The sequence below is a fragment of the Vicugna pacos genome, unplaced genomic scaffold, assembly GCF_048564905.1.
Source record: "Vicugna pacos unplaced genomic scaffold, VicPac4 scaffold_125, whole genome shotgun sequence".
NCBI lineage: Eukaryota > Metazoa > Chordata > Mammalia > Artiodactyla > Camelidae > Vicugna > Vicugna pacos.
In genome coordinates this window covers 404,949-693,306 of record NW_027328805.1, presented here as the reverse complement: position 1 = coordinate 693,306, position 288,358 = coordinate 404,949, and the positions used below count along the sequence as shown (strand labels likewise).

At 44.2% G+C, this 288,358-nt stretch overlaps 1 protein-coding gene and 4 long non-coding RNA genes across 7 annotated transcripts in view; 1 reads left to right on the top strand and 4 right to left on the bottom strand.

Moving 5' to 3' along the window:
- The window catches only part of LOC140695039 (uncharacterized), a 10,891-nt gene extending 1,420 nt beyond the window's left edge, over positions 1-9,471 (bottom strand). The window contains exons 1-3 of one of the 2 annotated variants that reach the window (XR_012070728.1): positions 9,195-9,471; positions 1,786-1,945; positions 1,111-1,381 (exon numbers count right to left, since the gene is read on the bottom strand). This is a non-coding gene — a long non-coding RNA (uncharacterized lncRNA). Of the gene's footprint in view, positions 1-1,110; positions 1,382-1,785; positions 1,946-9,194 lie in introns of those variants that run through there. The other variant, XR_012070730.1, reaches the window with a different exon arrangement.
- A 106,474-nt stretch (positions 9,472-115,945) lies between these two features.
- On the bottom strand, positions 115,946-244,252 carry LOC140695035 (uncharacterized). Its single transcript, XM_072957990.1, has 15 exons — positions 244,036-244,252; positions 243,432-243,571; positions 220,608-220,666; positions 220,258-220,410; positions 219,598-219,721; positions 214,710-214,853; positions 214,311-214,431; positions 209,100-209,209; positions 183,264-183,435; positions 183,025-183,155; positions 182,671-182,810; positions 178,016-178,234; positions 153,512-153,632; positions 116,569-116,746; positions 115,946-116,370 (listed from the first exon to the last, which is right to left on the bottom strand). The coding sequence occupies exons 8-15, from the start codon at positions 209,153-209,155 to the stop codon at positions 116,224-116,226; spliced, it is 1,164 nt and encodes a 387-aa protein (XP_072814091.1). The 5' UTR covers positions 209,156-209,209; positions 214,311-214,431; positions 214,710-214,853; positions 219,598-219,721; positions 220,258-220,410; positions 220,608-220,666; positions 243,432-243,571; positions 244,036-244,252; the 3' UTR covers positions 115,946-116,223.
- Positions 244,253-255,088: 10,836 nt separating this feature from the next.
- Positions 255,089-267,139, bottom strand: LOC140695038 (uncharacterized). Of its 2 annotated transcripts, XR_012070726.1 has the most exons (10): positions 266,888-267,139; positions 263,566-263,652; positions 263,072-263,231; positions 262,107-262,191; positions 261,890-261,977; positions 260,031-260,159; positions 259,555-259,687; positions 259,105-259,158; positions 256,756-256,865; positions 255,089-255,360 (listed from the first exon to the last, which is right to left on the bottom strand). It is a non-coding gene; the product is annotated as an uncharacterized lncRNA (long non-coding RNA). The 2 variants fall into 2 exon arrangements; XR_012070727.1 differs by lacking the exons at positions 255,089-255,360; positions 256,756-256,865; positions 262,107-262,191; ... (1 more) ...; positions 263,566-263,652; positions 266,888-267,139 and adding an exon at positions 258,636-258,828 and having other exon boundaries at positions 261,890-262,086.
- A 475-nt stretch (positions 267,140-267,614) lies between these two features.
- On the bottom strand, positions 267,615-269,999 carry LOC140695040 (uncharacterized). The gene is made up of 3 exons (XR_012070731.1): positions 269,839-269,999; positions 269,375-269,573; positions 267,615-267,782 (listed from the first exon to the last, which is right to left on the bottom strand). It is a non-coding gene; the product is annotated as an uncharacterized lncRNA (long non-coding RNA).
- Positions 270,000-273,877: 3,878 nt separating this feature from the next.
- Positions 273,878-277,479, top strand: LOC140695041 (uncharacterized). The gene is made up of 3 exons (XR_012070732.1): positions 273,878-274,128; positions 274,276-274,483; positions 277,250-277,479. It is a non-coding gene; the product is annotated as an uncharacterized lncRNA (long non-coding RNA).
- Positions 277,480-288,358: the final 10,879 nt, after the last annotated feature.

Below are 288,358 nucleotides of genomic sequence, written 5' to 3'. Positions count from 1 at the left end.
GAGTAACTAGCTCAGCAAATACAGCAGCCATAGACTCACTGAGTCATCATTTTCGATTTAAGCCAGGAAGCATTGATTGTCTCTCTCCTATGTGCCCAGTGCTGTTTTAAAACTCTTTTATATATTTTTTTAATAAAATAATAACATGCTATCCCTCACCCCTGCTCAGGGCTGGTGGGAAACCAACTGAGTTTTTATTGAGTTGTTTTCCAAGGAGTAGAGATGAGTTATAAACAGAACACAACTTCAGGGCAAAACAGGCGGACTGGTTTTCCAGCAGGCCAGATAGCGATGACGGGTTTTCAATAGAGGCGCACAGAGGCTGAGAGAGAAAGCCTCCAGGACCCTACAGAAAGCTGCCCACAGTGCCTTCTCCATGGCACTACTGAAATAGGAAAGAACAAATCTGACTCCATATTAGATCTGTTCCTTTGACTTTAAACCTGTGCCCTGTTTCCTAGGCTTAGTCTTGCTGTTTCTGCACCTTTTGTGAAACAATGTTGCCTAGATCCTGAAATATACAGGAGACCCTATTCTCAAGGCTCTGACTTTGAAGGATATTATCACTTTTCCATTCGTATAAAGATAACAAGATACAGAATAGAAAATAACATTTGCTTGTTGGAGGTTTACACGGATCTGACCCAGGTGAAGAGCTGCAAGAACAAAGGATTCTAACAACAAAGAATTCATACACCAAGTTTGCAACAACCAAGCATTCCCGCTTCCCCTTTTTAATATAAGAAGAGCCTGAATTCTGACTTGGGATGATGGTTCTCCAGGACATTGGTCTACCATCTTCTCCGCTGGCTTTACAAATTAAAGCCGCTATTTCTTGCCCCAAATCCTTGTCTCCTGATGTGTTGGCCTATAATGCACGAGTAGAACAAGCGTGGACTCGGAAACACAAACATACATTGAAAGTACGCATTTGGTATATTAAATGACCTGCTTCCACTCGTATTCCTGAGGTTTTCTTCTCTTGACCACTCCTACTATATTTATGAAAAACCTGTCATGTGGACACATTTCCTTCTCTAGCCACTACCCTTCCATGTAAAAACTGATGCCAAGAAGGCAATGGAAGTTGCTAGAAGGTATTACCTGGCCAAAAAAGAGCAGAAGTGGGTTCTGGCTGATGTTCAGGAGCAGGCCGGGGCACCTGACAAGATGTCATAAGTACGGATAGACAGCTGGGCACCAAAGGAGAAGCTTCTAAACTTCCATGAGGGAATTGTTGGATAGGAAGGAACAGTCCCAGACTATAGCTCTGATCCCACCACGAGCTTCCTGGGCAAGGCTGGGCAAGTCATTTAAATTCTCTAGACCCTTGCTGTCCAACACGGGAGCCACCAGCCACATGCAGGATTATGATGTTATTCTGTAGCCAGACAGAATTATAAATAAACACTTTATTGCAAAGGGTCAGCAGGTATAATATTTAAAAACATTATTGGTTATCTTGCCCTAACAAGTTATTTTTGTATGTCTAGCTTTCTGTGGGTTGTAATGCCTGCAACTAATGTTTCCCTTACAGTGAGGTATTTTGAAATTATAAGTTACTGGACACAGTACACTCATATCACAGTTGAAAAAAAACTGATCTAAATAAGCAAGGTGATCTGACTTAGTAGTTATGAGCAGGGGCTCTGGGGCCAGCCTGCATAAGTATTAATTCTCACTCTCCCTCCAGGGAGTTCTGTGTGAATCTTGGACAAATTATTGTTGCTGTTGTTGTTGTTGTTGTCATTGTCATTGTTATTATTTGTGCCTCTTTTTCCTTACCTTTTAAATAGTGAGGAAAATGTAGACTCTATCCCCTACAGTGTTGGCAGGATTAAATGAGTAAACGTCTGTGCTGCCCACTTCCCTGGGTTTCAGCATTCTCCAGGCAATCAGTGCCAAACGCAGTGGCATTCTCCACTGTCTTCGTCAGTCTGGGATTCTGTAACAAATTACCGTGTGTCGGGTGGCTTAAACAACCAGCATATTCCTTATGGTTTGGAGGCTGAGGCTTTCAAGGTCAATGTATCTGGGAGAGGATTGCCAGCTCGAAGATGGCTGTCTTCCCACTATCTTCATGGCCCAGAGAGGAGAGAGAAGCAAGCACTTTGGGGCCCTGTATAAGAACACTAATACCATTCATGAGGGCAATACTCTCATGACCTCATTTTATCCTACTAATCACCTCCCAAAGGCCCCGCATCCTTATATCATCAACCTGGGAGATGAGGTTTCGACATATGGATTTTGAGGGGATGCATTCAGTCCACACATCGGCTAACTCTCCCAAACATGCAGTCATCAAACCTGTAGCTAATTTCAAAATAATGTTTATATCTCTCTGCCCATTTCCATTCCTACATCTACTAACACTGAAGCCCTGCTACATTTTATTTCTTATTTTCCTTGTAGAGGTTTAATTGATTCCTCTAACTCCAAGGATTCGCTCACTCCAGTCTGCTTGACAGCCCTGCCAGGTAGGACTTCCTTAAAACACCTTCCCACTTCACCTGGTTGTTTTTTAGGTGTAAATGTCAGAATTCTCTCCACACCCCATCCTAGACCTTTAATCCCTTACACTACCGCTCACTATGTTATTTTCCTATTACCACTGTAACAAATTCCATTAAGCTTAATAGCTTAAACCAGCACAGACTTATCAGCTTATGGCTGTGGATGTCAGAGATCCAACACAGTTCTCATTGGGATAAATTCAAGATACCAGCAGGGTTCCTTCCTTCTAGAGGGTCTAGAAGAGAATGTTTCCTTTTTTTTTTTCCAGTTTACAGAGGTCACCCACCTTCCTTAGCTTGTGCCCCTCAACTTCCTCCATTTTCATGGTCAGCAGCCTTTCTGAACATTGCTCCATCGCTACACCTCCCTCTGATTTTAAACTCAGCTGGGAAATATCCTCCAATTTAAGGACCCCTGTGATTACATTCAGCCCACCTGGACAATCCAGACTACTCACCCTATTGTCTCATCTCAGGATCCCCTTGTCCCATCCCACTCAGGCAGTATGTATGTGGCTGTGACATTCACCTTGTGTAACATTTCCTCATGAGCAATTTATGGTTCAAGGCACTTATAAGTGACTTTTTGTTTTTCTTCCTTATCCTTTCTACATTCAGTTTGTCTGGTGAGATTATATGAATCCTTTTTATTTGTGCCCCTGCACTAATCTATAATAATGTATCATGGGTTTAAAGGCTAACTAATAGACAATTTAGGAGACAGAAATCCTCTAAGATTTTTAATCCTAAAATATCTGTCATCCCTTTTGCCATGTACAGTAACATGTCACAGGTGGCTACCCTGTGGCCGGGGAGGGACATGATTCTGCCATCACACTCCCCTCATTCTTACCAATGTGCTGATCAACTAACCAAGGATCTATGCTCTCCAACTCACTCACTTCCTCCTCCTTTGCATTGACTATCCTGTTCCCACCGCTTCCTTCATTCACCACATCAGGATTTCATGACCACATTCTCCCCTAAATGAAATGGGTATCTTGCATCTAATGCCTGACAGCTGTTCTTATTGTACATGCACACACTGACCTACACATAATCCCGTCCATCTCTTTATTTTCCTAGAATCTTCCAGAAGAATCAGTTCCATGATGATAATGATGATACTGACAATGATGACAGGGGCCTCTCAAGGATTCTGATAAAGAGGGAATCGATAAAGGGAGGGAATCATTGCAAAATTGCCCCAGAAACAGGCTTAAAGGTAAATAACTCTTATAGTGTTTAATGAAATTGACTAATATTTAACTATTTTTAAGACTTTATATCACTGAATTTAAAATTTTAACGGGAATTTTCATTCACCACTAACCAAGATTCAACTCTGGGACCAAAATCTAAGGATTTCTGTCTTCTAAAAAATTGTCCACTAGCCTTTTAAACACGTGATCCTTTTAAAAAGTTTAGTGCTGGGCTGAAAATAAGCAGGATTCATATAATCTCACGAGACACAGTGAATGTGGAAAGACTAAGAAATAAAAATAAAAAGCCATTCATAACGTCTTGAACTTTACGTTGCTCACAGGGGAAAATGTTTGCCAATGTGTGTGTCACATCAACATGACGACTGAGTGGGATGGGGAAGCTGATCTTCCTCATCAGTCATTTATGCTGATTTGTTAGATGCCAAAACAGTTTCCTCATTGAAATTGCTTCTAACAAGTATGGAAGAATTTAGGTTCTACCAAAAGCAGGCTGAACATTTTCCCCTGCTTTCAGGTCTCTGGACTGAATGTCCCCACAAGAAGGACATGATTATGTTTCATAGGGAAGTCTTCCTGAGAAGCAACAGGCTTTTCTAGGGCAGAACTGCAGGGCCCCCCATGGAGGGCTGGAGGAGGTCTAGAGGGGACACTGGAAAAATAGCAGGAGTGAATTCAGATACTGCTGCTCAGGTCGCCAAAGACAGCATTGCTATCTCTAAGGATATGACATTCTCCCAAATTTTCCATGAGTGAAGGAGCCTGTGAACACTAAGCAGGTTGTTAAGACACAGCAGCACATAATTTGCGTGACAACACAATTAGAGTATGATTTGATATTTGCAAAATAACTAGCCCATTGTTCTTTGAAACTGCAGCAGTAGCAATAGAAATAAAAAAGACTGAGCCGTCTTGGAGACAACAATCAATAAACAATTCTAAATCTGCAGAATTCCTTGACAATATTCAAGCAATGAGCTAGATGTGTGCTGCAGATACCTCTTACTGCAGGGCTCACTCCTGCAAAGCATAGAACTAGTTTCTCAGCACACAGAGGGAACCAAGTCAAGATTCCTAATCTTTTGAGATTTACTAAATGGCTGGAAAGATCAGACAAGTACATACAGGCAAATATGATTAAATGGAATCAAATAATATCAAATGTGATTTGAGCACAGACGAAAGGGAAATTCCTTTCACCTGGGATCTAGAGAGACTTCTTCAGAAAATGTGGCTCTGGAGACGGCCAAAGACATGGGTGGAATTTTGGCAGAACAGGATGTAAGGAATTTAAAAACTTATTCTATAATTCATATAAAAATTCAAAGGATCCCAAAAATCCAAAACAACTTTGAACAAGAAAAACAATGTTGGAAGACTTGCACTATCTGATTTTCAAACTTTTTTTTTATAAAGCTACAGTAATCAGAAATTATGGTGTTGGTGTAAAACAGGAAAATAGAATAATGGAACACAATAGAATGTTCAGAACTAAACCAAGACTTATACAGACAATTGATTCTCAAAAAGGATGCTGTGGAGAAAGGATCTTTTCAGCATGTAGTGCTGGAACAATTAGATAGTGATACGCAAAAAAAAAAAAATGAACTTTGATTCACACCTCACAAAATATACAAAATTTACCTCAAAATGGATCATAGATCTTAATAGGAAATCTAAAACTATAAAACAGCTAGGAGAACAAGCATAGGCTTAAGCTTTATGGCCTTGGGTTTGGCAAATTTTTCTATCATCTATTTTAAAAAGAAACTGATAGAGTGAACTTTATGAACATGAAGACTCTTCAATGCTCTTCTAAACACTGCTAAGCAAATGAAAAGACAAGCCATAGACAGAAGCTATTTGCAGATCATATATCTGATAATGGTCTCTCTTTGTATCTGATCCAGAATAAAGAGGTCTCAAAATTCAATAATAATTCAAACACCTGAGTGAATGAGGCCAGAAAACACACTTCAGTAAAGATATCCAGATGGATAATAAGCATATGAAAAGATGCTGTTTAAAGGTGTCATTAATGATTAGAGAAATACTTTTAAAAACCACAGTGAGATACTAGTTCACATACATACTAGAATGAATACAGTTAGAAAGACTGACCTTACAAGGTGCTGGCAAGGAAGTAGAGCAACCAGAACTGATACACACCACGAGGAATTTACAATAGTACAACCATTTTGGAAAAGTCTTTAACAGATTCTTTTAAAAAGGTAAACACCTATGTACCATATAATCCAGACATTCCTCATCTGGTGCTTTAGAAAGGAAAAGCATATGTCCATACAAAGACTTATAACCAAATATTCACTGCTATTTTATTTATAATAGCACAAGTTGTAAATAACCCATGCATCCATCAAGAAGTAAATGCAGAAAGAAATGATGGTCTATACAAACACTGCTCACAATAAACTCTTCAGTAAAAACTCAGCACTAAACAATACTCTACTATAAGACAAATAAGCTATTAATACAGCAACACAGATGATTCTCAAAATAATTACACTGAATGAAAGAAGTCAGACAACATAGAGTAGATACTGCATGAATCCATTCATATAAGGATCTTGAAAATGCAAACCAATATGTTGTGATAGAAAGCAGATCAATGGTTCCCAGGGGAAGAGACGGGGAGGGAGGGAGGGACAAAAAAAGTCAGGAGAGAAGCTTTGTGGGTGATGGGTATGTTCACTGTCTTGAGTGTGGTCATGGTTCCTTGGGGATATTCTTACGTCAAAACATATTAAGCTGTACACTTTAAACGTGTGAAAATTATTTTGCCAAGTATACCTCAAAGCTGTTTTAAGAAAAAAGGCACTTTAGTCCTGATCCACCTCAGCGCCTGATTGGAGTGACATGATCAGTCCCTCACACTGTCTGCCTAACGGGAAGGTAGAAAAGCTCTCACAGAAGATAACATGGATTTTTCATTTGCAATGTCTGCCATGTAATAAAGAATTTCTAGACATGCAACATGTCCAGACTATATGACAGATAACATGAGAATAAGGAGCATTAGACAAAGGATGCAAACCCCAGGTGATGTAGGCATCAGAGTTACCAATAAAGGCTATAAAATACTTTTAATATATTCAAGAAAATAAGGAAATGATGGGACAATAGATAACAGGGTAGAGACTTTCACCAGAGAAATATACTGGAATGTATTTTTAGGAAAAATCAAACTGATACTCTAGAACTGAAGCTTTCAGCTCTGGAAACAGGTAAACAGAGCTAATTAGGATCCCTTTTAAGTAAAACTTTCAGTAATTCTGGGTAAAATATAACAACAAAGTAACACAGAGCTAACTATGGAAAGAGAAGTTCCCTGATGACAATACAAAGAGGACACTTAAAGCCCAGAGTGGTCATCTTGTGAGCTGATGCCACCGCACCCTGGAGGGAAGGGGTTTTCATCTGCACATAAATAAGGATACAATGTCCATGTAGGAAAAAGGGTCCATACCAGATGTAGAAGACTCTTCCTCTATATCTATATAGTCAGAGACAGAGATGTAAAGTGGCAGCAGAGGTCACAGTGACACAGGGCCCTGGGCCAAGGAGTGTGAGCACCTCTGCAAGCTGGGAAAGGTAGGATGATGAATCCCTCCCAAGAGCCTAGGTGTGGAACTTAGCCTTGGCCACTCCTTGGTTTTAGCCCACTGACATTGACTTTGCACTACTGCACCCTAGAACAGTGAGAAGATGAATGTGTATTGCTTTAAGCCACTGAGTCTGTGGTCCTTTGTTACAACAGCAATAGGAAAGGAACTCAGGAACCAATATGAACTTGAACCACAGGCTGCCTGCTGTGCTGGCAGGGAGTCCTTTGTCTCTGATCCTGGGGGAGTGTCCTGTCCTCTGGCAGCATCCACAAACTACCTCATGCTAACTTGGCAGTTTGCAGAGGGTTAAATCTTATCCCTGCACAGTTCTTGATATTTAGTTAATAAAAATGATGGTGTCATCATGGGTATTTTTCCATCTTTTAAATACCCTTCAGTCTTCTAATAAAGCTACTTCTAATTAAGAGACCATGTAAATAGTTTTCAATCTTCATAATAAATAACTGTGGTTTTATCTGGTTACTTAAATTATGAATAATAATGTTCACATTTGTAAAAGTTATTAAAATCAACATTGTTTAATGAAAATATCATTTCTTTTCGCATGAACATGTATTAACTACAAGAAATGTTCCATGCTTTCTTCTACGATTTACTGTTAGAGCCTTAAAGAATAATATTTTCCTCAAAAGATATTACGGCAAAGGGATTTCTTTTGGTGGAACTGTTCCGGCATCAAATCTGGTGCATGTCTCAGGCCACTGGCAACATAGAGATGATAGAAATTAGGAGGCATTATAAACACAGAATCATTTTTAAAGGAATTAAAAAAACTGGATGTGTGTAAACAAAGAATCAGAGAAAATTCTGGTGAAATAAATGTATTTTTCAGCTTAAGCAAGACATGGGGTGAATAAATCTGAAATGAAAAAACCACCCAGAGATTAGCAGCGAGTCATGCACGCAGTGTGAATGATCAAAACCAAGTTGTTTCCAAACCAGTGTGCAGGCTTGATGCCTTCATGAATCAAATCTGTGTGGCACCAGGCCACCTCGAATACATGTTGATGAGGTATTTATAAGCCCTTCACCATCCCAAATCAAAGCCCACGCACGAGCCACAAGACCATCACCTACACATTTGGAAAACACACAACATGGTGAATAGCACTTTTCTTGTTCAGTAGCCGGTGGCAGCGAACTGTCAGCAGACAGAGATACAGGGACACAGAGGCACCTCCCCTCACTCAGCTGATAAACTTCCGTGCATCCCTGGGGACAGGATTGTCATAAAATGCACCATGGATTGATCCTCCTCCTAGGAAAGGAACCGTAGTGCTGTCATTAGGTTTGAGCAGGGGTGGGTGGAGGATCTCAGAAGAGTTGTTTCAGCACACCAATAGAATTCTTGGCCACCGTGACCACGAAAGACAAGTCCCCTGCCATCCCGGTAGGCACTTGGGCTCCTGACAAAAGCTGGGCTCAGTAAAGGGTTGAGTAGAAGGCACAGACCTGAGGGATGCCCCAGCAATAGGCAGGAGGTAGGGCCTGGTTTATACTGCTCTGGGTGTATCCCAGACTCATCCGAATACGAAATCAGAAATTTGCAAAACAGCAGAGCTGGGGTGGATCATCTACTCCAGACTCCTCACCTTACAGTTAAAAGGGTGGCAACCCTGACAGGCAAAGCAACGTGCTAAAGGCAGAGCGTGGAAGTGGCAGTGCCAGATGAAACGCAGCGTGCAACCCCCGTTCAAGGCCGCTGACTCTGACGACGGGGCCAAGGTTTCCAATGAGGAGAATAAGACAGTGTAAATACTTTGTTCCCCCTAAAACCCCAAATGTTTTTTAAAGGCACAAAAACTCACCTTAACTAGATCTCTTCTGAGGGGGCTCTCTTCTGCTTCTTCGTCTTTCTGTCTCCATTTCCCTCTCTCAGACACAAACACATTCAGTTTTGTGAAAGGGGACTTCCTTCCATACAAAGACAGACTTCACATCTTCAGAAAGATACCTGAGAAAGCACGTTTCTCAATTCAAGTCTTTGTGTGAGTTCTGGGCAACTGGCTTATTTTCTAGAACAATCGGTAGTTACAAAATCAGGAAATCATCTTCCACAAAGGCAGAGTTCTGGTCCGTGTTGATAAAGTTGGGGATGTCACATTTCATGAGTCTGTTCGGCTCCTCCTCTGGCCACCTGCTGCATCTGATGGCTTCCTGGAGCCGAATAACACTGTAAAGGGCTATGGTAGGGATACCAGCTTTGGCCTTGTCCAAGTGGTCCACTTCATTGATGTAGCAGTGAAAGAGGGACCTAGATTCATCATTGCACTGCCAGAGAACACCTTGGGCAGCAGCGGTCTTCCAAAGTCTGACACAAAGCTGTTGAGTCTAAATCTCTTCTCGGGAGACTCTGCATTGCTACAAAGAAAACCAAAATAAAATATCGTTCACAGTGTAGCTCGGTGACCTGAAGAATCATAGTTTTTGCCATCTACTGAGAGTAAATCCCTGCACAGAGCATGCTGACATGCACTGGAATTGAAAGACATCACTTCTGAACACATAAAATTAAACTCAAGGCAAAAGTCTAAAGTGAGGGCCCATGGACCATCCTAAAAAGACATCGTTCCCTGAGAATCCTCAATATTGGTGCCTCGCACACCAGTGTTTCTCCGTGGGACACTCAGATCTCTTCATCAGGATTCGTTAAAGTGCTTCTTAAAATGCAGAATCCTGGGGTGCACACCCTCAGAGTCTCCAGAGGTAGCGACTGGTAGTCTGTATTTTCATAGCCACCAGGATAACTAAACATGCTCAGGTTTAGCACCGCAGTCTACATCGGGTCACCTGAGCATCGACATTTCTGTCTCACGGGATGGGGGGTGCCATGTGTGTCAGGGTGCTGTCCTACCCATGTGTCTCCCCTGATTCTCAGAACTGACAGTGCTGCCCCATTGGGCACGAAATACCACCGTTTCACAATGCATACGCAGGGCGCCCGACTGAAAAACAATCAGTGATAGGAGAGGGGACAAAACTCAGCTTCCTGTTACCTTGTTTCACTTACTGTGGGACGAGTGATCAATTCAAGGGTAATAAATCAGTGAATGAGTGAATAACATGACTCGCGTTAGTCCCACGAGTGCCTGGAAGAGCAAGCCTGGGCACATTGAGAACCATAACAGCCCATCTACTTAAATGTCATCCTCCACAGATCTATATAAAGGTTACTTCCACCCAGGCAGTGACTCCAGAAGGGCAAGAATCATGTATGAACACACTCTCAAATCCAGAACAGAACCTGACAACAATTAGGCTCTGGAGTCTGTGTTTAGCGAGTGTGGAATCTCAGTGATTCCAGCTCTTACACCTTGCCTTCCCATCCCACCACACACGATATGGCCCTTATGTCCAGTTCTCCCGGGGCTGGGGCCACGGAACCCATTTATAGGACTGGAAGAATCTGATCATTTAAACCATCCCCCAGATTATCATCAAGAGTCACCTGCATTTCAGGGATCAGTAATCCCAGAAGCTTTGCAGTTCAGGCAGCTGAGGGATTTTTATATCAGCTCTGTCTTCTACTGTGACTGCCTGGGTGACATCAGACAAGGAATTCTGAAAAGCCTGAACTTTTCCTTTCAGGAATAATCTAATTAACAAATCTCGTTGACCACTCAACAAATGTGATGTGAAGATCAATGATTTTACACAGGAGTACAACATTCACTAGGTCGTGGATTTAGAATCAGAGGAAAATCATTTTAGAAAGATTGACAGAATGTAGCTTTAATGCGAATTTAAGTATTCTTACCTTTCAGTAAAGCATCTTCCCCTACTTATCACTTCACCCAAGTTTAAAAGATGTCTGAGAACAGGGATGAGTGTGCCAGCAATCTGAGACCCAATAACCTAAAATTTCACCTAGGAAAAAGAGGGGAGTAACACATTTTTAAAAAGCATGGCGAGGATGGCGGGGCCATCCCCAACCCCAGACTAAGAAGCTCTGAGTAATAGCTTTCCTGCCTGCCTGGGGCATCAGCTGATGTGAAAATCCACCCAGAAACCTCACTGTCCAGCAGCTCTTCCATAACACAGGCTACACTTTCTCAGAATTAAGAATTGCGTCCAGTAACCACTTCGCTGAAGAATAAAGACAAAGGAGAACAAGAGAGTTCTGCCCCTCCCAAGGGAGAGCCCAGACCTCGGGCTGCATGCACTGCGCCCACCTCCCTGGAGAAGAATAAACTGGAGAAGGGCGTTCTGCGAAACTGGGGCAGCAAAGGTTGAGATGGGAACAAATTGACCAGCTGGCCAGGGACAGCCCCCTCCGTCGCTGCCTTGGCGGCTGCCTCAGCCCTCTCAGCCCATCCTGCCCACCTCTGGTGGCTAAGCTGTCAGGGAAATTGCTTTGCGATCTGGAGCAACAGAGGCTGCCCACAGGCCAATCTGCGGAAAAGATGGGCGCTAAACCCCCAGCTCCCGAGTGACAGGCTCCATACCCCCGCCAACACCCCGACGCCCCCGCACCCTACCGCAACCCCGGGGAAATATGACCCGAAGAAGTGTGACCTGGGAACGAGGGGCAGCAGAGGCCGCCCCCACGTCAGGCCTGCAGAGAGATTGGAGCTTATCCTCCAGCTCTCCAGGGGCAGCCCCTGTCCTCTCCACCTCCTGATCTCACCGCGCCTACCTTCCAGGAGCAATCAGACCCGGTGTGGGGTGTCAGGCGAATCTTGCGCCAGAGAGGACGTCCCCAGGCCAGGTCAGGGGAGAGGAGAAGAAGTGGCCCCATTAGGCGGGGCAGCCGGCCGTCGCAACTGCCTCTGCCCCTTGACCGCATCGGGCCCGTCTCCCAGGAGCAAGCTGACCTGGAGACGGGCATCCGGCTTCTTGGGCAGCAGAGGACGCCCCCAGGATTGTTCGCGGGGAAAAGGAGAGCAAATTGACAGGCTCCGCGCTGCAGGTCTTCTACCCCCGCCATCGCCACCCCCGCACCTTAAAGGCACCGCCCAGGGCGCCCCTCCCCCAGCAGGCTGAGTAGGACACGTGAGTCTGGTGACCTGGGGCAGGAGAGGCCACTCCCACACCAGGCCATCGGGGAGACGGGAGCCAATCCACCAGCTCCCCAAGGCAGCCCCTACCCCCGCAGCAGCCACCACTCTTGCCCATGACCTCACAGTGGCCTTCTCTAGGGAGCAGGCTGACCTGGAGATGGACGTCCGACGAACTTGGGACAACAGGGACCGCCCCCAGGGCAAACCATGGGGGGAAGTGGGAGCAAATGGACAAGTTCCATGGGAAAACCTGCCGCTGCTGCCACCACCCCCAAAGTACCAAGTCCAACTCCCGGGGTCAGGCCGACTAGGATACACGCGTCTCTTAACACAGGGCAACAGCGACCGCCCCCAGAACAAGACGCGGGGAAGATGGGAGCAAATGGTCCGCTCCCCCGCTGCAGGCCCCCGACCACCGCCACCCCTGCACCCTGACTACCCTGCCTCCCGCCCCCAGCAGGCAAAGTGGGACAGGGGTGTCCCGGGACCTGGAGCAGCAGAGGCCGCCTTCAGGCCACGCGGTGCAGACATGGAGCTAATCCACAATCTCCTCCGGGGCAGCCTCCCTATGCCTGCAGCCACCACCTTACCAGCCCCCTGACCGCACCGCACCCATCTCCCAGGAGCAAGCTCACCTGGAGTCGGACCTCAGGCAAATCTCCGGCGGCAGGCGTCGCCCCCAAGCCAGGCCGTGGGGGAGAGAAGAAATGGAGCAACTCCCTGGAACACATCCCCTGCCCCTGCCGCCTCCGCCGCCGCCTCCCAGGAGCAAGCTCATCTGGAGACCCGCGTCCCGCCTCTAGGGCAGCAGAAGCCGCCCCTGGCTCCGCCTCTGGGGAGAGCGGAGCGAATTGATCGGCTCCCCCGCGGCAGCCTCCCTCCCCCCGTGGGTCCCGCACCTTAACGGCCCCGCCCCCACTCCGCACTCAGCAAGCTGAGTGGGACAGGAGTGTCCGGCGACCTGGGGAAGAAGAGGCCGCTCCCAGGCCCAGCAGCCGGGACAAGGCAGCTATTCCACCCGTTCACCAGGGGTAGACCCGCTCCGCCCCTCTGCCGCTGCCACTGCCTTCTGACCTAACCGCCCCACCTACCAGGAGCAAGCTTACCTGGAGTGCAACATCTGGTGAATCTCCGGCGGCTAAGCCCCACCCCAGGCCAGGCTGCAGGGAAGAGAAGAAATCGATCGGCTTGCCCGGGCAGCCTCCCAACCGCCACCGCCGCCGCCGCCGCCCAAAAGCATTGCAATAGCCTACCGGGGTCAGGCTGACTGCAAGGATGTGCACTTGCCTTCTTATCCTGGCCAGGTCCCTGAGCACCTCCCTGCATCCCTACACTCCCTGCACCTCTGCACCCCTGCTACTCTCTGCAATTCTGCATCCCTCCACCCCCACATCCCCTGAAATGCCTGCGCCCTCCACAGCCCCTGCACCCCTGTCACCAGTTACACTTTTGCACTGCTTACACTCCTGCACCCCTGCATGTCCCACACACCACCTCTTGGGCCTTTGGCAGAGTCTCTGCTGTTAGACCAATGCACAGTGACTCACTCTTTGCCAGTATATGATGCATCAGTGGACGTCAGGGGTTGCCTGCAGGAAGGTACATGTTCCTGGTCACTAGCCTGGGCCACTAGGGTGATCTCTGTGAGGTCACCCAGGACGGGTTCAGAGATGCTGTTCTCTGGGAAGAGAGGAGTTGAAACCGGTCTTGAGGGCAGAGCTGTGCTCACCAGGCCGTCCACGCTTCATGTTTTACACAGGGCTTCGGAGAAGTGAAATGGATCCGGCCAAGTAATACCGGCCTGCTGTGAGCCCACCTCAGTCCTGGGCTCTGAGTCAGACCGACTGGCTCCCTCAATCAGGGCCCAGTTTGGGCACCTGAATGGTCCCTTTGAGGCATCCCAACAGTTCTCAGGATGAAGTCTGGCTGCTTCCACCCCATGGCCCTCCCTCCTACTGTGCTGGCCTCAGGAAGGTTCCTTATATGGGGAAGAAGGCAGCCCACACCCTACCCCACCCCTCACCTTTCTCTAACCCAGGCTGGTGCTCTCTCTGCCCCTCAGAGTCTGGGAAGCCATCCCTCTTCAGTTATGTCCCTTCTGAGATGGACTTGCTTCCACTCAATTCTAGGCGAGGATGCACCATGGAATGCACTGGGTAAGAGAACCAAAATAAATAATTTCTTCTGTGAGGTTGTCTGTTTATCTACTGGGGCTGGGCTGTGTGTAGTTTGCTACAGCTATTGGTGTGAGAGGCTAAAACAGCCTGTGTGTCCTTGTTTTCATCTCCCCGCTGTCTTTGGGTTTTCCCTAGACACTCCTGAGACATTTACTTCTGTTAGTATTATTCCTGTTATTACACACGGGCCCTACTGACATGGAGGTAAGGTGTTGGGGGAGCGGGACAGAGCAGGGCATCTGCAGTCCTGTGATTAGTTCTCATTGAGCCTGTGCCCTGAGCTGTGACCTCCACAAGTGTGTCTCTTTCCCCCCACCCCAATTTGGGTGACACAGAAGGGATTTCCCTTCTCCCAGGTTGGTTAGGCTCTGGTAAAATAATTTCTCATTAAAAAAACAAACAAAAAACAACTTCCCCCAATGAAACAGAATGTTCTGGGTGTATTTCAATACAGTTATTTTCTCCTCTCCAGGCAGGAAGCATGAGGAGTTATCCTCTGACCTTCATTCTGAGAACAGGACATGGTCCTGGATGTAAAATACATGAAAAAGAGCATGGGGCCCCTCTGACTGGCCCCCTGGACTTGTCACACTCTGATTTCCCCAAACTGAGCCTCCTGCTGGCCTCAGGGACCTGTTAAATCTGCCTGCCCCCAGGGTTCTTACAAAAGCAGGTTCTGCCTTGGGAGCTGTGACTCTCCAAGCCTGCCCGCTGTTCCCTTTGCAACCTCTCTGAGTTGGGAGCAGCTTTCCCTCTCAGTCTTCTGGGATCTAAGAAGAGCAGTGGGTTTGCAGCTCCCTCAGATCTGGTGTTATTTTCAGGACAGGAGGAAGAACTTCTGAGCTCCACACGAGCTGGACCAGAGGCTGGAATCCTTCCTTCCTCTGCCACCGTGCAATCAGTGGCTGTGGTTCTAGCCGAGTTTCTGAAGATGTGGACTTAAACACACATATCCCAGCCCCCACAGGAGCACACAGTCCCATAAATCCCCCTAGTTTCCACTGGTAACTATGGAGCGGATGGGGACCCGGGTTTCGGGACCACAGAGGCCTGACTGCACGACTTGCTCCATGGCCTATTTACGTGGTTGCTCTGGGCCTTGTCTGAAGTGGCTTGCTTACCACACCTGGTACGTGGGAAACACAAAATAAGTACTAGAACCTTCACTTTTTCTCCCTCCAGGGCCTTCAAACGTAGAAAGTAATAAGTGAACTCAGACAGCCTAGTCACCACAATGAGGTCCGTCCAGCCTGGCTCTCCTGAGTGATGGGCACTGACTTGCACCTTAACTCGGAACAGTAGGAGAACTGCCTTCCTCTAACTGGGCCTCTCCCCACACCAGGCAGGCCCGCAGCTCAGACGGGGCCAGCTCCCCAACTGAGGTGTGTGCTGGTGGCTTCAGTGTGACCTGGCCCTGCCGGGACATGAACCTGCAGTGAGTGAGGTGGAGGGTCGGGTGGAGGGGGGTCCCTTCTGGGGTGGCAGGGGGCCCGGTAGCACCCCTCCCAGCCTGGTGCCTGGGGCTCCCTAACACCTCCTACAGCTCCTGGGTTGGCTCCGGTCCTGGCCACTCCACACACCCTCCCAGTATCTTTTCATTATGTCCCTTTTCTGCTTTTATCAGCGAGAAGTGGCTTCTGTTGCTTGTTCAGTGAAACAGTACATCGGGAAACCAGACTACTTCTAACATCAGTAAAATACCAACCTCGGTCAGCTCGCCGGGCAGACCGTGCAGCACAAAGGCCTGAACAGGGCTGTGCGAACGGCTTACGTGAAGGGTCCTCAGCATCTGTCTTCAGAGATACAGAAGCTGATGGTTCAGGTAAAACCTCAGGGTGGGATTGAGGAATCCAAAGCTGGTTGGTTTCAAAGGCTAACTGGTCAGACCAGACCCCTGAGCTGTGGTCAGAAGCCTGGCTCACCGTCACGCAGACTCAGCGCCCTAAGTGCCGGGTGGGGCTGGTGCTGTTCCCTTTGCAGGCTCTCGTTGGGGATTCACTGTAGCCCCTTAAATACAGCAGAAATTCCAGCCCCATTAGCCCCCACCCTGAGTGTTCCATGACACAAATCCCGGGAGTGTTTAATTTTTATCTTTGTTTAGGAGGATGAAGGTGGTTCAAGAGAAGACATAAATTCACACTTAGTGACACAAGGTCACAGCCAGTACTTCCTCCACGGAGAGCTATGTGCTCCCACAGTGGTGGCTGGGGGCTGGGCAGAGACACTCTGCTGGTCCCAGAGGGACTCGCTCATCTGGCCACAACTCATGGGTTGGACAGCAGATCCAGAGGGTGACAGAGCATCTTTCCTGAGAATTTGGAACTGACACATAGAAATCAAGTTCACTCATCTGGAGTTTGGCGGAGGGGAGGGGCGGTGGTTGGAAATCAAATGAAACCAGAGCATGAGAGAAACTTAGAAGTGAAAGAGCGAGAGACAGAGAGACTGAGCTTGTGAGAGCAAATAGTCAGAAAGAAGGCAAACAATCAGGGGACAGAAGAATTCCAGCTCCTGACTGTGTAGTCTGTCCCAGCCCATCAATGACCCCGCGAGATGTTTAATAACATTCCAGTTTTGCAGATTAGGAAACAGGCTGAAAGAGGTGGGGGCTGGGTTTGGGTGCACAGTTAATTCAATTGCCACTGGACCCCACACTTCCCATTGCCTGAAGGTACCCTAATCCTCACTGGGACCCCTGTGGTCCCCTGACAGCCCAGCACCCTGATCAAAGGGACCCTGCGGGAGTGGGAACCCCTCTTGAGTGTGGAGAGTTCCCTGCCCCGAGATGCCATGCATCAGCAAGCTCCCGCTCACCCCAGGTTAACATCAGCCCAGCTGTACAGTCTCCCAACCCGCTTCCCTCCCTGCCAGGCACCCCCCATCCTTACCACCGAGTGTACTGCAGGAATTCAGGCACAGGGATGCCCAAATCAACACGAGCCCATCGGCTATAGAAAAAGCAGACTCCCAGGCCCACCTGGGTTGCGAGGGGACAGAAGGTGTCCTCAACTTTCATGTGTCTAAGACAATCTTCTTCAGCTGGAGGTTCTAGAGAAAAATAAAAGGTCCAAAACATAGTTCGGTGAGGAATTCCTCCAAGGACCTGACTCCAGTGTCTACAACCATGTGTACCTACCCCCGGAATTGGGGTGAAGGTGGATTATTGATCAGCACAACCCCTGGTGGCCCAGCTCCTTGGCTTGGCTGCCCAGAGGGGGCTGGGGGAATGGGTAAGGCCAGGGCACTCAGGAAAAGCACAGAGGACCTGACCTCTCCCTTCTGCACTCGTAAACCCTTCCCCAAATCTCAAGGCATTGGACAGAGATCCGCCACAATAATGAGATGCTCCCATCTCTTCACTCACTCCTGTCGGTTCACTTACATGCTGAGCATCCACTGGGTCCCAGGACAAGACACATAGGATGGCTGATGGGACAGGCTTGGTCCTTCCCCCTGGAACCTGTTCAATCTGATCAAAGAATGATCACTTATAAAGAGTTTCTCAAAATTATACAGAGACCAAAGACCAACTGCAGAGTGAACCAAATTTAAAAATATATATGAAGATCCCCCAGTCTCCCCGCCTAAGGTTAACAGCATAAAGCAAAAAGTTCTTGCCTTTAATCACCAGGGAAGTTGTCACCCCCTCTCAGGTGGAAAGAAGAGTTATTCTTTGAGCACGTCACAGAAGTGCTCCATTGGATTGGACCAGGGCATCTACATTCATTCAGCAAATGTGTATAAGCTCCTACTACATACGGGAATCTCCTAACTAGACCGTTCCCAAGGCTCTCGGGCTTTATCAGTCAACAAAATAGACATGACTCCCCATCACTGGGGGCTCAGAATTTTAGCAGAGGAAACAGGCAGCATGTTGGGGTAGCAAGAGTTTGGATAAATTTTTAAAAAAGAGTGATATGAGCAAACTCGGGTGATGGCGGTGGGGTGGGAGGCAGGCAGGAGAGAATAAGGCAATCCTGGCAGATCTCACGGAGTAATGAACTTGAAGCAGAATAGATCCGGAGGAAGAAGGAAGAGCCGGAGCCAGAGGCCCCCAGAGTGAGGGGGAGAGTGTGGGCAGAGAGGCAGAGCACGCCGGGTCCTGAGGCCTTTGTGACGACTTTGGCTCCTAATGACATGGTGACCCGTTTAGTGAGTTTTGAGGGGAGGGGTGATGTAGTCCAACTTATGCTTTTGTGTTTGTGTTTTTTGGGGGGAAGTAATTTATTTATTTTAATGAATGTGCTGGTGATTGAACCCAGGATCTCAAGCATGCTAAGCATGCGCCCTACCACTGAGCAACACCCACCACCCCCAATGTATGTTTTTACAGGCTCCCTCTGACTCTGTGTGGATGAGAGATTGTAGGAAAGCAAAGATGGAAACAGAAGGCTATTGGTATCCAGGAAAGGCTGAAGGTGGCTCTTAGGAGGGCGGGGAGCAGAGAGCAGGTATTTAATTAAGACAGAATATCCAGAATTTTCTAACAAGCTGGATTCGCTGTCTGTGAGTGTAAAAGAAAGAGAGAGAAAGGACATGGTTCCAACATCTGGGCCTGGACAATGGGAGGGATGTCCTCTCCGGATGGGAAAGGGGATGGGAAAAGGTGGGGCTGAGCAGGTGGAAAGGGGCTGGTATCAGCTCAGTTCTTCAATGTCATGGTTAAGGGGTGTGTTACATATTGCCACAGAAGTGCCTAATAGGTAGAGGAATCTGTTTTCTTTTTCTTTTTAACATTTAAAAAATATAATTAAACATATTAATTGTATTATGTGAATGATTTGGGAATTTTGTTTCATGCCAAGTTATATGTTATATATAGCCAAATGGAGCATATATCAAAAAGGGGAGAAATGAGGGCTTTCACATAAACTGACTGTCCGTAACGTAGGTAAAATTTCAATAAAACCAGTCTTCAGGGCAAAAACCTCATCTCGGTGTTACATAAAAATAAATGAAAAACGACTATGTTGATGTACCATTATTTCATGTTACATAATAGCCCCAAACTAACAGTGTTTAACTATGAGGCTTGCAGAAATACTATTCGCTTTATTCACATAAATACAGAAGTGCAGAAATGTTCTAAGGTAGAATTAGCATCTTAGTGGAAATAATACATATTTGAGCATTTTACATGATATATATGTACTGATTCAAAATTTGGAAAAGTAATTTCATAGTAGAACATATGTATGAATGTGAAAGCAAGATGAATGAAAGGAAAAGAATGTGATGTGAGTCTCAGGGATAAAGGCTCAGATGGAAAGGGGAAATCAGGGAATTTTGGAGAAATCGAGAAATTGATGGCATGCCAATTTCCAAGGCTGGGTTGCTTCCACCAAAGGAATAGCAGAGAGAGAGAGGAGAGGCCCAGGAGCCCACCCTGGGGAACACCCACAGTATATGTTTGGAAAAAACAGGAGACATTGGCAAAGGACCAGCCAGCAGGCCAAAAGCAGAAACAGACAGAGAGATGGGCTGGGGGTTGAGTGAAGCAGGAACACGGGGTAGGAGGGATGGAAGAGCTGGGTCAAATGCTGCCGAGGGGCCAAACATGATGAGGAGTCAAAATTGACCACTATACTTAGCAACATGGGGTCACTGATGGCCTTGACAGGGCAGTTTCCATAGAGCGAGGGATCAGGCGAAAAGCCAGAATGGGTGTAAAAGGGGATGGCTCAAGAGAAGATGCAGACAGTGAGTTTAAACAACTCCTTAAAGATTTGCTGCAAAGACACAGGGTGGCAATTGGTGGGGGTGAATTAGGGTCAAGGAGTGCTGTTGGTTTAAGAGGATGGACGTTTATATACTGATGGTGCCAACTAGCAGGAGAACAAAATAGATGAGGCAGTGAAAGAGAGGATGGTTTTGGGAGTGACAACCCAGAGAAGATGGGAGGGATGGGGCCTCGGGGACTTTTGGAGGAACTGGCTTTCGATGCCACTTTTAATAAGCGGTGGGGCACCGAGAGTGAGGTCACAGACATCAGAAGGCGAGCGGATGTGCTGGGAGTTGCTTGTGAAATTTCTCTTCTGTTGGCTTGTTTGCTTGTTCAAAGTAGAAAACTAACCTTACCAGCTGAGGAACAAGGAGGAAGAAAGAGTTACTGGAGCCATGAGCAGAAGATAAGAAAGAGCCTTCCAGGGAGAATGGGACAGTAAAAAGGGCAGGGGGAGGCGGGGGAGTGCGCTCCCAGAAAGTTACATTTTCTCTTTGACGTCCCCAAATGTGTGACGTGTTATTACCCTTCCTGCTGTCTACAAAATAAAAATTAATTATGGTTCAGAGGAAATGCTATTTCATTCTAAGAGGCTGCCTGTTTCTCAGGAATGGTCATCTTAAACTGCAAATATTACAAACAATGTTGAAAAGATGAACCTGTGTACCTAAAATCCCCTATTTTCTATTAATCTGTTTACTACTTAGTTCCCCTATCAATAACACATAACAAATACTGCCATGATGGAGGTACACCGATGCTTAAAAGGAAATGAGATCTGTATCCTTTTGCTAAATTCCATGGCTTCCTTAATATGCAGTTCCACTTGGAATTTAGGAATGTCTGGTATAAGAAGTGAGAAACAGTTTGAGAAAATCCCGGCTCAGAATTATACATCACAACCACATCTCACAAGTATATACAGCCGTAAAAAAGTTTAAAAGCAAAACTCCGTAACTACTCTTAAAGACCTTTGCAAACCTGGGCCTGCCAAGATGTTTCCAAACTGGAAAGGAACTCCAATCTCTTGCCTGGTACCGGACCAGAGGCTGGCCAGCCTTTTCTGTAAAAGCAAGAGAGTAAATATTTTCAGTTTTGCAGATCATTTTGTTGTAACCATGCAGGTAGGCAATAAGAAAGCTAAGAGCACTGGGAGATAGGAAACAAACGGGCATGCCCACACTCTCCCTTCCACTCAGGGCAGCTTCTCTGTGGTGGGGAGCTTTGCCACAAACACTTGCTTCTTTTTTCCATTGGTTTCTTTGTTTCCACCTTACTGCTCGAGCTCAGAACTTCAGGTGGGCCTGGTCCTTCAGCATCCATGCAGAGAAGGCTGAGCGGGGTTGGGAACCCCACCTGATGGAGAAGAGAGATTACTGGGAGGGACATTGTGGAGGCCACCATGACACGAGACAATCACACCTTCCGGGGTGAAAGGGAAAGAAGACAAGGGAAGGACACAGTAGTGGGACCCCTAGGTCGCCTGCCAGGCTTGTTCTCCCTCCACGGCAACCATGGGGGCCTGGGGGGTGTTGGGCTTCAGCTACGGTGATTAGGATGAAGGGACTCAATATAAAGGACCCTCCAACTCCTCACTAGGTTCCAAACGCAGCCCCTCTAAGTCCACCCTCTGAGTTTCTGGAACTCTGCTGGAAGAATACATGAGCAGGCCAGAACCAGAGCCCAAGCCAAACATGACAGGGGCTCGTGGGGCTGTAACCCCATGCTCAGTGGTCGGGGACTCCTTGCAAATCTGCAGAAATCCCTGTTCCACCTCATTCCTGGGAGAAACTCCAGATCTCCTCCTGCTCTGTCTGTTCTTCTCTTGAGGCTATTGTCCTGGAGGGATGCTGAGTCATTGAACCTGGTCCTCCAAACGTACATAAGCAGCCTGTTCAATAAAACAAATTATGCACTTTTTCACATTTGCCAGTTTTTTGATTCCAGAAAGGCTGTGGGACTCATTCTCACAGTCTCCTGTGCCCCCACCACATGGTGGCCCTCTGCTCATGTAAACACGATTTCCCACAACTGCACCCTGCCTCCCAGCTTGTCAGAGGGGAGTGTCCCACAAAGACACAGGTGTTTGTGAGGATCCTGTCCCCCAGCAGAAAACCTGCTCCTGGAGCCACGGTCAGGGATCTGGCCTCCTAAGCCGCTCAGCTCTAATTCAAAGCCTAAAGTGGGGGCCCCGAACATTGCTGAATGACTTTCTGAATCACCTGGACTGGAGGGGACTGATTTTCTTTCCAGGAATGGAGGTAGCGCAGCCTCCATTTTCAGGGCTGACCTTGACGATGGATCTAGTTCCCCCGACTGCAACACAGGAAGGAGTGGCCCTTCCATCCCACAGGTTGGAGACCCAACCCAAGGGAGTACTGAAGCAGTGCATTGCTGCCAGGTCCAGCATCCCTGCAGAGTGGCCTCTGCCCTTGAATGACCCCCTTCCCAGGGCCTTTCTTGCCCGGACACCACCACACCCCAGGCTGTGCCAGAGCTCTGGGGCTCTGCGTGTCCAGGGCACACAGGTGGCACCTGAGCCAGGTGTCCCCTGGGCCTCAAGGGAGAGAGGTCTGCTTCTGCATCAGGGGAAGGTGACCCCACAAGGCTGGCAGGACACTCTCAATATGGACCTCCAGGAGCCCTGGGAGCAGTTTCCCTGCAGGTGTTAAGAGCCATCATCAGGAGGGCAGGCCCCTCTTTGTGCAGACCATCCAGCAGTGCTGGGCCCACGTGCTGACCTCAGAAATCTACATGCCCCCACGATTCCCCAGGCAACCTCACAACTTCGTCACTTGGTGACCTGGGTACCACGAGCTCCTTGGCCATCCCATGAGGGTGGTCCTTGCAGGCATGGTCTCCAGGTTCTCCTGTTGAGAAATCCCCCTGGGTTTCTGTGGTCACAGAGCAGACACCAGAAGATTCTAGTCCTGCAGTGACCCCCACAGCAGTCAGCTCCCCTGTGCATGTCCAGGGACAAATGACAGCAATTTATTGCCAGGAACCGTGATTCCATACTAAGTTCAGGATCCTGGTAACTCACTCTGCACCCCAAAAAGCTTCCATGAGAAATGTGTGTATTGGGATGTCTGTGCCCCTAGAAGAGCTGTTCCTGAGGGTTCCTGGGACCCTCCAGCCCCTCTCAAGGTTCTCAGATCCTGGGTCTAAATTTCTATCTGCCTCTTTTGGTGTACGGCCACCTGTGTCTCGTGGTCACGGGTCACTTTATTGCATGACTTGGCATGTTCTTAGTGCTCGTCCTCCACCCCTGCACTAGACTCCCAAGATGTTCCCACTGACCCTTGGCTCCCTGGGTGGCTCAGGGGGCCCTAAGTCTGCACCCTTCACTCTCCTCCTCTACCCCCACCTCTGGGGCCACCCCTAGGTGGACTTGGAGGTGTTTGTAAATGAGTCTTACACAAGGACATATCTGGACAAAGCAGGACCCCACCCCCGGAAAACTCACCTGCTCCCTTCTCAGAAGAGGACCCCACAGCCCCACATTGCCTCCCAGGGGTCTACTCAGGACACAGTCCCCCAGTTCTGGGCAAGGTGTCTCCCTGGAATCCTTGCTTCCAGGAAGAGTCTCTCTGTCCTTCTTCAGAGTTTAGAGGTGTTCCCATGTCCCTGACCACCAAGATGCCCAGCACAGTCCCTTCAGTGACCTGGAGAGACAAGGAACTTATGTGGCCACAGGTCTCACAGGACACACCTGCTGGGACCCCAGGCTAAAGGGCTGTCCTTCTGCATTCTCAGGTGTGGCTCCCGTGGTATCTTTTTGCAGGGGGCCCAAACGGGGAGTGTGGCCCAAAGCAGTTCATGGGGCTCTCTGGGCAGGGAAGACTTGGGCCAGGTGGCCTTGCCTGGTTTCCCTGCTGGGCCACTCTGAAAACCCCCGCTCCTCTGGCTGTGGCTGGAGGCCCCTCAAACCTCAGGGCGGGGCTCTTTCTCTCAGCCTCCACTGACTCCAAAGCCACGCTGGTGCTGGCGAGGGGAAAGAGCTTTCTTGCCTTCTTTTGGCCAAGTTGCCACAGGTGGATGCTGCGGGCAGCTGGAGAGAGAGGTAGCACTTGCTCAGATGTGAGTGGTTAAGCAATTTGACACCCTGTCAACTAGCCTTAAACATTGGAATGAGGTCTTTCCCGGTAAAGCTGGAAGTTACTTTCAGTAACTTGTCTAAAGATTTCTTTTTTTTTTCCACTTAAAGACTCATAAAACCTCTCCCAGGTCATTCCTGGTATGGACCATTATCCAGGGATCAATCAGGAAATGCAGGAGGAGAGGGGTGGGGGTGGGGGAGAGGGGAGGTTAGATCAGAGCCCACGGAGAGGAGATGCCCCTCCCAGGAGCCTCACACTGGGCAGTGGCTTCTGGCATCCAGCTCTCCTGTTCTCAGGCCCATTCCATCTGCGGGGTTTTCCAAAAACATAATGGTGGAAGGGCCATGGAGGACACCTAGAACTTCCAGAATAGACAGGGGGAGCAGAGTTACCATGCTGGCCCTGGGTTTGGAGACAGACCTGCAGTGGAGACCACAGGCTTCTGAGAAGCCAGTTTCGAAATAAAGGCAGTATGCACTGGAATACCCGGCTCGAGAGAGTGCTTCATCATAGACATGTAATTTACATAGTTCTCACCACTAAATTCTGTGTTCCCAACACGCTACATGAATGACGGCTTCAACACACATTCATTTCTGAGATGTGAAAAAGTGTAGAGCCGCTCTTTCATCCTGCATAATGGGCATGGCTACACTTAAGAACACTTACCAAGATTTCTCAGCAAGAGCCAATTTCGAAATAAAGGCAGTTTGTGCAGGAAAACCCTGTTGGAGTGAGGGCTTCCCCATACACATGTAAGTTATAGAGTTCCCCTCACCATGAAACGCTGTTCCCAACATGCTACATGCATGAAGGCTTCGACACACATTCAGTTCTAAGCTGTTAGCATGTGGAGAGCCGCTCTTTCATTCAGCACAAAAGGCATGGTTACACCCAGGAAGATTTACCCAGATTTCTCAGCCTCTTCCTTCAGCCAGATTCAAAATAAAGGCAGTTTGTGCTGGGAAAGCCTGTTGGAGCGTGTTCAGAGCTGTTTCGGGCTGTGTCCCAGCTGGAGGGTGCAAAGCCCAACCTCCAGAAAGAGGGACCAGGACCCCACCCGCCAGGTGGTGTTGCCTTTGTAGGGGAACAGTGATCTTTGGGTAAGATATATTGCGGCTCTCTCTAAAAACTGCTTTGACTTAAGTTTGCATCCTAGTCACCAGTTCCAGGACAACAGAAAAGGCATACCCTACATCCCTTTGCACTCAACTCTTCCCAAAAGAGCAAATATTTGTCCATGAAAATACCAGCTGCTCTTCTAAGGCCCACTAAATACCCAGCAGTGTGGGCGGTGCACTCTTGATCAGGGACAGGAGGAGAGGGAACAGCGGTCCTCCTGCAGGCTTGGCCTGGTGTGGCAGCTGCGCTGTGGGTGCGTGGTGGGGAGGGAATGCAGGGAATCCTGTTTGAGGGGCCTCTGTGCACGCCTGCATTATAGTCTGAGGTTTCATACAAAGGCTCCAGGCATCCTAACTGGTTAGATACAGCCCCCACCCTTGGGCTGGAACCACCAGGAGATAAGTACCTGTAACAGGGACGGTGCCTGGTGTGGGGAGAGGTCATGGGACACTCCGGGGGCAGGGGCGGTGGTGATGGGGAAGGCAGGGGATGCAGTGAAGGGTGGAGGGAGCAGGGTCCTTTGCTTGGGGGTGCGAGTTCTTTGGGAGACCACAGGGAATGGCACACATCATCCCCACCCTATACCCCAAATTCCTAGCCCCGCCAACACAGGGGCTGCTCTGCACCCTCTCAACGTGGCTCTCCTGTAAGACCGCACCCAACCAGGCATCTGGTACCCTGCCCTACCTCCCCTCTTGGGACAGATCCCGTCTTCTTGGAAACTGCCTAGCAGCGCGTATTCAAGGCCGGCAGCCGGCCTGGCGGATCTGCACTTCAGGTGCCCTACCTGGCCAGCCGTGCCTGCCTGGGCTCAGTCCTCTATCTTGCCCACAGGTAGCCTGGGTCCACTTCCGGTGCAAGCGGAGGCCGCGGAGCCCAGGCTGAGCCCCGCACACAGACAGGTGAGGGTGCCCCCGCCCCGCTGCCCCGCCGCCGCGCCCACTGTTGGCAGCATTGCCCCAGCCTCCGGCCGGTGCCACCTGCAGCTGAGGACCTCCGCGCAGCCCCGCCCGCCCCGGCCCCGCCCAGCTGCCCCATAAGCCTCCCCCCACCCCCGTCCTGGCCGCGCCCTTGCTCCCATTGGCTCCGAAAGTTCTGCCCTTGCACGTCTAGCCTCGGGAGGACGCAGACGCAAGCGCTAGGGGAGGGCCCCGCGGCGTTGCCATGGATAAAGACGCCGCGCTCCTCGAGGGCTGGCGTGCGCTTCTGGGGCAGGCAGCGGGCTCCGGAAGTGTGCAGCTGCCCGGGACCATGGCGGTGTTTGCTGCTGGGGATGGCGGCCTGCTTGGCCGGGCCACTAGTTCTGGCCGCGTCAGTCGGCGGCCGACATCCTTTCTGGGGCGGCGTCTCACAGACGGTAAACGTACGGCAGCGCCGTTGGCGGGGCCAGTGGACATGGACCGGGGTGGGATCCGGGTAGGTGTGGCGGCCGGGGAGGGCTGAGGTCATGATGGCAGCCCTTCTTGGTGAAACAATAAAATGAATAGCCATTTTCACAAGACCTCTGAGTAAATCTACTAGGGAACTTCATCCTGGACTGAGGAAGAGGACTGGGGAGGAGGGGGCATTCAGGGGCACAGATTACCATGGGCCACCTGTCCCACGATGGACTTTAGACTCACCCTCACCCTTCAGGAACTACTAAATACATACAGACAGAGTGCTATGGACAAGATTTTTTTTTTTAAACAAATCCCTGAATCCCTAGCAGGTCTTGTTTCTACCCATACACAAATGGCTTATGTGCATAATGTTTCACAAAAGCCTTAAAATATTATCACCCCAACTTGACACATCAAGAAACTGAGGTAGAGAAGTTTATCACATTCTACAAGATTAGAGAGAGGCCACGTCAGACACCGTATTTAAATCCAAGCCCCTGCTCCAGTGCTCACACTAGAAAGTGTGACATACTGCCCCTTTCCTGCCCTCTCCCTGCAATCAATCTCTGAAGAGTCTTTTCTGTGTCACCTGGAATCACAATCACATTCATTTTCCACAAAGAGCTATGTCACTCCTTGGAGGACTTTTCAAAATCTAAAGGGTTGGTTTGAGAGGAGAGATTTGCATTTTCTGTTTCTCAAAGGAAACATGGCTTTAAAAGAAACTGAAAAGTAGTTATCTAGTCTAAGCCCTCATTGTGCAGAGAAAAAACCGGAGGCTCAGAAGAGATGAGGAAAGGGCCTTATTAACAAATATTGCCTCAGTGCAGCACCAAGCCAGACCTGGCACTTCTAGGGGAGGATCTGGAAGGCCCAGGAGAATGAGTGTTAGAAAACAGAAAGAGAAGAAGCATACAAGGCCCCGTCTCTTCACCACCATAACATGAATTTCCACCAAATTACCCAGAATGGGTGCAGCCAATATTAAGTTTGTCAAAAGAGGTTATAGAATTCTCAACCATAGTGGAAATTCCAACATTTACTGTGCTTTTTTCCCAGTTCAAGCATCAATTCAGTGGGCACTCTGTACCAGGGACTACACGAGGCCTGGGGTTCTCCCAAATACAGATCTCTATTACCACGTGTGCAAACCACATTAAGGCCACCAGAAGAAAAGCGCCCACAGATAAGATGGAATTACTGAAACTGAAAGCAGCAAAAGAGCATATATTACTAGGAAAAACGGTGCTCCTAGTAATGGACACATGGACATAGAATGCAAACTGTGTTTAGCAGGCAGGAAAGGGGGGATTAACAGATACAAATTAGTAAATATAAAATAAATGACAAGGACCTGCTATATAACACAGGGAACTATATTCAATTTCTTGTAGTGATTTATACTAAAAACAATCTAAAACATATATATATACATATGCATATGTTTATAACTGAATCTCTGCTGCACACTTGAAAATAACATTGTAAATTGACTACACTTAAATAAAAAATAATTTTAAAAAATAAGTAAAAATAAATGCAACGCCATTAAGAAAAAATAAAAGAACTCTCTAATCCCCTTAACTGTAGGTGGTCGAGAAATCTAGCTGCAAACACCAAGTCCACTGGATCACTCCAGCACTGGCTGTCATTCTTTCTGACCATCAGAGAGTCACTTGCTTCACTGAGGTTACTTTTCTCTTCTGTGAAAGGCTACAGTTGCAACTAACGATGTATAGAATCTCATCATTCACAAGCCCAAAAAGTAGTGAGAACTTCACATGGGCCAGGCTCTGGTCAGATGAAAAGATAGGGTCCCAGATATATTCATGGGTAGAAGAAGTTTATGCCATAAAGTTATAAATTCTTCCTGTTTTGATAGACAGATTCATTTCAATTCTGGTTAGAATTCCTACCAGATTTTTCTTGGAATATAACAAGTTAATTTATGGTCAGGAATAGCCAAGAAATTTCTTTAGAACCACCACTTGGGAGGGGTGGATAGGTCATTCATTTCCACTGCTCTTTCTGAAGTGATGAAAACGTTCTGGAATAATAATGGATGCACCACTGTGAATATGCAAAAAGCTGCTGAATTGTACCATTTAAATGGATGGAATTCATGGTTTGTGAACTATATCACAATAAAACTGTCCTATGAAAATTATTTCTTGACAATTATTTTTCAGTTTATACACTAGTCTGTCCCACAATTTAAGAAAAACAAAAAACCTAAACAAGCCAAACTATGCCAGGAGCACTTTAGGACTGCAATATGCCTGGGTCTCCAAGGCCTCTGGTGGTGCTGTTCCTGTTAACACACAATAGCTGGGCTGGGCTAGTTAGGGACTGTAACTATCTTTTGAAAATCGAGGATCACTCCTTTCACCCTGGGAGAGGGAAGGAAGGAGGATGTCACAGCCTCATGCCTTCAGCACATTTTTAACAGAACCAAGCCCTGCTTTCACCACTGCAATCCCTCTCACTATAAAAACACGTGACATCAACAAGCACCGCCATCATAACACCTGAAAGTGTTCAAGGTACTTACCTGAGGCAGAAACATGGAGGGGGGAGACAGAACCTCGCTTAGCAGTGACGCTCCCTTTTCCCGACTCCACCAGGAGAAGCTGGGCGTTAGAGCCGGAGGCTTTCAGCCCAGGTAGCAGCGCCCACGCCACAGAGCTGGTCCTCAGGGAGCGGGAAAGGGAGAGCAGGGCAGCCCCGGGGTCGCGGGGCAGGGAATGCGGGGAGGGGGACGCGGGCTGCAGCCTCGCTCGGAGGACAGCCCCAGCCACAGTCCCAGGCGCCCGCCCCCGTCCGGGTCCGCAGACCCCGCCCGCCCGGGACACAGCCCGCCCAGGGGCGGGGACGGGCCGCCGGACGAGAAGAGGAAGCCCGGGAGGAGAGGACTAGCGGGAGGGAGAGGGGAAGGGGACGCCAGCCGCGGACTGAGGGGATCCCGGCTGGGTGAGAGATGGCAGGTGTACACCAGGCCCTGGACACTGTGGCCGGGACGCCGGGGCAGGTGGCGCTGGCAGAGGGGTCTGGCCTGAGCAATTCATCTGAACACGGGCTGACTAGCGCCCTTGGGGTCTGTGACAGGCGGACCGCCCTCCCGCAGCCGCCTGACCCCTTTCCCAGGAGCCCCCCACCTTGCACTTCCACAGTCAGAGGCCCCGACCCCAGGCAGGAACCAAAGGCCTACCGGGCGACGTAGTTGAGAAGCCTTTGGGCCCGATCCCCGGCTCGGATATGGAGCTCCCAACCAGCGGACCACTTGGCACTGACTGCGCATGCGCAGGAGGGCCAGCGATCCTCTCTGGGTTCTGTGAGAGAAGGTGGGACAGCGAGGGAGGGAGAAGATGGGAGCGGGTGGAGAGGACGGGAAAATTGGAGGGATACAGATGGACAGGATGAGCAGAGAGAAGGAAGGGATCTGGAGAAGGGAGGGTCTTAGAGGAGTTGGAGAAAAAAAGCTTTACCTCTGGGGCACCCCTAGGCGGCAGACCTGCCTCTGTACCCTTCTGTTACCCTTCAAGCCCCGCAGCTCAATTTTACCACCGTGATCCAACCCTCCGTCCGATGCTTCTGCAGAAACCCTAGGGAGATCACACCCGTTGCCCCCACGCGGAGCTGGGTTTTCTGTTGCTCTGAGAACCAAGCACCCGCAGGTGTTGTCGCTCAGAACTACCTTGGGAAGAGCACATATTCCCCTTTTACACGCTGGGAAACAGGCAGGCAGGATCTCTGCCTTAGCTCCACTGTCCCAGGTGTTGGGCTGGCGGGGAGCGGGATGGTACAAGATCAGAGCCCCAGACAGAGCAGACTGCCTGAGTGTTGGTGCATAGTCCCCATCCCTCCTGGGTAAACCATACCCCACCCTAGTGGAAACATCAAGGGCTCACAGTAGTTCCCTGGGTGTGGGAGAGCTGTCCTCATGTGAAGGAAAAGTCCAGCTGGGCTAACAAGCTAAGTCACAAATCTAAGTGTGATAAGTGTCAGTTTACTGATCTAAATTCTGCTGGGCTATCTCGTAAATCTGAAGTTTAGTGTCAGTTTATTGGCCTAACAACCTAACTCGTAATTCCAAGCTCAACAAGTGTCAGTAATGTGATCTGTTACAAATTGATAAGCTCCAGTGTACTTATTCCTTGCTTTTTGTTCTTTGAGCCTTATTGGCTAATCCCCCCTTACTTGTAACTAAGCCTTTAAAACCTCATGTGCACGTCTTGGAGGTACTCAAAACTTCGGAGCCGAAGCCCCTCTGAGCCCACCGGCATAATAATTCTGAGTACTCCAACACTCCGATTGGTGCTTTTGTCTTGGCTGGCCTGTTTCCATAACACTCAGCTCCAGTGCCCAGCTTTCTAGGTAGATAGGAGTGTTACCAAGTCGAAATTAATTCTCCTCAGTGCAGGACAGGCCAATAAGTTGGGAGACCAGATGTTGGGGCATGGAATAGCAAGTTTCTGTAGACCTAGATGGCAAACTAATGTCCTGGAAAACCATCTCCCCAAGTCACAATTCAGGCTCCTTTCCTATGTGCTTGGTTAGTGCAAACTTCTTAGTGTAGGAATTCCTTCTTGTTAGAATCCTTTCTTCTTGCAGCTATCTGCGTGGGTCAGATCCCTGTAAACCTCCAACAAAAGAAACGTTATTTTCTATTCTGCAATTTGCTATCTTTTAATGAATGAAAAAGTGTTAAATATCCTTAAAGGTCAGAGCCTTCAGAATAGGGTCTCCTGTTTATTTCAGGCTCTAGGCAACATTGTTTTACAAGCAAGATGAAGCCTAGGTGACAGAGCATAGGGTTAAATTCAAAGGAACAAATCTAATATGGAGTCAGATTTGTTCTGTTATATTACCCGGCCAGATGCCACTTGAGGATTTAAACCCCTTTAAGTTAAAAATAACTAAAATTTTAAAGGAATTTACATACATAGGTGGGAATGTGCAAAGCATATCTGGAAAAGCACCCAAAGGATAGTAAACAGAGGCATCTCCAGAGAGGGCTGAAAGAACAGAGGATGAGGGAAAACATCTTTCACTTGTGTATTTTTGTTCTCTGAGTTTTTTTTAAACCATTTCCTTGTATTTCTTTTTCAGATAAAACAAATGTGTAATGGAGCAAAGGAGTAATTAGCTTAGCAAATACAGCAGCCATGGAATCACTAGTCATCACTTTTGATTTAAGCCAGAAAGCATTTTTTGACTCTCTCCAATGTGCTCTGTCCTGTTTTAAGACTTCTATTAATATTATTATTATTATTATTATTATTATTACTATTACTACAACTACTACTAATATTACTATTACTATTATTACTATTATTTTATGAAATAATAACACGGTTTACCTCACCCCTGCCCATGGCTGGTGGAAAACCAACCGAGTTTTTCTTGAGTTGTTTTCCAAGGAGTAGAGATGAGTTTATAAACAGAACACATCTTCAGGGCAAAACAGGCAGAGTGCTTTTCCAGCAGGCCAGAGAGCTATGAAGTGTTTTCAACAGAGGCGCCCAGAAGCTGAGAGAGAAAGCCTCCAGGACACTACAAAAAGCTGCCCAAACTGCCGTCTCCATGGTACTACTGAAATAGGAAAGAACAAATCTGACTTCATATTTGATCTGTTTCTTTGAATTTAACAAAGCCAAGTTAATATCCTCCGGTCTTTTCATGGGTTATGATGTCACAGAGGAAACGGACAGGTCAACAAGGAATCACTCTGCCGTGATCCCGGAGCCGGGGAAAGGGATGGGCTGCAAGATGTATGAAGCAGCCGCAACTGTGCCCGTGCTTCTAGGCAGGTATCCAAAATCGCCTCGACAAGGTGTCAAACATTTGTGCCCATGCCCTCATCAACAGACATGTATTAAAGACAAATGGAAACATATAAAAGGCCAATACCCTTGCTGGGTACACCGTCCAAAGAACAAAGTCTCAGTTTGACAACTGGCCATCTCGGTTCCATGGGATTCATTCTTGGAGAACCTTAAAAACCACTCTTCTGTCCTCAAGAATTGCTGCATATTTGTCCTATCTTTGGCTCAGGGATGGAGCACGTTCAAGTGAACTTTAATGTCTGCACAGATTTGACTGTCTTTTTCCAGGTTCACTTGTCCATTCCAAAGAGGCTTGAGCTATGTCCATCTTCCGTAAGATCTATTCCCTCCAGTGACAGCTCATTGAGCCTGCAATTAAAAGCCAAGTGAACAAGACTGTCCTCAGCTAAAAAGTTCACCCACCCTTCACTGTTTTCTTAATCTCCTCTCCTGGCTAATTGCAACAGACTAACACCTCCCTCCACCAAGATACCCAACTATGTCATTTTTCTCCCCAAAGAGAAAATAAGGTCCATAAAAGAGGAGACAACTCCATAGTCACCTCTGAATTCTTAGCATATAGTAATGTCAATAAATACAACTCAGATTATTGTTAGTTTCCTTTAAAACCTTTCTGGTTATTTGAATGAGACCTTGGAAGAGAGGTGTTTGCTGTCCAGTATCTTGATCCACAAGACTCTGGAGGCCTTTTTCGGAATTGCTGTTCACTGATTCATTCAAAACACAACTTATCAATCAAGGAGTAGCTGTGGTTTTCTGCCAGGAGTTTGTGGTCACTCTCATGCCAGAACAGCTTTAAACTATATCCTTAATTTGGATTTGTTATTTTTCCCCTCTTCCACCAAAATTGACTTTTCTTACTTTCTTGTCTTGAGGAATTTTTTTTCCTATTTCACCCTTTAGTAAACCAAGATTCTCAGGATGGGCTTGGCCCATTTTATGATCACCCATCCAACTCCTAGTGTGAGAGGTCTGGGGCTCACCTGCTTCCCTCCTGTCAAGGCAACTGAAAATCAGTTCAGGAGCCCACCAGCACACCACGGCTTCTAACGCTCACGTATCTCTCAGAAACCCTGCTTTCTCGTTTGTCTTGGCTTCTGAGAATTTTCCCTCACTTTCTTGACAATGAGTTGTGCAGCTTGAAAGATGAGGAAGGAAGGTTTTATTTCTCAATCAGCGTTTTAAGGAACTTGTGTAATGAAGGTTTTCAGGAGTTTCTAGAACCCTCCATTGCCAAGACAGAAAACACACTAGACATTTTCTAAATTTAGTTCTCATGTGCATTTTTTCTTTGCTTTTTTTTTTAACTGCTAACAGACATTTTTTAATTAAAAAAAAAATAAGGCCCCAAAAAGAATAGAACACTGAAGGGGCAAACAAATTAACGGGCAAAGACAGAAAAATGATAACTACTCTACAAAGTTAATATAATACATACACTATGTATCAGATCAGCAATTCTCAGTAACAGCTAATTGAAACATGACCATGAGGTAAAATTTCTCTCCTGTCAGGACATGGCCAACAGAAAATACAATTAAACCAACAAACTAATATCCTAAGTCTGGCGAGGTACAGAAGGCTACAAGCTAAATGTGTCTTATTCTAGAAAAGAGGGAGTCTCACCAGCTCTTTTCTGTGGAGCCTGAGCCCACGGGAGGACGGTGAAGTGAGCTCTGTAAGTACACAATTAGCAAAGTGAGTGATGAATAAATAGACGTGAGCTTTGATGACAGGGATAATACTACTTTTCGTTTGTCCTTTAAAGTATGACTTCACGTTCAGTGATCAATAATTCAGCGTCCTTAGGAGTTGAGATTTTAGGAAAATGCACAACCTGGGCCCAGATCTCCTCTTTAAGCTCGTGACACTGCAGTTAGTTGTCTCAAAGGCAGCTCCAACTCCACATGCAAAGAGTTGACTTCACGGTGTTCCTCCCATAGCCGTCCTTACCAGGGCCCCTGGTCGGGGGGTAAGGTCTCCTTGCGTCTCCCAACTCAGGCCCATCACTCACAGATGTGAATGGACCCCTCCTTCAGGGACCAGATATCCTCAGACTCCGAGTCCCACTACCCTCAACTGACCTACCAGATACTCACTGGCACTCACTCAGCACTGACTCTCTGCTGCAGACCACACTGCACACTGCACAGTGTATCTCACTGGATCTCCACAATAGTCCTGGGAGTTGGGTACATCACTGCTTCAATTGATTAGATAAATTGTTTCACTTCCTTGCGTGCGTCCTTCAAACTGACACGGCTACTAAGCCACAAGCCTGGGCCTGAAAACCACTTGAAAATTGGACACTGCTACACCTCGCAGCCACCCTACTCTGACTCATCACATCATCTCCTGCCAAGCCTTCTAAATGTTTCCAAAGATTCTAGAAGACAAATATGAACTATGAGAGCACCCCACTCTCCTACTTAAAATCTGTCAATGATGGTTCACTCCCCTTAGGAGAAAGCCCAACCAGGCCTGAGCACAGCCTAAGGCCCCAGCATCCGCTTTCCCTGCACGGCCGCGCCGCCTCACCCACCACGCAGCTCTACACGTGCCGTGTCTAGGACAGGGATGCTGACTCCGCACAACCCAGGGCTTGTCTCACTCGAACAATGATCACCTTCTTCAGTGTTCATCTTCTTCATTGCTGACTCTCACAAAAATGTTTTCTCATGATGAATCAATATCTTTTTCCTTACAACTGCCCATCATTAATAATGAGCTCCTCCCAAAAGAGAGAAGACCTAATTCTCAGTCTCCTTATCTGTAAAGTGAGAATAACAAGGAAATATGTGAGGTTTCAAGAGAAATAATATTCATGTGAGGCTGAGGGACAATTCCATCATACAGTAAGCATTCAATATGTGCTTACTTAATATTAATAAGAATATATTGCATTCTAGCAACCTTCAATCAATGTTTTATGACTTTGTCCAACAGACTACTGACAAACTGTTGGACGAACCACTTTGAGCAGATCAGCACAAGCATACTGGGAGAGGTAAGTGCTGACTCCAGTTACAGCTGCAGCCACCCAGCACTACGGGGCGGGGGCAGTTTGCTCAAACTCTTACATGTTGCTTGAGCATTTAGTTCTCATTATAGAATAAAGACAGTTGTTCTTTAGTCAAAGCTCCTGAAACATAAATCTTCAAAGATTGATGCAAATTAGGTTTCAAGTACAACACTCTCACTAGAATTTATTTGAAAATTATAGTCTTAGCTACTCCGCACATCAAAAGGGCATAATCTTAATGTATCTGACTAAATACACTGAAAGGGTTGTTTAAAAGTAATTAAGAAGAAGCCATTCAGAATAAGCTCTCAGTATCATCTGCACAAAGACCCACCCAAGGGTCTCATTTCTCACTTCCACATAGGTGTTTTCAAGTAGCTTACCTTGGGTCTTGGTTTCTTATAACACGGGGCGGGGAATAGTTGTGGATAGATTTATGTAGCAAATATATACCAAGGGTATTTGTTGTGAAGGAATTCTACAAATAAGAAGATTGATACATAGTCCCACCCATAAGAAATTCAGCCTTTCCATTTACAACAGCATTGAAAATAAAGTGAGAGATACATTTAACAAAAATTTACAAGATTTGTACATTGAACTTTTTGAAGTATCACCAGAATAAATTTTAAAAGATCTACATATATGGAAGACATCCCATTTTCATGGAATGATTGACAATATTATTAAAAATGTTAAGAATCCTCAAAGTGAACTATATATTCAGTGGAATCCCTATCAAAATTCCAGCTGACTTCTATGCAAAATTGAAAAACTGATCCCAAAATTCACATGGACGTGCAAGGGGCCCAGGACAGCAAAAACAACCTTGAAAAAGAAGAGTAAAGTTGGAGGACTCACTATAAAGTGTACTAAAATGCTATAGTACTAAGTCAGTATGATACTGGCATAAGTTTGGATAAATAAGTCTAAGAGACACAATAAAAACCCACGGGGAAAAACTTACATTTACAGACACTTTTCCACTAGGGGGCCAAAAACACTCCATTGAAAGAATAGTCTATTCAACTAATGGTTCAGGGACAGCTGGGTATCTGCAGGCAAAAGAATCAATCTGGAATCTGAACACCCATATTTTATATAACAAATAAAATTAATTGAAAATAGATCACAGACAGAAATGTAAAAATTAAACCTATAAACTTTCTAAAAGAAGACACAGTATAAATCTTTGTGGGCCTAGGATAGGCTTTGGTTTCCTAGATACAAAACCAAGAGCACAAGTGATAGAAGGAAAAAGCAGATAAACTGGACTTCATCAAAACTAAAACCTTTTTCTTACAAAGGACATCATCAAGAAAGTGAAATGACAGGGGAAAAGGGTATCTCAAGTCAGAGAGTGCGTGCTTTGCAAAAAAATAAAATAAATCTTTACATCAAACTACCTCCCTTGTAAAGAAATTGTTTTAATGTTTAAAAAAATATAGTTAAAGGACAATGTGCAGAATAGAAGAAAAATTTTGCAAAGCATGTATCTAATAAGAGAGTAGTATCCAGGATATATAACGAATGCTTACAACTGAACAATACAAAAAAATACACCCAATTTTTAAATTTACCACGAATTTAAATAGATATACAAATGGCCAATAATCATATGAAAAGATGCTCAGCATCACTAGGGAAGTCAAAAACAAAATGAGATCTCATTTTACACCCACTAGGATGGTTATAACCAAAACATGGACAATAACAAATGTCGTTCAGGAGGCAGAGAAACCTCATATGCGGCCAGGGGAAAGGAACAATGTTGCAGCTTCTTTGGAGAAGTCTGGTATTTCCTCAAAAGCTTAGAGTTATATGTCTCAGCAATTCCACTCCTACATATAGAGTCATCTCTCAATATCCTTGGGGGGTTGGTTTCAGGAACCCCACACCCTGGATACCATAATCCAAGGATGTTCGAGTCCCTTTACAATCAACCATCTGGATTCATGTAGTGGAAACTACAGATATGGCGGGGCAAGTGTACAGCCAAAAGAATGAAAACATATTCTCATAAAAAATTTCACATCAATATTCATAGCAGTATCATTCAGAGTAGCCAAAAGTTACTAACAATATCCATCCATCAATGAACGGATAAACACATTTACCAAGAATAGGCCCACAAACTTTTGGTCATTGAAACTTTGACAAAGGAGGTGAGAACATACAATGGAGTAAAGACAGCCTCTTCAGCAAATGGTGTAGGGAAAACTTAACAGCTGCATGTAAATCATTGAAGTTAGACTACTCCCTCACAGAATATACAAAAATGAATACAAAATGTGTTAAAGACTTAAACATGTAGACAAGACACTATAAACCTCTTAGAAGCAACCATAGGCAAAACATCTGACATACATCTCAGCAATGTTTTCCTAGAGCAGTCTACTCAAGCAATAGAAAAACAACCAAAAATATACAAGAGGGATCTAATTAAACTTACAAGCTTTTGCACAGCTATGGAAACAGTAAGCAAAACAAAAAGACAACCAACCTATGGAATGGGAGAAAATATTTACAATAAATGAAACTGCTAGGGGCTTAATTCCCAGAATATGTAAACAGTTTTTACACTTAATAAGAAAGAAAAACAAACAATTCAATTCAAAAATTGGCAGAAGTCCTAAAGAAACCTTTCTCCAATGAAGACGTACAAATGGCCAGTAGCCACATAAAAAAATATTCAATATCATTATCAGAGAAATGCAAATCAAAACTGCAATCAAGTATCACCTCTCACCAGTCAGAATAGCCATCATTCAGAAGTTCACTGACAATAAATACTGGAAAGTCTGCGGAGAATTGGGAACACACCTGCACTGTGGTGGGGATACAGTTTGGTGGAGCCATTGTGGAAAAGTGTATAGATGTTCCTCTAAAGACATAAAATTGACCTCCCAGATGACCCAGCAATCCCACTCCTGGGCATATATCCAGAAGGAACCCTAATTGAAAAAGACACCTACACCCCAATGTACACAGCAGCACTATTTACAATATCAAGACATGGAAGCAACCGAAATGTCCACTGAGAGATGACTGGATAAAGAGGTTGTAGCATATTTGTCCAATAGACTACTATTCAGCCATAAAATAATAATAAAATAATGACATTGGCAGCAACATCAATGGACCTGGAGAATGTCATTCTAAGTGAAGTAAGCCAGAAAGAGAAAGGAAAATACCATATGAGATTGCTCACATGTGGACCCTAAAAAAAAAAAAATAGAAAGAAACAAAAAAATAAACTTATCTACAGAACAGAAACAGACACAGAGACATAGAAACCAAACTATGGTTACCAGTGGGGAGAGGGTGTGGGAAGGAATAAACTGGGAGTTCAAGATTTGCAGATACTGAGTATGTAAAGAATAAACAGCAAGTTTATACTGTATAGCACAGGAGAATATATTTAATATCTTATAGTAACTTATGTTTAAAAAGAGGATGAAAATGAATACAGGTAGGTTCCTATTTAGCTGAAGTGTTTTGCTGTACACAAGAAACTAACACAAAATTATAAACTAACAAGACTTCAATGAAAATATTTTTAAATAGACCAAAAACGAAAACAAAGGAAAAGGATATTATCAAGCAAAAAGAATAAAGTACTGATTCAGGCTACAATTATGGATGAACCTTTAAACTTTATGCTAAAATAAGCCAGACACAGAAAGCCAAATAGTGCCCTTTAAAGTGAACTGTATCTAAGCGTTTATTGTACTACTCCTGTAAATTTTCCAGAGGTTTGAAATCTATCAATATCAAAATAAAATGTATTATGCATTAAAAACTTAAAACGCTTCCTCACAGGAGGGCTTTAATTATTAAATGCAGAAACGCATATAAAGCTCTTGGAAAAACAATTTGCACGTCCACACACAGTCACTGCTGTCACTGCCACTCAGAGGGTGGTGACAGCGCTGATGAGAGCTGCCTCCACTCGCTCCCCTGCAGAAAGGAGTGAAGGCCTGAGCTCTGACAGGCAGGGTGAGCGTGAACCTGAGTCATACACAGCCACGTTCCAGAGTCTGCGTTACCCAACTTTCTTATACAAACTGCAACGTGTAATGTAAACACGCTAGAGGGATGTATCTTACAACACAGGGAATACAGACAATGCTTTACAGTAACTATAAATGGAGCATCTATTGTACACCTGAAACTAATATCATATTTTAAATCAGCTATATTTTTATGAAAAATTAAAAAATATTTTTAAAATACTATCACTTTACTATTCTATTCGGTTTTTAAGTTACTACTAAACAGCTCAGAATGTATAAAAGCATTTAATTGTGCTGTTTGCTTACATATTTATTTACATTCAGCCTCTTGCTAAAAGAGAATTTAAACAATTCTGTTAAACACAGCTTAACAACCATAACAACAAAAGGCAAAACGGAGAGTGAAGAGAAAATGGAGATTCAATACTTAAATGAAACCAGGGGGAAGTAAACTCATAAAAATGGATTCCATGAAGTCAGGGCAAGTGTTAAGGCTGACTAGAAATTCAGCTGTAGGATTCTTGGCAGCGAAACCAAAAAGAAAAGATGATGGGGCGGGTGGTAGAGCGTGTGCTTAGCGTGCACGGGGTCCTGGGTTGAAGCCCCAGGGCTTCCACTAACAGGTAAATACATCTAATTAACTGCCCCCCTAAAAGATCACCAAAGAAAAGAAAAAGAGAAATTTCTTTCCCAAAGAACCCTGATATTAAATTTGGATTAAATATTAAAAAAAAGAAAAAAAGAAAAATTCAAAAGATAAGTGACACTGAAGGAAAACCACAGCTGGCCTAACAAGCTAAGTCACAAATCAAAGTGTGATAAGTGTCGGTTTCCTGATCTAAGTTTTGCTGGGCTACCTGGTATATATGAAGTTTAGTGTCAGTTTACTGGGCTAATAAGCTAACCCGAAAATCCAAGGTCAACAGTTGTCAGTAACGTGATCTGTTCCAAATTGATAAGCTTCAGTGTACTGATTCCTTGCTTTTTGTTGTTTGAGCCTTATTGGGTATTAGCCCCATACTTGTAATTAACCCTATAAAACCTCATGTGCACGTCTTGGAGGTGCTCAGAGCTTTGGAAAAGAAACCCCTCTGAGCCCGCCAGCGTAATAAATCTCAGTACTCCAACCCTCTGTGTGATTCTTATTTCTTGGCTGGCCTTTTGTTTCCATAACAACACAAGCGATAATGCCCGTGAGATAAATCTGGGGAGGCTGCTGGTAAGTCGCCATGTCTCACGTGGGAAAATCTGAAACATCCTTCTCACCACTCAGAGTCATCATAAGCCCACACCACACCTCCTGCCGTTAAATGCAGGAGCACGGTTAGGGCCCGGCCTTTGCTGTCTTTGTGTCATCACAGTGATACAGGATGGAAGGGGGAAGAGCACAGCCATTCAAGGAAGGCCGCAGCAATTGACATCAAAATGGTGAAGGATTCAACCCCCAATAGGCCTTGAGGCTCAGGATGAAGAGATTTAACTTCTAGCAGATCTTGAGATTCAGTAAACATCCATTGTAATAGTAACCTGGTGAATAACATGCCCCAGGCACCATGGCAGTCCCAATGATAGCCACAAAAGGTCAAAGGGTGGGAAATGGCCAACTCCCTGGGAATCCTAGCCCCTTGCCCTAAGGCTGGTCCTTCTACTTATTAGCATATGAAACCACCAAGCCCAAGAAAACAAGCAACACAGCGCCACCTCGCGGTCACCACTCTCTGTCCCTCTTTGGAGAAGACAGACCTTCTGTCTGTGGGGTGTGTACCTACTTCTAATCTGTGCATGAAACCCCCACACCTCGTGACGTTTCTCTTGCATTTCAATGTATCTGTCTGAATATATATACCTTTACTCAACACTGGCTTGCTCTTGAATTCTTTACTGCATGAAGTCAAAGAACAAAATCTGGTGGGGCACATCCCAGGGGCTCAACGAAAGCCTGGGACACAGCCCTTCTCATGCCCAACGTTTTTTATTCTTGTATCAACAGGACTGGGCTGTGAAGTGACGTCTGAGGCCCCAGCTAAGGGACAGAACCAGCTTCCAGGGTTCCAATTTGCGGGCAGCCTCTCCCCCAGCTTGGGCCTTGGGGTCTGCCCGGTTCTCTGTGTTTCTCTGTTGTGCTGACTCCCCAGCCATACAGCGTACTCCTAGGCCTGTCCCCACAAAACCCTTCTCTCCAAAATACAAGCACGTCATGTCACAATCCTCTTGTTCAACCAGGAAATGTTCAGCCCACTTTTTTCCTCCCCAATAAATTACCCAACTGTCCTCCCTCCCATCACATCACTTCTTTCTTTGTGAGAACTCTGCACTCGCCACACCCCATCATGAACACAGGTGTCTTGCTGGCTGTGACCGAGATGTTTCTTTCTCACACAGCAAGCGTCCTTTCACTTTCCCCTTGTTACCTTAAAAAAGCCTTTCCTGAGTCACCCACCCCTCTGATTATGAACTCACAATGTGCTGAAGTTGCAGTCACTATGTGCATACATCCCAGTTTTGGCTAGGTTTCCATCACAAGATCTTCATTAAGGAGCTGCATCAAGAAGTTATACAGGGTATTCTTACATCAGAGTGGAGGAACCTGCAAAAAATTTAAACGGCTTTGAAGAGAGTGTTAACCAGGGACAGAGATGTCGCGGGTCCTAGTCAAAAGTGTCATGAGGAAAAATGTTCTCCCAAGGCTCAGAGTGGCTTCTGAACACAGAATCCTCAGGGAGGAGGTGACAGGCAGTGATTAGGGTGGGTGATACAGGTTACGCTCCCCCAGCTGGGGAAGAATAGGTTTTTTTCTTGTTTTCCAAACAATTTCTTACTATCTTTTTCTCTTATTGCCACATACCATTTCCTACGAATTAAGCATATCAATGTCAGTCATTTGGGCCACTTGGGAGAAGCTACACGATGCCATTCACAGGGATGGGGCATGACAGCCACACCAGTCTGGGTTGAAAGACCAGTGGGGGTATTTGCAAGGTAATCACGGGCATGCAACAAACTCCCCAGCTTCAATGACCTCATCTCAAAGCTGGGGTCAATAAAACTACCAAGCAAATTGCGTGAAGATTATGGCCAATGTTTACTAGGTAAGTGCCCGTGAAAGCTGCCGCTTAATGGGGAATGAGTACGATCAATGAGGCCCTGTCTACCTGCCCACATGCGCCCTGCCTTCCTGCCTTGCTGCAACAGCAGAACTTGTTTAGCTGAGATGAACACCCCCAGAGCAGCCCAGACGGGAAAGCTCCCAGCTCTGCACGGCGAGACGTGTTCCTTTCCTTCTCAGAGCTGATCACAGTTTGCTGTCGTCTGTTTTTATGTTTATCCCTTTTGTAACTCCCTCTCCTCCGGAGTTTTTGCTCAAGCAGCACAGGGCCAGGTGTGTCTTGGGTCCTGCCGGATATTCTGGGCAGGGAAACAGCCAACTCCATATCTGGCTCTGGTGCTGAACGGAGAGAGCAGAAGGCCCAGGGGCCCATGCTGAACTGAGGCCCCTGCACCCAAAATTATGGTCTGACCTTGGGCAAATTACACAGTCTTCTTTACCCTGAGATTCCTCATCTGTCCATGAAAATAACTGCCCATGTCACACAGAGTTACAAGTATTAAAGGAAATCAACAAATTCACAACCTAGCCAAGGGGCTACAAGTGCATCCTCAACAGACAAATGCTGCCTTTACGGCTCTGACGCACGCTAAGCGGGGCGGCCCCACACAGTGAACACTGCTAAGTGCCAGGGTGTTAAATGCTTCATGTGTGCTATAATACTCTTTAGATCTTACAACAATCCCAGGAAGAAATGAATATTATCATGCCCATTTCACAGATTCACCAACAGGTTGAGAGTATGCATTCTATTCCAAGGCCCTATGGTGAAGAAATGGCAATTTAAACCGGAATCTGGGCCCAGGCCTTGGCTCCATCTCTCTCCCATCCACCTGACCACTTGCCTATGAATTCCACCTGTCCAATATAAAAGTTTGCAGCCGGCCATCTCTTAAAAGCAATGTGTGCCACCGTTTGTCAATGTTGTTTAATTACCATAAACTGTTCTCAGAAACCACTACAGTAAAGAAAGTTGGACTTAAGGAATTCTGCATTGCGTTCTCCTGCAATGTGCAGGATCCCTTTCCTACACCTCCAAATCCAAGTGTATGCTTCCTCCGTGTTTATGTTTGCACACGGCTTATTAAAGCAGAAGGTATCTGCAGTAATTCCATCTCGGTTGCTTTCCAAGTTCGCAGATTATCCATATTCGGTCTGTGAACGAAAATACTACAATGTGAATGAGAATACTGCAACCATGTCAGTAAACAAAGAATACTGATACCAAGTCATTAAAGGCTTCCGCCACTCCCCGGCGAGGACAGGCCTGCAGCCCAGCCACTGCAGCAACTCACAATGGTGCCCTCTGAGCAGACTCAGAATAAGAAAGGACGGGCTACTGGCCCGAGATAGCTAGGTGCTTGTCTAAAAAATGAATTCAGTGAGTCCTAATATTTGCTTCCTCCCATTCATACAAAATCACTAAATTCTTGAACTTGAGATACCTGGCTTTCTTTAGATAACAAGTAATCTTTTATTGTTCCAACAACCTGGTCTTTGTTGTAAAGCTCCTATATATCCTAGCTCTTCCTCAACCTCTTGGGAGCAGTCCCTCAGAGAGTTCTGAGAGACGGTCATCCTGGCTCGAGTCCTCCCGCCAAATGAAACATAACTCTTAACTTTTAGGCTGCACGTTTATTTCAGTCAACAGTTTTGGACACCATGAAGCACCACAGCAGATTTCTCTCCACCTGAACTCTCCAAGTAACCAGAGCCTTGGTACCAGCAGTGGCCCTTTGTGCTCATCCGCCTCCTCGGGGGGTCCAGATGAATTTGGCTGAGTCTCTCCTGGTTCTCAGATCTCACATATTGGTTGATGATCCTAAGTTTTATCTGGCGGTGTATCCAGGTACGTGGCCCTCCAGTTGAAAGAAACTGAGGTGAATTACCCACCCAGTGGAGACATCCCGAGTGGGTCCAAGTTGAAAGACACTGGGTTCAGGACTGAGTGGTTAGGTAAGAGGCTGGTCTAATGTTTTCCTCAATTTGGTTACCTCCATTGAATTTTTCAGGATAAAAGTAAAACTCTTATGAGGAAACTTTCAACTCCAAATTTTGGACCATCCTCCTGGCTGGTAACAGCATTCTCGGGTGACAGGGAATCTTCCAGGAGTGGTAGACACAAAGACTTCATGCCACAGAGTTGTCCCTCTGGGAAATCTTACTAGCAAATTTATTCTGAGAACCCGACCTTACAATGGGAAATAGAACTTTCAAAAAAAAAATAAAGAACAGAAAAGAAAAGAAAAAGAAATGACAGATTGCCAGTCTCCAAGTAAAACCCCAGCCAGATTTATGTACATACAAAACTTACAACATTAATCGGGAATAAGAAAAAAAAAAAACTCACTCTGGAAATAACCAGGCCTGATAAAAACATTTTTTGGCATTCTGAACTTGTAAAAACAAAATCCCCTTTAGTGGGAACTTGGATTTCTCTTCCTGTGTCCTTGAAATGTAAACGTTTTATCTTTCTCTGGATGTTTTAAGTGTGTGCATGTAAGTATATATATGTTTAGTTTAGTTTTTAAAGGAAACCTTGGTCTCTGCCATACAAAAGTTCAAGTATTGTGTACATATGGTGGCCACGCAAATAAATTGGGATTCTAAGCAATTCTTTGATTGTACCAATTTTCAGATATTTTGCCATCTTAAACTTTGTTGCATCAGCCTGGACCACGAAGGCTTTAAGCTTTTGGAGAGTAAACCTTTGAATTTTATTTAGGCAACACCCCGACTCTCATGTGGAAGGGCCTCTTCATCTTATTGGTTTAAAATCACTATATATATATATATATATATATATATATATATATATATATATATATATATATATATTTATTTATATATATATAAATTGATGGCCATATGATGGATTTTTTAATTTGGAAAAACTTTTTAATTGGTGAAAGTTTAAAGAGATCTCATTATAAACGGCTGTTTTATTGGTACCTATTAAAATAAAGTTTAAATGCAGAAAAATATATCTAATGGTTAACCTAAGAACTCAGATATAAAAATATAACTGGTTTGAAAAGCTACATTTTTGTTTTTCCTTTCTGATAAATGTTTCTAGAGATGCTAATAAAAACTTAGTATAATTAATGTTAATTAGGTTGAATAACTGGAAAAAGGATTGTAAAAATGTCAAAAAAACAGATAAGTGGCTTATCCCAAAAGGATAAATATTTTTATATGGTTATTTTGAATGAGATAAATAAAATGGACATTTTTGGATTTACATACAGGGTTTTGATACTACACTACGTAAAGTTAAAAAAAAAGGGCCAAAGAGTTCACCTACTCCCCCCCAACATTAAAGTTCAAACAAGTCCGTTTTATTTACCACAGTTTAACATATATTTATATGTAGACTGAAATACTTGATCAAGGATTGGGACAACAGACCAATTAATGAAATTAAAAATCGAGAAGGGCCTAAGCTCTTTGGCTGAAACTTGGGCATCCTAGAGACTTCTATAAAATTATATACAATGTACACCCACAAAAAATAGGTTTCTGTCACTCCTTCTAGAAATAAGAATTATTGATTAAACTTAATAAATATAAAAATTAAAGGTATAAGATTTAATAAAATTGAGATAAAAGTTTGTGAAATTGGTATATTTAGATGGTCTTTATATAAACCTTTTGCTTATGTTGTGGGATAGATATGTTTCAGTGGAAAAACGCTTCCCCTTCTTGGTATTATAAGGCTGGGCACATGTCTATCCCTCTGAAAATATTAATTGAACAAATTAAAGGAAACCAATATAGTTACTTGAGACGTCCAATATAGCGTAAATCTAAAAAGTAATTTGAGTAGCTAAAAAAAAAAATATAGGTTTACCCTGGGTTTAACTTATAACTCAAGGAAAAGAGACCTTAATAAATGTCTTATGCAAGCTTTGGAAGACAAAATAAAGAAAACCTTAGTTTTAAAACATGGAATTCTTTGTTTACAGCTCTTCTCACTGATACAAAAATGCCAATTAAGGAGATAAAATTGGGTCTGGGTGACAGAGCATTTATCTGGGGACCTGGAAGAGAGTGTCTTTGTCTTGCAGATCAGAAATATAAATACAACAAACAGTGACCTAGGACTGAGCCTAATTAGCTCAACGAAATAAAACTTGAGGCCATGAAATTTTTGGCATTTTAGAACTCAGAACTCTGACGGGTCCTTCAGACTTTGTGAGGAAATCTTAATTATCTGTTTCATAAATAGTAAGCCTTAGTGATTTGAGCAAGCAAATTCAGCTTACTCCAACTATTATTATAAATATAAGTAAGTTTTAAAGTGAAGCTATGAGATCTCTAGCTTTTGTCTGTTTATAAGCCTGCATACAGATTATAGAAGTGAGATATTTCTACTGCTAAAAAAAAAAAATTTCGAAGACAAAGAGCTCTGCTTAATTGATGTAAAAATATAAGAGCTTAAAAATTAAGTATTTTTAAAATAAAAACTTAACAAATTGACTTTCAGTGTCATGTGAATTGGAAAATATTCAATATTAAGGTAATATTTGATATTGTTTAGTTTAAGTATGTTCTAATAAATGTAGACATCTTTAAAATCATCCATCTTAACTATAATACCTTTACTGTACCTAGGTTTAATGAAAGTCAAATAAGATCCTGTTATATCTGTTGCAGATTTGTCAAAAAAAAAAATAACAGTAATGTGCTGTGGTAAAATTTTAAGTAAATTAAATGCAAATGAGATGAGAGCTTTGGGTAAATATTTAAAATATATTTTTAAAATGTATGCTTAAAATAATCTCTAAATGTTTGATATCTTTAAATTCTAGAGTTGTGCTAAATTAAGTTAAATGACAAGATTTTATTAAATATCTATGCCATTTTCAGATAAAATAAGATTGAAATATGAATTACTTAACATTTAACTTCCTCTTACAGTGAAATTAAGGTGTTTAGAAATATTAATAAATGGTTGGTGTCACACAGAAATAGTCTCTATTAGTAAGGGAATGATCTCAGTATCCTAGGAAAGTAATATAAATGCGTAAAGGAAGATGTAAGAATGGAATAATACTTTGTTAATGAAAAATAGTGACTTTCTCCTGAAGCTGGTTACCTCTGAATGGAAGACAAAATAAGGGACACACTAATATAAGTATAGAAAGCTGTGGAAGGCTTGTGGAAAAGGAACCCTGAGGAAAGTTTTGTACGTGGTCAGAATTGGCTAAGTTTAGAATCAAATTGGGCAACATAAATGAATCTTAGAAGTTAGCTGGAACAAGATTAGATTTGGTTTTCTCTCTGTTAAGAGGAAAAAATTTTCTTAAAATATTAATCCACCTTCAGTAACAGATTGTAAAACTTCTTATACCACTTAGCTGATCTGTTCTGCCTTTACATTTGACATATTTTCTTGTTAATGAATTAGTACTACATTACAGTGATCTATATGTTTATCTGATCAAGTGTTCTGAAATCTTTCAAAAAGCTCCCCAAATATAAAATTCTAATTAATTAAATAAAAATTAATTTAATTAATTAAAATTCTTTTAATCTCCAGTTAAGTTTGGGATGCTACAGAAGGCCCCTGAAACATCCCAAAGAGAGATTTTTAACTATAAAGTTTCATTTGGCATTTTAAATAACATGGAATTGTCAAATGAATCATAAAACTTCTAAGGTTATATTGAATGAGAAATATTATTAATATAGGTATTGTAGAAATTATATGGACTCCCTAAAATTCTGGTTTATCTGAAATGTTACCAGTGATAATTATGGGTATAGTGAACAGGTTTCTTTATTGATTATAGTGTAACGGTGTTTAACCATGCTTTTAAATCTTTTGTCATTTATAGACAGTTAATTGTTTTCTTCTGATGGTTTTGCAAAATGTTTTCTCTTCAAGGAGATTTACTGATTTCTAATAAATTTCAAACTACAGCACTGAACTAAACTGGGTAAGACATTTTAAAGTTCTAATGAAAACTCTCATTAAAAGAATTAGTTACATGGGACTGATTAACCAGCTGAATATGGTTATAATTTTTGATATTGTTTGAAATACTACTGCCTTTTAACCTGTTTCCCAGACATAAAGAATCTCTTCTCCTTAAGCTAGTTATGGTTCACAGCAATTTGATAAATTATAACTATGTATACAGACTTGGAACAGTTATCTTTTCTCTCTATCTGATCCCTCAAAAGACTAAAAATACTTAGGTCCCCAGTGGCTCTATCAGACAAATTAGGGAGATCATCTCCTAAGAGATATAGGAGTATAAAGGTATTTTAAGGATTTTAAAGAGAAAAGAATTTACCTAAATCTGTAAGGCAAAAATCCATGAAAAGCCTTGACGTGGCTTTCTTGGCCTTAGAAAACCTTATTAACATTCTACCCTGAGACTCCGTATTAAAACTTCCAACACAGTCAATTTAAAAAGCCTATATGATCAAATAATCAGATTTAATTTGTAAAGAAATTAATCTTGATTTGGCTATATTTGAGAAAACTGAGGGTAACTTTAGAGAGAAAAAAATTATATTTTAGTCGATATTAAATTCTAGTTTTGTTAATTGAGGTCCATATTTACTAAGACACTTCCCAGATCATTCCTTGCTGTTATGTCACACTGCTGTACAGTTTAATTGAATTATGAAAAGAATACTCTAGGTTTGATTCTGAAGCTCAGTAATCTATCCTTGGGTAAAATTCCAATGCCCCATGACCTGCAGCCAGGGGATTATACATACTGCAACAGGCATGACTTAAAGAACTGTCTCCAACCTGAATGGAAAGACCCTTTTTCAGATACTCTTAACTAGACCATACACACCAAAGCTGAAGGAAACGGAGTCTCGGATTCATTTCCTATCTGAAACAGCCCCTGCAGTGCACTGGCCTATAGAGCACTGCTCACCTTAAAACAATGCCCAAATGGAGAAAAAGCTTCCATACCAGGATGAGAAGAAGACGACATCTGAGCTAGACTGCTGACCCAAGACACCGGACCAGGACTGTATACCAATTACTTTGATAATTTCTCCAACCTTTGATTATGAACTACTCCAATTGTTAAGTTTATGATAAATTACCTATGTCTAGTACTTCTGTGTTACCTTGGTGGGTTTCCCTACTCCAAGGCTCTAACTAGATAGCCCTCAGAAACGTTATTCTAAAAAGAATTTATAGTTCTGTTTAGGCCACTGTTGATCTTACAAGGTGGGAGATTTCAACTGGCCAATTAATACCTGCTCTGACCCTGACCATAAATATGAACTTTCTCATAGGATCAAACTCAGAAACACAAGCAAAATTTTAACCCAAAAATACAACTTCTCGACTATTAAATTCTTACTCGTGACTTTATTAACGTTACTAGCTGTATTACTTATATCCTGTCTATTTTATAAAATTGTTGTCTGTTACATTTCCCAATGTGTAACTAGGCCCACAAGATGGATGATGGCTAAACATCTTGAAGAAACAGATAAAATTTATAACCCTGAATAAAATAAATATAATAGTGTGATTCTAGGTATGGGAATGAGCAAAGATGGGTAAACACTTCCTGGATCATAATAGAGTAGTAAGACAGGTGATCCAGAGAACTTTTAGTATCAACAGGGCCTGATAAAAAAAACTAACACCTTGAATGGCAACTCAGAAGATTCTTCACCTGAACTAGGAATGAGCCATCCTAGCACCGTGGGACAAAATTGGTCATGAAATGTCTCTCAAAATATTGGTCGAATTTAGGACCAAGGGGGAACACTGTGAATGAAAATACTACAATGTGCATGAAAATACTGCAACCATGTCAGTAAACAAAGAATGCTGAATCCAAATCATCAGCGGCTGCTGCCAACCCCCAGCGAGTTCATGCCTACAGCCCGGCCTCTCAGCCACTCACAGTGGTGCCCTCTGAGCAGACTCAGTGCAAGAAAGGACAGGATACTGGCCCTAGATAGCCAGGTGCTTGCCAAAGGAATGAATTCAATGACCCAAATGTTTGCTTCCCACCATACATAGAAAACCACTAAATACTTGAACTTGAGATATCTGGTTTTCTTTAGATAACAAGCAATATTTTATTGTTCCAATTACCTGATCTTTGTTGTAAAGATTCTATTTATCCTAGCTCCTCCACTACCTCTTGGGAGCAGTCCCTCAGAGTGATCTGAGAGGCTGTCATCCCGGCTCGAGTCCTCCAGCCAAATAAATCAAAGCCCTTAACATTTAGGCTGAACGTTTATTTCAATGACGTTCCAGAATAGACACAACTCATCAATTCTGTAATGGAACACACTGAATCAGGAACCAAAAGCGTGTTTTAGTCCAGAAAATCTCCAGGTTCCTATTTCTTCCTGTCATTATACAATCCCTCCAGAACTCATTACTTTGCTGTCTGCTCCTCTGGCAACCAAACTCAGAGAAGAGACAACTCAGCAGAGTGCCCTGCTGGGGAGAACACCCCGCAGAAGCACTGCAGGCTGCCTTCCCTCCCGCAAGCTCTGCTGACCCTTGGTGTCCCCCGTGGAGACCAGGCCAACACAGCTCTTCCCAACAGCTGCAAAGTCGCACACGTTAAATAAATCATTTTATTTTATATGATATTTTACGTATATACCCATCTCTGAAAACAGCTTTGCCAGAAGCCCAAATCTTCAACATTAATCTGCAAAGGCAAATCAGGTCCCCAAGGGAAAACAAGTCTTAAGACGACGCTAAGGCCTCCAAAGTCCTCTCCACGACCATGAACCAAACTGCCTGCAGGTCTGCAGCTGCAGGAGGCTACATGTCTGCTTTTAAAGCAACCCCTTTCTGCCCTCGGGTGCTACAATGCCCTTTTATGCCCTCCCATCACAGGGCAAGAGCAGCCGCTGCAGAACCTTGCAGGGCAGCACTGACAGGACTGGACAAAGGGGATCAGAGCTAAACAAAGCATTCTGATGACACGAGCTTGTCACTGTGTCTCTTTACAGATGTAGATATATATAGAGAGAAGTGGGGTGATATTGCTCAAAGTCACACAGCTAATAAGTGGCAAAGTATATAACTCTGCTCCTCCCTCCTGTGTGACGCCCAACTGGGACAACCACAGGGTTCTCTCGTGGCTGCCTGAACAGTCTTTTCCTATCACTCATGACACACAATAATGTCTGAACTTAGCCTGCATTTGCAGCATCTTTTCCCTCCAGTTTCTCAGGAACAAGGCTGTTCGGGCCTGTATGAATTCTGGCTTCCTGAAATCTCCGTGCTCAGGCTGGTCTTGCCTGTGCATCCGGCCCGCTGCTCAGAGGCTCTTCCTCCCCTGCAGGAGGACGTTTCTAATCTTCACAGGGACACAACTTCAGGGGAGCTCTCCTCTCGCCCTCAGCATGGCAGGTGTCCCAGGCCTCATCCCGAGCAGCCCCGTTAGGACGGTGTCTGCCCAGCTCTGCTAGTCAGATCAGCAGCCTCAATGCCAGGGATTATACCCAGGTCACACTGCAAACCTACTGCCCGCCTCACAGCCCCCAGCCAGCAGGTCACCTGGAAGTCACAGCAAGTGCCCCACCCAATCCAGAAGTCTCTTCTTTTGCCAGCACCACTGATGAATGGTTTCCAACCTTCGGTCAGTTTCGCACAAAACAGCACCTTCAACTGTGAAACGGGTGGTTTTTCTTCTGCACCTCATCCTTACTGGAAACGTAAAGGGAAACCAAAAGGCCTTTTCTCAACCCTTTTCTGATGAAACCCTCCCACCCACAATACTCATATGCTCAAGAGCTTTGGATCCACATGATTTTCTTTCTCTTAGGCTAAGTGGCTCAAAAAACTAAGGGATTCTTTCTCCTTTGAGGGTATTAGCACTCAGTTTCTCGGCTTTAATCTGTTTTTGTCTCTCTCTTCAGTGACCCTAGCAGTTGCCACCTCTTACTCCCTTCAGCAGCCTCCCTCCCAACTTCTAGTCTAGGAAATCAGCTGTGATGAGGGGCATGGGGGCAGTCACAGAAGATGCAACTAAGGCACAGAGAGGCTACATAATTTGCCCAAGAAATCACCTTGAACCACCAACAGAGTGTGTCACGTCCCTCTGTTTAACTCTAATGCTAAGCAAGTTAACTTTTTGTAGATTATGTTTATAAACAGATGAGGTATGAAAATACATACAAGGACACACATCAACTCTAAGATATTCATTAACTCCACTATTTTGTTTCTATTTATTTTATTTCTATTAAAAAATTAAGAACCCCTGCAGTCAATATAGCAAAATGTTACTGGGTTTTAAATCCAGAATATACAGGGGTTGTGTCATTACTCACTCTTGTATGTATTTTCACAAGACAAAATGATTTGAAAGTCTCTCTCCCCGGCCCCTACTCACTACTGGCTCTCACCAGAGCTCCCAGACCACACATCTAACAGCCTTTCACTTTACCCACAGCTGAACTCATCAGTTTTCCCCCAGAACTCCCTCTGCTGCTTTCCCTCCTCAGAACACAGCAGGACCATCATTTAACTCATTAATCCACCCAGAAACCTGGGCCTTACTCCATCCTACCTTCACAGACAGCATTGATCCTTTCCTCTTTACCATCTAAACATGCCTTCAATCTGTTCGCTTTTACCCACTGACCGTCCCACCGCTCAATTGGAAGCCAACAACACTGCCCACCTGGACTCATGAGTCTCCCAGGTGGCCCCACAGCCACTCTCCCCTACTTGAGACAAATGTGATTGTGTCTCTCCCACGCTTTTGGACTCATTTCAGACCCACTGTTCTTAGAAGAAACTTCAATTTCTTCACCTGGTGAAGGTCCTTGCCATGAAACTGTCAGCTCAGGAAGGGCAGGACACACCCTCGTCCCTCGGCTCCACCATCTGGCAGAGCATCAGCTTGGGAGGATTGAGTTCTTAGCAAACTACTTCACTTATCCATACAAATCCATGGTAGATTAGAAAGATTTTAGATGTTGAGCTCGACTATTAATTTGGGGATTTTGCACTGGCAACCTGCAAGTATATATTCCAATTATTGTGTCTTCTTAAAACCATACCCAGATTAAAGGAGTATTTGTGGAATGTCTTCAGAGTAAAAGAGACTGTACTTTTACAGATTTTATGTTTTAAAATATGAACAACCCGGACAGGGTCAAAAATAGAACCGCCTCACAAGTGACAGAAGACAGGTGAGACGCATATAGCAACAGGTCACAAAGATGGTAAGAGCAAAATTGTTTCTCCAACCCCCAAAACATTCCTCCAAGAACTGAAAACTCAGAAATTTGAAAGTAAAATACTATCATATAAAGAAAGAAAATAAATAATCCTCTTCATCAGGGTTTCTAGATCTGACTGCAGAGTTATTAGCAGGCCATACTGAATCCTAGCACAGAAAAATCAGATGGACTAGTGGTGAGTAAGTTCCAGGAAAATGGCAGTAACTCCTCCACTTGAAAGAGGACACACACTCACTTGTTCAAGGTGATTGTAAACCACATTCTGCAGAAATTCAGAAGATTCAGGCACCGCTTCTAGATGGTGATGACACGGAAGGACGGCTTGGATGCATGCTTCTAACTGAGTCACCGGCATTCTTACACTGCAGGGGGAAATGGAGGCCCTCAGTCAAGAGCACAGTTGTTCCTGTCATGTATCCCAGGCCGTGCCTCGGGGACTCAGTGTACTGTAGCAGTCCGGCCCCAGGTGAGGACCCGCAGCGTGGCCCAAGCAAGCAGGAGGGGCACTGTGCTTGAGAAATCCCATCCCCCATGGGGGCAAGAGGGGCTGGTGGGGTTGTGTGAACCTATAAATGCTCATAGAAATACACCTGCATACATTGAAGTGATAAAATTAAAAGTAGCAGGCTATTTAACAAAATTTCAATTGTCAGTGTTAATTTTACCATTCCATTCCGCTTGTCCCCTGCACTCTGAGACAGGCTTAGGCTCTCTCACACATGCAGCTCTGATGCAATGGTTGTGAAGTTATTTTACTTTGCTGCAAGTGTCTTCGCTCCCAGTGTCACTGTGACTGTCGTCTCTTAACACAGTCAGATATCTTCCTGCATCTCTCCCTGAGTTCCTTGCTCCTGCTTCTCAGATCCTGAGATAAAGAACAGGTGAAGGCACATGACTGGAAAAGTCAATGTGGACTTGACCAAAGTCCTCAGTGACCCCCTAGGTGAGTGCTGCCCACCCCTTACCTTCGATTCTCAAGGTTCTGCCCAGGGTGACATCCAGCCAGGAGAGAGTCCTGGGCCCTATTAAAAGCTGTGTGGCTTGGGTGCAGGGAAAGCTGCAGGAGCTGGTTCTGTAGCCGTTCCCATCCACACCTCTGCTCCTCTCTCTCCTGAGGCAGCGCTGCCAAGCCCCCAGGCTCCCTGAGCTTCTGTCTTTCTCTTCTACTCTACTTCAAGCCCTTTTCCTCTTCCTTTACTCCCTGATTATCCCTAGCTGGAGTGATTTTTCTATCATAGAATCTGAAAAAATTTCCTGCAGCTGAAAAAGAGGTGCCAGAGGTCAACGCGCATATGGTGGTTCCTGAATAGAGCCCCTGGTTAGGGGGACCCTCACCAACACTCACGGGGCATCAGGCATGTTGCAGGGTTGACCACCACCAACAAGAGTTTGCTGTGACACCAAGGCACGCACAGCATCCCTGCTCACTAAATTGTAGTTGTAGTCCTTTATTAAGAAGCAAAAATAAAAAAATTGCTCATGTTTCTTACTAAAATTATTTATGAGGGAGAAAAAGAAATTGTAATAGAAAGAACAAATTTCACTCCATGTTAGATGTGTTCATTTGGCTTTAATCTTGTACCTTGTTTTCTAGGCTCAGACTTGCTATCTCTGCACCTTTTGTAAAAGAAAGTTGCCTTTAGCCTGAAATATCCAGGAGGGCCTATTCTCCGGGCTCTGATCTTTAAGGATATTTGCTCTTCTACACTTATGTATAGATGGCAAGTTGTAAAATAGTGAATAACCTTTCTTTTTTTTTGGAGGTTTTACAGGGGCACCATAATTTGACCCACATGGACAGCTGCAGGAACAAAGGATTTCAAGGACAAACAATTCATACAGCAAGAAGTTTGCAACAACCAGCCACATCCCCGCCGCTTTTTAGTATAAAAGGAGACTGAATTCTGCCCTGGGGAAGAGAGTTCTACTGGATAACAATATGCCATTTTCTGGGTCTGCCAGCTTTACAAATAAAGTCTCTTTTCCTTACTCCAACATCTCATCTCCCGATTAATCGGCCTGTCATGCAGCAAGCAGAACGAGTTTGGACTTGGTAACAAATTGACTGCCTTAGAGGTAGTATGTCTCCACTGTTTCCTCATTTCCAGTATTTCACCACCTATCAATTTTATATGCTTTTTAACAACATGAACAAAAAACCTATTACAAGGAATTGATTCCACAGAAATAAAATTATTTCTACTCCTTCAAAACTTTTTTCTTTTCTATTTTATTTTGTTTTGCTTATTGAAAAGAAAATAAATTCAAATCTTTTTATTTCACGTATTTTTATAACTAGATATTGTAAATACTACAAAGATATTTAAATTGCAATAAAAATTGTTCATATATTAGTATAAAGATATATACACAATCAATGCAGATTAGGAAAGGAGTAGATATTTACTAAAAATCCACTGCACATCCAGTCTTTTACAAGCATATCCTGGAATATAAGCTCTATTATCCAGGGTCCCCCACCCCCAATCTCACTGCGGAGTCCCTTAGTAATCAACTACCAAGGCACCAGCATAGAACCATGAGATCACTATTTTAGGTATAAATGAGAGTATTAGCTCATTCAATTCTAAAACAGAAACCTTAAAATAAATACTGAACTTACTTACAGATAAACAAATTTGGACACAAAAAAGTACAGTTTCTCCCCAAATTCACAAAGATAATAACTGGTAAAGGCAAGATTTGAACTCATCTGCCTTGAATATAAAGCTAAGTTGGAAATCCCCTTCAACTGTGGAGGACCAGCAGCACAGCCTGTCACCCTATCTTTGTTCAGATCTGGCTTTAGACAGCCTGAGACAGCACCCCTTCCTATGGAACTCGAGGGCAAACAATAACAATAAGGATTTTATATTCAGTAGTTTCTTAGGTCTCAATTATATAAAGTGTCAGCAGGTCAGCAGAAAACTCTGGGAAATATGAGTGGGTCCAGAGCTTTTTGCTGATAAGAAACTCAATCTATCAGGACAGAGTGACCTTCCCATGAGAGGCCTCATGGACATAAACTAAAGGCAACTGAGCAATGAAAACTAGCAAGAACATGGAACTCAAGCAAGAAGGATCCCTACCATCCCCTGCCCAGTTGCCTCTTCACCTTTGTGGACAAGACGGCAGAAAGTCCATGTTCTTGTCCAAGTTACAACATCATGGATTCTCACCCATATAATATTACGACTCTATGCTGTCTTAAGTCCTTTCCAACTAAAATATGATGACACCAATATCTCAGCGGAATGTCTATGTCTCCACTTTCTCTCTTCTATTAGGAGACTATATCTATGGCCACAAAGCCGAAATTCAATTAAAAACACCATGCACGAAGCCTGGTGAAAGTCTGTGTAAGAGACATTGTTCTCAAGCTCAGTGAGTGAAAACTCAGAAAAAGTGGTCCTTATCCCTCTGCAAGTGGAAGGTAGCCTGATTGTGTGTGTGTATGTGTGCGCACGTGTGTGTGTAAATCAAATACAATGTATTGTGGGATGTGCACAGATTTTTTTTATGTTACTATCATTTCATGAGGATGAGCCAACCTTTAAAGTAATTTGAATCTACTATTCTGAGAGAGTCTCAGGATCTTTTGGTGGAGGATGGGAAAGGGGAAAGGAAAGGAGGAAAGAAGTAAATGAAGCAAAGCTGTAAGTATACTGCTAGGGAAAGTCAAGACATTAATTTTGTTCCTACTTGCATCACACACAAATTAGGGACTGGCTTTCCCACATGTCTTGTCAAGCACTGAGTTGCAGAAGAACAGGTGACAGCCCATTTCTCACTGAGCTTGTGACTGTACGTGGCATCTTATAGACACTAATTATTTAACCTGATCAAACAATCTGGCAGCAGGCTGTAATTCTCCTATTTTGAGAGATAAGAAAACAGGGAGTGAAAGAGGGTATATAGCTTGACCAAAGTCAGAGGACAAGTAAACTAAAGAAGATGAATTCAAACTCAGATCTGAATGCAGAGTCTGATCTTCCCACTCCGAGGGCTGGAAATTCCTTAACACACAGGGTCCCCAGCTCCTCTGCTTTGTTCCTGGCACCAAGCATTTCCCATGGCGATATTCTCCAGTTCTCAGACACAGCGCTCTGTGCAGCCAATAACCTCCATTCGACCTTGATCATCTACCTGTCACGCCCACCAGGCTTCACCAGGCAAGAAAGCTGGCTTTCAACTGCATACAAAGCCACCCGTTTTATCCTGGACTCTTCAGCGGCTTTTCCAGCGTAAACGCAGCCATGAAAGTGCTCACAGTTTGTACATGAGCCACACTACCTCTCTCCATCTCTGTCCCCACCTATACTACTTTGCTATGACCATTTTGAGAATCTTGGAAACAAATTTTAAAAACAGAAAAGAAAGGATTCTGTAACAAGCACTTAATACTTACAATTTTAAATGAGAAGTTACAAAGTGAGTATTTACAAACCGAATCTGCCTTCCTAGGTGTCAGTTTTAACAGTTAAAATATACAATAGCAAAAAATTCTGACTTAAATAATTAACAAAAACATCAACAATAATCTGGAATAAACTCAAAAATAATGCCCATGTTGTACATGGTGGAAGTACAGGACTGTACTGTGGGGTAAAGTAAGAGGTGTGAAAGTAGAGACATCAACATTTTGTATGGAGGAAAGCAGTTTTGTAAAAATGTACGTTCTCCTAAAGATAATTCAAAAGTACTAAAAAATCCCACGACAGCACTTCTTTTTTTTTTTAACTTGAAAAATTATATTAGAATTCTTCAGGAATAATAAAGTCATAATACTAACCAAGAAAATTTGGGATCGAAAAGAGAATCAAAAAATCGCACTGTCAGATATTAAATAAATGTTTACAATATGTAAGATATAGTGCTAGTGTAAGAAAGTAAGATTGATAAAAATAAACCATGAGCTCAAAAAGAGACTCTAGTGTACACAAGTATTCTTTACAGGTGGGATTTCAAGTTAAAAAGCAAAGTAGGAATTCAATAATTGTCTTGGGACAATCAGAGAATCCCCTGGAAAAAACAAATTCTATTCCAGTCATAATGACCGCAAGAAAAATTACAGAATGTGATGTGAATATTAGAAAGTACTAATAACAGCGAATATAATTCTTTGCTCATATTAATTCAACTTCTCTTCACTATAACAAGTACCATCATCATCTCCATCTTAGAGATTAAAAAAACCTACAGAAGAAATTTATACCATTATAAGAAAGTATTTCTAAGAATAATATCAGGAATAAAACCCAAAAAGAAGACATTTACAATCTTAAGATTATTTTGGGCCACAACAAAAATGAACCTACTGAACAAAATGAAAGGCAAAATATGACAAGGAAAAGCTCTCTGATACATGTTGATGAAGACAAGGGGTTAATGTTCATAATATACATAGAGCTGTCACAAAGCAACAAGAAGCTGCCTCACTTAAATGTGTGCAAAGGACAAAAGAGATCATTCACTTTTTAAAAGTCAGATGGCTAATGAGTGAAAAATGCTCAATACCTCACTGGTCATCAAGTGCAAATTAAAACAATGAAAAAGTACTTTTGCTCATCATATTGGCACATATTTTTAAAAGATATTCTAGCTAGTGTCCATCTTTGAGAGAACAAACTGTGAGCGATCTTTTGGAGGATGACATGTCAATGGATATGTAAACTCTGAAAAACGTGTGTACACACAGGCTGAACTCCACATTTTGGAATCGTTTCATTTAGAAAAATTCAGTTCAAAAAGATGTACTTATCAGAGCATTTACACAGCACTGTTTACAATGGTGAGAAGAAAAGCTGAAGTGAAATCATATCCAGCGATAGAGAATTGGTTACATAAGTTATTCTACATCTTTTCATGCCCCACAGGAGAAGGAATTTCTTGATTCACTTGAAAGGAGCCTGTGATTTATGTAGTTGTCACATCCAAGGACTAAATTTCCAGAAACCTTAACGAAAATAATACTCATACAAGATCACAGGAATGTTTGTATAAGAAGTATGCCAGTCAAACACCCTTTCTGACAGTGGAAAATGGAGAAAACTTAAGTGTCCACCATCAAGACAATGATGCGGTAAATCACGGTGAGCTGTGGGCACTAAAGTTCCGGTGTTTCGGCGTGGTCCAAGGCCTTGTCCACAGTACGCTCCCACGAAAGGTGTCCTTACACAAGAGACCAAACCTGCATATCAGGAAAACCCTCTACTCTATCTGAAAGGACCGGGTGAGTCTGGAGAGAGAGGACGTCTGTGATATATACCTGAGTGAATAAACCGAGCTGCAGAAAACATATAGTATGGCCTTATTTTTCAATAAAGCATATATACACACACATAGACATAGATTTCTCATATACGTGTATGTATGTGTTTATTTATATGACATAGGCATAAAGGTCATGAAATATATACTCCACATTGTCAGCAGTTTTTACTCTCAGGAAAAAAGGGGAAGGGATGTAGGGGACTTTCGGTACCACAACAGATCTCTTTTCAGAATTTCAGTTAAGTATACTTGGAATTTAAAAGTTTATTTAAGTCCAAAGTAAAATGGACGAGGACTCCACAAGACAGAATGCTATACTAGTCATTAAAAATCATGCCAGGGGAGATAGAATATTGTAGAAAAATGTGTAATAAGCCGAATGGAAAATGGAGGTCTCCACACAGTATACAGGCACACATTGCTCGCTGGTTTTTATGACAGAGGTAATACACACTGATGAAAAGAACAGAAAATAGATGTTAATGTGTTAATTATTATCTCTGAGTACTGGCACCAGGATAGATCCTTTTGACCCTTTTTTCAGACATTTATATTAAATACACACTATTTCTCATCTGAAAAATGCATTTTTAGATGTCTAGTACCACACATTGGAAAATTACACGAGTACTTACAGAAACAAATAACTAGGAGACACCGCAGCAGCGTCACAAAGTGTAGAAAGGGCGATCCTGAATAACACCGCGCAGTTACATAAGGACCCACAAAGTGAGAGCACCTGCTGTAACAGGGCGCGGCCCCCTTCCATTTGTCAGATGTGTCTTCAGGGCTGAGGCAGTTCTGAGCACGGCCAGTGTCAGTGCTGGTGTCTGGATGGATGCCACTGGAGGTGAGGGCACCTGCAAGCCGAGAGGAAGAACAGAAATCATCCTCTGCTTTTTCTGTCTTGTTTCTTTGTTACTTTTAAAGAGAGGCGGAAATAAGATAAACTGGATCTTTCCTACTGAAATTTCAGTAATGAAACCATTTTTAAAGTGATCCCAACTTATATTCTGCCTATGACTGTCTTTTCAACAAAGCATCATATTTATAAAATGTTAATTAACTCAGTTAATTAACTCCCTGTTGAAACATTCTAGTAAAGAGCATGAACTGCAGTATGTAAAAGAACCACACCTGCAGTGACTAGCTCAGCTGTCTTGACGGCAGTGCAGTCAGCCCCCACCATCCCGTGGCCCTGAGCTCCTGATGCTGGTAAGAGAGCGCGCTGCTGCCTCAGATGGAAAGAAAAGGTGAAAGCATTTTCTGAAATCTACAGCACTGACAAAACATAACTGATAAATCCCAGGCTCCTTTGAGGCTGTCATTTTCCGTTTCTGGCCAACACCCGTCAATGAGCAGAACCAGCCCATTCCCGAGTCATGGGACTCACGTGGGCAGAAGTTTTGGAGAAATTTCCAGGTATAGAATGTAAACCAACTATACATAAAACTCTGAAAAAGAAAAGATGCAATAATCTGATTTTGGAAGACACTAAAATATTCTCCTAAGCCTTAGTACTTGGAAAGGCTGGGCTTCTACTAAGCCACTTATTTATTTCACAGCCAATGAGCATCTCCCACAAACCCTGTTTCCCTGTGTCAGCTGGGAGCTTCAGGCACATTGATGTTGTCTATCTTATAAGTCACAAGGCAGAGGCGTGTGTCTCACGCTGGCAACTCTCACACAGGCTCAACTCCTAGCCTCACTGTATGAACTTGGCCCCATTTTCTCACCTGTTTATTTGGTACCTGTTCTTCTGTAAGCTGCCTGAAATGCTTATTGAAACAAGTCAGAAGAATGAGTGGGTAGAGAAATGGACAGATGGACAGGTGAGAGATGGGCAGAAAAACAGAGAGTCTCCAAGAGAAGGGGAGCAATCAAAATTACCTATGCAAAACCCTCTTCTAGTCAGGGAAGGAAACCACCACGGAAAAGTGTGAAGAGGCAGGTTGCTTAGGACTGTTTCCTGGATTCCATGAAAAGTCACACCAAGAGATGAGAGGGTAGAACTATAAATAATAAAAGAAAAAATCATGCATGTTTGAAAAATATATCTACATTATGTACTTTCTAAAGAATAGAGTCAAATTAGCAAGGCCCAATAACACAATCCTTGGGTATATACAGAAGTGAGAATCCCATCTCCAATCTGCAAGGCATCCCTTTGGAGCACTGAGAGTCTACACGGTGCAGTCATAAAGCCATCACCGCAAAAGCGATGCTATCCTGCACTTACGAGGAAAGAGCAGCTGTGCTCGGTCTGCCTACACATGTCTTTTACACCCCTCAGCACCTCTACGGGGGAGGGACGCCTAGCGAGCCCCATCTCTGCAGGACAGAAAACAAGTCCAAGAGAGGCTAAGCCGACCTACCAATTCTCCATCTCACAGGACTTGTCACTCCAGACCAGGACTCGAACTCGGACCCACGTTTGTAACCACAGTACTACCGTATTTTATGTGCTTTTTGTGTGTATAATACATTTGTTTCTGGCATGAAAGGGTATTTAATAAATGATCGGTTGTCTTGTCTATCTCATTAGTTCACAATCTTTATATTTTTGAATTGTACTCTTCCCCTGGAGAAAGGAACGGAAAGAGCGGGGGTCAGAATGAGGTGGGGCTCCATTCTTTATCTGTTGCCTCATCTCATCCAAGTCCCCAAACAGGGAGAAAGAGCAAATGTTCTCTTCATCATTTAAAGAGAGGGCTCCAGTGACGGTGACTTACTCAACCCCAAAACCAAGTCTGGGGGAAGGGCACATGCAGCAACGAGAGCAGTATCACCTGTAGGAAGGCAAAAAGAGCTCAGGGGATGGCTCAATGGGTCAGCCTGATTTCATTTCAATCGATAATACAATAGCACACTCTAAAAAAACTAGAATGCAATGGATTTCCTCTTTCTTGACATCTAGCAAGTTTCCACATCTCACATGTAACATTATCACGAACTAGTGAAAGGAAGAGTCCACAGACAAGGAAAATCAATGCCACAGGCAGGCTGAAACACAGGCTGGAGGAAAGGAAGGGAAAGGGCATAGTAAAGAAGAGGGGAAATTCTGGGAAAAAGACATCATCACAAGGACTCTCAAGCATCATCCAGCAATCATATAATCATTCTTTCAAGAGAGAGTTACTTAGGTCCTATTTTGTGCAACACTGTACAGTGGGCGAAGCAAGAGCACAGCGTCCATGGTGGCAGCAAGCTGCGGAGCTCCAATACACTTCTGATCCCGGTACCTTGCACACTTGTCCTCAGTATAAAGGCAAAATATATAGTAAAATAATCCAATGTAAACTCTATGCAATGCTGAAAAAAATTAAAGAATACCTAAATACCTGGACAGACACACCACGCACATTCCTGAATCAAATGACAGCATTCTTGGGATGGCAGTGCTCCCCAGAGCGATCCATATATTCAACGTGGACTCGATCACAATCCCAGTGGGTTCCTCTGCAGAAACTGACTATCTGCTGCTACAATTCATATGGGAATTCGAGGATCTCAGTAACCAAACCGTACTTGAAATAGAAGAAGAGTTTGAGAGGACTTGTAATTCTCAATTTCAAACCTTACAACTGTATCTCCAGGTGAGATTAGAGGCCATTTTTAAGTTATAATTGTGTTTATCCTTATTTTCTAAATTCTGTACAACGAATATACCTGTTAGAATAAGAAATTTAAAAAGTAAGGTATCTTTTAAAACATGCAAACCTATTCATTCATTGGGAAAAAAATATTTTGACTATAAAGAAGTAAACAAATATCTAGTGAAAAAGGACTATTTAAAAACAAGAGTGCATTTACATTTTTTGTAAATTGGAAACTGAAAAGCACAAACACATCAAGTTTCTAGGGAGAGTGTTGCAACATATTAATTGTTATTTCCAAAATTCTAATTGAACAATGAAAACTCAAGAAAGAGAAAATCTTGATTGACAGCCAACTGCAAACACATGGAGAGCAAAGGCCTAGAAATCACAGTTCCTTTAACTCTGCTACTAACTCAATAGGAGAGGAAATTCCTCAGTGAGGGGACAGTGGAATCCCATGCATAAGACAGGATACACAGCACAAACTGCACTAGAATTGGGGGTGATTTCCATAGAAGAATTCTAAAGTTACAACATTGATGAAAAACTATAAAAACACTGACAGACAGATTAAAACACACAGTCATATATATTATATAAAAACATATGAAGTCTGCCCCCATGTTGCATAGAAATACAAACATATTTGTTCATTTATGGGCACTGATTACTTTATCCCAGGTAGAATATTTCAACTAAAATAGATAATCAATAATACACTCCTCTTGTCAAAACTAGTTGATAAGTTACTCTGCTATGTATGCATAATGTGTCTAAGATAGATTTAAAATTAGTGAAAAAGATTTTTGTATGGTTTCTTGAACCCTTCTCAAAACACCAAGCTTAATTTTAAAATAAATCTGAGCAGTATTTCTATATGATCTTTTCCCTTGTGAAATGAACAACACAGTCTGTTGTCAAAATTCTTTCCTTACAATGATTCACGAGCACCGTATACTCACAAAACTGCTGGACAGCAAGGCACTATCCAGACACTGTGACAAATCAAATGAAACACAAGGAAGACAGTGACCCTATTCTGCAGGGCTTATAATCTGTTCCAACACCGGGTTTTTATTTGATTTGTTTGATTGGTTAGAAAAATAAAATCACTCAAGTACATTCTTCTTTGAGCATTATGTAAATCATGACTCTCTTTTTAGTGTCATGAGCAGGAAAGACTTGAGTATGAATTGATTAGATCAACTAGGCACAATCATCGCTGGAGCCTGTGTAATAAATAAGTACATGAGATCTAAAATAAACCTACACAGATCTCTGCAAGGAAAATGAAGAGGTGAGTTCCCCAATGAGAAAACAAACAATCAAGAAATCAAAAAAGGAAAACTTTTTCATTAATGATTCCAGGCAGTAGTGGAGCATGGTGGTGAAGATCACAAATGCTGGGGACAAACATGAGGGTCTGAAATCCCACAGCACTGGGTAGCTGTGACACTGATATTTCAGTGAAATTTTCTGCACCTCAGTCTCCTATCCATAGACTGGGGACAGCCACAGCACCCATCTCCTAGAACAGTCTTAAGAATTAAGTTATTTTTTATATAAAAGTTTAAATAAAATACCTCAGATTTTAAATATTACCCCAAAAGCTCAAGGAACAAAGAAAACAGTGATAAATTGGAGTTCATCAAATGTTAAAAATTTGCTTCAAAGGACACCATCCAGAAGGTGAAAAAACAACAGAGAGGAGAAAATTTTTTCAAATTATTTATCTGATTAAGTATTTGTATCTTCAAATAAAAGAAAAAACTCCTACAACTCAACAAGAAAAAGAGAACTCAATTAAAATGTGTATAAAGTATCTGAAAATGTATTTTTCAAAGAAAATATACAAATGGCCAATAAGCACAATCAAACGATGTTCAATATCATTAGCTGTAAAAGAAATCAAGTCAAAACCACTAGGAGAAACCGCTTCACACTTACTACAATAGGTTATAATAAAAAAAATGTGTAACAAGCACTAATGAAGACACAGAGGAAGCGGAGCACGCAGCCCTTGCTTTTCAGGATGTAACACAGGGTGGCCACTTTAGAAAACAGCCTGGCAGGTCCTCAGAGAGTTGAACATTTGGTTTATGAATGACCCAGCATTTCTGCTCTCTGGTCACACAAGTAAGAGAACTGAAAACAAATGTCCACATAAAAATTCCTACAGGAGTATTCACGGCGCCATTACTCTTCACAAACAAAAAGCAGACACAACACAAACGACTATCACCTGATGAATGGGTAAACAGTAGGGCCCAGATATACAGTAGAATATAATTCAGCAATAGCAAAGCATAGAGTACTGACCCAGGCCACAACCTGGAAATACATTGAAAAAGTTACTCAGTGTGAAAGAAGTCAGTCACAATAGACAGTTCCATTTACATGAAATAACTTGTTTTACATGAAATGTCCAGCACAGGCAAATCCATAGAGAGAGAACAATGGCTGCCTGGGGCTGGGGGAGGATGAGGAAGATGGGAATGACTGCTTGTGCATACAGGGCTTCCTGTTGGGGGATGAAAATATTCTAAGATTGACTGCGATGCACAATTCTGGGCTTTGAGTAAAAACCGCTGCACATTGTAATGGGTGAATTGTATTAAAACTGTTAAGGACAAAAGCACCTAGGGCCAGAACCTTCAAATAGTAAATGCAAATTGCTAACTTTTATTACAGGAAGAAGAAACTGCCCTCAGCATGAAAGCAGGAGATCGGCAAATATGGGTTAACAGAATTGGACAAGAGCATTTCACTTGAAAGAGTTGCTGAGTGTACACGAAATATTCAGAAATAGGAAAATCAGCTTGACATCACGAAGAAGCATTCTGCTTCAAATGCAGATCAAGGATTCGGCAAGCCCAGCTGCTAGAAATAACCAGAGAAGAAACCTGGTTCTTACAACAAGCACCAGAGCCAACAAGGAAATGGTGGTGAGGAAAGCAGGCAGCCAAAAATCTGGAACAGTTTGCTACAAATAATTTCTCCACTGAAAATTCAAAAATAAAATGAAAGTGATGCAATGCTGAGCTGGCCTCACGTTAAAGGGCTTCCTCTGCTGCTCGACAGTTCTGTAACCCCGAATGAGAGACTCAGGAGAATCAGCATGGCTCCTGGCAGTCCCCAAGTGACTGCCCTCCAGCACGTTTACCACCATCACATCTGCCAGGGTTGTATTGCAGAGAAGAGACCAACTTCTAAAAGGCACAGGAAATGTTTACCAGGGAAGAAAAGGCTGCTGTCAGTCCTGGGACAGAGGCAGTGTGAGCAGAGGCCAGAAGGCTGCAGGTGAACTGGAGCAGACCTGGGGCAGGAAGGGACCACGGAAGAGCAGATCTCAATTTTCTACTCTCTCTCCCTAGAGGTAGGAGAGATAAAGCCTGCATCCTTCTCACCTGGAACTGTGGGTTCTGGCTGGCAGAAGTCTTACGTACAGGGAATGAATACTCAAGACTCTGTGGAAAAAGTCACGAAAGAGAGAGGGCGTAGGGACCCAACTCCACGAGCCTCTCAAATGATCCCATATTTATTGTGTATAATCAAAGGAAAACGTCATTAACAGTTGTGTGATAGTAAGCAGGAACTTGGGGAAAGAAGGATGAGACAGAGATTGTAGAATCCACCATGAGTACAAAGGCTTAGTGTATCTTTAGGTAAGTCATGGGGTGAGGGGAATAAGATACATCCTTTAGACATGTGAATTACAAAGCAGACCACCAGACCAGCTAGGTCCTTGCTTGGGGGATAATAGAGTATCTAACTGCACACAAGCCCAGCCTTTATAGCTGTGGGCCTGGGTCATTGCTTTGCGATGAGCAGAGTGCTATCTAAAACATCATCTACGCAAGCAAAGCATTATCTCTGCTTTTTAAGGCAAGGAGACAGGAGTGAGGATGCACAGGCACTTGCTTGCAAAGCAGTTACTAAGCATACGTTTTCTTCTTAAATTTGACAGGCGGCTGGGGTCTGTTACAATTTGTTAACCCAATCATGGGCTCCCACATGGAACCATTATGGAGGACACCCTAAGGTGACAAATCCTGGCTCTGGGTCTTTTCCTGCCAGCTTCAGCCACTCTAGCAGTGTCTAGGCACATTCCTGAATAATGATCATACAGAACCACCCACACTGTTAACTCCTGGTGCTTGAAACTTAATTTTAGCTCTACACAACTTAACGTAGAAAAGTTTCAGAAATAAAAGATATTATATTTACTTTATATCTCATCATAGGACTGATTTTTCTGATTGCTCTAAGCTGCTTCTTCTTGGTAAAGCACCTAATTCTGCAGGTGAATTCAGTACTTTCTTTGGGCATAACTAGCCAGTTTGGGCTCGCTAACTTCTATTGGTCAAATACCGATACACTTAATTGATTTCATTGTTCATCAATTTCAGCTGGGAGCAGAGGGAGTGTCACTCTGTTCCTCAGCCCACCCTCAACCCTTATCATCAGCAACTCAGGCCTCCGGAAACCAAAAAAAGCTTTTGTTTCCCTTCTACAGTTTCAACAAACCCAACAGGATACATAAGCCTGGAGAAAGAATTCAACACAAATGTTAAAACAAAAATCAATAAACCTGAAGCAACTCCATCTCCGAATCATGATACACAATGACATGAGATTAAGTGTGTCAGGCCCAAAGCATGGGTGAGCCTGACCACCTGATTTCTATTCTTCAAAGGAAGGAAAGTTTTCCTATTTTTTATTATCACTCTGTCATTGTTTCTGATTAAGCCAAAAACTAGTTTATGAAATAATTAAGCATTGAAATAACAGATTTTTGTTGTATCAATTACAGAAGGCATTCAGAGGTGTTAGGAAAAACCACCTCTGTAAAAAATGCAAAATTTCTTCCACTGTGAAGAACACGTATACAAAATGCAACAGAGAATTCAAGCTCTTGTGGAGAGGAGCAAAAGCCACAGAATCAAAGCAAAGTCATTACTATGAGTCAACTCAAAATTCACTGGACAATCATGTTCAATGCATTCAATGAAATTTAAAGGCATACTGCAAACCATACACTTAATGATCTGCAGGCTAGAGGAAGAATTTCTCTCTTTAACAGACAAGAGTAATCAATAGGGTGCCCCACCAAACAAGGACCAAAGAACAATCAGATTTTTAACAGTTCTGATATATCAGCATTTTCTAAAGATCAAAATCCAGAAATTTTAAACATTGATTCACACCACAATGAAACAAGCACTTAAAAAAAAAGAAAAGAAAATAAGCACATAGAACATGTACATAGATCAATGAGAATTTCTTGAGATGCTGGAAGAAACAGGCTATAGTCTTTTACTTGAGAAATAAAACTACTTTTAAAGATAAATGCTAAAACACATTTCATCATTCATGTTGCCTTGAAAAATCTGAGGCACTTGTATCTGATTAGAAAAGCAATTCTGAGTAATAGTGTGTTACAATTCAGAGCCAGTTTGCTTTAGAAGAAAAGAGAAAAGAAAAGCTACCGTTTCTCATATACTGCACAAAGTGTGAAGTGTCTCCCTGCCTCTTTCTCCTCCCGTTTTCTAAGCTCATGCTTCCCAACCCTTCTGAAACAAGTATGAGAACCTCTTATTCCCGCCAATATGCCAAATGACAAAAGAAAATCAATTTATTTGTGTAAGTATATGCTTAAACCTTGAACTGGAAGAGAAAGATATCAGAAGTCTATATGGAACTTATTTCTACATTCCTGAAATCACACACACAAACGTTCACACAGACACAGACACAGACACATACCCCCTGGATTACTGGGAAATTCACAAACTTAGGATTTCCATCTTCTAGAAGATAACTTTGTAGTTAGTTTAAAATACAAAACTGTCAGCTTTGGAAAGCCTTGATCACCTGCTAAACCATCCAAATATCAAAGAGACCCAATTAGCCTTCTCGGTAGAATGTAATTTCCCATGATGGCAAAACATACCCTAAAAAGTCCTGGATCTAAGTCTCGTGTTTATCACTAGCTATGATCGTTTTTAAGCACATTAACAGATTCAGAAACTTATGTCTCAACAGCATTTATTCTTATCTAAATAGTATACGTGTTCATTTGCCTATACAGAGACCAGGTCCCATCATGGAGTTTAAGAGCTATTTTGTGTATTGCAATATTTATTTTTAAGTGCAGAAAAGGAGGGTGGGTATTACTCAGTTGTAGAGCACCTGCATAGCATGCACAATGTCCTGGCTTCAGTCCCCAGTACCTCAAAAAAAAAAAATAAATAAAATAAGGGCATATTTAAAAATGAGTAAAGTTATAAAAAAATGCAGACTAAAAACCACTGCAATCTAGGAGACACAATTACAATAAAAGAAAACAAGAGTTTCTATCAATTATTGGCTATTGGCCAATCGCAGAGACAACCAGAAATCACACCTGATAACCATCACGTGTGATTCTCAGCAACCCTACTAAGTAGACACGGATGGGAAACCAGGCTCTGCAGATGAGGAGACGGAGCTCAGAGGAGCCGGGGACGCTGACCGTCCTGCTTCCCGTGACACCACATCAGCCCAGGGCAAGCGCTGACGGAGCTGCAATGAGGGGACACCCAGCTGCATGGAACCTTGGGGCACTGGGGAGTCCCAGAAAACACTAAAAGCTGTTCAGTGAAAAACCAGCTCAAATATAATACACTGTGCCACATTCTTTAAACAGGGAACATGAGTGAGACCTTTTTGATGCCTCCGTGTCCTTTCTGCCATCGTCAGTTACTTGCCCTCACAGCATGACCAGTGATGAACTGGACCCCATATGAAGCGCACTCAGATGGCAGAGCATTTGAAGCTGTTTTATGAAGTTTGTAAGACTCTGTCTGTGCCTCACACAGGCGGTCATCCATCACTTCTCACCGGTGTGGATGTACCACCTGAAATCACTCCTTTCTGCTTTTTAAAATCCCTTCATCTACTCCAGACTTTTCAATAGCAAAGAAGCAGCTAAACCACAGACAGTGGACAGCTTTTCACCAAATTTCTTGAACAGCCCATCGGACTACCTGGAAGCCCTTTACTTTTATTAAACCCACTTCCAGGTACTTCATCATTTTCGGATTGGTGGACTTGGCCTCTGACTGAGCTACTCAGAGAGCTCCCAGCCTCACATCCGTGAGAGGACCCTGCTGTTGGGAGAAATCAGTGAGAAAGGCGTACATCCCCCAGTCATGTCTGCATGGCTAGAAGTGCCACAACGTGCTAAAAATTTATACCATCATAACCCCTGGGCTCCCATGGACTGGTTTCACATTAACCAAACTCATGAGACACTGATGCAAGAAAACCAGAAATTTAACTTATTAATGTAACAGAAGATGTGAAACTATGAACCAGACTGCAATATCAGAGTTCAACCATGAGTATATGTTCTCCTCCACGGCCCAAACACGGGCAGGCAGTCACATGGCAAGTGTGGACAGAAGCAGAGCAGGAAGGATTTCTAGATGAATTCAATGGACTAAATTTCTGTTATACCAACAGATCTGCTGCCTGGAAAACAATTAATTCTAATCACGGTGCACTCTTCGTGGACAGTTGCCGAGACACGACTGTGAGCACCTGTGTAACTCTCCTTTCCCTGTCCTTTCTGGGCTAATTGATGCACAGACGTACAGAAATCGAGGGATGCAGATACATCTAAACACCCAAAGCCCATTCTGGGAGCCACAATACCATACAGCCAGGGTTAAAATACTTGCTCTGCCACTTACTAGTTCTGTGACCTTGGTCAACTTACCCTCTGTGTGCCTCAATTTCCACACTGTGAAACTGGGATAACAATCAAACCTTCCTTACTCGCTTGTTGAGAAGATTGAAGGATTCATTTCTGTAAAACGCTCAGAAAAGAATGTAGCACATTTTGGGTGCTCAACAAATGTCAAATTAATATTACAGTGGTTTACAAGTCTCCTTCCTAATCATCTTCTGTGTTTCCTGGCTAGACTAATACCCAAAGGAAATTCTTATTTCTCCTTTTATAAACTCATGGGATGAACCCTTCTGTTCCATCCCACCACCTGTTTAAACTGATGGAAGGGATACCTCCTCCCCACTCCTCTGGGCCATGCAGAGTGCTACTCCCTTCACAGCCCTGACCCCTGGCCCACAGCTAGCCCTCCTCACATTAACAGATTGAGTTGTGATTCCGGGGAGACAAGCAGGGCATGTGAAACCCTTCCTTTCCCTCCAGTGTTGACTACCCTAGGGAAGCACCCTGGATGCTCAGCTCCATTGCAGAACAGCCCTGTGCATGATGGGGCTCATTCTCTCAAGGGAAGGCTTGCTGTGGCCCAGAGATACCTGGGACAGGGTGAGTCTCTACTTCTGGGACACAGTATCATGACACTCATTTATCCACAGCCCTGAAGTTCATGGAGAACGTGGCTTCATCAGTAACAAAGAAGATATTTATCGCCTGCCTACTCTTTTGTGTCATCTCTCAGTTGGCTGCTGGAGACAACATGTGTATAAGTATTGGTTCCCCTTAGGCCCCAACATATATGAAGTAACAAAAATTTCTGTGGCTTAACGTTGGTCCAGGGCGACTGTGTAACAGTTCTGACTCTGCTGATGCTAAATTATGGGTGTAGGAATTATGGAACGTCCTCAAATATCTTTCATCATAAAATCAGCTTTTCTTATTTTCTTGTTTCTTTGTAATTACCAAAGACTATAAAATGATGGCTGCACACAAAACAGCAGCTAAAGTTTATGAGCTCTCTTGACATACCCACTGTGGTGAACATGTTACATAATTACTAATTCTCACAATTCTACAAAGCAGATATGAGTGTCCCCTTCTCACAGACGAGGGGAAAACTCAGAACGAGCTGACTCAGGATCACATGGTTCAGTGTCAGCACGTGCAGGCAAACCCAAGTCAAGAAACTACACCCCATCATATATGTACCAAATCAACTCCCACCAATTAACACACAGCGGCGGGGTCAATACTCAGGGAACTCAACACACCTTTCAGCTTTATGGTGCTCCAGCGGCAGCTTCTAGCTGTTTTATAATATCCCGGCTCACTGGTTTCTAACACTAGAAGAAAAGCCCGATTTTGCCATTGTTTGCACAGCAAGTCTGAAATGTTCACAGCGAGATAAAAGAATAAAACTATGATATAAGCAGAAAAAATTTTCCAGGTAGAAAGACATAATGGACGTTGTGCTATTCTGAAGCATTAAGCAAAGGAATCAAAATAAAATCACATTGTTTAAGCCTTATTTTACAAACAGAAAAATTAAGACTGTAAAAAGTTGCAACAGCGCCACCTATGGCTAAAAAGACCTTCCAGGTTGCCGGGAAACATGCAACACAAAAATTGACTGTAAGATGAGAAACGAGAATCAGATAACTAGAAGCTTATGTAGCATATACTGCACTTTGCTTCGGGGGGATGGAGGGGTATTCAGTATTTAATCTGATATTGCTAATACTCCTAAATATAAACAAAAGACATAGGCTCATGGAAGCTCATCTTAGAAGAGGAAAGAATCCAGTCCAGCCACTTCATTTTACACGAGGGGAGACTGAGACCTGAGATCTGTCCTCCTGGCAATCAGCAGCAAAGCTCTCCTAGGTCTCATGTCTTGCACTGTAGTAAAAACCAACAGAACTGTACTACGCCTATATTCATAAAAGTCACGTCTGTATTTTTCCAACAGTAGGTAATCTAAGTATCTTGCAAAATACTTCTCAAAGAGCCAGGAAATCATAGAAGGGTATTGAAATACAAAAACATTTATTTACATATTAAAACAGCATGAGCTTTATTCTCTCTATTAAAAAAGTGACATGTCAAATCAAAATTTTGAAATTTTAAAACCTGAAAAGAGTGCAGAAAAAAATCAAAATTTTCTTTAGTCACAAAAGAGAGAAGCTTATTCCCTGATAATAATCAATGTGGATTCTTCTAAACTTAATGGTTCTGGTCAGGATCCCGAGAAATTAAATGTCTGATGGATGGTTACACGGCAACATGAATTCTGAGCTTACATTCTGTGTAAATAATCTTCAAGGTCGTCTGCTTAAGGCAATTTAAGTAGTCCCTGTCTCACTAGAATGACACAGATTTCATTAAAGCTTCATACTGCACTTAAAAAAAACAATCCTAGTTACTTTAAGCCACATTAATGTATATCATATATACACATATTGAATATGCATCAGAAATAAGCTACCCTTTTTAGTATTCAGAGTTGATACTTCTAAACTATCAGTCACTGTGAAAGCACATTTTTATTAAGCACCTCTACGGTGCTTTGTATACAAGGCGTCCAGCTCTCACAGTCAGACAAGGTAAACCATATTACTCAAATTTCACAAATGATGAAATATACTTAAGCCATGTAAACAACTAAGATATTCATCATCAGGAAAGAAAAGAGTAAGGATTTTACTTACAATACTCACTGACAAAGTTTTCTTTCATACTAAGACTACATAAAACAAATTCAGTGTTTGGAAATTTTTCAGTAAATAAGCACCACTAGAAAAAACAAGTAACATCATTAGCAACAGTTGGACTTTCAAAGACCACTTCTCTCTTGCACAATCGTTATTTTAAATGTTTTGTTTTTAGTTCTCACAAAGCACTAAATTAAAAAACTATTTCCTTTACAGTCATTACCTGAGAATAAAACATTTGTGAAAATGTACAATTTTAATTTATGCCACTCTGCCTCTCATTCTCACTGGTGTCTCTCCTTTGAAGACCTCATCAGGCTGAGATAGCTAAAATCGGTCATTTATGGGCTCACAGGAGTTCGGGAAAACACTCAACGGGAAGCTGATTAGAGGAGCAATTGAGAATTCATCCTGTGCAGCCTGGATTCCAGCATCGAGCTAGCCACCGCAAGCTGCGTGTCATTTGGGGCAAGCTGACCCATCTCTCAATCCCTCAGCTACAAAAAAGGAGACACTGATACCTACAATCAAACACTTGCTATGAAGTAAAATATGAGCAAAGCATTTTAGCCTCAGTTAGGCGTCCACTCACAGCGAGTTTGGTCATTATGATGATGAGGATGGCTGTTAACAAATTAAGCTCGACCAAACAGGAGAAATCACCTTAAAGGAGAAACATTTTAAGTCCATGAGTATTTCCTTTTGGGTGGACTGTAGAATATTCTATAGATTTTTTTTTAATAAACCAAATTTTGTCCATTAATTGTAGATTTACAGGTTCATGGACAAGTCTCCAGAAAAATAATTAGAGGCCTCTAACCTCTGAAAATTAAGATGTAAATTTAAAAAAAAATCAGGGAAGAGATTATACCTCATTTGGGAGAGTATGTGCTTAGCATGCATGAGGCCCTCAATTCAGTCCCCAGTAACTCCATCTAAAAACTTTGTTTTTTAAGAAATAGAGAATTAAAGCAAAAGGATGGAGGAATACGGAAATTTTTAGAGACTCATCTCAGATTTAAGATAGGGAAGAAACCATCCAATTCTCAGAAGAAATCTTGAGGACTATGTAAACTGGATCTGAGATGTCTAGTCTTTTAACATTATTCATGAAATCATATTACCAAGTCTTAAAACTACCTGATAACCCACAGTGGTGATACTGATCATAACAGCTACCATCACGTATCGAGCTCCGGCTAGGACTGCTCTGTTCTGACATCTCTACCCCTAAGGCCTCACCAGGCGGAGAGCACTAAATTCGGTCATTTATGAGCATCTCGTGTAAGTCCTCCATTTGTGCTTCTCACTCTCCCCTCACCAGCTCCTCTGAGGGAAGCACTGTTATCATCTTCCCCACCCGCAGATAAGGCCACTGAGGCACAGACACTAAACCCGTTCCAGGTCACATTGGAATTAAAGGACGTCTGTATTTCTGCTGTTTTGCTTTTGACAAAGGAATCTGAGATATCAATTCAAAGCAGACTGTTAAATAATCAAGTCTGTCAGGTCTTCACCTCAAAGAGCAGATACTATAAATTCCTGATGTAGGATGAGGCTGCCGTCACAAACTGACTCAGCTTGAAATTAATATCCAAGATGAAGCAGCGGATACACGTAAATATTCACGATTGTCAAGTCTGTCCACGGGTCTGGGCCCTTCACTGCCTGAAAGGGGGTGAAATCCCCACCCGTGTCTGGGAGGGAAGCGCGGCTCTTCCCGGGCTCACCCAGGCTTCATAGGCTATTTACCCCCACAGACTAGCCTCAACGGTTAAAAGCTCTCAAGATTTTTACACCAGGCAAAACTGAAAGACATTTCTGTAGATGGAGCACTTTCTCAGGCTTAAATTTTTTTGCCTACACTCAGCCAGAGGGAGAAAAGAAACAGGACTCTACAAAGTCCTGACCCTCACCACTCACAGGAGTAGAATGACCACAGCAGAAGATGGCCCTTCACATTGCAGGATGTGAACAAAATAAAGATGCCCCAACAACAGGCACTCCCAGACACAGCGCTCAGCAGTCTTCTGCACAATCACAGTTGTGCAGCCCTCAACACCTTCTATTTCCAGAACACTTCATCAGCCCAAAAGAATCCCCCTATCACTAGCATTCACTCCGTAATCCCCCTCCACCCAGCCCCTTCCAACCATCACCTGCTCTCTGCCTCTGCATGTGCCTTTTCTGGGCTTTTCAGATCACTGAAATCAACAATATCTGGCCGTTTGTGTCTGCTTCCTTTCAATTAACATGCTGTTAGCAAGGCTTGTATATTTTGAAGTGGCATCAGCATCTCTTTATTTTTTATTTTTTTTGGAAACGTTAAAGATTATTAGAAGGTGGTAAGTACTATCAAAAAGAGTAGAGTGGAGCATAAGTGATTGTGTTTCAAAGGGAAAAGTGTGGGTTGAACAGTCAGGGTGGACTTCCCAAAACAGGTGGCATTTTTCATTTTCCTCTTTTTTTTTTCTTTTTTATTCACTCTTACGTGTGAATAATGTTCCACTACATGGAGATACTACATTCTGTTCATCCATTCAGCAGCTATGTATGGACGAGGTCCAGAAGAATGAGTGTAAGGGGTGACTAGCATGGATGGCATTTAAGCAAAGGGCAAAATGTGTTTTCAAAAAAAAGCCAACAAACAGAGGCGCAAGGAAATTCAGTGCGTTTCTGAGCAAAGTGCTTGCTTGCTTCGGCAGGACTACCGTGCAGGGCTGGGGCGGATATTGGCAGGAATCACGGTGAGGGAGTCACCTGAGAAGACATCCCACTGCAAGCAGCTCAGCCAATCCTCCTCCCTCATCCTGTATTGTTAGAGCAATGTTTCTAGGTTACTCTTATTTCAATTAATAGCATTTAACTGCACGTCTGATCATCACCATCAGACCACATTACCTCCAAGTCACAGAAAATCATTCACTGACCGGAGCAGCACCAGGACATAATGGTGATGGATTAGGGAGTCCTGCAGCATTCCAGCCTGCAGGCACAAACCCCACATGTGCCCTGGTGATGTCCAGAAAATAAAATGCATGGAAATATCTCACTGCTGGAACACGACAGCTGCCCTCAAATTGCCCGAAAATCATGCTGGCAAAGCAGTACTCAACCTTCTCAGTACAAAAAAAAAAAAAAGCTAAGAAGGCAAATTTAGGCTCTTCCATTGAAAACCAGCAGCCACCACTGCCAGTATTTGAGCTGGAATGCTCCTGACTTTGAAAACCACTGCGCAGTTACATTTCAAACGTGAAACTCATATATATATACCACGTAGATGATATTGCAGTAGGATTTTTCTTTTCAAAATTTCCAGTTGCAAAATTAGCACAAGAAAGTTTATGTTTAGGCTTTAAAAAAAATCAATTATCCTCCATTTTCTTAATTTTGAACTTATTATTATTTTATAAATGGAGCTATGGTGCGTATTTAAAACCTTTTGATTTCTGAAAACAAGACGTTTATGACCTCACTATTTCAGAGCAAACTTTAACGATTCTTTGAGAGGTGGGGCCTGGGGTGCTCACTAACAGCTCTTTAAATACTGACAAGGATGTGCTATTAAGTAATACAAAGGCTCTAAGTCCACATTAGCTCAGAAAGCAAAGAAACCACACCAAAGACTTCCTTAAATATTTTATATATTCCTATTCTTTTGAATATTAAAGCTCTTAAAACATATGATTTTTTTTGAAAAAGACAACAGCTGTAATAATTTTCCTCTCACCAAGAAAGCAATCTTTATCAGGAATAAAAACCCCTATGGAAATCGAAATGACAGGACGTTTCTAGCTAAGTGAACATCCAGATCTGAACACAAACCTAAATCCTATCAGATCTCACTCGAAGGAGCTCTACAAAGGCCTGGGCAACCCTGGAGATTAGCTCTTTTGTTCCAAATGTTGGCTGAGCTAAGATAATCACACTAGGCATGGAAAGAGAGAAGAGGAATGTCCACCTGGCAGCCTCCATCAGTTTTCTTCCAGCCACAAGGTGCCTCTAGGGCAGCCCCGCTAACAAGTCCCCCATAAGGAAAGCCGGCATCCACACTGCCCCTGCCGTCCCCAAGTAGCCCCGAAGCCCATATCCCAGCCTGTGAATGGTCTTCAAATGATCCCCCAGTTGGTGGCACCCTCCACCTCTTCCCCGCTACACACACACACAAAGCCACGACAGCCTTCCCAAAGCACAAATTTGATTACATCAACCCCACTTCAAACAGTTCAGAGGCTCCCTGGTAGAGTTCTAGCCCCAGCCCAGACCCTGCTCGCCCAGCCTCATCTCAGTACATAGGTCCCCAGTGACCTCAGGAGCCCCCTGACCTGCTCCTACTTCCCACTTGCCTCCAGGTTCATTTTGACTGTTTCCCAAGGAAGCCTTCCCTCCCTCCAACCTCCACAATTTGTTCCTCTCTTCCTAGAACATTCTAGGCTAACTGACAACGCTAAGCTCTCAAGAAGCAAATACATTTTGCTTATTTATGTGGCTACACTCTCTCTCCCCTAGACTCACTGAAGTGCACGTGTTATGAATAAATGAATGACGGGTTGGATCTCAAAGGGACAGACATACCTGCTCTCACCCGTCCCGACCCTTTTGTCTGTAGTATATCAGAAGCAAAACCAGAAGTACCTTCCCTGAGGGTCACTTCTGTTGACACCCTTCACTGCCTACTGTGTCAGTTCTAGTAAAACTCAACTTCTTCCAAAGCCCTACACCCCGGACTCTCTCCAGTGTCCTCCCCAGCAGGGGCTCCCTCCACCCTGGACCGCACAGGGCACTCTCCCCGGGTCCCCACGCCAAAAGCCTCCAGGCCTCTGCCCGGGCTGCACCTGCGACCTGAGCCACATTCTTGACTCCTTCTCTTGGCTGACTCTTACTCTGTCCTCACAACTGAATGTACAGCCCATTTCTTCCAGGAAGTTCTCTCTGATAATGTCCTTTAAGTCTTGTCTGGGCTCTATCTATAGCAGCAGTACATGGTGACCAACTGGGTGTTTGCCCGCTCCTTTGAGACCACGAACACTTGGGAACCACGTGGGAAGGAGTGAGAGATTACAAGACAGGTGGGGGAATCAAAAAGCAGAAATCACAGCCCAAGTCCCAAATTCAAGGATACTTTCTCAGAAAAAAGTATAAACTATTTCACACGTGTGCCATTTGGCTACTATTTTTGTGGCTTGTGGACAGCAAGAACTTGGTGTTCTAGCCCAAAACCCAGGTTACATGCAAAGAAATGTATATATTCTTATCCAAAGGAAACCAGAGCTGCTCAACAACAGTTTTCATTTAGAACTGAAAGGAAATTTGATAAAGGCAATCTCTCTCTCTTCTTTCTTTTCTGGAATCATATAATTTTAGAAGTATTTGCGTGACTAACAGACGTCTACAGCCCGTGATTCTGCACTGAAGTGTTTGGGGCTGAGGAAGCCCAGATTACATTCACTCTGTAAATGCAATCACACCAACACACTGATAGGTGCCGTGAGTGGTGGAGCTGATGTTCCAAAGCAGGCAACATTATTCTGTAAGAGAACTCTAAATAGAAAGTAAGAAATGCAATGTCCTGTACTCAATTTCATTTGCTATATGGGCCATTAACTGATAGTATATCTTGACTAATGAAACCCAAAAATAAATTGTCAACTTCGATTTTCTTCATCTGACCGTTTTATGCTAACATCGGATATTAAACTCTCACTCCATATGGAAAGCTCAGGCCTACGCTGCAGCACAGTTACATCCCGTGGAAGAAAGCCGACCAAGGGAGAACTGGAGAGTTTCCCTTCAGAAGCTGCAAAGTCTGGTTTTGCACCTGTACACCATTTGCAACCACGTCATCATCAAAGGAGTTAGACGTTACCTCTCTGGGACGAAAATCACTGCGTGCTTCAGAACCATCAAAGAATGCTGAGCTTTGTGAAACAGTCCAGAGGCGCTTAAATCATACTTTTTCTGAAAGGCTCCAAAACTGACCCACTTCACCATTCCAGGTATAACAGGGAAGTACTGGAAACAGTAGAGAGAACATGCCCTTGAATTCTGACAAGGCCCTGCTTGAATCCTGCTACAGCATTTACTAGTCGCTAAAAGGACCAATTCTGTAACCCCTCTGAGAAGGCTTCCCAATCCCCAAAAGGGGGCTGCCACCGCCCACCTGGGAGGCATGGATGTGAATGAAACACGCAAGTAGGGCGGCCGACTGGTACCTGACACGGGGCCTGGCTAGTTTCCCTCCGCTGCCCTTCTCCCCCTTTAAATTTGCACTGTTCCCCCGGTAACGATCAAGCCCCCGGAACAGACTGCCCGTATCTTCTGTGTATCCCTGGATACATGCCTTACCCTTAGGAGGCCAGAAAAACAACTGCCTCCTCCCAAGTCACTAACAATGTTCTTAAGAGTCTGGGTATTTTTAACTCTATTTTTCAGGGAGACTATTCCAGAATTTTGCAAGCACCATTCTCCAGGTTGGCTCCCCTCCCAGTGCCCATCCCTTCTCACCTCAGATCCTCTGTCTGACTGCCTTCTGTTCATGGGAAAGCGAGTCCGGTAAGGTGGGGCTCCCTAGGCCTCCCTCCCTCCCTCACAGGTGATTGTGACTAACTTCTCCCCACTCCTCACTGCAACTCTAGCTTCTGAGGAGTCTACCCTCCCGTACACTGCAGCCTCTGCACCTTCCCAAGACGCACACGTGGCCACGACCCTCCCTTCAGATTTCTTCCTGGCTGGCCCTGCCCAGCCCCTGGCCCCTTAAGGATAACTGGCATTGCTTTGAAAATGGCAAACGCCACTGACTGACACACCAGAGCTGTATGGTCTGGGCTTTCCTCCAACCAAGACACAGCCCTGCCCCCCTCAGTCTCAGTCTGCAGCTCTCGAGACGATCTAATTCACATGCAAGGCTGTGAACACCAGCTAAGAATGACGACTCCCAACGTGTATCTCTATTCCGGCTCCTTCTCCTGAGCCCCAGGCTCATCGACCCGAGTGCCTCTTTGAAGTCCTAATTTGGATGACAAATGGCATCTTAAAAATGCCTCATGTCCACCATTTACTCTGGAATTCCATTCCTGGCAGGTATCTCCCAGACTCCCCATTTTAGTAACAGCCCCAGCACCCACCGAGGTGTCTGAGGTCACATTCAATTTCCACTGTTCCCTCCCCCAGGCCCTGCCCTGGAATCAGTCCTGTTATCTCCATCAATAAGCCCATCTCAAGTGTAGTTCTGTAGGGACCATGGCTGGAAACACACAAGCTCACAGCATGGTGCACTAACAGTCCTCCGTAGGGTGCTCCCTGGAGGGGGAGGCATCTCCTGCCGCTGTTCACCTCAGAAGGCAGTGGATTCTCACACAGGAGGCCCAGGAGAAGGGACTCAAGGTTCTCCCATGGTCTGAGCTTTGAAGGGCCCGAGGTCTGGGGGAGCTCCTAATTAGCAGACACACTTGCCAATTAGCAGATGAGGATGGGGGAACCCACGCAAGGCTGTTATCACTTCAACTCATGGGCTCTCAGGAGCCATGGGAAAGGCCTGTGTCCAGTGTACAGCCCAGCCATCACAGATCCCAGCCTGCATTTGCCAACCCGGACAGCCTAGACTCCATCTACTTGCGACACTTACTTCTGTTCTGTTCCCCACCCAGAATGTGATGGACTCATTCAGATATTCTGGCCTGTCTCAAGCGAGACAAATTCAGTGAAAAATGAAGTGTCCACATTTGGACCAGAGCATGAAAGGAGAAACAAGGCCTCATGGTCAGCATGATGGTGGTGGCCAAACAATTCCACCAGGTGAGATGAACCAGGGTAGGGTTGAGAATCCAAGGTCCTGGGTTGGACAAATCATCTTCCTTCATTGTTGACTGGGGTGTTGGGGACTGACTACCACAAACTAACGACACGTTAGGGGGCCCACGTGGTGGGCGTCAGCTGCAACAGAAACGGATTCAGCTCTTTACTGCCAACATGGGTTAAAAGTAAAGGCCGAGGCAGGAAGGTCTGCACGGCTGCTGAGGCAAACCACAGACCCAGCTCTGAATGCCCACTGGCTGGAGCAGAGAGGAAGCTACGGCCCTTTTAGCAGTCCCTTTGCCCAACAGATCCAGGTGAGCCAGCTACTTAGGAGAAGGCCATGTTGTCCTGATACTCAGAAAAACCAGCCTCGTAAAGGGAAAAAATAGTGGCATGGATTTTAGACCCAATTCTGCCCCTTTATGAAGGCAAAGTAAAGTAAATGGCACGGGGAAGTTGAATGCAAAAAAAAAAATTAAAGAACCAAACGGTGACCTCTTCCTCCAACAGCGTCCCCTGCAGCTGTCACCTCCGTGGCGGCCACATCCTCACCAGTGACCGCCGGCCAGGAAGCGACGTCACGCACGTCACACAGCGACAGCCAGGAACCGCGTGCTGAGCACGTTTGTGTAAAAGCAGGAATCGAGCAAAATGCTGCAGAGTTTGACCTTACAAGTTTAAATACTCCATGAAAAGAATCCCTGAGCAGCCGACTAAATCAATTCACATCTTACTTCTTCAAAACAATGAAACAAATTTAATAAGGGCGCATTTGTCATTAAATAAAAGGAGGACCAAACATGTTCCTCAAAAGCAAGGATTTCAACAGGTATCAAACACCAGTGGGTGATGAGCTAACAAAGCAAATATTCCAAAAAATTAGAAAATAAAAAATGACTAAGATAATAGATGGATCAAAACAGCTGTTAAGTTGTTGCTTTTTAAAGCGATGGAGACTGTACGGAGGGCAATCTGGCTATTTCCAATGCAGGGTGTGCACAGCCCACATTTTCAGAAGCAACAACATGCTCACTGGGCAGTACAAGTGAAAAAGGAGTAAAGAAAAAGGAAAAGAGGAACAAGAGAAAATTAGAATCACACAAGAACAAAAATAATTTTGACTGCATGTACAAGAATTTATGTGAGTGTGTGAGGCCAGGGACGCGGGGATGGTGAGGCCCAACCTCACCTCCTGCTCAAGGGAAAGCAGGGGCCTGAGGGGAGCGGCGCTGCCGGGGGACCACAACGTGTTCAGCTCCCCTAACCAAAATTCGACCTACAAGCGACTAGGCAGCTTTTGAGCTACAAATTATTGTCGCATTTCAGTCTGGACCGTTTTACTCACTTCCACCAAGAGTAGCAGGAGAGAATGAGGCTCTGCTCCTGCACCAAAGCATTGTTTAAAAAATTAATGACTGTGGAATAGTAAAAGAAACAATGGAGTAAAAGTGACTGGAGGAGAATGTGCTTGACCCGAGCTCACTGGCCGCGTTATCTCAATGACGTTCAGATGCTGGCTGAGCCCTTATGGTACCAGAATAGACAGACCCACAACGAGGCAGGTTTAATGCGCTGAACCACTGTGGGCTAAGTACACATCCGGCTACTCCGCCAAGTCCCAAGGGCAGACTTCAAAAGGCAAAAACAAGCTGGCATTCTCTGGTGGGTCTGCAGACTCAGAGACAAGCATTTGTTGAGCAAAAATGTCACCAGTGCCTCCTATGACAAAAGAAGTGGCACTGGCGTGGGGGCTGGGGCAGGGCTCCAGGCTTCCACTGCTCACTCACCAGTCTGTCCAGGGGGAGAAGGTGGTCCCTGCTTAGGTTTCGCTGATGCACCTACCTTGACTAATGTCTGGGGCCTCAGCAGGAGTTGACAGATGAGGTGAACGGAGCGAGACTCTGTGTAGCACGGTGCTGGGAGCTATGCCCTCAGCAGTGCCCAGGCTCCTAAACATGCCAGCTCATCTCCAAGAAGCAGATGGGGAGTGCGGGCATGTAGATCACAGGGCCCTGTGAGGACAAGTACAGATCATGGCCACGACATGCCTCTCCTCTTCCTTAAGCCATAGAGGTATTTCTGGGGAGGAACAGAAAATTCATCCAGAGCCTGCTAGGTGGGCTCTCGCAGGTGGGACTAGTGTCCCCTGTGCTTCTCACTCACAGGGCTGGTCTAGACATTCTTTTTATTAATTCCCTAGCATCTTCTCCTCCAACTTACCAACAACCAGAAAGTAGGATCTGATCTTAGGTAAGTTCAAGAATCACAGAGCACCACCTCCAAAGCGGGCCCGGTAGCACATGCCAGGTCTTCTGACCGCCACCTGTGGGACCACCATGAGCCCTCTCCAGACTCAAGGACCGAGGCCGTAGGCCGGGGGGACACAGCTTCCCTCACTCACCCCAGCAAAGGGGGACCACGTCTCGGCAAAGGCATCTCACCCTCTTCAGCCCGAGGGAAAACATGATAGATATACGGGGAAACAGAGCAGAAGGTGGGGGGTAGGCAGCCCAGAAGAGCTCATCTGTACTTCCGAGGCAAAGTGGGGCCATTGACTTAATCACAGGGACAAAGTGGGAATGAACATTTCCCTGCTCTGTCCCATACACCGTGATACGCCTTTCCCTGCATAAGGAGTTCATTAGGAAGTCCCTGGCGGTGTTTCTGATGTCCTAACTTGGCATGGTGGCTGTCGGGCAGGAAGAGACGGCCTGAGCTGAAAAGGTGCTGGGCCTGGGAGGCAGGTGACAGCGGCTCCAGCCGCAGCTCAACCAGCGCCTCGTTCTGCCTCTCGGGGCTCAGCATCTCATCTATAAGCAAAGGGATGAGCATGTACCAGGACAGGCTGCCCAACAGAAATGAAATGAGAGCCATGTAAAGAAAGTTTCCCAGTTGCCACGTTTAAAATTTGAAACAAAGAAACAAACCAACAAACAAAAAACAAATACTAGAATGTGATTTTAAGAACAGATCTTACTTAATCTACTGTATGTAAAATACTATTATTTTGACATGTAATCAATATAGGAAGTAGAGAGATAGTTTATGTACTTTTACTAGACAAGCCTCAGCGTCTGATGTGCATTTGACCTACAGTACATCTCAGCTGAGTCCAGCCTCCTCCCCAGTGCTCCTAGCATGTGGCTTTGGCTACTTTATTGGACAGCAACTCCAGGGGTCCCACCATGTTCCTGGCTGTAAAGCGGGAGTAAGTGTCCACACTAACCCTAAAAGGATCTCTCTGAAATAAAGGCGGATTCACTTTGAAATGTCTGGAAACCGGCGGGCTGCACCTCCCTCCCCCCTTGGCTACAAGATTGACTTCTTCCTTGCTGATCCCTTTCTGGATGTAGGGAAGCAATCCAGCACACAGCCAAGGTGGACTGGCTTCCAGGTAAACTTACCTGCTGTCTGTGTCCAGTCCCATGAAGTCCTCCTTCTCAAACGGGATGCAGGGGAGGGGGATCTTGTCCCCAGAATTCTTGGGGCCACCATCCAGCCACTTGGACTTGAGCAAGATGAAGAGTGACTCAGTGAAGTCCTCGATCCTCTTCTCCACCACCCTGCAGTACTCTTAGATTGAAGGCAACGTCGGTGCGTGTCTGCTCGGCTACCTCCCCATGCTGCACAAAGACAAAAAGCTGAGAGTCATTAAGCGATGCACCATACAGCTCCTCTGCATGTGGAGCTTCTCGAAGGCCTTGGCAGAGAGACATTCGGTAATGGTGACAAGGCCCACGACCTTGGGGTGTTTCTGGAAGACGCTCCACCGATTCTCGGGCACATAGCGGTGCCTGTAGTGGATACAGAGTGTCCACTGGGAGCCACAAGGGCTGATATGGCTAACCGAGGTGAGTAGCTGATAGATGCAAAAGAAATTCTCCTCTGAGATGATCTCTATGGATTGGACCACAACGGGACGAGTCTGGTGGTCCTCAGCACACTGCACGTAGTCAGGGATGCTCATGTTGCAGGCCCTGCCGAGAGGGGAGAGGAGATCGAGGTACATTCTCTGCTGTGTGCTACGGGCCCATCTGGGTTGCGGTGACCTGGTGTGTACCAGCCAGAAGACAAGGGAAGCCAAAGCAAATCCAAGGGTACAGTTTGTGCTCAGAGTCTGCATATGGCTACTGTAGCTCGGATCACATTACCCAGCTTTTGGTCTAGGCTTCCTGCCTCTGCAGAGAAAGGTCATTTCTTATTTTCTATTTCCAAGCACCTAGCAAGGCCCTGATGCAAAGTCACTGCTCAAAAATGCTGAATAAAGAAATGAACAAAGGAAATGCTTCCCCAACCCCCTTCAGCAGAATATAAAGAGAAGGACCACAGTAGGATCAAAAGATCTGGATTCCTATTCAATTTATTTGAACTCCTAAGCTTCATAATAATGGATAAGAAAACTTGCCTTGGGGTAGAGGGTACTGTTCATTGGTGGAGCACATGCTTAGCATGTACGAGGTCCTGGGTTCAAAACCCAGTACCTCATTTTAAAAAATCAAACAAATAAATACACCTAATTTCCCTCCTGAAAAAGTATTTTTTAATTCAAAAGTCAAAAAACACCTTGCAATTGACACAACATTGTAAACTTGACTATACTTCAATTAAAAAAAAAGCCTTGCCTTACAAGAATATATCTGGATTACGGATGTTTGAAAATGTAAAATGCATAGGGTACCACCTGCATAAAAGGAGGTGACTGTACACATGTTCTATCCCTCCTTTATGAGTTATACTTCCTTTGGGGGGGTTATAACCTCTCAGAGCTAATTTTCTCAGATTAAAAAATATAAACATTACCTGATTCTCAGTACTGCTGAAGAATCAGATAACTCTATGAAAGCATCTGACCCACAGAGTTTACTCAATAAATGTTTGTTGAATGAATGAATAAACAAGCAAAGTGAATGCTGCTCCCTGCCACAAACCATCATAATGGTACTGCCTGGAAATCCCAAGCCCACGTTCACCCGACTCTGCATTAACAATGTGAGTGACCTGGACAGGCCTGCGTGCTTCTCGAAGCCCCAGTTTAATCGTGAATAGAAATAAGGGCAATAACACAAACCTCAAATTGTTAGTGAGTCAGTAATGAATTGTACCCCAACACTGCAAGATGGAACCATTAAGAAAACTGGGCAAAAGGCCCATAGGCCCTCTCCATATAATCTCTTACTACCACATGGGAATCTACATTACATCTCAAAATTAAAAGTCTAATATTTTAAAGAGGTTATCGAGGTTAGGTGAGCTCACTGTCTCAAATAAGGAACACACAGTACAAATAGGACAATGCCCAGCCCATGAGATACACTCAGTTAACATTCCCACTGAGCCCACTAGTCCCTCCAACTTCAGAGCAAGAGGATGGGTCCTCGTGGCAACAGGCCACAGCACCTGAAGCTAACAAAGCTAATGGTGTCCACTTAAAAGAGCCCCTGTCACCACCCTTGTTCTAATTTTCTATTTGTAATTTTTTTCTTTTCATTAAATTGGAACTCCAAATTGCATAGAATTCTTACCAGATATCATGATGGCAGCCCTTCAAAACCTGACCACAGAGATCATGATGGCAGCCCTTCTTGGTGAAACAATAAAATGAAAAGCCATTTCCACAAGACCTCTGTGTAAATCTACTAGGGAACTTCATCCTGGACTGAGGAAGAGGACTGGGGAGTAGGGGGTAAACTGGGACATGGAGAAATATGGGCCACATGTCCCACAATGGACTTTAGACTCACCCTCACCCTCCAGGAACTTCTAAATACACACAGACAGAGTGCTATGGACAAGAATTTTTTTTAAACAAATCCCTGAATCCCTAGCAGATCTTGTTTCTACCGAGACACAAATGTCTTATTTGTATAATGTTTCACAGAAGCCTTAAAATATTATCACCCCAACTTGACACATCAAGAAACTGAGGTAGAGAAGTTTATCACATTCTACAAGATTAGAGAGAGGCCACGTCAGACACCGTATTTAAATCCAAGTCCCTGCTCCGTTGCTCACACTAGAAAGTGTCACATACTGCCTCTTTCCTGCCCTCTCCCTGCAATAAATCTCTGAAGAGTCTTTTCTGTGTCACCTGCAATCAAAATCACATCAATTTTTCACAAAGAGCTATGTCACTCCTTGGAGGACATACCAAAATCTAAAGGGTTGGGTTGAGAGGAGATATTTGCATTTTCTGTTTCTCAAAGGAAACATGGCTTTAAAAGAAACTGAAAAGTATTTATCTAGTCTAAGCGCTCATTGTGCACAGAAAGAAACGGAGGCTCAGAGGAGAAGAGGAAAGGGCGTTATTAACAAATATTGCCTCAGTGCAGCACTAAGCCAGCCCTGGGCACTTCTGGGGGAGGATCTGGAAGGCCCAGGAAAATGAGTGTTAGAAAATAGAAAGAGAAGAAGAATATAAGGTCCCGTCTCTACACCACCATACCATGAATTTCCACCAAATTACCCAGTATGGGTGCAGCCAATAGTAAGGTTGTCTAAACAGGTTATTGAAACCTGGAATTCTCAACCATAGTGGAAATTCCAGCATTTACTGTGCTTTTTTCCCAGTTCAATCATCAATTCAGTGGGCATTCTGTACCAGGGACTACACGAGACCTGGAGTTCTCCCAAATAAAGATCTCTATTACCACGTGTGCAAACCACATAAAGGCAACCAGAAGAAAAGCGCCCACAGATAAGATGGAATTACTGAAACTGAAAGCAGCCAAAGAGCATATATTACTAGGAAAAATGGTGCTCCTATAAATGGACTCATGGACATAGAAAGCAAACTGTATTTAGCAGGCAGGAAAGGAGGGATTAACAGATACAAATTAGTAAATATAAAATGAATGACAAGGACCTGCTATATAACACAGGGAACTATATTCAATTTCTTGTAATGAGTTATACTACAAACAATCTAAAACATATGTATATACATATGCATATGTTTATAACTGAATCTCTGCTGTACACCTGAAACTAACATTGTAAATTGACTACACTTAAATAAAAAATAATTTAAAAAATAAGTAAAAATAAAAGCAACGCCATTAAGAAAAAATAAAAGAACACTCTAATCCCCTTAGCTGTAGGTGGTGGAGAATTCTGGTTGTAAACACCAAGTCCACTGGATCACTCCAGCAATGGCTGTCACTCTTTCTGACCATCAGAGAGTCACTTGCTTCACTGAGGTTTCTTTTCTCTTCTGTGAAAGGCTACAGCTGCAACTAACGATGTATAGAATCTCATCATTCACAAGCCCAACAAGTAGTGAGGACTTCCCATGGGCCAGGCTCTGGACAGAGGAAAATATAGGGTCCGAAATATATTCATGGGTAGAAGAAGTTTGTGCCATAAAGACGTTAATTCTTCCTGTTTTGATAGACAGATTCATTGCAATTCTGATTAGAATTCCTACCAGATTTTTCTTGGAATGTAACAAGTGAATTTATGGTCAAGATTAGCCAAGAAATTTCTTTAGAACCACCACTGGGGAGGGGTGGATAGGTCATTAATTTCCACTGCTCTTTCTGAAGTGATAAAAACGTTCTGGAATAATAATGGTTGCACAACTGTGAATATGCTAAAAGCTGCTGAATTTTACCATTTAAATGGATGTACTTCATGGTGTGTGAACTATATCACAATAACGCTGTTATATGAAAAAATATTTCTTGACAAATATTTTTCTTTTTATACCACTAGTCTGTCCCACAATTTAAGAAAAACAAAAAACCAATACAAACCAAACTGTGCCAGGAGTTCTTTAGGACTGCAATATCCCTGGGTCTCCAAGGCCTCTGGTGATGCTGTTCCTGTTAACACACACTAGCTGGGCTGGGCTAGCTAGGGACTGTAACTATCTTTTTAAAATTGACTGTCACACGTTTCACCCTTGGAGAGGGAAGGAAGGAGGATATCACAGCTTCATGCCTTCAGCTCATTTTTAACAGAACCAAGCCCTGCTTTCACCACTGTTAATCCCTCTCACTATAAAAACACGTGACATCAACAAGCACCGCCATCATAACACCTAAAAGTGTTCAAGATACTTACCTGCGGCAGAAACACTGAGGGAGGAGACAGAAGCTTGCTCAGCACTGATGCTCCCTTTTCCCGACTCCACCAGGTGAAGCTGGGCGCTACAGCCAGGGGCTCTCAGTCCGGGGAGCAGCACACACGCCACTGAGCTGGTCCTGAGGGAGGGTGAAAGGGAAAGGAGGGCAGCCCTAGGGGGGAGGGAAAGGGGGGGTGCGGGCTGCAGCCCCGCTCGGAGGCCAGCCCCAGCCCCAGCCCAAGCCGCCCGCCCCGTCCGGGTGTGCAGACCCTGCCCGCCCGGGACACAGCCCGCCCAGTGGTGGGGACGGGTCGGCGGCCTAGGAGAGGAAGCCCGGGAGGGGAGGACTCGCGGGCGGAAGAGGGGAAGCGGACGCCAGCCGCGGACTGAGGGGAGCCCGGCTGGGCCAAGAGGCGGCAGGGGCACACCTGGCCCTGGGCAGCTGTGGCCGGGGCGCCGGGGCAGGTGGCGCGGGCAGAGGGGTCTGGCCCGAGCAATCCAGCTGAACACACGCTGACTGGCGCCCTGGGGGGCTGTGACACGCCGACCGCCCTCCCGCAGCCGCCTCACCCCTTTCCCGATATCCCCTCACCTTGCACTTCCACAGCCAGAGGCCCCGGCCCCAGGCAGTAGCCAAAGGCCTACAGGGCGACAGAGCTGAGAAGCCATTGGGGCCGATCCCCGGCTCGGAGCTGGAGCTTCCAACCCGCGGTCCAGCTGGCAGCAACTGCGCATGCGCAGGAGGGCCAGCGATCCGCTCTGGGTCCTGAGAGAGAAGGGGAACCGAGGGAGGGAGAATAGGGGAGGAGGAGGGGAGGCGGGGAAAAGTGGAGGGAGACACATGGACAGGAGGAGCAGAGGGAAGGCAGTTATCTGGAATTGGGAGGGGAGTAACAGAGATGGGGAGAAAGCGTTTTACCTCTTGTGGCACCCCGAAGGAGGCAGCAGTCCTGCCTATACACCCTTCTCTTACCCGTCATTGCCCACAGCTCATATTTTACGTCCCTGGCCCAGCCCTCCAGCTAAGGTCTCTGCAGAAACCCTACGGGTATCATACCCGTTGCCCCCACAAGGAGCTAGGTTTACTGTTGCTCAGGGAACCAAGCACCCGCAGGTGTTGTTTCTCAGAACTACCTTGGGAAGAGTACATATTCCCCTTTTACACGCTGGGAAACAGGCAGGCACGATCTCTGCCTTAGCTCCACTGTCCCAAATGTTGGGCTGGCAGGGAGCGGGAGGTAAAATGTCAGAGCCCCAGAAGGAGCAGACTGCCTGAGTGTTGGTGTAGAGTCCCCATCCCTCCTGGGTAAACCACACCCCAACCTCGGGGAATAATCAAGGGCTCACCGTAGGCCCCTGTGTGTGGGAGAGCTGCCCTCAGTCCCAGTGTCCAAATTGCTAGGTAGGTAGAAGTGTTATTGAGTCCAAATTCATTCTCCTCAGTGCAGGACAGGCCAGTAAGTTGGGAGACCAAGTGTTGGGGCATGGAATAGCAAGTTTCTGTAGACCTAGATGGCAAACTAATGTCCTGGAAAACCATCTCCCCAAGTCAGAATTCAGGCTGCTTTCCTATGTGCTTGGTTTTTGCAAACTTCTTGGTGTAGGAATTCCTTCTTGTTAGAATCCTTTGTTCTTGCAGCTATCTCCCTGGGTCAGATCCCTGTAAACCTCCAACAAAACAAACGTTGTTTTCTATTCTGCAACGTGTTATCTTTATATGATTGGAAAAGTGTTAAATACCCTTAAAGGTCAGAGCCTTCAGAATAGGCTCTCCTGTATATTTTAGGCTCTAGGCAACATTGTTTTACAAGCAAGAAGAAGCCTAGGAGACAGAGCACAGGGTTAAAGTCAAAGGAACAGATCTAATATGGAGTCAGATTTCTTCTTTTCTATTACTGTGGCAGAAGCCACTTGAGGATTTAAATCCCTTTAAGTTAAAAATAAGTAAAACTTTAAAGGAATTTACATACATTGGTGGGAACTTGCATAGCATATCTGGAAAAGCACACAAAGGATTGTAAACATTGGCATCTCCAGGGAGGCATGTAAGAACAGAGGATGAGGGAAAACTTCTTTCACTTGAGTATTTTTTGCTCTGTTTGAATTTTTTTAACCATATGCATATATTTCTTTTTCAGTTAAAATAAATGTGTAATGGAGCAAAGGAGTAACTAGCTCAGCAAATACAGCAGCCATAGACTCACTGAGTCATCATTTTCGATTTAAGCCAGGAAGCATTGATTGTCTCTCTCCTATGTGCCCAGTGCTGTTTTAAAACTCTTTTATATATTTTTTTAATAAAATAATAACATGCTATCCCTCACCCCTGCTCAGGGCTGGTGGGAAACCAACTGAGTTTTTATTGAGTTGTTTTCCAAGGAGTAGAGATGAGTTATAAACAGAACACAACTTCAGGGCAAAACAGGCGGACTGGTTTTCCAGCAGGCCAGATAGCGATGACGGGTTTTCAATAGAGGCGCACAGAGGCTGAGAGAGAAAGCCTCCAGGACCCTACAGAAAGCTGCCCACAGTGCCTTCTCCATGGCACTACTGAAATAGGAAAGAACAAATCTGACTCCATATTAGATCTGTTCCTTTGACTTTAAACATGTGCCCTGTTTCCTAGGCTTAGTCTTGCTGTTTCTGCACCTTTTGTGAAACAATGTTGCCTAGATCCTGAAATATACAGGAGACCCTATTCTCAAGGCTCTGACTTTGAAGGATATTATCACTTTTCCATTCATATAAAGATAACAAGATACAGAATAGAAAATAACATTTGCTTGTTGGAGGTTTACACGGATCTGACCCAGGTGAAGAGCTGCAAGAACAAAGGATTCTAACAACAAAGAATTCATACACCAAGTTTGCAACAACCAAGCATTCCCGCTTCCCCTTTTTAATATAAGAAGAGCCTGAATTCTGACTTGGGATGATGGTTCTCCAGGACATTGGTCTACCATCTTCTCCGCTGGCTTTACAAATTAAAGCCGCTATTTCTTGCCCCAAATCCTTGTCTCCTGATGTGTTGGCCTATAATGCACGAGTAGAACAAGCGTGGACTCGGAAACACAAACATACATTGAAAGTACGCATTTGGTATATTAAATGACCTGCTTCCACTCGTATTCCTGAGGTTTTCTTCTCTTGACCACTCCTACTATATTTATGAAAAACCTGTCATGTGGACACATTTCCTTCTCTAGCCACTACCCTTCCATGTAAAAACTGATGCCAAGAAGGCAATGGAAGTTGCTAGAAGGTATTACCTGGCCAAAAAAGAGCAGAAGTGGGTTCTGGCTGATGTTCAGGAGCAGGCCGGGGCACCTGACAAGATGTCATAAGTACGGATAGACAGCTGGGCACCAAAGGAGAAGCTTCTAAACTTCCATGAGGGAATTGGTGGATAGGAAGGAACAGTCCCAGACTATAGCTCTGATCCCACCACGAGCTTCCTGGGCAAGGCTGGGCAAGTCATTTAAATTCTCTAGACCCTTGCTGTCCAACACGGGAGCCACCAGCCACATGCAGGATTATGATGTTATTCTGTAGCCAGACAGAATTATAAATAAACACTTTATTGCAAAGGGTCAGCAGGTATAATATTTAAAAACATTATTGGTTATCTTGCCCTAACAAGTTATTTTTGTATGTCTAGCTTTCTGTGGGTTGTAATGCCTGCAACTAATGTTTCCCTTACAGTGAGGTATTTTGAAATTATAAGTTACTGGACACAGTACACTCATATCACAGTTGAAAAAAAACTGATCTAAATAAGCAAGGTGATCTGACTTAGTAGTTATGAGCAGGGGCTCTGGGGCCAGCCTGCATAAGTATTAATTCTCACTCTCCCTCCAGGGAGTTCTGTGTGAATCTTGGACAAATTATTGTTGCTGTTGTTGTTGTTGTTGTCATTGTCATTGTTATTATTTGTGCCTCTTTTTCCTTACCTTTTAAATAGCGAGGAAAATGTAGACTCTATCCCCTACAGTGTTGGCAGGATTAAATGAGTAAACGTCTGTGCTGCCCACTTCCCTGGGTTTCAGCATTCTCCAGGCAATCAGTGCCAAACGCAGTGGCATTCTCCACTGTCTTCGTCAGTCTGGGATTCTGTAACAAATTACCGTGTGTCGGGTGGCTTAAACAACCAGCATATTCCTTATGGTTTGGAGGCTGAGGCTTTCAAGGTCAATGTATCTGGGAGAGGATTGCCAGCTCGAAGATGGCTGTCTTCCCACTATCTTCATGGCCCAGAGAGGAGAGAGAAGCAAGCACTTTGGGGCCCTGTATAAGAACACTAATACCATTCATGAGGGCAATACTCTCATGACCTCATTTTATCCTACTAATCACCTCCCAAAGGCCCCGCATCCTTATATCATCAACCTGGGAGATGAGGTTTCGACATATGGATTTTGAGGGGATGCATTCAGTCCACACATCGGCTAACTCTCCCAAACATGCAGTCATCAAACCTGTAGCTAATTTCAAAATAATGTTTATATCTCTCTGCCCATTTCCATTCCTACATCTACTAACACTGAAGCCCTGCTACATTTTATTTCTTATTTTCCTTGTAGAGGTTTAATTGATTCCTCTAACTCCAAGGATTCGCTCACTCCAGTCTGCTTGACAGCCCTGCCAGGTAGGACTTCCTTAAAACACCTTCCCACTTCACCTGGTTGTTTTTTAGGTGTAAATGTCAGAATTCTCTCCACACCCCATCCTAGACCTTTAATCCCTTACACTACCACTCACTATGTTATTTTCCTATTACCACTGTAACAAATTCCATTAAGCTTAATAGCTTAAACCAGCACAGACTTATCAGCTTATGGCTGTGGATGTCAGAGATCCAACACAGTTCTCATTGGGATAAATTCAAGATACCAGCAGGGTTCCTTCCTTCTAGAGGGTCTAGAAGAGAATGTTTCCTTTTTTTTTTTCCAGTTTACAGAGGTCACCCACCTTCCTTAGCTTGTGCCCCTCAACTTCCTCCATTTTCATGGTCAGCAGCCTTTCTGAACATTGCTCCATCGCTACACCTCCCTCTGATTTTAAACTCAGCTGGGAAATATCCTCCATTTTAAGGACCCCTGTGATTACATTCAGCCCACCTGGACAATCCAGACTACTCACCCTATTGTCTCATCTCAGGATCCCCTTGTCCCATCCCACTCAGGCAGTATGTATGTGGCTGTGACATTCACCTTGTGTAACATTTCCTCATGAGCAATTTATGGTTCAAGGCACTTATAAGTGACTTTTTGTTTTTCTTCCTTATCCTTTCTACATTCAGTTTGTCTGGTGAGATTATATGAATCCTTTTTATTTGTGCCCCTGCACTAATCTATAATAATGTATCATGGGTTTAAAGGCTAACTAATAGACAATTTAGGAGACAGAAATCCTCTAAGATTTTTAATCCTAAAATATCTGTCATCCCTTTTGCCATGTACAGTAACATGTCACAGGTGGCTACCCTGTGGCCGGGGAGGGACATGATTCTGCCATCACACTCCCCTCATTCTTACCAATGTGCTGATCAACTAACCAAGGATCTATGCTCTCCAACTCACTCACTTCCTCCTCCTTTGCATTGACTATCCTGTTCCCACCGCTTCCTTCATTCACCACATCAGGATTTCATGACCACATTCTCCCCTAAATGAAATGGGTATCTTGCATCTAATGCCTGACAGCTGTTCTTATTGTACATGCACGCACTGACCTACACATAATCCCGTCCATCTCTTTATTTTCCTAGAATCTTCCAGAAGAATCAGTTCCATGATGATAATGATGATACTGACAATGATGACAGGGGCCTCTCAAGGATTCTGATAAAGAGGGAATCGATAAAGGGAGGGAATCATTGCAAAATTGCCCCAGAAACAGGCTTAAAGGTAAATAACTCTTATAGTGTTTAATGAAATTGACTAATATTTAACTATTTTTAAGACTTTATATCACTGAATTTAAAATTTTAACGGGAATTTTCATTCACCACTAACCAAGATTCAACTCTGGGACCAAAATCTAAGGATTTCTGTCTTCTAAAAAATTGTCCACTAGCCTTTTAAACACGTGATCCTTTTAAAAAGTTTAGTGCTGGGCTGAAAATAAGCAGGATTCATATAATCTCACGAGACACAGTGAATGTGGAAAGACTAAGAAATAAAAATAAAAAGCCATTCATAACGTCTTGAACTTTACGTTGCTCACAGGGGAAAATGTTTGCCAATGTGTGTGTCACATCAACATGACGACTGAGTGGGATGGGGAAGCTGATCTTCCTCATCAGTCATTTATGCTGATTTGTTAGATGCCAAAACAGTTTCCTCATTGAAATTGCTTCTAACAAGTATGGAAGAATTTAGGTTCTACCAAAAGCAGGCTGAACATTTTCCCCTGCTTTCAGGTCTCTGGACTGAATGTCCCCACAAGAAGGACATGATTATGTTTCATAGGGAAGTCTTCCTGAGAAGCAACAGGCTTTTCTAGGGCAGAACTGCAGGGCCCCCCATGGAGGGCTGGAGGAGGTCTAGAGGGGACACTGGAAAAATAGCAGGAGTGAATTCAGATACTGCTGCTCAGGTCGCCAAAGACAGCATTGCTATCTCTAAGGATATGACATTCTCCCAAATTTTCCATGAGTGAAGGAGCCTGTGAACACTAAGCAGGTTGTTAAGACACAGCAGCACATAATTTGCGTGACAACACAATTAGAGTATGATTTGATATTTGCAAAATAACTAGCCCATTGTTCTTTGAAACTGCAGCAGTAGCAATAGAAATAAAAAAGACTGAGCCGTCTTGGAGACAACAATCAATAAACAATTCTAAATCTGCAGAATTCCTTGACAATATTCAAGCAATGAGCTAGATGTGTGCTGCAGATACCTCTTACTGCAGGGCTCACTCCTGCAAAGCATAGAACTAGTTTCTCAGCACACAGAGGGAACCAAGTCAAGATTCCTAATCTTTTGAGATTTACTAAATGGCTGGAAAGATCAGACAAGTACATACAGGCAAATATGATTAAATGGAATCAAATAATATCAAATGTGATTTGAGCACAGACGAAAGAGAAATTCCTTTCACCTGGGATCTAGAGAGACTTCTTCAGAAAATGTGGCTCTGGAGATGGCCAAAGACATGGGTGGAATTTTGGCAGAACAGGATGTAAGGAATTTAAAAACTTATTCTATAATTCATATAAAAATTCAAAGGATCCCAAAAATCCAAAACAACTTTGAACAAGAAAAACAATGTTGGAAGACTTGCACTATCTGATTTTCAAACTTTTTTTTTATAAAGCTACAGTAATCAGAAATTATGGTGTTGGTGTAAAACAGGAAAATAGAATAATGGAACACAATAGAATGTTCAGAACTAAACCAAGACTTATACAGACAATTGATTCTCAAAAAGGATGCTGTGGAGAAAGGATCTTTTCAGCATGTAGTGCTGGAACAATTAGATAGTGATACGCAAAAAAAAAAAAATGAACTTTGATTCACACCTCACAAAATATACAAAATTTACCTCAAAATGGATCATAGATCTTAATAGGAAATCTAAAACTATAAAACAGCTAGGAGAACAAGCATAGGCTTAAGCTTTATGGCCTTGGGTTTGGCAAATTTTTCTATCATCTATTTTAAAAAGAAACTGATAGAGTGAACTTTATGAACATGAAGACTCTTCAATGCTCTTCTAAACACTGCTAAGCAAATGAAAAGACAAGCCATAGACAGAAGCTATTTGCAGATCATATATCTGATAATGGTCTCTCTTTGTATCTGATCCAGAATAAAGAGGTCTCAAAATTCAATAATAATTCAAACACCTGAGTGAATGAGGCCAGAAAACACACTTCAGTAAAGATATCCAGATGGATAATAAGCATATGAAAAGATGCTGTTTAAAGGTGTCATTAATGATTAGAGAAATACTTTTAAAAACCACAGTGAGATACTAGTTCACATACATACTAGAATGAATACAGTTAGAAAGACTGACCTTACAAGGTGCTGGCAAGGAAGTAGAGCAACCAGAACTGATACACACCACGAGGAATTTACAATAGTACAACCATTTTGGAAAAGTCTTTAACAGATTCTTTTAAAAAGGTAAACACCTATGTACCATATAATCCAGACATTCCTCATCTGGTGCTTTAGAAAGGAAAAGCATATGTCCATACAAAGACTTATAACCAAATATTCACTGCTATTTTATTTATAATAGCACAAGTTGTAAATAACCCATGCATCCATCAAGAAGTAAATGCAGAAAGAAATGATGGTCTATACAAACACTGCTCACAATAAACTCTTCAGTAAAAACTCAGCACTAAACAATACTCTACTATAAGACAAATAAGCTATTAATACAGCAACACAGATGATTCTCAAAATAATTACACTGAATGAAAGAAGTCAGACAACATAGAGTAGATACTGCATGAATCCATTCATATAAGGATCTTGAAAATGCAAACCAATATGTTGTGATAGAAAGCAGATCAATGGTTCCCAGGGGAAGAGACGGGGAGGGAGGGAGGGACAAAAAAAGTCAGGAGAGAAGCTTTGTGGGTGATGGGTATGTTCACTGTCTTGAGTGTGGTCATGGTTCCTTGGGGATATTCTTACGTCAAAACATATTAAGCTGTACACTTTAAACGTGTGAAAATTATTTTGCCAAGTATACCTCAAAGCTGTTTTAAGAAAAAAGGCACTTTAGTCCTGATCCACCTCAGCGCCTGATTGGAGTGACATGATCAGTCCCTCACACTGTCTGCCTAACGGGAAGGTAGAAAAGCTCTCACAGAAGATAACATGGATTTTTCATTTGCAATGTCTGCCATGTAATAAAGAATTTCTAGACATGCAACATGTCCAGACTATATGACAGATAACATGAGAATAAGGAGCATTAGACAAAGGATGCAAACCCCAGGTGATGTAGGCATCAGAGTTACCAATAAAGGCTATAAAATACTTTTAATATATTCAAGAAAATAAGGAAATGATGGGACAATAGATAACAGGGTAGAGACTTTCACCAGAGAAATATACTGGAATGTATTTTTAGGAAAAATCAAACTGATACTCTAGAACTGAAGCTTTCAGCTCTGGAAACAGGTAAACAGAGCTAATTAGGATCCCTTTTAAGTAAAACTTTCAGTAATTCTGGGTAAAATATAACAACAAAGTAACACAGAGCTAACTATGGAAAGAGAAGTTCCCTGATGACAATACAAAGAGGACACTTAAAGCCCAGAGTGGTCATCTTGTGAGCTGATGCCACCGCACCCTGGAGGGAAGGGGTTTTCATCTGCACATAAATAAGGATACAATGTCCATGTAGGAAAAAGGGTCCATACCAGATGTAGAAGACTCTTCCTCTATATCTATATAGTCAGAGACAGAGATGTAAAGTGGCAGCAGAGGTCACAGTGACACAGGGCCCTGGGCCAAGGAGTGTGAGCACCTCTGCAAGCTGGGAAAGGTAGGATGATGAATCCCTCCCAAGAGCCTAGGTGTGGAACTTAGCCTTGGCCACTCCTTGGTTTTAGCCCACTGACATTGACTTTGCACTACTGCACCCTAGAACAGTGAGAAGATGAATGTGTATTGCTTTAAGCCACTGAGTCTGTGGTCCTTTGTTACAACAGCAATAGGAAAGGAACTCAGGAACCAATATGAACTTGAACCACAGGCTGCCTGCTGTGCTGGCAGGGAGTCCTTTGTCTCTGATCCTGGGGGAGTGTCCTGTCCTCTGGCAGCATCCACAAACTACCTCATGCTAACTTGGCAGTTTGCAGAGGGTTAAATCTTATCCCTGCACAGTTCTTGATATTTAGTTAATAAAAATGATGGTGTCATCATGGGTATTTTTCCATCTTTTAAATACCCTTCAGTCTTCTAATAAAGCTACTTCTAATTAAGAGACCATGTAAATAGTTTTCAATCTTCATAATAAATAACTGTGGTTTTATCTGGTTACTTAAATTATGAATAATAATGTTCACATTTGTAAAAGTTATTAAAATCAACATTGTTTAATGAAAATATCATTTCTTTTCGCATGAACATGTATTAACTACAAGAAATGTTCCATGCTTTCTTCTACGATTTACTGTTAGAGCCTTAAAGAATAATATTTTCCTCAAAAGATATTACGGCAAAGGGATTTCTTTTGGTGGAACTGTTCCGGCATCAAATCTGGTGCATGTCTCAGGCCACTGGCAACATAGAGATGATAGAAATTAGGAGGCATTATAAACACAGAATCATTTTTAAAGGAATTAAAAAAACTGGATGTGTGTAAACAAAGAATCAGAGAAAATTCTGGTGAAATAAATGTATTTTTCAGCTTAAGCAAGACATGGGGTGAATAAATCTGAAATGAAAAAACCACCCAGAGATTAGCAGCGAGTCATGCACGCAGTGTGAATGATCAAAACCAAGTTGTTTCCAAACCAGTGTGCAGGCTTGATGCCTTCATGAATCAAATCTGTGTGGCACCAGGCCACCTCGAATACATGTTGATGAGGTATTTATAAGCCCTTCACCATCCCAAATCAAAGCCCACGCACGAGCCACAAGACCATCACCTACACATTTGGAAAACACACAACATGGTGAATAGCACTTTTCTTGTTCAGTAGCCGGTGGCAGCGAACTGTCAGCAGACAGAGATACAGGGACACAGAGGCACCTCCCCTCACTCAGCTGATAAACTTCCGTGCATCCCTGGGGACAGGATTGTCATAAAATGCACCATGGATTGATCCTCCTCCTAGGAAAGGAACCGTAGTGCTGTCATTAGGTTTGAGCAGGGGTGGGTGGAGGATCTCAGAAGAGTTGTTTCAGCACACCAATAGAATTCTTGGCCACCGTGACCACGAAAGACAAGTCCCCTGCCATCCCGGTAGGCACTTGGGCTCCTGACAAAAGCTGGGCTCAGTAAAGGGTTGAGTAGAAGGCACAGACCTGAGGGATGCCCCAGCAATAGGCAGGAGGTAGGGCCTGGTTTATACTGCTCTGGGTGTATCCCAGACTCATCCGAATACGAAATCAGAAATTTGCAAAACAGCAGAGCTGGGGTGGATCATCTACTCCAGACTCCTCACCTTACAGTTAAAAGGGTGGCAACCCTGACAGGCAAAGCAACGTGCTAAAGGCAGAGCGTGGAAGTGGCAGTGCCAGATGAAACGCAGCGTGCAACCCCCGTTCAAGGCCGCTGACTCTGACGACGGGGCCAAGGTTTCCAATGAGGAGAATAAGACAGTGTAAATACTTTGTTCCCCCTAAAACCCCAAATGTTTTTTAAAGGCACAAAAACTCACCTTAACTAGATCTCTTCTGAGGGGGCTCTCTTCTGCTTCTTCGTCTTTCTGTCTCCATTTCCCTCTCTCAGACACAAACACATTCAGTTTTGTGAAAGGGGACTTCCTTCCATACAAAGACAGACTTCACATCTTCAGAAAGATACCTGAGAAAGCACGTTTCTCAATTCAAGTCTTTGTGTGAGTTCTGGGCAACTGGCTTATTTTCTAGAACAATCGGTAGTTACAAAATCAGGAAATCATCTTCCACAAAGGCAGAGTTCTGGTCCGTGTTGATAAAGTTGGGGATGTCACATTTCATGAGTCTGTTCGGCTCCTCCTCTGGCCACCTGCTGCATCTGATGGCTTCCTGGAGCCGAATAACACTGTAAAGGGCTATGGTAGGGATACCAGCTTTGGCCTTGTCCAAGTGGTCCACTTCATTGATGTAGCAGTGAAAGAGGGACCTAGATTCATCATTGCACTGCCAGAGAACACCTTGGGCAGCAGCGGTCTTCCAAAGTCTGACACAAAGCTGTTGAGTCTAAATCTCTTCTCGGGAGACTCTGCATTGCTACAAAGAAAACCAAAATAAAATATCGTTCACAGTGTAGCTCGGTGACCTGAAGAATCATAGTTTTTGCCATCTACTGAGAGTAAATCCCTGCACAGAGCATGCTGACATGCACTGGAATTGAAAGACATCACTTCTGAACACATAAAATTAAACTCAAGGCAAAAGTCTAAAGTGAGGGCCCATGGACCATCCTAAAAAGACATCGTTCCCTGAGAATCCTCAATATTGGTGCCTCGCACACCAGTGTTTCTCCGTGGGACACTCAGATCTCTTCATCAGGATTCGTTAAAGTGCTTCTTAAAATGCAGAATCCTGGGGTGCACACCCTCAGAGTCTCCAGAGGTAGCGACTGGTAGTCTGTATTTTCATAGCCACCAGGATAACTAAACATGCTCAGGTTTAGCACCGCAGTCTACATCGGGTCACCTGAGCATCGACATTTCTGTCTCACGGGATGGGGGGTGCCATGTGTGTCAGGGTGCTGTCCTACCCATGTGTCTCCCCTGATTCTCAGAACTGACAGTGCTGCCCCATTGGGCACGAAATACCACCGTTTCACAATGCATACGCAGGGCGCCCGACTGAAAAACAATCAGTGATAGGAGAGGGGACAAAACTCAGCTTCCTGTTACCTTGTTTCACTTACTGTGGGACGAGTGATCAATTCAAGGGTAATAAATCAGTGAATGAGTGAATAACATGACTCGCGTTAGTCCCACGAGTGCCTGGAAGAGCAAGCCTGGGCACATTGAGAACCATAACAGCCCATCTACTTAAATGTCATCCTCCACAGATCTATGTAAAGGTTACTTCCACCCAGGCAGTGACTCCAGAAGGGCAAGAATCATGTATGAACACACTCTCAAATCCAGAACAGAACCTGACAACAATTAGGCTCTGGAGTCTGTGTTTAGCGAGTGTGGAATCTCAGTGATTCCAGCTCTTACACCTTGCCTTCCCATCCCACCACACACGATATGGCCCTTATGTCCAGTTCTCCCGGGGCTGGGGCCACGGAACCCATTTATAGGACTGGAAGAATCTGATCATTTAAACCATCCCCCAGATTATCATCAAGAGTCACCTGCATTTCAGGGATCAGTAATCCCAGAAGCTTTGCAGTTCAGGCAGCTGAGGGATTTTTATATCAGCTCTGTCTTCTACTGTGACTGCCTGGGTGACATCAGACAAGGAATTCTGAAAAGCCTGAACTTTTCCTTTCAGGAATAATCTAATTAACAAATCTCGTTGACCACTCAACAAATGTGATGTGAAGATCAATGATTTTACACAGGAGTACAACATTCACTAGGTCGTGGATTTAGAATCAGAGGAAAATCATTTTAGAAAGATTGACAGAATGTAGCTTTAATGCGAATTTAAGTATTCTTACCTTTCAGTAAAGCATCTTCCCCTACTTATCACTTCACCCAAGTTTAAAAGATGTCTGAGAACAGGGATGAGTGTGCCAGCAATCTGAGACCCAATAACCTAAAATTTCACCTAGGAAAAAGAGGGGAGTAACACATTTTTAAAAAGCATGGCGAGGATGGCGGGGCCATCCCCAACCCCAGACTAAGAAGCTCTGAGTAATAGCTTTCCTGCCTGCCTGGGGCATCAGCTGATGTGAAAATCCACCCAGAAACCTCACTGTCCAGCAGCTCTTCCATAACACAGGCTACACTTTCTCAGAATTAAGAATTGCGTCCAGTAACCACTTCGCTGAAGAATAAAGACAAAGGAGAACAAGAGAGTTCTGCCCCTCCCAAGGGAGAGCCCAGACCTCGGGCTGCATGCACTGCGCCCACCTCCCTGGAGAAGAATAAACTGGAGAAGGGCGTTCTGCGAAACTGGGGCAGCAAAGGTTGAGATGGGAACAAATTGACCAGCTGGCCAGGGACAGCCCCCTCCGTCGCTGCCTTGGCGGCTGCCTCAGCCCTCTCAGCCCATCCTGCCCACCTCTGGTGGCTAAGCTGTCAGGGAAATTGCTTTGCGATCTGGAGCAACAGAGGCTGCCCACAGGCCAATCTGCGGAAAAGATGGGCGCTAAACCCCCAGCTCCCGAGTGACAGGCTCCATACCCCCGCCAACACCCCGACGCCCCCGCACCCTACCGCAACCCCGGGGAAATATGACCCGAAGAAGTGTGACCTGGGAACGAGGGGCAGCAGAGGCCGCCCCCACGTCAGGCCTGCAGAGAGATTGGAGCTTATCCTCCAGCTCTCCAGGGGCAGCCCCTGTCCTCTCCACCTCCTGATCTCACCGCGCCTACCTTCCAGGAGCAATCAGACCCGGTGTGGGGTGTCAGGCGAATCTTGCGCCAGAGAGGACGTCCCCAGGCCAGGTCAGGGGAGAGGAGAAGAAGTGGCCCCATTAGGCGGGGCAGCCGGCCGTCGCAACTGCCTCTGCCCCTTGACCGCATCGGGCCCGTCTCCCAGGAGCAAGCTGACCTGGAGACGGGCATCCGGCTTCTTGGGCAGCAGAGGACGCCCCCAGGATTGTTCGCGGGGAAAAGGAGAGCAAATTGACAGGCTCCGCGCTGCAGGTCTTCTACCCCCGCCATCGCCACCCCCGCACCTTAAAGGCACCGCCCAGGGCGCCCCTCCCCCAGCAGGCTGAGTAGGACACGTGAGTCTGGTGACCTGGGGCAGGAGAGGCCACTCCCACACCAGGCCATCGGGGAGACGGGAGCCAATCCACCAGCTCCCCAAGGCAGCCCCTACCCCCGCAGCAGCCACCACTCTTGCCCATGACCTCACAGTGGCCTTCTCTAGGGAGCAGGCTGACCTGGAGATGGACGTCCGACGAACTTGGGACAACAGGGACCGCCCCCAGGGCAAACCATGGGGGGAAGTGGGAGCAAATGGACAAGTTCCATGGGAAAACCTGCCGCTGCTGCCACCACCCCCAAAGTACCAAGTCCAACTCCCGGGGTCAGGCCGACTAGGATACACGCGTCTCTTAACACAGGGCAACAGCGACCGCCCCCAGAACAAGACGCGGGGAAGATGGGAGCAAATGGTCCGCTCCCCCGCTGCAGGCCCCCGACCACCGCCACCCCTGCACCCTGACTACCCTGCCTCCCGCCCCCAGCAGGCAAAGTGGGACAGGGGTGTCCCGGGACCTGGAGCAGCAGAGGCCGCCTTCAGGCCACGCGGTGCAGACATGGAGCTAATCCACAATCTCCTCCGGGGCAGCCTCCCTATGCCTGCAGCCACCACCTTACCAGCCCCCTGACCGCACCGCACCCATCTCCCAGGAGCAAGCTCACCTGGAGTCGGACCTCAGGCAAATCTCCGGCGGCAGGCGTCGCCCCCAAGCCAGGCCGTGGGGGAGAGAAGAAATGGAGCAACTCCCTGGAACACATCCCCTGCCCCTGCCGCCTCCGCCGCCGCCTCCCAGGAGCAAGCTCATCTGGAGACCCGCGTCCCGCCTCTAGGGCAGCAGAAGCCGCCCCTGGCTCCGCCTCTGGGGAGAGCGGAGCGAATTGATCGGCTCCCCCGCGGCAGCCTCCCTCCCCCCGTGGGTCCCGCACCTTAACGGCCCCGCCCCCACTCCGCACTCAGCAAGCTGAGTGGGACAGGAGTGTCCGGCGACCTGGGGAAGAAGAGGCCGCTCCCAGGCCCAGCAGCCGGGACAAGGCAGCTATTCCACCCGTTCACCAGGGGTAGACCCGCTCCGCCCCTCTGCCGCTGCCACTGCCTTCTGACCTAACCGCCCCACCTACCAGGAGCAAGCTTACCTGGAGTGCAACATCTGGTGAATCTCCGGCGGCTAAGCCCCACCCCAGGCCAGGCTGCAGGGAAGAGAAGAAATCGATCGGCTTGCCCGGGCAGCCTCCCAACCGCCACCGCCGCCGCCGCCGCCCAAAAGCATTGCAATAGCCTACCGGGGTCAGGCTGACTGCAAGGATGTGCACTTGCCTTCTTATCCTGGCCAGGTCCCTGAGCACCTCCCTGCATCCCTACACTCCCTGCACCTCTGCACCCCTGCTACTCTCTGCAATTCTGCATCCCTCCACCCCCACATCCCCTGAAATGCCTGCGCCCTCCACAGCCCCTGCACCCCTGTCACCAGTTACACTTTTGCACTGCTTACACTCCTGCACCCCTGCATGTCCCACACACCACCTCTTGGGCCTTTGGCAGAGTCTCTGCTGTTAGACCAATGCACAGTGACTCACTCTTTGCCAGTATATGATGCATCAGTGGACGTCAGGGGTTGCCTGCAGGAAGGTACATGTTCCTGGTCACTAGCCTGGGCCACTAGGGTGATCTCTGTGAGGTCACCCAGGACGGGTTCAGAGATGCTGTTCTCTGGGAAGAGAGGAGTTGAAACCGGTCTTGAGGGCAGAGCTGTGCTCACCAGGCCGTCCACGCTTCATGTTTTACACAGGGCTTCGGAGAAGTGAAATGGATCCGGCCAAGTAATACCGGCCTGCTGTGAGCCCACCTCAGTCCTGGGCTCTGAGTCAGACCGACTGGCTCCCTCAATCAGGGCCCAGTTTGGGCACCTGAATGGTCCCTTTGAGGCATCCCAACAGTTCTCAGGATGAAGTCTGGCTGCTTCCACCCCATGGCCCTCCCTCCTACTGTGCTGGCCTCAGGAAGGTTCCTTATATGGGGAAGAAGGCAGCCCACACCCTACCCCACCCCTCACCTTTCTCTAACCCAGGCTGGTGCTCTCTCTGCCCCTCAGAGTCTGGGAAGCCATCCCTCTTCAGTTATGTCCCTTCTGAGATGGACTTGCTTCCACTCAATTCTAGGCGAGGATGCACCATGGAATGCACTGGGTAAGAGAACCAAAATAAATAATTTCTTCTGTGAGGTTGTCTGTTTATCTACTGGGGCTGGGCTGTGTGTAGTTTGCTACAGCTATTGGTGTGAGAGGCTAAAACAGCCTGTGTGTCCTTGTTTTCATCTCCCCGCTGTCTTTGGGTTTTCCCTAGACACTCCTGAGACATTTACTTCTGTTAGTATTATTCCTGTTATTACACACGGGCCCTACTGACATGGAGGTAAGGTGTTGGGGGAGCGGGACAGAGCAGGGCATCTGCAGTCCTGTGATTAGTTCTCATTGAGCCTGTGCCCTGAGCTGTGACCTCCACAAGTGTGTCTCTTTCCCCCCACCCCAATTTGGGTGACACAGAAGGGATTTCCCTTCTCCCAGGTTGGTTAGGCTCTGGTAAAATAATTTCTCATTAAAAAAACAAACAAAAAACAACTTCCCCCAATGAAACAGAATGTTCTGGGTGTATTTCAATACAGTTATTTTCTCCTCTCCAGGCAGGAAGCATGAGGAGTTATCCTCTGACCTTCATTCTGAGAACAGGACATGGTCCTGGATGTAAAATACATGAAAAAGAGCATGGGGCCCCTCTGACTGGCCCCCTGGACTTGTCACACTCTGATTTCCCCAAACTGAGCCTCCTGCTGGCCTCAGGGACCTGTTAAATCTGCCTGCCCCCAGGGTTCTTACAAAAGCAGGTTCTGCCTTGGGAGCTGTGACTCTCCAAGCCTGCCCGCTGTTCCCTTTGCAACCTCTCTGAGTTGGGAGCAGCTTTCCCTCTCAGTCTTCTGGGATCTAAGAAGAGCAGTGGGTTTGCAGCTCCCTCAGATCTGGTGTTATTTTCAGGACAGGAGGAAGAACTTCTGAGCTCCACACGAGCTGGACCAGAGGCTGGAATCCTTCCTTCCTCTGCCACCGTGCAATCAGTGGCTGTGGTTCTAGCCGAGTTTCTGAAGATGTGGACTTAAACACACATATCCCAGCCCCCACAGGAGCACACAGTCCCATAAATCCCCCTAGTTTCCACTGGTAACTATGGAGCGGATGGGGACCCGGGTTTCGGGACCACAGAGGCCTGACTGCACGACTTGCTCCATGGCCTATTTACGTGGTTGCTCTGGGCCTTGTCTGAAGTGGCTTGCTTACCACACCTGGTACGTGGGAAACACAAAATAAGTACTAGAACCTTCACTTTTTCTCCCTCCAGGGCCTTCAAACGTAGAAAGTAATAAGTGAACTCAGACAGCCTAGTCACCACAATGAGGTCCGTCCAGCCTGGCTCTCCTGAGTGATGGGCACTGACTTGCACCTTAACTCGGAACAGTAGGAGAACTGCCTTCCTCTAACTGGGCCTCTCCCCACACCAGGCAGGCCCGCAGCTCAGACGGGGCCAGCTCCCCAACTGAGGTGTGTGCTGGTGGCTTCAGTGTGACCTGGCCCTGCCGGGACATGAACCTGCAGTGAGTGAGGTGGAGGGTCGGGTGGAGGGGGGTCCCTTCTGGGGTGGCAGGGGGCCCGGTAGCACCCCTCCCAGCCTGGTGCCTGGGGCTCCCTAACACCTCCTACAGCTCCTGGGTTGGCTCCGGTCCTGGCCACTCCACACACCCTCCCAGTATCTTTTCATTATGTCCCTTTTCTGCTTTTATCAGCGAGAAGTGGCTTCTGTTGCTTGTTCAGTGAAACAGTACATCGGGAAACCAGACTACTTCTAACATCAGTAAAATACCAACCTCGGTCAGCTCGCCGGGCAGACCGTGCAGCACAAAGGCCTGAACAGGGCTGTGCGAACGGCTTACGTGAAGGGTCCTCAGCATCTGTCTTCAGAGATACAGAAGCTGATGGTTCAGGTAAAACCTCAGGGTGGGATTGAGGAATCCAAAGCTGGTTGGTTTCAAAGGCTAACTGGTCAGACCAGACCCCTGAGCTGTGGTCAGAAGCCTGGCTCACCGTCACGCAGACTCAGCGCCCTAAGTGCCGGGTGGGGCTGGTGCTGTTCCCTTTGCAGGCTCTCGTTGGGGATTCACTGTAGCCCCTTAAATACAGCAGAAATTCCAGCCCCATTAGCCCCCACCCTGAGTGTTCCATGACACAAATCCCGGGAGTGTTTAATTTTTATCTTTGTTTAGGAGGATGAAGGTGGTTCAAGAGAAGACATAAATTCACACTTAGTGACACAAGGTCACAGCCAGTACTTCCTCCACGGAGAGCTATGTGCTCCCACAGTGGTGGCTGGGGGCTGGGCAGAGACACTCTGCTGGTCCCAGAGGGACTCGCTCATCTGGCCACAACTCATGGGTTGGACAGCAGATCCAGAGGGTGACAGAGCATCTTTCCTGAGAATTTGGAACTGACACATAGAAATCAAGTTCACTCATCTGGAGTTTGGCGGAGGGGAGGGGCGGTGGTTGGAAATCAAATGAAACCAGAGCATGAGAGAAACTTAGAAGTGAAAGAGCGAGAGACAGAGAGACTGAGCTTGTGAGAGCAAATAGTCAGAAAGAAGGCAAACAATCAGGGGACAGAAGAATTCCAGCTCCTGACTGTGTAGTCTGTCCCAGCCCATCAATGACCCCGCGAGATGTTTAATAACATTCCAGTTTTGCAGATTAGGAAACAGGCTGAAAGAGGTGGGGGCTGGGTTTGGGTGCACAGTTAATTCAATTGCCACTGGACCCCACACTTCCCATTGCCTGAAGGTACCCTAATCCTCACTGGGACCCCTGTGGTCCCCTGACAGCCCAGCACCCTGATCAAAGGGACCCTGCGGGAGTGGGAACCCCTCTTGAGTGTGGAGAGTTCCCTGCCCCGAGATGCCATGCATCAGCAAGCTCCCGCTCACCCCAGGTTAACATCAGCCCAGCTGTACAGTCTCCCAACCCGCTTCCCTCCCTGCCAGGCACCCCCCATCCTTACCACCGAGTGTACTGCAGGAATTCAGGCACAGGGATGCCCAAATCAACACGAGCCCATCGGCTATAGAAAAAGCAGACTCCCAGGCCCACCTGGGTTGCGAGGGGACAGAAGGTGTCCTCAACTTTCATGTGTCTAAGACAATCTTCTTCAGCTGGAGGTTCTAGAGAAAAATAAAAGGTCCAAAACATAGTTCGGTGAGGAATTCCTCCAAGGACCTGACTCCAGTGTCTACAACCATGTGTACCTACCCCCGGAATTGGGGTGAAGGTGGATTATTGATCAGCACAACCCCTGGTGGCCCAGCTCCTTGGCTTGGCTGCCCAGAGGGGGCTGGGGGAATGGGTAAGGCCAGGGCACTCAGGAAAAGCACAGAGGACCTGACCTCTCCCTTCTGCACTCGTAAACCCTTCCCCAAATCTCAAGGCATTGGACAGAGATCCGCCACAATAATGAGATGCTCCCATCTCTTCACTCACTCCTGTCGGTTCACTTACATGCTGAGCATCCACTGGGTCCCAGGACAAGACACATAGGATGGCTGATGGGACAGGCTTGGTCCTTCCCCCTGGAACCTGTTCAATCTGATCAAAGAATGATCACTTATAAAGAGTTTCTCAAAATTATACAGAGACCAAAGACCAACTGCAGAGTGAACCAAATTTAAAAATATATATGAAGATCCCCCAGTCTCCCCGCCTAAGGTTAACAGCATAAAGCAAAAAGTTCTTGCCTTTAATCACCAGGGAAGTTGTCACCCCCTCTCAGGTGGAAAGAAGAGTTATTCTTTGAGCACGTCACAGAAGTGCTCCATTGGATTGGACCAGGGCATCTACATTCATTCAGCAAATGTGTATAAGCTCCTACTACATACGGGAATCTCCTAACTAGACCGTTCCCAAGGCTCTCGGGCTTTATCAGTCAACAAAATAGACATGACTCCCCATCACTGGGGGCTCAGAATTTTAGCAGAGGAAACAGGCAGCATGTTGGGGTAGCAAGAGTTTGGATAAATTTTTAAAAAAGAGTGATATGAGCAAACTCGGGTGATGGCGGTGGGGTGGGAGGCAGGCAGGAGAGAATAAGGCAATCCTGGCAGATCTCACGGAGTAATGAACTTGAAGCAGAATAGATCCGGAGGAAGAAGGAAGAGCCGGAGCCAGAGGCCCCCAGAGTGAGGGGGAGAGTGTGGGCAGAGAGGCAGAGCACGCCGGGTCCTGAGGCCTTTGTGACGACTTTGGCTCCTAATGACATGGTGACCCGTTTAGTGAGTTTTGAGGGGAGGGGTGATGTAGTCCAACTTATGCTTTTGTGTTTGTGTTTTTTGGGGGGAAGTAATTTATTTATTTTAATGAATGTGCTGGTGATTGAACCCAGGATCTCAAGCATGCTAAGCATGCGCCCTACCACTGAGCAACACCCACCACCCCCAATGTATGTTTTTACAGGCTCCCTCTGACTCTGTGTGGATGAGAGATTGTAGGAAAGCAAAGATGGAAACAGAAGGCTATTGGTATCCAGGAAAGGCTGAAGGTGGCTCTTAGGAGGGCGGGGAGCAGAGAGCAGGTATTTAATTAAGACAGAATATCCAGAATTTTCTAACAAGCTGGATTCGCTGTCTGTGAGTGTAAAAGAAAGAGAGAGAAAGGACATGGTTCCAACATCTGGGCCTGGACAATGGGAGGGATGTCCTCTCCGGATGGGAAAGGGGATGGGAAAAGGTGGGGCTGAGCAGGTGGAAAGGGGCTGGTATCAGCTCAGTTCTTCAATGTCATGGTTAAGGGGTGTGTTACATATTGCCACAGAAGTGCCTAATAGGTAGAGGAATCTGTTTTCTTTTTCTTTTTAACATTTAAAAAATATAATTAAACATATTAATTGTATTATGTGAATGATTTGGGAATTTTGTTTCATGCCAAGTTATATGTTATATATAGCCAAATGGAGCATATATCAAAAAGGGGAGAAATGAGGGCTTTCACATAAACTGACTGTCCGTAACGTAGGTAAAATTTCAATAAAACCAGTCTTCAGGGCAAAAACCTCATCTCGGTGTTACATAAAAATAAATGAAAAACGACTATGTTGATGTACCATTATTTCATGTTACATAATAGCCCCAAACTAACAGTGTTTAACTATGAGGCTTGCAGAAATACTATTCGCTTTATTCACATAAATACAGAAGTGCAGAAATGTTCTAAGGTAGAATTAGCATCTTAGTGGAAATAATACATATTTGAGCATTTTACATGATATATATGTACTGATTCAAAATTTGGAAAAGTAATTTCATAGTAGAACATATGTATGAATGTGAAAGCAAGATGAATGAAAGGAAAAGAATGTGATGTGAGTCTCAGGGATAAAGGCTCAGATGGAAAGGGGAAATCAGGGAATTTTGGAGAAATCGAGAAATTGATGGCATGCCAATTTCCAAGGCTGGGTTGCTTCCACCAAAGGAATAGCAGAGAGAGAGAGGAGAGGCCCAGGAGCCCACCCTGGGGAACACCCACAGTATATGTTTGGAAAAAACAGGAGACATTGGCAAAGGACCAGCCAGCAGGCCAAAAGCAGAAACAGACAGAGAGATGGGCTGGGGGTTGAGTGAAGCAGGAACACGGGGTAGGAGGGATGGAAGAGCTGGGTCAAATGCTGCCGAGGGGCCAAACATGATGAGGAGTCAAAATTGACCACTATACTTAGCAACATGGGGTCACTGATGGCCTTGACAGGGCAGTTTCCATAGAGCGAGGGATCAGGCGAAAAGCCAGAATGGGTGTAAAAGGGGATGGCTCAAGAGAAGATGCAGACAGTGAGTTTAAACAACTCCTTAAAGATTTGCTGCAAAGACACAGGGTGGCAATTGGTGGGGGTGAATTAGGGTCAAGGAGTGCTGTTGGTTTAAGAGGATGGACGTTTATATACTGATGGTGCCAACTAGCAGGAGAACAAAATAGATGAGGCAGTGAAAGAGAGGATGGTTTTGGGAGTGACAACCCAGAGAAGATGGGAGGGATGGGGCCTCGGGGACTTTTGGAGGAACTGGCTTTCGATGCCACTTTTAATAAGCGGTGGGGCACCGAGAGTGAGGTCACAGACATCAGAAGGCGAGCGGATGTGCTGGGAGTTGCTTGTGAAATTTCTCTTCTGTTGGCTTGTTTGCTTGTTCAAAGTAGAAAACTAACCTTACCAGCTGAGGAACAAGGAGGAAGAAAGAGTTACTGGAGCCATGAGCAGAAGATAAGAAAGAGCCTTCCAGGGAGAATGGGACAGTAAAAAGGGCAGGGGGAGGCGGGGGAGTGCGCTCCCAGAAAGTTACATTTTCTCTTTGACGTCCCCAAATGTGTGACGTGTTATTACCCTTCCTGCTGTCTACAAAATAAAAATTAATTATGGTTCAGAGGAAATGCTATTTCATTCTAAGAGGCTGCCTGTTTCTCAGGAATGGTCATCTTAAACTGCAAATATTACAAACAATGTTGAAAAGATGAACCTGTGTACCTAAAATCCCCTATTTTCTATTAATCTGTTTACTACTTAGTTCCCCTATCAATAACACATAACAAATACTGCCATGATGGAGGTACACCGATGCTTAAAAGGAAATGAGATCTGTATCCTTTTGCTAAATTCCATGGCTTCCTTAATATGCAGTTCCACTTGGAATTTAGGAATGTCTGGTATAAGAAGTGAGAAACAGTTTGAGAAAATCCCGGCTCAGAATTATACATCACAACCACATCTCACAAGTATATACAGCCGTAAAAAAGTTTAAAAGCAAAACTCCGTAACTACTCTTAAAGACCTTTGCAAACCTGGGCCTGCCAAGATGTTTCCAAACTGGAAAGGAACTCCAATCTCTTGCCTGGTACCGGACCAGAGGCTGGCCAGCCTTTTCTGTAAAAGCAAGAGAGTAAATATTTTCAGTTTTGCAGATCATTTTGTTGTAACCATGCAGGTAGGCAATAAGAAAGCTAAGAGCACTGGGAGATAGGAAACAAACGGGCATGCCCACACTCTCCCTTCCACTCAGGGCAGCTTCTCTGTGGTGGGGAGCTTTGCCACAAACACTTGCTTCTTTTTTCCATTGGTTTCTTTGTTTCCACCTTACTGCTCGAGCTCAGAACTTCAGGTGGGCCTGGTCCTTCAGCATCCATGCAGAGAAGGCTGAGCGGGGTTGGGAACCCCACCTGATGGAGAAGAGAGATTACTGGGAGGGACATTGTGGAGGCCACCATGACACGAGACAATCACACCTTCCGGGGTGAAAGGGAAAGAAGACAAGGGAAGGACACAGTAGTGGGACCCCTAGGTCGCCTGCCAGGCTTGTTCTCCCTCCACGGCAACCATGGGGGCCTGGGGGGTGTTGGGCTTCAGCTACGGTGATTAGGATGAAGGGACTCAATATAAAGGACCCTCCAACTCCTCACTAGGTTCCAAACGCAGCCCCTCTAAGTCCACCCTCTGAGTTTCTGGAACTCTGCTGGAAGAATACATGAGCAGGCCAGAACCAGAGCCCAAGCCAAACATGACAGGGGCTCGTGGGGCTGTAACCCCATGCTCAGTGGTCGGGGACTCCTTGCAAATCTGCAGAAATCCCTGTTCCACCTCATTCCTGGGAGAAACTCCAGATCTCCTCCTGCTCTGTCTGTTCTTCTCTTGAGGCTATTGTCCTGGAGGGATGCTGAGTCATTGAACCTGGTCCTCCAAACGTACATAAGCAGCCTGTTCAATAAAACAAATTATGCACTTTTTCACATTTGCCAGTTTTTTGATTCCAGAAAGGCTGTGGGACTCATTCTCACAGTCTCCTGTGCCCCCACCACATGGTGGCCCTCTGCTCATGTAAACACGATTTCCCACAACTGCACCCTGCCTCCCAGCTTGTCAGAGGGGAGTGTCCCACAAAGACACAGGTGTTTGTGAGGATCCTGTCCCCCAGCAGAAAACCTGCTCCTGGAGCCACGGTCAGGGATCTGGCCTCCTAAGCCGCTCAGCTCTAATTCAAAGCCTAAAGTGGGGGCCCCGAACATTGCTGAATGACTTTCTGAATCACCTGGACTGGAGGGGACTGATTTTCTTTCCAGGAATGGAGGTAGCGCAGCCTCCATTTTCAGGGCTGACCTTGACGATGGATCTAGTTCCCCCGACTGCAACACAGGAAGGAGTGGCCCTTCCATCCCACAGGTTGGAGACCCAACCCAAGGGAGTACTGAAGCAGTGCATTGCTGCCAGGTCCAGCATCCCTGCAGAGTGGCCTCTGCCCTTGAATGACCCCCTTCCCAGGGCCTTTCTTGCCCGGACACCACCACACCCCAGGCTGTGCCAGAGCTCTGGGGCTCTGCGTGTCCAGGGCACACAGGTGGCACCTGAGCCAGGTGTCCCCTGGGCCTCAAGGGAGAGAGGTCTGCTTCTGCATCAGGGGAAGGTGACCCCACAAGGCTGGCAGGACACTCTCAATATGGACCTCCAGGAGCCCTGGGAGCAGTTTCCCTGCAGGTGTTAAGAGCCATCATCAGGAGGGCAGGCCCCTCTTTGTGCAGACCATCCAGCAGTGCTGGGCCCACGTGCTGACCTCAGAAATCTACATGCCCCCACGATTCCCCAGGCAACCTCACAACTTCGTCACTTGGTGACCTGGGTACCACGAGCTCCTTGGCCATCCCATGAGGGTGGTCCTTGCAGGCATGGTCTCCAGGTTCTCCTGTTGAGAAATCCCCCTGGGTTTCTGTGGTCACAGAGCAGACACCAGAAGATTCTAGTCCTGCAGTGACCCCCACAGCAGTCAGCTCCCCTGTGCATGTCCAGGGACAAATGACAGCAATTTATTGCCAGGAACCGTGATTCCATACTAAGTTCAGGATCCTGGTAACTCACTCTGCACCCCAAAAAGCTTCCATGAGAAATGTGTGTATTGGGATGTCTGTGCCCCTAGAAGAGCTGTTCCTGAGGGTTCCTGGGACCCTCCAGCCCCTCTCAAGGTTCTCAGATCCTGGGTCTAAATTTCTATCTGCCTCTTTTGGTGTACGGCCACCTGTGTCTCGTGGTCACGGGTCACTTTATTGCATGACTTGGCATGTTCTTAGTGCTCGTCCTCCACCCCTGCACTAGACTCCCAAGATGTTCCCACTGACCCTTGGCTCCCTGGGTGGCTCAGGGGGCCCTAAGTCTGCACCCTTCACTCTCCTCCTCTACCCCCACCTCTGGGGCCACCCCTAGGTGGACTTGGAGGTGTTTGTAAATGAGTCTTACACAAGGACATATCTGGACAAAGCAGGACCCCACCCCCGGAAAACTCACCTGCTCCCTTCTCAGAAGAGGACCCCACAGCCCCACATTGCCTCCCAGGGGTCTACTCAGGACACAGTCCCCCAGTTCTGGGCAAGGTGTCTCCCTGGAATCCTTGCTTCCAGGAAGAGTCTCTCTGTCCTTCTTCAGAGTTTAGAGGTGTTCCCATGTCCCTGACCACCAAGATGCCCAGCACAGTCCCTTCAGTGACCTGGAGAGACAAGGAACTTATGTGGCCACAGGTCTCACAGGACACACCTGCTGGGACCCCAGGCTAAAGGGCTGTCCTTCTGCATTCTCAGGTGTGGCTCCCGTGGTATCTTTTTGCAGGGGGCCCAAACGGGGAGTGTGGCCCAAAGCAGTTCATGGGGCTCTCTGGGCAGGGAAGACTTGGGCCAGGTGGCCTTGCCTGGTTTCCCTGCTGGGCCACTCTGAAAACCCCCGCTCCTCTGGCTGTGGCTGGAGGCCCCTCAAACCTCAGGGCGGGGCTCTTTCTCTCAGCCTCCACTGACTCCAAAGCCACGCTGGTGCTGGCGAGGGGAAAGAGCTTTCTTGCCTTCTTTTGGCCAAGTTGCCACAGGTGGATGCTGCGGGCAGCTGGAGAGAGAGGTAGCACTTGCTCAGATGTGAGTGGTTAAGCAATTTGACACCCTGTCAACTAGCCTTAAACATTGGAATGAGGTCTTTCCCGGTAAAGCTGGAAGTTACTTTCAGTAACTTGTCTAAAGATTTCTTTTTTTTTTCCACTTAAAGACTCATAAAACCTCTCCCAGGTCATTCCTGGTATGGACCATTATCCAGGGATCAATCAGGAAATGCAGGAGGAGAGGGGTGGGGGTGGGGGAGAGGGGAGGTTAGATCAGAGCCCACGGAGAGGAGATGCCCCTCCCAGGAGCCTCACACTGGGCAGTGGCTTCTGGCATCCAGCTCTCCTGTTCTCAGGCCCATTCCATCTGCGGGGTTTTCCAAAAACATAATGGTGGAAGGGCCATGGAGGACACCTAGAACTTCCAGAATAGACAGGGGGAGCAGAGTTACCATGCTGGCCCTGGGTTTGGAGACAGACCTGCAGTGGAGACCACAGGCTTCTGAGAAGCCAGTTTCGAAATAAAGGCAGTATGCACTGGAATACCCGGCTCGAGAGAGTGCTTCATCATAGACATGTAATTTACATAGTTCTCACCACTAAATTCTGTGTTCCCAACACGCTACATGAATGACGGCTTCAACACACATTCATTTCTGAGATGTGAAAAAGTGCAGAGCCGCTCTTTCATCCTGCATAATGGGCATGGCTACACTTAAGAACACTTACCAAGATTTCTCAGCAAGAGCCAATTTCGAAATAAAGGCAGTTTGTGCAGGAAAACCCTGTTGGAGTGAGGGCTTCCCCATACACATGTAAGTTATAGAGTTCCCCTCACCATGAAACGCTGTTCCCAACATGCTACATGCATGAAGGCTTCGACACACATTCAGTTCTAAGCTGTTAGCATGTGGAGAGCCGCTCTTTCATTCAGCACAAAAGGCATGGTTACACCCAGGAAGATTTACCCAGATTTCTCAGCCTCTTCCTTCAGCCAGATTCAAAATAAAGGCAGTTTGTGCTGGGAAAGCCTGTTGGAGCGTGTTCAGAGCTGTTTCGGGCTGTGTCCCAGCTGGAGGGTGCAAAGCCCAACCTCCAGAAAGAGGGACCAGGACCCCACCCGCCAGGTGGTGTTGCCTTTGTAGGGGAACAGTGATCTTTGGGTAAGATATATTGCGGCTCTCTCTAAAAACTGCTTTGACTTAAGTTTGCATCCTAGTCACCAGTTCCAGGACAACAGAAAAGGCATACCCTACATCCCTTTGCACTCAACTCTTCCCAAAAGAGCAAATATTTGTCCATGAAAATACCAGCTGCTCTTCTAAGGCCCACTAAATACCCAGCAGTGTGGGCGGTGCACTCTTGATCAGGGACAGGAGGAGAGGGAACAGCGGTCCTCCTGCAGGCTTGGCCTGGTGTGGCAGCTGCGCTGTGGGTGCGTGGTGGGGAGGGAATGCAGGGAATCCTGTTTGAGGGGCCTCTGTGCACGCCTGCATTATAGTCTGAGGTTTCATACAAAGGCTCCAGGCATCCTAACTGGTTAGATACAGCCCCCACCCTTGGGCTGGAACCACCAGGAGATAAGTACCTGTAACAGGGACGGTGCCTGGTGTGGGGAGAGGTCATGGGACACTCCGGGGGCAGGGGCGGTGGTGATGGGGAAGGCAGGGGATGCAGTGAAGGGTGGAGGGAGCAGGGTCCTTTGCTTGGGGGTGCGAGTTCTTTGGGAGACCACAGGGAATGGCACACATCATCCCCACCCTATACCCCAAATTCCTAGCCCCGCCAACACAGGGGCTGCTCTGCACCCTCTCAACGTGGCTCTCCTGTAAGACCGCACCCAACCAGGCATCTGGTACCCTGCCCTACCTCCCCTCTTGGGACAGATCCCGTCTTCTTGGAAACTGCCTAGCAGCGCGTATTCAAGGCCGGCAGCCGGCCTGGCGGATCTGCACTTCAGGTGCCCTACCTGGCCAGCCGTGCCTGCCTGGGCTCAGTCCTCTATCTTGCCCACAGGTAGCCTGGGTCCACTTCCGGTGCAAGCGGAGGCCGCGGAGCCCAGGCTGAGCCCCGCACACAGACAGGTGAGGGTGCCCCCGCCCCGCTGCCCCGCCGCCGCGCCCACTGTTGGCAGCATTGCCCCAGCCTCCGGCCGGTGCCACCTGCAGCTGAGGACCTCCGCGCAGCCCCGCCCGCCCCGGCCCCGCCCAGCTGCCCCATAAGCCTCCCCCCACCCCCGTCCTGGCCGCGCCCTTGCTCCCATTGGCTCCGAAAGTTCTGCCCTTGCACGTCTAGCCTCGGGAGGACGCAGACGCAAGCGCTAGGGGAGGGCCCCGCGGCGTTGCCATGGATAAAGACGCCGCGCTCCTCGAGGGCTGGCGTGCGCTTCTGGGGCAGGCAGCGGGCTCCGGAAGTGTGCAGCTGCCCGGGACCATGGCGGTGTTTGCTGCTGGGGATGGCGGCCTGCTTGGCCGGGCCACTAGTTCTGGCCGCGTCAGTCGGCGGCCGACATCCTTTCTGGGGCGGCGTCTCACAGACGGTAAACGTACGGCAGCGCCGTTGGCGGGGCCAGTGGACATGGACCGGGGTGGGATCCGGGTAGGTGTGGCGGCCGGGGAGGGCTGAGGTCATGATGGCAGCCCTTCTTGGTGAAACAATAAAATGAATAGCCATTTTCACAAGACCTCTGAGTAAATCTACTAGGGAACTTCATCCTGGACTGAGGAAGAGGACTGGGGAGGAGGGGGCATTCAGGGGCACAGATTACCATGGGCCACCTGTCCCACGATGGACTTTAGACTCACCCTCACCCTTCAGGAACTACTAAATACATACAGACAGAGTGCTATGGACAAGATTTTTTTTTTTAAACAAATCCCTGAATCCCTAGCAGGTCTTGTTTCTACCCATACACAAATGGCTTATGTGCATAATGTTTCACAAAAGCCTTAAAATATTATCACCCCAACTTGACACATCAAGAAACTGAGGTAGAGAAGTTTATCACATTCTACAAGATTAGAGAGAGGCCACGTCAGACACCGTATTTAAATCCAAGCCCCTGCTCCAGTGCTCACACTAGAAAGTGTGACATACTGCCCCTTTCCTGCCCTCTCCCTGCAATCAATCTCTGAAGAGTCTTTTCTGTGTCACCTGGAATCACAATCACATTCATTTTCCACAAAGAGCTATGTCACTCCTTGGAGGACTTTTCAAAATCTAAAGGGTTGGTTTGAGAGGAGAGATTTGCATTTTCTGTTTCTCAAAGGAAACATGGCTTTAAAAGAAACTGAAAAGTAGTTATCTAGTCTAAGCCCTCATTGTGCAGAGAAAAAACCGGAGGCTCAGAAGAGATGAGGAAAGGGCCTTATTAACAAATATTGCCTCAGTGCAGCACCAAGCCAGACCTGGCACTTCTAGGGGAGGATCTGGAAGGCCCAGGAGAATGAGTGTTAGAAAACAGAAAGAGAAGAAGCATACAAGGCCCCGTCTCTTCACCACCATAACATGAATTTCCACCAAATTACCCAGAATGGGTGCAGCCAATATTAAGTTTGTCAAAAGAGGTTATAGAATTCTCAACCATAGTGGAAATTCCAACATTTACTGTGCTTTTTTCCCAGTTCAAGCATCAATTCAGTGGGCACTCTGTACCAGGGACTACACGAGGCCTGGGGTTCTCCCAAATACAGATCTCTATTACCACGTGTGCAAACCACATTAAGGCCACCAGAAGAAAAGCGCCCACAGATAAGATGGAATTACTGAAACTGAAAGCAGCAAAAGAGCATATATTACTAGGAAAAACGGTGCTCCTAGTAATGGACACATGGACATAGAATGCAAACTGTGTTTAGCAGGCAGGAAAGGGGGGATTAACAGATACAAATTAGTAAATATAAAATAAATGACAAGGACCTGCTATATAACACAGGGAACTATATTCAATTTCTTGTAGTGATTTATACTAAAAACAATCTAAAACATATATATATACATATGCATATGTTTATAACTGAATCTCTGCTGCACACTTGAAAATAACATTGTAAATTGACTACACTTAAATAAAAAATAATTTTAAAAAATAAGTAAAAATAAATGCAACGCCATTAAGAAAAAATAAAAGAACTCTCTAATCCCCTTAACTGTAGGTGGTCGAGAAATCTAGCTGCAAACACCAAGTCCACTGGATCACTCCAGCACTGGCTGTCATTCTTTCTGACCATCAGAGAGTCACTTGCTTCACTGAGGTTACTTTTCTCTTCTGTGAAAGGCTACAGTTGCAACTAACGATGTATAGAATCTCATCATTCACAAGCCCAAAAAGTAGTGAGAACTTCACATGGGCCAGGCTCTGGTCAGATGAAAAGATAGGGTCCCAGATATATTCATGGGTAGAAGAAGTTTATGCCATAAAGTTATAAATTCTTCCTGTTTTGATAGACAGATTCATTTCAATTCTGGTTAGAATTCCTACCAGATTTTTCTTGGAATATAACAAGTTAATTTATGGTCAGGAATAGCCAAGAAATTTCTTTAGAACCACCACTTGGGAGGGGTGGATAGGTCATTCATTTCCACTGCTCTTTCTGAAGTGATGAAAACGTTCTGGAATAATAATGGATGCACCACTGTGAATATGCAAAAAGCTGCTGAATTGTACCATTTAAATGGATGGAATTCATGGTTTGTGAACTATATCACAATAAAACTGTCCTATGAAAATTATTTCTTGACAATTATTTTTCAGTTTATACACTAGTCTGTCCCACAATTTAAGAAAAACAAAAAACCTAAACAAGCCAAACTATGCCAGGAGCACTTTAGGACTGCAATATGCCTGGGTCTCCAAGGCCTCTGGTGGTGCTGTTCCTGTTAACACACAATAGCTGGGCTGGGCTAGTTAGGGACTGTAACTATCTTTTGAAAATCGAGGATCACTCCTTTCACCCTGGGAGAGGGAAGGAAGGAGGATGTCACAGCCTCATGCCTTCAGCACATTTTTAACAGAACCAAGCCCTGCTTTCACCACTGCAATCCCTCTCACTATAAAAACACGTGACATCAACAAGCACCGCCATCATAACACCTGAAAGTGTTCAAGGTACTTACCTGAGGCAGAAACATGGAGGGGGGAGACAGAACCTCGCTTAGCAGTGACGCTCCCTTTTCCCGACTCCACCAGGAGAAGCTGGGCGTTAGAGCCGGAGGCTTTCAGCCCAGGTAGCAGCGCCCACGCCACAGAGCTGGTCCTCAGGGAGCGGGAAAGGGAGAGCAGGGCAGCCCCGGGGTCGCGGGGCAGGGAATGCGGGGAGGGGGACGCGGGCTGCAGCCTCGCTCGGAGGACAGCCCCAGCCACAGTCCCAGGCGCCCGCCCCCGTCCGGGTCCGCAGACCCCGCCCGCCCGGGACACAGCCCGCCCAGGGGCGGGGACGGGCCGCCGGACGAGAAGAGGAAGCCCGGGAGGAGAGGACTAGCGGGAGGGAGAGGGGAAGGGGACGCCAGCCGCGGACTGAGGGGATCCCGGCTGGGTGAGAGATGGCAGGTGTACACCAGGCCCTGGACACTGTGGCCGGGACGCCGGGGCAGGTGGCGCTGGCAGAGGGGTCTGGCCTGAGCAATTCATCTGAACACGGGCTGACTAGCGCCCTTGGGGTCTGTGACAGGCGGACCGCCCTCCCGCAGCCGCCTGACCCCTTTCCCAGGAGCCCCCCACCTTGCACTTCCACAGTCAGAGGCCCCGACCCCAGGCAGGAACCAAAGGCCTACCGGGCGACGTAGTTGAGAAGCCTTTGGGCCCGATCCCCGGCTCGGATATGGAGCTCCCAACCAGCGGACCACTTGGCACTGACTGCGCATGCGCAGGAGGGCCAGCGATCCTCTCTGGGTTCTGTGAGAGAAGGTGGGACAGCGAGGGAGGGAGAAGATGGGAGCGGGTGGAGAGGACGGGAAAATTGGAGGGATACAGATGGACAGGATGAGCAGAGAGAAGGAAGGGATCTGGAGAAGGGAGGGTCTTAGAGGAGTTGGAGAAAAAAAGCTTTACCTCTGGGGCACCCCTAGGCGGCAGACCTGCCTCTGTACCCTTCTGTTACCCTTCAAGCCCCGCAGCTCAATTTTACCACCGTGATCCAACCCTCCGTCCGATGCTTCTGCAGAAACCCTAGGGAGATCACACCCGTTGCCCCCACGCGGAGCTGGGTTTTCTGTTGCTCTGAGAACCAAGCACCCGCAGGTGTTGTCGCTCAGAACTACCTTGGGAAGAGCACATATTCCCCTTTTACACGCTGGGAAACAGGCAGGCAGGATCTCTGCCTTAGCTCCACTGTCCCAGGTGTTGGGCTGGCGGGGAGCGGGATGGTACAAGATCAGAGCCCCAGACAGAGCAGACTGCCTGAGTGTTGGTGCATAGTCCCCATCCCTCCTGGGTAAACCATACCCCACCCTAGTGGAAACATCAAGGGCTCACAGTAGTTCCCTGGGTGTGGGAGAGCTGTCCTCATGTGAAGGAAAAGTCCAGCTGGGCTAACAAGCTAAGTCACAAATCTAAGTGTGATAAGTGTCAGTTTACTGATCTAAATTCTGCTGGGCTATCTCGTAAATCTGAAGTTTAGTGTCAGTTTATTGGCCTAACAACCTAACTCGTAATTCCAAGCTCAACAAGTGTCAGTAATGTGATCTGTTACAAATTGATAAGCTCCAGTGTACTTATTCCTTGCTTTTTGTTCTTTGAGCCTTATTGGCTAATCCCCCCTTACTTGTAACTAAGCCTTTAAAACCTCATGTGCACGTCTTGGAGGTACTCAAAACTTCGGAGCCGAAGCCCCTCTGAGCCCACCGGCATAATAATTCTGAGTACTCCAACACTCCGATTGGTGCTTTTGTCTTGGCTGGCCTGTTTCCATAACACTCAGCTCCAGTGCCCAGCTTTCTAGGTAGATAGGAGTGTTACCAAGTCGAAATTAATTCTCCTCAGTGCAGGACAGGCCAATAAGTTGGGAGACCAGATGTTGGGGCATGGAATAGCAAGTTTCTGTAGACCTAGATGGCAAACTAATGTCCTGGAAAACCATCTCCCCAAGTCACAATTCAGGCTCCTTTCCTATGTGCTTGGTTAGTGCAAACTTCTTAGTGTAGGAATTCCTTCTTGTTAGAATCCTTTCTTCTTGCAGCTATCTGCGTGGGTCAGATCCCTGTAAACCTCCAACAAAAGAAACGTTATTTTCTATTCTGCAATTTGCTATCTTTTAATGAATGAAAAAGTGTTAAATATCCTTAAAGGTCAGAGCCTTCAGAATAGGGTCTCCTGTTTATTTCAGGCTCTAGGCAACATTGTTTTACAAGCAAGATGAAGCCTAGGTGACAGAGCATAGGGTTAAATTCAAAGGAACAAATCTAATATGGAGTCAGATTTGTTCTGTTATATTACCCGGCCAGATGCCACTTGAGGATTTAAACCCCTTTAAGTTAAAAATAACTAAAATTTTAAAGGAATTTACATACATAGGTGGGAATGTGCAAAGCATATCTGGAAAAGCACCCAAAGGATAGTAAACAGAGGCATCTCCAGAGAGGGCTGAAAGAACAGAGGATGAGGGAAAACATCTTTCACTTGTGTATTTTTGTTCTCTGAGTTTTTTTTAAACCATTTCCTTGTATTTCTTTTTCAGATAAAAGAAATGTGTAATGGAGCAAAGGAGTAATTAGCTTAGCAAATACAGCAGCCATGGAATCACTAGTCATCACTTTTGATTTAAGCCAGAAAGCATTTTTTGACTCTCTCCAATGTGCTCTGTCCTGTTTTAAGACTTCTATTAATATTATTATTATTATTATTATTATTATTACTATTACTACAACTACTACTAATATTACTATTACTATTATTACTATTATTTTATGAAATAATAACACGGTTTACCTCACCCCTGCCCATGGCTGGTGGAAAACCAACCGAGTTTTTCTTGAGTTGTTTTCCAAGGAGTAGAGATGAGTTTATAAACAGAACACATCTTCAGGGCAAAACAGGCAGAGTGCTTTTCCAGCAGGCCAGAGAGCTATGAAGTGTTTTCAACAGAGGCGCCCAGAAGCTGAGAGAGAAAGCCTCCAGGACACTACAAAAAGCTGCCCAAACTGCCGTCTCCATGGTACTACTGAAATAGGAAAGAACAAATCTGACTTCATATTTGATCTGTTTCTTTGAATTTAACAAAGCCAAGTTAATATCCTCCGGTCTTTTCATGGGTTATGATGTCACAGAGGAAACGGACAGGTCAACAAGGAATCACTCTGCCGTGATCCCGGAGCCGGGGAAAGGGATGGGCTGCAAGATGTATGAAGCAGCCGCAACTGTGCCCGTGCTTCTAGGCAGGTATCCAAAATCGCCTCGACAAGGTGTCAAACATTTGTGCCCATGCCCTCATCAACAGACATGTATTAAAGACAAATGGAAACATATAAAAGGCCAATACCCTTGCTGGGTACACCGTCCAAAGAACAAAGTCTCAGTTTGACAACTGGCCATCTCGGTTCCATGGGATTCATTCTTGGAGAACCTTAAAAACCACTCTTCTGTCCTCAAGAATTGCTGCATATTTGTCCTATCTTTGGCTCAGGGATGGAGCACGTTCAAGTGAACTTTAATGTCTGCACAGATTTGACTGTCTTTTTCCAGGTTCACTTGTCCATTCCAAAGAGGCTTGAGCTATGTCCATCTTCCGTAAGATCTATTCCCTCCAGTGACAGCTCATTGAGCCTGCAATTAAAAGCCAAGTGAACAAGACTGTCCTCAGCTAAAAAGTTCACCCACCCTTCACTGTTTTCTTAATCTCCTCTCCTGGCTAATTGCAACAGACTAACACCTCCCTCCACCAAGATACCCAACTATGTCATTTTTCTCCCCAAAGAGAAAATAAGGTCCATAAAAGAGGAGACAACTCCATAGTCACCTCTGAATTCTTAGCATATAGTAATGTCAATAAATACAACTCAGATTATTGTTAGTTTCCTTTAAAACCTTTCTGGTTATTTGAATGAGACCTTGGAAGAGAGGTGTTTGCTGTCCAGTATCTTGATCCACAAGACTCTGGAGGCCTTTTTCGGAATTGCTGTTCACTGATTCATTCAAAACACAACTTATCAATCAAGGAGTAGCTGTGGTTTTCTGCCAGGAGTTTGTGGTCACTCTCATGCCAGAACAGCTTTAAACTATATCCTTAATTTGGATTTGTTATTTTTCCCCTCTTCCACCAAAATTGACTTTTCTTACTTTCTTGTCTTGAGGAATTTTTTTTCCTATTTCACCCTTTAGTAAACCAAGATTCTCAGGATGGGCTTGGCCCATTTTATGATCACCCATCCAACTCCTAGTGTGAGAGGTCTGGGGCTCACCTGCTTCCCTCCTGTCAAGGCAACTGAAAATCAGTTCAGGAGCCCACCAGCACACCACGGCTTCTAACGCTCACGTATCTCTCAGAAACCCTGCTTTCTCGTTTGTCTTGGCTTCTGAGAATTTTCCCTCACTTTCTTGACAATGAGTTGTGCAGCTTGAAAGATGAGGAAGGAAGGTTTTATTTCTCAATCAGCGTTTTAAGGAACTTGTGTAATGAAGGTTTTCAGGAGTTTCTAGAACCCTCCATTGCCAAGACAGAAAACACACTAGACATTTTCTAAATTTAGTTCTCATGTGCATTTTTTCTTTGCTTTTTTTTTTAACTGCTAACAGACATTTTTTAATTAAAAAAAAAATAAGGCCCCAAAAAGAATAGAACACTGAAGGGGCAAACAAATTAACGGGCAAAGACAGAAAAATGATAACTACTCTACAAAGTTAATATAATACATACACTATGTATCAGATCAGCAATTCTCAGTAACAGCTAATTGAAACATGACCATGAGGTAAAATTTCTCTCCTGTCAGGACATGGCCAACAGAAAATACAATTAAACCAACAAACTAATATCCTAAGTCTGGCGAGGTACAGAAGGCTACAAGCTAAATGTGTCTTATTCTAGAAAAGAGGGAGTCTCACCAGCTCTTTTCTGTGGAGCCTGAGCCCACGGGAGGACGGTGAAGTGAGCTCTGTAAGTACACAATTAGCAAAGTGAGTGATGAATAAATAGACGTGAGCTTTGATGACAGGGATAATACTACTTTTCGTTTGTCCTTTAAAGTATGACTTCACGTTCAGTGATCAATAATTCAGCGTCCTTAGGAGTTGAGATTTTAGGAAAATGCACAACCTGGGCCCAGATCTCCTCTTTAAGCTCGTGACACTGCAGTTAGTTGTCTCAAAGGCAGCTCCAACTCCACATGCAAAGAGTTGACTTCACGGTGTTCCTCCCATAGCCGTCCTTACCAGGGCCCCTGGTCGGGGGGTAAGGTCTCCTTGCGTCTCCCAACTCAGGCCCATCACTCACAGATGTGAATGGACCCCTCCTTCAGGGACCAGATATCCTCAGACTCCGAGTCCCACTACCCTCAACTGACCTACCAGATACTCACTGGCACTCACTCAGCACTGACTCTCTGCTGCAGACCACACTGCACACTGCACAGTGTATCTCACTGGATCTCCACAATAGTCCTGGGAGTTGGGTACATCACTGCTTCAATTGATTAGATAAATTGTTTCACTTCCTTGCGTGCGTCCTTCAAACTGACACGGCTACTAAGCCACAAGCCTGGGCCTGAAAACCACTTGAAAATTGGACACTGCTACACCTCGCAGCCACCCTACTCTGACTCATCACATCATCTCCTGCCAAGCCTTCTAAATGTTTCCAAAGATTCTAGAAGACAAATATGAACTATGAGAGCACCCCACTCTCCTACTTAAAATCTGTCAATGATGGTTCACTCCCCTTAGGAGAAAGCCCAACCAGGCCTGAGCACAGCCTAAGGCCCCAGCATCCGCTTTCCCTGCACGGCCGCGCCGCCTCACCCACCACGCAGCTCTACACGTGCCGTGTCTAGGACAGGGATGCTGACTCCGCACAACCCAGGGCTTGTCTCACTCGAACAATGATCACCTTCTTCAGTGTTCATCTTCTTCATTGCTGACTCTCACAAAAATGTTTTCTCATGATGAATCAATATCTTTTTCCTTACAACTGCCCATCATTAATAATGAGCTCCTCCCAAAAGAGAGAAGACCTAATTCTCAGTCTCCTTATCTGTAAAGTGAGAATAACAAGGAAATATGTGAGGTTTCAAGAGAAATAATATTCATGTGAGGCTGAGGGACAATTCCATCATACAGTAAGCATTCAATATGTGCTTACTTAATATTAATAAGAATATATTGCATTCTAGCAACCTTCAATCAATGTTTTATGACTTTGTCCAACAGACTACTGACAAACTGTTGGACGAACCACTTTGAGCAGATCAGCACAAGCATACTGGGAGAGGTAAGTGCTGACTCCAGTTACAGCTGCAGCCACCCAGCACTACGGGGCGGGGGCAGTTTGCTCAAACTCTTACATGTTGCTTGAGCATTTAGTTCTCATTATAGAATAAAGACAGTTGTTCTTTAGTCAAAGCTCCTGAAACATAAATCTTCAAAGATTGATGCAAATTAGGTTTCAAGTACAACACTCTCACTAGAATTTATTTGAAAATTATAGTCTTAGCTACTCCGCACATCAAAAGGGCATAATCTTAATGTATCTGACTAAATACACTGAAAGGGTTGTTTAAAAGTAATTAAGAAGAAGCCATTCAGAATAAGCTCTCAGTATCATCTGCACAAAGACCCACCCAAGGGTCTCATTTCTCACTTCCACATAGGTGTTTTCAAGTAGCTTACCTTGGGTCTTGGTTTCTTATAACACGGGGCGGGGAATAGTTGTGGATAGATTTATGTAGCAAATATATACCAAGGGTATTTGTTGTGAAGGAATTCTACAAATAAGAAGATTGATACATAGTCCCACCCATAAGAAATTCAGCCTTTCCATTTACAACAGCATTGAAAATAAAGTGAGAGATACATTTAACAAAAATTTACAAGATTTGTACATTGAACTTTTTGAAGTATCACCAGAATAAATTTTAAAAGATCTACATATATGGAAGACATCCCATTTTCATGGAATGATTGACAATATTATTAAAAATGTTAAGAATCCTCAAAGTGAACTATATATTCAGTGGAATCCCTATCAAAATTCCAGCTGACTTCTATGCAAAATTGAAAAACTGATCCCAAAATTCACATGGACGTGCAAGGGGCCCAGGACAGCAAAAACAACCTTGAAAAAGAAGAGTAAAGTTGGAGGACTCACTATAAAGTGTACTAAAATGCTATAGTACTAAGTCAGTATGATACTGGCATAAGTTTGGATAAATAAGTCTAAGAGACACAATAAAAACCCACGGGGAAAAACTTACATTTACAGACACTTTTCCACTAGGGGGCCAAAAACACTCCATTGAAAGAATAGTCTATTCAACTAATGGTTCAGGGACAGCTGGGTATCTGCAGGCAAAAGAATCAATCTGGAATCTGAACACCCATATTTTATATAACAAATAAAATTAATTGAAAATAGATCACAGACAGAAATGTAAAAATTAAACCTATAAACTTTCTAAAAGAAGACACAGTATAAATCTTTGTGGGCCTAGGATAGGCTTTGGTTTCCTAGATACAAAACCAAGAGCACAAGTGATAGAAGGAAAAAGCAGATAAACTGGACTTCATCAAAACTAAAACCTTTTTCTTACAAAGGACATCATCAAGAAAGTGAAATGACAGGGGAAAAGGGTATCTCAAGTCAGAGAGTGCGTGCTTTGCAAAAAAATAAAATAAATCTTTACATCAAACTACCTCCCTTGTAAAGAAATTGTTTTAATGTTTAAAAAAATATAGTTAAAGGACAATGTGCAGAATAGAAGAAAAATTTTGCAAAGCATGTATCTAATAAGAGAGTAGTATCCAGGATATATAACGAATGCTTACAACTGAACAATACAAAAAAATACACCCAATTTTTAAATTTACCACGAATTTAAATAGATATACAAATGGCCAATAATCATATGAAAAGATGCTCAGCATCACTAGGGAAGTCAAAAACAAAATGAGATCTCATTTTACACCCACTAGGATGGTTATAACCAAAACATGGACAATAACAAATGTCGTTCAGGAGGCAGAGAAACCTCATATGCGGCCAGGGGAAAGGAACAATGTTGCAGCTTCTTTGGAGAAGTCTGGTATTTCCTCAAAAGCTTAGAGTTATATGTCTCAGCAATTCCACTCCTACATATAGAGTCATCTCTCAATATCCTTGGGGGGTTGGTTTCAGGAACCCCACACCCTGGATACCATAATCCAAGGATGTTCGAGTCCCTTTACAATCAACCATCTGGATTCATGTAGTGGAAACTACAGATATGGCGGGGCAAGTGTACAGCCAAAAGAATGAAAACATATTCTCATAAAAAATTTCACATCAATATTCATAGCAGTATCATTCAGAGTAGCCAAAAGTTACTAACAATATCCATCCATCAATGAACGGATAAACACATTTACCAAGAATAGGCCCACAAACTTTTGGTCATTGAAACTTTGACAAAGGAGGTGAGAACATACAATGGAGTAAAGACAGCCTCTTCAGCAAATGGTGTAGGGAAAACTTAACAGCTGCATGTAAATCATTGAAGTTAGACTACTCCCTCACAGAATATACAAAAATGAATACAAAATGTGTTAAAGACTTAAACATGTAGACAAGACACTATAAACCTCTTAGAAGCAACCATAGGCAAAACATCTGACATACATCTCAGCAATGTTTTCCTAGAGCAGTCTACTCAAGCAATAGAAAAACAACCAAAAATATACAAGAGGGATCTAATTAAACTTACAAGCTTTTGCACAGCTATGGAAACAGTAAGCAAAACAAAAAGACAACCAACCTATGGAATGGGAGAAAATATTTACAATAAATGAAACTGCTAGGGGCTTAATTCCCAGAATATGTAAACAGTTTTTACACTTAATAAGAAAGAAAAACAAACAATTCAATTCAAAAATTGGCAGAAGTCCTAAAGAAACCTTTCTCCAATGAAGACGTACAAATGGCCAGTAGCCACATAAAAAAATATTCAATATCATTATCAGAGAAATGCAAATCAAAACTGCAATCAAGTATCACCTCTCACCAGTCAGAATAGCCATCATTCAGAAGTTCACTGACAATAAATACTGGAAAGTCTGCGGAGAATTGGGAACACACCTGCACTGTGGTGGGGATACAGTTTGGTGGAGCCATTGTGGAAAAGTGTATAGATGTTCCTCTAAAGACATAAAATTGACCTCCCAGATGACCCAGCAATCCCACTCCTGGGCATATATCCAGAAGGAACCCTAATTGAAAAAGACACCTACACCCCAATGTACACAGCAGCACTATTTACAATATCAAGACATGGAAGCAACCGAAATGTCCACTGAGAGATGACTGGATAAAGAGGTTGTAGCATATTTGTCCAATAGACTACTATTCAGCCATAAAATAATAATAAAATAATGACATTGGCAGCAACATCAATGGACCTGGAGAATGTCATTCTAAGTGAAGTAAGCCAGAAAGAGAAAGGAAAATACCATATGAGATTGCTCACATGTGGACCCTAAAAAAAAAAAAATAGAAAGAAACAAAAAAATAAACTTATCTACAGAACAGAAACAGACACAGAGACATAGAAACCAAACTATGGTTACCAGTGGGGAGAGGGTGTGGGAAGGAATAAACTGGGAGTTCAAGATTTGCAGATACTGAGTATGTAAAGAATAAACAGCAAGTTTATACTGTATAGCACAGGAGAATATATTTAATATCTTATAGTAACTTATGTTTAAAAAGAGGATGAAAATGAATACAGGTAGGTTCCTATTTAGCTGAAGTGTTTTGCTGTACACAAGAAACTAACACAAAATTATAAACTAACAAGACTTCAATGAAAATATTTTTAAATAGACCAAAAACGAAAACAAAGGAAAAGGATATTATCAAGCAAAAAGAATAAAGTACTGATTCAGGCTACAATTATGGATGAACCTTTAAACTTTATGCTAAAATAAGCCAGACACAGAAAGCCAAATAGTGCCCTTTAAAGTGAACTGTATCTAAGCGTTTATTGTACTACTCCTGTAAATTTTCCAGAGGTTTGAAATCTATCAATATCAAAATAAAATGTATTATGCATTAAAAACTTAAAACGCTTCCTCACAGGAGGGCTTTAATTATTAAATGCAGAAACGCATATAAAGCTCTTGGAAAAACAATTTGCACGTCCACACACAGTCACTGCTGTCACTGCCACTCAGAGGGTGGTGACAGCGCTGATGAGAGCTGCCTCCACTCGCTCCCCTGCAGAAAGGAGTGAAGGCCTGAGCTCTGACAGGCAGGGTGAGCGTGAACCTGAGTCATACACAGCCACGTTCCAGAGTCTGCGTTACCCAACTTTCTTATACAAACTGCAACGTGTAATGTAAACACGCTAGAGGGATGTATCTTACAACACAGGGAATACAGACAATGCTTTACAGTAACTATAAATGGAGCATCTATTGTACACCTGAAACTAATATCATATTTTAAATCAGCTATATTTTTATGAAAAATTAAAAAATATTTTTAAAATACTATCACTTTACTATTCTATTCGGTTTTTAAGTTACTACTAAACAGCTCAGAATGTATAAAAGCATTTAATTGTGCTGTTTGCTTACATATTTATTTACATTCAGCCTCTTGCTAAAAGAGAATTTAAACAATTCTGTTAAACACAGCTTAACAACCATAACAACAAAAGGCAAAACGGAGAGTGAAGAGAAAATGGAGATTCAATACTTAAATGAAACCAGGGGGAAGTAAACTCATAAAAATGGATTCCATGAAGTCAGGGCAAGTGTTAAGGCTGACTAGAAATTCAGCTGTAGGATTCTTGGCAGCGAAACCAAAAAGAAAAGATGATGGGGCGGGTGGTAGAGCGTGTGCTTAGCGTGCACGGGGTCCTGGGTTGAAGCCCCAGGGCTTCCACTAACAGGTAAATACATCTAATTAACTGCCCCCCTAAAAGATCACCAAAGAAAAGAAAAAGAGAAATTTCTTTCCCAAAGAACCCTGATATTAAATTTGGATTAAATATTAAAAAAAAGAAAAAAAGAAAAATTCAAAAGATAAGTGACACTGAAGGAAAACCACAGCTGGCCTAACAAGCTAAGTCACAAATCAAAGTGTGATAAGTGTCGGTTTCCTGATCTAAGTTTTGCTGGGCTACCTGGTATATATGAAGTTTAGTGTCAGTTTACTGGGCTAATAAGCTAACCCGAAAATCCAAGGTCAACAGTTGTCAGTAACGTGATCTGTTCCAAATTGATAAGCTTCAGTGTACTGATTCCTTGCTTTTTGTTGTTTGAGCCTTATTGGGTATTAGCCCCATACTTGTAATTAACCCTATAAAACCTCATGTGCACGTCTTGGAGGTGCTCAGAGCTTTGGAAAAGAAACCCCTCTGAGCCCGCCAGCGTAATAAATCTCAGTACTCCAACCCTCTGTGTGATTCTTATTTCTTGGCTGGCCTTTTGTTTCCATAACAACACAAGCGATAATGCCCGTGAGATAAATCTGGGGAGGCTGCTGGTAAGTCGCCATGTCTCACGTGGGAAAATCTGAAACATCCTTCTCACCACTCAGAGTCATCATAAGCCCACACCACACCTCCTGCCGTTAAATGCAGGAGCACGGTTAGGGCCCGGCCTTTGCTGTCTTTGTGTCATCACAGTGATACAGGATGGAAGGGGGAAGAGCACAGCCATTCAAGGAAGGCCGCAGCAATTGACATCAAAATGGTGAAGGATTCAACCCCCAATAGGCCTTGAGGCTCAGGATGAAGAGATTTAACTTCTAGCAGATCTTGAGATTCAGTAAACATCCATTGTAATAGTAACCTGGTGAATAACATGCCCCAGGCACCATGGCAGTCCCAATGATAGCCACAAAAGGTCAAAGGGTGGGAAATGGCCAACTCCCTGGGAATCCTAGCCCCTTGCCCTAAGGCTGGTCCTTCTACTTATTAGCATATGAAACCACCAAGCCCAAGAAAACAAGCAACACAGCGCCACCTCGCGGTCACCACTCTCTGTCCCTCTTTGGAGAAGACAGACCTTCTGTCTGTGGGGTGTGTACCTACTTCTAATCTGTGCATGAAACCCCCACACCTCGTGACGTTTCTCTTGCATTTCAATGTATCTGTCTGAATATATATACCTTTACTCAACACTGGCTTGCTCTTGAATTCTTTACTGCATGAAGTCAAAGAACAAAATCTGGTGGGGCACATCCCAGGGGCTCAACGAAAGCCTGGGACACAGCCCTTCTCATGCCCAACGTTTTTTATTCTTGTATCAACAGGACTGGGCTGTGAAGTGACGTCTGAGGCCCCAGCTAAGGGACAGAACCAGCTTCCAGGGTTCCAATTTGCGGGCAGCCTCTCCCCCAGCTTGGGCCTTGGGGTCTGCCCGGTTCTCTGTGTTTCTCTGTTGTGCTGACTCCCCAGCCATACAGCGTACTCCTAGGCCTGTCCCCACAAAACCCTTCTCTCCAAAATACAAGCACGTCATGTCACAATCCTCTTGTTCAACCAGGAAATGTTCAGCCCACTTTTTTCCTCCCCAATAAATTACCCAACTGTCCTCCCTCCCATCACATCACTTCTTTCTTTGTGAGAACTCTGCACTCGCCACACCCCATCATGAACACAGGTGTCTTGCTGGCTGTGACCGAGATGTTTCTTTCTCACACAGCAAGCGTCCTTTCACTTTCCCCTTGTTACCTTAAAAAAGCCTTTCCTGAGTCACCCACCCCTCTGATTATGAACTCACAATGTGCTGAAGTTGCAGTCACTATGTGCATACATCCCAGTTTTGGCTAGGTTTCCATCACAAGATCTTCATTAAGGAGCTGCATCAAGAAGTTATACAGGGTATTCTTACATCAGAGTGGAGGAACCTGCAAAAAATTTAAACGGCTTTGAAGAGAGTGTTAACCAGGGACAGAGATGTCGCGGGTCCTAGTCAAAAGTGTCATGAGGAAAAATGTTCTCCCAAGGCTCAGAGTGGCTTCTGAACACAGAATCCTCAGGGAGGAGGTGACAGGCAGTGATTAGGGTGGGTGATACAGGTTACGCTCCCCCAGCTGGGGAAGAATAGGTTTTTTTCTTGTTTTCCAAACAATTTCTTACTATCTTTTTCTCTTATTGCCACATACCATTTCCTACGAATTAAGCATATCAATGTCAGTCATTTGGGCCACTTGGGAGAAGCTACACGATGCCATTCACAGGGATGGGGCATGACAGCCACACCAGTCTGGGTTGAAAGACCAGTGGGGGTATTTGCAAGGTAATCACGGGCATGCAACAAACTCCCCAGCTTCAATGACCTCATCTCAAAGCTGGGGTCAATAAAACTACCAAGCAAATTGCGTGAAGATTATGGCCAATGTTTACTAGGTAAGTGCCCGTGAAAGCTGCCGCTTAATGGGGAATGAGTACGATCAATGAGGCCCTGTCTACCTGCCCACATGCGCCCTGCCTTCCTGCCTTGCTGCAACAGCAGAACTTGTTTAGCTGAGATGAACACCCCCAGAGCAGCCCAGACGGGAAAGCTCCCAGCTCTGCACGGCGAGACGTGTTCCTTTCCTTCTCAGAGCTGATCACAGTTTGCTGTCGTCTGTTTTTATGTTTATCCCTTTTGTAACTCCCTCTCCTCCGGAGTTTTTGCTCAAGCAGCACAGGGCCAGGTGTGTCTTGGGTCCTGCCGGATATTCTGGGCAGGGAAACAGCCAACTCCATATCTGGCTCTGGTGCTGAACGGAGAGAGCAGAAGGCCCAGGGGCCCATGCTGAACTGAGGCCCCTGCACCCAAAATTATGGTCTGACCTTGGGCAAATTACACAGTCTTCTTTACCCTGAGATTCCTCATCTGTCCATGAAAATAACTGCCCATGTCACACAGAGTTACAAGTATTAAAGGAAATCAACAAATTCACAACCTAGCCAAGGGGCTACAAGTGCATCCTCAACAGACAAATGCTGCCTTTACGGCTCTGACGCACGCTAAGCGGGGCGGCCCCACACAGTGAACACTGCTAAGTGCCAGGGTGTTAAATGCTTCATGTGTGCTATAATACTCTTTAGATCTTACAACAATCCCAGGAAGAAATGAATATTATCATGCCCATTTCACAGATTCACCAACAGGTTGAGAGTATGCATTCTATTCCAAGGCCCTATGGTGAAGAAATGGCAATTTAAACCGGAATCTGGGCCCAGGCCTTGGCTCCATCTCTCTCCCATCCACCTGACCACTTGCCTATGAATTCCACCTGTCCAATATAAAAGTTTGCAGCCGGCCATCTCTTAAAAGCAATGTGTGCCACCGTTTGTCAATGTTGTTTAATTACCATAAACTGTTCTCAGAAACCACTACAGTAAAGAAAGTTGGACTTAAGGAATTCTGCATTGCGTTCTCCTGCAATGTGCAGGATCCCTTTCCTACACCTCCAAATCCAAGTGTATGCTTCCTCCGTGTTTATGTTTGCACACGGCTTATTAAAGCAGAAGGTATCTGCAGTAATTCCATCTCGGTTGCTTTCCAAGTTTGCAGATTATCCATATTCGGTCTGTGAACGAAAATACTACAATGTGAATGAGAATACTGCAACCATGTCAGTAAACAAAGAATACTGATACCAAGTCATTAAAGGCTTCCGCCACTCCCCGGCGAGGACAGGCCTGCAGCCCAGCCACTGCAGCAACTCACAATGGTGCCCTCTGAGCAGACTCAGAATAAGAAAGGACGGGCTACTGGCCCGAGATAGCTAGGTGCTTGTCTAAAAAATGAATTCAGTGAGTCCTAATATTTGCTTCCTCCCATTCATACAAAATCACTAAATTCTTGAACTTGAGATACCTGGCTTTCTTTAGATAACAAGTAATCTTTTATTGTTCCAACAACCTGGTCTTTGTTGTAAAGCTCCTATATATCCTAGCTCTTCCTCAACCTCTTGGGAGCAGTCCCTCAGAGAGTTCTGAGAGACGGTCATCCTGGCTCGAGTCCTCCCGCCAAATGAAACATAACTCTTAACTTTTAGGCTGCACGTTTATTTCAGTCAACAGTTTTGGACACCATGAAGCACCACAGCAGATTTCTCTCCACCTGAACTCTCCAAGTAACCAGAGCCTTGGTACCAGCAGTGGCCCTTTGTGCTCATCCGCCTCCTCGGGGGGTCCAGATGAATTTGGCTGAGTCTCTCCTGGTTCTCAGATCTCACATATTGGTTGATGATCCTAAGTTTTATCTGGCGGTGTATCCAGGTACGTGGCCCTCCAGTTGAAAGAAACTGAGGTGAATTACCCACCCAGTGGAGACATCCCGAGTGGGTCCAAGTTGAAAGACACTGGGTTCAGGACTGAGTGGTTAGGTAAGAGGCTGGTCTAATGTTTTCCTCAATTTGGTTACCTCCATTGAATTTTTCAGGATAAAAGTAAAACTCTTATGAGGAAACTTTCAACTCCAAATTTTGGACCATCCTCCTGGCTGGTAACAGCATTCTCGGGTGACAGGGAATCTTCCAGGAGTGGTAGACACAAAGACTTCATGCCACAGAGTTGTCCCTCTGGGAAATCTTACTAGCAAATTTATTCTGAGAACCCGACCTTACAATGGGAAATAGAACTTTCAAAAAAAAAAATAAAGAACAGAAAAGAAAAGAAAAAGAAATGACAGATTGCCAGTCTCCAAGTAAAACCCCAGCCAGATTTATGTACATACAAAACTTACAACATTAATCGGGAATAAGAAAAAAAAAAAAACTCACTCTGGAAATAACCAGGCCTGATAAAAACATTTTTTGGCATTCTGAACTTGTAAAAACAAAATCCCCTTTAGTGGGAACTTGGATTTCTCTTCCTGTGTCCTTGAAATGTAAACGTTTTATCTTTCTCTGGATGTTTTAAGTGTGTGCATGTAAGTATATATATGTTTAGTTTAGTTTTTAAAGGAAACCTTGGTCTCTGCCATACAAAAGTTCAAGTATTGTGTACATATGGTGGCCACGCAAATAAATTGGGATTCTAAGCAATTCTTTGATTGTACCAATTTTCAGATATTTTGCCATCTTAAACTTTGTTGCATCAGCCTGGACCACGAAGGCTTTAAGCTTTTGGAGAGTAAACCTTTGAATTTTATTTAGGCAACACCCCGACTCTCATGTGGAAGGGCCTCTTCATCTTATTGGTTTAAAATCACTATATATATATATATATATATATATATATATATATATATATATATATATATATATTTATATATATATAAATTGATGGCCATATGATGGATTTTTTAATTTGGAAAAACTTTTTAATTGGTGAAAGTTTAAAGAGATCTCATTATAAACGGCTGTTTTATTGGTACCTATTAAAATAAAGTTTAAATGCAGAAAAATATATCTAATGGTTAACCTAAGAACTCAGATATAAAAATATAACTGGTTTGAAAAGCTACATTTTTGTTTTTCCTTTCTGATAAATGTTTCTAGAGATGCTAATAAAAACTTAGTATAATTAATGTTAATTAGGTTGAATAACTGGAAAAAGGATTGTAAAAATGTCAAAAAAACAGATAAGTGGCTTATCCCAAAAGGATAAATATTTTTATATGGTTATTTTGAATGAGATAAATAAAATGGACATTTTTGGATTTACATACAGGGTTTTGATACTACACTACGTAAAGTTAAAAAAAAAGGGCCAAAGAGTTCACCTACTCCCCCCCAACATTAAAGTTCAAACAAGTCCGTTTTATTTACCACAGTTTAACATATATTTATATGTAGACTGAAATACTTGATCAAGGATTGGGACAACAGACCAATTAATGAAATTAAAAATCGAGAAGGGCCTAAGCTCTTTGGCTGAAACTTGGGCATCCTAGAGACTTCTATAAAATTATATACAATGTACACCCACAAAAAATAGGTTTCTGTCACTCCTTCTAGAAATAAGAATTATTGATTAAACTTAATAAATATAAAAATTAAAGGTATAAGATTTAATAAAATTGAGATAAAAGTTTGTGAAATTGGTATATTTAGATGGTCTTTATATAAACCTTTTGCTTATGTTGTGGGATAGATATGTTTCAGTGGAAAAACGCTTCCCCTTCTTGGTATTATAAGGCTGGGCACATGTCTATCCCTCTGAAAATATTAATTGAACAAATTAAAGGAAACCAATATAGTTACTTGAGACGTCCAATATAGCGTAAATCTAAAAAGTAATTTGAGTAGCTAAAAAAAAAAATATAGGTTTACCCTGGGTTTAACTTATAACTCAAGGAAAAGAGACCTTAATAAATGTCTTATGCAAGCTTTGGAAGACAAAATAAAGAAAACCTTAGTTTTAAAACATGGAATTCTTTGTTTACAGCTCTTCTCACTGATACAAAAATGCCAATTAAGGAGATAAAATTGGGTCTGGGTGACAGAGCATTTATCTGGGGACCTGGAAGAGAGTGTCTTTGTCTTGCAGATCAGAAATATAAATACAACAAACAGTGACCTAGGACTGAGCCTAATTAGCTCAACGAAATAAAACTTGAGGCCATGAAATTTTTGGCATTTTAGAACTCAGAACTCTGACGGGTCCTTCAGACTTTGTGAGGAAATCTTAATTATCTGTTTCATAAATAGTAAGCCTTAGTGATTTGAGCAAGCAAATTCAGCTTACTCCAACTATTATTATAAATATAAGTAAGTTTTAAAGTGAAGCTATGAGATCTCTAGCTTTTGTCTGTTTATAAGCCTGCATACAGATTATAGAAGTGAGATATTTCTACTGCTAAAAAAAAAAAATTTCGAAGACAAAGAGCTCTGCTTAATTGATGTAAAAATATAAGAGCTTAAAAATTAAGTATTTTTAAAATAAAAACTTAACAAATTGACTTTCAGTGTCATGTGAATTGGAAAATATTCAATATTAAGGTAATATTTGATATTGTTTAGTTTAAGTATGTTCTAATAAATGTAGACATCTTTAAAATCATCCATCTTAACTATAATACCTTTACTGTACCTAGGTTTAATGAAAGTCAAATAAGATCCTGTTATATCTGTTGCAGATTTGTCAAAAAAAAAAATAACAGTAATGTGCTGTGGTAAAATTTTAAGTAAATTAAATGCAAATGAGATGAGAGCTTTGGGTAAATATTTAAAATATATTTTTAAAATGTATGCTTAAAATAATCTCTAAATGTTTGATATCTTTAAATTCTAGAGTTGTGCTAAATTAAGTTAAATGACAAGATTTTATTAAATATCTATGCCATTTTCAGATAAAATAAGATTGAAATATGAATTACTTAACATTTAACTTCCTCTTACAGTGAAATTAAGGTGTTTAGAAATATTAATAAATGGTTGGTGTCACACAGAAATAGTCTCTATTAGTAAGGGAATGATCTCAGTATCCTAGGAAAGTAATATAAATGCGTAAAGGAAGATGTAAGAATGGAATAATACTTTGTTAATGAAAAATAGTGACTTTCTCCTGAAGCTGGTTACCTCTGAATGGAAGACAAAATAAGGGACACACTAATATAAGTATAGAAAGCTGTGGAAGGCTTGTGGAAAAGGAACCCTGAGGAAAGTTTTGTACGTGGTCAGAATTGGCTAAGTTTAGAATCAAATTGGGCAACATAAATGAATCTTAGAAGTTAGCTGGAACAAGATTAGATTTGGTTTTCTCTCTGTTAAGAGGAAAAAATTTTCTTAAAATATTAATCCACCTTCAGTAACAGATTGTAAAACTTCTTATACCACTTAGCTGATCTGTTCTGCCTTTACATTTGACATATTTTCTTGTTAATGAATTAGTACTACATTACAGTGATCTATATGTTTATCTGATCAAGTGTTCTGAAATCTTTCAAAAAGCTCCCCAAATATAAAATTCTAATTAATTAAATAAAAATTAATTTAATTAATTAAAATTCTTTTAATCTCCAGTTAAGTTTGGGATGCTACAGAAGGCCCCTGAAACATCCCAAAGAGAGATTTTTAACTATAAAGTTTCATTTGGCATTTTAAATAACATGGAATTGTCAAATGAATCATAAAACTTCTAAGGTTATATTGAATGAGAAATATTATTAATATAGGTATTGTAGAAATTATATGGACTCCCTAAAATTCTGGTTTATCTGAAATGTTACCAGTGATAATTATGGGTATAGTGAACAGGTTTCTTTATTGATTATAGTGTAACGGTGTTTAACCATGCTTTTAAATCTTTTGTCATTTATAGACAGTTAATTGTTTTCTTCTGATGGTTTTGCAAAATGTTTTCTCTTCAAGGAGATTTACTGATTTCTAATAAATTTCAAACTACAGCACTGAACTAAACTGGGTAAGACATTTTAAAGTTCTAATGAAAACTCTCATTAAAAGAATTAGTTACATGGGACTGATTAACCAGCTGAATATGGTTATAATTTTTGATATTGTTTGAAATACTACTGCCTTTTAACCTGTTTCCCAGACATAAAGAATCTCTTCTCCTTAAGCTAGTTATGGTTCACAGCAATTTGATAAATTATAACTATGTATACAGACTTGGAACAGTTATCTTTTCTCTCTATCTGATCCCTCAAAAGACTAAAAATACTTAGGTCCCCAGTGGCTCTATCAGACAAATTAGGGAGATCATCTCCTAAGAGATATAGGAGTATAAAGGTATTTTAAGGATTTTAAAGAGAAAAGAATTTACCTAAATCTGTAAGGCAAAAATCCATGAAAAGCCTTGACGTGGCTTTCTTGGCCTTAGAAAACCTTATTAACATTCTACCCTGAGACTCCGTATTAAAACTTCCAACACAGTCAATTTAAAAAGCCTATATGATCAAATAATCAGATTTAATTTGTAAAGAAATTAATCTTGATTTGGCTATATTTGAGAAAACTGAGGGTAACTTTAGAGAGAAAAAAATTATATTTTAGTCGATATTAAATTCTAGTTTTGTTAATTGAGGTCCATATTTACTAAGACACTTCCCAGATCATTCCTTGCTGTTATGTCACACTGCTGTACAGTTTAATTGAATTATGAAAAGAATACTCTAGGTTTGATTCTGAAGCTCAGTAATCTATCCTTGGGTAAAATTCCAATGCCCCATGACCTGCAGCCAGGGGATTATACATACTGCAACAGGCATGACTTAAAGAACTGTCTCCAACCTGAATGGAAAGACCCTTTTTCAGATACTCTTAACTAGACCATACACACCAAAGCTGAAGGAAACGGAGTCTCGGATTCATTTCCTATCTGAAACAGCCCCTGCAGTGCACTGGCCTATAGAGCACTGCTCACCTTAAAACAATGCCCAAATGGAGAAAAAGCTTCCATACCAGGATGAGAAGAAGACGACATCTGAGCTAGACTGCTGACCCAAGACACCGGACCAGGACTGTATACCAATTACTTTGATAATTTCTCCAACCTTTGATTATGAACTACTCCAATTGTTAAGTTTATGATAAATTACCTATGTCTAGTACTTCTGTGTTACCTTGGTGGGTTTCCCTACTCCAAGGCTCTAACTAGATAGCCCTCAGAAACGTTATTCTAAAAAGAATTTATAGTTCTGTTTAGGCCACTGTTGATCTTACAAGGTGGGAGATTTCAACTGGCCAATTAATACCTGCTCTGACCCTGACCATAAATATGAACTTTCTCATAGGATCAAACTCAGAAACACAAGCAAAATTTTAACCCAAAAATACAACTTCTCGACTATTAAATTCTTACTCGTGACTTTATTAACGTTACTAGCTGTATTACTTATATCCTGTCTATTTTATAAAATTGTTGTCTGTTACATTTCCCAATGTGTAACTAGGCCCACAAGATGGATGATGGCTAAACATCTTGAAGAAACAGATAAAATTTATAACCCTGAATAAAATAAATATAATAGTGTGATTCTAGGTATGGGAATGAGCAAAGATGGGTAAACACTTCCTGGATCATAATAGAGTAGTAAGACAGGTGATCCAGAGAACTTTTAGTATCAACAGGGCCTGATAAAAAAAACTAACACCTTGAATGGCAACTCAGAAGATTCTTCACCTGAACTAGGAATGAGCCATCCTAGCACCGTGGGACAAAATTGGTCATGAAATGTCTCTCAAAATATTGGTCGAATTTAGGACCAAGGGGGAACACTGTGAATGAAAATACTACAATGTGCATGAAAATACTGCAACCATGTCAGTAAACAAAGAATGCTGAATCCAAATCATCAGCGGCTGCTGCCAACCCCCAGCGAGTTCATGCCTACAGCCCGGCCTCTCAGCCACTCACAGTGGTGCCCTCTGAGCAGACTCAGTGCAAGAAAGGACAGGATACTGGCCCTAGATAGCCAGGTGCTTGCCAAAGGAATGAATTCAATGACCCAAATGTTTGCTTCCCACCATACATAGAAAACCACTAAATACTTGAACTTGAGATATCTGGTTTTCTTTAGATAACAAGCAATATTTTATTGTTCCAATTACCTGATCTTTGTTGTAAAGATTCTATTTATCCTAGCTCCTCCACTACCTCTTGGGAGCAGTCCCTCAGAGTGATCTGAGAGGCTGTCATCCCGGCTCGAGTCCTCCAGCCAAATAAATCAAAGCCCTTAACATTTAGGCTGAACGTTTATTTCAATGACGTTCCAGAATAGACACAACTCATCAATTCTGTAATGGAACACACTGAATCAGGAACCAAAAGCGTGTTTTAGTCCAGAAAATCTCCAGGTTCCTATTTCTTCCTGTCATTATACAATCCCTCCAGAACTCATTACTTTGCTGTCTGCTCCTCTGGCAACCAAACTCAGAGAAGAGACAACTCAGCAGAGTGCCCTGCTGGGGAGAACACCCCGCAGAAGCACTGCAGGCTGCCTTCCCTCCCGCAAGCTCTGCTGACCCTTGGTGTCCCCCGTGGAGACCAGGCCAACACAGCTCTTCCCAACAGCTGCAAAGTCGCACACGTTAAATAAATCATTTTATTTTATATGATATTTTACGTATATACCCATCTCTGAAAACAGCTTTGCCAGAAGCCCAAATCTTCAACATTAATCTGCAAAGGCAAATCAGGTCCCCAAGGGAAAACAAGTCTTAAGACGACGCTAAGGCCTCCAAAGTCCTCTCCACGACCATGAACCAAACTGCCTGCAGGTCTGCAGCTGCAGGAGGCTACATGTCTGCTTTTAAAGCAACCCCTTTCTGCCCTCGGGTGCTACAATGCCCTTTTATGCCCTCCCATCACAGGGCAAGAGCAGCCGCTGCAGAACCTTGCAGGGCAGCACTGACAGGACTGGACAAAGGGGATCAGAGCTAAACAAAGCATTCTGATGACACGAGCTTGTCACTGTGTCTCTTTACAGATGTAGATATATATAGAGAGAAGTGGGGTGATATTGCTCAAAGTCACACAGCTAATAAGTGGCAAAGTATATAACTCTGCTCCTCCCTCCTGTGTGACGCCCAACTGGGACAACCACAGGGTTCTCTCGTGGCTGCCTGAACAGTCTTTTCCTATCACTCATGACACACAATAATGTCTGAACTTAGCCTGCATTTGCAGCATCTTTTCCCTCCAGTTTCTCAGGAACAAGGCTGTTCGGGCCTGTATGAATTCCGGCTTCCTGAAATCTCCGTGCTCAGGCTGGTCTTGCCTGTGCATCCGGCCCGCTGCTCAGAGGCTCTTCCTCCCCTGCAGGAGGACGTTTCTAATCTTCACAGGGACACAACCTCAGGGGAGCTCTCCTCTCGCCCTCAGCATGGCAGGTGTCCCAGGCCTCATCCCGAGCAGCCCCGTTAGGACGGTGTCTGCCCAGCTCTGCTAGTCAGATCAGCAGCCTCAATGCCAGGGATTATACCCAGGTCACACTGCAAACCTACTGCCCGCCTCACAGCCCCCAGCCAGCAGGTCACCTGGAAGTCACAGCAAGTGCCCCACCCAATCCAGAAGTCTCTTCTTTTGCCAGCACCACTGATGAATGGTTTCCAACCTTCGGTCAGTTTCGCACAAAACAGCACCTTCAACTGTGAAACGGGTGGTTTTTCTTCTGCACCTCATCCTTACTGGAAACGTAAAGGGAAACCAAAAGGCCTTTTCTCAACCCTTTTCTGATGAAACCCTCCCACCCACAATACTCATATGCTCAAGAGCTTTGGATCCACATGATTTTCTTTCTCTTAGGCTAAGTGGCTCAAAAAACTAAGGGATTCTTTCTCCTTTGAGGGTATTAGCACTCAGTTTCTCGGCTTTAATCTGTTTTTGTCTCTCTCTTCAGTGACCCTAGCAGTTGCCACCTCTTACTCCCTTCAGCAGCCTCCCTCCCAACTTCTAGTCTAGGAAATCAGCTGTGATGAGGGGCATGGGGGCAGTCACAGAAGATGCAACTAAGGCACAGAGAGGCTACATAATTTGCCCAAGAAATCACCTTGAACCACCAACAGAGTGTGTCACGTCCCTCTGTTTAACTCTAATGCTAAGCAAGTTAACTTTTTGTAGATTATGTTTATAAACAGATGAGGTATGAAAATACATACAAGGACACACATCAACTCTAAGATATTCATTAACTCCACTATTTTGTTTCTATTTATTTTATTTCTATTAAAAAATTAAGAACCCCTGCAGTCAATATAGCAAAATGTTACTGGGTTTTAAATCCAGAATATACAGGGGTTGTGTCATTACTCATTCTTGTATGTATTTTCACAAGACAAAATGATTTGAAAGTCTCTCTCCCCGCCCCCTACTCACTACTGGCTCTCACCAGAGCTCCCAGACCACACATCTAACAGCCTTTCACTTTACCCACAGCTGAACTCATCAGTTTTCCCCCAGAACTCCCTCTGCTGCTTTCCCTCCTCAGAACACAGCAGGACCATTATTTAACTCATAAATCCACCCAGAAACCTGGGCCTTACTCCATCCTACCTTCACAGAAATCATTGATCCTTTCCTCTTTACCATCTAAACATGCCTTCAATCTGTTCGCTTTTACCCACTGACCGTCCCACCGCTCAAGTGGAAGCCAACAACACTGCCCACCTGGACTCATGAGTCTCCCAAGTGGCCCCACAGCCACTCTCCCCTACTTGAGACAAATGTGATTGTGTCTCTCCCACGCTTTTGGACTCATTTCAGACCCACTGTTCTTAGAAGAAACTTCAATTTCTTCACCTGGTGAAGGTCTTTGCCATGAAACTGTCAGCTCAGGAAGGGCAGGACACACCCTCGTCCCTCGGCTCCACCATCTGGCAGAGCATCAGCTTGGGAGGATTGAGTTCTTAGCAAACTACTTCACTTATCCATACAAATCCATGGTAGATTAGAAAGATTTTAGATGTTGAGCTTGACTATTAATTTGGGGATTTTGCACTGGCAACCTGCAAGTATATATTCTAATTATTGTGTCTTCTTAAAACCATACCCAGATTAAAGGAGTATTTGTGGAATGTCTTCGGAGTAAAAGGGACTGTACTTTTACAGATTTTATGTTTTAAAATATGAACAACCCGGACAGGGTCAAAAATAGAACTGCCTCACAAGTGACAGAAGACAGGTGAGACGCATATAGCAACAGGTCACAAAGATGGTAAGAGCAAAGTTGTTTCTCCAACCCCCGAAAAAATTCCTCCAAGAACTGAAAACTCAGAAATTTGAAAGTAAAATACTATCATATAAAGAAAGAAAATAAATAATCCTCTTCATCAGGGTTTCTAGATCTGACTGCAGGGTTATTAGCAGGCCATACTGAATCCTAGCACAGAAAAATCAGATGGACTAGGGGTGAGTAAGTTCCAGGAAAATGGCAGTAACTCCTCCACTTGAAAGAGGACACACACTCACTTGTTCAAGGTGATTGTAAACCACATTCTGCAGAAATTCAGAAGATTCAGGCACCGCTTCTAGATGGTGATGACACGGAAGGACGGCTTGGATGCATGCTTCTAACTGAGTCACCGGCATTCTTACACTGCAGGGGGAAATGGAGGCCCTCAGCCAAGAGCACAGTTGTTCCTGTCATGTATCCCAAGCCGTGCCTCGGGGACTCAGTGTACTGTAGCAGTCTGGCCCCAGGTGAGGACCCGCAGCGTGGCCCAAGCAAGCAGGAGGGGCACTGTGCTTGAGAAATCCCATCCCCCATGGGGGCAAGAGGGGCTGGTGGGGTTGTGTGAACCTATAAATGCTCATAGAAATACACCTGCATACATTGAAGTGATAAAATTAAAAGTAGCAGGCTACTTAACAAAATTTCAATTGTCAGTGTTAATTTTACCATTCCATTCCGCTTGTCCCCTGCACTCTGAGACAGGCTTAGGCTCTCTCACACATGCAGCTCTGATGCAATAGTTGTGAAGTTATTTTACTTTGCTGCAAGTGTCTTCGCTCCCAGTGTCACTGTGACTGTCGTCTCTTAACACAGTCAGATATCTTCCTGGATCTCTCCCTGAGTTCCTTGCTCCTGCTTCTCAGATCCTGAGATAAAGAACAGGTGAAGGCACTTGACTGGAAAAGTCAATGTGGACTTGACCAAAGTCCTCAGTGACCCCCTAGGTGAGTGCTGCCCACCCCTTACCTTCGATTCTCAAGGTTCTGCCCAGGGTGACATCCAGCCAGGAGAGAGTCCTGGGCCCTATTAAAAGCTGTGTGGCTTGGGTGCAGGGAAAGCTGCAGGAGCTGGTTCCGTAGCCGGTCCCATCCACACCTCTGCTCCTCTCTCTCCCGAGGCAGCGCTGCCAAGCCCCCAGGCTCCCTGAGCTTCTGTCTTTCTCTTCTACTCTACTTCAAGCCCTTTTCCTCTTCCTTTATTCCCTGATTATCCCTAGCTGGAATGATTTTTCTATCATAGAATCTGAAAAAATTTCCTGCAGCTGAAAAAGAGGTGCCAGAGGTCAACGCGCATATGGTGGTTCCTGAATAGAGCCCCTGGTTAGGGGGACCCTCACCAACACTCATGGGGCATCAGGCATGTTGCACCACCAACAAGAGTTTGCTGTGACACCAAGGCACGCACAGCATCCCTGCTCACTAAATTGTAGTTGTAGTCCTTTATTAAGAAGCAAAAATAAAAAAATTGCTCATGTTTCTTACTAAAATTATTTATGAGGGAGAAAAAGAAATTGTAATAGAAAGAACAAATTTCACTCCATGTTAGATGTGTTCATTTGGCTTTAATCCTGTACCTTGTTTTCTAGGCTCAGACTTGCTATCTCTGCACCTTTTGTAAAAGAAAGTTGCCTTTAGCCTGAAATATCCAGGAGGGTCTATTCTCCGGGCTCTGATCTTTAAGGATATTTGCTCTTCTACACTTATGTATAGATGGCAAGTTGTAAAATAGTGAATAACCTTTCTTTTTTTTTGGAGGTTTTACAGGGGCACCATAATTTGACCCACATGGACAGCTGCAGGAACAAAGGATTTCAAGGACAAACAATTCATACAGCAAGAAGTTTGCAACAACCAGCCACATCCCCGCCGCTTTTTAGTATAAAAGGAGACTGAATTCTGCCCTGGGGAAGAGAGTTCTACTGGATAACAATATGCCATTTTCTGGGTCTGCCAGCTTTACAAATAAAGTCTCTTTTCCTTACTCCAACATCTCATCTCCCGATTAATTGGCCTGTCATGCAGCAAGCAGAACGAGTTTGGACTTGGTAACAAATTGACTGCCTTAGAGGTAGTATGTCTCCACTGTTTCCTCATTTCCAGTATTTCACAACCTATCAATTTTATATGCTTTTTAACAACATGAACAAAAAACCTATTACAAGGAATTGATTCCACAGAAATAAAATTATTTCTACTCCTTCAAAACTTTTTTCTTTTCTATTTTATTTTGTTTTGCTTATTGAAAAGAAAATAAATTCAAATCTTTTTATTTCACGTATTTTTATAACTAGATATTGTAAATACTACAAAGATATTTAAATTGCAATAAAAATTGTTCATATATTAGTATAAAGATATATACACAATCAATGCAGATTAGGAAAGGAGTAGATATTTACTAAAAATCCACTGCACATCCAGTCTTTTACAAGCATATCCTGGAATATAAGCTCTATTATCCAGGGTCCCCCACCCCCAATCTCACTGCGGAGTCCCTTAGTAATCAACTACCAAGGCACCAGCATAGAACCATGAGATCACTAGTTTAGGTATAAATGAGAGTATTAGCTCATTCAATTCTAAAACAGAAACCTTAAAATAAATACTGAACTTACTTACAGATAAACAAATTTGGACACAAAAAAGTACAGTTTCTCCCCAAATTCACAAAGATAATAACTGGTAAAGGCAAGATTTGAACTCATCTGCCTTGAATATAAAGCTAAGTTGGAAATCCCCTTCAACTGTGGAGGACCAGCAGCACAGTCTGTCACCCTATCTTTGTTCAGATCTGGCTTTAGACAGCCTGAGACAGCACCCCTTCCTATGGAACTCGAGGGCAAACAATAACAATAAGGATTTTATATTCAGTAGTTTCTTAGGTCTCAATTATATAAAGTGTCAGCAGGTCAGCAGAAAACTCTGGGAAATATGAGTGGGTCCAGAGCTTTTTGCTGATAAGAAACTCAATCTATCAGGACAGAGTGACCTTCCCATGAGAGGCCTCATGGACATAAACTAAAGGCAACTGAGCAATGAAAACTAGCAAGAACATGGAACTCAAGCAAGAAGGATCCCTACCATCCCCTGCCCAGTTGCCTCTTCACCTTTGTGGACAAGACGGCAGAAGGTCCATGTTCTTGTCCAAGTTACAACATCATGGATTCTCACCCATATAATATTACGACTCTATGCTGTCTTAAGTCCTTTCCAACTAAAATATGATGACACCAATATCTCAGCGGAATGTCTATGTCTCCACTTTCTCTCTTCTATTAGGAGACTATATCTATGGCCACAAAGCCGAAATTCAATTAAAAACACCATGCACGAAGCCTGGTGAAAGTCTGTGTAAGAGACATTGTTCTCAAGCTCAGTGAGTGAAAACTCAGAAAAAGTGGTCCTTATCCCTCTGCAAGTGGAAGGTAGCCTGATTGTGTGTGTGTATGTGTGCACACGTGTGTGTGTAAATCAAATACAATGTATTGTGGGATGTGCACAGATTTTTTTTATGTTACTATCATTTCATGAGGATGAGCCAACCTTTAAAGTAATTTGAATCTACTCTTCTGAGAGAGTCTCAGGATCTTTTGGTGGAGGATGGGGAAGGGGAAAGGAAAGGAGGAAAGAAGTAAATGAAGCAAAGCTGTAAGTATACTGCTAGGGAAAGGCAAGACATTAATTTTGTTCCTACTTGCATCACACACAAATTAGGGACTGGCTTTCCCACATGTCTTGTCAAGCACTGAGTTGCAGAAGAACAGGTGACAGCCCATTTCTCACTGAGCTTGTGACTGTACGTGGCATCTTATAGACACTAATTATTTAACCTGATCAAACAATCTAGCAGCAGGCTGTAATTCTCCTATTTTGAGAGATAAGAAAACAGGGAGTGAAAGAGGTTATATAGCTTGACAAAAGTCAGAGGACAAGTAAACTAAAGAGGATGAATTCAAACTCAGATCTGAATGCAGAGTCTGATCTTCCCACTCCGAGGGCTGGAAATTCCTTAACACACAGGGCCCCCAGCTCCTCTGCTTTGTTCCTGGCACCAAGCATTTCCCATGGCGATATTCTCCAGTTCTCAGACACAGCGCTCTGTGCAGCCAATAACCTCCATTCGACCTTGATCATCTACCTGTCACGCCCACCAGGCTTCACCAGGCAAGAAAGCTGGCTTTCAACTGCATACAAAGCCACCCCTGTTTTATCCTGGACTCTTCAGCGGCTTTTCCAGCATGAACACAGCCATGAAAGTGCTCACAGTTTGTACATGAGCCACACTACCTCTCTCCATCTCTGTCCCCACCTATACTACTTTGCTATGACCATTTTGAGAATCTTGGAAACAAATTTTTAAAAACAGAAAAGAAAGGATTCTGTAACAAGTACTTAATACTTACAATTTAAATGAGAAGTTACAAAGTGAGTATTTACAAACCGAATCTGCCTTCCTAGGTGTCAGTTTTAACAGTTAAAATATACAATAGCAAAAAATTCTGACTTAAATAATTAACAAAAACATCAACAATAATCTGGAATAAACTCAAAAACAATGCCCATGTTGTACATGGAGGAAGTACACGACTGTACTGTGGGGTAAAGTAAGAGGTGTGAAAGTAGAGACATCAACATTTTGTATGGAGGAAAGCAGTTTTGTAAAAATGTACATTCTCCTAAAGATAATTCAAAAGTACTAAAAAATCCCACGACAGCACTTCTTTTTTTTTTTAACTTGAAAAATTATATTAGAATTCTTCAGGAATAATAAAGTCATAATACTAACCAAGAAAATTTGGGATCGAAAAGAGAATCAAAAAATCGCACTGTCAGATATTAAATAAATGTTTTCAATATGTAAGATATAGTGCTAGTGTAAGAAAGTAAGATTGATAAAAATAAACCATGAGCTCAAAAAGAGACTCTAGTGTACATAAGTATTCTTTACAGGTGGGATTTCAAGTTAAAAAGCAAAGTAGGAATTCAATAATTGTCTTGGGACAATCAGAGAATCCCCTGGAAAAATCAAATTCTATTCCAGTCATAATGACCGCAAGAAAAATTACAGAATGTGATGTGAATATTAGAAAGTACTAATAACAGCGAATATAATTCTTTGCTCATATTAATTCAACTTCTCTTCACTATAACAAGTACCATCATCATCTCCATCTTAGAGATTAAAAAAACCTACAGAAGAAATTTATACCATTATAAGAAAGTATTTCTAAGAATAATATCAGGAATAAAACCCAAAAAGAAGACATTTACAATCTTAAGATTATTTTGGGCCACAACAAAAATGAACCTACTGAACAAAATGAAAGGCAAAAAATGACAAGGAAAAGCTCTCTGATACATGTTGATGAAGACAAGGGGTTAATGTTCATAATATACATAGAGCTGTCACAAAGCAACAAGAAGCTGCCTCACTTAAATGTGTGCAAAGGACAAAAGAGATCATTCACTTTTTAAAAGTCAGATGGCTAATGAGTGAAAAATGCTCAATACCTCACTGGTCATCAAGTGCAAATTAAAACAATGAAAAAGTACTTTTGCTCATCATATTGGCACATATTTTTAAAAGATATTCTAGCTAGTGTCCATCTTTGAGAGAACAAACTGTGAGCGATCTTTTGGAGGATGACATGTCAATGGATATGTAAACTCTGAAAAACGTGTGTACACACAAGCTGAACTCCACATTTTGGAATCGTTTCATTTAGAAAAATTCAGTTCAAAAAGATGTACTTATCAGAGCATTTACACAGCACTGTTTACAATGGTGAGAAGAAAAGCTGAAGTGAAATCATATCCAGCGATAGAGAATTGGTTACATAAGTTATTCTACATCTTTTCATGTCCCACAGGAGAAGGAATTTCTAGATTCACTTGAAAGGAGCCTGTGATTTATGTAGTTGTCACATCCAAGGACTAAATTTCCAGAAAACTTAACGAAAATAATACTCATACAAGATCACAGGAATGTTTGTATAAGAAGTATGCCAGTCAAACACCCTTTCTGACAGTGGAAAATGGAGAAAACTTAAGTGTCCACCATCAAGACAATGATGCGGTAAATCACGGTGAGCTGTGGGCACTAAAGTTCCGGTGTTTCGGCGTGGTCCAAGGCCTTGTCCACAGTACGCTCCCACGAAAGGTGTCCTTACACAAGAGACCAAACCTGCATATCAGGAAAACCCTCTACTCTATCTGAAAGGACCGGGTGAGTCTGGAGGGAGAGGACGTCTGTGATATATACCTGAGTGAATAAACCGAGCTGCAGAAAACATATAGTATGGCCTTATTTTTCAATAAAGCATATATACACACACATAGACATAGATTTCTCATATACGTGTATGTATGTGTTTATTTATATGACATAGGCATAAAGGTCATGAAATATATACTCCACATTGTCAGCAGTTTTTACTCTCAGGAAAAAAGGGGAAGGGATGTAGGGGACTTTCGGTACCACAACAGATCTCTTTTCAGAATTTCAGTTAAGTATACTTGGAATTTAAAAGTTTATTTAAGTCCAAAGTAAAATGGACGAGGACTCCACAAGACAGAATGCTATACTAGTCATTAAAAATCATGCCAGGGGAGATAGAATATTGTAGAAAAATGTGTAATAAGCCGAATGGAAAATGGAGGTCTCCACACAGTATACAGGCACACATTGCTCGCTGGTTTTTATGACAGAGGTAATACACACTGATGAAAAGAACAGAAAATAGATGTTAATGTGTTAATTATTATCTCTGAGTACTGGCACCAGGATAGATCCTTTTGACCCTTTTTTCAGACATTTATATTAAATACACACTATTTCTCATCTGAAAAATGCATTTTTAGATGTCTAGTACCACACATTGGAAAATTACACGAGTACTTACAGAAACAAATAACTAGGAGACACCGCAGCAGCGTCACAAAGTGTAGAAAGGGCGATCCTGAATAACACCGCGCAGTTACATAAGGACCCACAAAGTGAGAGCACCTGCTGTAACAGGGCGCGGCCCCCTTCCATTTGTCAGATGTGTCTTCAGGGCTGAGGCAGTTCTGAGCACGGCCAGTGTCAGTGCTGGTGTCTGGATGGATGCCACTGGAGGTGAGGGCGCCTGCAAGCCGAGAGGAAGTACAGAAATCATCCTCTGCTTTTTCTGTCTTGTTTCTTTGTTACTTTTAAAGAGAGGCGGAAATAAGATAAACTGGATCTTTCCTACTGAAATTTCAGTAATGAAACCATTTTTAAAGTGATCACAACTTATATTCTGCCTATGACTGTCTTTTCAACAAAGCATCATATTTATAAAATGTTAATTAACTCAGTTAATTAACTCCCTGTTGAAACATTCTAGTAAAGAGCATGAACTGCAGTATGTAAAAGAACCACACCTGCAGTGACTAGCTCAGCTGTCTTGACGGCAGTGCAGTCAGCCCCCACCATCCTGTGGCCCTGAGCTCCTGATGCTGGTAAGAGAGCGCGCTGCTGCCTCAGATGGAAAGAAAAGGTGAAAGCATTTTCTGAAATCTACAGCACTGACAAAACATAACTGATAAATCCCAGGCTCCTTTGAGGCTGTCATTTTCCGTTTCTGGCCAACACCCGTCAATGAGCAGAACCACCCCATTCCCGAGTCATGGGACTCACGTGGGCAGCAGTTTTGGAGAAATTTCCAGGTATAGAATGTAAACCAACTATACATAAAACTCTGAAAAAGAAAAGATGCAATAATCTGATTTTGGAAGACACTAAAATATTCTCCTAAGCCTTAGTACTTGGAAAGGCTGGGCTTCTACTAAGCCACTTATTTATTTCACAGCCAATGAGCATCTCCCTCAAACCCTGTTTCCCTGTGTCTGCTGGGAGCTTCAGGCACATTGATGTTGTCTATCTTATAAGTCACAAGGCAGAGGCGTGTGTCTCACGCTTGCAACTCTCACACAGGCTCAACTCCTAGCCTCACTGTATGAACTTGGCCCCATTTTCTCACCTGTTTATTTGGTATCTGTTCTTCTGTAAGCTGCCTGAAATGCTTCTTGGAACAAGTCAGAAGAATGAGTGGGTAGAGAAATGGACAGATGGACAGGTGGGAGATGGGCAGAAAAACAGAGAGTCTCCAAGAGAAGGGGAGCAATCAAAATTACCTATGCAAAACCCTCTTCTAGTCAGGGAAGGAAACCACCACGGAGAAGTGTGAAGAGGCCGGTTGCTTAGGACTGTTTCCTGGATTCCATGAAAAGTAACACCAAGAGATGAGAGGGTAGAACTATAAATAATAAAAGAAAAAATTCATGCATGTTTGAAAAATATATCTACATTATGTACTTTCTAAAGAATAGAGTCAAATCAGCAAGCCCCAATAACACAATCCTTGGGTATTTACAGAAGTGAGAATCCCATCTCCAATCTGCAAGGCATCCCTTTGGAGCACTGAGAGTCTACACGGTGCAGTCATAAAGCCATCACCGCAAAAGCGATGCTATCCTGCACTTACGAGGAAAGAGCAGCTGTGCTCGGTCTGCCTACACGTGTCTTTTACACCCCTCAGCACCTCTACGGGGGAGGGATGCCTAGCGAGCCCCATCTCTGCAGGACAGAAAACAAGTCCAAGAGAGGCTAAGCCGACCTATCAATTCTCCATCTCACAGGACTTGTCACTCCAGACCAGGACTCGAATTCGGACCCTCGTTTGTAACCACAGTACTACCGTATTTTATGTGCTTTTTGTGTGTATAATACATTTGTTTCTGGCATGAAAGGGTATTTAATAAATGATCGGTTGTCTTGTCTATCTCATTAGCTCACAATCTTTATATTTTTGAATTGTACTCTTCCCATGGAGAAAGGAATGGAAAGAGCGGGGATCAGAATGAGGTGGGGCTCCATTCTTTATCTGTTGCCTCATCTCATCGAAGTCCCCAAACAAGGAGATAGAGCAAATGTTCTCGTCATCATTTAAAGAGAGGGCTCCAGTGATGGTGACTTACTCAACTCCAAAACCAAGTCTGGGGGAAGGGCACATGCAGCAACGAGAGCAGTATCACCTGTAGGAAGGCAAAAAGAGCTCAGGGGATGGCTCAATGGGTCAGCCTGATTTCATTTCAATCGATAATACAATAACACACTCTAAAAAATCTAGCATGCAATGGATTTGCTCTTTCTTGACATCTAGCAAGTTTCCACATCTCACATGTAACATTATCACGAACTAGTGAAAGGAAGAGTCCACAGACAAGGAAAATCAATGCCACAGGCAGGCTGAAACACAGGCTGGAGGAAAGGAAGGGAAAGGGCATAGTTAAGAAGAGGCGAAATTCTGGGAAAAAGACATCATCACAAGGAATCTCAAGCATCATCCAGCAATCGTATAATCATTCTTTCAAGGGACAGTTACTTAGGTCCTATTTTGTGCAACATTGTACAGTGGGCGAAGCAAGAGCACAGCGTCCATGGTGGCAGCAAGTTGCGGAGCTCCAATACACTTCTGATCCCGGTACCTTGCACACTTGTCCTCAGTATAAAGGCAAAATATATAGTAAAATAATCCAATGTAAACTCTATGCAATGCTGAAAAAAATTAAAGAATACCTAAATACCTGGACAGACACACCACGCACATTCCTGAATCAAATGACAGCATTGTTGGGATGGCAGTGCTCCCCAGAGCGATCCATATATTCAACGTGGACTCGATCACAATCCCAGTGGGTTCCTCTGCAGAAACTGACTATCTGCTGCTACAATTCATATGAGAATTCGAGGATCTCAGTAACCAAACCGTACTTGAAATAGAAGAAGAGTTTGAGAGGACTTCTAATTCTCAATTTCAAACCTTACAACTGTATCTCCAGGTGAGATTAGAGGCCATTTTTAAGTTATAATTGTGTTTATCCTTATTTTCTAAATTCTGTACAACGAATATACCTGTTAGAATAAGAAATTTAAAAAGTAAAGTATCTTTTAAAACATGCAAACCGATTCATTCATTGGGAAGAAAATATTTTGACTATAAAGAAGTAAACAAATATCTAGTGAAAAAGGACTATTTAAAAACAGGAGTGAATTTACATTTTTTGTAAATTGGAAACTGAAAAGCACAAACACATCAAGTTTCTAGGGAGAGTGTTGCAACATATTAATTGTTATTTCCAAAATTCTAATTGAACAATGAAAACTCAAGAAAGAGAAAATCTTGATTGACAGCCAACTGCAAACACATGGAGAGCAAAGGCCTAGAAATCACAGTTCCTTTAACTCTGCTACTAACTCAATAGGAGAGGAAATTCCTCACAGAGGGGACAGTGGAATCCCATGCATAGGACAGGATACACAGTACAAACTGCAGTAGAATTGGGGGTGAATTCCATAGAAGAATTCTAACGTTACAACATTGCTGAAAAACTATATAAACACTGACAGACAGATTAAAACACACAGTCATATATATTATATAGAAACATATGAAGTCTGCTCCCATGTTGCATAGAAATACAAACATATTTGTTCATTTATGGGCACTGATTACTTTATCCCAGGTAGAATATTTCAACTAAAATAGATAATCAATAATACACTCCTCTTGTCAAAACTAGTTGATAAGTTACTCTGCTATGTATGCATAATGTGTCTAAGATAGATTTAAAATTAGTGAAAAAGATTTTTGTATGGTTTCTTGAACCCTTCTCAAAACACCAAGCTTAATTTTAAAATAAATCTGAGCAGTATTTCTATATGATCTTTTCCCTTGTGAAATGAACAACACAGTCTGTTGTCAAAATTCTTTCCTTACAATGATTCACGAGCACCGTATACTCACAAAACTGCTGGACAGCAAGGCACTATCCAGACACTGTGACAAATCAAATGAAACACAAGGAAGACAGTGACCCTATTCTGCAGGGCTTATAATCTGTTCCAACACCGGGTTTTTATTTGATTTGTTTGATTGGTTAGAAAAATAAAATCACTCAAGTACATTCTTCTTTGAGCATTATGTAAATCATGACTCTCTTTTTAGTGTCATGAGCAGGAAAGACTTGAGTATGAATTGATTAGAACAACTAGGCACAATCATCACTGGAGCCTGTGTAATAAATAAGTACATGAGATCTAAAATAAACCTACACAGATCTCTGCAAGGAAAATGAAGAGGTGAGTTCCCCAATGAGAAAACAAACAATCAAGAAATCAAAAAAGGAAAACTTTTTCATTAATGATTCCAGGCAGTAGTGGAGCATGGTGGTGAAGATCACAAATGCTGGGGACAAACATGAGGGTCTGAAATCCCACAGCACTGGGTAGCTGTGACACTGATATTTCAGTGAAATTTTCTGCACCTCAGTCTCCTATCCATAGACTGGGGACAGCCACAGCACCCATCTCCTAGAACGGTCTTAAGAATTAAGTTATTTTTTATATAAAAGTTTAAATAAAATACCTCAGATTTTAAATATTACCCCAAAAGCTCAAGGAACAAAGAAAACAGTGATAAATTGGAGTTCATCAAATGTTAAAAATTTGCTTCAAAGGACACCATCCAGAAGGTGAAAAAACAACAGAGAGGAGAAAATTTTTTCAAATTATTTATCTGATTAAGTATTTGTATCTTCAAATAAAAGAAAAAACTCCTACAACTCAACAAGGAAAAGAGAACTCAATTAAAATGTGTATAAAGTATCTGAAAATGTATTTTTCAAAGAAAATATACAAATGGCCAATAAGCACAATCAAACGATGTTCAATATCATTAGCTGTAAAAGAAATCAAGTCAAAACCACTAGGAGAAACCGCTTCACACTTACTACAATAGGTTATAATAAAAAAAAGGTGTAACAAGCACTAATGAAGACACAGAGGAAGCGGAGCGCGCAGCCCTTGCTGGTGAGGATGTAACACAGCGTGGCCACTTTAGAAAACAGCCTGGCAGGTCCTCAGAGAGTTGAACATTTGGTTTATGAATGACCCAGCATTTCTGCTCTCTGGTCACACAAGTAAGAGAACTGAAAACAAATGTCCACATAAAAATTCCTACAGGAGTATTCACGGCGCCATTACTCTTCACAAACAAAAAGCAGAAACAACACAAACGACTATCACCTGATGAATGAGTAAACAGTAGGGCCCAGATATACAGTAGAATATAATTCAGCAATAGCAAAGCATAGAGTACTGACCCAGGCCACAACCTGGAAAAACATTGAAAAAGTTACTCAGTGTGAAAGAAGTCAGTCACAATAGACAGTTCCATTTACATGAAATAACTTGTTTTACATGAAATGTCCAGCACAGGCAAATCCATAGAGAGAGAACAGTGGCTGCCTGGGGCTGGGGGAGGATGAGGAAGATGGGAATGACTGCTTGTGCATACAGGGCTTCCTGTTGGGGGATGAAAATATTCTAAGATTGACTGCGATGCACAATTCTGGGCTTTGAGTAAAAACCGCTGCACATTGTAATGGGTGAATTGTATTAAAACTGTTAAGGACAAAAGCACCTAGGGCCAGAACCTTCAAATAGTAAATGCAAATTGCTAACTTTTATTACAGGAAGAAGAAACTGCCCTCAGCATGAAAGCAGGAGATCGGCAAATATGGGTTAACAGAATTGGACAAGAGCATTTCACTTGAAAGAGTTGCTGAGTGTACACGAAATATTCAGAAATAGGAAAATCAGCTTGACATCACGAAGAAGCATTCTGCTTCAAAGGCAGATCAAGGATTCGGCAAGCCCAGCTGCTAGAAATAACCAGAGAAGAAACCTGGTTCTTACAACAAGCACCAGAGCCAACAAGGAAATGGTGGTGAGGAAAGCAGGCAGCCAAAAATCTGGAACAGTTTGCTACAAATAATTTCTCCACTGAAAATTCAAAAATAAAATGAAAGTGATGCAATGCTGAGCTGGCCTCACGTTAAAGGGCTTCCTCTGCTGCTCGACAGTTCTGTAACCCCGAATGAGAGACTCAGGAGAATCAGCATGGCTCCTGGCAGTCCCCAAGTGACTGCCCTCCAGCACGTTTACCACCATCACATCTGCCAGGGTTGTATTGCAGAGAAGAGACCAACTTCTAAAAGGCACAGGAAATGTTTACCAGGGAAGAAAAGGCTGCTGTCAGTCCTGGGACAGAGGCAGTGTGAGCAGAGGCCAGAAGGCTGCAGGTGAACTGGAGCAGACCTGGGGCAGGAAGGGACCACGGAAGAGCAGATCTCAATTTTCTACTCTCTCTCCCTCGGGTAGGAGAGATAAAGCCTGCATCCTTCTCACCTGGAACTGTGGGTTCTGGCTGGCAGAAGTCTTACGTACAGGGAATGAATACTCAAGACTCTGTGGAAAAAGTCACGAAAGAGAGAGGGCGTAGGGACCCAACTCCACGAGCCTCTCAAATGATCCCATATTTATTGTGTATAATCAAAGGAAAACGTCATTAACAGTTGTGTGATAGTAAGCAGGAACTTGGGGAAAGAAGGATGAGACAGAGATTGTAGAATCCACCATGAGTACAAAGGCTTAGTGTATCTTTAGGTAAGTCATGGGGTGAGGGGAATAAGATACATCCTTTAGACATGTGAATTACAAAGCAGACCACCAGACCAGCTAGGTCCTTGCTTGGGGGATAATAGAGTATCTAACTGCACACAAGCCCAGCCTTTATAGCTGTGGGCCTGGGTCATTGCTTTGCGATGAGCAGAGTGCTATCTAAAACATCATCTACGCAAGCAAAGCATTATCTCTGCTTTTTAAGGCAAGGAGACAGGAGTGAGGATGCACAGGCACTTGCTTGCAAAGCAGTTACTAAGCATACGTTTTCTTCTTAAATTTGACAGGCGGCTGGGGTCTGTTACAATTTGTTAACCCAATCATGGGCTCCCACATGGAACCATTATGGAGGACACCCTAAGGTGACAAATCCTGGCTCTAGGTCTTTTCCTGCCAGCTTCAGCCACTCTAGCAGAGTCTAGGCACATTCCTGAATAATGATCATACAGAACCACCCACACTGTTAACTCCTGGTGCTTGAAACTTAATTTTAGCTCTACACAACTTAACGTAGAAAAGTTTCAGAAATAAAAGATATTATATTTACTTTATATCTCATCATAGGACTGATTTTTCTGATTGCTCTAAGCTGCTTCTTCTTGGTAAAGCACCTAATTCTGCAGGTGAATTCAGTACTTTCTTTGGGCATAACTAGCCAGTTTGGGCTCGCTAACTTCTATTGGTCAAATACCGATACACTTAATTGATTTCATTGTTCATCAATTTCAGCTGGGAGCAGAGGGAGTGTCACTCTGTTCCTCAGCCCAACCTCAACTCTTTATCATCAGCAACTCAGGACTCCGGAAACCAAAAAAAGCTTTTGTTTCCCTTCTACAGTTTCAACAAACCCAACAGGATACATAAGCCTGGAGAAAGAATTCAACACAAATGTTAAAACAAAAATCAATAAACCTGAAGCAACTCCATCTCCGAATCATGATACACAATGACATGAGATTAAGTGTGTCAGGCCCAAAGCATGGGTGAGCCTGACCACCTGATTTCTATTGTTCAAAGGAAGGAAAGTTTTCCTATTTTTTATTATCACTCTGTCATTGTTTCTGATTAAGCCAAAAACTAGTGTATGAAATAATTAAGCATTGAAATAACAGATTTTTGTTGTATCAATTACAGAAGGCATTCAGAGGTGTTAGGAAAAACCACCTCTGTAAAAAATGCAAAATTTCTTCCACTGTGAAGAACACGTATACAAAATGCAACAGAGAATTCAAGCTCTTGTGGAGAGGAGCAAAAGCCACAGAATCAAAGCAAAGTCATTACTATGAGTCAACTCAAAATTCACTGGACAATCATGTTCAATGCATTCAATGAAATTTAAAGGCATACTGCAAACCATACACTTAATGATCTGCAGGCTAGAGGAAGAATTTCTCTCTTTAACAGACAAGAGTAATCAATAGGGTGCCCCACCAAACAAGGACCAAAGAACAATCAGGTTTTTAACAGTTATGATAAATCAGCATTTTCTAAAGATCAAAATCCAGAAATTTTAAACATTCATTCACACCACAATGAAACAAGCACTTAAAAAAAAAAAAGAAAAGAAGCACATAGAACATGTACATAGATCAATGAGAATTTCTTGAGACGGTGGAAGAAACAGGCTATAGTCTTTTACTTGAGAAATAAAACTACTTTTAAAGATAAATGCTAAAACACATTTCATCATTCATGTTGCCTTGAAAAATCTGAGGCACTTGTATCTGATTAGAAAAGCAATTCTGAGTAATAGTGTGTTACAATTCAGAGCCAGTTTGCTTTAGAAGAAAAGAGAAAAGAAAAGCTACCGTTTCTCATATACTGCACAAAGTGTGAAGTGTCTCCCTCCCTCTTTCTCCTCCCGTTTTCTAAGCTCATGCTTCCCAACCCTTCTGAAACAAGTATGAGAACCTCTTATTCCCGCCAATATGCCAAATGACAAAAGAAAATCAATTTATTTGTGTAAGTATATGCTTAAACCTTGAACTGGAAGAGAAAGATATCAGAAGTCTATATGGAACTTATTTCTACATTCCTGAAATCACACACACAAACGTTCACACAGACACAGACACAGACACATACCCCCTGGATTACTGGGAAATTCACAAACTTAGGATTTCCATCTTCTAGAAGATAACTTTGTAGTTAGTTTAAAATACAAAACTGTCAGCTTTGGAAAGCCTTGATCACCTGCTAAACCATCCAAATATCAAAGAGACCCAATTAGCCTTCTCGGTAGAATGTAATTTCCCATGATGGCAAAACATACCCTAAAAAGTCCTGGATCTAAGTCTCGTGTTTATCACTAGCTATGATCGTTTTTAAGCACATTAACAGATTCAGAAAATTATGTCTCAACAGCATTTATTCTTATCTAAATAGTATACGTGTTCATTTGCCTATACAGAGACCAGGTCCCATCATGGAGTTTAAGAGCTATTTTGTGTATTGCAATATTTATTTTTAAGTGCAGAAAAGGAGGGTGGGTATTACTCAGTTGTAGAGCACCTGCATAGCATGCACAATGTCCTGGCTTCAGTCCCCAGTACCTCAAAAAAAAAAATAAATAAAATAAGGGCATATTTAAAAATGAGTAAAGTTATAAAAAAATGCAGACTAAAAACCACTGCAATCTAGGAGACACAATTACAATAAAAAAAAACAAGAGTTTCTGTCAATTATTGGCTATTGGCCAATCGCAGAGACAACCAGAAATCACACCTGATAACCATCACGTGTGATTCCCAGCAACCCTACTAAGTAGACACGGATGAGAAACCAGGCTCTGCAGATGAGGAGACGGAGCTCAGAGGAGCCGGGAACGCTGACCGTCCTGCTTCCCGTGACACCACATCAGCCCAGGGCAAGCGCTGACGGAGCTGCAATGAGGGGACACCCAGCTGCATGGAACCTTGGGGCACTGGGGAGTCCCAGAAAACACTAAAAGCTGTTCAGTGAAAAACCAGCTCAAATATAATACACTGTGCCACATTCTTTAAACAGGGAACATGAGTGAGACCTTTTTGATGCCTCCGTGTCCTTTCTGCCATCGTCAGTTACTTGCCCTCACAGCGTGACCAGTGATGAACTGGACCCCATATGAAGCGCACTCAGATGGCAGAGCATTTGAAGCTGGTTTATGAAGTTTGTAAGACTCTGTGCCTCACACAGGCGGTCATCCATCACTTCTCACCGGTGTGGACGTACCACCTGAAATCACTCCTTTCTGCTTTTTAAAATCCCTTCATCTACTCCAGACTTTTCAACAGCAAAGAAGCAGCTAAACCACAGACAGTGGACAGCTTTTCACCAAATTTCTTGAACAGCCCATCGGACTACCTGGAAGCCCTTTACTTTTATTAAACCCACTTCCAGGTACTTCATCATTTTCGGATTGGTGGACTTGGCCTCTGACTGAGCTACTCAGAGAGCTCCCAGCCTCACATCCGTGAGAGGACCCTGCTGTTGGGAGAAATCAGTGAGAAAGGCGTACATCCCCCAGTCATGTCTGCATGGCTAGAAGTGCCACAACGTGCTAAAAATTTATACCATCATAACCCCTGGGCTCCCATGGACTGGTTTCACATTAACCAAACTCATGAGACACTGATGCAAGAAAACCAGAAATTTAACTTATTAATGTAACAGAAGATGTGAAACTATGAACCAGACTGCAATATCAGAGTTCAACCATGAGTATATGTTCTCCTCCACGGCCCAAACACGGGCAGGCAGTCACATGGCAAGTGTGGACAGAAGCAGAGCAGGAAGGATTTCTAGATGAATTCAATGGACTAAATTTCTGTTATACCAACAGATCTGCTGCCTGGAAAACAATTAATTCTAATCACGGTGCACTCTTCGTGGACAGTTGCCGAGACACGACTGTGAGCACCTGTGTAACTCTCCTTTCCCTGTCCTTTCTGGGCTAGTTGATGCACAGACGTACAGAAATCGAGGGATGCAGATACATCTAAACACCCAAAGCCCATTCTGGGAGCCACAATACCATACAGCCAGGGTTAAAATACTTGCTCTGCCACTTACTAGTTCTGTGACCTTGGTCAACTTACCCTCTGTGTGCCTCAATTTCCACACTGTAAAACTGGGATAACAATCAAACCTTCCTTACTCGCTTGTTGAGAAGATTGAAGGATTCATTTCTGTAAAACGCTCAGAAAAGAATGTAGCACATTTTGGGTGCTCAACAAATGTCAAATTAATATTACAGTGGTTTACAAGTCTCCTTCCTAATCATCTTCTGTGTTTCCTGGCTAGACTAATACCCAAAGGATATTCTTATTTCTCCTTTTATAAACTCATGGGATGCACCCTTCTGTTCCATACCACCACCTGTTTAAACTGATGGAAGGGATACCTCCTTCCCACTCCTCTGGGCCATGCAGAGTGCTACTCCCTTCACAGCCCTGACGCCTGGCCCACAGCTAGCCCTCCTCACATTAACAGATTGAGTTGTGATTCCAGGGAGACAAGCAGGGCATGTGAAACCCTTCCTTTCCCTCCAGTGTTGACTACCCTAGGGAAGCACCCTGGATGCTCAGCTGCATTGCAGAACAGCCCTGTGCATGATGGGGCACATTCTCTCAAGGGAAGGCTTGCTGTGGCCCAGAGATACCTGGGACAGGGTGAGTCTCTACTTCTGGGACACAGTATCATGACACTCATTTATCCACAGCCCTGAAGTTCATGGAGAAAGTGGCTTCATCAGTAACAAAGAAGACATTTATCACCTGCCTACTCTTGTGTCATCTCTCAGTTGGCTGCTGGAGACAACATGTGTATAAGTATTGGTTCCCCTTAGGCCCCAACATATATGAAGTAACAAAAATTTCTGTGGCTTAACGTTGGTCCAGGGCGACTGTGTAACAGTTCTGACTCTGCTGATGCTAAATTATGGGTGTAGGAATTATGGAACGTCCTCAAAAATCTTTCATCATAAAATCAGCTTTTCTTATTTTCTTGTTTCTTTGTAATTACCAAAGACTATAAAATGATGGCTGCACACAAAACAGCAGCTAAAGTTTATGAGCTCTCTTGACATACCCACTGTGGTAAACATGTTACATAATTACTAATTCTCACAATTCTACAAAGCAGATATGAGTGTCCCCTTCTCACAGACGAGGGGAAAACTCAGAACGAGCTGACTCAGGATCACGTGGTTCAGTGTCAGCACGTGCAGGCAAACCCAATTCAAGAAACTACACCCCATCATATATGTACCAAATCAACTCCCACCAATTAACACACAGCGGCGGGGTCAATACTCAGGGAACTCAACACACCTTTCAGCTTTATGGTGCTCCAGAGGCAGCTTCTAGCTGTTTTAAAATATCCCGGCTCACTGGTTTCTAACACTAGAAGAAAAGCCCGATTTTGCCATTGTTTGCACAGCAAGTCTGAAATGTTCACAGCGAGATAAAAGAATAAAACTATGATATAAGCAGAAAAAATTTTCCAGGTAGAAAGACATAATGGACGTTGTGCTATTCTGAAGCATTAAGCAAAGGAATCAAAATAAAATCACATTGTTTAAGCCTTATTTTACAAACAGAAAAATTAAGACTGTAAAAAGTTGCAACAGCGCCACCTATGGCTAAAAAGACCTTCCAGGTTGCCGGGAAACATGCAACACAAAAATTGACTGTAAGATGAGAAACGAGAATCAGATAACTAGAAGCTTATGTAGCATATACTGCACTTTGCTTCGGGGGGATGGAGGGGTATTCAGTATTTAATCTGATATTGCTAATACTCCTAAATATAAACAAAAGACATAGGCTCATGGAAGCTCATCTTAGAAGAGGAAAGAATCCAGTCCAGCCACTTCATTTTACACGAGGGGAGACTGAGACCTGAGATCTGTCCTCCTGGCAATCAGCAGCATAGCTCTCCTAGGTCTCATGTCTTGCACTGTAGTAAAAACCAACAGAACTGTACTACGCCTATATTCATAAAAGTCACGTCTGTATTTTTCCAACAGTAGGTAATCTAAGTATCTTGCAAAATACTTCTCAAAGAGCCAGGAAATCATAGAAGGGTATTGAAATACAAAAACATTTATTTACATATTAAAAGAGCATGAGCTTTATTCTCTCTATTAAAAAAGTGACATGTCAAATCAAAATTTTGAAATTTTAAAACCTGAAAAGAGTGCAGAAAAAAATCAAAATTTTCTTTAGTCACAAAAGAGAGGAGCTTATTCCCTGAGAATAATCAATGTGGATTTTTCTAAACTTAATGGTTCTGGTCAGAATCCCGAGAAATTAAATGTCTGATGGATGGTTACACGGCAACATGAATTCTGAGCTGTAACAATACACATTCTGTGTAAATAATCTTCAAGGTCGTCTGCTTAAGGCAATTTAAGTAGTCCCTGTCTCACTAGAATGACACAGATTTCATTAAAGCTTCATACTGCACTTAAAAAAAAAACAATCCTAGTTACTTTAAGCCATAATAATGTATATCATATATATACATATTGAATATGCATCAGAAATAAGCTACCCTTTTTAGTATTCAGAGTTGATACTTCTAAACTATCAGTCACTGTGACAGCACATTTTTATTAAGCACCTCTACGGTGCTTTGTATACAAGACGTCCAGCTCTCACAGTCAGACAAGGTAAACCATATTACTCAAATTTCACAAATGACGAAATATACTTAAGCCATGTAAACAACTAAGATATTCATCATCAGGAAAGAAAAGAGTAAGGATTTTACTTACAATACTCACTGACAAAGTTTTCTTTCATACTAAGACTACATAAAACAAATTCAGTGTTTGGAAATTTTTCAGTAAATAAGCACCACTAGAAAAAACAAGTAACATCATTAGCAACAGTTGGACTTTCAAAGACCACTTCTCTCTTGCACAATAATTATTTTAAATGTTTTGTTTTTAGTTCTCACAAAGAACTAAATTAAAAAAATATTACCTTTAAAGTCATTACCTGAGAATAAAACATTTGTGAAAATGTACAATTTTAATTTATGCCACTCTGCCTCTCATTCTCACTGGTGTCTCTCCTTTGAAGACCTCATCAGGCTGAGATAGCTAAAATCGGTCATTTATGGGCTCACAGGAGTTCGGGAAAACACTCAAAGGGAAGCTGATTAGAGGAGCAATTGAGAATTCATCCTGTGCAGCCTGGATTCCAGCATCGAGCTAGCCACCGCAAGCTGCGTGTCATTTGGGGCAAGCTGACCCATCTCTCAATCCCTCAGCTACAAAAAAGGAGACACTGATACCTACAATCAAACACTTGCTATGAAGTAAAACATGAGCAAAGCATTTTAGCCTCAGTTAGGCGTCCACTCACAGCGAGTTTGGTCATTATGATGATGAGGATGGCTGTTAACAAATTAAGCTCGACCAAACAGGAGAAATCACCTTAAAGGAGAAACATTCTAAGTCCATGAGCATTTCCTTTTGGATGGACTGCAGAATATTCTATAGATTTTTTTTAATAAACCAAATTTTGTCCATTAATTGTAGATTTACAGGTTCATGGACAAGTCTCCAGAAAAATAATTAGAGGCCTCTAACCTCTGAAAATTAAGATGTAAATTTTAAAAAAAATCAGGGAAGAGATTATACCTCATTTGGGAGAGTATGTACTTAGCATGCATGAGGCCCTCAGTTCAGTCCCCAGTAACTCCATCTAAAAACTTTGTTTTTTAAGAAATAGAGAATTAAAGCAAAAGGATGGAGGAATACGGAAATTTTTAGAGACTCATCTCAGATTTAAGATGGGGAAGAAACCATCCAATTCTCAGAAGAAATCTTGAGGACTATGTAAACTGGATCTGAGATGTCTAGTCTTTTAACATTATTCATGAAATCATATTACCAAGTCTTAAAACTACCTGATAACCCACAGTGGTGATACTGATCATAACAGCTACCATCACGTATCGAGCTCCGGCTAGGACTGCTCTGTTCTGACATCTCTGCCCCTAAGGCCTCACCAGGCAGAGAGCACTAAATTCGGTCATTTATGAGCATCTCGTGTAAGTCCTCCATTTGTGCTTCTCACACTCCCCTGACCAGCTCCTCTGAGGGAAGCACTGTTATCATCTTCCCCACCCGCAGATAAGGCCACTGAGGCACAGACACTAAACCCGTTCCAGGCCACATTGGAATTAAAGGACGTCTGTATTTCTGCTGTTTTGCTTTTGACAAAGGAATCTGAGATATCAATTCAAAGCAGACTGTTAAATAATCAAGTCTGTCAGGTCTTCACCTCAAAGAGCAGATACTATAAATTCCTGTTGTAGGATGAGGCTGCCGCCACAAACTGACTCAGCTTGAAATTAATATCCAAGATGAAGCAGCGGATACACGTAAATATTCACGATTGTCAAGTCTGCCCACGGGTCTGGGCCCTTCACTGCCTGAAAGGGGGTGAAATCCCCACCCGTGTCTGGGAGGGAAGCGCGGCTCTTCCCGGGCTCACCCAGGCTTCATAGGCTATTTACCCCCACAGACTAGCCTCAACGGTTAAAAGCTCTCAAGATTTTTACACCAGGCAAAACTGAAAGACATTTCTGCAGATGGAGCAATTTCTCAGGCTTAAATTTATTTGCCTACACTCAGCCAGAGGGAGAAAAGAAACAGGACTCTACAAAGTCTCTGACCCTCACCACTCACAGGAGTAGAATGACCACAGCAGAAGATGGCCCTTCACATTGCAGGATGTGAACAAAATAAAGATGCCCCAACAACAGGCACTCCCAGACACAGCGCTCAGCAGTCTTCTGCACAATCACGGTTGTGCAGCCCTCAACACCTTCTATTTCCAGAACACTTCATCAGCCCAAAAGAATCCCCCTATCACTAGCATTCACCCCGTAATCCCCCTCCACCCAGCCCCTTGCAACCATCACCTGCTCTCTGCCTCTGCATGTGCCTTTTCTGGGCTATTCAGATCACTGAAATCAACAATATGTGGCCGTTTGTGTCTGCTTCCTTTCAATTAACATGCTGTTAGCAAGGCTTGTATATTTTGAAGTGGCATCAGCATCTCTTTATTTATTTATTTTTTTTGGAAACGTTAAAGATTATTAGAAGGTGGTAAGTACTATCAAAAAGAGTAGAATGGACCATAAGTGATTGGGTTTCAAAGGGAAAAGTGTGGGTTGAACAGTCAGGGTGGACTTCCCAAAACAGGTGTCATTTTTCATTTTCCTCTTTTTTTTTTCTTTTTTATTCACTCTTACGTGTGAATAATGTTCCACTACATGGAGATACTACATTCTGTTCATCCATTCAGCAGCTATGTATGGACGAGGTCCAGAAGAATGAGTGTAAGGGATGACTAGCATGGATGGCATTTAAGCAAAGGGCAAAATGTGCTTTCAAAAAAAAGCCAACAAACAGAGGCACAAGGAAATTCAGTGCGTTTCTGAGCAAAGTGCTTGCTTGCTTCGGCAGGACTACCGTGCAGGGCTGGGGCGGATATTGGCAGGAATCACGGTGAGGGAGTCACCTGAGAAGACACCCCACTGCAAGCAGCTCAGCCAATCCTCCTCCCTCATCCTGTATTGTTAGAGCAATGTTTCTAGGTTACTCTTATTTCAATTAATAGCATTTAACTGCACGTCTGATCATCACCATCAGACCACATTACCTCCAAGTCACAGAAAATCATTCACTGACCGGAGCAGCACCAGGACATAATGGTGATGGATTAGGGAGTCCTGCAGCATTCCAGCCTGCAGGCACAAACCCCACATGTGCCCTGGTGATGTCCAGAAAATAAAATGCATGGAAATATCTCACTGCTGGAACACGACAGCTGCCCTCAAATTGCCCGAAAATCATCCTGGCAAAGCAGTACTCAACCTTCTCAGTACAAAAAAAAAAAAGCTAAGAAGGCAAATTTAGGCTCTTCCATTGAAAACCAGCAACCATCACTGCCAGTATCTGAGCTAGAATGCTCCTGACTTTGAAAACCACTGCGCAGTTACTTTTCAAACGTGAAACTTATATATATATACCACGTAGATGATATTGCAGTAGGATTTTTCTTTTCAAAATTTCCAGTTGCAAAATTAGCACAAGAAAGTTTATGTTTAGGCTTTAAAAAAAATCAATTATCCTCCATTTTCTTAATTTTGAACTTATTATTATTTTATAAATGGAGCTATGGTGCGTATTTAAAACCTTTTGATTTCTGAAAACAAGACCTTTATGACCTCACTATTTCAGAGCAAACTTTAACGATTCTTTGAGAGGTGGGGCCTGGGGTGCTCACTAACAGCTCTTTAAATACTGACAAGGATGTGCTATTAAGTAATGCAAAGGCTCTAACTCCACATTAGCTCAGAAAGCAAAGAAACTACAACAAAGACTTCCTTAAATATTTTATATATTCCTATTCTTTTGAATATTAAAGCTCTTAAAACATATGATTTTTTTTGAAAAAGACAACAGCTGTAATAATTTTCCTCTCACCAAGAAAGCAATCTTTATCAGGAATAAAAACCCCTATGGAAATCGAAATGACAGGACGTTTCTAACTAAGTGAACATCCAGATCTGAACACAAACCTAAATCCTATCAGATCTCACTCGAAGGAGCTCTACAAAGGCCTGGGCAACCCTGGAGATTAGCTCTTTTGTTCCAAATGTTGGCTGAGCTAAGATCATCACACTAGGCAGGGAAGGAGAGAAGAGGAATGTCCACCTGGCAGCCTCCATCAGTTTTCTTCCAGCAACAAGGTGCCTCTAGGACAGCCCCGCTAACAAGTCCCCCATAAGGAAAGCCGGCATCCACACTGCCCCTGCCGTCCCCAAGTAGCCCCGAAGCCCATATCCCAGCCTGTGAATGGTCTTCAAATGATCCCCCAGTTGGTGGCACCCTCCACCTCTTCCCCGCTACACACACACACAAAGCCACGACAGCCTTCCCAAAGCACAAATTTGCTTACATCAACCCCACTTCAAACAGTTCAGAGGCTCCCTGGTAGAGTTCTAGCCCCACCCCAGACCCTGCTCGCCCAGCCTCATCTCAGTACATAGGTCCCCAGTGACCTCAGGAGCCCCCTGACCTGCTCCTACTTCCCACTTGCCTCCAGGTTCATTTTGACTGTTTCCCAAGGAAGCCTTCCCTCCCTCCAACCTCCACAATTTGTTCCTCTCTTGCTAGAACATTCTAGGCTAAGTCAACTTCTGACAATGCTAAGCTCTCAAGAAGCAAATACATTTTGCTTATTTATGTGGCTACACTCTCTCTCCCCTAGACTCACTGAAGTGCACGTGTTATGAATAAATGAATGACGGGTTGGATCTCAAAGGGACAGACATACCTGCTCTCGCCCGTCCCGACCCTTTTGTCTGTAGTATATCAGAAGCAAAACCAGAAGTACCTTTCCTGAGGGTCACTTCTGTTGACACCCTTCACTGCCTACTGTGTCAGTTCTAGTAAAACTCAACTTCTTCCAAAGCCCTACACCCCGGACTCTCTCCAGTGTCCTACCCAGCAGGGGCTCCCTCCACCCTGGACCGCACAGGGCACTCTCCCCGGGTCCCCACGCCAAAAGCCTCCAGGCCTCTGCCCGGGCTGCACCTGCGACCTGAGCCACATTCTTGACTCCTTCTCCTGGCTGACTCTTACTCTGTCCTCACAACTGAATGTACAGCCCATTTCTTTCAGGAAGCCCTCTCTGATAATGTCCTTTAGGTCTTGACTGGGCTCTATCAATAGCAGCAGTACATGGTGACCAACTGGGTGTTTGCCCGCTCCTTTGAGACCACGAACACTTGGGAACCACGTGGGAAGGAGTGAGAGATTACAAGACAGGTGGGGGAAGCAAAAAGCAGAAATCACAGCCCAAGTCCCAAATTCAAGGATACTTTCACAGAAAATAGTATAAACTATTTCACACGGGTCCAATTTGGCTACTATTTTTGTGGCTTGTGGACAGCAAGAACTTGGTGTTCTAGCCCAAAACCCAGGTTACATGCAAAGAAATGTATATATTCATATCCAAAGGAAACCAGAGCTGCTCAACAACAGTTTTCAGTTAGAACTGAAAGGAAATTTGATAAAGGCAATCTCTCTCTCTTCTTTCTTTTCTGGAATCATATAATTTTAGAAGTATTTGCGTGACTAACAGACGTCTACAGCCCGTGATTCTGCACTGAAGTGTTTGGGGCTGAGGAAGCCCAGATTACATTCACTCTGTAAATGCAATCACACCAACACACTGATAGGTGCCGTGAGTGGTGGAGCTGATGTTCCAAAGCAGGCAACATTATTCTGTAAGAGAACTCTAAATAGAAAGTAAGAAATGCAATGTCCTGTACTCAATTTCATTTGCTATATGGGCCATTAACTGATAGTATATCTTGACTAATGAAACCCAAAAATAAATTGTCAACTTCGATTTTCTTCATCTGACCGTTTTATGCTAACATCGGATATTAAACTCTCACTCCATATGGAAAGCTCAGGCCTACGCTGCAGCACAGTTACATCCCGTGGAAGAAAGCCGACCAAGGGAGAACTGGAGAGTTTCCCTTCAGAAGCTGCAAAGTCTGGTTTTGCACCTGTACACCATTTGCAACCACGTCATCATCAAAGGAGTTAGACGTTACCTCTCTGGGACGAAAATCACTGCGTGCTTCAGAACCATCAAAGAATGCTGAGCTTTGTGAAACAGTCCAGAGGCGCTTAAATCATACTTTTTCTGAAAGGCTCCAAAACTGACCCACTTCACCATTCCAGGTATAACAGGGAAGTACTGGAAACAGTAGAGAGAACATGCCCTTGAATTCTGACAAGGCCCTGCTTGAATCCTGCTACAGCATTTACTAGTCGCTAAATGGACCAATTCTGTAACCCCTCTGAGAAGGCTTCCCAATCCCCAAAAGGGGGCTGCCACCGCCCACCTGGGAGGCATGGATGTGAATGAAACACGCAAGTAGGGCGGCCGACTGGTACCTGACACGGGGCCTGGCTAGTTTCCCTCCGCTGCCCTTCTCCCCCTTTAAATTTGCACTGTTCCCCCGGTAACGATCAAGCCCCCGGAACAGACTGCCCGTATCTTCTGTGTATCCCTGGATACATGCCTTACCCTTAGGAGGCCAGAAAAACAACTGCCTCCTCCCAAGTCACTAACAATGTTCTTAAGAGTCTGCGTATTTTTAACTCTATTTTTCAGGGAGACTATTCCAGAATTTTGCAAGCACCATTCTCCAGGTTGGCTCCCCTCCCAGTGCCCATCCCTTCTCACCTCAGATCCTCTGTCTGACTGCCTTCTGTTCATGGGAAAGCGAGTCCGGTAAGGTGGGGCTCCCTAGACCTCCCTCCCTCCCTCACAGGTGATTGTGACTAACTTCTACCCATTCCTCACTGCAACTCTAGCATCTGAGGAGTCTACCCTCCCGTACCCTGCAGACTCTGCACCTTCCCAAGACGCACAAGTGGCCACGACCCTCCCTTCAGATTTCTTCCTGGCTGGCCCTGCCCAGCCCCTGGCCCCTTAAGGATAACTGGCATTGCTTTGAAAATGGCAAACGCCACTGACTGACACACCAAAGCTGTATGGTCTGGGCTTTCCTCCAACCAAGACACAGCCCTGCCCCCCCTCAGCCTCAGTCTGCAGCTCTCGAGATGATCTAATTCACATGCAAGGCTGGGAACACCAGCTAAGAATGACGACTCCCAACGTGTATATCTAGTCCGGCTCCTTCACCTGAGCCCTAGGCTCATCGACCCGAGTGCCTCTTTGAAGTCCTAATTTGGATGACAAATGGCATCTTAAAAATGCCTCATGTCCACCATTTACTCTAGAATTCCATTCCTGGCAGGTATCTCCCAGACTCCCCATTTTAGTAACAGCCCCAGCACCCACCGAGTTGTCTGAGGTCACATTCAATTTCCACTGTTCCCTCCCCCAGGCCCTGCCCTGGAATCAGTCCTGGTATTTCCATCAATAAGCCCATCTCAACTGTAGTTCTGTAGGGACCATGGCCGGAAACACACAAGCTCACAGCATGGTGCACTAACAGTCCTCCGTAGGGTGCTCCCTGGAGGGGGAGGCATCTCCTGCCGCTGCTCACCTCAGAAGGCAGTGGATTCTCACACAGGATGTCCAGGAGAAGGGACTCAAGGTTCTCGCATGGTCTGAGCTTTGAAGGGCCCGAGGTCTGGGGGAGCTCCTAATTAGCAGACACACTTGCCAATGAGCAGATGAGGATGGGGGAATCCACGCAAGGCTGTTATCACTTCAACTCATGGGCTCTCAGGAGCCACGGGAAAGGCCTGTGTCCAGTGTACAGCCCAGCCATCACAGATCCCAGCCTGCATTTGTCAACCCGGACAGCCTAGACCCATCTTCTTGCGACACTTACTTCTGTTCTGTTCCCCACCCAGAATGTGATGGACTCATTCAGATATTCTGGCCTGTCTCAAGCGAGACAAATTCAGTGAAAAATGAAGTGTCCACATTTGGACCAGAGCATGAAAGGAGAAACAAGGCCTCATGGTCAGCATGATGGTGGTGGCCAAACCCTTCCACCGGGTGAGATGAACCATGGTGAGGGTGAGAATCCAGGGTCCTAGGTCGGCCAAATCATCTTCTTTCATGGTTGTCTGGGGTGTTGGAGACTGACTGCCACAAACTAACGACACGGCTGTCAGTGGTGGATGTCAGCTGCAACAGAAACGGATTCAACTCTTTACTGCCAACATGGGTTAAAAGTAAAGGCCGGGGCAGGGAGGTCTGCACGGCTGCTGAGGCAAACCACAGACCCAGCTCTGAATGCCCACTGGCTGGAGCAGAGAGGAAGCTACGGCCCTTTTAGCTGTCCCTGTGTCCAACAGATCTAGGTGAGCCAGCTACTTAGGAGAAGTTCATGTTGTCCTGATACCCAGAAAAACCAGCCTCGTAAAGGGAACAAATAATGCCATGGATTTTAGACCCAATTCTGCCCCTTTATGAAGGCAAAGTAAAGTAAATGGCACGGGGAAGTTGAATGCAAAAAAAAAAAAATTAAAGAACCAAACGGTGACCGCTTCCTCCAACAGCGTCCCCTGCAGCTGTCACCTCCGTGGCGGCCACTTCTTCAACAGTGACCGCCGGCCAGGAAGCGCCGTCATGCACGTCACACAGCGACAGCCAGGAACCGCGTGCCGAGCACGTTTGTGTAAAAGCAGGAATCGAGCAAAATGCTGCAGAGTTTGACCTTACAAGTTTAAATACTCCATGAAAAGAATCCCTGAGCACCCGACAAAATCAATTCGCATCTTACTTCTTCAAAACAATCAAACAAATTTAATAAGGGCGCATTTGTCACCAAATAAAAGGAGGACCAAACATGTTCCTCAAAAGCAAGGATTTCAACAGGTATCAAACACCAGTGGGTGATGAGCTAACAAAGCAAATATTCCAAAAAATTAGAAAATAAAAAATGACTAAGATAATAGATGGATCGAAACAGCCGTTAAGTTGTTGCTTTTTAAAGTGATGGAGACTGTACGGAGGGCAATCTGGCTATTTCCAATGCAGGGTGTGCACAGCCCACATTTTCAGAAGCAACAACATGCTCACTGTGCAGTACAAGTGAAAAAGGAGTAAAGAAAAAGGAAAAGAGGAACAAGAGAAAATTAGAATCACACAAGAATAAAAATGATTTTGACTGCATGTACAAGAATTTATGTGAGTGTGTGAGGCCAGGGACACGGGGATGGTGAGGCCCAACCTCACCTCCTGCTCAAGGGAAAGCAAGGGCCTGAGGGGAGCGGCGCTGCCGGGGGACCACAACGTGTTCAGCTCCCCTAACCAAAATTCGACCTACAAGCGTCTAGGCAGCTTTTGAGCTACAAATTGTTGTCGCATTTCAGTCTGGACCGTTTTACTCACTTCCACCAAGAGTAGCAGGAGAGAATGAGGCTCTGCTCCTGCACCAAAGCATTGTTTAAAAAATTAATGACTGTGGAATAGTAAAAGAAACAATGGAGTAAAAGTGACTGGAGGAGAATATGCTTGACCCTAGCTCACTGGCCGCGTTACCTCAATGACGTTCAGATGCTGGCTGAGCCCTTATGGTACCACAATAGACAGACCCACAAGGAGGCAGGTTCAATGCGGTGAACCACTGTGGGCTAAGTACACATCCGGCTACTCCGCCAAGTCCCAAGGGCAGACTTCAAAAGGCAAAAACAAGCTGGCATTCTCTGGTGGGTCTGCAGACTCAGAGACAAGCATTTGTTGAGCAAAAATGTCACCAGTGCCTCCTATGACAAAAGAAGTGGCACTGGCGTGGGGGCTGGGGCAGGGCTCCAGGCTTCCACTGCTCACTCACCAGTCTGTCCAGGGGGAGAAGGTGGTCCCTGCTTAGGTTTCGCTGATGCACCTACCTTGACTAATGTCTGGGGCCTCAGCAGGAGTTGACAGGTGAGGTGAACAGAGCCAGACTCTGTGTAGCACGGTGCTGGGAGCTATGCCCTCAGCAGTGCCCAGGCTCCTAAACATGTCAACTCATCTCCAAGAAGCAGATGGGGAGTGCGAGCATGTAGATCACAGGGCCCTGTGAGGACAAGTACAGATCATGGCCACGACATGCCTCTCCTCTTCCTTAAGCCATAGAGGTATTTCCGGGGAGGAACAGAAAATTCATCCAGAGCCTGCTAGGTGGGCTCTCGCAGGTGGGACTAGTGTCCCCTGTGCTTCTCACTCACAGGGCTGGTCTAGACATTCTTTTTATTAATTCTCTAGCATCTTCTCCTCCAACTTACCAACAACCAGAAAGTAGGATCTGATCTTAGGTAAGTTCAAGAATCACAGAGCACCACCTCCAAAGCGGGCCCGGTAGCACATGCCAGGTCTTCTGACCGCCACCTGTGGGACCACCATGAGCCCTCTCCAGACTCAAGGACCGAGGCCGTAGGCCGGGGGGACACAGCTTCCCTCACTCACCCCAGCAAAGGGGGACCACGTCTCGGCAAAGGCATCTCACCCTCTTCAGCCCGAGGGACAACACGATAGATCTATGGGGAAACAGAGCAGAAGGTGGGGGGGAAGGCAGCCCAGAAGAGCTCATCTGTACTTCCGAGGCAAAGTGGGGCCATTGACTTAATCACAGGGACAAAGTGGGAATGAACATTTCCCTGCTCTGTCCCATACACCGTGATACGCCTTTCCCTGCATAAGGAGTTCATTAGGAAGTCCCTGGCGGTGTTTCTGATGTCCTAACTTGGCATGGTGGCTGTCGGGCAGGAAGAGACGGCCTGAGCTGAAAAGGTGCTGGGCCTGGGAGGCAGGTGACAGCGGCTCCAGCCGCAGCTCAACCAGCGCTTCGTTCTGCCTCTCGGGGCTCAGCATCTCATCTATAAGCAAAGGGATGAGCATGTACCAGGACAGGCTGCCCAACAGAAATGAAATGAGAGCCATGTAAAGAAAGTTTCCCAGTTGCCACGTTTAAAATTTGAAACAAAGAAACAAACCAACAAACAAAAAACAAATACTAGAATGTGATTTTAAGAACAGATCTTACTTAATCCACTGTATGTAAAATACTATTATTTTGACATGTAATCAATATAGGAAGTAAAGAGATAGTTTATGTACTTTTACTAGACAAGCCTCAGCGTCTGGTGTGCATTTGACCTACAGCACATCTCAGCTGAGTCCAGACTCCTCCCCAGTGCTCCTAGCATCAGTGGCTTTGGCTACTTTATTGGACAGCAACTCCAGGGGTCCCACCATGTTCCTGGCTGTAAAGCGGGAGTAAGTGTCCACACTAACCCTAAAAGGATCTCTCTGAAATAAAGGCGGATTCACTTTGAAATGTCTGGAAACCGGCGGGCTGCACCTCCCTCCCCCCTTGGCTACAAGATTGACTTCTTCCTTGCTGATCCCTTTCTGGATGTAGGGAAGCAATCCAGCACACAGCCAAGGTGGACTGGCTTCCAGGTAAACTTACCTGCTGTCTGTGTCCAGTCCCATGAAGTCCTCCTTCTCAAACGGGATGCAGGGGAGGGGGATCTTGTCCCCAGAATTCTTGGGGCCACCATCCAGCCACTTGGACTTGAGCAAGATGAAGAGTGACTCAGTGAAGTCCTCGATCCTCTTCTCCACCACCCTGCAGTACTCTTAGATTGAAGGCAACGTCGGTGCGCGTCTGCTCGGCTACCTCCCCATGCTGCACAAAGACAAAAAGCTGAGAGTCATTAAGCGATGTGCCATACAGCTCCTCTGCATGTGGAGCTTCCCGAAGGCCTTGGCCGAGAGACATTCGGTAATGGTGACAAGGCCCACGACCTTGAGGTGTTTCTGGAAGACGCTCCACCGATTCTCGGGCACATAGCGGTGCCTGTAGTGGATACATAGTGTCCACTGGGAGCCACAAGGGCTGATATGGCTAACCGAGGTGAGTAGCTGATAGATGCAAAAGAAATTCTCCTCTGAGATGATCTCTATGGATTGGACCACAACGGGACGAGTCTGGTGGTCCTCAGCACACTGCACGTAGTCAGGGATGCTCATGTTGCAGGCCCTGCCGAGAGGGGAGAGGAGATCGAGGTACATTCTCTGCTGTGTGCTACGGGCCCATCTGGGTTGCGGTGACCTGGTGTGTACCAGCCAGAAGACAAGGGAAGCCAAAGCAAATCCAAGGGTACAGTTTGTCCTCAGAGTCTGCATATGGCTACTGTAGCTCGATCACATTACCCAGCTTTTGGTCTAGGCTTCCTGCCTCTGCAGAGAAAGGTCATTTCTTATTTTCTATTTCCAAGCACCTAGCAAGGCCCTGATGCAAAGTCACTGCTCAAAAATGCTGAATAAAGAAATGAACAAAGGAAATGCTTCCCCAACCCCCTTCAGCAGAATATAAAGAAAAGGACCACAGTAGGATCAAAAGATCTGGATTCCTATTCAATTTATTTGAACTCCTAAGCTTCATAATAATGGATAAGAAAACTTGCCTTGGGGTAGAGGGTACTGTTCATTGGTGGAGCATATGCTTAGCATGTACGAGGTCCTGGGTTCAAACCCCAGTACCTCATTTTAAAAATGAAACAAGTAAATACACCTAATTACCCAGCTGAAATAGTATTTTTTAATTCAAAAGTCAAAAAACACCTTGCAATTGACACAACATTGTAAACTTGACTATACTTCAATTAAAAAAAAAAGCCTTGCCTTACAAGAATATATCTGGATTACGGATGTTTGAAAATGTAAAATGCATAGGGTACCACCTGCATAAAAGGAGGTGACTGTACACATGTTCTATCCCTCCTTTATGAGTTATACTTCCTTTGGGGGGGTTATAACCTCTCAGAGCTAATTTTCTCAGATTAAAAAATATAAACATTACCTGATTCTCAGTACTGCTGAAGAATCAGATAACTCTATGAAAGCATCTGACCCACAGAGTTTACTCAATAAATGTTTGTTGAATGAATGAATAAACAAGCAAAGTGAATGCTGCTCCCTGCCACAAACCATCATAATGGTACTGCCTGGAAATCCCAAGCCCACGTTCACCCGACTCTGCATTAACAATGTGGGTGACCTGGACAGGCCTGTGTGCTTCTCGAAGCCCCAGTTTAATCGTGAATAGAAATAAGGGCAATAACACAAACCTCAAATTGTTAGTGAGTCAGTAATGAATTGTACCCCAACACTGCAAGATGGAACCATTAAGAAAACTGGGCAAAGGGCCCATAGGCCCTCTCCATATAATCTCTTACTACCACATGGGAATCTACATTACATCTCAAAATTAAAAGTCTAATATTTTAAAGAGGTTATCGAGGTTAGGTGAGCTCACTGTCTCAAATAAGGAACACACAGTACAAATAGGACAATGCCCAGCCCATGAGATACACTCAGTTAACATTCCCACTGAGCCCACTAGTCCCTCCAACTTCAGAGCAAGAGGATGGGTCCTCGTGGCAACAGGCCACAGCACCTGAAGCTAACAAAGCTAATGGTGTCCACTTAAAAGAGCCCCTGTCACCACCCTTGTTCTAATTTTCTATTTGTAATTTTTTTCTTTTCATTAAATTGGAACTCCAAATTGCATAGAATTCTTACCAGATATCATGATGGCAGCCCTTCAAAACCTGACCACAGAGATCATGATGGCAGCCCTTCTTGGTGAAACAATAAAATGAAAAGACATTTCCACAAGACCTCTGTGTAAATCTACTAGGGAACTTCATCCTGGACTGAGGAAGAGGACTGGGGAGTAGGGGGTAAACTGGGACACGGAGAAATATGGGCCACCTGTCCCACAATGGACTTTAGACTCACCCTCACCCTCCAGGAACGTCTAAATACACACAGACAGAGTGCTATGGACAAGAATTTTTTTTAAACAAATCCCTGAATCCCTAGCAGATCTTGTTTCTACCGAGACACAAATGTCTTATTTGTATAATGCTTCACAGAAGCCTTAAAATATTATCACCCCAACTTGACACATCAAGAAACTGAGGTAGAGAAGTTTATCACATTCTACAAGATTAGAGAGAGGCCACGTCAGACACCGTATTTAAATCCAAGTCCCTGCTCCGTTGCTCACACTAGAAAGTGTCACATACTGCCTCTTTCCTGCCCTCTCCCTGCAATAAATCTCTGAAGAGTCTTTTCTGTGTCATCTGCAATCAAAATCACATCAATTTTTCACAAAGAGCTATGTCACTCCTTGGAGGACATACCAAAATCTAAAGGGTTGGGTTGAGAGGAGATATTTGCATTTTCTGTTTCTCAAAGGAAACATGGCTTTAAAAGAAACTGAAAAGTATTTATCTAGTCTAAGCGCTCATTGTGCACAGAAAGAAACGGAGGCTCAGAGGAGAAGAGGAAAGGGCGTTATTAACAAATATTGCCTCAGTGCAGCACCAAGCCAGCCCTGGGCACTTCTGGGGGAGGATCTGGAAGGCCCAGGAGAATGAGTGTTAGAAAATAGAAAGAGAAGAAGAATATAAGGCCCCGTCTCTACACCACCATACCATGAATTTCCACCAAGTTACCCAGTATGGGTGCAGCCAATATTAAGGTTGTCTAAACAGGTTATTGAAACCTGGAATTCTCAACCATAGTGGAAATTCCAGCATTTACTGTGCTTTTTTCCCAGTTCAATCATCAATTCAGTGGGCATTCTGTACCAGGGACTACACGAGACCTGGAGTTCTCCCAAATAAAGATCTCTATTACCACGTGTGCAAACCACATAAAGGCCACCAGAAGAAAAGCGCCCACAGATAAGATGGAATTACTGAAACTGAAAGCAGCCAAAGAGCATATATTACTAGGAAAAATGGTGCTCCTATAAATGGACTCATGGACATAGAAAGCAAACTGTATTTAGCAGGCAGGAAAGGAGGGATTAACAGATACAAATTAGTAAATATAAAATAAATGACAAGGACCTGCTATATAACACAGGGAACTATATTCAATTTCTTGTAATGAGTTATACTAAAAACAATCTAAAACATATGTATATACATATGCATATGTTTATAACTGAATCTCTGCTGTACACCTGAAACTAACATTGTAAATTGACTACACTTAAATAAAAAATAATTTAAAAAATAAGTAAAAATAAAAGCAACGCCATTAAGAAAAAATAAAGAACACTCTAATCCCCTTAGCTGTAGGTGGTGGAGAATTCTGGTTGCAAACACCAAGTCCACTGGATCACTCCAGCAATGGCTGTCACTCTTTCTGACCATCAGAGAGTCACTTGTTTCACTGAGGTTTCTTTTCTCTTCTGTGAAAGGCTACAGCTGCAACTAACGATGTATAGAATCTCATCATTCACAAGCCCAACAAGTAGTGAGGACTTCCCATGGGCCAGGCTCTGGACAGAGGAAAATATAGGGTCCGAAATATATTCATGGGTAGAAGAAGTTTGTGCCATAAAGACGTTAATTCTTCCTGTTTTGATAGACAGATTCATTGCAATTCTGATTAGAATTCCTACCAGATTTTTCTTGGAATGTAACAAGTGAATTTATGTTCAAGATTAGCCAAGAAATTTCTTTAGAACCACCACTGGGGAGGGGTGGATAGGTCATTAATTTCCACTGCTCTTTCTGAAGTGATAAAAACGTTCTGGAATAATAATGGTTGCACAACTGTGAATATGCTAAAAGCTGCTGAATTTTACCATTTAAATGGATGGAATCCATGGTGTGTGAACTATATCACAATAACGCTGTTATATGAAAAAATATTTCTTGACAAATATTTTTCTTTTTATACCACTAGTCCGTCCCACAATTTAAGAAAAACAAAAAACCAATACAAACCAAACTGTGCCAGGAGTTCTTTAGGACTGCAATATCCCTGGGTCTCCAAGGCCTCTGGTGATGCTGTTCCTGTTAACACACACTAGCTGGGCTGGGCTAGTTAGGGACTGTAACTGTCTTTTTAAAATCGACGGTCACACGTTTCACCCTTGGAGAGGGAAGGAAGGAGGATATCACAGCTTCATGCCTTCAGCTCATTTTTAACAGAACCAAGCCCTGCTTTCACCACTGTTAATCCCTCTCACTATAAAAACACGTGACATCAACAAGCACCGCCATCATAACACCTGAAAGTGTTCAAGGTACTTACCTGCGGCAGAAACACTGAGGGAGGAGACAGAAGCTTGCTCAGCACTGATGCTCCCTTTTCCCGACTCCACCAGGTGAAGCTGGGCGCTACAGCCAGAGGCTCTCAGTCCGGGGAGCAGCACACACGCCACTGAGCTGGTCCTGAGGGAGGGTGAAAGGGAAAGGAGGGCAGCCCTAGGGGGGAGGGAAAGGGGGGGTGCGGGCTGCAGCCCCGCTCGGAGGCCAGCCCCAGCACCAGCATAAGCCGCCCGCTCCCGTCCAGGTCCGCAGACCACGCCCACCCGGGAAACAGCCCGCCCATTGGTGGGGACGGGCAGGCGGCCGAGGAGAGGAAGCCCGGGAGGAGAGGACTCGCGGGCGGGAGAGGGGAAGGGGACGCCAGCCGTGGACTGAGGGGATCCCGGCTGCGTGAGAGGTGGCAGGCGCACACCTGGACCTGGACAGCTGTGGCCGGGGCGCCGGGGCAGGTGGTGCTGTCAGAAGGGTCTGGCCAGAGAAATTCAGCTGAACAGGGGCTGACTGGCGCCCTTGGGGGCTGTGAAAGGCGGATCACCCTCCCGAAGCCGCCTGAACCCTTTCCCGGGAGCCCCCCACCTTGCACTTCCACAGCCAGAAGCCCCGGCCCCAGGCAGGAACCAAAGGCCTAACGGGCGACAGAGTTGAGAAGCATTTGGGGCCAATCCCCGGCTTGGACATGGAGCTTCGAACCAGCGGACCACCAGGCACCGACAGCGCATGCGCAGGAGGGACATGGATCCTCTGGATTCTGCGAGAGAAGGTGGGACAGCGAGGGAGGGAGAAGATGGGAGCGGGTGGAGAAGAGGGGAAAAGTGGAGGGATACAGATGGACAGGAAGAGCAGAGAAGGGATGGGTCTGGATAGGGGAGTGTCGTAGCGGAGTTGGAGAGAAAAAGCTTTACCTCTAGGGCACCCTGAGATGGCAGACCTACCTCTGTACCCTTCTGTAACCGTTCAAGTCTCGCAGCTCATGTTTTACCTCCCTGATCCAGCCCTCCATCAGATGCTTCTGCAGAAACACTACGGGGATCACACCCGTTGCCCCCATGCGGAGCTGGGTTTTCTGTTGCTCTGAGAACCAAGCACCCGCAGGTGTTGTCGCTCAGAACTTCCTTGGGAAGAGCACATATTCCCCTTTTACACGCTGGGAAACAGGCAGGAAGGATCACTGCCTTAGCTCCACTGTCCCAGGTGTTGGGCTGGGGGGAGTGGTGCGGTACAAGATCAGAGCCCCAGACAGAGCAGACTGCCTGAGTGTTGGTGCATAGTCCCCATCCCTCCTGGGTAAACCATACCCCACCCTAGTGGAAACATCAAGGGCTCACAGTGGTTTCCTGGGGGTGGGAGAGCTGTCCTCATGTGAAGGAAAAGTCCAGCTGGGCTAACAAGCTAAGTCACAAATCTAAGTGTGATAAGTGTCGGTTTACTGATCTAAGTTCTGCTGGGCTATCTCGTAAATCTGAAGTTTAGTGTCAGTTTATTGGCCTAACAACCTAACTCGTAATTCCAAGCTCAACAAGTGTCAGTAACGTGATCTATTACAAATTGATAAGCTCCAGTGTACTGATTCCTTGCTTTTTGTTCTTTAAGTCTTATTGGCTAATATCCCCTTACTTGTATTGAAGTATTTAAAACCTCATGTGCACGTCTTGGAGGTGCTCAGAACTTCGGAGCAGAAGCCCCTCTGAGCCCGCCGGCATAATAATTCTGAGTACTCCAGCACTCCGATTGGTGCTTGTTTCTTGGCTGGCCTGTTTCCATAACACTCAGCTCCAGTGCCCAGCTTTCTAGGTAGATAGGAGTGTTACCAAGTCCAAATTCATTCTCCTCAGTGCAGGACAGGCCAATAAGTTTGGAAACCAGATGTTGGGGCTTGGAATAGCAAGTTTCTGTAGACCTAGTTGGCAAACTAATGTTCTGGAAAACCATCTCCCCAAGTCACAATTCAGGCTCCTTTCCTACGCGCTTGGTTGTTGCAAACTTCTTAGTGTAGGAATTCCTTCTTGTTAGAATCATTTGTTCTTACAGCTATCTGCGTGGGTCAGATCCCTGTAAATCTCCAACAAAACAAACGTTATTTTCTATTCTGCAATTTGCTATCTTTTAATGAATGAAAAAGTGTTAAATATCCTTAAAGGTCAGAGCTTCAGAATAAGCTCTCCTGTGTATTTCAGGCTCTAGGCAACAATTTTTTACAAGCAAGATGAAGCCTAGGAGACAGAGCATAGGGTTAAATTCAAAGGAACAGATCTAATATGGAGTCAGATTTGTTCTGTTCTATTACCCGGGCAGAAGCCACTTGAGGATTTAAATCTCTTTAAGTTAAAAATAACTAAAATTTTAAAGGAATTTACATACATAGGTGGGAATGTGCAAAGCATATCTGGAAAAGCACCCAAAAGATAGTAAACAGTGGCATCTCCAGACAGGGCTGAAAGAACAGAGGATGAGGGAAAACTTCTTTCACTTGTGTATTTTTGTGCTCTGTCTGAGTTTTTTTTTTTAACCATTTGCTTGCATTTCTTTTTCAGTTAAAATAATGTGTAATGGAGCAAAGGAGTAACTAGCTTAGCAAATACAGCAGCCATGGAATCACTAAGTCATCACTTTTGATTTAAGCCAGAAAGCATTTATTGACTCTCTCCAGTGTGCTCAGTCCTGTTTTAAGACTTCTTTTATATTATTATTATTATTATAATACTATTATTATTTCTAGTACTATTAGTATTTCTATTATTACTATTATTTTATGAAATAATAACATGGTATACCTCACCCCTGCCCATGGCTGGTGGAAAACCAACTGAGTTTTTCTTGAGTTGTTTTCCAAGGAGTAGAGATGAGTTTATAAACAGAACACATCTTCAGGGCAAAACAGGCAGTGTGCATTACCAGCCGGCCAGACAGCAATGAAGGGTTTTCAATAGAGGCGCCCAGAAGCTGAGAGAGAAAGCCTCCAGGACACTACAAAAAGCTGCCCAAACTGCCATCTCCATGGTACTACTGAAATAGGAAAGAACAAATCTGACTCCATATTTGATCTGTTTCTTTGACTTTAACAAAGCCAAGTTAATATGCTCCAGTCTTTTCATGGGTTATGATGTCACAGAGGAAACGGACAGGTCAACAAGGAACCACTCTGCCGTGATCACGGAGCAGGGGAAAGGGACGGGCTGCAAGATGTATGAAGCAGCCGCAACTGTGCCCGTGCTTCTAGGCAGGTATCCAAAATCGCCTCGACAAGGTGTCAAACATTTGTGCCCATGTCCTCATCAACAGACAAGTATTAAAGACAAATGGAAACATATAAAAGGCCAATACCCTTGCTGGGTACACCGTCCAAAGAACAAAGTCTCAGTTTGACAACTGGCCTTCTCGGTTCCATGGGATTCATTCTTGGAGAACCTTAAAAACCACTCTTCTGTCCTCAAGAATTGCTGCATATTTGTCCTATCTTTGGCTCAGGGATGCAGCACGTTCAAGTGAACTTTAATGTCTGCACAGATTTGACTGTCTTTCTCCAGGTTCATTTGTCCATTCCAATGAGGCCTGAGCTAAGTCCATCCTCTGTAAGATCTAGTCCCTCCAGTGACAGCTCATTGAGCCTGCAATTAAAAGCCAAGTGAACAAGACTGTCCTCAGCTAAAAATTTCACCCACCCTTCACTGTTTTCTTAATCTCCTCTCCTGGCTAAGTGCAACAGACTAACACCTCCCTCCACCAAGATTACCAACTATGTCATTTTGTCTCCCCAAAGAGAAAGTAAGGTCCATAATAGAGGAGACAACTACATAGTCACCTCTGAATTCGTAGCATATAGAAATGTTAATAAATAGGACTATGATCATGGCTTCTTTCCTTTAAAACCTTTCTGGTTATTTGAATGAGACCTTGGAAGGGAGGTGTTTGCTGTCCAGTATCTTGATCCACAAGACTCTGGAGGCCTTTTTCAGAATGGCTGTTCACTGATTCATTCAAAACACAACTTATCAATCAAGGAGTAGCTGTGCTTTTCTGCCAGGTGTTTGTGGTCACTCTCATGCCAGAACAGCTTTAAACTATATCCTTAATTTGGATTTGTTATTTTTCCCCTCTTCCAACAAAATTGACTTTCCTTATTTTCTTGCCTTGAGGAATTTTTTTTTCCTATTTCACCCTTTAGTAAACCAAGATCCTCAGGATGGGCTTGGCCCATAATATGATCCCCCATCCAACTCCTAGTGTCAGAGGCCTGGGGCTCACATCCTGCCCTCCTGTCAAGGCAACTGAAAATCAGTTCAGGATCGAACCAGCACCCCAGGGATTCTAAGGCTCGCATATCTCCCAGAAACCCTGCTTTCTAATTTGTCTTGGCTTCTGAGAATTTCCCCTCACTTTCTTGACAATTTGTTGTGCAGCTTGAAAGATGAGGAAGGAAGGTTTTATTTCTTAATCAGCATTTTAAGGAACTTGTGTAATGAAAGTTTTCACGAGTTTCTAGAACCCTCCATTGCCGAGATAGAAAACACACTAGACATTTTCTAAATTTAGCTCCCATGTGCATTTTTTCTTTGTTTTTGTTTTCTTAACTGTTAACAGACATTTTTTAATTAAAAAAAAATAAGGCCCCAAAAAGGATAGAACACTGAAGGGGCAATCAAAATTAAAGGGCAAAGACAGAAAAATGATAACTACTCTACAAAGTTAATATAATACATACACTATGTATCAGATCAGCAATTCTCAGTAACAGCTAATTGAAACATGACCATGAGGTAAAATTTCTCTCCTGTCAGGACATGGCCAACAGAAAATACAATTAAACCAACAAACTAATATCCTAAGTCTGGCGAGGTACAGAAGGCTACAAGCTAAATGTGTCTTCTTCTGGAAAAGAGGAAGACACACCAGCTCTTTTCTGTGGAGCCTGAGCCCACGGGAGGACGGTGAAGTGAGCTCTGTAAGTACCCAATTAGCAAACTGAGTGATGAATAAATAGACGTGAGCTTTGATGACAGAGGTGATACTACTATTCATTTGTCCTATAAAGTATGACTTCCGTTCAGTGATCAATACTTCGGTGTCCTCAGGAGTTGACATTATTCGAAAATGCACAGCCTTGGCCCAGACCTCCTCTTTCAGCTCGTGACACTGCACTTAGATGTCACAAGGGCACCTCCAACTCCACCTGCAAAGAGCTGACTTCACGGTGCTCCTCCAATAGCCGTCCTGCCCAGGGCCTCTGGTCCGGGGCTAAGTTCTCCGTGCCTCTCCCAACTCAGACCCATCACTCACAGATGTGAATGGACCCCTCCTTCAGGGCCCAGATATCCTCAGACACCGAGTCCCACCACCCACACCTGACCTACCAGATACTCACTGTCACTCACTCAGCACTGACTCTGTGCTGGGACCATGCTGCACACTGCAAATGTTATCTCACTGGATCTCCACAACAGTCCTGGGAATTGGGTACATCACTGCTTCAATTGATTAGATAAATTGTTTCACTTCCTTGAGTGCGTCATTCAAACTGACACGGCTACTGAGCCACAAGCCTGGGCCTGAAAACAACTTGAAAATTGAACACTGCTACACCTCGCAGCCACCCTACTCTGACTCATCACATCACCTCCTGCCAAGCCTTCTAAATGTTTCCAAGCATTCTACAAGACAAAAGTGAACTACGAGAGCACCCCACTCTCCAACATAAAATCTGTCAATGATGGTCCACTGCCCTTAGGAGAAAGCCCCACCGGGCCTGAGCACAGCCCAACGGCCCAGCATCCGCGTTCCCTGCGCGGCCGCGCCGCCTCACCCAGTACGCAGCTCTACACGTGCCTTCTCTAGGACAGGGATGCTGACTCCGCACAACCCAGGGCTTGTCTCACTTGAACAATGATCACCTTCTTCAGTGTTCATCTTCTTCTTTGCTGACCCTCAGAAAAATGTTTTCTCATGATGAATCAATATCTTTTTCCTTATAACTTCCCATCATTGATAATGAGCTCCCCCAAAAGTGAGAAGACCTAATTGTCTGTCTCCTTATCTGTAAAGTGAGATTAACAAGGAAATATGTGAGGTTTTATGAGAAATAATATTCATGTGAGGCTGAGGGACAATTCCATCATACAATAAGCACTCAATATGTGCTTAATTAATATTAATAAGATTATATTGCATTCCAGCAACCTTCAATCAATTTTTAATGACTTTGTCCAACAGACTACTGACAAACTGTTGGACGAACCACTTTGAGCAGATCAACACAAGCGTACTGGGATAGGTAAGCGCTGACTCCAGTTGCAGCTGCAGGCACCCAGCACTATGGGGTAGGGGCAGTTTGCTCAAGCTCTTACATGTTGCTTGAGCATTTAGTTGTCGTTATTGATTAAAGACAGGTGTTCTTTAGTCAAAGCCCCTGAAACATAAATCTTCAAAGATTGATGCAAATTAGGTTTCAAGAACAACACTCTCATTAGAAATTATTTGAAAATCATAGTCTTAGCTACTCCGCACATCAAAAGGGCATGTTCTTAATGTATCTGACTAAATACACCGAAAGGGTTGTTTAAAAGAAATTACGATGAAGCCATCCTGAATAAGCTCCAGTATCATCTGCACAAAGCCCCACCCAAGGGTCTCATTTCACATTTCCACATAGGTGTTCAGGTAGCTTAACTTGGGTCTTGGTTTCTTATAACACGGGGTGGGGAATTGTTGTGGATAGATTTAAGTAGCAAATATATAACTAGGGTAATTGCTGTTAAGGAATTCTAGAAATAAGAAGATTGATATATAGTCCCACCCATAAGAAACTCAGCATTTCCAATTACAGCAGCATTAAAAATAAAATGAGAGATACATTTAACAAAAATTTACAAGATTTGTACATTGAACTTTTTGAAGTATCACCAAAATAAATTTTAAAAGATCTACATATATGGAAGACATCCCATTTCCATGGAATGATAGACAGTATTATTAAAAATATTAAGACTCCTCAAAATGATCTACATATACAGTGGAATCCCTATCAAAATTACAGCTGACTTCTTTGCAAAAATTGAAAAACTGATCCCAAAATTAATATGGACGTGCAAGGGGCCCAGGATAGCCAAAACAACCTTGCAAAAGAAGAGTAAAGTTGGAGGACTCACTTTAAAAGGTACTAAAATGCTATAGTAATAAGTCAGTATGTTGCTGGCATAAGTTTGGATAAATAAATCTATGAGACACAATAAAAACCCACGGGGAAAAACTTACATTTACAGACAGTTTTCCACTAGGGGGCCAAAAACACCCCATTGAAAGAATAGTCTATTCAACAAATTGTGCAGGGACAGCTGGGTGTCTGCAGGCAAAAGAATCAATCTGGAATCTGAACACCCATATTTTATATAACAAATAAAAATTAAAACAAAGTAGATCACAGACAGAAATGTAAAAATTAAACCTATAAACTTTCTAAAAGAAGACACAGTATAAATCTTTGTGGTCCTAGGATAGGCTTTGGTTTCCTGGATACAATACAAAGAGCACAAGTGATAGAAGAAAGAAGCAGATAAACTGGACTTCATCAAAATTAAAACCCTTTTCTTACAAAGGACATCATCAAGAAAGTGAAATGACAGGGGAAATGGGTATCTCAAGTCAGAGAGTGCTTGCTTAGCAAGAAAAATAAAATAAATCAGTACATCTAACTACCTCCCCTGTAAAGAAATTGTTTTAATGTTTAAAAAAATATAGTGAAAGACAATGTGCAGAATAGAAGAACAATTTTGCAAAACATGTATCTAATAAGAGAGTAGCATCCAGGATATATAACGAATTCTTACAACTGAACAATACAATAAAACAGACCCAATTTTTAAATTTACCACGAATTTAGATACATATACAAATGGCCAATAAGCATATGAAAAGATGCTCAACATCACTAGACAAACCAAAATCAAAATGAGATCTCATTTTGCACCCACTAGGATGGTTATTACCAAATCACGGACAATAACAAATGTCGTTCAGGAGGCAGAGAAACCTCATATGCGGCCAGGGGAAAGGGACAATTGTGCAACTTCTTTGGAGAAGCCTGGTATTTCCTCAAAAGCTTAGAGTTATATGGCTCAGCAATTCCACTCCTATATGTAGAGTCATCCCTCAATACCCTTGGGGGGTTGGTTTCAGGAACCCCACACCCTGGATACCATAATCCAAGGATGTTCGAGTCCCTTTACAATCAGCCATCTGGATCCATGTAGTGGAAACTACAGATATGGAGGGCCAACTGTACAGCCAACAGAATGAAAACATATTCTCATAAAAATTTCACATCAATATTCATAGCAGTATCATTCAGAGTAGCCAAAAGTTACTAACAATATCCATCCATCAATGAACGGATAAACACATTTACCAAGAATAGGCCCACAAACTTTTGGTCATTGAAACTTTGACAAAGGAGGTGAGAACATACAATGGAGTAAAGACAGCCTCTTCAGCAAATGGTGCAGGGAAAACTGCACAGCTGCATGTAAATCAATGAAGTTAGACTACTCCCTCACAGCATACACAAAAATGAATTCAAAATGTGTTAAAGAATTAAACATATAGACAAGACACTATAAACCTCTTAGAAGCAACCATAGGCAAAACATGTGACATACATCTCAGCAATGTTTTCCTAGAGCAGTCTACTCAAGCAATAGAAAAACAACCAAAAATATACAAGAGGGATCTAATTAAACTTACAAACTTTTGCACAGCTAAGGAAACAGTAAGCAAAACAAAAAGACAACCAACCTATGGAATGGGAGAAAATATTTGCAATAAATGAAACTGCTAGGGGCTTAATTCCCAGAATATGTAAACAGCTTTTACACTTAATAGAAAGAAAAACAAACAATTCAATTCAAAAAATGGCAGAAGTCCTAAAGAAACATTTCTCCAATGAAGACGCACAAATGGCCAGTAGGCACATGAAAAAATGTTCAATATCATTATCAGAGAAATGCAAATCAAAACTGCAATCAAATATCACCTCTCACCAGTCAGAATAGCCATCATTGAGAAGTTCACAGACAATAAATACTGGAGAGGCTGCGGACAATTGGGAACACACCTGCACTGTGGTGGGGATACAGTTTGGTGGAGCCATTGTGGAAAAGTGTATAGATGTTCCTCTAAAGACATAAAATTGACCTCCCAGATGACCCAGCAATCCCACTCCTGGGCATATATCCAGAAGGAACCCTAATTGAAAAAGACACCTACACCCCAATGTACACAGCAGGACTATTTACAATATCAAGACATGGAAGCAACCGAAATGTCCACTGAGAGATGACTGGATAAAGAGGTTGTAGCATATTTGTCCAATAGACTACTATTCAGCCATAAAATAATAATAAAATAATGACATTGGCAGCAACATCAATGGACCTGGAGAATGTCATTCTAAGTGAAGTAAGCCAGAAAGAGAAAGGAAAATACCATATGAGATTGCTCACATGTGGACTCTAAAAAAAAAAAAATAGAAAGAAACAAAAAAATAAACTTATCTACAGAACAGAAACAGACACAGAGACATAGAAACCAAACTATGGTTACCAGTGGGGAGAGGGTGTGGGAAGGAATAAACTGGGAGTTCAAGATTTGCAGATACTGAGTATGTAAAGAATAAACAGCAAGTTTATACTGTATAGCACAGGAGAATATATTTAATATCTTATAGTAACTTATGTTTAAAAAGAGGATGAAAATGAATACAGGTAGGTTCCTATTTAGCTGAAGTGTTGTGCTGTACACAAGAAACTAACACAAAATTATAAACTAACAAGACTTCAATGAAAATATTTTTAAATAGACCAAAAACGAAAACAAAGGAAAAGGATATTATCAAGCAAAAAGAATAAAGTACTGATTCAGGCTACAATTATGGATGAACCTTGAAACTTTATGCTAAAATAAGCCAGACACAGAAAGCCAAATAGTGCCCTTTAAAGTGAACTGTATCTAAGCGTTTATTGTACTACTCCTGTAAATTTTCCAGAGGTTTGAAATCTATCAATATCAAAATAAAATGTATTATGCATTAAAAACTTAAAACGCTTCCTCACAGGAGGGCTTTAATTATTAAATGCAGAAACGCATATAAAGCTCTTGGAAAAACAATTTGCACGTCCACACACAGTCACTGCTGTCACTGCCACTCAGAGGGTGGTGACAGCGCTGATGAGAGCTGCCTCCACTCGCTCCCCTGCAGAAAGGAGTGAAGGCCTGAGCTCTGACAGGCAGGGTGAGCGTGAACCTGAGTCATACACAGCCACGTTCCAGACTCTGCGTTACCCAACTTTCTTATACAAACTGCAACATGTAATGTAAACACGCTAGAGGGATGTATCTTACAACACAGGGAATACAGACAATGTTTTACAGTAACTATAAATGGAGCATCTATTGTACACCTGAAACTAATATCATATTTTAAATCAGCTATATTTTTATGAAAAATTAAAAAATATTTTTAAAATGCTATCACTTTAATATTCAATTCGGTTTTTAAGTTACTACTAAACAGCTCAGAATGTATAAAAGCATTTAATTGTGCTGTTTGCTTACATATTTATTTACATTCAGCCTCTTGCTAAAAGAGAATTTAAACAATTCTGTTAAACACAGCTTAACAACCATAACAACAAAAATGCAAAACGGAGAGTGAAGAGAAAATGGAGATTCAATACTTAAATGAAACCAGGGGGAGATAAACTCATAAAAATGGATTCCATGAAGTCAGGGCAAGTGTTAAAGGCCGACTACAAATTCAGCTGTAAGATTCTTGGCAGCTAAAGCAAAAAGAAAATGATGAAGGGGCGGGTGGTAGAGCATGTGCTTAGCGTGCACGGGGTCCTGGGTTCAAGCCCCAGGGCCTCCACTAACAGATAAATACATCTAATTACCTCCCCCCCAAAAGAACCCCAAAGAAAAGATAAAGAGAAATTTCTTTCCCAAAGAACCCTGATATTAAATTTGGGTTAAATACTTAAAAAAAGATAAAAAGAAAAATAAAAAATATAAGTGACACTGTGAAGGAAAACCCCAGCTGGCCTAACAAGCCAAGTCACAAATCTAAGTGTGATAAGTGTCGGTTTACTGATCTAAGTTTTGCTGGGCTACCTGGTAAATCTGAAGTTTAGTGTCAGTTTAATGGGCTAATAAGCTAACACGTAAATCCAAGGACAACAATTGTCAGTAACGGGATCTGTTCCAAATTGATAAGCTTCAGTGTACTGATTCCTTGCTTTTTGTTGTTTGAGCCTTATTGGCTAATAGCCCCATACTTGTAATTAACCCTATAAAACCTCATGTGCACGTCTTGGAGGTGCTCAGAGCTTTGGAAATGAAGCCCCTCTGAGCGTGCCAGCGAAATAAATCTCAGTACTACAACCTTGTGAGTTATACTTGTTTCTTGGCTTGCCTGTTGTTTCTATAACAACACAAGCGATAATGCCCGTGAGATAAATCTGCGGAGGTTGCTGTCAGGTCCCCATGTCTCACGTAGGAAAATCTGAAACATTTTTCTTACCATTCAGGGTCATCATAAGCCCACCTCACACCTCCCACCTTTAAATGCAGGAGCACAGGTAGGGCCCGACCTTTGCTGTCTCTGTGTCATCACAGTGAGACAGGATGGAAGGGGGAAGAGCACAGCCATTCAAGGAAGGCCACAGCAATTAACATCAAAATGTTAAAGGATTCAAACCCCAATAGGCCTTGAGGCTCAGGATGAAGAGATTTAACTTCTAGCAGATCTTGAGCTTCAGTAAACATCCATTGTAATAGTAACTTGGTGAATAACATGCCCCAGGCAACATGGCAGTCCCAATGCTAGCCACAAAAGGTCAAAGGGTGGGAAATGGCCAACTCCCTGGGAATCCTAGCCCCTTGCCCTAAGGCTGGTCCTTCTACTTATTAGCATATGAAACCACCAAGCCCAAGAAAACAAGCAACACAGCGCCACCTCGCGGTCACCACTCTCTCTCCCTCTTTGGGGAAGGCCCACAATGTGTGGAGTGTGTACCTACTTCTAATATGAGCATCAAACCCCCACACCTCGTGAAGTTTCTCTTGCCTATCAATGTATCTCTCTGAATAAATCTACCTTTACTCAACACTGGCTTGCTCTTGAATTCTTTACTGCATGAAGTTAAGGAACAAAATCTGGTGGGGCACATCCCAGGGGCTCAATGAAAGCCTGGGACACAGCCCTTCTCATGCCCAACGTTTTTTATTCTTGTATCAACAGGACTGGGCTGTGAAGGGAGGTCTGAGGCCACAGCTAAGGGACAGAAGCAGCCTCCAGGGCTCCAATTGGTGGGCAGTCTCTCCCCCAGCATGGGTCTTGGGGTCTGCCCGGTTCTCTGTGTTTCTCTGTTGTGCTGACTCCCCAGACATACAGCGTACTCCTAGGCTTCTCCCCACAAAACCCTTCTCTCCAAAATACAAGCACATCATGTCACAATCCTCTTGTTCAACCAGGAAATGTTCAGCCCACTTTTTTTCCTCCCCAATAAAGTACCCAACTGTCCTCGCTCCCATCACACCACTATTTTCTTTGTGAGAACTCTGCACTCGCCACACCCCATCCTGAACACAGGTGCCTTACTGGCTGTGATTGAGATGTTTCTTTCTCACACAGCAAGCGTCCTTTCACTTTCCCCTTGTTACCTTAAAAAAGCATTTCCTGAGTCACTCACCCCTCTGATTCTGAACTAACAAAGTGCTGAGTTTGCAGTCACTATATGCATACATCCCAGTTTTGGCTAGGTTTCCATCACAAGATCTTCATTAAGGAGCTGCATCAAGAAGTTTAAAGAGGCTATTCTTACATCTGAGTGGAGGAGCCTGCAAAAAGTTGAATGGCTTTGAAGAGAGAGTTAACCAGGGACAAAGAAGTTGCAGGTCCTAGTCAAAAGTGTCATGAGGCAAAATGTTCTCCCAAGACTCAGTGTGGCTTATGAACACGGAGTCGGCGGGGAGGAGGTGACAGGCAGTGAGTAGGGTGAGTGATACAGGTTACGCTCCCCCAGCTGGGGAAGAAAAGGTTTTTTCCAGTTTTCCAAACAATTTCTTACTACCTTTTTCTATTATTGTCACATACTATTTCCAACGAATTAAGCATATCAATGTCAGTCATTTGGGCCACTTGGGAGAAGCTACACGATGCCATTCACAGGGCTGGGACATGACAGCCACACCAGTCTAGATTGAAAGAACAGTTGGGGTATTTGCAAGGTAATCACGGGCATGCAGCAAACTCCCCAGCTTCAATGACCTCATCTCAATGCTGGGGCCAATAAAACTACCAAGCAAAGTGCGTGATGATTATGGCCAACATCTGTTTATTAGTTAAGTGCCCGAGACAACTGTCGCTTAATGGGGAATGAGTAAGATCAACGAGGCCCTGTCTACCTGGCCACACGCGCCCTGCCTTCCTGCCTTGGTGCAGCAGCAGAACTTGTTTAGCTGAGATGAACACCCCCAGAGCAGCCCAGACGGGAAAGCTCCCAGCTCTGCACGGCGAGACATGTTCCTTTCCTTCTCAGAGCTGATCACAATTTGCTGTCGTCTGTTTTTATGTTTATCCCTTTTGTAACTGTCTCTCCTTCGGAGTTTTTGCTCAAGCAGCACAGGGCCAGATGTGTCTTGCGGCCTGCCGGATATTCTGGGCAGGGAAACAGCCGACTCCATATCTGGCTCTGGTGCTGAACAGAGAGGGCAGAAGGCCCAGGGGCCCATGCTGAACCGAGGCCTCTGCACCCAAAATTATGGTCTGATTTTGGGCAAATTATACAGTCTTTTTACCATGAGATTCCTCATCTGTCCATGAAAATAACTGTCCATGGCACATAGAATTACAAGGATTATAGGAAATCACCAAATTCATAACCTAGCCAAGGGGCTGCAAGTGCATCCTCAACAGACAAATGCTGCCTTTACGGCTCTGACACATGCTAAGCGGGGCGGCCCCACACAGTGAACACTGCTAAGTGCCAGTGGGTTAAGTGCTTCATGTGTGCTATAATACTCTTTAGATCTTACAACAATCCCAGGGTGAAACGAATATTATGCTCATTTCACAGATTCACCCACAGGTTAAGAGATTTTGAATTCTATTCCAAGGCCCTATGGTGAAGAAATGGCAATTTAAACCGGAATCTGGGCCCAGGCCTTGGCTCCATCTCTCTCCAATCCACCTGACCACTTGCCTTTGAATTCCACCTCTCCAATACACAAGTTTCAGCCGGCCAGCTCTTAAATGCAATTTGTGCAGTTTGTCAATGTTGGTTAATTACCATAAACTGTTCTCAGAAACCACTACAGTAAAGAAAGGTGGACTTAAGGAATTCTGCATTGCGTTCTCCTGCAATGTGCAGGATCCCTTTCCTACACCTCCAAATCCAAGTGTATGCTTCCTCCCTGTTTATGTTTGCACACGGCTTATTAAAGCAGAAGGTACCTGCAGTAATTCCATCTCGGTTGCTTTCCAAGGTTGCAGATTATCCATAATCAGTCTGTGAACGAAAATACTACAATGTGAATGAGAATACTGCAACCATGACAGTAAACAAAGAATACTGAAACCAAGTCATTAAAGGCTGCCGCCACCCCCCAGCTAGGACAGGCCTGCAGCTCAGCTGCTACAGCAACTCACAATGGTGTCATCTGAGCAGACTCAGAATAAGAAAGGACAGGCTACTGGCCCGAGATAGCTAGGTGCTTGTCTAAAAAATGAATTCAGTGAGTCCAAATATTTGCTTCCTCTCACACATACAAAAGTACTAAATTCTTGAACTTGAGATACCTGGCTTTCTTTAGATAACAAGCAATCTTTTATTGTTCCAACAACCTGGTCTTTGTTGTAAAGCTCCTATATATCCTAGCTCTGCCTCAACCTCTTGGGAGCAGTCCCTCAGAGAGTTCTGACAGGCTGTCATCCTGGCTCGAGTCCTCCCGCCAAATGAAACATAACTCTTAACTTTTAGGCTGCACATGTATTTCAGTCAACAGTTTTGGACACCATGAAGCACCACAGCAGATTTCTCTCCACCTGAACTCTCCAAGTAACCGGAGCCTTGGTACCAGCAGTGGCCCTTTGTGCCCATCCACCTCCTCGGGGAGTCCAGATGAATTTGGGTGAGTCTCTCTAGGTTCTCGGACCTCACATATTGGTTGATGATACTAAGTTTTATCTGGCGGTGTATCCAGGTACATGGCCCTACAGTTGAAAGAAACTGAGGTGAATTACCCACCCAGTGGAGACATATTGAGTGGGGCCTGGTTGAAAGATAACAGGAAATATCCACCTTGAGGATATGTCCAAAGTGGGGCTGGTGGAAACATATGAGGAAAATACTCACCCAGTGGAGACATCCTGAGTGAGTCCAAGTTGAAAGACACTGGGTTCAGGACTGAGTGGTTAGGTAAGACTCTGGTCTAATATTTTCCTCAATTTGGTTACCTCCATTGAATTTTTCAGGATAAAAGTAAAACTCTTATGAGGAAACTTTCAACTCCAAAATTCGGACCATCCTCCTGGCTGGTAACAGTTTCTCGGGTGACAGAGAATCTTCCAGGAGTGGTAGACACAAAGACTTCATGCCACAGAGTTGTCCCTGTGGGAAATCTTACTAGCAAATTTATTCTGAGAACCCAACCTTACAATGGGGAATAGAACTTTCAAAAAAAAAAAAAATAAAGAACAGAAAAGAAAAGAAAAAGAAATGACAGATTGCCAGTCTCCAACTATTACCCCAGCCAGGTTTATGTACATACAAAATTTACAACATTAATTGGGAATAAGAAAAAAAAAAAAACTCACTCTGAAAATAACTAACCAGGCCTGATAAAAACATTTTTTGGAATTCTGAACTTATAAAAACAAAATCCCCTTTAGGGGTAACTTGGATTTCTCTTCCTGTGTCCTTGAAATGTAAATGTTTTATCTTTCTCTGGGTGTTTTAAGTGTGTGTATGTATGTATATGTATGTTTAGTTTATTTTTTAAAGGAAACCTTGGACTCCACCATACAAAAGTTTCAAGTATTGTGTACATATGGTGGCCACGCAAATAAATTGGGATTCTAAGCAATTCTTTGATTGTACCAATTTTCAGATATTTTGCCATCTTAAACTTTGCTTCATCAGCCTGGACCACAAAGGCTTTTAGCTTTTGGAGAGTAAACCTTTGAATTTTATTTAGGCAACACCCCGACTCTCATGTGGAAGGGCCTCTTCATCTTATTGGTTTAAAATCACTATATATATATTATATTTGTATATAAATTGACGGCCATATGATGGATTTTTTAATTTGGAAAAACTTTTTAATTGGTGAAAGTTTAAAGAGATCTCATTATAAACAGTTGTTTTATGGTTTCTATTAAAATCAAGTTTAAATGTAGAAAAATATATCTAATGGTTAACCTAAGAACTTAGTTAAAAAAATAAAACTGGTTTGAAAAGCTACGTTTGTGTTTTCCTTTCTGATAAATGTTTCTAGATATGCTAATAAAAACTTAGAATAATTAATGTTAATTAGGTTGAATAACTGGAAAAATGATTGTAAAAATGTCGAAAAAAAAAATAAGTGGCTTATCCCAAAAGGATAAATATTTTTATATGGTTATTTTGAATCAAATAAATAAAATGGACATTTTTGGATTTACATACAGGGTTTTGATACTACACAACGTAAAGTTAAAAAAAAAAGGGCCAAAGAGTTCACCTACTCCCCCCCAAGATTAAAGTTCAAACAAGCCCATTTTACTTACCACAGTTTGAAATATATGTATATATAGACTGAAATACTTGATCAATAATTGGGATAACAGACCAATTAATGAAATTAAAAACTGAGAAGTGCCTAAGCTCTTTGGCTGAATCTTGGGCATCCTAGAGACTTCTATAAAATTATATACAATGCACACACACACAAAAAAAGGTTTCTGGCACTCCTTCTAGAAATAAGAATTATTGATTAAACTTAATAAATATAAAAATTAAAGGTATAAGATTTAATAAAATTGAGATAAAAGTTTGTGAAATTGGTATATTTAAGTGGTCTTTATACAAAACTTTTGCTTGTGTTGTGGGATACATATGTTTAAGAGGAAAAACACTTCCCCTTCTTGGTATTATAAGGCTAGGCACATATCTGTCCCTCTGAAAATATTAATTGAACAAATTAAAATAAACCAATATAGTTACATAAGCCGTCCAATATAATGTAAAACTAAAAACTAATTTGAGTGGCTAATAAACAAATACAGGTTTACCCTGGGTTTAACTTATAACACAAGGAAAAGAGATCTTACTAAATGCCTTATGCAAGTTTTGGAAGACATATTTAAGTAATCCTTAAAGTTTTAAAACATGGAATTCTTTGTTTACAGCTCTTCTCACTGATACAAAAATGCCATTTAAGGAGATAAAATACGGCCTGGGTGAGAGAGCAGTTTTCTGGGGACCTGGAAGACAGTGTCTTTGTCTTGCACATCAGAAATATAAATACAACAAACAGTGACCTAGGACTGAGTCTAATTAGCTCAACGACATAAACCTTAAGGCCAAGAAATTTTTGGCATATTAGAACTCAGAACTCTGAAGGGTCCTTCAGACATTGTGAAGAAATTTTAACTGTCTGTTTCATAAATAGTAAGCCTTAATGATTTGAGCAAGCAAATTCAGCTTACTCCAACTATTATTATACCTATCTTATAAGTAAGTTTTAAAGTGAAGCTATGAGATCTCTAGCTTTTTTCTGATTATAAGCCTGTGTACACATTATAGAAGTGAGATATTTCTACTGCTAAAGAAAAAAAATTCAAAGTCATAGAGCTCTGCTTAATTGACGTAAAAATATAAGAGCTTAAACATTAAGTATTTTTAAAATAACAACTGAACAAATTGACTTTCAGAGTCATGTGAAATGGAAAATATTCAATATTAAGATAATATTTGATATTGTTTAGTTTAAGTATGTTCTAATTAATATAGACATCTTTAAAGTCATCAATATTATGTATAATACCTTTACTGTACCTAGGTTTAATGAAAGTCAAATAAGATCCTGTTATATCTGTTGCAGATTTGTCAAAAAAAAATAAAAGTAATGTGCTGTGGTAAAATTTTAATTAAATTAAATGCAAATGAGATGAGAGCTTTGGGTAAATATTTAAAATATATTTTTAAAATGTATGTTTAAGATAATCTCTAAGTGTTTGGTATCTTTAAATTCTAGTGTTGTGCTAAATTAAGTTAAATGACAAGATTTTATTAAATAGCTATGCCATTTTCAGATAAAATAACATTGAAATACGAATTACTTAACATTTAACTTCCTCTTACAGTGAAACTAAAGGTATATAGAAATATTAATAAATGGTTGGTGCCACACTGAAATAGTCTCTATTAGTAAGGGAATGATCTCAGTATCCTAGGAAAGTAATATAAATGCGTAAAGGAAGATATAAGAATGGAATTATATTTTGTTAATGAAAAATAGTGACTTTCTCCTGAACCTGGTTACTTCTGAATAGAAGAAAAATAAGGGACACACTAATATAAGTATAGAAAGCTGTGGAAGGCTTGTGGAAAAGGAACCCTGAGGGAAGAGTTTTGTACATGGTCAGAATTGGCTAAGTTTAGAAACAAATTGGGCAACGTAAATGAATCTTAGAAGTAAGCTGGTACAAGATTAGAATTGTTTTTCTCTCTGTTAAGAGGAAAAAATTTTCTTAAAATGTTAATCCTCCTTCAGTAACAGATTGTAAAACTTCTTATACCACTTAGCTGATCTGTTCTGCCTTTACTTTTGACGTATTTTCTTGTTAATGAATTAGTACTACTTTACAGTGATCTATATGTTTATCTGATCAAGTGTTCTGAAATCTTTCAAAAAGCTCCCCAAATATAAAATTCTAATTAATTAAATAAAAATTAATTTAATTAATTAAAATTCTTTTAATCTCCAGTTAAGTTTGGGATGCTACAGAAGGCCCCTGAAACATCCCAAAGAGAGATTTTTAACTATAAAGTTTCATTTGGCATTTTAAATAACATGGAATTGTCAAATGAATCATAAAACTTCTAAGGTTATATTGAATGAGACAATATTATTAATATAGATATTGTAGAAATTATATGGACTCCCTAAAATTCTGGTATATCTGAAATGTTACCAGTGATAATTATGGGTATAGTGAACAGATTTCTTTATTGATTATAGTGTAACGGTGTTTAACCATGCTTTTAAATTTTTGTCATTTATAGACAGTTAATTGTTTTCTTCTGATGGTTTTGCAAAATGCTTTCTCTTCAAGGAGATTTACTGATTCCTAATAAATTTCACACTATAGCACTGAACTAAACTGGGTAAGACATTTTAAAGTTCTAATGAAAACTCTCATTAAAAGAATTAGTTACAAGGGACTGATTAACCTGCTGAATATGGTTATAATTTTTGATATTGTTTGAAATACTACTGGCTTTTAACCTGTTTCCCAGACGTAAAGAATCTCTTCTCCTTAAGCTAGTTATGGTTCACAGCAATTTGATAAATTATACCTATGTAATCACACTTGGAACACTTATCTTTTCTCTCTATCTGATCCCTCAAGAGACTAAAAACACTTAGGTTCCCAGTGGCTCTATCAAACAAATTAGGGAGATCATCTCCTAACAGATATAGGAGTATAAAGATATTTTAAGGATTTTAAAGAGAAAAGAATTTACCTAAATCTGTAAGGCAGAAACCCATGAAAAGCCTTGACGTGTCTTTCTTGGCCTTAGCAAACCTTAACATTCTACCCTGAGACTCCGTATTAAAACTTCCAACACAGCCAATTTAAAAAAGCCTATATGATCAAATAATCAGACTTAACTTGTAAAAAATTAATCTTGATTTGGCTATATTTGAGAAAACTGAGGGTAACTTAAGAGAGAAAATAAATTATATTTTAGTGGATATTAAATTCTAGTTTTGTTAATTGAGGTCCATATTTACTAAGACACTTCCCAGATTATTCCTTGCTGTTATGTCACATTACTGTACGGTTTAATTGAATTATGAAAAGGATACTCTAGGTTTGTTTCTGAAGCTCAGAAATCTATCCTTGGGTAAAGTTCCAATGCCCCATGACCTGCAGCCAGGGGATTATACATACTGCAACAGGCATGACTTAAAGAACTGTCTCCAACCTGAATGGAAGGACCCTTTTTCAGGTACTCTTTACCAGACCATACACACCAAAGCTGAAGGAAACGGAGTCTCCGATTCATTTCCTATCTGAAACATCCCCTGCAGTGCACTGGCCTATCGAGTGCTGCTCACCTTAAAACAATGCCCAAATGGAGAAAAAGCTACCAGACCAGGATGAGAAGAAGACGACATCTGAGCTAGACAGCTGACCCAAGACACCGGACCAGGACTGTATACCAATTACTTTGATAATTTCTCCAACCTTTGATTATGATCTACTCCACTTGTTAAGTTTATGATAAATTACCTATGTCTAGTACTTCTGTGTTACCTTGGTGGGTTTCCCTACTCCAAGGCTCTAATTAGATAGCCCTCAGAAACGTTATTCTAAAAAGAATTTATAGTTCTGTTTAGGCCACTGTTGATCTTACAAGGTGGGAGATTTCAACTGGCCAATTAATACCTGCTCTGACCCTGACCATAAATATGAACTTTCTCATAGGATCAAACTCAGAAACACAAGCAAAATTTTAACCCAAAAATACAACTTCTCGACTATTAAATTCTTACTCGTGACTTTATTAACGTTACTAGCTGTATTACTTATATGCTGTCTATTTTATAAAATTGTTGTCTGTTACATTTCCCAATGTGTAACTAGGCCCACAAGATTGATGATGGCTAAACATCTTGAAGAAACAGATAAAATTTATAACCCTGAATAAAATAAATATAATAGTGTGATTCTATTTATGGGAATGAGCAAAGATGGGTAAACACTTTCTGTATCATAATAGACTAGTAAGACAGGTGATCCAGAGAACTTTTAGTATCAACAGGGCCTGACAAAAAAAGAACTTACACCTTGAATGGCAACTTAGAAGATTCTTCACCTGAACTAGGAATGAGCCATCCTAGCACCGTGGGACAAAATTGGTCATGAAATTTCTCTCAAAATATTGGTCAAATTTAGGACCAAGTGGGAGCACTGTGAATGAAAACACTACAATGTGCATGAAAATACTGCAACCATGACAGTAAACAAAGAATGCTGAATCCGAGTCATCAGCGGCTGCTGCCAACCCCCAGCGAGTACATGCCTACAGCCCGGCCTCTCAGCCACTCACAGTGGTGCCCTCTGAGCAGACTCAGAGTAAGAAAGGACAGGATACTGGCCCTAGATAGCCAGGGGCTTGCCAAAGGAATGAATTCAATGACTCAAATGTTTGCTTCTCACCATACATAGAAAAGCAGTAAATACTTGAACTTGAGATATCTGGTTTTCTTTAGATAACAAGCAATATTTTATTGTTCCAATTACCTGGTCTTTGTTGTAAGCTTCTATATATCCTAGCTCCTCCCCTACCTCTTGGGAGCAGTCCCTCAGAGTGATCTGAGAGGCTGTCATCCCGGCTCGAGTCCTCCAGCCAAATAAAACAAAGCCCTTAACATATAGGCTGAACGTTTATTTCAATGACGTTCCAGAATAGACACAACTCATCAATTCTGTAATGGAACACACTGAATCAGGAACCAAAGCGTGTTTTAGTCCGGAAAATCTCCGGGTTCCTATTTCTTCCTGTCATTATACAATCCCTCTAGAACTCATTAATTTGCTGTCTGCTCCTCTGGCAACAAAACTCGTAGAAGACTCAACTCAGCAGAGCACCCTGCTGGGGAGAACACCCCGCAGAAGCACTGCAGGCTGCCTGCCCTCCTGCACGCTCTGCTGACCCTTGGTGTCCTCCGTGGAGACCAGGCCAACAGAGCTGTTCCTAACAGCTACAAATTCGCACACGTTAAATAAATCATTTTATTTTATATGATATTTTACGTATATACACATCTCTGAAAACAATTTTGCAGAAGCTCAAATCTTCAACATCAATCCCCAAAGGCAAATCCGGTCCCCAAGGGGAAACAAGACTTAAGACGACCCTAAGGCCTCCAAAGTCCTCTCAAGGACCGTCAACCAAACTGCCTGCAGGTCTGCAGCTGCAGGCTGTTACATGTCTGCTTTTAAAGCAACCCCTTCCTTCCCTCGGGTATTACAGTGTCCCTCTATGCCCTCCCGTCTCAGGGTAAAAGCAGCCGTTGCAGAACCTTGCAGGGAAGCACTGACAGGAGTCGACAAAGAGGATCAGAGCTAAGCTAATACTTCTGATGACACGACCTTGTCACTGTGTCACTTTACAGATGAAGATATATATAGAGAGAGGTGGGGTGATATTGCTTAAAGTCACACAGCTAATAAGTGGCAAAGTCTATAACTCTGCTCTTCCCTTCGGCGTGACGCCCCAGCTGGGACGCCCACAGGGTTGTCTCATGCCTGCCTGAACAATCCTCTCCTGTCACTCATAACCCACCACAGGGTCTGACCCTAGCCTGCCTTTTCAGCATCTATTCCCTCCAGTCTCTCAGGAACAAGGCCGTTTGGGCCACTGTATGACTTCCGGCTCCCGGAAACATCAGTGCTCATGCTGGTCTTGCCTGTGCATCCGGCCCGCTGCTCAGAGGCTCTTCCTCCCCTGCAGGAGGACGTTTCCAGTCTCTGCAGGAACACCTCCTCAGGGGAGCCCTCTTCTCGCTCTCAGCACGGCAGGGCCACATCCCGAGCTGCCCCATTAGGACAGTGTGCGCCCAGGTCTGTTAATCAGACCAGCAGCATCAGAGCTAGGGATTATGCCCGGGCTACCCTGCAAAACTACTGCCCGCCACACAGCCCCCAGCCAGCAGTTCACCTGGAAGTCACAGCAAGTGCCCCACCCAATCCAGAAGCCTCTTCATTTGCCAGCATCGCTGATGACTGGTTTCCAAACTTTGGTCAGTTTCGCACAAAACAGCACCTTCAACTGTGAAGCAGAGGGTTTCGCTTCTGCTCCCCATCCTTACTGGTAATGTCAAGGAAAACAAAGAGGCCTTTTCTCAACACTTTTATAATGACACCCTCCCACCCACAATACTCATATGCTCAAGAGCTTTGGATCCAAGTGATTTTCTTTCCCTTATGATAAGCGGCTCAAAACACTGCGGGATTCCTTCTATTTAGAGGGTATTTGTACTCAGTTTATCGGCTTTAATCTGTTTTTGTCTCTCTTCAATATCCCTAGCAGTTGCCACCTCTTACTCCCTTCAGCAGCCTCCCTCCCAACATCTACTCTAGGAAATCAGCTGTGATGAGGGGCCCTGGGGCAGTCACAGACGATGCAACTAAGGCAAAGAGAGGGTCCATAATTTGCCCGAGAAGATCAGCTTCAACCCCCAACAATGTGTGTCACGTCCCTGTGTTTAACTCTTATGCTAAGCAAGATAACTTTTTGTAGATTATGGTTATAAACAGATGAGGTATAAAAATACATACAAGGACACACATCTACTCTAAGATGCTCACTAACTCCACTATTTTGTTTCTACTTATTTCTATTAAAAAATATTAAGAACCTCTGCAGTCAGTATAGCAAAATGTTACTGGGCTTTAAATCCAGAATATAGAGGTGTTAAATGTGTCATTACTCATACTTATTTGTATGTTCACAATACAAAATTATTTGAAAGTCCCTCTCACCTCCCCCTACTCACTACTGGCTCTCACCCGAGATCCCAGACCACACATCTAACAACCTTTCACTTTACCCACAGCTGAACTCATCAGTTTTCCGCAGAACTCCCTCTGCAGCTTTCCCTCCTCAGAGCACAGAAGGACCATCATTTACCTCATTAATCCACCCAGAAACCTGGGCCTTACTCCATCCTGCATTCACAGCCAGCCTTCATCCTTTCCTTTTTACCATCTAAACATGCCTTCAATATGTTCGCTTTTAAACACTGACCGTCCCACCGCTCAAGTGGAAGCCACCAACACTGCCCACCTGGACTCACGAGTCTCCTAAGTGGCCCCACAGCCGCTCTCCCCTACTTGAGACAAATGGGACTGTGCCACTCCCGCGCTTTTTGGACTCTTTTAAGACCCACTCTTCTTAGAAGAAACTCCAAGTTCTTCACCAGGTGAAAGTCTTTGCCATGAAATTGTCACCTCAGGGAGGGCAGGACCCACCCTCTCCCCTCGGCCCCGCCCTCTGGCAGAGCATCAGCTTGGGAGGACCTGCTGAGCTACACCAACCTGTATTCTAAACCTGGTCTGAGTTCTTAGCAAACTGCTTCACTTATCCATACAATTCCAAGGTAAATTAGAAAGATTTTAGATGTTGAGCTAGACTATTGATTTTGGGATTTTGCACTAGCAACCTGCAAGGACATGTTCTAAAGATTCTGTCTTCTTAAAACCACACCCAGGTTAAAGGAGTATTTGTGGAATGTCTTCGGAGGAAAAGGGACTGTACTTTTACAGGCTTTATGTTTTATAACATGAACAACCCGGACAGGGTCACAAATGGAACCGCCTCACAAGTGACAGAAGACAGGTGAGAGGCACAAAGCAACAGGTTGCAAAGATGGTTAGAGTAAACATGATTCTCCAACCCCCCCAAAAAATTTTTGAAACAACCAAAAATTCTGAATTTTAAAAGTAAAAGAGTATCATATAGAGAAGTGAAATAAATAATGCTCTTCATCAGGGTTTCAAGATCTCACTCCAGAGTTTTTAGCAGGCCATACTGAATCCTAGCACAGAAAAATCAAATGGACTTGTAGTGAGAAAGTTCCAGGAAAACTGCAGTAATTCCTCCACTTGTGTAAGGACATACACTCACCTGCTGAAGGTGAATGTAAACCGCATTCTGGATAAATTCGAAAGCTTCCAGGCTCCGCTTCTGGATGCCAAGGACATGGACAGCTTGGAAGCATGCTTCTAACTCAGTCATCGGCATTTTTACACTGCAGGGGAAACGGAGGCACCCAGTCAAGAGCAGAGATGTTCCTGTCGTGTCTCACAGGCCGTGCCTCGGGGATTCAGTGCCCTGCAGCAGCCCGGCCCCAGGCAAGGACCAGCAGCGTTTTCCACCCAAGCAGGAGGGGCACTGTGCTTGAGAAAGCCCATCTCCGATGGGGGCAAGAGGGGCTGGTGGGGTTCAGTGAACCTATAAATGCCCACAGAAATATGCCTGCATTCATTCAAGTGATGCAAACAACTGTAGCAGGCTATTTAACAAAATTTCAATTGTCAGTGGAAATTTTGCCATTCCTTTCCGCTTGTCCCCTGCACTCTGAGACAGGCTTAGGCTCTCTTACACCTGCAGCTCTGTGCAATAGTTGTGAAGTCATTTTACTTTACAGATACCACGGTTCTGCCCAGGGTGATATCCAGCCCAGAGAGGTGGCCCAGGCCAATTTAAAGCTATGTGGCTTGCGTGCAGGGACAATTACAGGAGCTGGTTCCGGAGCCAGGCCCCTCCCCACCTCTGCTCCCCTCTCTCCCGAGTCCCCGCTGCCAAGCACTCAGGCTCCGTGATCTTAAGTCCTACTCTTCTACTCTACTCCAAACCCTTTTCCTTTTCTTTTTTTTTCCCTAATTATTCCCAGCTGGAGTGATTTTTCAATCTCAATATCTGAAAAAATTCCTGCAGCCGAAAAAGAGGTCTCCAGAGGTCAATGCCCATATGCTGGTTCCTGAAGAGAGCCCCTGGCTACGGGGACCCTCACCAACACTCACGGGGCATCAGAGATGTTGCAGGGTCGGCCACCCCCTACAAGAGTTTGCTGTCACCCCAATGCCTGCACAGCATCCCTGCTCACAAAATATAGTTGGTACACTTATCGGTTATTAAGAAGCAAAAATACAAAATTGCTCGTATTTCTTACTAATATTATCTATGAAGCTGGAAACGGAATTGTAATAAAATGTAACAGTTTTTACCCTATGTTAAATCTGTTCCTTTGAGTTTAAACCTGTGCCCTGTTTCCTAGGCTCAGACTTGGTAGCTCTGCACCATTTGAAAAAGAAAGTTGCCTTTAGCCTGAAATCTGCAGGAAAGCCTATTCTCCTGGCCCTGATCTTTAAAAATGTTAGCTCATCTGCACTTCTGTAGAGATGGCAAGTTGCATAATAGAGAATAGCCTTTGTTTTTTTGGAGGTTTTACAGGGGTACCATGATTTGATCCACATGGACAGCTGCAAGAACAGCGGATTCAAAGGACAAACAATTCATAAGGCAAGAAGTATGCAACAACCAACCACAACCCCCCCCTTTTTAGTATAAAAGGAGACTGAATTCTTACTTGGGGAAGATAGTTCTCCAGGACATCAGTCTGCCGTCTTCTGGGTCTGCCAGCATTGCAAGTGAAGTCACTATTCCTTGCTCCAACACCTCATCTCCCAGTTTATTGGCCTGTCATGCGGCGAGCAGAACGAGTTTGGACTCGGTAACAAAATGACTGCATTGGAGGTAGTATGTCTCCAATGTTTCCTCGTTTCCAATATGTAACATGCACATCATTTATGATCTAGTGCAAATAATTCATCAAAGACAACCACAAAAAGAAACTATACTCACCTAGCTATCAACACTGAAGTCACAACCTGTCAATTTTATATGATGTTGAACAACACAATGGAAAAACCTAACATAGGGAGTTGATTCCACGGAAATAAAATTATTTCTACTCCTTCAATACTTTTTCTTTTCTTTTCTATTTTATTTTGTTTTGCTTATTGAAAGGAAAATAAAAGTCAAGTCATTTTATTTCACGTATTTTTGTTATAGTTACATTCTTTAAATACTACAAAGAGATTTAAACTGCAAAAAAAATTGTTCATATATTAGTATAAAGATATATACACAATCAATGGGGATTAGGAAAGGAATGGACATTTACTAAAAATCCACTGCAATCTTGTCTTTTACAAGCATATCCTGGAATATAAGCTGTATGATCCAGGGGGCCCCATCCCCATTCTCACTGTTGAGTCCCTTAGCAATCAACTACTAAGGCACCAGCATAGAACCATGTGATCAGTATTTTAGGAATAAATTAGGGAATTAGCACATTCAATTCTAAAACAAAAACCCTAAAATAAATACTGAACTTATTTACAGATAAAGAAAATTGGAACCAAAAAAGTAGTTATTTCCCCAAGGTCACAAAGCTAATAACTGGTAAAGACAAGATTTGAACTCATCTGCCTGATTCTAAAAACTAAGGTGGAAATCCCATTCGACTGGGGAGGGTCCAGCAGCGGAGCCTATCACCCTATCTTTGTTCAGATCTAGCCTTAGACAGCCTGAGACAGCACCCCATTCCTATGGAACTTGAGGGCAAATGATAACAATAAGGATTTTATATCCAGTAGTTTGTTAGGTCTCATTTATATAAAGTGTCAGCAGGTCAGCAGAAAAACTCTGGAAAATATGAGTGGGTCCAGAGCTTTCTGCTGATTAGTAACTCAGTCTCTCAGGACATAGTGACCTTCCCATGAGAGGCCTCATGGACATAAACTAAAGGCAGCTGAGCAATGAAAACTAACAAGAACCTGGAACTCAAGCAAGAAGGTTCCCTGCCATCCCCCACCCAGTTGCCTCTTCACCCGCATGGACACGATGGCAGGAGACCCAGATTCTTGTCCAAGTTACATCATCAAGGATTCTCATCCATAATAATGTATGACTCTATGCCGCCTTATGTCCATTAAAACTCAAATATGATAACACCAATATCTCAGCAGAATATCTATGTCTCCACTTCCTGTCTTCTAATAGGAGAATATTTTTATGGACAAAAAGCAGAAATCCAATTTAAAAAACCATGCACGAAGCCAGGTGAAATTCTGCTTAAGAGACTGCTCTCACGCTGAGTAAATGAAAACTCAGAAAAAGTGGCCCTTCTCCCTCAGTAAATGGGAGGTAGCCTGATGTGTGTGTGTGTGTGTGTGCACGTGTGTGTGTGTGTAAATCAAATACAATGAATTCTGGGATGTGTACAGTTTTTTTAAGTCACTGTCATTTCATGGGAATGAGCCAACATTTAAATAATTTGAATCTAGTGTTCTGAGAGAGTCTCGGGCTCTTGGTGGAGGAGGTGAAAGGGGAGAGTGAAGGAAGAAAGAGGTACATGAAGCAAAGAAGTAAGAATACTGCCAGGGAAAGGCAAGACGTTAGTTTTGTTCTTCCTTGCACCACATACAAATTAGGGACTCGCTTTCTGCTGATGACTTATCGAGCACTGAGTTGCAGGAGAAGAGGGGACAGCTCATTGCTCACTGAGCTTGTGACTGTACGTGGCATCTTATAGACACAAATCATTTACCCTGATCAAACACTCTAGCAGCAGGCTGTAATTCTTCTGTTTTGAGAGACAACAAAGCAGGAGTTCAAACAGGATGCATAACTTGACAAAAGTCAGAGGTCCAGTAAACTAAAGAGGATTAATTCAAACTCAGATCTGAATGCAGAGTCTTATCTTCCCACTCCCAGGACTGGAAAATCCTTAACACAGGCTCCCCAGCTCCCCTGCATTGTTCCTGGCACCAAGCATTTGCCATGGCAATGGTCACCATTTCTCACAGACACAGCGCTCTGTGCAGCAAATGACCTTGATCAGACCTTGATCATCTACCTGCCACGCCCACCAGGCTTCACCATACAGGCAGGAAAGCTGGCTTTCAAGTGCATACAAAGCCATTCCTTGTCTAACCTGGGCTCTTCTGTGGTTTCTCCAGCCTAAAGGCAGCCATGAAACTGCTCACAGTTTGTACATGAGCCACACTACCTCTCTCCATCTGTCTCCCCACCTATATTACTTAGCTATGAACATTTTGAGAATCTTCGACACAAATTTTTAAAAACAAAAAAGAAAGGATTCTGGAACAACTACTTAATATTTACAATTTTAAATGACAAATTACAAAGTGAGTATTTACAAACCGAATCTTCCTTTCTAAATTTCAGTTTTAAGCGTTTAAAAATATAATAGCAAAAAATTTTCACTTACAAAATTGACAAAAACATAAACAATAATCTGGAATAAGTTAAAAAATAATGCCCATGTTCTAAATGGAGAAACTTCAGGGCTGTACTGAGGGGTAAAGTAAGAGGTGAGAATGTAGAGACATCAACAAATTGCATGGAGGAAAGCAGTTTTGTAAAGATGTAAGTTCTCATCAGAATAATTCAAAACTTACTGAAAACTCCCATGACAACTCCAATCTGATTTTTTTTTAACTTGAACAAAATATTTTGGAATTCTTCAGGAATAATAAAATCATAATACTAGACAAGAAAATTTGGGATGGAAGAAAAGAATGAAAAAAAATTCAGACTGCCAATTATTAAATAAATTTTTACAATATGTAAGTTATGGTGCTGGAGTAAGAAAGGCAGATTGACAGAAGGGAACCATGAGCTCAAAAAGAGACTCTAGTGTACATAAGTATTTTGTAAAGGTGGGATTTCAAATCAAAGAGAAAAGTATGACTTCAGTAATTGTCCTGAGACAATCAGACAATCACCTAGAAAGAATAAATACTATTCCTCTCATAAGGACCACAAGATAATTTACAGACAGTGATGTAAATATAAAAAAGGACTAATAACAGCAAATACAACACTTTGTTCTTATTAACTCAACTTACCCTTACATTAACAAGTACTATTATCATCTCCATCTTAGAGATTAAAAAAAACCTACAGAGGAGATTTATTCCAGTATAAGAAATTATTTTTAAGAATAATTTCAAAGATAAAACACATAAGGAATACATTTATTATCATAAGAATATTTTGAGACACTACCAAAATTAAAATCCTCCTAAACAAAATGAAAGGCAAGAAATGACAAGAAAAAGCTCTGTGATACATGTTGTTGAAGACAAGAAGTTAATGTTCATAACATACAAAGAGCTGTCACAAACCAACAAGAAGCTCCCCCACTTAAATGTGTGCAAAGGATAAAAGGAATCATTCATTTTAAAAAAGTCAAATGGCTAATGAGTGAAAAATGCTCAATACCTCACTGGTCATCAAATGCAAACTAAAACAATGAAAAAGCACTTTTGCTCATCATATTGGCAAATATTTTTAAAAGATATTCTATCTAGTGTCCATCTGTGGGAGAAGAAACCATGAGCGACATTTTCAGAGGACGACATGTCAATGGATATGTAAACTCTGAAAAACGTACGTACACACTGACTCAACACCACTTCTACGAATCGTTTCCTCTAGGAAAAAACAAATTTAGTCCAAAAAGATGTACCCATCAGGGCATTTACACAGCACTGTTTACAATGGTGGGAAGAAAAACTGAAGTGAAATCATATCCAGCAATAGAGAATTGGTTACATAAGTAATTGTGCATCTTTTCATTCCCCTATGGAAGGAATTTCTAGAGTTACTTGAATGGAGTCTGTGATGAATGTAAATGTCACATCCAGGGACTAAATTTCCAGAAGCCTTAACTAAAGGAATACTCATAAAAGATCACAGGAATGTCTGTACAAGAAGGATGCCAGTCAAATATCCTTTCTGACAGTGGAAAATGGAGAAAACTTAACTGTCCACCATCAAGACAATGATGCGTTAAATCACGACGAGCTGCGAGCAATGAGGGAGCCGGCATTTCGCCGTGGTCCAGGGCCTTGTCCACAGCATTCTCTCACCAAAGGTGTGCGTGGGAAAGAGACCACACCCGCAAATCAGGAGACCCCTCCACTCTATCTGAAAGGACCGTGTGAGTCTGGAGTGGGAGGACGTCTATGATATACACCTGAGTGATTAAAGCGAGCTGCAGAAAAACATATAGTATGGTCTCATTTTTAAATAAAGCATATATACACACACGTATACATGGAATTCTCATATGTGTGTATATATGTATGTCATAGGCATAAAGGTCATGAAACATATATATCAAATTTTCAACAGTTTTTACTCTTCGGAAATAAGGGGAAGGGAGGTAGGGCCTTCCTCTACCACCACAGTTCTCTTTTCAGTATTTCAGTTAAGTATACTTGGAATTTAAAAGTTTATTTAAGCCCGAAGTAAAATGGACAATGCCTCCACAAGACAGAATGCTATACTGGTCATCAAAAATCATGCCAGAGGAGATAGAATATTGTAGAAAAACATATAAAAAGCCGAATGGAAAATGGAGGTGTCCACACAGTAAACAGTCACAGAGTGCTCTCTGGTTTTTTATGACAGAGGTGATCCACACTGATGAAAATATACGTTAACGTGTTAATTATTATCTTTGAATAGCGGGACAAGGATAGCCTTTTTTGCCCCCTTTTTCAGAGTTATTATTTTAAATGCACATTCTTTTTCATCTGAAAAAAAGCATTTTTAGGTGTGTAGTACTATGCATTGGAGAATAATACAAGAATACTTAGAGAAACAAGTAACTAGGAGACAAAGCAGCAGCATCACACAATATAGGACGGGCGATCCTGATTAACACCACGCAGTTACATAAGGACCCACAAAGTGAGAGCACCTGCTGTAACAGGGCGTGGCCCCCTTCTATTTGTCAGCAGTGTCTTCAGGGCTGAGGCAGTTCTGAGCACGGCCAGTGTCAGTGCTGGTGTCTTGATTGATGCTACTGGGGGTGAGGGCACCTGCAAGCCGAGAGGAAGAACAGAAATCATCCTCTGCCTTTTCTGTCTTGTTTCTTTGTTACTTTAAAAGAGAGCCATATATAAGATAAACCGTGTATCTCCCCAAATGAAATTTCAGTAATGAAACCGTTTTTAAAGACTTCACAGCTTATATTCTGCCTATAACTGTCTTTTCAACAAAGATCATATTTATTAAATGTTAATTAACTCAGTTAATTAACTCCCTGTTGAAACATTCTAGTAAAGAGCATGAACTGCAGTATGTAAAAGAACCACACCTGCAGTGACTAGCTCAGCTGTCTTGACGGCAGTGCAGTCAGCCCCCACCATCCCGTGGCCCTGAGCTCCTGATGCTGGTAAGAGATTACGCTGCCGCCTCAGATGGAGAGAAACGGTGAAAGCATTTCTTGAACCCTACAGCACTGACAAAACATAACTGACAAATCCCAGGCCCCTTTGAGGCTCTCATTTTCTGTTTCTGGCCAACCCCCATCAATGAGCAGAACCACCCAATCCCCGAGCCATGGGACTCACGTGGGCAGAAGTTTTGGAGAAATTTCCAGGTATAGAATGTAACCAACTATACATAGAACTCTGAAAAAAGAAAAGATGCCATACTCTGATTTTGGAAGACACTCAAAATATTCTCCTAAGCCTTAGTAGCTGGAAAGGCTGGGCTTCTCCTAAGTCACTTATTTATTTCACAGCCAGTAAGCATCTCCCTCAAATCCTGCTTCCCTGTGTCTGCTGGGAGCTTGAAACACACTGCTGCTGTCGATCTTATAAGTCACATGGCAGAGGCATGTGTCTCACGCCTGCAACCCTCACACAGGCTCGCCTCCTAGCCTCAATGTCTGAACTGGGCCCCATTTTCTCACCTGTTTATTTGGTATCTGTTCTTCTGTAAGCTACCTGAAATGCGTTTTGGAACATGTCAGAAGAAGCAGTGGGTTGAGAAATGGACAGATTGAGAGGTGAGAGATGGGCAGACAGAGAGAGAGACTCCAAGAAAAGGGGAACAAATAAAATTTCCTATGCAAAACCCTCTTCTAATCAGGGAAGGAAACCACCACGGAAAAGTGTGAAGAGGCAGGTAGCTTAGGACTGTTTCCTGGATTCCATGAAAAGTAACACCAAGAGATGAGAGGGTAGAACTTTAATAGTAAAAGAAAAAAAGCACGCATGCTTGAAAAATATATCTACAATATGTACTTTCTAAAGAATAGACTGAAATCAGCAGGACCCAATAACACTATACTTGGGTATTTACAGAAGTGAGAATCCCATCTCCAAACCACAAGGCATCCCTTCAGAGCACTGACAGTCTACATGGGGCGGTCATAAAGCCATCACCGCAAAAGCTATGCTACCCTGCACTTACGAGGAATGAGCAGCTGTGCTCAGGCTGCCCACGCGCGTCATTTACACCCCACAGCACCTCTACGGGGGGGACGCCTAGCAAGCCCCGTCTCTGCAGGACAGAAAACCAGTTCTGGAGAGGCTAAGCCGACTTACCAGTTCTCCATCTCACAGGACTGGTCTCTCCAGAGCAGGACACGAACTCGGACCCACGATTGTAACCATGGTACTACACTGCTTTGTGTGCTGTTTGTGTGTATAATACATTTGTTTCTATCATGAAAGGTTATTTAATAAATGATCGGTTGTCTTGTCTATCTCATTAGCTCACAATCAATCTTTATACTGTTGAATTGTACTCTTTTCCCCTGAAGAAAGGAACGGAAACAGCGGGGGTCAGAAAGAGGTGGGGCTCCATTCTTTATCTGGGATCTCATCTCATTGAAGTCCCCAAACAGGGAAAAGGAGCAAATGTTCTCTTTATCTTTTAAAGAGAGGGCTCCAGTGATGGTGACTTATTCAATTACAAAATCAAGGCTGGGGAAAGGGCACATGCAGCAACTAGAGCAGTATCAGCTGTAGGAAGGTCAAAAGTGCTCATGGGAGGGCTCAGGGGGCAGCCTCATTTAATTTCAATCAATAAAACAATAACAAACTCTAAAAATACTGGCCTACAATGGATTAGCTCTTTCTTGACATCTAGCAAGTTTCCACAGCCCACATGTAACATTATCGGGAACCAGTGAAAGGAAGAGTCCACAGACAAGGAAAATCAATGCCACAGGCAGGCTGAAACCCAGGCTGGAGTTTAGGAAGAGAAAGGGCATAGTTAAGAACTGGGGAAAGGCTGGGGAAAAAAATCATCACAAGGACTCTCAAGCATCATCCAACAATCATATAATCATTCATTCAAGAGAGAGTTACTGAGGTCGTATTCTGTGCAAGATTGTACAGCGGGTGAAGCAAGAGTGCAGCGTCCATGGTGGCAGCAAGTTGCGGGGCTCAAATACACTTCTGATCCCAGTACCTTGCACACTTGTCCTCAATATAAAGGCAAAGATAATTAAAGTAAAATAATACTCTGTAAACTCAAAGCATTGTTGAAAAAAAAAGTTAAAGAAGACCTAAATACCAGGACAGACACTCCACACACATTCCCCTATCAAAAGAAAGTGCTCTTGGAATGGCAGTGCTCCCCAGAGCGATCCGTATATTCAACGTGGTCTCGATCACAATCCCAGCGGGCTCCTCTGCAGAAACTGACTATCTGCTGCTACAATTCATATGGGAATTCGAGGATCTCAGTAACCTATACGTACTTGAAAAAGAAAAATTTGAGAGGACTTATAATTCTCAATTTCAAACCTTACAACTGTATCTCCAGGTGAGATTAGAGGCCATTGTGAAGTTATTACTGTGTTAATCCTTATTTACTAAATTCTCTACAATGAATATTACTGTTACAATAAGAAAAATAAAAAGTAAGTTATCCTTTAAAACATGCACACCGATTCATTCATTGGGAAAAAATTATTCTATCAATTAAGAGATAAATATCTATTGAAAAAGGACAACTTAAAAACAAGAGTGCATTTGCATTTTTCATAAATTGAAAACTGAAAAGCACAAAGACGTCAAGTTTCTAGGGAGACCAATGCAACATATTAATAGTTATTTTCAGAAATTCTAATTTAACAATGAAAACTCTGGAAAGGGAAAATCGTGACTGAGAGCCAACTGCAAACACATGGAGAGCAAAGGCCTAGAAATCACAGTTCCTTTAACTCTGCTCCTAACACAATAGGAGAGGAAATTCCTCACTGAGGGGACAGTGGAATCCCATGCATAAGACAGGATACACAGTACAAACTGCACTAGAATTGGGGGTGAATTTTTTAGAAGAATTCTAAAGTTACAAAATTGCTGAAAAACTATTAAAACACTGACAGAAAGATTAAAACACACAGTCATATATATTATATAGAAACATATGTAGTCTGCTCCCATGTTGCATTTAAATACAAATATATTTGTTCATTTATGGGCACTTATGACTTTATCCCTGGTAGAATATTTCAACTAAAACAAATAATCAATATAACACTCCTTTGTCAAATCTACTTGATAAGTTACTCTGCTATGTAAACATAATGTGTCTAAGATAGATCTAAAATTAGTGAAAAAGAGCTTTGTATGGCTTCTTGAACTATTCTCAAAATTCAAAGCTTAATTTTAAAACAGATCTGAACAGTAATTCTATATTACCTTTTCCATCGTGAAATGAACAACACAGTCTGTTGTCAAAATTCTGTCCTTACAATGATTCACGAGCACCGTATCCTCACAAAACTGCTGGACAGCAAGGCACTATCCAGACACTGTGACCCAACAAATGAAACACAATGAAGACAGTGACCCTATTTTGGAGGGCTTATAGTCTGTGTCAACACCAGGGTTTTATTTGATTGGTTTGATTGGTTGGCAAAATAAAATCAATCAAGTACTTTCTTCTTTGAGCATTCTATAAGTCATGACTCTGCTGTTAGTGTCATGAGCAGGAAAGACTTAAGCATGACTTGATTAGATCAACTAGCAACAATCATCACTGGAGAGTGAGTAATAAAGAAGTTAACTGATAGCAATGCTTCTCCCTACATGAGACCTAAAATAAATCGACACTGATATCCGAAAAGAAAATGAGAATTTGAGGTCCCCAATAAGAAAAAAATCTAACAAGAAATCAAAAAAGTAAAGATTTTTTCATTAACGTTTCCTGGAAAGATTGGAGCATGGTGGTGTTGAGCTCAGATGCTAGGGAAAAACATGAGGGTCTGAATTCCCACAGCACTGGGTAGCTTTGACACTAATATGTCAGTCAAATTCTCTGCACCTCAGTCTCCGATGCATAGACTGGGGACAACAACCGCACCCATCTCCTAGAACCGTCCTAAGAATTAAGTTATTTTATATATACAAGTTTTAATAAAATACATCAGATATTAAATATTACCCCAAAAGCACAAGGAAAAATGAAAACAGAGATAAATTGGAGTTCATTAAACTTTAAAACTTTGCTTCAAAAAACACCATCCAGAAAGTGAAAAAACAACACTCAGGAGAAAATTTTTTCAAATCATTTATCTGATAAGGAATTTGTGTATCAAAAAAAAAAAATTCCACAGCTCAACAATAAAAAGGCAACTCAATTAAAAAATGAAAAAAGAATCTGAAAAGATATTTTTCAAGGAAAATATACAAATGGCCAATAAGCACAATGAAACGGTGTTCAATAACATTAGCTCTAAAGGAAATCAAGTCAAAACAACTAGGAGAAACCACTTCACATTCACTACAATAGGTTAAAATCAAAAAAAGATTAACAAGCACTAATGAGGACACAGAGGAAGCGGAGCCCGCAGCCATTGCTGGTGAGGATGTAACACAGCGTGACCACTTTGGAAAACATCCTGGCACGTCCTCAGAGAGTTGAACATTTGGCTTCTGAATGATCCAGCAATTCTGCTTCCTGGGCACACAAGTAAGAGAACTGAAAACAAATGTTAACATAAAAACTCCTACAGGAATATTCACCATTACTTTTCGCCATTAATTTTCAGAGCCAAAAAACAGAAACAACCCAAATGTCTATCACGTGATGAATGGGTAAATAAAGGGGCCCAGCCATACAGTGAAATATTATTCAGCAATAGCAAAGCATAGAGTACTGACCCAGGCCACAACGTGGACAAACATTGAAAACGTTACTCAGTGTGAAAGAAGTCAGTCAAAATAGACGGTTCCACTTACATGAAGTGACTCGATTTGCATGAAATGTTCAGCACAGGCAAATCCACAGAGACAGAAGAGTGGCTCCCTGGGGCTTGGGGAGGATGGGGAAGTTGATAATGTCTGCTTATGCGTACTGGGTTTCCTGTTGGGGGGAAGAAAATATTCTAAGATTGACTGGGATGCACATTTCTGGGCATAGAGTAAAATCCGCTGTACATTTTAATGGGTGATTTGTATTAAAACTGTTAAGAACAAAAGCACCTCGGATTAGTACCTTCCATAGTAAATGCAAATTGCTAACATTTATTACAGGAAGAAGAAACTGCCCTCAGCATGAAAGCAGGAGATCAGCAAATATTAGTTAACCGAAATTGGACAAGAGCATTTCACTTGAAACTGTTGCTGAGTGTACAAGAAATATTCAGACATGACAAGGAAAATCAGTTTGACATCACGAAGAAGCATTCTGCTTCAAATGCAAATCAAGGATTCGGCAAGCCCAGCTGCTACAAATGACCAGAGAAGAAACCTGGTTCTTAAAACAAGCACCAGAGCCAACAAGGAAATGGTGGTGAGGAAAGCAGGCGGCCTAAAATCTGGAACAGTGTGCTACAAATAATTTCTCCACTGAAAATTCAAAAATAAAATGAAAGTGATGTAATGCTGTGTTGAACTCACGTGAATGGGCTTCCTGCAGTGCTTGACAGTTCTGTAACCCCGAATGACTCAGGAGAATCAGCATGGCTCCTGGGAGTCCCCAAGTAACTGCCCATCAGCACGCTGACCACCATCACATCTGCCAGGGTTGAATTGCAGAGAAGAGAGCAACCTCTGAAAGGCACAGGGAATGTTGACAAGGGAATAAAAGGCTGCGGTCAATCCTGGGACAGAGGCCCTGTGAGCAGAGGCCAGAAGGCTGCAGGTGAACTGGAGTGGCCCTGGGGCAGGAAGGGACCACAGGGGAGCATATCTCAATTATCTCCTCTCTCTCCCTCGGGTAGGAGGGATAAAGCCTGCATCCTTCTCACCTGGAACTGTGGGTTCTGGCTGGCGGAAGTCTTACCGACACGGAATGAATTTCTCAAGACTGTGGAAAAAGGAAAGAAAGCGAGAGGGATTAGGGAGCCAAATCCACGAGTCTCTCAAATGCTCCCATATTTATTGTGTATAATCAAAGTAAAAAGTCAATAACAGTTGTGAGATAGTAGGCAGGAACTTGGGGAAAGAAGGGATGAGACAGAGATTGTAGACTCCACCATGAGTACTAAGGCTTAGTTTACCTTTAGGGAAGTCATGGGCTGAGGGGAACAAGATACATTTTTTAGACATGTTCATTACAAAGCAGACCACCAGACCAGCCTGGTCCCTGTTTTGGGGATAATAGACTATCTAACACCACGCAGGCCTGGCGTTTATAGCTGAGGGCCTGGGTCATTGCTGTGCAATAAGCAGTGTGCTATCTATAACCTCAAATATGCAAGCAAGGCATTGTCTCTGCTTTTTATGGCAAGGAGACAGGAGTGAGGATGCACAGGTGTTTGCTTTAAAGCAGTTAATAAGCACATTTTTTTTCTTAAAGTTGACAGGCGGCTGCGATGTGTTACAAATTGTTAACTCAATCATGGGCTCCCACATGGAACCATTATGGAGGACATCCTAGGATGACAAATCCTGGCTCTGGATCTTTTCCTGCCAGCTTCGGCCACTCCAGCAGGGTCTAGACACATCCCTGAATAACGATCCCACAGAACCACCTAAACTCTTAACTCCTGGTGCTTGAAACTTAATTTTAGCTCTACACAACTTAATGTAGAAAAGTTTCAGAAATAAAAGATATTATATTCTTTTTATATCTCATCACTGATTTTTCTGATTGCTCTAAGCTGCTTCTACATGGTAAAGCACCTAATTCTGCAGGTGAATTCAGTACTTTCCTTTGGGCATAACTAGACAGTCTGGGCTGTCTGACTTCTATTAGTCAAATACCGATACACTTAATTGATTTCTTTGTTCATCAATTTCAGCCTGGAGGTGAGGGTCTATCACTATTTTCCTCAGCCCACCCTCTACTCTTTTCTCATCAGCATCTCAGGCCTCCTGAAAACAAAACAAAGCATTTGTTTCCCTTCATCTACACTTTCCACAAAGGCAACAGGAATCATCATGCCTAGAGAATGAATTCAACACAAATGTTAAAACAAAAATCTATAAACCTGAAGCAACTCCATCTCCGACTCATGATACACAATGACATGAGAGTAAGTGTGTCAGGTACAAAGCATGCGTGAGCCTGACCACCTCATTTCTATTCTTCAAAGGAAGGAAGGTTTTCGTATTTTTTATTATCATTCTTTGTCATTGTTTCTGATTAAGCCAAAAAATTTTTTATGAAATAATTAAGCACTGCAATAACAGATTTTCGCTGCATCAATTACAGAAGGAATTCAGAGGGGATAGGAAAACCCACCTCTGTAAAAAATGCAAAATTCCTTCCCCTGTTAAGAACACGAATACAAAATGCAACAGAGAATTCAAATTCTTGTGGAGAGGACAAAAGCCACAGAATCAAAGCAAAGTCATTATTATGACTCAATCCAAAATTCACTGGACAAACATGCTCAATGCATTCAAATAATTTTTAAGGCACACTGCAAACCATTCACTTAATTATCTACAGGCTAGAGGAAGAATTTCCCTCTATAACAGACAACATAAATCAATAGGTTGCCCCACCAAACAAGGAACAAACCTCAGGTTTTTTGCAGTTCTGATAAATCAGCAAGTTTTAAAGATCAAAATCCAGAAATTTTAAACATTCATTCACACCAGAATGAATCAAGCACTTAAAAAAAATAAATAACCCAAAGAAACTAAACACATTGATCACGTACCTGGATCAATGAGAAATTCTTGTACAGCTGGGAAAAAAAGAACAGTCTATAGACTTATACTTGAAAAATAAAACTACTTTTAAAGATAACTGCTAAAACACATTTCATCATTCATGTTGCCTTGAAAAATCTGAGGCACTTGTCTCTGATCAGAAAAGCAATTCTGAGTATTAGTATGTTACAATTCAGTGCCAGTTTGCTTTAGAAGAAAAAAGAAAAGCTACTGTTTCTCATCTTGCACAAAGTTTAAAGAACCTCCCTGCCTCTATCTCCTCCCATTTTCTAAGCTCATGCTCCCCAACCCTTCTAAAACAATTATGAGAACCTCTTATTCCCACCAATATGCCAAATCACAAAAGAGTATCAATTTATTTGTGTAAATATATACCTACACCTTGAACTGGAGGAGAAAGATTTCAGAAGGCTATATGGAACTTATTGCTATATTCCTGAAATCACACACATACACGTTCACAGAGACACAGACATATACAAACTGAATTACTGGGCACTTCACAAGCTAAGGACTTACAACTTCTAGAAGATAACTTTGTAGTTAGTTTAAAATACAAAACGGTCAGCTTTTGAAAGCCTTGAACATTGCAAAATCATCCAAATATCAATGAGATCCAATTAGCCTTCTCTGTAGAATGTAATTCCCCATGATGGCAAAGCAGACCCTAAGAAGTAGTGGATCCAAGACTCGTGTTTTTCACTAGCTATGATCGTTTTAAAACACGTAAACAGATTTAGAAAGGTATGTCCCCATGACATTTATTCTTATTGAGATGGCATATGTATTCAATTGTCTATGCAGAAAATAGGACCCATGATGGTGTTTAAGAAATATTTTGTGTATTGAAATATTTATTTTTAAGTGCAGACAAGGAGGGTGGGTATTACTCCATTGTAGAGCACCTTTTGTGCACGCACATGTTCCTGGCTTCAATCCCCTGTACCTTCATGAAAATAAATAAATACAAGTGCTTACTTAAAAATAAGAATAAATTTATATAAAAAAATAAATGCAGACTAAAAACCACTGCAATCTAGGAGCCACAATTATAATAAAAACAAGTGTTTCTATCAAATATTGACTATACGCCAATCACAGAGACAACCAAAAGTCACACCTGACAACCATCACATGTGATTCTCAGCAATCCTACTAAGTAGACACGGATGAGAAACCCGGCTCTGCGGATGAGGAGACGGAGCTCGGAGGAGCCGGGGACACTGACCGTCCTGCTCCCCGTGACACCGCGTCAGCCCAGGGCAAGCGCTGACAGAGCTGCACTGAGGGGACACCCAGCTGCATGGAACCATGGGGGATTGGGGAGTCCTAGAAAATACTCAAAAGTGTTCAATGAAAAACCAGCTCAAATATGTTACTCTGTGCCCCATCCTCTAAACACAGAACATGTCTGGGACCTTTTTGATGCCTCCGTGTCCTTTCTGCCATCATCAGTTACGTGCCCTCTCAGCGCGACCAGTCATGAACTGGACCCCATACGAAGTGCACTCAGATGGAAGAGCTTTAAAAGCTGTTTTATGAAGTTTGTAAGACTCTGTCTATTCCTCACACAGGCGGTCATCCAGCACTACTCACCGGTGCGGATGTACCACCTGAAATCACACCTTTCTGCTTTTTAAAATCCCTTCATGTAATACAGACTTTTAAACAGCAAAGAAGCAGCTCAACCACAGACAGTGGACATCTTTTCACCAAACGGACTCAAACAGCCCATCGGACTACCTGGAAGCCCTTTTCTTCTATTAAACCCACTTCCAGGTACTTCATCTGATTGGTGGACTCGGCCTCTGAATGGCCTACTCAGAGAGATCCCATCCTTACATCCGGGGGTGGGAGAGGACCCTGCTGCTGGGAGAAATCAGTGAGGAAGGTGGACATCCTCCAGCCATTTCTGCACGGGTAGAAATGCCACATGCTCAGAAATTATACCGTCAGCACCCCTGGGCTCCCATGGACTGGTTTCACATTAAGCAAACTTATGACACACTGATGCAAGAAAACCAGAAATTTAATTTATTAATGTAACAGGAGATGTGAAACTACAAACCAGATTGAAATATCAGAGTTCAACCATGAGTACAGATTCTCCTCCACGGCCCAATCTCGGGCAGGCAGTCACATGGCAAGCGTGGACAGAAGCAGAGCAGGAAGGGTTTCTAGATTAACTCAATGGACTAAATTTCTGTTATAAGAACAGATCTACTGCCTGGAAAACAATTAATGCCAATCACGGGGCACACTCCATGGACAGTGGCTGAAACACGACTGTGAGTACCTGTATAACTCCACTTTCCCTGTCCTTTCTGGTCTAACTGGTGCAGAGGTACAGAGATCCAGGGATGCAGATACCTGTAAACACCCAAAGCCCATCCCTGGGAGCCTGGAAACCAGATAGCCAGGATTTAAATCCCAGCTCTGCCACTTACTAGCTCTGTTACCTTGGCCAAATTACTTACCCTCTGTGTGCCTCAATTTCCACACTGTAAACCTGGGATAACAATCAAATCTTTCTTACTCGCTTGTTGTGAAAATTGGAGGATTCATTTCTGTAAAACTCTCAGAAAAGAATGTAGCACATTTTTGGTGCCCAACAAATTTCAATTTAATAAGAAAGTGATTTACAAGTCTCCCATCTAATCATCTTCTGTGTTTCATGACTATTCTGAGTCCCAAAGGAAATCCTTATTTCCCCTCTTATAAACTCTTGAGGAGCACCCTTCTGTTTCAAGCCACCACCTGTTTAATCTGAGGGGGAATTCCCTCCTCCCCACTCCTCTGGTCCATGGGAGACTGCTTCTCCCTTCACACCCCTGACCACTGGCCCACGGCTAGCCCTCCTCACACTAACAGATTGAGGTGTGAGTCCGGGGAGACAAGCAGGGCATATGAAAGCTTTCCTTCCCCTCCAGTGTTGGCCACCCTTAGGAAGCAGCCGGGATGCTCAGTTCCATGGCAAGACAGTCCTGTGCATTATGGGTCAGAATCTCTCAAGGGAATGCTCGCTGTGGACCAGAGTTACCTGGGACTGCGTAAGTCTCTAATTCTGGGACATAGTGTCATGACACTCACTCTCCCACAGCCCTGAATTTCATGGAGAACGTGGCTTCATCAGTAATAAAGGAGACATTTATCGCCTGCCTGTTCTTCTTTGTCATCTCTCAGTTGGCTGCTGGACACAACATGTGTATAAGTATTGGGTCCCCTTAAGCCCCAACATATATGAAGTAACAAAAATTCTGTGGCTTAACATTGGTTCAGGGCGACTGTGTAAATGTCCTGACTCTGCTGATGCTAAATTATGTGTATAGGAACTATGGAACCTCCTCAAATATCTTTCATCATAAAACCAGCTTTTCTTATTTTCCTGTTTCTCAGTAATTGCCAAAGACTATCAAATGATGGCTTCACACCAAACAGCAGTTAAGATTATGAGCCCTCTTGTCACACACACTGTGCTAAACACTTTACATAATTTCTAATTCTCACAATTCTACAAAGCAGAAATGAGTGTCCCCATCTCACAGACGAGGGAAAAACTCAGAAAGAACTGACTCAGGATCACGTAGCTCAGTGGCAGCGCGTGCACGCAAACCCAAGTCAAAACACCACACCCCTTTGTATATGTACCAAATCTCCTACCACCCATTGACACACAGCGGTGGGGATAATACTTAGGGAACTCAGTACACTTTTCAGCTTTAAGGTGCTCCAGAGGCCGCTTCTAGCTCTTTTATAAAATCCCGGCTCACTGGTTTCTAACACTGCAAGAAAAGTCCGATGTTGCAACTGTTTGCACAGGAAGTCTGAAATGTTCACAGCGAGATGATAGAATAAAACTAAGACATAAGCAGAATAATAGTTCCAGGTAGTCAGACATAATGGACATTGTGCTACCCTGAAGCACTAAGCAAAGGAATCAAAAAAAAAAAAACGTTTAAGACTTCCTTTACAAACAGGAAAGTTAAGACTGTAAGAAGGTGCAACAGCGCCACCTATGGCTTAAAAGGCCTTCCTGGTTGCCTGGAAAGGTGCAACACAAAAATTGCCTGTGGATCAGAAACAAGAATCAGATAACTAAAAGCTTATGTAGCACATACTGCTCTCCTAGTCCTCATGTCTTGCACTGTAGCAAAAACCAACAGACCTGTACTAGGCCTATATTCATAAAAGTCATGTCTGTATTTTTCCAACAGGAGGTAATCTAAGTATCTTGCAAAATACTTCTCAAAGAGCCAGGAAATCATAGAAGTGTATTGAAATACAAAAACATTTATTTACATATTAAAACAGCATGAGCTTTTTTCTATTAAAAAAGCTGACATGTCAAATCAATGTTTTGATATTTTAAAACCTATTAAGAGTGCAGAAAAATAAATCAAAATTTTCTTTAATCACAAAAGAGAGAAGCTTATTCCCTGAAAATGATCAATGTGGATTTTTCTAAACTTAATGCTTCTGGTCAGAGTCCTACGAATTTAAATGTCTGAGTGTATAGTTACACGGCAGCATGAACACTGAGTTGTAACAATACACATTCTGTGTAAATAATCTTCAAGGTCGTCTGCTTAAGTCAATTTAACTAGTCCCTGTCTCAATAGAATGATACAGATTTCATTAAAACTTCATACTGCACGCACACACACACACAAAACCCTGAATCCTTGTTACTTTAAGCCATATTCATATATATCCATATTGAATATGCATCAGAAACAAGCCACCCTCTTTAGTATTCACAGTTGATCCTTCTAAACTATCTGTCATTGTGACAGCACATTTTTACTAAGCAGCTCTTGGATGCTTTGTATACAAGGCGTCTACCTCTCACAGTCAGACATGGTAAACGGCATCACTCAAATTTCACAAATGAGGAAATATACTTAAGCCATGGAAACAACGTACATATTTATCATCAGGAAAGAAAAGAGTAAAGATTTTACTTTCAATATGCACTGACAAACTTTTCCTCCATACTAAGACTACATACATAAAACAAATTCAGTCATTGTAAATTATTCTGTCAATAAGCACCACTAGAGAAAAACAAGCAACATCATTAGCAATGATTGGACTTTCAAAGCCCACTCCTATTTTGCACTATAATCATTTTTAATGTTTTGTTTTTAGTGCTTACATAGCACTAATATAAAGAAAACATAAACTATTTAAGTCATTACCTGAGAATGCAACATTTGTGAAAATGTACAATTTTAATTTATGCCGCTCTGTCTCACATTCTCACTGGTGTCTCTCCTTTGAAGGCCTCATCAGGCTGAGATCGCCAAAATCGGTCATTTATGGACTCACAGGAGTTCGGGAAACCACTCAACGGGAGGCTGATCAGAGGAGAAATTGAGAATGCATCCTGTGCAGCCTGGATTCCAGCACCGAGCTAGGCACCGCCAGCTGCGTTTGATTTGGGACAAGCTGCCCACCTCTCAATCCCTCAGCTGCAAAAAGGAGACATTGATACCTACCGTCAAACACCTGCTTTGAAGTAAAACATGAGAAAAACAGTTTAGCCTTTGGTAGGTGTCCACTCACAGCAAGCTTGGTCATTATGATGATGAGGATTACTTTTAATAAGTTAAGCTAGACCAAAAATTAGAAATCACCATAAAGGAGAAACATTTTAACTCAATAAGCATTTCCTTTTGAATGGATTGATAAAAGTTCTAATGATTTTTTTAATAAACCAAATTTTGTCCATTAATTTTAGATTTACCGGTTTATGGACAAGTCTCCAAAAAAAGAATTAGAGGCCTCTAACCTCTGAATACTAAGAAAGTAAAGTTTAAAAAAATTATGGGGGAGAGTATACCTCAGTTGAGAGAGTATGTGCTCAGCACGCATGAGGCCCTCAGTTCAGTCCCCAGTAACTCCATTTAAAAACTTTTATTTAAAAAAAAGGAGAATTAAAGGAAAAAGATGGAGGACTACAGAATTTTTTTAGAGAATCCACTCAGATTTAAGATGGGGAAAAAATATCCATTTCTCACAGGAAATCTTGAGAACTATGTAAACCGGATCTGAGTTGTCTAGTCTTTAACATTATTCATGAATTCATATTACCAAGTCTTAAAACTACCTGATAACCCACAGTGGTGATAGTGATCATAAAACCTGACAATGCGGATCGAACTCCGGCTAGGACTGCTCTGTTCTGACATCTCTGCCCCTGAGGCCTCACCAGGCTGAGAGCACTAAATTTTGTCATTCATGAGCATCTCGTGTAAGTCTTCCACTTGTGCTTCTCAGTCTCCTCTCACCAGCCCCTCTGAGGGAAGCACTGTTATCATCTTCCCCACACGCAGATAAGGTCACTGAGGTACAGAAACTAAACCTGCTCCAGGTCACATCGGCATTAAAGGACGTCTGTATTTCTGCTGTTTTGCGGTTGACAAAGGAATCTGAGATATCAATACAAGATAGACTGTTAAATAATCAAGTCTGTCAGCTCTTCACCTCAAAGAGCAGATACTATAAATTCCTGATGTAGGATGAGGCTGCTGCCACAAAATGACTCAGCTAGAAATTAATATCCAAGATGAAGCAGCGGATACACATAAATATTCATGACTGTCAACTCCTCTCACGGGTCTTGGCCCTTCACTGCCTGAATGGGGGTGAAATCCCCACCCGTGTCTGGGAGGGTAGCGCGGCTCTTCCAAGTCTCACCCAGGCTTCACAGGCTGTTTCCCCCTACAGACTGTCCTAAATGATTAAAAAGCTCACAAGATTTTTACACCAGCCAAAACTGAAAGACATTTCTGCATATGGAGCACTTTCTCAGGCTTAAACCATTTTTGCCTACACTCAGCAAGGGGGAAAAAAGAAACATGACTCTGCAAAGTCTCTTAGCCTTACCACTCACAGGAGTTGAATGGTCTCAGCACAAGATGACCCTTCACATTACAGGATGAGAACAAAATAAAGCCGCCCCAACAACAAGCACTCCCAGAGACAGCGCTCAGCAGTCTTCTGCACACTCACGGTTGTGCAGCCCTCACCACCATCTATTTCCAGAACACTTCATCACCCCAATAGAACACCCCTGTCACTAGCAGTCACTCCACAACCCCCCTCCACCCAGCCCCTTGCAACCATCATCTGCTCTCTGCCACTGCATGAGCCAATTCTGGGCATTTCTAAGATCACTGAAATCAACAATATGTGGCTGTTTGTGTCTGGTTCCTTTCAGTTAACGTGCTGTTATCAAGGCTTTCCCATGTTGAAGTGGTATCAGCATGTCTCTTTTTTTTGAAAATGTTAAACTTTATTAGAAGGTGGTAAATACTATAAAAAATAGTAGAGTGGGGTATAAGGGATGGGGTTTCAAAGGGAAAAGGCCGGGTTGAGCAGTCAGGGTGGACTACCCAGAGCAGATGGCTTTTTTCATATTCCCCTTTATTTATTTTTTCTTTTTTATTCACTCTTATGTCTGAATAATATTCCACTAAATGGAGATACTACATTTTGTTCTTTCATTCAGCAGCTATATATGGACGAGGTCCAGAAGAATGAGTGTAAGTGGTGGCTAGCAGGGATGGCATTTAAGCAAAGGGCAAGATGTGCTTTCAAAAAAAAAAGTGAACAATCAGAGGCACAAGGAAATTCAGCGCGTTTCTGAGAAAGTGCATGGTTGCTTCAGTAGGACTGCCATGCAGGGCTGTGGGGGATAGTGACAGGAGACACAGTGAGGGAGTCACCTAAGAATATCCCCACTGCAAGCAGCTCAGCCAATTCTCCTCCCTCATCCTGTATTTTAGAGACATTTTTGCTAGCTTTTCTCTTATTTCAAGTAACAGTACTTTAGTTACACATCTGATCATCTGCATCAGACCACATTAGCTCCAAGCCACAGAAAATCATTCACTGACCGGAGCAGCTCCAAGACATAACATTGATGGACCAGGGAGTCCTGCAGCATCCCATCCTGCAGGCACAAACCACACATGTTCCCTGGTGATGTCCGGAAAGTAAAATGCATGGAAATATCTCACTGCTGCTGCACGACATCTGCCCACAAATTGCCCCCAAATCATGCTGGCACAGCACTACTCAACCCTCGCACTACCCCCCCAAAAAAAAAAAAAAGAGAGAGAGAGAAAAGAAAAGAAAAGAGAAGAAAAGAAAAGAAAAGAAAAGAAAAGAAAAGAAAAGAAAAGAATAAAGCTAAGAAAGCAAATTTAGGCTCTTCCATTGAAAACCAGCAACCATCACTGCCAGTATCTGAGCTGGAATGATCCTGACTTCAAAAACCACTGTGCAGTTACTATTCAAATGTGACAGACATATATGTATTTCACTTAGATGATATTACAATAGGATTTTTCTTTTCAAAATTTCCAGTTGCAACAATAGCACAAGAAAGTTTATGTTTCATTTTTTAAAAAAAATCAATTATTTTCCACTTTGTTAATTTTGAATCTATTATTATTTTATAAAGGGAGCTATGCTGCAGATTATAAACCAAATATCTGGCTTCTGCAAACAAGACCTATATGACTTCACTATTTCAGAGCAAGCTTTAATGATGCTTTCAAATTGGGGGCGCTCACTAACAGCTCTTTAAATACTGTCAAAGATGTGCTATTATGTAATGCAAAGGGTCTACCTACACATCAACTCAGAAACCAAAGAAACTACACGAAAGCCTTAGTTTATCATTTTAAAATATTCCTATTATTTTGAATATTAAATTTCTTAAAGATAAGATATTTTTTGAGAAAGACATCAGTTGTATTAAATTTCCTCTCACCAAGAAAGCAATCTTTATCAAGAATTACTACCCCTATGAAAATCCAAAAGACAGGACGTTTCTAGCTAAGTTAACTTACAGATCTCAACACAAGCCTAAATCCTATCTGCTCTCACTTGAACGAGCCCAGCAAAGTCCTGGGCTACTCTGGAACTTAGCTCTTCTGTTCCATATGTTGGCAGAGCTAAGATCATCACACAAGGCAGGGAAGGAGAGAAGAGGTAAGTCCACCTGGCGGCCTCCATCTGTTTACTTCCAGCCACAAGGTGTCGCTAGAGCGACCCCGCTAACAAGCCCTCCACACAAGGAAACCCGGCATCCACTCTGCCCCTGCGGTCCCCAAGCAGTCCCGACGCCCCTCTCCCACTGGTGGCCTCCGAGCCTGTGAATGGTCTTCTAATGACCCTCCCAGTTGGTCACACCCTCCCCTTCTTCCCCGCTACACACACACACACACACACACACACACAGCCAAGGCAGCCTTCCCAAAGCACAAATTTGATTACATCTCCCCCACTTCAAACCCATCAGAGGCTCCCTGGTAGAGTTCTAGCCCCACCCCCGACCCTGCTTGTCCATCCTCACCTCAGTACCAGGTCCCCAGTGACCTCAGGGGCCCCGTGACCTGCTGCTACTTCCCACTAGCCTCCAGGCTCATTTTAACTGTTTGTCAAGGAAGTCTTCCTTCCCTCCAACCTCCGCACTTTGGATTAGGTGCCCTGCTGTGTTAATAAAACATTTTAATCTAAGTCAACTTCTGACACTGCTAAGCTCTCAAGAAGCAAGTACATTTTGCTTACTACTGTGGGTCCACCCCCTCTCCCCTAGACACTCAGAATTGCGTGTTTTGTGAATAAAAGAATGAAGGGGTGGGACTCAAAAGGACAGGCAGAGCTGCTCTCCTAAGGGTCACTTCCTGCTGACACCCTTCACTGCCTCTTCTGTGTCAGTTCTAGTAAAAACCAAGCTCCTCCAAAGCCCTCCACCCCTAGGCCCTCTCCAGTGTCCTTCAAAGCAGGGTCACCCACCACCCTGGACCACACAGGGCAGTCTCCCCGAGTCCCCACCCCACAAGCCTCCAGGCCTCTACCCGGGCTGCTCCTGACACCTGAGTCACCCTCTTGATTCCTTCCCCTGGCTGACTCTTACTCTGTCCCCAGAACTGAATGTAGAGCCAATTTCTTCCAGGAAGTCCTCCCTGATGATGTCCTTTAGCTCTTGGCTGGGCTCCATCTACAGCAGCACTGCTTGGCGACCAACTGGTATTTGTCCACCTGCTCTTATGAGACCATGACCTCTTGGAGGCCACGTGGGAAAAAGGAGTGAGGTGACAAGAGGGGTGGGAAGAGCAAACAGGAAAGTCGCAGCTCAAGTCCCAAATTCAAGGATTCTGTCTCAGATAAAAAGAATAAACTGTTTCATACGTGTGTCATTTGGCTATGATTTTTGTGGCTCATGGAAAACAAGAGCTTGGTGTTCAAGCCTGAAATCCAAGTTACATGCAAAGAAATGTATATATTCATATCCAAAGGAAACCAGAGCTGCTCAACAACACTTTGCAGTTAAAATCCAAAGGAACTTTGATAAAGGCAATCTCCCTCTCTCTCTTTATTTTTATTTATTTATTTTTTTTGGTATCATATAGTTTTAGAAGTATTTGTATAACTAAGTGATGGCTACAGCCTATGATTCTGCACTGGAGTGTTTGGGGCTAAGGAAGCCCAGATTACATGCACTGTGTAAATGCAATCACACCAACACAATGACAGGCGCCCTAGTGGCTGAGCTGAAGTTCCAAAGCAGAGAACCTTATGTTGGAAGACAGCTCTCAGTAGAAAGTAAGAAATGCAATGTTCTGTACTCAATTTCATTAGCTTTATGAGCCATTAACAGATAGTATGTCTTGTCTAATGAAACCCCAAAATATATTGTCATCTTCGATTTTCTCCATCTGACTGTTTTATGCTAAATTTGGATATCAAACCCTCACTCCATACGGAAAGCTCAGGCCTTAGCTGCAGCACAGTTACATCCCGTGGAAGAAAGCCGATCAAGGGAGAACAGGAGAGTTTCCCTTCAGAAGCTGCTAAGTGTGGTTTTGCACCTGTATGTCATTTACAACCACGCCATCGTCAAAGGAGTAAGACCTTACATCTGTGGGGCAAAAAGCACTGCGGTGGTTCTGAACCATGAAAGAACACTGAGCTTTGTGCAACAGTCCTGAGGCACTTAAAGCGTACTTTCTCTGAAAGGCTCCGAAACTGACTCACTTCACCATTTCAGGTACAACCGGAATTAGTAGAGAGAACATGCCCTTGAAGTCTGACAAGGCCCTGCTGGAATCCTGCTACAGCATTTACTAGCTGCTAAATGAACCAATTCCTTAAACCTCTGAGGAGGCTTCCCAATCTTCAAAACGGGGCTGCCACCGCCCACTTGGGAGGCATGGATGTGAATGCAACACGCAAGTAGGGCGGCCGACTGGTACGTGACACGGGGCCTGGCTAGTTTCCCTCCGCTGCCCTTCTCCCCCTTTAAACTTGCACTGTTCCCCCTGGTAAGGGTGAAGCCCCAGGAACAGACTGCCCGATTCTTCTGTATATCCCCGGATACATACCTTACCCTTAGGAGGTCAGAAAAACAACTGCCTCCTCCCCAGTCACTATCAATATTCTTAAGAGTCTGGGTTTTTTTAACTCTATGTTTCAGGGAGACTATTCAAGAATTGTTCAACCACCGTTCTCCAGGTTGGCTCCTCTCCCAACGCCCATCCCTTCTTACCTCAAATCTTCTGTCTGATTGCCTTTTGTTCGTGGGAAAGAGAGTCCGCTAGGGTGCAGACTCCCTAGGCCTCCCTCCCTTCATCACAGGAGAGTGTGACTACATTCTCCCAACTCCCCACTCCGACTCCAGCTTCTGAGGAGTTTCCCCTTCTGGACCCTGCAGCTTCTGGATCGTCCCAAGACGCGCACACGTGGCCAAAACCCTCTCTTCAGATTTCTTCCTGTGTGGCCCTGCCCACCCCCCAGAACCTTAAGGATAAATGCCATTGCTCTGAAAATCACAAACGCCGCTGACTGACACACCAAAGCTGCATGGTCCGGGCTTTCCTCCAAACCAGGCACAGCCCTGCCCCCCCTCAGACACAGTCTGCACCTCTTGAGATGAGCTGATCCACTTGCACGGCTGTGAACACCAGCTAAGAATGACGAATCCCAATGTGTATCTCTAGTCCGGCTCCTTCACCTGAGCCCCAGGCTCATAGACACGAGTGCCTCTTGGAAGTCCTAACTTGGATGACAAATGGCATCTTAAAAATGCCATATGTCAAAAAAAAAGGCCTTATGTCCACCATTTACTCTAGACTTCGATTCCTGGCAGGTACCTCCCAGGCTCCCCATTTTAGTAACAGCCCCAGCACCCACCTAGGTGTTTGAGGTCACATTCAATTTCCACTGTTCCCTCCACCTGGCCCTGCCCTGCAATCAGTCTTGTTATTTCTGTCGCTAAGCCAGTCTCAAGTCTGGTTCTGCAGGGAGCACGATGGAAACCCACAAGCTCACAGCAAGGTGCACTGAGTCACAGTCCTCCGAAGGGAGTTCCCTGGAGGGGGAGGCATCTCCTGCTGCCAGTCACCTCAGAAGGCACTGGATTCTCACAAAGAAGGACCAGAAAAAGGACTCAAGGATCTCCCGTGATCTGAGGTTTGAAGGGCCCGAGGTCTGGGGGAGCTCCTAGTTAGCTGACACTCCTGTCAGTGAGCAGATGAGGATGGTAGGAACCCAGGCAAGTCTGTTCTCGCTCCGACCCCTTTTCTCTCGGGAGCCACGGGAAAGGCCAGTTTCCAGGGCACAGACCGGCCATCACAGATCCCAGCCTGCATTTGCCAACCCAGACAGCCTAGACTCCTACTTGCGACTCTTACTTCTGTTCTGTTTCCCCCCAGAATGTGATGGACTCTTTCAGAAAGTCTGGACTGTCTCAAGCGAGACCAAGTCAGTGAAGGATGAAGTGTCCACATTTGGACCAGAGCATGAAAGGAGAAACAAGGCCTCATGTCCAGCATGACGGTGGTGGCCAAGCCCTTTCCCTGGGTGAGATGAACCAGGGTCGGGGTGAGAATGCAAGGTCCCTTCACGGCTGACAGGGGTGTTGGAGACTCACTACCGCAAAATAACCACACGGCCGTCAGTGGTGGACATCAGCTGCAACAGGCACAGAGTCAGCTATTTACTGCCAAAAAGGGGTAAAAGTAAAGGCCGGTGCAGGGAGGCCTGCACGGCTGCTGAGGCAAACCACAGACCTGGCTCTGAATGCCCACTGGCTGAAGCAGAGAGGAAGCTACGGTCCCCTTTAGCGGTCCCTGTGTCCACCAGATCCAAGTGAACCAGTTACTTAGGACAAGGCAATGTTTTCCTGATACTTAGAAAAACCAGCCTCATAAAGGGAACAAAAGAGTGGCATGGTTTTAGGCCCGCTCCTGCCCCTCTATGAATGCAAAGTAAAGTAAATGGCACTGGGAAGGTGAATGCAAAAAAAAAACCAAAAAACAGAAAACCGGTGACTGCTTCCTCCAACAGCGTCCCCTGCAGCTGCTCACCCCCGAGCCGGCCACTTCCTCACCAGTGACCGCCGGCCAGGAAGCGCCGTCACGCACGTCACACAGCGACAGCCAGGAACCTCGTGCCGAGCACGTTTGTGTAAAAGCCAGAATCAAGCAAGGTGCTGCAGAATTTGACTTTCCAAGTTTAAATACTCCATGAAAAAAATCCCTCAGCAGCCGCCTAAATCAATTCGCATCTCACTTCTTCAAAACAAATAAACAAAATTAGTAAGAGAGCATTTGTTACCAAATATAAGGACGAACTAACAGGTTCCTCAAAGCAAGGACTTTAACATATATCAAACTCCAGTGGGTGATGTGCTAACATAGCAAAAATTCCAAAAAAGTAGAAAATAAGATGACTAGGATAATATACGAATCATGGCAACTGTTAAGTTTTTGCTTTTTATAGCGATGGAGACGGCACAGAGGGCGATCTGGCTATTCCAATGCAGGGTGTGCACAGCCCACATTTTCAGACCCAACAACATGCTCAAGGGGTGGTATAAGGGAAAAAGGAAAATAGAAAAAGGAATAGAGGAACAGCCAAAATTAGAAACACACGAGAACAAAAATGACTTTGACAGCATTTACAAGAAATTACGTCAGTGTGATGAGGACAGGGACGCAGGGACGGTGAGACCCACCCTCACCTCCTGATCCAGGGAAGGCAGGGGCCTGAGGGGAGCGATGCTGCCGGGGGACCCCAACGTGGTCAGCGCCCCAAACCAAAACTTCACCTAGATGCGTGTAGACAGCTTTTGAGCTACAAAATGTGGTCGCATTTCAAGCTGGACAACTTTACTCACTCCCACCAAGAGGAACAGGGGAGAATTAGGTTCTGCTCCTGAACCAAAGCATTGTTTAAAAAATTAATGACTGTGTAATAGTAAAAGCAACAATGGAGTAAAAGTCACTGGCGGAGAACGTGCTTGACCCGATCTCATTGGCCACGTTATCTCACTGACGTTCAGATGCTGGCTGAGCCCTTATGGTACCAGAACAGACAGACCCACCAGGAGGGAGGTTTAATGCGCTGCTGTATTTTGATGCCGGCAGCCATGCCTGGTACACGAGGTTCTGGGTAAACAATGGTGACAGTGTCAACCACTATGGGCTAAGCACACATCCAGCTACTCCGCCAAATCCCAAGGGCAGACTTCAAAAGGCAAAAACAAGCTGGCATTCTCTGTTGGCTCTGCAGAATCAGAGCCAAGCAGTTGCTGAGCAAAAATGTCACCAGTGCCTCCTATGACAAAATAGGAGGCACTGGCGTGGGGCTGGGGCAGGGTTCCAGGCTTCCACTGATCACCCACCAGTCTGTCCAGGGGGTGAAGGAGGTCCCTGCTTTCATTGCACCGATGCACCTACCTTGAATGACGCCTTAGGACTCAACAGGAGGTGACAGGTGAGGTGAACGGAGCCAGCCTTGGTGTAGCACGGTTCTGGCAGCTATGCCCTCAGCAGTGCCCAGTTTCCTAAACCTGACACCTCATCTCCAAGGAGCAGAAGTGTATTGTGGGCATGTAGATCACAGGGCCCTGTGAGGACAAGTACAGATCATGGCCACGACATGCCTCTCCCCTTCCTTAAGCCATAGAGGAATGTCCGGGGAGGAAGTGAAAATTATTCCAGAGCCTGCCAGGCACCACACGCAGGTGGGACACGGATCCCCTGTGTCTGTCATTCACAGGACTGGTGTGGATTTTCTTTTTATCAATTCTCTGGCATCTTCTCCTCCATCTTACCAACAACAAGAAAGTAGAATCTGACCTTAGAATCACAGAGAATCACAGAGCCCCTCCTGCACAGCGGGCCCGGCAGCACGTACCATGTCCTCCGACCGTCACCTGTGGGACCGCCATGAGCACTCTCCAGACTCAAGGCCCGAGGCCGTAGGCCGGGGGGACACAGCTCACCTCACTCTCCCCAGTAAAGGGGGACCACCTCTCGGCAAAGACGTCTCACCCTCTTCTGCCCGAGGGACAGCTTGAAAGATACACAGGGAAACATAGTAGAGGGTGAGGGGTTAGGCAGCCCAGAAGTGATCGTCTGCACTTCCAAGGCAGAGTGGGGCCTTTGACCTAATCACAGGGACAAAGTGAGGACGAATTTTTCCCTGCTGTGTCCCATACACCGTGACACGCCTTTCCCTGCGTAAGGAGCTAATTCGGAAGCCCCTGGCAGTGTTTCTGATGTCCTAACTTGGCATGGTGGCTGTCAGGCAGGGGAGAGGGCCTGAGCCGTGCTGGTGCTGGGCCTGGGAGGCAGGAGACATCGGCTCCACCCTGAGCTCAACCAGCACCTCATTCTGCGTCTCGGGATTCAGAGTCTCATTTATAAGCAAAGGGATGAAACTGTCCCAGGACAGGCTGTCCAACAGGAATGAAATGAGAGTCATGTAAATAACGTTTCCCAGTTGCCACGTTTAAAATGTAACAAAAAAAAAACCAAGTAACTGATTTTAAGAACAGACCTTACTTATTCTACTGTATGTAAAATACTATCATTTTGACGTGTAATCAATATAGAAAGTAACAAGATAGTTTATATTCTTTTTACTAGACAAGTTTCAGCGTCTGATGTGCATTTGACTTACAGCACATCTCAGCTCAGACCGGCCTCCTCCCCAGCACTACTAACATCAGTAGCTGTGGCTACTCTATTGGACAGCAACTCCAGGGGTCCCCCCAAGTGTCCTGGCTGAAAAGGGGGAGTAAGTGTCCACACTAACCCTAAAAGGATCTCTCTGAAACAAAGGCGGATTTAGTTTTAAACGTCTGAAAACCGGCGGGCTACACCTCCTTCCCGCCTTGGCTACAAGAAAGCCCTCCTCCTTGATGATCCCATTCTGGATGTAAGGAAGCAATCTGTCACACAGCCAGGGTGGCCCGGCCTTCAGGTTGACTTGCCTGCTGTCTGTGTCCAGTCCCACGAAGTCCTCCTTCTCAAATAGGATGTAGAGGAGGGGGGTCTTCTCCCCAGAATTTTCGGGGTCCCCATCCAGCCACTTGGACTTGGGCAAGATGAAGAGTGACTCAGTGAAGTCTTCGATCCTCTTCTCCACCACCCGCAGTCCTCGTAGATTGAAGGCCACGTCGGTGTGCGGCTGCTCGGCCACCTCCCCATACAGCATAAAGACAAAGAGCTGAGAGTCGTAGAGCGTGGTGCCATACAGCTCCTCTGTGCGTGGAGCTTCTAGAAGGTCTTGGCCAAGAGGCAGTCAGTAATGGTGACAAGGCCCATGACATTGCGGTGGGTCTGGAAGTCACTCCATCCATTCTCGGGCGCATAGAGATACCTATAGTAGATAAAGAGTGCCCACTGGGAGCCGCAAGGTCTGATCTGGCTCACCAAGGAGATTCCATTATAGATGCAAAAGAAATTCTCTAAGATGATCCCCACAGGTTGGACCACAATCGGGAGAGTCTGGTGGTCCTCAGCGCACTGCACGTAGTCAGGGGTGTTCATGTTGCAGGCCCTGCCGAGAAGGGAGGGTAAATCGATGTACATACTGTGCTGTGGGCTGCGGGCCTCACTGGGATGCGGCGACCTGGTGTGCACCAGCCAGAAGGCAAGGGAAGTCCAAGCAAATCGGGGATAATTTTGTCCTCAGCATCTGCACATGGCTACTGAAGCTCAGATCACATTACCCAGCTTTTGGTCTAGGCTTCCATCCCCTGCAGAAAAGGATCATTTCTTGTTTTCTGTTTCCAAGCACCTAGGCAGGCCCTGATGCAAAGTCGGTGCTCAAAACTGCTGAATAAATGAATGAATAAAGGAACTGCTTCCCCACCCCTCAGCAGGATATAATGCAAAGAACCATAGTAGGATCAAAATATCTGGATTTCAACGCCAATTTATTTGAACTCCTAAGGTGCAGAATAATGGGTAAGAAAACTTGCTTTGGGGAGGAGGGTACAGTTCAGTGGTAGAGCACGTGCTTAGCATGTTCAAGGACCTAGGCTCAATCCTCAGTACCTCATTTTAGAAAAATGAAACAAATAAATAAACTTAATTAACCCCCTCAAAAAATATTTTCTCCATTTAAAATTCAAAAAAAACCACCTTGCAATTGACACAACATTGTAAACATGACTATACTTCAATTAAAAAAAAAACTTCTTGCCTTACAAGAATATATCTGGATTATGGAAGTTTGCAAATGTAAAATGCCTAGGGTACCACCTGCATAAGAAGAAGGAACTGTACAAATGTACTATCCCTCATTTATGAGCTATTTTTCCCTTGGGGAGATTATAACCTCTCAGAGATATTTTTCTCATATTAAAAAAAAAAGAAAAAGAAAACATTACCTGATTCTCCATACTGCTGAAGAATCAGATAACCCTATGAAAGCATCTGACCCACAGAGTTTATTCAATAAATGTTTGTTGAATGAATGAATAAACAAGCAAAGTGAATGCTGCTCCCTGCCACAGACCATCATAATGGTACTTCCTGGAAATCCCAAGCCCACGTTCCACCCAAATCTTCACTAACCACGTGGGTGACCTGGGCAGACCTGTGTGCTTCTCTCAACACCAGTTTATTCATAAATAGAAATGAGGGCAATAACACAAACCTAAAAGGGTTAGTGAGTCACGAATGAATAGTACCCCAACTTTGCAAGATGGAACTATTAAAGAAAATTGGGCAAAGAGTCCATAGGCCCTCTCCATATTATCTCTTACAACTACATGGGAATCTACATTACATCTAAAAATAAAAAGTCTATTATTTTAAAGAGGCTATTGAGTTTAAATCAGCTCACCGTCTCAAATAAGGAACACACAGTACAAATAAGAGAATGCGCAGCCCATGAGATGCACTCAGTAAATATTCCCACTGAACCCACTGGTCCCTCCAAATTCAGAGCATGAGGATGTGTCCTCGTGGCCAGAGGCCACTGCACCTGAAGCTAAAAAAGCTAATGGTCCCCACTTTCAAAAGCCCCTGCCACCAACCTAGGTCTAATTTTGTATTTGTAATTTTTTTTCTTTTTATAAAATAGAAATCCCCAATTGCATAGCCTTCAGGTCACCAAAACCTGACCACAGAGATCATGATGGCAACCCTCCTTGGTGAAACAATAAAATGAAAAGCCATTTCCACAAGACCTGTGTGTAAATCTACTAGGGAACTTCATCCTGGACTGAGAGGAAGAGGACTGGGGAGGAGGGGGCAATCTGAGGCACACAGACCCATGGGCCACCTGTCCCACGATGGACATTACACTCAACCCTCACCCTCCAGGAACTTCAAAATACACACAGACAGAGTGATGTGGACAATATATGTGTATTTTTAAAGAAATTCCGACTCTCTAGCAGGTCTTGTATCTACCGAGACACAAATGGCTTATGTGTATAATGTTTCACAAAAGCCTTAAAACATTACCACCCCAACTTGACACATTAAGAAACTAGGGATAGAGGTTTATCACATTGTGCAAGATTAGAGAGATGCCACATCAGACACTGTATTTAAACCCAAGCCTTTGCTCCAGTGCTCACACAAGAAAGTGTGACATACTGCCCCTTTCCTGCCCTCTCCCTGCAATAAATCTCTGAAGAGTCTTTTCTGTGCCACGTGGAATCACAATCACGTCAATTTACCACAAAGAGCTATGTGACTCCTTGGAGGACGTGTCAAAATCTAAAGGGTTGTGATGGGAGGAGAGATTTGAATTTTCTGTTTCTCAAAGGAAACATGGCTTTAAAAGAAACTGAAAAGCACTTATCTAGTCTAAGCCCTCATTGTGCAGAGAAGGAAATGGAGGCTCAGAAGAGATGAGGAAAGGGACTTATTAACAAATATTGCCTCAGTGCAACACCAAGCCAGCCCTGGGCCCTTCTGGGGGAGTACCTGGAAGGCCCAGGAGAATGATTGTTAGAAAAAGGAAAGAGAAGAAGCATACAAGGCCCTGTCTCTACACCACCATACCATGAAGTTCCACCAAATTATCCAGTATTGGGTGCAGCCAAAATTTAGGTGGGCTAAAGAGGTTATAGAAACCTGGAAGTCTCAACCATAGTGGAAATTCCAACATTTACTGTTTTTTTCCAAGTTCAAGCATCAGTTCAGTGGGCGCTCCATACGAGGGACTACACGAGGCCTGGAGTTCTCCCAAATACAGATCTCTATTATCACGTGTGCAAACCACACACAGGCCCACCAGAAGAAAAACGCCCACACATAAGATGGAACTACTGAAACAGAAAAGAGCCAACCAGCATATATTGCTAGCAAAAACGGTGCTGCTAGAAATAGACTCATGGACATAGAAAGCAAACTGTTGTTAGCAGGCAGGAAAGGGAGGATTAACAGATACACATTAATAAATATAAACTAAATGACAAGGACCTACTATATAGCACAGGGTACTATTTTCAATTTCTTGTAATGAGTTGTACTAAAAACAATCTGAAAAACATTTATATACATATGCATAAGCTTATAACTGAATCTCTGCTGTACATCTGAAGCTAACATGGTAAATTTACAACACTTCAATAAAAAATAATTTTATATAATAAGTAAAAATAAAAGCAACGCCATAAAAAAAAAAAGTAAAAGAACACGGTAATCCCCTTAGCTGTAGGTGGTGGAGAACTCTGCAAGCACCAAGTCCACTCGAATACTCCAGCACTGGCGGTCACTCATTCTAACCATCAGAGAATCACTTGGCTTCTACGAGGTTACTTTTCTCTTCAGTGAAAGGCTACAGTTGCATCTAATGATGTATTGAATCTCATCATTCACAAACCCAAGATTTCCCATAGGCCTGGCTCTGGACAGATGAAAAGATAGGGTCCCAGATATATTCATGTGTAGAAGAAGTTTATGCCATAAAGACATTAATTCTTCCTGCTTTGATAGACAGATTCATTGCAATTCTGATTAGAATTCCTCCCAGATATTTCATGGAATGTAACAAGTTAATTTATGGTCAGGAACAGCCAAGAAACTTCTTTAGAACCACCACTGGGAAGGGGTGGATAGGTCATGCATTTCAACTGGTCTTTCTGATGTGATGAAAACGTTCTGGAATAATAATGGTTGCACAAATGTGAATATGCTAAAAGCTGCTGAATTGTAACATTCAAGTGGGTGGACTTCATGGTGTGTGAACAATATCACAATAAAGCTGTTATATGAAAAAATCCTTCTTGCCAATTATTTTTCCCTCTATACTACTAGTCTGTCCCACAATTTAATTAAAACAAACAAACAAAAAAAACCAAAACAAACCAGATTTTGCCAGGAGCTCTTTAGGAGTGCAATGTCCCTGGGTCTCCAACGCCTCAGGTTGTGCTGTTCCTGTTAACACACAATAGCTGGGCTGGACTAGTTAGGGACTATAAGTATCTTTTTAAGATCGACGGTCTCACGTTTCACCCTGGGAGAGTGAATGATGGAGGATGAGACAGCCTCATGCCTTCAGCTCATTTTTAACTGAACCAAGCCCTGCTTTCACCACTGTAATCCCTCTCAGTATAAAAACATGTGACATCAACAAGCACCGCCATCATAACACCTGAAAGTGTTCAAGGTACTTACCTGGGGCAGAAATCCTGATCAAGGAGACAGAAGCTCCCTCAGCACTGCCGCTCCCTTTTCCCGACTCCACCAGGAGAAGCTGGGAGTTACAGCCGCGGGCTCTCAGCCTGGGGAGCAGCGCCCACGCCGCTAATCTGGACCTCAGGGATCGGGAAAGGGAGAGGAAGGCAGCCCCGGGGTCGCGGGGCAGGGAGAGCGGGGTGCGGGACGCGGGCTGCAGCCCCGCTCGGAGGCCAGCCCCAGCCCCAGCCCAAGCCGCCCGCCCCGTCCGGGTGTGCAGACCCCGCCCGCCCGGGACACAGCCCGCCCAGTGGTGGGGACGGGTCGGCGGCCTAGGAGAGGAAGCCCGGGAGGGGAGGACTCGCGGGCGGGAGAGGGGAAGCGGACGCCAGCCGCGGACTGAGGGGAGCCCGGCTGGGCCAAGAGGCGCAGGGGCACACCTGGCCCTGGACAGCTGTGGCCGGGGCGCCGGGGCAGGTGGCGCGGGCAGAGGGGTCTGGCCCGAGCAATCCAGCTGAACACACGCTGACTGGCGCCCTGGGGGGCTGTGACACGCCGACCGCCCTCCCGCAGCCGCCTCACCCCTTTCCCGATATCCCCTCACCTTGCACTTCCACAGCCAGAGGCCCCGGCCCCAGGCAGTAGCCAAAGGCCTACAGGGCGACAGAGCTGAGAAGCCATTGGGGCCGATCCCCGGCTCGGAGCTGGAGCTTCCAACCCGCGGTCCAGCTGGCAGCAACTGCGCATGCGCAGGAGGGCCAGCGATCCGCTCTGGGTCCTGAGAGAGAAGGGGAACCGAGGGAGGGAGAATAGGGGAGGAGGAGGGGAGGCGGGGAAAAGTGGAGGGAGACACATGGACAGGAGGAGCAGAGGGAAGGCAGTTATCTGGAATTGGGAGGGGAGTAACAGAGATGGGGAGAAAGCGTTTTACCTCTTGTGGCACCCCGAAGGAGGCAGCAGTCCTGCCTATACACCCTTCTCTTACCCGTCATTGCCCACAGCTCATATTTTACGTCCCTGGCCCAGCCCTCCAGCTAAGGTCTCTGCAGAAACCCTACGGGTATCATACCCGTTGCCCCCACAAGGAGCTAGGTTTACTGTTGCTCAGGGAACCAAGCACCCGCAGGTGTTGTTTCTCAGAACTACCTTGGGAAGAGTACATATTCCCCTTTTACACGCTGGGAAACAGGCAGGCACGATCTCTGCCTTAGCTCCACTGTCCCAAATGTTGGGCTGGCAGGGAGCGGGAGGTAAAATGTCAGAGCCCCAGAAGGAGCAGACTGCCTGAGTGTTGGTGTAGAGTCCCCATCCCTCCTGGGTAAACCACACCCCAACCTCGGGGAATAATCAAGGGCTCACCGTAGGCCCCTGTGTGTGGGAGAGCTGCCCTCAGTCCCAGTGTCCAACTTGCTAGGTAGGTAGAAGTGTTATTGAGTCCAAATTCATTCTCCTCAGTGCAGGACAGGCCAGTAAGTTGGGAGACCAAGTGTTGGGGCATGGAATAGCAAGTTTCTGTAGACCTAGATGGCAAACTAATGTCCTGGAAAACCATCTCCCCAAGTCACAATTCAGGCTGCTTTCCTATGTGCTTGGTTTTTGCAAACTTCTTGGTGTAGGAATTCCTTCTTGTTAGAATCCTTTGTTCTTGCAGCTATCTCCCTGGGTCAGATCCCTGTAAACCTCCAACAAAACAAACGTTATTTTCTATTCTGCAACGTGTTATCTTTATATGATTGGAAAAGTGTTAAATACCCTTAAAGGTCAGAGCCTTCAGAATAGGCTCGCCTGTATATTTTAGGCTCTAGGCAACATTGTTTTACAAGCAAGAAGAAGCCTAGGAGACAGAGCACAGGGTTAAAGTCAAAGGAACAGATCTAATATGGAGTCAGATTTCTTCTTTTCTATTACTGTGGCAGAAGCCACTTGAGGATTTAAATCCCTTAAAGTTAAAAATAAGTAAAACTTTAAAGGAATTTACATACATTGGTGGGAACTTGCATAGCATATCTGGAAAAGCACACAAAGGATTGTAAACATTGGCATCTCCAGGGAGGCGTGTAAGAACAGAGGATGAGGGAAAACTTCTTTCACTTGAGTATTTTTTGCTCTGTTTGAATTTTTTTAACCATATGCATATATTTCTTTTTCAGTTAAAATAAATGTGTAATGGAGCAAAGGAGTAACTAGTTCAGCAAATACAGCAGCCATAGACTCACTGAGTCATCATTTTCGATTTAAGCCAGGAAGCATTGATTGTCTCTCTCCTATGTGCCCAGTGCTGTTTTAAAACATTTTTATATATTTTTTTTATAAAATAATAACATGCTATCCCTCACCCCTGCTCAGGGCTGGTGGGAAACCAACTGAGTTTTTACTGAGTTGTTTTCCAAGGAGTAGAGATGAGTTATAAACAGAACACAACTTCAGGGCAAAACAGGCGGACTGGTTTTCCAGCAGGCCAGATAGCGATGACGGGTTTTCAATAGAGGCGCACAGAGGCTGAGAGAGAAAGCCTCCAGGACCCTACAGAAAGCTGCCCACAGTGCCTTCTCCATGGCACTACTGAAATAGGAAAGAACAAATCTGACTCCATATTAGATCTGTTCCTTTGACTTTAAACCTGTGCCCTGTTTCCTAGGCTTAGTCTTGCTGTTTCTGCACCTTTTGTGAAACAATGTTGCCTAGATCCTGAAATATACAGGAGACCCTATTCTCAAGGCTCTGACTTTGAAGGATATTATCACTTTTCCATTCGTATAAAGATAACAAGATACAGAATAGAAAATAACATTTGCTTGTTGGAGGTTTACACGGATCTGACCCAGGTGAAGAGCTGCAAGAACAAAGGATTCTAAAAACAAAGAATTCATACCCAAGTTTGCAACAACCAAGCATTCCCGCTTCCCCTTTTTAATATAAGAAGAGCCTGAATTCTGACTTGGGATGATGGTTCTCCAGGACATTGGTCTACCATCTTCTCCACTGGCTTTACAAATTAAAGCCGCTATTTCTTGCCCCAAATCCTTGTCTCCTGATGTGTTGGCCTATAATGCACGAGTAGAACAAGCGTGGACTCGGAAACACAAACATACATTGAAAGTACGCATTTGGTATATTAAATGACCTGCTTCCACTCGTATTCCTGAGGTTTTCTTCTCTTGACCACTCCTACTTTATTTATGAAAAACCTGTCATGTGGACACATTTCCTTCTCTAGCCACTACCCTTCCATGTAAAAACTGATGCCAAGAAGGCAATGGAAGTTGCTAGAAGGTATTACCTGGCCAAAAAAGAGCAGAAGTGGGTTCTGGCTGATGTTCAGGAGCAGGCCGGGGCACCTGACAAGATGTCATAAGTACGGATAGACAGCTGGGCACCAAAGGAGAAGCTTCTAAACTTCCATGAGGGACTTGGATAGGAAGGAACAGTCCCAGACTATAGCTCTGATCCCACCACGAGCTTCCTGGGCAAGGCTGGGCAAGTCATTTAAATTCTCTAGACCCGTGCTGTCCAACACGGGAGCCACCAGCCACATGCAGGATTATGATGTTATTCTGTAGCCAGACAGAATTATAAAAAACACTTTATTGCAAAGGGTCAGCAGGTATAATATTTAAAAACATTATTGGTTATCTTGCCCTAACAAGTTATTTTTGTATGTCTAGCTTTCTGTGGGTTGTAATGCCTGGGACTAATGTTTCCCTTACAGTGAGGTATTTTGAAATTATAAGTTACTGGACACAGTACACTCATATCACAGTTGAAAAAAACTGATTAAATAAGCAAGGTGATCTGACTTAGTAGTTATGAGCAGGGGCTCTGGGGCCAGCCTGCATAAGTATTAATTCTCACTCTCCCTCCAGGGAGTTCTGTGTGAATCTTGGACAAATTATTGTTGCTGTTGTTGTTGTTGTTGTCGTTGTCATTGTTATTGTTTGTGCCTCTTTTCCTTACCTTTTAAATAGCGAGGAAAATGTAGACTCTATCCCCTACAGTGTTGGCAGGATTAAATGAGTAAACGTCTGTGCTGCCCACTTCCCTGGGTTTCAGCATTCTCCAGGCAATCAGTGCAAAACACAGTGGCATTCTCCACTGTCTTCGTCAGTCTGGGATTCTGTAACAAATTACCGTGTGTCGGGTGGCTTAAACAACCAGCATATTCCTTATGGTTTGGAGGCTGAGGCTTTCAAGGTCAATGTATCTGGGAGAGGATTGCCAGCTTGAAGATGGCTGTCTTCCCACTATCTTCATGGCCCAGAGAGGAGAGAGAAGCAAGCACTTTGGGGCCCTGTATAAGAACACTAATACCATTCATGAGGGCTCTACTCTCATGACCTCATTTTATCCTACTAATCACCTCCCAAAGGCCCCGCATCCCTATATCATCACCCTGGGAGATGAGGTTTCGACATATGGATTTTGAGGGGATGCATTCAGTCCACACATCGGCTAACTCTCCCAAACATGCAGTCATCAAACCTGTAGCTAATTTCAAAATAATGTTTATATCTCTCTGCCCATTTCCATTCCTACATCTACTAACACTGAAGCCCTGCTACATTTTATTTCTTATTTTCCTTGTGAGGTTTAATTGATTCCTCTAACTCCAAGGATTCGCTCACTCCAGTCTGCTTGACAGCCCTGCCAGGTAGGTCTTCCTTAAAACACCTTCCCACTTCACCTGGTTGTTTTTTAGGTGTAAATGTCAGAATTCTCTCCACACCCCATCCTAGACCTTTAATCCCTTACACTACCACTCACTATGTTATTTTCCTATTACCACTGTAACAAATTCCCATAAGCTTAATAGCTTAAACCAGCACAGACTTATTAGCTTATGGCTGTGGATGTCAGAGATCCAACATAGTTCTCATTGGGATAAATTCAAGATACCAGCAGGGTTCCTTCCTTCTAGAGGGTCTAGAAGAGAATGTTTCCTTTTTTTTTCCAGTTTACAGAGGTCACCCACCTTCCTCAGCTTGTGCCCCTCAACTTCCTCCATTTTCATGGTCAGCAGCCTTTCTGAACATTGCTCCATCGCTACACCTCCCTCTGATTTTAAACTCAGCTGGGAAATATCCTCCAATTTAAGGACCCCTGTGATTACATTCAGCCCACCTGGACAATCCAGACTACTCACCCTATTGTCTCATCTCAGGATCCCCTTGTCCCATCCCACTCAGGCAGTGTGTATGTGGCTGTGACATTCACCTTGTGTAACATTTCCTCATGAGCAATTTATGGTTCAAGGCACTTATAAGTGACTTTTTGTTTTTCTTCCTTATCCTTTCTACATTCAGTTTGTCTGGTGAGATTATATGAATCCATTTTATTTGTGCCCCTGCACTAATCTATAATAATGTATCATGGGTTTAAAGGCTAACTAATAGACAATTTAGGAGACAGAAATCCTCTAAGATTTTTAATCCTAAAATATCTGTCATCCCTTTTGCCATGTACAGTAACATGTCACAGGTGGCTACCCTGTGGCCGGGGAGGGACATGATTCTGCCATCACACTCCCCTCATTCTCACCAATGTGCTGATCAACTAACCAAGGATCTATGCTCTCCAATTCACTCACTTCCTCCTCCTTTCCATTGACTATCCTGTTCCCACCGCTTCCTTCATTCACCACATCAGGATTTCATGACCACATTCTCCCCTAAATGAAATGGGTATCTTGCATCTAATGTCTGACAGCTGTACTTATTGTATATGCACACACTGACCTACACATAATCCCGTCCATCTCTTTATTTTCCTAGAATCTTCCAGAAGAATCAGTTCCATGATGATGATGATGATACTGACAGTGATGACAGGGGCCTCTCAAGGATTCTGATAAAGAGGGAATCGATAAAGGGAGGGAATCATTGCAAAATTGCCCCAGAAACAGGCTTAAAGGTAAATAACTCTTATAGTGTTTAATGAAATTGACTAATATTTAACTATTTTTAAGACTTTATATCACTGAATTTAAAATTTTAACGGGAATTTTCATTCACCACTAACCAAGATTCAACTCTGGGACCAAAATCTAAGGATTTCTGTCTTCTAAAAAATTGTCCACTAGCCTTTTAAACACGTGATCCTTTTAAAAAGTTTAGTGCTGGGCTGAAAATAAGCAGGATTCATATAATCTCACGAGACACAGTGAATGTGGAAAGACTAAGAAATAAAAACAAAAAGCCATTCATAACGTCTTGAACTTTATGTTGCTCACAGGAGAAAATGTTTGCCAATGTGTGTGTCACATCAACATGACGACTGAGTGGGATGGGGAAGCTGATCTTCCTCATCAGTCATTTATGCTGATTTGTTAGATGCCAAAACAGTTTCCTCATTGAAATTGCTTCTAACAAGTATGGAAGAATTTAGGTTCTACCAAAAGCAGGCTAAATATTTTCCCCTGCTTTCAGGTCTCTGGACTGAATGTCCCCACAAGAAGGACATGGTTATGTTTCATAGGGAAGTCTTCCTGAGAAGCAACAGGCTTTTCTAGGGCAGAACTGCAGGGCCCCCCATGGAGGGCTGGAGGAGGTCTAGAGGGGACACTGGAAAAACAGCAGGAGTGAATTCAGATACTGCTGCTCAGGTCGCCAAAGACAGCATTGCTATCTCTAAGGATATGACATTCTCCCAAATTTTCCATGAGTGAAGGAGCCTGTGAACACTAAGCAGGTTGTTAAGACACAGCAGCACATAATTTGCGTGACAACACAATTAGAGTATGATTTGATATTTGGAAAATAACTAGCCCATTGTTCTTTGAAACTGCAGCAGTAGCAATAGAAATAAAAAAGACTGAGCCGTCTTGGAGACAACAATCAATAAACAATTCTAAATCTGCAGAATTCCTTGACAATATTCAAGCAATGAGCTAGATGTGTGCTGCAGATACCTCTTACTGCAGGGCTCACTCCTGCAAAGCATAGAACTAGTTTCTCAGCACACAGAGGGAACCAAGTCAAGATTCCTAATCTTTTGAGATTTACTAAATGGCTGGAAAGGTCAGACAAGTACATACAGGCAAATATGATTAAATGGAATCAAATAATATCAAATGTGATTTGAGCACAGACGAAAGAGAAATTCCTTTCACCTGGGATCTAGAGAGACTTCTTCAGAAAATGTGGCTTTGGAGACGGCCAAAGACATGGGTGGAATTTTGGCAGAACAGGATGTAAGGAATTTAAAAACTTATTCTATAATTCATATAAAAATTCAAAGGATCCCAAAAATCCAAAACAACTTTGAACAAGAAAAACAAAGTTGGAAGACTTGCACTATCTGATTTTCAAACTTTTTTTGTAAAGCTACAGTAATCAGAAATTAGGGTGTTGGTGTAAAACAGGAAAATAGAATAATGGAACACAATAGAATGTTCAGAACTAAACCAAGACTTATACAGACAATTGATTCTCAAAAAGGATGCTGTGGAGAAAGGATCTTTTCAGCATGTAGTGCTGGAACAATTAGATCGTGATACGCAAAAAAAAAAAAATGAACTTTGATCCACACCTCACAAAATATACAAAATTTACCTCAAAATGGATCATAGATCTTAATAGGAAATCTAAAACTATAAAACAGCTAGGAGAACAAGCATAGGCTTAAGGTTTATGGCCTTGGGTTTGGCAAATTTTTCTTTGCTATGACACCAAAAGTATCATCTATTTTAAAAAGAAACTGATAGAGTGAACTTTATGAACATGAAGACTCTTCAATGCTCTTCTAAACACTGCTAAGCAAATGAAAAGACAAGCCATAGACAGAAGCTATTTGCAGATCATATATCTGATAAAGGTCTCTCTTTGTATCTGATCCAGAATAAAGAGGTCTCAAAATTCAATAATAATTCAAACACCTGAATGAATGAGGCCAGAAAACACACTTCAGTAAAGATATCCAGATGGATAATAATCATATGAAAAGATGCTGATTAAAGGTGTCATTAGTCATTAGAGAAATGCTTTTAAAAACCACAGTGAGATACTAGTTCACATACACACTAGAATGAATACAGTTAGAAAGACTGACCTTACAAGGTGCTGGCAAGGAAGTAGAGCAACCAGAACTGATACACACCACGAGGAATTTACAATAGTACAACCATTTTGGAAAAGTCTTTAACAGATTCTTTTAAAAAGGTAAACACCTGTGTACCATATAATCCAGACATTCCTCATCTGGTGCTTTAGAAAGGAAAAGCATATGTCCATACAAAGACTTGTAACCAAACATTCACTGCTATTTTATTTATAATAGCACAAGTTGTAAATAACCCATGCATCCATCAAGAAGTAAATGCAGAAAGGAATGATGGTCTATACAAACACTGCTCACAATAAACTCTTCAGTAAAAACTCAGCACTAAACAATACTCTACTATAAGACAAACAAGCTATTAATACAGCAACACAGATGATTCTCAAAATAATTACACTGAATGAAAGAAGTCAGACAACATAGAGTAGATACTGCATGAATCCATTCATATAAGGATCTTGAAAATGCAAACCACTATGTTGTGATAGAAAGCAGATCAATGGTTCCCAGGGGAAGAGACGGGGAGGGAGGGAGGGACAACAAAAGTCAGGAGAGAAGCTTTGTGGGTGATGGGTATGTTCACTGTCTTGAGTGTGGTCATGGTTCCTTGGGGTATACTTACGTCAAAACGTATTAAGCTGTACACTTTAAACGTGTGAAAATTATTTTGCCAAGTATACCTCAAAGCTGTTTTAAGAAAAAAGGCACTTTAGTCCTGATCCACCTCAGCGCCTGATTGGAGTGACATGATCAGTCCCTCACACTGTCTGCCTAACGGGAAGGTAGAAAAGCTCTCACGGAAGATAACATGGATTTTTCATTTGCAATGTCTGCCATGTAATAAAGAATTTCTAGACATGCAACATGTCCAGACTATATGACAGATAACATGAGAATAAGGAGCATTAGACAAAGGATGCAAACCCCAGGTGATGTAGGCATCAGAGTTACCAATAAAGGCTATAAAATACTTTTAATATATTCAAGAAAATAAGGAAATGATGGGACAATAGATAACAGTTTAGAGACTTTCACCAGAGAAATATACTGGAATGTATTTTTAGGAAAAGTCAAACTGATACTCTAGAACTGAAGCTTTCAGCTCTGGAAACAGGTAAACAGAGCTAATTAGGATCCCTTTTAAGTAAAACTTTCAGTAATTCTGGGTAAAATATAACAACAAATTAACACAGAGCTAACTATGGAGAGAGAAGTTCCCTGATGACAATACAAAGAGGACACTTAAAGCCCAGAGTGGTCATCTTGTGAGCTGATGCCACCGCACCCTGGAGGGAAGGGGTTTTCATCTGCACATAAATAGGGATACAATGTCCATGTAGGAAAAAGGGTCCATACCAGATGTAGAAGACTCTTCCTCTATATCTATATAGTCAGAGACAGAGATGTAAAGTGGCAGCAGAGGTCACAGTGACACAGGGCCCTGGGCCAAGGAGTGTGAGCACCTCTGCAAGCTGGGAAAGGTAGGATGACGAATCCCTCCCAAGAGCCTCGGTGTGGAACTTAGCCTTGGCCACTCCTTGGTTTTAGCCCACTGACATTGACTTTGCACTACTGCACCCTAGAACAGTGAGAAGATGAATGTGTATTGCTTTAAGCCACTGAGTCTGTGGTCCTTTGTTACAACAGCAATAGGAAAGGAACTCAGGAACCAATATGAACTTGAACCACAGGCTGCCTTCTGTGCTGGCAGGGAGTCCTTTGTCTCTGATCCTGGGGGAGTGTCCTGTCCTCTGGCAGCATCCACAAACTACCTCATGCTAACTTGGCAGTTTGCAGAGGGTTAAATCTTATCCCTGCACAGTTCTTGATATTTAGTTAATAAAAATGATGGTGTCATCATGGGTATTTTTCCATCTTTTAAATACCCTTCAGTCTTCTAATAAAGCTACTTCTAATTAAGAGACCGTGTAAATAGTTTTCAATCTTCATAATAAATAACTGTGGTTTTATCTGGTTACTTAAATTATGAATAATAATGTTCACATTTGTAAAAGTTATTAAAATCAACATTGTTTAATGAAAATATCATTTCTTTTCGCATGAACATGTATTAACTACAAGAAATGTTCCATGCTTTCTTCTACGATTTACTGTTAGAGCCTTAAAGAATAATATTTTCCTCAAAAGATATTACGGCAAAGGGATTTCTTTTGGTGGAACTGTTCCAGCATCAAATCTGGTGCATGTCTCAGGCCACTGGCAACATAGAGATGATAGAAATTAGGAGGCATTATAAACACAGAATCATTTTTAAAGGAATTAAAAAAACTGGATGTGTGTAAACAAAGAATCAGGGAATATTCTGGTGAAATAAATGTATTTTTCAGCTTAAGCAAGACATGGGGTGAATAAATCTGAAATGAAAAAACCACCCAGAGATTAGCAGCGAGTCATGCACGCAGTGTGAATGATCAAAACCAAGTTGTTTCCAATCCAGTGTGCAGGCTTGATGCCTTCATGAATCAAATCTGTGTGGCACCAGGCCACCTCGAATACATGTTGATGAGGTATTTATAAGCCCTTCACCATCCCAAATCAAAGCCCACGCACGAGCCACAAGACCATCACCTACACATTTGGAAAACACACAACATGGTGAATAGCACTTTTCTTGTTCAGTAGCCGGTGGCAGCGAACTGTCAGCAGACAGAGATACAGGGACACAGAGGCACCTCCCCTCACTCAGCTGATAAACTTCCGTGCATCCCTGGGGACAGGATTGTCATAAAATGCACCATGGATTGATTCTCCTCCTAGGAAAGGAACCGTAGTGCTGTCATTAGGTTTGAGCAGGGGTGGGTGGAGGATCTCAGAAGAGTTGTTTCAGCACACCAATAGAATTCTTGGCCACCGTGACCACGAAAGACAAGTCCCCTGCCATCCCGGTAGGCACTTGGGCTCCTGACAAAAGCTGGGCTCAGCAAAGGGTTGAGTAGAAGGCACAGACCTGAGGGATGCCCCAGCAATAGGCAGGAGGTAGGGCCTGGTTTATACTGCTCTGGGTGTATCCCAGACTCATCCGAATACGAAATCAGAAATTTGCAAAACAGCAGAGCTGGGGTGGATCATCTACTCCAGACTCCTCACCTTACAGTTAAAAGGGTGGCAACCCTGACAGGCAAAGCAACGTGCTAAAGGCAGAGCGTGGAAGTGGCAGTGCCAGATGAAACGCAGCGTGCAACCCCCGTTCAAGGCCGCTGACTCTGACGACGGGGCCAAGGTTTCCAATGAGGAGAATAAGACAGTGTAAATACTTTGTTCCCCCTAAAACCCCAAATGTTTTTTAAAGGCACAAAAACTCACCTTAACTAGATCTCTTCTGAGGGGGCTCTCTTCTGCTTCTTCGTCTTTCTGTCTCCATTTCCCTCTCTCAGACACAAACACATTCAGTTTTGTGAAAGGGGACTTCCTTCCATACAAAGACAGACTTCACATCTTCAGAAAGATACCTGAGAAAGCACGTTTCTCAATTCAAGTCTTTGTGTGAGTTCTGGGCAACTGGCTTATTTTCTAGAACAATCGGTAGTTACAAAATCAGGAAATCATCTTCCACAAAGGCAGAGTTCTGGTCCGTGTTGATAAAGTTGGGGATGTCACATTTCATGAGTCTGTTCGGCTCCTCCTCTGGCCACCTGCTGCATCTGATGGCTTCCTGGAGCCGAATAACACTGTAAAGGGCTATGGTAGGGATACCAGCTTTGGCCTTGTCCAAGTGGTCCACTTCATTGATGTAGCAGTGAAAGAGGGACCTAGATTCGTCATTGCACTTCCAGAGAACACCTTGGGCAGCAGCGGTCTTCCAAAGTCTGACACAAAGCTGTTGAGTCTAAATCTCTTCTCGGGAGACTCTGCATTGCTACAAAGAAAACCAAAATAAAATATCGTTCACAGTGTAGCTCGGTGACCTGAAGAATCATAGTTTTTGCCATCTACTGAGAGTAAATCCCTGCACAGAGCATGCTGACATGCACTGGAATTGAAAGACATCACTTCTGAACACATACAATTAAACCCAAGGCAAAAGTCTAAAGTGAGGGCCCATGGACCATCCTAAAAAGACATCGTTCCCTGAGAATCCTCAATATTGGTGCCTCGCACACCAGTGTTTCTCCGTGGGACACTCAGATCTCTTCATCAGGATTCGTTAAAGTGCTTCTTAAAATGCAGAATCCTGGGGTGCACACCCTCAGAGTCTCCAGAGGTAGCGACTGGTAGTCTGTATTTTCATAGCCACCAGGATAACTAAACATGCTCAGGTTTAGCACCGCAGTCTACATCGGGTCACCTGAGCATCGACAATTCTGTCTCACGGGATGGGGGGTGCCATGTGTGTCAGGGTGCTGTCCTACCCATGTGTCTCCCCTGATTCTCAGAACTGACAGTGCTGCCCCATTGGGCACGAAATACCACCGTTTCACAATGCATACGCAGGGCGCCCGACTGAAAAACAATCAGTGATAGGAGAGGGGACAAAACTCAGCTTCCTGTTACCTTGTTTCACTTACTGTGGGACGAGTGATCAATTCAAGGGTAATAAATCAGTGAATGAGTGAATAACATGACTCGCGTTAGTCCCACGAGTGCCTGGAAGAGCAAGCCTGGGCACATTGAGAACCATAACAGCCCATCTACTTAAATGTCATCCTCCACAGATCTATGTAAAGGTTACTTCCACCCAGGCAGTGACTCCAGAAGGGCAAGAATCATGTATGAACACACTCTCAAATCCAGAACAGAACCTGACAACAATTAGGCTCTGGAGTCTGTGTTTAGCGAGTGTGGAATCTCAGTGATTCCAGCTCTTACACCTTGCCTTCCCATCCCACCACACACGATATGGCCCTTATGTCCAGTTCTCCCGGGGCTGGGGCCACGGAACCCATTTATAGGACTGGAAGAATCTGATCATTTAAACCATCCCCCAGATTATCATCAAGAGTCACCTGCATTTCAGGGATCAGTAATCCCAGAAGCTTTGCAGTTCAGGCAGCTGAGGGATTTTTATATCAGCTCTGTCTTCTACTGTGACTGCCTGGGTGACATCAGACAAGGAATTCTGAAAAGCCTGAACTTTTCCTTTCAGGAATAATCTAATTAACAAATCTCGTTGACCACTCAACAAATGTGATGTGAAGATCAATAATTTACACAGGAGTACAACATTCACTAAGTCGTGGATTTAGAATCAGAGGAAAATCATTTTAGAAAGATTGACAGAATGTAGCTTTAATGCGAATTTAAGTATTCTTACCTTTCAGTAAATCATCTTCCCCTACTTATCACTTCACCCAAGTTTAAAAGATGTCTGAGAACAGGGATGAGTGTGTCAGCAATCTGAGACCCAATAACCTAAAATGTCACCTAGGAAAAAGAGGGGAGTAACACATTTTTAAAAAGCATGGTGAGGATGGCGGGGCCATCCCCAACCCCAGACTAAGAAGCTCTGAGTAATAGCTTTCCTGCCTGCCTGGGGCATCAGCTGATGTGAAAATCCACCCAGAAACCTCACTGTCCAGCAGCTCTTCCATAACACAGGCTACACTTTCTCAGAATTAAGAATTGCGTCCAGTAACCACTTCGCTGAAGAATAAAGACAAAGGAGAACAAGAGAGTTCTGCCCCTCCCAAGGGAGAGCCCAGACCTCGGGCTGCATGCACTGCGCCCACCTCCCTGGAGAAGAATAAACTGGAGAAGGGCGTTCTGCGAAACTGCGGCAGCAAAGGTTGAGATGGGAACAAATTGACCAGCTGGCCAGGGACAGCCCCCTCCGTCGCTGCCTTGGCGGCTGCCTCAGCCCTCTCAGCCCATCCTGCCCACCTCTGGTGGCTAAGCTGTCAGGGAAATTGCTTTGCGACCTGGAGCAACAGAGGCTGCCCTCAGGCCAATCTGCGGAAAAGATGGGAGCTAAACCCCCAGCTCCCGAGCGGCAGGCTCCATACCCCCGCCAACACCCCGACGCCCCCGCACCCTACCGCAACCCCGGGGAAATATGACCCGAAGAAGTGTGACCTGGGAACGAGGGGCAGCAGAGGCCGCCCCCACGTCAGGCCTGCAGAGAGATTGGAGCTTATCCTCCAGCTCTCCAGGGGCAGCCCCTGTCCTCTCCACCTCCTGATCTCACCGCGCCCACCTTCCAGGAGCAGTCAGACCAGGTGTGGGGTGTCAGGCGAATCTTGCGCCAGAGAGGACGTCCCCAGGCCAGGTCAGGGGAGAGGAGAAGAAGTGGCCCCATTAGGCGGGGCAGCCGGCCGTCGCAACTGCCTCTGCCCCTCGACCACATCGGGCCCGTCTCCCAGGAGCAAGCTGACCTGGAGACGGGCATCCGGCTTCTTGGGCAGCAGAGGACGCCCCCAGGATTGGTCACGGGGAAGAGGAGAGCAAATTGACAGGCTCCGCGCTGCAGGTCTTCTACCCCCGCCATCGCCACCCCCGCACCTTAAAGGCACCGCCCAGGGCGCCCCTCCCCCAGCAGGCTGAGTGGGACAGTTGCGTCTGGTGACCTGGGGCAGGAGAGGCCACTCCCACACCAGGCCATCGGGGAGACGGGAGCCAATCCACCAGCTCCCCAAGGCAGCCCCTACCCCCGCAGCAGCCACCACTCTTGCCCATGACCTCACAGTGGCCTCCTCTAGGGAGCAGGCTGACCTGGAGATGGACGTCCGACGAACTTGGGACAACAGGGACCGCCCCCAGGGCAAACCATGGGGGGAAGTGGGAGCAAATGGACAAGTTCCATGGGAAAACCTGCCGCTGCTGCCACCACCCCCAAAGTACCAAGTCCAACTCCCGGGGTCAGGCCGACTAGGATACACGCGTCTCATAACACAGGGCAACAGCGACCGCCCCCAGGACAAGACGCGGGGAAGATGGGAGCAAATGGTCCGCTCCCCCGCTGCAGGCCCCCGACCACCGCCACCCCTGCACCCTGACTACCCTGCCTCCCGCCCCCAGCAGGCAAAGTGGGACAGGGGTGTCCCGGGACCTGGAGCAGCAGAGGCCGCCTTCAGGCCACGCGGTGCAGACATGGAGCTAATCCACAGTCTCCTCCGGGGCAGCCTCCCTATGCCTGCAGCCACCACCTTACCAGCCCCCTGACCGCACCGCACCCATCTCCCAGGAGCAAGCTCACCTGGAGTCGGACCTGAGGCAAATCTCCGGCGGCAGACGTCGCCCCCAAGCCAGGCCGTGGGGGAGAGAAGAAATGGAGCAACTCCCTGGAACACATCCCCTGCCCCTGCCGCCTCCGCCGCCGCCTCCCAGGAGCAAGTTCATCTGGAGACCCGCGTCCCGCCTCTAGGGCAGCAGAAGCCGCCCCTGGCTCCGCCTCTGGGGAGAGCGGAGCGAATTGATCGGCTCCCCCGTGGCAGCCTCCCTCCCCCCGTGGGTCCCGCACCTTAACGGCCCCGCCCCCACTCCGCACTCAGCAAGCTGAGTGGGACAGGAGTGTCCGGCGACCTGGGGAAGAAGAGGCCGCTCCCAGGCCCAGCAGCCGGGACAAGGCAGCTATTCCACCCGTTCACCAGGGGTAGACCCGCTCCGCCCCTCTGCCGCTGCCACTGCCTTCTGACCTAACCGCCCCACCTACCAGGAGCAAGCTTACCTGGAGTGCAACATTTGGCGAATCTCCGGCGGCCAAGCCCCACCCCAGGCCAGGCTGCAGGGAAGAGAAGAAATCGATCGGCTTGCCCGGGCAGCCTCCCAACCGCCACCGCCGCCGCCGCCGCCGCCGCCGCCCAAAAGCATTGCAATAGCCTACCGGGGTCAGGCTGACTGCAAGGATGTGCACTTGCCTTCTTATCCTGGCCAGGTCCCTGAGCACCTCCCTGCATCCCTACACTCCCTGCACCTCTGCACCCCTGCTACTCTCTGCAATTCTGCATCCCTCCACCCCCACATCCCCTGAAATGCCTGCGCCCTCCACAGCCCCTGCACCCCTGTCACCAGTTACACTTTTGCACTGCTTACACTCCTGCACCCCTGCATGTCCCACACACCACCTCTTGGGCCTTTGGCAGAGTCTCTGCTGTTAGACCAATGCACAGTGACTCACTCTTTGCCAGTATATGATGCATCAGTGGACGTCAGGGTTTGCCTGCAGGAAGGTACATGTTCCCGGTCACTAGCCTGGGCCACTAGGGTGATCTCTGTGAGGTCACCCAGGACGGGTTCAGAGATGCTGTTCTCTGGGAAGAGAGGAGTTGAAACCGGTCTTGAGGGCAGAGCTGTGCTCACCAGGCCGCCCACGCTTCATGTTTTACACAGGGCTTCGGAGAAGTGAAATGGATCCGGCCAAGTAATACCGGCCTGCTGTGAGCCCACCTCAGTCCTGGGCTCTGAGTCAGACCGACTGGCTCCCTCAATCAGGGCCCAGTTTGGGCACCTGAATGGTCCCTTTGAGGCATCCCAACAGTTCTCAGGATGAAGTCTGGCTGCTTCCACCCCATGGCCCTCCCTCCTACTGTGCTGGCCTCAGGAAGGTTCCTTATATGGGGAAGAAGGCAGCCCACACCCTACCCCACCCCTCACCTTTCTCTAACCCAGGCTGGTGCTCTCTCTGCCCCTCAGAGTCTGGGAAGCCATCCCTCTTCAGTTATGTCCCTTCTGAGATGGACTTGCTTCCACTCAATTCTAGGCGAGGATGCACCATGGAATGCACTGGGTAAGAGAACCAAAATAAATAATTTCTTCTGTGAGGTTGTCTGTTTATCTACTGGGGCTGGGCTGTGTGTAGTTTGCTACAGCTATTGGTGTGAGAGGCTAAAACAGCCTGTGTGTCCTTGTTTTCATCTCCCCGCTGTCTTTGGGTTTTCCCTAGACACTCCTGAGACATTTACTTCTGTTAGTATTATTCCTGTTATTACACACGGGCCCTACTGACATGGAGGTAAGGTGTTGGGGGAGCGGGACAGAGCAGGGCATCTGCAGTCCTGTGATTAGTTCTCATTGAGCCTGTGCCCTGAGCTGTGACCTCCACAAGTGTGTCTCTTTCCCCCCACCCCAATTTGGGTGACACAGAAGGGATTTCCCTTCTCCCAGGTTGGTTAGGCTCTGGTAAAATAATTTCTCATTAAAAAAACAAACAAAAAACAACTTCCCCCAATGAAACAGAATGTTCTGGGTGTATTTCAATACAGTTATTTTCTCCTCTCCAGGCAGGAAGCATGAGGAGTTATCCTCTGACCTTCATTCTGAGAACAGGACACGGTCCTGGATGTAAAATACATGAAAAAGAGCATGGGGCCCCTCTGACTGGCCCCCTGGAGTTGTCACACTCTGATTTCCCCACACTGAGCCTCCTGCTGGCCTCAGGGACCTGTTAAATCTGCCTGCCCCCGGGGTTCTTACAAAAGCAGGTTCTGCCTTGGGAGCTGTGACTCTCCAAGCCTGCCCGCTGTTCCCTTTGCAACCTCTCTGGGTTGGAAGCAGCTTTCCCCCTCAGTCTTCTGGGATCTAAGAAGAGCAGTGGGTTTGCAGCTCCCTCAGATTTGGTGTTATTTTCAGGACAGGAGGAAGAACTTCTGAGCTCCACACGAGCTGGACCAGAGGCTGGAATCCTCCCTTCCTCTGCCACCGTGCAATCAGTGGCTGTGGTTCTAGCCGAGTTTCTGAAGATGTGGACTTAAACACACATATCCCAGCCCTCACAGGAGCACACAGTCCCATAAATCCCCCTAGTTTCCACTGGTAACTATGGAGCCGATGGGGACACGGGTTTCGGGACCACAGAGGCCTGACTGCACGACTTGCTCCGTGGCCTATTTACGTGGTTGCTCCGGGCCTTGTCTGAAGTGGCTTGTTTACCACACCTGGTACGTGGGAAACACAAAATAAGTACTAGAACCTTCACTTTTTCTCCCTCCAGGGCCTTCAAACGTAGAAAGTAATAAGTGAACTCAGACAGCCTAGTCACCACAATGAGGTCCGTCCAGCCTGGCTCTCCTGAGTGATGGGCACTGACTTGCACCTTAACTCGGAACAGTAGGGGAACTGCCTTCCTCTAACTGGGCCTCTCCCCACACCAGGCACGCCCGCAGCTCAGACGGGGCCAGCTCCCCAACTGAGGTGTGTGCTGGTGGCTTCAGTGTGACCTGGCCCTGCCGGGACATGAACCTGCAGTGAGTGAGGTGGAGGGTCGGGTGGAGGGGGGTCCCTTCTGGGGTGGCAGGGGGCCCGGTAGCACCCCTCCCAGCCTGGTGCCTGGGGCTCCCTAACACCTCCTACAGCTCCTGGGTTGGCTCCGGTCCTGGCCACTCCACACACCCTCCCAGTATCTTTTCATTATGTCCCTTTTCTGCTTTTATCAGCGAGAAGTGGCTTCTGTTGCTTGTTCAGTGAAACAGTACATCGGGAAACCAGACTACTTCTAACATCAGTAAAATACCAACCTCGGTCAGCTCGCCGGGCAGACCGTGCAGCACAAAGGCCTGAACAGGGCTGTGCGAACGGCTTACGTGAAGGGTCCTCAGCATCTGTCTTCAGAGATACAGAAGCTGATGGTTCAGGTAAAACCTCAGGGTGGGATTGAGGAATCCAAAGCTGGTTGGTTTCAAAGGCTAACTGGTCAGAACAGACCCCTGAGCTGTGGTCAGAAGCCTGGCTCACCGTCACGCAGACTCAGCGCCCTAAGTGCCGGGTGGGGCCGGTGCTGTTCCCTTTGTAGGCTCTCGTTGGGGATTCAGTGTAGCCCCTTAAATACAGCAGAAATTCCAGCCCCATTAGCCCCCAACCTGAGTGTTCCATGACAGAAATCCCGGGAGTGTTTAATTTTCATCTTTGTTTAGGAGGATGAAGGTGGTTCAAGAGAAGACATAAATTCACACTTAGTGACACAAGGTCACAGCCAGTACTTCCTCCACGGAGAGCTATGTGCTCCCACAGTGGTGGCTGGGGGCTCGGCAGAGACCCTCTGCTGGTCCCAGAAGGACTCGCTCCTCTGGCCACAACTCATGGGTTGGACAGCAGATCCAGAGGTGACAGAGCATCTTTCCTGGTAATTTGGAACTGACACATAGAAATCAAGTTCACTCATCTGGAGTTTGGCGGAGGGGAGGGGCGGTGGTTGGAAATCAAATGAAACCAGAGCATGAGAGACACTTAGAAGTGAAAGAGCGAGAGACAGAGAGACTGAGCTTGTGAGAGCAAATAGTCAGAAAGAAGGCAAACAATCAGGGGACAGAGGAATTCCAGCTCCTGACCGTCTAGTCTGTCCCAGCCCATCAATGACCCCGTGAGATGTTTAATAACATTCCAGTTTTGCAGATTAGGAAACAGGCTGAAAGAGGTGGGGGCTGGGTTTGGGTGCAGAGTTAATTCAATTGCCACTGGACCCCACACTTCCCATTGCCTGAAGGCACCCTAATCCTCACTGGGACCCCTGTGGTCCCCTGACAGCCCAGCACCCTGATCAAAGGGACCCTGCGGGAGTGGGAACCCCTCTTGAGTGTGGAGAGTTCCCTGCCCCGAGATGCCATGCATCAGCAAGCTCCCGCTCACCCCAGGTTAACATCAGCCCAGCTGTACAGTCTCCCAACCCGCTTCCCTCCCTGCCAGGCACCCCCCATCCTTACCACCGAGTGTACTGCAGGAATTCAGGCACAGGGATGCCCAAATCAACACGAGCCCACCGGCTATAGAAACAGCAGACTCCCAGCCCCACCTGGGTTGTGAGGGGACAGAAGGTGTCCTCAACTTTCATGTGTCTAAAACAATCTTCTTCAGCTGGAGGTTCTAGAGAAAAATAAAAGGTCCAAAACATAGTTCGGTGAGGAATTCCTCCAAGGACCTGACTCCAGTGTCTACAACCATGTGTACCTACCCCCGGAATTGGGGTGAAGGTGGATTATTGATCAGCACAACCCCTGGTGGCCCAGCTCCTTGGCTTGGCTGCCCAGAGGGGGCTGGGGGAATGGGTAAGGCCAGGGCACTCAGGAAAAGCACAGAGGACCTGACCTCTCCCTTCTGCACTCGTAAACCCTTCCCCAAATCTCAAGGCATTGGACAGAGATCCGCCACAATAATGAGATGCTCCCATCTCTTCACTCACTCCTGTCGGTTCACTTACATGCTGAGCATCCACTGGGTCCCAGGACAAGACACATAGAATGGCTGATGGGACAGGCTTGGTCCTTCCCCCTGGAACCTGTTCAATCTGATCAAAGAATGATCACTCATAAAGAGTTTCTCAAAATTATACAGAGACCAAAGACCAAGTGCAGAGTGAACCAAATTTAAAAATATATATGAAGATCCCCCAGTCTCCCCGCCTAAGGTTAACAGCATAAAGCAAAAAATTCTTGCCTTTAATCACCAGGGAAGTTGTCACCCCCTCTCAGGTGGAAAGGAGAGTTATTCTTTGAGCACGTCACAGAAGTGCTCCATCGGATTGGACCAGGGCATCTACATTCATTCAGCAAATGTTTATAAGCTCCTACTACATACGGGAATCTCCTAACTAGACCGTTCCCAAGGCTCTCGGGCTTTATCAGTCAACAAAATAGACATGACTCCCCATCACTGGGGGCTCAGAATTTTAGCAGAGGAAACAGGCAGCATGTTGGGGTAGCAAGAGTTTGGATAAATTTTTAAAAAAGAGTGATATGAGCAAACTCGGGTGATGGCGGTGGGGTGGGAGGCAGGCAGGAGAGAATAAGGCAATCCTGGCAGATCTCACGGAGTAATGAACTTGAAGCAGAATAGATCCGGAGGAAGAAGGAAGAGCCGGAGCCAGAGGCCCCCAGAGTGAGGGGGAGAGTGTGGGCAGAGAGGCAGAGCACGCCGGGTCCTGAGGCCTTTGTGACAACTTTGGCTCCTAATGACATGGTGACCCGTTTAGTGAGTTTTGAGGGGAGGGGTGATGTAGTCCAACTTATGCTTTTGTGTTTGTGTTTTTTTGGGGGAAGTAATTTATTTATTTTAATGAAATGTGCTGGTGATTGAACCCAGGATCTCAAGCATGCTAAGCATGCGCCCTACCACTGAGCAACACCCACCACCCCCAATGTATGTTTTTACAGGCTCCCTCTGACTCTGTGTGGATGAGAGATTGTAGGAAAGCAAAGATGGAAACAGAAGGCTATTGGTATCCAGGAAAGGCTGAAGGTGGCTCTTAGGAGGGCGGGGAGCAGAGAGCAGGTATTTAATTAAGACAGAATATCCAGAATTTTCTAACAAGCTGGATTTGCTGTCTGTGAGTGTAAAAGAAAGAGAGAGAAAGGACATGGTTCCAACATCTGGGCCTGGACAATGGGAGGGATGTCCTCTCCGGATGGGAAAGGGGATGGGAAAAGGTGGGGCTGAGCAGGTGGAAAGGGGCTGGTATCAGCTCAGTTCTTCAATGTCATGGTTAAGGGGTGTGTTACATATTGCCACAGAAGTGCCTAATAGGTAGAGGAATCTGTTTTCTTTTTCTTTTTAACATTTAAAAAATATAATTAAACATATTAATTGTATTATGTGAATGATTTGGGAATTTTGTTTCATGCCAAGTTATATGTTATATATAGCCAAATGGAGCATATATCAAAAAGGGGAGAAATGAGGGCTTTCACATAAACTGACTGTCCGTAACGTAGGTAAAATTTCAATAAAACCAGTCTTCAGGGCAAAAACCTCATCTCGGTGTTACATAAAAATAAATGAAAAACGACTATGTTGATGTACCATTATTTCATGTTACATAATAGCCCCAAACTAACAGTGTTTAACTATGAGGCTTGTAGAAATACTATTCGCTTTATTCACATAAATACAGAAGTGCAGAAATGTTCTAAGGTAGAATTAGCATCTTAGTGGAAATAATACATATTTGAGCATTTTACATGATATATATGTACTGATTCAAAATTTGGAAAAGTAATTTCATAGTAGAACATATGTATGAATGTGAAAGCAAGATGAATGAAAGGAAAAGAATGTGATGTGAGTCTCAGGGATAAAGGCTCAGATGGAAAGGGGAAATCAGGGAATTTTGGAGAAATCGAGAAATTGATGGCATGCCAATTTCCAAGGCTGGGTTGCTTCCACCAAAGGAATAGCAGAGAGAGAGAGGAGAGGCCCAGGAACCCACCCTGGGGAACACCCACAGTATATGTTTGGAAAAAACAGGAGACATTGGCAAAGGACCAGCCAGCAGGCCAAAAGCAGAAACAGACAGAGAGATGGGCTGGGGGTTGAGTGAAGCAGGAACACGGGGTAGGAGGGATGGAAGAGCTGGGTCAAATGCTGCCGAGGGGCCAAGCATGATGAGGAGTCAAAATTGACCACTATATTTAGCAACATGGGGTCACTGATGGCCTTGACAGGGCAGTTTCCATAGAGCGAGGGATCAGGCGAAAAGCCAGAATGGGTGTAAAAGGGGATGGCTCAAGAGAAGATGCAGACAGTGAGTTTAAACAACTCCTTAAAGATTTGCTGCAAAGACACAGGGTGGCAATTGGTGGGGGTGAATTAGGGTCAAGGAGTGCTGTTGGTTTAAGAGGATGGACGTTTATATACTGATGGTGCCAACTAGCAGGAGAACAAAATAGATGAGGCAGTGAAAGAGAGGATGGTTTTGGGAGTGACAACCCAGAGAAGATGGGAGGGATGGGGCCTCGGGGACTTTTGGAGGAACTGGCTTTCGATGCCACTTTTAATAAGCGGTGGGGCACCGAGAGTGAGGTCACAGACATCAGAAGGCGAGCGGATGTGCTGGGAGTTGCTTGTGAAATTTCTCTTCTGTTGGCTTGTTTGCTTGTTCAAAGTAGAAAACTAACCTTACCAGCTGAGGAACAAGGAGGAAGAAAGAGTTACTGGAGCCATGAGCAGAAGATAAGAAAGAGCCTTCCAGGGAGAATGGGACAGTAAAAAGGGCAGGGGGAGGCGGGGGAGTGCGCTCCCAGAAAGTTACATTTTCTCTTTGACGTCCCCAAATGTGTGACGTGTTATTACCCTTCCTGCTGTCTACAAAATAAAAATTAATTATGGTTCAGAGGAAATGCTATTTCATTCTAAGAGGCTGCCTGTTTCTCAGGAATGGTCATCTTAAACTGCAAATATTACAAACAATGTTGAAAAGATGAACCTGTGTACCTAAAATCCCCTATTTTCTATTAATCTGTTTACTACTTAGTTCCCCTATCAATAACACATAACAAATACTGCCATGATGGAGGTACACCGATGCTTAAAAGGAAATGAGATCTGTATCCTTTTGCTAAATTCCATGGCTTCCTTAATATGCAGTTCCACTTGGAATTTAGGAATGTCTGGTATAAGAAGTGAGAAACAGTTTGAGAAAATCCCGACTCAGAATTATACATCACAACCACATCTCACAAGTATATAGAGCCGTAAAAAAGTTTAAAAGCAAAACTCCGTAACTACTCTTAAAGACCTTTGCAAACCTGGGCCTGCCAAGATGTTTCCAAACTGGAAAGGAACTCCAATCTCTTGCCTGGTACCGGACCAGAGGCTGGCCAGCGAGAGAGTAAATATTTTCAGTTTTGCAGATCATTTTGTTGTAACCATGCAGGTAGGCAATAAGAAAGCTAAGAGCACTGGGAGATAGGAAACAAACGGGCATGCCCACACTCTCCCTTCCACTCAGGGCAGCTTCTCTGTGGTGGGGAGCTTTGCCACAATCACTTGCTTCTTTTTTCCATTGGTTTCTTTGTTTCCACCTTACTGCTCGAGCTCAGAACTTCAGGTGGGCCTGGTCCTTCAGCATCCATGCAGAGAAGGCTGAGCGGGGTTGGGAACCCCACCTGATGGAGAAGAGAGATTACTGGGAGGGACATTGTGGAGGCCACCATGACACGAGACAATCACACCTTTCGGGGTGAAAGGGAACGAAGACAAGGGAAGGACACAGTAGTGGGACCCCTAGGTCGCCTGCCAGGCTTGTTCTCCCTCCACGGCAACCATGGGGGCCTGGGGGGTGTTGGGCTTCAGCTACGGTGATTAGGATGAAGGGACTCAATATAAAGGACCCTCCAACTCCTCACTAGGTTCCAAACGCAGCCCCTCTAATTCCACCCTCTGAGTTTCTGGAACTCTGCTGGAAGAATACATGAGCAGGCCAGAACCAGAGCCCAAGCCAAACATGACAGGGGCTCGTGGGGCTGTAACCCCATGCTCAGTGGTCGGGGACTCCTTGCAAATCTGCAGAAATCCCTGTTCCACCTCATTCCTGGGAGAAACCCCAGATCTCCTCCTGCTCTGTCTGTTCTTCTCTTGAGGCTATTGTCCTGGAGGGATGCTGAGTCCTTGAACCTGGTCCTCCAAACGTACATAAGCAGCCTGTTCAATAAAACAAATTATGCACTTTTTCACATTTGCCAGTTTTTTGATTCCAGAAAGGCTGTGGGACTCATTCTCACAGTCTCCTGTGCCCCCACCACATGGTGGCCCTCTGCTCATGTAAACACGATTTCCCACAACTGCACCCTGCCTCCCAGCTTGTCAGAGGGGAGTGTCCCACAAAGACACAGGTGTTTGTGAGGATCCTGTCCCCCAGCAGAAAGCCTGCTCCTGGAGCCACGGACAGGGATCTGGCCTCCTAAGCCGCTCAGCTCTAATTCAAAGCCTAAAGTGGAGGCCCCGAACATTGCTGAATGACTTTCTGAATCACCTGGACTGGAGGGGACTGATTTTCTTTCCAGGAATGGAGGTAGCGCAGCCTCCATTTTCAGGGCTGACCTTGACGATGGATCTAGTTCCCCCGACTGCACCGCAGGAAGGAGTGGTCCTTCCATCCCACAGGTTGGAGACCCAACCCAAGGGAGTACTGAAGCAGTGCATTGCTGCCAGGTCCAGCATCCCTGCAGAGTGGCCTCTGCCCTTGAATGACCCCCTTCCCAGGGCCTTTCTTGCCCGGACACCACCACACCCCAGGCTGTGCCAGAGCTCTGGGGCTCTGCGTGTCCAGGGCACACAGGTGGCACCTGAGCCAGGTGTCCCCTGGGCCTCAAGGGAGAGAGGTCTGCTTCTGCATCAGGGGAAGGTGACCCCACAAGGCTGACAGGACACTCTCAATATGGACCTCCAGGAGCCCTGGGAGCAGTTTCCCTGCAGGTGTTAAGAGCCATCATCAGGAGGGCAGGCCCCTCTTTGTGCAGACCATCCAGCAGTGCTGGGCCCACGTGCTGACCTCAGAAATCTACATGCCCCCAGGATACCCCAGGCAACCTCACAACTTCGTCACTTGGTGACCTGGGTACCACGAGCTCCTTGGCCATCCCATGAGGGTGGTCCTTGCAGGCATGGTCTCCAGGTTCTCCCGTTGAGAAATCCCCCTGGGTTTCTGTGGTCACAGAGCAGACACCAGAAGATTCTAGTCCTGCAGTGACCCCCACAGCAGTCAGCTCCCCTGTGCATGTCCAGGGACAAATGACAGCAATTTATTGCCAGGTACCGTGATGAACAAGGGGGTGGGATTCCATACTAAGTTCAGGATCCTGGTAACTCACTCTGCACCCCAAAAAGCTTCCATGAGAAATGTGTGTATTGGGATGTCTGTGCCCCTAGAAGAGCTGTTCCTGAGGGTTCCTGGGACCCTCCAGCCCCTCTCAAGGTTCTCAGATCCTGGGTCTAAATTTCTATCTGCCTCTTTTGGTGTACGGCCACCTGTGTCTCGTGGTCACGGGTCACTTTATTGCATGACTTGGCATGTTCTTAGTGCTCGTCCTCCACCCCTGCACTAGACTCCCAAGATGTTCCCACTGACCCTTGGCTCCCTGGGTGGCTCAGGGGGCCCTAAGTCTGCACCCTTCACTCTCCTCCTCTACCCCCACCTCTGGGGCCACCCCTAGGTGGACTTGGAGGTGTTTGTAAATGAGTCTTACACAAGGACATGTCTGGACAAAGCAGGACCCCACCCCCGGAAAACTCACCTGCTCCCTTCTCAGAAGAGGACCCCACAGCCCCACATTGCCTCCCAGGGGTCTGCTCAGGACACAGTCCCCCAGTTCTGGGCAAGGTGTCTCCCTGGAATCCTTGCTTCCAGGAAGAGTCTCTCTGTCCTTCTTCAGAGTTTAGAGGTGTTCCCATGTCCCTGACCACCAAGATGCCCAGCACAGTCCCTTCAGTGACCTGGAGAGACAAGTAACTTATGTGGCCACAGGTCTCACAGGACACACCTGCTGGGACCCCAGGCTAAAGGGCTGTCCTTCTGCCTTCTCAGGTGTGGCTCCCGTGGTAACTTTTTGCAGGGGGCCCAAACGGGGAGTGTGGCCCAAAGCAGTTCATGGGGCTCTCTGGGCAGGGAAGACTTGGGCCAGGTGGCCTTGCCTGGTTTCCCTGCTGGGCCACTCTGAAAACCCCCGCTCCTCTGGCTGTGGCTGGAGGCCCCTCAAACCTCAGGGCGGGGCTCTTTCTCTCAGCCTCCACTGACTCCAAAGCCACGCTGGTGCTGGCGAGGGGAAAGAGCTTTCTTGCCTTCTTTTGGCCAAGTTGCCACAGGTGGATGCTGCGGGCAGCTGGAGAGAGAGGTAGCACTTGCTCAGATGTGAGTGGTTAAGCAATTTGACACCCTGTCAACTAGCCTTAAACATTGGAATGAGGTCTTTCCCGGTAAAGCTGGAAGTTACTTTCAGTAACTTGTCTAAAGATTTCTTTTTTTTTTCCACTTAAAGACTCATAAAACCTCTCCCAGGTCATTCCTGGTATGGACCATTATCCAGGGATCAATCAGGAAATGCAGGAGGAGAGGGGTGGGGGTGGGGGAGAGGGGAGGTTAGATCAGAGCCCACGGAGAGGAGATGCCCCTCCCAGGAGCCTCACACTGGGCAGTGGCTTCTGGCATCCAGCTCTCCTGTTCTCAGGCCCATTCCATCTGCGGGGTTTTCCAAAAACATAATGGTGGAAGGGCCATGGAGGACACCTAGAACTTCCAGAATAGACAGGGGGAGCAGAGTTACCATGCTGGCCCTGGGTTTGGAGACAGACCTGCAGTGGAGACCACAGGCTTCTGAGAAGCCAGTTTCGAAATAAAGGCAGTATGCACTGGAATACCCGGCTCGAGAGAGTGCTTCATCATAGACATGTAATTTACATAGTTCTCACCACTAAATTCTGTGTTCCCAACACGCTACATGAATGACGGCTTCAACACACATTCATTTCTGAGATGTGAAAAAGTGTAGAGCCGCTCTTTCATCCTGCATAATGGGCATGGCTACACTTAAGAACACTTACCAAGATTTCTCAGCAAGAGCCAATTTCGAAATAAAGGCAGTTTGTGCAGGAAAACCCTGTTGGAGTGAGGGCTTCCCCATACACATGTAAGTTATAGAGTTCCCCTCACCATGAAACGCTGTTCCCAACATGCTACATGCATGAAGGCTTCGACACACATTCAGTTCTAAGCTGTTAGCATGTGGAGAGCCGCTCTTTCATTCAGCACAAAAGGCATGGTTACACCCAGGAAGATTTACCCAGATTTCTCAGCTGCTTCCTTCAGCCAGATTCAAAATAAAGGCAGTTTGTGCTGGGAAAGCCTGTTGGAGCGTGTTCAGAGCTGTTTCGGGCTCTGTCCCAGCTGGAGGGTGCAAAGCCCAACCTCCAGAAAGAGGGACCAGGACCCCACCCGCCAGGTGGTGTTGCCTTTGTAGGGGAACAGTGATCTTTGGGTAAGATATATTGCGGCTCTCTCTAAAAACTGCTTTGACTTAAGTTTGCATCCTAGTCACCAGTTCCAGGACAACAGAAAAGGCATACCCTACATCCCTTTGCACTCAACTCTTCCCAAAAGAGCAAATATTTGTCCATGAAAATACCAGCTGCTCTTCTAAGGCCCACTAAATACCCAGCAGTGTGGGCGGTGCACTCTTGATCAGGGACAGGTGGAGAGGGAACAGCGGTCCTCCAGCAGGCTTGGCCTGGTGTGGCAGCTGCGCTGTGGGTGCGTGGTGGGGAGGGAATGCAGGGAATCCTGTTTGAGGGGCCTCTGTGCACGCCTGCATTATAGTCTGAGGTTTCATACAAAGGCTCCAGGCATCCTAACTGGTCAGATACAGCCCCCACCCTTGGGCTGGAACCACCAGGAGATAAGTACCTGTAACAGGGACGGTGCCTGGTGTGGGGAGAGGTCATGGGACCCTCCGGGGGCAGGGGCGGTGGTGCTGGGGAAGGCAGGGGATGCAGTGAAGGGTGGAGGGAGCAGGGTCCTTTGCTTGGGGGTGCGAGTTCTTTGGGAGACCACAGGGAATGGCACACATCATCCCCACCCTATACCCCAAATTCCTAGCCCCGCCAACACAGGGGCTGCTCTGCACCCTCTCAACGTGGCTCTCCTGTAAGACCGCACCCAACCAGGCATCTGGCACCCTGCCCTACCTCCCCTCTTGGGACAGATCCCGTCTTCTTGGAAACTGCCTAGCAGCGCGTATTCAAGGCCGGCAGCCGGCCTGGCGGATCTGCACTTCAGGTGCCCTACCTGGCCAGCCGTGCCTGCCTGGGCTCAGTTCTCTATCTTGCCCACCGGTAGCCTGGGTCCACTTCCGGTGCAAGCGGAGGCCGCGGAGCCCAGGCTGAGCCCCGCACACAGACAGGTGAGGGTGCCCCCGCCCCGCTGCCCCGCCGCCGCGCCCACTGTTGGCAGCATTGCCCCAGCCTCCGGCCGGTGCCACCTGCAGCTGAGGACCTCCGCGCGGCCCCGCCCGCCCCGGCCCCACCCAGCTGCCCCATAAGCCTCCCCCCACCCCCGTCCTGGCCGCGCCCTTGCTCCCATTGGCTCCGAAAGTTCTGCTCTCGCACGTCTAACCTCGGGAGGACGCAGACGCAAGCGCTAGGGGAGGGCCCCGCGGCGTTGCCATGGATAAAGACGCCGCGCTCCTCGCGGGCTGGCGTGCGCTTCTGGGGCAGGCAGCGGGCTCCGGAAGTGTGCAGCTGCCCGGGACCATGGCGGTGTTTGCTGCTGGGGATGGCGGCTTGCTTGGCCGGGCCACTAGTTCTGGCCGCGTCAGTCGGCGGCCGACATCCTTTCTGGGGCGGCGTCTCACAGACGGTAAACGTACGGCAGCGCCGTTGGCGGGGCCAGTGGACATGGACCGGGGTGGGATCCGGGTTGGTGTGGCGGCCGGGGAGGGCTGTGGTGCCGGGGAGCGGGTTGGGGCGGGGGGGACAGGGCTGGGGCACAGCCTCCGGCTTTCCTCCCCCTCGGGCTCTGGGGCTTGGACCGCGACTCCGGGTAGCCCTGCGTGGCCGCGGCCTCCCAGAACCCCTGGGAAGGGCAGGTGGAGGACCCGTCTTTTATGAAGCGGGGCCTTACCCGCGTTTTGAAGAGCCCAAGAATCAGATGTTGGAATAGGGTGGTTTATCAGCCTTGTATATCAGCAGGGAAATTTCAGTTCCATCCAGATGTTGGCTCCTTCGCTAAAACTCAGGAATAAGACAAGGGTCAGTGTCAATTAGCAGTTATCTAGGGCTTGACTCAAAATAGACTGTGCGGGGTGTAGAGATGGTAGATGGGCCCTCCCTTTCAAGGTTGGTAGTCTTCTGGGATTAGAGGCCTCATTTGAGGATTACATCCTCATCTGCAGTAATGGAGGTTGTGGGAAACATTAACACAGAGAAGGGAGGGGTGTTGCTGCGGTAACTCATTAAAGAAGCCAGGACACTTGCCTGGCTCTTGTGTAGGAGAGTCTCGCCTAGGGTAGGGCAGCAGTTATCAAAGTGAGTCCGAGGCCCCTGAGATGCAAGACTATTTTCGTAGGAACGCCGGGAAGTCACCTGCCTTTTGCACACTCTTGCACTCCCGAGTTTCCTGTGGGGTTTTCCAGGGAAAACCTAGTCTGTGATATCACAAAACAGGTAATGTAGAGGCAGATAGAATTAAGCTCTCACCAGTCCAAAAGAGATTCTCAGAAATTAAAATCACTGCTATTCCTCTCATTAATGATTTTTGTTTAGAAAAATATACTTATTTTTTGCTTAAGAGTATTAATGGTATCATGTAGTAGGTTGTTATTATTTTTAAGTGAACTCATAAGCATTTTTTAAAGTTCTTATTTAACTTCTAACACAGGAACTATTGATAGATTTAACCCACATAAACAGCAGCCTTTTGAAGTCCTCAGTATTTAAGAGTGTACAGGGGTCTTTAGGCCAAGAAGTTTGAGATTCCCTGGAGAACGGGTGCTCAGGTACTAGTCAGGTGCTTAGCGTTGATAGACAGATGCCAAGATGTCTTCTGCATGTGCTCCCGGACTCGAAATAATTGGCCACACAGAGATCGGTGGGCAGTGCCTCCACTATACAAACCAGAAGCTGCTGAACGTGTCTTGAGTCTAGGCCATGTGCTGTGCAGAGATTCCCATTGTATCTGTTCTATCTAAGCCGGGATTCCTGTGCAGAGACCTGGCTCTGAAGACCCGCTCTCCTTTGCTCCCTGCCAGGTACCTTCTGTGTTATGTCAACCCTCCGGAGGGCTTCAGCCTCCGTAGGGGCGTCTGTATCCACATCGCCTTCCTCCTGAAGACCCTGCTGAAAATGGAAGAGTCGGTGCTGGTGATACCCCCTTGGGGCCGCCTCTACCATTAGCAGAGCCTGGACATCCACCAGGTCCGGATTCCCTGGTCTGACTTTTTTGATCTCTCAAGTCTCAACAGAAACATCCCTGACAATGAGTACGAACAGTTCATTGCAGGTGAGATGGTGATCGTTTAACTGGGGCCAGACGGTTTTTGTTCTGGTTCCGATGTGAACATCGGGCCGTCTTGCTTCGGGTTTGTCAGTCTGCTTAGGGGCCGTGCTCATGTTTCCTGCACTGCAGGTGAATTTGGTCTTTCCACAGTTTTTCTCAGGAAATATATCTGAAGTGTATGAGCTCTGTGTTCCCTCCCCTCTGAAAACCCTGGCCTTCTGGTGAGATGGAGCGGTGACAAGGAGGCCACTGCCACAGAGGCCTTGTCCCAGCAGGACTCGCTCCCTGGGCAGTAAGGGCCATTCTTACCTGAAGGAAAACACGATGTATGTGTACCATGGGCCACGTGCTGGAGAAGGTATGTAACCTCTCATTCAGTATAATTTGGTCCTGCTCAAGCTTCCCATTTTACTTTTTGTAGGAGGTAAGATTTGAAGATTTTCTTTGAATACAGCTATTTAGAGCTTATCTTTTTTTTTAATTGAAATGTGGTTGATTTACAATGTTTAGTTAGTTTCAGATATACAGCTGTTTTGTTAGTTTCAGGTATACAGCATAGTGATTCAGTTGTACATATACATAGTCTATTCTTTTTCAGGTTCTTTTCCATTATAGGTTGCAAGATACTGAACATTTTCCCCTGTGTTCTACAGTGAATCCTTGCTGTTTGTCTGTTTTACATATAGTAGTTTGTAATTGTTAATCCCAAACTCCTAAGTTTGTTTCCTAAGTCTGTGAGTCTGTTTTTGTTTTGTAAATGTTTATTTGTATCTTTTTTAAAAATTCCACATATAAGTGGTATCATATGTTACTTGTCTTTCTCTGTCTGAGTTATTTCACTTTAGTGTGATAATCTCCAAGTCCATCCATGTTGCTGTAAATGGCATTATTTCCTTCTTTGTTACAACTGTGTAATATTCTTTTATATCTAAATACTACATCTTTATCCAGTCATTTGTCAGTGGGCGTTTAGGTTGCTTCTATGTCTTGGTCATTGAAAACAATGCTGCTGTGAACATTGGGGTGCAGGTATATTTTGAAATTAAGGTTCCCTCTGGATATATGCCCAGGAGTGGGATTGCTGGATCAAATGATGTCTTTTTTTAGTCTTTTGTGGTATCTCCATATTGTTTTCCACATTGGCTTCACCAAACTACATTCCCAGCAATAATGTAGGAGGGTTCCCTTTTCTCCAAGCCTCTCCAGCATCTATGGTGAGTGGATGTTTGAATGGTGGCCATTCTGAGTAGTGTGAGATGATAACTTATTGTAGTTTTGATTTGCATTTCTAAGATAATTAGCGATATTGTGCCTTTTTTTCATATGCCTATTGGCCATTTGTATATCTTCATTGGAGAATTGCTTGTTTAGTTGTTCTGCCCATTTTTGGATTGGGTTGTTTATTTTTTTTTCTTATTAAGTTGTATGAACTATTTTTATAGTCTACAAGTTAAGCCATGTTCAGTCTCATCTTTTGCAAATATTTTCTCACATTCCATAGGTTGTCTTTTCATTTTGCTTATGGTTTCTATTGCTTTGAAATAGCTGATAGGTGTAACTAGGTCCCATTTGTTTATTTTGGCTTTTATTTTCTGTTGCTTGGGTGGATTGCCCTAGGAAAACACTGCTGAGATATATGTCAAATAATGTTTTGCCTATGTTTTCTTCTGAGAGTTTTTTAGCGTCTTGTCTAATGTTTAAGTCTTTAAGCCATTTAGAGTTTGTTTCTTTTTTGGTTTTTTTTTTTTCAACTCTATTATATGCTTTCGATTTGTGGTTACCCTATTTTTCAAGTATATCAACCCATTATCATATCTATTTCCTTTAGACTGATAATCACGTAGGCTCCAACACATCCTAAGAATAATGAGAAAAAGGAAAAAGAAAGAGAAAAAAATCTATCTTTTCTTGCTACCATCTCCCTTTCCCACCTTTTTGTATTTTGATATACTTTTTCTTTTTTACATCTTCATGTTTATTGTCTTGTAACTCGTTATTTCATTTCCAATGATGGTTTTCCCATTTCTATAGCATCCTGCTTCCTTTCTGTTTAGAGTAGAACCTTTTAATGTCTCTGTTTGGTTCCATAATGCTGAATTATCTCCCTAACCCCCTCCACCCTGAGCCTCTGAATACTCAGTACAGGGAAGCCAAACCATCCTAGCCTTCATCAGTCTTGGGATGCAATCTTCAGAGTGGGAAAGAAGAATCATTGAAAAATAATATTCTGTTTGTTGCTTTCTACCCTTGCCCAGAGAGTGAGAATCACCTCTGAAGGCGGAGGAAGAAAGATGGGGGCATGGGGCACAAAGTCTTTTCTCCTTTTGCTACTGAAAAAATGATTTCTTTTGTAATTAGTGATGATGCCCTTTAAATTGGTAAGATCGAGATTCCACAGCTTCAGCGCCTGTGAATAACCAGCTGGGAGAAAGCTCTCCAGGGCCCCTGCAGTGGGAAAGGCAGCCCCTCTGAGCACCTGTTGTTCTGTATTCTCCCGGCCTCCACACAGTTTCGCTAGGCACTGTGCAGGATGATGCAGTTCCCCAAGGTGGAGGACTGGGAGACCCCTGCTTGGTGGCAAGCCACAGGAGCCCACACTTGAAGGACAAAATGAAGAGTAGTGGGGCGGGCATAGGAACAGAGGATGGTTGAGACCCAGGATAGTTTCCTGGAGGCCAGCAGGTGAGACTGGCGGGGCAGATGGGGCCCTGGTGCATGGGCAGTCCTTGAGGGATCTGAAGCAAAGATATGAACCAAGATACTGGATTCGTGTGGGGGTAAATCGCCCCCTGGAGGCCACGTGGCAGTGCAGCGAGCCCAGGAGGAGAGGGCATTTCCCCAAAGTTGGGTTGACAGATCACAACCAACTCACTGGGAACCGAGAGGTACAGAGATATTGTTAACTTTTTGTCCCTCTTCCTGGAAAAAAAATTGCTTCCTGTTGAATAGCCTGTGTAGTTAGTGAGAATTAAAGACATGAAGTAACATTTCCTCAAAAGTCATCCATTGTGCAGTTGTTAATAATGGTCAAATGCAAACTTGAATAGATTAAATCAAACAGTCATCATCGTATTTTAAAATCTTTTAAAATAAAAAATCTTGCTGTCTTTGTTCTTCATTTCAGGGTTCACTTGGTGATAATAGTAACAAAAGCAACAGCAAACCTTTAAAGAATTCTGTCCTGCTGTTCAAGGAACTCTGTGTTCATGACAAACAAATGAGGTGGCACTTTACAGGAAGGACAGTCATTAATCACACAGCTAGTAAATGGCAGGGGTGGGACTTGAACCCAAGCTGTCTGACCCCAGAGCCCCCTCTCAGGCCCTTCAGTGCAGCTCATCACTTGGTATGCCCAACAGAGGCCAGCATTAAAGAGCAGCATGACCTTGGCTGCTTGGCCTCTGTTTCTTCATCTGTAGAATGGGGGTGTGGGCAGTGAACTCTGTGAGCTCAGTGGTCACTTCCTCCAGCTCTGCTATTCTACTGCTTTGAGTTAATTTAAGAAGTATCCGAGCCCCTGAATGGCCCACCCATAGGCTGGCGCTTTGCTAGGCCGTGGGTTACGGAGAAAAATAAGATCAGCCTGCTTCTCCAAGGAGCCTGTGTCCCTCCACGGCAAACGGCTTTGAGGCCCAGGCTCCCTCGCTGGCAGTCGGGGACTGGGCAGGAATGTCTGATAGAAGATGGAGGCAGAGCCCTTCCGGGAACAGTGGTGGCCACAGAGCTATCAGGAGCGGGAGCATCTGTCCAGGCTGCTGAGAGGGGGGCCCTCATGAGGCCAGTAGCCCCCCCAAACTAAGCCCTCAGGACAAAGATCCAGCCATTCCTGCAGTGTCACAACAGAGCCAGTCCATCCTCATCACTGTGCCCCTGTGCTCCTTTGTCCTGGGGCCTCTCTTCCCCCTACACCCAGAAGACTCATCTCTCTCTCTTCTCTGAGTGTCCCCTCACTTCACCCATGGTCCCTGCTTCCTAGGCCACCATCTCTGGAGTTGACGATTTGCCCCCTCACACTCTCCGTTTGATCAGGAGCCTGGGTTGACCTCCTTGTGCTCACTTTCCCCCATGAGGTGATTTCTCCTCCTCTCTTGGGAACACCTGGAAAACCCAGTCCATTCCTAGCAGTGCCTGCCACCCTGGCCTCCCTGCTCATCTGCCTCAGTCAGGAGCAGCTGGACCACCAACTCTGTATTGCCTCACCGCCTACCATCAAGACGTCAATGTTGATTCTCCCTCCACCACCCAGTATGGTCATTGTAGGGTCTTCTTCTCCGTCAGCCTGAGCCAGACACCTCCCATTCACCCTACCCCCGGGCTCATACCCGGGCGTGTCTCCACCCCAGGTCCAGCCTCTCTCCTTTATGTGCCCAACTCTAGCCATCCAGCTGCTTCTCCACCAGCCTCGTTGGCCCTCCTTCACCCTCACTGGGGCATCATGCACTGACTCCTCTGCTTTCCTACCTGTCCACGTTCCTCTTACTTCCACTTCCCCACCTTCCAGCTCTGCATCCACAGTCAGCACTCTCTTTATGACAAACAAAACTCCCTTGACCCTTGATCTTTTCATTTCCTCACCAGGATGACTTCCATCTCGGTTCACCCAGCTCTATTTGTTCTGAGCCTGCAGGCAGCAGGCTCTCCCAGCACAGATTTCTAAGACTACAAATCAATGCCCAGCATGTTGCCACTGCCAGGCAATCCTCCAGGATTTCTCTAGTGAGCACATTTCCCCACTTGCCACACAGTGGTGTCAACATTCTATGCTCTCTGCACACCTCTAAGCTTCCCTCTGTCTCTTCCCTGACTCCCAGCAGATGGCCTTGCCTCCTGCTTCAGAGAGAATGACATGTTACTTGAAGGGAACTCGCTCACCTGCAGCAAATCTGCTCACCTCACCTTTTATCTGTCCCTCTCCCACCTGGACTCTAGCTGTAGTTGTTCTTAATTTAGTGAGTTTAGTTGACATATATATACACAGTTAAAAGCTTAGCACACTATAGGCTACCTTCTTGGGCTTACTTTTTCAATTTAACATAGGGTGTATGATGCATCCACTTCGTTGCATGTACCTGCAGTTCATTTGTTTTAACTGATCTTAAATGTTGTGTGTGTGACAGTAACACAAGGCAAGTGTAAGCCAGGATTCAGGATGCTGGTTACTTCCTGTGAGAAGAGGCCTAGGGCAGGATAGGACACAGTATGTCACTGTCAATAGTCCTGTTCTGGTGCTGGGTGACAGGTTCACAACTGTTTCTTATAATATTAATTTTAATACATAAATACTTCTGACAGGCACCTAAGGTGAGAATGTGTCATGAGCCAAGATATACAATGGATAATATTACATCATTATTGTTATGTAATCTTGTTATAAAATATAATATTCATAATCCTACATTGTTATGTGTTATATATTATATAGATGCATGAATTATATATTATGTATATAAATAACTACATATGTATTATATACTATCTGATAATAAATAAACAGAACATAACATGCTAGTATATCTACTATTATGTATTATTTAATAAATAATATACTATATCCTGTTATATGACATGGCACCTAATCTTTAATCAAATAAAAATATGTCACTATATGTAATGGTAATTAATAAAATTAAATGAAAATGCCCGCAGCTTTTAACGCCAACACCGCTCTAGCTGTCACTGTCTATCTTCTTCCCTTTCATGGTCGAGGTCCTCACGGTGCTATCTGTTCCCCTTTTCGTCTCGTTATCCTGAACCTTCCTCCCCCTCCCATCCCATGCTGCCTTCTTCCCCGTGGTCCCTCTAGTCACCAGCGGCCTCTGGGGCACTGATTTCAGGGCAGTGTCTCAGGCCCAAGCTCACCCGCCTGTCCTCCACCTCTGCCACTGCTGGTGGGGACAGGGTGGGGGGCAGAGTGCACCTGTTGTCCTGGAAGAGAATACAGCACAGACTCCGTGACCAGCAGGAGGTGTGGCCGGAACCTGCAGGACTGGGGGGAGAGCCAGACTGTCTGCATCCAGACCGGGGGCACTTGGAGTGTGAAGAAGCCCAGTCCTCACTGCCCCTGAAGTGAGGAAAACACCCTCAGGTGAGTTAAAGTGCTTATGACCTAGGTCTGTTGGCTGCAAAGGACAAAGGGGTCCCTAAGGGGAGGTTAGTTGATGTTCCAGGCCCCACAAAGGCCCTAAGGGCTGGCGGGGAAGCAGGCTGGACGCTCCACTGGACCCAGTGTCCCCTCGGGGGTGGGGCCTTCCGGAACAAGCAGAAAGCCCTCAGTCTCTTGGGGAACGCGGCAGTGTGGGAGCATCCCTGCAGTGAATCAAGTGACGTCAGGGCCTGTGGGATCCGTTTTTATGGCCACATTGAGCCACAGCAGAAGCCACAGCAGGAGTGGATTCCTGTCTCTCCAGCTGACATCCTCGTGTCTGAGTGCCAGGCTTCAGACCCGATCCCCTGGGGTGCTAGGACAGTTATACACAGAGGCGGCTCGGGGAGGCCTCAAGAGGGCTGTACTGGCCTTGCTGTCGACATGATTACACAAAGATCAAACAATCCATCGATGGGAAGAAAATAAGAACCATGGTCACATCTGGACCGCAAGCTTAGATGTGGTATATGGGTGATATTTATCGACAATCTGGCGAGGATCTGGTCAAAGCTAGAGGCCAAGGCAGCAAACCGGTAGTGACACTAAGGAACATCGTGGTGCAGAGGCTGGATTGGGGGTCTGAAGGCTCCTCCCAGGAGGAGCCTCAGTGTTTGGGAGGTGGCTAATGTGCCTGCTTCATGTCACTAGCAAGTGATGCCACCTGCGGAAAATCAGCTATAATCCTGAGCCGGGTCAGCCCTGGGTGATGTGATAAAGGCTCCTACAAGAGGAGGCGCCAGACGGATAGTGAACCAACCAACAGGCTGATGAGTTTCTGGCCTGTGTTTATCGTGCTTTCGCAGCCAAGAATGAGGAGAGAGTTGAATGGTTCACCATGAAGATTTTAACAACTTAAGAGAGTTCCGTGTCTCACTGCATTTCAGTGTCACCCGGAGGAATTCAAGAGGTGTTTAGACCCAGAAGGGACTAACAGCCTCTTGGTTCCTCATCAACCTGACAAACCCACCAGCCCTCTATGGCCAGACCTTGGCAAGTGCCTTCCCTTGTTCTAACAAATCCCTTTCCACTCACGCCTGTGGTATGCTTTTATTTTTGTTTAATTAATGGGAATGAAGATACCTTACAGCCTCTTCAGATCTTTCCTTAGGCCTTCTGCTCTTAGACCCTGGCAAGGGGGCCCGCTGCCCTGGGTCCTGCACTGCAGAGGGTCCCTCTGGCCCTGACACTTCCTCTGGCCACGCCCTCCATGGGGTGGAGTCAGCAGGGCCAAGGGGGCAGGGTCATTGGCTCCATCCCATGCTCTAGAAGCCCAGGACCCCAGATGCCCTGTCTCAGCAGCCCCTGACCCATTCCTAGTGCCTGCACCGGCTCTCCCGGAAGCTCAGATTCCCAGGACTCACAGAGAGGCCAAAGGGCAGCTGTATGTATGGAGGGTATGAGCAGATCCCGAATGTGAGTTTTGAGTGTCCCCCTGTGAACATCCAAGGCCACTTGTGGCAAGGGATGGACCCAGCATTGGGAAGAAAAGGATCAGGCTAGTGGTCAGAGACTGGGAATCAGCTCTCCCCACACGCTCACTTTCTTTGCCGGACTCCCCTGTGTCTTGGAATTCTAAATTTGAACCTGGTCTTCCCCCTTATAATGAACGTATATTTGTAAAGGCAGGACTTTAGAACCTACTGCACTTAACATGTTTACATGTACAGGATGTGAGCTCCCAGGTATGCTCTGGCCTGCACTTCCAAAGGTCCAGAGCAGTTATGTTGGCTCTACTGAGACTGTAATTGGTAAAGACCATCTCCAGAGAGGAGAGCTCCTGCTTCACGTTCCAAAGTCAGGACCTTCTGAGTGGATAAAACAATGGACACTGTGACCCTCAATTGTAAATTGATTTAGAATAACGCCAAAGTGTGTAAGACGTGTGTGTGTGCACGCGCGCACCTGGGGACGTGTGTTGTACATGACTGTGTGTTTGTGTGTGCTCACGTGCACCTGGGGATGTATGTGGTTCTGTATGTTATGTGTGTGTGTGCGCCTGAGGATGTGTGTGGTTGTGCGTATGTTATGGGTGTGTGGGTGGTACATGACTCCATGTGTGTGTGCCCGTGGGGATGTATGTGGACTAGAGCCAGTGTGTCTGCACGTGTGTTTGTGTGTACGTGCATGCATTACTTTTAATAGTAGAAGCTGTCCTTTAGAAATACGATGTAGTAAAAATTGTATGATGTCCTTTGCTGTATAAATCAAAATTAAAATTATCTTCAATCACCAGAAATTTAGTCCCCCTCAGATTCTGTTTTTTTTTCCATATTGATTATGTCTTCATTTTACTGATGAGGAAACTGTAGCTTAGAGATGTTGACTGACTCAACCAAGGGCATGGAGCTCGCGCGCCCAGGGCCAGGACCCAGTCCAAGCCGCACTGCTCCAGAGGCCTGGAGCCCTGCTCATGATCATGCGTGGCCTCTTGGCGGGGGAACAGATTCTGATGGGCTGTGGCCAGTGTGCAGGCTGCCCGTGCCGGGGACTCGGGAAGCCGGGTGGAGAGTACCAGACAGCAGACAAGAGTGAAGGGCTGCTCAGAAGTCAGATAGTTTCCTAGGTCTTGGATGAGGAAGGAGGCTCACTGCTCATCCTTGATCCCTTTGCTGGTGGCCAAAAGGGACCAAGGCCCACGAGAGCACTTCTGGGAGCTGCCTGCCAACACCTGGAAAAGGACTGCTCAGGACTGGCTCTGCAGTAGGAGCAGAGGAAGGAAATGTCGCCTCCTGGTGGACATCCTTTGTGATGGCAGTAGGAGGACTAGGAGCCTTGGTATTGAGGTGGCAAGGCAAGGTCCTAGTGGATGATCGTTTCCACGTGTCTTAAAAATCATTGCTTCATATATTTTATCCATTTTGTGGTTTATTTTTGGGTGGTAAATATGGTCAGTGTTACTCCATATTACCTAGATTAATTAATTTTTTTATTGTTAATTTTCTCTTCAGTGATTTGGAAGCTATATTGCCTCTTAAAGAAAATTCTCTCTAAATCTTTATAAATCATCTCTAAGTTCATAAATTTTTATGCAATTGGACCAGTATTCCTATAAGAGTCTCAAAAATGAAATAATCTATTAGATCCTGTTCCTCAATAATGATAAATTTAGCATATTTTACCTCTCTGTTGTTCTAAATTGTGTGTGTGTGTGTTTGTGTGCTCCAGTTACTACTTTTTAGACAGTTGCTTTAAGTTTGTTACATTAACAAAGAAAATATAGGTATATACATCTTGGATTTCATTGCTCACTACCACTATTTAATCCCATGTCTTTCCCACTTTTGAGTTATTTACTTATTGGGATTTCCCAATCAACTGGACACATGATTGACTAATTGTTTTTGAGTGGTGGACTTGGAACACTTACATATCTATATGCAGATTTATGTTCTCCTCGTCAACAATTCTCAGAGTGTTGTTGATGGCCCAAGCCTTGTTTTAAATTAAGGCATTGTTTTTCATCACCAAAAAAAAAAATTATTAATTTAAGGTGTTGTCTTTTTATGGCTGGCTAGTCTTTTATGGTGAATGGATATTAATAGAGATTTCCTTAACCTTCCTCCTTCTTTTTGCCATAACTCGAATTCATTGAGAAACATGTTTTTACCATTTCTCAGATGGGCTTCAACTTTGACTTCTGCTTTAAACCATCACCCCACTCTTTTTCTCCATGCTTATTCCTGAAAAAGTGAGCTCTCTATTGGTTTATAGGTGGTTCCCGTCAAAGATTTGTGACTCCCTGTCCAAAGTTCCAAAGGAAGAGAAAAGGAAAGATTCCTGTTTCTGGTGGTTACATTTTGTCAGGTTAGAGATCTAGTTATCCATGTGGCTGCAGTGGAATCTGCAATATCTTGGCTCAGAGTTTCGTTTTTCTGGCTTACTAGGGGAACCGCATTAGCTGGGGTCACGTCGCTGTGGCCGTTGTCAGGATCCTGGGACTGAGGCAGCCCCTTTGCCTCCTTGTTATTTTGATCTTGCAAACTGGGTCCCAGTTATGTGAACCCTGCACCTGGTGGCCAGGATCGCCCCACACGTGACGTGTACCCAGTTCCTTGGCGTCCCTCACTGCTGTCAGCTAGTTCCAGTAAGAGTACGTGATGGCTTCCACTACTGTCCTTCTTCCATCCTCTCCAGGCAGGCCCTCCTTTCCCACTAGTTGGCCCTAAACCTTCTCTCCTGCTCTACATACGCTGACGGAATTCCTCAGGGTTTCCAGCAGGTAGATGGGTCTCTTCTATGTTTGGACCCCTTCAGTGCTTGCAGTGAAAATATAGGATGTGGGAAGGAGGAGCTTGGGGATTCTCCATATCTAGGGCCTCCCTATCCAGCAGATTCAACTAACGGTGGATTGAAAATATTGTTGAAAAAACAGAAAGTTTCAAAAAGCAACACTTGAATTTGCCATACACTGGCAACTACTTACATAACATTCATGTTGTATTAGATACCATGAGTAATCTAGAGATAACTTAAAGTACACAGGAGGACACAGTGAAAGAGAAAGTGACAACAAATATATGTGTATACTCATGTATAACTGAAAACTTGTGCTGTATGCTGGAATTTGATACAACTTTGCAAAATGACTATAACTCAATAAAAAAAGTTTGTATATATATATAAAAGTAGATGGGGGGATGTACATGAGTCCCATGCAAGTCCTATGTCATTTTATACAAGAGGCGTCAGCATCCATGGATGTTGACTTCAGGGTGAGTCCTGGAACCAGTGCCCCATGGTTACCAAGGGATTACTGGAAGTCCAGGCTCCTTATCCCAGCCTGCCATGTCCCCACATGGTCTGACTCCTACCTGTACCACACTTCCCTTGTCACTCTCCTCCAGCCCTGGCAGACTGCCCTCTGATTCTTGAACAGGCCACACTCACTGCACTTCATGTCTGGCCCTTAGAAATACCCATTACTTTCTGAGCATGGCTCTGCTTTCACAAGATGGGCTGCATTGTCACTAGAGAAGTCAGTGTGGAGGTTCCTTTAAAAACTGAAAATGGACTTAACTCATGATCCAGCCTTCCCATTCCCGGGCATATGTCAGAAGAAAACTCTAATTCAAAAAGTCACATGCACCTCAATGCTCACAGCAGCAGTATTTATAATAGCCAGGACATGGCAACAACCCAAATGTCCATTGACAGGTGACTGGATAAAGAAGTAGTAGTATATTTATACAATGGAATACTACTCAGCCATGAAAAAACAAATAATGTCATTTGCAGCAACATGGATGGACGTAGAGATAGTCATTCTAAGTGAAGTAAACCAGAAAAAGAGAAAAATGCCATATGATATCACTTATATGTGGAATCAAAAAAAGAAACATATGAACTTAAATACAGAAGATAAACAGACCCACAGACATAGAGAAACAAACTTACGGTTCACAGGGAGAGAAGGAGATGGGAAGGGATAAATATGGGGATTCGAAAAGTGCCCCTCTTGGGGAGTGATGGAAATGTTAGCTATCTTGATCGTGGTTATGGTTTTCTGGGTGTAGACATTTATCAAATTCACCAAGTAGTACATGTGAAATATGTGTATTTTATTGTACAGGTATCATACCACAATAAACGTGCCCTTAAAAAAAAAACAGGAAAACACTGGCAGCATTTTGTCCTACGTTTTTATGTGTCTTAAGTGAGTGGGTCTTCAAGATTCTGGTCTGCCATATTTTCTGAACCAGAAGTGCCCTCCTTCCCTTTTCTTTGGTAAACTGTCAGTGGGTGGCATTTATTCCCATGGCTTCAACTGCCCTCTGTCCAATGATTAACTGTCAAATCTTTTCCAGCATGGACATCTCAGTTCAGTCCCAGAAATATATTTCTAATTGACAAGTAGACATTCACATTTGGTTAGCACATAAAAATCTCAAGCTCTGTTTGTCTGGATTTACACTCGCCCAGAACTAGTTTTACTTTTTCAAACAATGGCATCACTGTCCCATCTCTTTTCTGTGCCAAACATCTGGGAGTTTTCCTTTACTTTTCCACTCCCTCACCCCCATCAGTACTACAATTCTATTCCTTAATGTCCCCCAACTAAGTCCCTGCTCCTCGCTCCCCACTGCATTAATTCCCACCCCTTTCTAGTCTCCCCAGTGCTGTACTTTAGAGTGAACAATCCACTTTGCTCACTTTTAATGACTAATCTGTGTCACTCTCCTCCTTAAAACCGCAAAGAATTCCACGCTGCGTGTGTGAGGAAGTCCACGCTCTCTGATTTAACGTCACACCTTCTCATCACCTCATTGCTGCTTTTTTTCAGCCTCAGCTTCCGTTAGTTCCTCACAGCCTCTAGCCTCACTGACGTTCCTTCCCTAAGTGCAAAGTGCTCTTAGACATGACCAGGGGTCTGCACGAGACACGCAAGCTGCTGAGAATCCCGTCCCCACCATGCACTCTCCTGGTCTACAGATTTGCTGGAATCCGTCAGATGTCAGTGCAGAAAGCATTTCCTCTCTGACACCTTCCCTATCTTCTAGAACACAGCCCCAGGCAGTGCAAGAGCCCCTCTGAACATATAGTATATATGATGCAAAGTGACTCTTACCACATTGTTTTGAAAATCTATTTAAATTTGTATCTTCCACGACACACTGTGATCTCCTTGAGGGATGGGGGGCTGTGTGGTATTTGTCTAGACAGCTAATGTCTGGCATAGACCCCGGGCCATCGGAAACAGTGTGCTGACTCATCAAGAAGACTTGTCGTCTTTGCGATGTACGAAAGACTACATGCTCTCTGATCTTACACCATCCGGCAAGGGTCAAAATAATTTCACATAGAACTACAGAGGCAAAATATGTGTATTCTTTTCCTCTTTGTGAGCCCGAGATCATAGGCATCCTGGAACGGAGGTGTCACTCAAAGCTGTCTGTCCCCTAGGCTGTTACGCCCAGCTTCAACATATTTTTTGAAGTTGTAGGGATACGTGTACATCACCCCGTCTTAGAGCAAATGGTGCTTCAGCCTGACCAAGTTTAATGTCCATATAAAAATCAGAAATCTTCCAAACTGAAGCCTGAAGAAACATTTCCCTTTTCTCCTTCCAGTCTGTGTGTCATCTGCACCCCACATCCCCACTGCTCATCTGCGTCAGGCCACGTTCTATCTAGAAACATTTCCGGTGGGACACTTGGACAAGAACTAATTACAGCAGTAATGAAACTGGTCCCATGAACGTAGGCTCTGCACAACAAGGATGTTTGACGGGAGGCCTCAGCCGCGGCCTGCAGGGTCTGTTCACGTTTTCTGCCTGGCTTCCCTGCAGATGTTGTGCAGAAAATGAAGCCTGCAGTTAAAGTCATAGAAGGCCCAAGAAATCCAGAAAAAATGGAGTGAGATTCATCTCCTTGGGAATATTTTTGAAAACCATCCACTAATAAGAAGAAGAGATTTAAGAGGTACGTTTCAGACCAGATGATGTCCAACTGCAGGTGGGTCAGTTTTGTCATTGTTGCTCGCTAGTTGGCTTTCTGCTGCTTCTAACATGCCGCCTGTAAGAGAAGTGGCCTGAGTCGGCCCTCAGAGCAGAAAGGTGAGCTGGGCCTGGAGACAGCCAAGCTCCTCTGCTGTGTAGTGACCCGCTGAGAAGGAAGGGTTGGCCCAGAGCTTCCTCTGACTCTCTCCCTCAGTTATAAACTCTATGAAGGGAAAATGGAACAAAAATCTTAATTCAATATGGTATTGTCAAAGTATAAAAATAATTGTCTTTGGAGGGGATGGTATAGTTCAAGGGGTAGAGTACATGCTGGATTCAATTTGCGGTACCTCAATGTAAAAAAATAATAAAAAAAATCTTTAAAAAAAGAAAAATAACGAAGAAGAAAAGAGATCTCAAACAACCCCAGTTTAAAAAGAAAAAATTCCTTTAAAAATAGTAGTCAGCTAGGCCTTTTGCTAGACTAGGAGTTTGGGATTAACAGGTACACACTACTATGTATAAAATAAATAACCAACTCTCAGGTCCTTAATAAATTAGTTCAACCTGAATCCTTTTTCTTTTTTCCCCTAAGCAACCCGTGGAAGCCTCTGAAATTCTCATCTTATAAAAGAATTCATTTAAAGGTGGTT

Coding starts and splice junctions, on each gene's coding strand:
- LOC140695035 (XM_072957990.1), bottom strand. CDS start 209,155: ATGCTGGCAGACCCAGAAGACGGCAGACTGATGTCCTGGAGAACTATC. Junction 178,235..182,670: donor CCTCAGTGTTTCTGCCGCAG/GTAAGTACCTTG, acceptor GTCTTTGTGCAG/CATGGGGAGGTAGCCGAGCA. Junction 116,371..116,568: donor TGGCCCAGCAGGGAAACCAG/GCAAGGCCACCT, acceptor TTGTCTCTCCAG/GTCACTGAAGGGACTGTGCT.